Here is a 288,358-nt window from a genome sequence, read left to right on the forward strand (position 1 = left end):
CTTCCTGCTGAAGGTGAGGATAGTGACCCACACACTCACTTCAGCTAAGTGCCTTGCAAGGGTCAAAGTCTTGCTTGTCCCCAGCATCTCACTCTTGTACCAGGCACTGGACTGCTGCTCTTTGTTTCTCTGACATAAAGTCTGCAGAAGGGGTCTGGCAGCTCCTACAGATCACATTTCTGCAGTCAAATGGCCTGAATTTTCCAGCCACTTGCCACAGCTCATCACCTGACTCCTTATGAGACCTACCAATAGGCAGCTGGAGTTGAACTCTGACAAGCCTCCTAAATCTCACTGCTTGGCAGGCTGTGTGGAGTGACCAGGACTTACCAGCTCAGTGATTAAAATGGCCCTAGCAGTGCTCTTTAGGTCAAAGTCCTTTACTGCTGTGCTTCTGCAACAGTTCCAGGTTGGCCCCAACATTCCCATCCCAGCTGCTTCAGGCATCTCTTGACCATGCACACATCCCTCACAAGGCTTTCTGGCCTGCCCAGCACACGTGGCCTTTTGTCTGCTGTCGTGCTGCTCTCTGAGGTTGCCATTCAGGTACCCAGCAAAGCCCTGGACGTGCATCAGCTTTCCCAGGGAACATGTGCACAATCACACATTTTCAGCAATGAGCTGCAGTAGCCAATTCTAGCTAGTTATCCACCTGGGAATGGACTGGATTGCTGTTCAGATGGAGGGCAGGGATAGACTTCTTGCTGAAGGCAGTGCCCAAGGACATTCACAAATGCTTAAGGAGGCCCACAACAAAGCACAGCAATATCACTTACTTTCAGGACAAGGAACTTGGGTCAGAGAAGAGGTTCCTCAGCATAGAATCCATCACAAAATCTCTATCCATGAAAGCTCATGTCTTCATTGGGGCGTATTTTGTCAACTACCAAGAGAATGATGTATACAAGCATGACTCTTTACATTGGGCAGAATCCTGGTCTATGCTGCTCCTCTGCTCTCTCTCTGGAAATGAAACAGCCACCCAACAGCCCATCTGTGGGACAAGTCCAAAGCCCCATGGCAAGACTCATCAGCTTAGTGAGAGGAAAGACGAAAGCACCCGTGGAGTTTCCCCCTGCAGTGAGGCACATCCCACACAGTGCAGGTCTCTCCTGCTGTGCAGCCAGGACCTGTATCCTGGAACAGGGTGTTGTTTCCCACCTTGCAGGAATCCACACTAGCAGCATTGATCTGCTACACCACAGGCAGTGCTGAGGTGGCAGAGCACACTTGCTAACCACTTCCCTTTGTGCACAAGCAGTTTTCCATGGCATCTGACACAGGCCCAGGCTGCCAAGTCTGAATTGGCATCTGCTGTCACACTAGTGCTTGTTGTCTCTACTTTGATTAAATAGAGAGAGGGACAGTAAGCAGAGAGTGTTTTTCATGCAATGAAACTATATTATTTGCATAAATGTCACCTCTTTAGGCATAAGCACTTTAAAGCGTAGTAAGCAACAATGATTATTCCTTTTTGCCAAAATAAAAGGCAAATGACATTATTTACCCTCATAACCTGGACTTGAATTTTGATTTTTCCCAGCTGTGAGTTCCTTCTGGCTTCACAGAAATATCACAGCTCCATGGACACTTCAACTTTACATTTCAATGAGAAAGTCTTCTGCCAAGCCTTATCCCTTGTATTAATAGTGAGAAGGAAGTAAGAGAGAAAAATTTTTTTTTGGCATTTAAGGAAAAAAAATCTGAGCAAACTGCTCTCCATGGTTAAACATCCTTTTTGATGATTGTTTTCCCCTCACCCCGAGCTTCAGACACTAAGAGTGATTAACACTGACCAGCTTGCAGTTTTCTGCTTCCTCCCTCTGGTGGCATCCCCCAGTGAAGAACAGAGGCTTTGCAAACTGCTGTGGTTTGTTTGGTGGGTCTGCAGGTCACTGTGCTTCCAAAGGAGAGAAAGGCTCCCTCTGCAGATTGCAGGAGCCTAGTTTCTTGTCTCAGTGCTCTGGTGGTGACCAGTTTAGTGGCTTCACAGTGATTATCCCTGAGTGCCTTCACTGTCTTCACCAAGTGCTTTGAAAGGATTAGAGCAGCATATGCTATGGGCAGTGCTACAAAATGCGTGGTGGTACAGAGGAATTCTGTGTTTAACACAGCTGTGACTGTGGAAAGGCATGTGAAAAATGGACTTTGAGATGAAAGGAGGTGGTAAAGCACACTATTTGCCTCTCTAAGTGCTTTCAAAGTGATATATATACCAGCACAAAAAGGCAAATACCACAACAGCATGGACTGGTCTGACATGCTCAGTCTGGTTACATTAGAATCCAGTATACTATTTCCAGTAAAGAAAAATCCTAAAAATTAAAATTTGTCTGTGACAAAAAACACATGATGAATGTTCCTAACAGGCACCTGTTTCCCCTGAGGAGCACAGAGATTTGGGCAGTTGCCAAAGAAGTGATTATGTCAGAAAGTTAGTGTAAGTTCTCACAGCACTATTTTTTCTCAAAATCTGTTATAGATGGATTAAAGGAAAGGACCATAGAATGAGGAGGCAAAAGGAAAACTATGCAGAAGGGATGAGTTAAAATAAACCACGAGCAGATAGAAAATTGGTTGTGAAATAAAAATACAGTTTTGTCTCTGTAAGGCATAACATTTTCTAAGATTTTACAGAAATATAATTGAGGGATTTCAAGGCAAATCCAGTGGTATATTAGTTGGAACATGTCTACATAGATAAATTCTTTTTGATAAATTATTTTCATTTTTGCTTCAAATTTTCAAGTGGAATATTCATGATAAAATGAAAAAACTGTCACTATCCAACAAGACACCACTTTGTCTTGTAATGAACAGTCACATAACGATGAGTTATGCTTATGGATTTCATCAAAGTAGCCAGAAAATGTATTTTATATCCGTGACAGAAGATCTTTCCAAGTTCAGATTGAGTATTTTTTCCCTGGTTAAAATAAAATACATTTGTTGAAAGTATTTGCACAGATTCTTTTCTAACATACATTGAATGAAAAGGAAAAGAGCCCCAAGATCAGGTAAGTAATGCTTAAGACCTGTTGATGGACAAATGGGAACGCCTGTGCCTGCTGCAAGCCATTTGGAATTGCTTACTTGTAAGAGCCAGATCTAAATCAGGTCTTTTGCTGCCAGTGTTCAATTTTGTACAACAAAACCACATCTGAAATATTTAAACTGAAGAGTGATCATAATATGAAACATACTTGACCACTTAGATTTCAAAACATGCCTGTTTAACCCTGGACATTGACCCTTCCTGTGACATTTTAGCATGCAAACAACTGCACCCTGTTCATTCTCTAGTTAAATGCCTAAACCAGATTTCTTCACCTATGTTGGGTTATTTGCCAAACTCAGTTAAGAAAATGGTTACATCATTTTAACTTCCTTGCTCTGAGCTGAAGTTACTCCAAGTAGGTTAGGTGACGGTAAATGAAATTAAAACCTTTTGGATAGCTGAATCAGCCTGTGAGAGATCTCAAGTAAAGTATGGGAAGGAAGTCCTGTTTCTGAGGTTATAGAGAGTCTCCTAAGAAGAGGGAGGGCCATTCTTGGCAACCATTGATAGGGTGGCTAAAACGTAGGAGCCCTCTGAGACACAAAGCACAAAGTATACAAGATTTGAGCTTTTTTATTTCTAACCTGTCTTCATGAGTTGCACTTTTTTTTTTTTTAAATTAAAATAATGTTACTGTAGCTTTAAAAGGCTTTAAAAGCCTTCCAGTCATCCTTGGTGAGCTCATTACAGTAGCAGGTTTAAACAAACCCATTTCAAAAGAGTGGCTGGCTGGTTTTCTGTCACTGGGATGCTCTTACTCTCTGTGTTGCAACAGCGCTTCACTGCCCAGCTCAGAGGGGAGCCCAGTGAGAGCATCAATTTTCTCCAAATACAGGCTTGCATCATATGCCTGCAAGTTCAAAATGGTACTCGTTTTGAAACATAAAAACTGGTCCTTAATTTCTTAGATTTGGGTTCAAAAAGACAGAATGTATTGGGGTTTTTATGCTTACCCAGCTCTGGAGTACATTAACAACAGCAGGTGCACTGGGTGATCTGTGACTGACTCCTGAAGAAATCACTCTCTGCAGAAAAGGCAGAACAAAACTTACAGCATTTCATGTATCAGCAGAACTTTAATGTCAGGAGAAACTTGAAGTTGCATTCTGGGAACTGAGCAAGCTGTTGCAAATTCAGCAAATTAGAGAATAAGATGGGAAGAAAAAGGGAAGCATAAAGCCTTTCAAATGTATTTCATTTATGACAAAATAAATAAAGAACACTAACATGGGAAAAAGTCTCAATAACTATTCAATACAATGCATGCTTCCTAGCACCTACCATGCTCCCTGGTCTTACATTTAACCTTTCCACTGTTTCTCTTGAGTCTTCAGGCAGTTGGCTTCAGTCAGAGGAAGAAATAGTTACAGGGAGCATAATTTTTCAATACTTTTTTCTGGAAGGAACACCTGGTGGTGTCCAAGCAGCATGATGTTGAAATTGCTTATTTCTTCCTTCTCCTTCTAAAGCTCACTTGGGGCTTCTTTTGGTACATTTTTTTCTTGATTTACAGCTTGTTCTTTTTATTTGGTCTGCAACTCCACATCATGTCTGAATGTCCTGAATGACAAGAAAATCTTACATATGTTGTATACCTCTTTTCTGTTTCCTCTGCTACCTATAAACAAGTTTTGCCTGTGTCCAAGGTTTACATCTAATTGTTTTCAGCTGAGCTGTCCATGGCTCTTAATTGACATACCCATGCCCTCTTCTCTTATTCTCTTCATGTCTGCACTCCACTCCCTGCATCTTGAGTTGCCACAGGCAGTCCTAAATTTCCAGGCCAGGCCGTTTTTTTTTTTTTTGTTTTTTTTTTTTTTTTTATTTACACTGCAATATTAAGATCATGGAATAAATATTTCTCTTTACACAAAATAATTACTCACTATTCATGTCTGTATAAAAATTTTGGTACTATCTTATGATCAAATCAGGAAATAGTAACCTGATAACTAAAATAAACTGCTGTCACTGCTAAGCCAGCTAAAATGAAGTTCCAGGCAGGCTAAGGCAATTTGAGTCAAAGCAAGCCTGACATGCCTTAACACTGCAGTGCCAGTACACAGCCTGTGGTGCATCACTAGCAGCAGCAATAGCTGTATTTGTGAGCCTAGTGGTTATACAGACCAGATAAACCCTGGACACAGCTGCATTGGCTTCACTAAAATTTTGTTCATCATATAAAATTATCGAAAAAAGAAAGCCTCCTGCTTAAGTCCATCTGTTTAGTGTTGCGTCAAATTATGCTCAGGTTGATTCTGATCACTTTGAAAAAGTGTAGGTTTCCTTTTGGATGATGCTTTTTGATTGCTTTTGATGACAGTGAGCACACTCAGCTCCAACATCCAAACTAGCAAAACAATACAGACTTTTATCTTAGCATGTTCATATGAGATTGTGTGCAGGCAGCATCAATAGAGCAAAACCTCGAGCACTGTGCTTTCATTGCATTGCCTTGTCCAAGAATAGAGCCTGTGAGGGCTCTGTCTTCATTACTACTATTTGTGTTTGCCCTGCACAAACCATCCAGAATTTACAGGGGAGTGAGGTTTACACCCTGAAACTTCCCATTCAAACCTCAGGTATATTGTCTTCCTAGAACTTCCATTCAAAGTGATGAGCTTTCCAAGGACTTAAGCACAATTAGAATATAATCCTGGATTAAGAGTATACACAACAGGAGGAGGAAATCTCTGAAAATATAAATAATTTTAACTTGGTGTTATGCTTCTGTCAACTGAATCCACTTCAGTGTTTCCAGGTGGCAGTTGCTATTACAAACTACATCCTGTAGACTCCTATGAAATGTTTAATATTAGCATTCCAACAGGTGGGGGAACAGATAATAGGAGTGGCTCATAACAATGACCAGTCTAGGAAACTGCTGCATCAGAGGAATCTTAGACAGCTGGTTTCTTCTCTTTATGGATTCTCACTCTTTATTGACTTCCTGTAAGTTTCTATTGAAAATCAGAAACAATGCATCCCCCCAGAATCCTGGAAAGGAAAAATGTTTCTCTTCTGATACCTGATAGTTCATGCTACTGCACACCTCATGCACTCATAGGATATTTCCAGAATACCAAGAATGTCACTCACACAAACAAGATTAGAGCTTGGAAAGCATCTAACCTATTAGGAGGTCACTTGAAAACAGTGTAAGTGTTCAGAGAATCACTTGCAAGCTATATAACAATACACAGTCAATTCAAGACCATAAAGTATTATGGACAACATGACATTTTCCTCACTTCCTACTTCATTTCTTAACATCAAATATTACCCTTTTATCTCTTCTCTTATACTGGGCATTGATCCATACATTAAAATATCAGTACTCACAAGTCTTTATGTCTGAGTTCCCAAGAAAGAGTAAAACAAAAATTTCCTTCCCTCTATATGATTTCGTTTACTTCAGGCTAGTACTTTTCCATACATCAAAAATACATGAAAAAGCCCCAAACATTGTATTTATACTCACACAATGGTAAAGGTCCCTTGTTGAACAGGATATATGACTCTAACATCCACACTCTGGAAAGTTAATGGGACCATTATTCTTGGACAAATCACTTCAGTTTTTCTGCCAAACTTAGGAAAGAAGTCAGGAGTGCAATTTCTAGAAAAGCAAACTGAGATTTGGATTGCCACTATGTACCTACTGGCTCTTTTGTGTGACTGCCAAAGAAATTCTGCATAAATCCCAGGTATCTGGGGCATAAGGTAAAATCCACAAGTTTTATCACAAACATTATTTCCTCACACAAACAGTTTTAACAGAAGTATCATTATGCCACAGGATGCAAGTGTTGTGTAAAGCGACTCCATTCTGTCTCAGAATTTAATTTGGCATTTTATAGCAGACAGATTTCTGCCAATAAACTGTGGATAGACAATATTTTATAACCAAATCGTACACACTCTGTTAGAGAGGAAGGAGCTGCACATCCATACAAGCAGTGGGATTTCATGGAAGAAACTTTGATTCCATTAAGCTTTTATTTACTAAAGTCAAGACTCATGCTCATTAGCAACAACACCAGTGAAAGAAAGTGAAAAATGTCACAAACTCTGTGTATTCCATAATGCCAGAAAGCTCTGTCAAATTTCAGGGCTTTGGCTTCCCTAAGAATATTTTGGAAACATGAGAAATGCATTACCTATAGATGGTTACCCGAGATATGAAACACAACCAGTTGGTGAATCCAAACCAGTGCACCTCATAGGCAGAGCAGGAGAGGCAGCACTGCTGCCTCACAGACTTTCTAACAGCTGAGCCCCAGCACCACCTGTGTTTCAGCCCCAGCACCTGTGAGGAAGAGCTCTCCCAGTGCAAAAGCCCCAGGTTTCACCTGAAAGGTGGGTAAAGTCTGTGTGCAGTCACACGTCTGCCAAAGAATGGGGGTGATGGGATGACAAGAGCACAGGCAGATGCCTGTGTCTGTAACAGCACTTCAGCCATCTCCCCCTCGTCACCACTGCCCACCCCACTCTCTCTTCCTGGGCTTTTGTGTGGAGAAAGGCTGATTCCCTTTACAGTCCCTTCTGTAAGGATTTAATGGAGCTGAAGTACTCATTTATTTTCTTTCCCATCCAAAACCCAGGACCTGTATAAATCAGAATGTATTATTACAATACACTGGGTTTATTTGAAGCTGACTGCTTTCTAAAGAAAAAAAAAGCAGGTGTGCCATCACCCTATCAGCCTGCTCCTCCCTGCAAATTTGAAACAATGTGCCAGTCTCAAAATCTGCCACAGGCAAGTAGTTTCAGATGTAAGGATCATAAGAGATTTCAGGTAAAGCTTTCTCAACCTATAATAATGCCAAATGAGAATAACTAATAAACTTTCCTAGCCTCTTCTCTTAAAAGGACATTTAAAAATGGCAATAGTGGTTATTTGTCAGTGTTTTCACCACAGGGTTAGGATCAACAGCCTCACAGAAGACAGAGATACCTCCATCTCAGTCTTCAAGATGCCATGGTGGTACACAGACAGGCGATAGACATCAGCCTTCCTTGTGGGAAACATTGATACAAGACATATGTAAAGAAAAACAATTTTTTTTTGGTTAAACTTCCAAGCATTTTACATTTCTAAGTTAATCTCTATAGCGAAATGGTATTGACACTGCAACTACAAATTAAAAGGTTGACAAAAAGGGTAATGGTTACCAGCAAGTTCCACTGAAAAACCATATAGAGCTACAAAGAGCTTTTTCCATGTGAATGAATGCAGCATTTCTACAAGAGGAATAGATTCAGCAAAACATAAGACCTACAGAAGAGAAAACACTGTCTTTTCTTTCCCTGTAAAGTTCTAAAACATCAGTGCTCTTTGCAGGAACTGTGCTCTGAGTTGAATTTAGGAAAAAAAAAGGAAGTAGGTGACTTATTAGAGAAGAAACAGGAACAGACAACTCCAGGAGGGATTTCAGAATGGCTTGCCTGAAAATAAGTCTCTTTGATCTTGTAAATGAATGGCAAAGTTCTTCAGCACTTCAGAAGAAGCAGTGTCAGCTTTACAGGGTTGTTTGCCTGTGTATAAATAAATGGGCTGCTTACTTGGGCAAGAGTACATGCTACCAAGCAAGGTCAGAAGAGGTGAGGAGTTACATCCAAATTGCAGCTTGACATGGCCAAGGAGCTGGGCACTTCATCACATTGCCCACTTTTGCTCATAATCCTTTGAGCAGGTCAGCCAAGGCTGTATCTGCTGAGGGAAAACAGAGACCATCACTGTTCACAGACACACAGGCAGTGAACTTTCAAAACACTCTCAGTTCTTAGGTCACTTTACCAATGCAAACTGGAAAAATAAAGGATAGAATTTGAACAGCATTTTGCATCATTAGGGTGCCAAGGCTTTTCACAAAGGACATTTTATTTTCCCAGGCAAACCCAAAAATCTCTTTCAACTCTGGGCTTGGCCACAATTCAGGCAAGTGATCCGAGCCTTGCTTGCACCTGAGGGGAGTTTTAAGGTTCTTTGCTGACACTAGGTCAGAGATATTTGTTTTCTCATAATGCTTTCAATTACATGGTATCTCTTGAGAAGGAGAATTGTAAAGCTCAAGGCTGCTGGAAGTTTCCTTTAAAAGGCTACAAAAACTAATTCTCTAATATCCTAACTGGAAAGAAGAGTTGGTAGAGCTATCTATGTGTGGCAGTACTACTACTGAACATTCACTTCCACTTGGAGCAAGAAAAAGTCAGACTGAAAGGCATCTGTGTAATTTCAAGTGACAGGGACAAATCCAAAAAACAATAGCAACTCGTCATAGGCAGAAGGTTATGTCTCCATTCTCTTTGAGGTTCTTTCTTTCCCTACAGCAAAACACCCAGGGAAGTAATTCACAGCATGGCAGCCAAGATGGTTCTCTGCAGAAATGCTAGATTTTCTACTCTGTTTGGGATTTCTGGGAATGAAAACTGATGGCAACAGGAGACTGAGAATGGATGAATACCAATACTGCAATCAGCTGTTAGTCAAGAACAAACACATTCTGACCTGTGTGAACAGCAGAAGAAAATCTCCTATCAGATGCTTCTTGATGCCATCCTTGTGATGAGGTACACAGCTCAGGAACCTGCATTGCCACTGCAGGAACAGCAAGTGGGGAGCTCTGACAGAACACATCTAATTCACAATTATTCTCCTGAATCTTTAAATCTATAACCTAGATCTGTGTTCCATGTGAAATCATACAGATCTTGCCAATAGCTCAATTGTTCCCTGTCCTTACAAATACCTGCTAGAATCTCAGGGAAGAAGAGGAATGCTTTGTTAAATAGATCCTTGATCCCACCTCTGGCCTGACAGCTTCAATGATGATAAATCTCAGCTGTGCCTTTCCTACCCCCCTCAGGGCTTTCCACGTGGCTTTTTTTTTTTCTTTTACTCTAAGCATCTTCACACCCATCACCAAAGAGTATGATTTCTGTCATTTAGATTTGGATGTGCCCTAATTTGCTCCATTACATGCAGCAAACACTGGAAGGAGTATGTCTCCTACACCATTGGAAAAGGGGCTCTGCAGTAAAGAAGAGCACAAGTCTTTCTTCCCTCAGTACTATTTCTGTAACAGACTCAGATTATTGACTCTGGTGATACAAAAATGTGTTATCTCAGTATCATACTGTCTCAGGATATATTCCTTCAAATATCTGAAAATGACTTCTCAGACCCCAAAGGGATATGTTATCAAAAAGCTGGGCAAAGACTCTCAGGCTTTCCATCATCTGTGCAAGGGAAAGAATTGACAAAAATAAGCTTTTTTTTTTTTTGTTTGCTCTGGAACAACAATTGATGCATTGCTATGCGGACTAGCAGAAGCAGCCAGAAAAGTCAACCTGACAAGAGTGCTATTAACAGCTTTGAGAAAGTCCCATGCCTTCTCTGGTACTGGGCTCTTCATACTGAATCATAAGAGAATATTACTAGCAAAACAGTTAACATTTATAGCATCCTTTTGCTGATCATTGTGAAGCTAAGATTTGCCTTCATATTACACTTTCACTTTTGTCATGGTGAATCTGAGCACCCCCTCTCAAGCTGCCTGAAGGAGCCCAGGTGTGCTCCCCTCAAGTCCAGGGTTTTCTCTCTGTCATTTGCTTTCCTCACATCCCCTTCACATCAGCCACCATTCAGACTGGCTCATTCCTGGCTTTATGCCCTGCTGGAGGAGTTTCTAGTCTCTAGTGCTCCCTAGGCATAGGGTAGCTGTGGTTCTGTGAGCAGCTGAGACACCTCTGCAGAAGCACCATTAGGATTAGTATGGCTCATGTTTGTAGTCATTATTGGGTTTAGGGGTGAGACTGGCCCTGCACTCTAGTGCTGGGTTGCACACCCGTGGTGCTGGACAGGGAGATGCATAACCCTGGCTGGAAGCAGCACGATTTACTGTTTGCCAAGGCAGAGAGCTTGCTGGCTACAAATCCTATTTTGCCCCTGCACTTTTTGATGTTTAAAACTGTATTCTCTAACAGAAAGGCTCAGCTTTCATGAAGTAAGGGCTTCAAATAATAATTTAATTTCACAAGCTCCTTTACATGGTAATGGCTATAAAGTTCCCCAGCTTTCACAGAGTCTTGTTTTTACCACTCAGTGCTGGGGCAAGTCACTGACCACAGAGCCAACCAGGGACCACTACAAGTGACTGCTACTTACATATGCATGGACATAAAAATTAAATTATTGTTTCAAAAGAGATAACAGCAAACTGCTGCAAGTAGTAGTACATACACGAAAATAGTACTTACTGGCTCCAGGCACTGAATGTCTTCAAATAGGCCCTGAATTCCAGGAAAACAGAAGGTATATTGCAGACGGGCATCACACTGCAGTGATGTATAGTTCAGATGACCTTAGGAAAAGGTAATACGTGCCTAAAGGTGAAAAACCCTCAGATATTGGTAGGAAATACATATTCATGGGGGAGCATTAAAAAGAGATTACTTACCTTATCCTTGTGGGAGTCCAGGCTGTTAACCAAAAGGTTGGTGGTTCGGCCCACCCAGGGACGCCAGGTGTCCCAGTCTGGGGTTCCTCCTCTGCCCCGAGATCACCCCAGAGGGACACGAAGGTGGTTCAAAACCTGGTTTTCCCCGAAGCCGCCGAAGAGAGACTGCCAGAGACAGTTTTCTCTTTTTCCAAGGACAGTTTATTGTTTCTTATCTCTGGGACACTTTGCCTGGCCAGCAGCGGTCTGCTCAGCCTGGCATCCATGGTGGAATCTCCCTGGTCAAGGCAGGGCTTATCTTATATAGTTAGTACTACGTATTACATGTTTACAAAATTTTACCAATACAATACAATTTTATTAAATGGTCCAGCCCTGACCCCAACCAATCCAAGAGGCCAACGTGTCACCCAACATGGATGACATGGAGAAGAAGGAGGAAAAGATGTCCACCCCCCAAATTCTCCATCTTGGCCACGTGTCCCTTATCATAAACATTCAAGAAAACCTATTTATCTACATTCTAACATTCTAATTTACACTCTACTCATCATTATTTTTCTGTGTCTCTTCTCTCAATGTGGGCAGATTCTCCCAAGGAGCCAAATCCAGCCCCTGCAGCTCCTGGGCAGCACTCAGGGGTCTCTGAGGGGTCTGCCAGGGGGGTTTTTGCACCCCCAAAGGAGCCAGGGAAAAACCCTGGACTCCCACATATCCTCAGTAGATAACCCCCACAGAATGAACTCCCACACCAACTGCTATATGAGAAAGTATTCAGAGCTCATCCCTAAGGCCAGCTTTTGTAGCTAAGCAAATTATCACATTGTAACAAACGCTGTAAACCATGGCTTAAATTAATATTGAGTAAGTGTACACAAAGGCATTCCTTCATTCCACCTTCACAAAGGTGATCAGCGTGAATCGCTTATCTTCGGGCTTCATCTTGAGATGCAGCACTCGAGCTGAGCGATGCCCCAGTGGTGATGGATTGCTGCCATCCTGTGGCAGGCACATGCATTTCAGACTGATTCTCACCTGACAGAAAACAGTGCTTTCAGGGGGTCCTTTTAGAAAGAAATAAACAGCATTATTCTTAAATGCCTCAGAAGGCAAGCAAGTCGTCTGTAACCTGAAATATTCAGATCTCAGAAAACTATGAGCCATTTCAGCAATTCTACTACAAATTACTCTCCGAAAATAAGGATCAGGTAAGAATGGGCTTATGTCACTTTTTTAGCTGGAGAGATACTGTAGCATTCAGTGGTCAGACTCCAGAAAGGATGTTAACCCTACCCCAGTTCTAACCCTAACCATTTCGGTCTGCTAGTTCCAGAATGGACAAAAAAAAAAAAAAAAAAGGATATCCCCGTTTCTTATGGCAACTGTGCTGGTGTCCTCAACTGGAAAAGCTGTCAGACAGCTCAAATAAGGGGAGCTCTCTGCCAAGATTGCATCCAAACTCAATACAAATAGAATGGTTCCTAACACTGAGTCCTAGGGGTATGTTTAGGAAGATGTGTGGCATAAACAAATCAGTGCATGACCAGTTGTTACTTTCTAAGATTCTGTTTCTCCCATCTTGTCCCCAGTTCTAGTATTTGGTGGGAGAGATTTTTCTATAACACAGCTTTGAGACCCAGGCACTTGGGAAAATGTGAGAACTTGCTGATTGACAGTAGTGGGCCCAGTACTGTTTAATTTGTTCATCAATGACCTGGATGAAGGAGCAGATGCCTCCAGCAAATTCACTGACAACACAAAGCTGGGAGGAGTGGCCAATGCTACAGAGTGCTGTGCAGCCCTGCAGAAGGACCTGGAGAGGCTGGGCAGGGAGGAACCTTCTGAAATTCAGCCAAGGGAAGTGCAGGGCTCTGCATTGGGAGAGGAAGAACTGCCTGCACCTGCACAGGCTGGGGGCTGACCTGCTGGAAAGCAGCTCTGTGGAGAGGGACCTGGGGGTCCTGGTGGACAGCAAGCCATCCATGAGCCAGCAGTGTGTCCTTGTGGCCAATGGAATCCTTAGGAAGAGCATTGCCAGCAGCTCAAGGGAGGTGACCCTGCCCCTCTGCCCAGCCCTGGTGAGGCACATCTGGAGTGCTGAGTCCAGTTCTGGGCCCCTCAGGACAAGAGACACATGGAGCTGCTGCAGGGGCTCCAGGGGAGGGTAACACAGATGATGGAGGCACTGGAGCATCTCTCTCAAAAAGGAAAGGCTGGGGGAGCTGGGGCTGTTCAGCCTCCAGAAGAGGCACTGAGAGGGGAGCTCATCAATGTCTGTGAGTATCTGCAGGGAGGTGCCAGGAGGATGGAGCCAGGCTCTGCTCTGTGGTGCCAAGCAACAGGACAGGAGGCAATGGCTGAAACTGATGCACAGGAAGCTCCACCTGAACATGAGGAAAATCTTCTTTACTGTGTGGGTGACTGAGCACTGGAACAGTTTGCCCAGAGAGGCTGTGGTCTCCCGACTGCAGACATTCCAGAACTGTGTGGACACAATCCTGTGTAATGTGCTGTAGGATGATGACCCTGGTATCCAAGTTTTATACACTATAAAGGAAAAAAAGGAGGAAAAAATGCAGCAGCAAAATATAGTAACTAGATCTCCTGGTTCATATAGTTTCTTTATGAATTAGTTTTAGGACTGAACAGTGATCACCTAATCCAGACAATCATTGCTGGTCAAGATATTCAAACAAAACAGACAATTCCTGAGGTAGGTCCTGGTCAAAAGGATGTTAGCAAAGGGACAAGACATTTCATTTCACCAGTTCATTCCACCAGGACAAACTACTTTAACACATTCTTTCTGGTTCCTCAGGTGTAAAAAACTTTGTAGGGAAGGCAACTAGCACTTCTCCATCATTAGATGGCCCCTATGAAATGCTCCAACCACACTTCTACCTGCAAAATTGTAGATATCTTAAAAATAATTTGTATTCTTTGCATTAAGACAGGTAGATTGCCTGTATCATTCAGAGTGCTTCTGTTTATGGTTAAATTAAACACAGCTGGGTCCACAAGAAAAGCAGAACACCAAATACACACAATGTGACTCAAGATCCATTTTGTTCTGGGATTCCATATTTTTCTGTATGACAGTCTTAGTGGTTTCTGGAGTGTCTTTATATCCAGAGGTAACATGGGAGAATCATGAGTTTCAAAAATCAGGATTAGTATCTGACTCAAATAATAATTCTACCATTGCCCAAAAGAAAGATACGCTTCAGAATGACATGAGGAGTCAGTAGGTTTGGATCCATCAGAACCAGGAGCACTCCACTAGAAAGCTTTGCCAGTGAGGCTGCTGCTGTCCATTCTCTATGGCTGCCAGAGCTGGAGAAGCAGGCTTCCTGCTGCACAGGCTCTGCACCACCAGCTCCATGAGCTGAAACCCAGACCATAAATTTGGAAATGTCCCTTTGGAAATGAGGCAGCTGCTGTGAAAGGTACTGTGCAGATACACACTTGATTATCAATACTGCTGCTGCTGCCAAGCACGCAGGGTGCCATTTCTGGTCTGGCTGTGGTTCCTCAGTGACAAGCACACATAGAGAATCCCAAGGTAATCCACTCTGGAAGCAACAATGAAGTGAACAGCTACAGTACTACTCCAAGTTAAAGGCCACAATTACCTGGCACAGCCAACATCAGATCTTCTTTATCACCAATTCCCTACACCAGCTGAATCCAGCTACATCATTATCTATCACCAGAAGGGAACTCATGTTGTTTTCAAATTCTTCCCTTAACCAAAACCCAAAATTTTAGGACTCTTGACTACCTATGACATCCTGTCCAGACAGACTGACTCCAAATTTTAACTCTGTTCATGAAGCGAATAAACTTGAAACGAAACAGCTGAAACACATAGAAGTTTTAGATAAAAACAAACAAACAAATTAAGTACAAACAAATTGATACAAATAAATTAAGTACCTTAGAATTCAAGGACTTTAGGGCAACTTCACTTCCAGGACTCTTCATATAAAAAAATGGAGTGGATTTTCATGAATTCTCTGCTAAGGTCTGTCAGTTGTTTTTGGGTGGCCATTTACAACTGTCACATGCTAAAACTAAAAAGAAGAATGAAATCTATCTCCCTGAAAGAATGCAAGATTTAATAATGGATCTGGAAGAAAATAACATGCATAGCAGAAAATACAAAGTACATAGAAGTCATCAGAAAAGCAGATTTGCATGGTTCTTTTTATTCAAATGTTTTGAGATCTGGTTTTTTGTATGTACATATATAGGTATACATATAATACTTGCCACATTTGGCAGCTGTTGTTTAATGCATACAAGGTAAACAGGTACTTTTCATAATGAAATCTTGTTTAGTCTGATGAGAGGCATGAAATTCCCAAGCAGATGCTTAGCCCACTAAAGATGTTTCCAGTTTCATTAATTTTAGTAGTTTGTCCGTTTAAGTCAACCAAGACTTTTTACAAGTAACAAACTTTGACAGAAGTTTTTTTGTTGTTGCCTTTTTTTTCCTTTTTACTCTTCTCTTAGTTGTTTTGTTTTGTTCCATCTTGTCACTTCAAGCCTCATTAGGAGACCTCTGAATAATCTCTCACAGAGACATGGTGGGTTTCACATATGCACCTTTTTTAAAATAAAGCAGGGTTATCCCCTTTGTCCATTTCCAGGCATCAACAGTCAACATCAAGAATTTCCACAAAAAAAGCATGCCATGATGAATTTATAACACACCAGCTACAGAAATAAATGGCTGCCATCTTTTTAGAGAAACCACAAATTAATTAAAATAAAGCAACAAAAAAACTTCTTCACATATGCCACACTTATGGAGAGGATCTATTTATTCCTGAGCAGGCTGGCAAGTATCCATTGGTGGTCAAGTGGGAGAGAGGGAGGAGAAAAAAATTCTAAGCTGAAAAAGGCACAAAAGACAAAAATATTGAGGCCTTTAGAAAAAAAACAAACCCAAAAACATGAGAACTATCTTTAAACCATGTTGTTTTAACTGATTAAAACAGTATTTGGTGATGATAATAAAGCTGAACATTAAAGATGATGCAAGGTATTCAGGATCAAATTTCTCTTTAACTAACAAAACCCTGAAGACTTTAGATGGAAAAAACTGAATAAAATATGTTTATCTCTTTAGAACCTCATTTTCCAATGCCTTTATATATTCAGTATATACATCTGGATGAAGAACCAATAGGAATTCAGCTTAGAAAAAGGTGGGGTTTTTTGGTGTTTTTTGTTTTGTTTTTTTAAATTAAATTAAACTCCTTGCATTTAAATCTCATCTTTTAGACCAGCAAAATTACAAGTACTTAAAATTGAGATTATGGGATACATTTCTTTTACAGGATTTGTAATATACATTCTCTTCTGTTTGAATGGAGGTGCATCATTGCAGAGGAGACAGTGCACACAATTTACAAGAGATATTTGTAGTAAAATTCAGAGATACACAACAACAAGCATCTCAATATAATACTAACTTGGAAGCCAGGTGCAAGTTTTTCAAACTGTACATGTATTTTAAAAGATACTGCCTTCTAAAATGTTTATATATTGAAGCATTTTGATTAAGACCAAACATCTTTCAAAACTGGTAAAATTATAGCAGCAACATGGGAGAATATCTAAGCCACATGAACACTATTAATTAATATAAAACCAAACATGAAATATTACATTAGTCAGATGTTTGTATTGATACCAAAAAACAAGTAACACACAATTACTTATTTCAAACCAAGAAATCTGGATTTGTTCATCTATGAACAAATCTTTTGTATTGTTCAAAGTTACCATTTACAAAGCAGTGTTGATTGCTGACTTTCACAATCACCTTCCTGGGGTGTCCTGGAGAACTCACTTGAATCTTAAATTCCAAGTCTGACTAAGATAATTTTTTCATCTTTGTTTAGAAACTAAGGATTCTTTTAAATATGGATTCCTTAAAATGAGGCTTATTTTATTTACACTATTCAAAGTTTACCTTTCCTTCCAACAACAAAATGTGTAGGAGGATTTACTACATGCTATACAATGTAAAAATAGACTTTAAAAAGCCAGAACAATGCAAGTAAAACTGTACAATGCTTGTTCCCTGCTCCAGTTCATTGCACTATTAAGTTAAACTGGATGAGCTGTCATGCCCAGATGACTTACTGTAGGATCAGAAAATCCACACACATAGAGGAGGTAAATGAATACTGCTTTAGGTATAGTGTCAAATGAAAAAATACTATGAGTTATATTCAAGGAAAGCTTCTCATCACAGAAAGGAGCATGGCTAATTCTGAAAGGCAGCCCTCTTCATGTAGGACACAGAACTGCAAAAAAACCACAAATACACATTGATAAATAGTAGTGAAGTTGGTCTGCATAAAAATGTAATATATATACTAAAATATTTAAATTTTGGATTCTACCCTATTAGTAACACAGTAAAATCTAGTAAATAACTGAAACTGGCAATTAAATTTTCAGCCTCTCTCAAAAGGTAGTGAAGTGACACAACCCACTATCTTTAACTAGTATTATCCAGAAATGAGTTAACTAAAGGTCATGTCTTAAATAGTGCTTTTAAAAGTGTTATATCAGAAAACAGAACATTAAGTAACAGGTGACGCATGCAGTTATATTTAAAAAATGTGCACTGACAATTTGAGATTCTAACTCTACTTTCTAATTCTGGTACGTGTACTAGAATCACACAGTGGCAAGATAAGACATGTCCTTCATGTGTTTCTCATTCCTGTTTCAATGTAAGACACAAACCTCAGAGCAATCCAGCTTTCAAATCAATGCTAGCACAACACAAAAGCAAATAAAGAAGTCAGGTGTAACAATAAAACAAAGAGTTTAAAGGCAAGAAAATAAATGTTCTTATTATCTGAAATACTTGCATAATTTAAAAATAGAACAAGGTGCAAATTCTTCCATCATTAAAACATAAAAAATTGTAGGTTTTTACTTGAAAGTGTAGGTACCAAATAGCAAGGAGAAATATGGGCAAAATTATTCTGCTTTCACGACATCTGCATTCAGAAAAATGAAGAAAACCATACTAGACACTTCATGCATTTTACTAACTAGTAATGTATAGCATATTATTTTTAGCCCTCTATTTTTGTCACAATTACTGTTTGAGAACAATTGGAAAAGAACACAAAGCTTAGCATTAAATAAATCTTATAAAGTTTACTGTTATAACACATCTGATTTCAAAGGCAATAATTTCAGACATAAGTACGTACTTATATATTTTATGTAATAGTTATGTAAAATTATTCTTGTACACAAAGCTAAATTTTCACATTTTGTAAAAACTGCAAGTAAAAAAGTAGTAATCTTGAAAAAATGTGTCCAGAAGGGATAGCAGACAACCTACCCTAATACTTAGTTCTGGGTATACAGTGGGTTAACATTACATATATATCACTGATTTGTTCTGAAAGTAGCTAAATTAAAGAATTCTTGCTTCCAGATTTTGTCAGTTATTCCCTACTACCAATAAAACAAGTGAATTCCCCTTCCCACAATGCTGTCCTCAGCTTCTACTTTAAATCTGCTGTGTACTCTATCCCAGCAAGCCCTACCCATGTCCTCATGCCCCCAGACAAACAGGAGCCCCTGTATGGGCATTCAAGAAGGTGAATACATCAGATCCAAGGAGATGCTGGCTTTTCAAGGCAACAGCCATCAGCTCAATGCACACGGCTGTTTCAGTCCTTCTCCTACCTAGATGCTGTTTCCTACAGTATTTCTGTTACTCCACAACACCTGCTTCTGTCTTGTGGGGTTGAAATTGGCAATTATTATTTGTGAGATCGAAAAGACGAACAACTGAACAGAGGCATTTTCTTCAGAAAGCAACCTAAACTTGCAAACTGCAAAGATTACAGATGCAACTACGCTACATATAATATACACAATACTAATAACACAAGTATTAATTTTTATAATATATATAAAGTACTATTTGCATTATTGTACTTGGCAAATTAATCATTATGCAGAAAGTCATTACATTATATGCACAAGAAGAAAGACTCAAAGCTTAAAAAGAAAGTAAATACTCAATGAGCACTGTCCATACAAACACTGTCATCAAAGGATATGATTCCTATTACTGTTGCAACACCTAAACCCAATGCAGCTGGAAGGTATGACACAAATATTTCCATCTGCTTTACAGCTTAACTTGTGAACAAAAAACTTAGCTTATTTAGGCCTTTCAATGGACATAAGCACTGTGTTTTCAAATCACATTGTATTAGTTCAACCATCTAAAAAGGCCAATAGAAAGATGAGAACAAATAGCATTTAAATACTGTGACCTTACTAAGCTGCTAGCCTCAGTCCAGAAGTGTGTTTTCTAAGATAAAGAATTTCAGTCTTGGTTTGGTATTTCTTTCCCTGTCAGTAAACTCATTACCCTTCCCTTTTTCAAATCCCAGTTTCTCCTTCATGACTCCTAGTGATAAAATATTATAATAATGATATTGATATATTAAAATACATTCAGAAAAAAAATTAAGGACAATTATAAATGCTGATCAATTTCATTACACCATCTATTTTAAGTCTAAATCTATAAAATATGCTAGTGGGAGAAGAACAAGAATCATTTGCAAAGCAAATCACTATTTCTTTTTCATTATTGTTGCATTCAGGGTAGAAATGGACTGAAAAGTGAAAACAAACAGAACCTCACAAAAGGAAAAATATCTCCTTGAAAATAATGGCTGCAATAAGAACACCAGGAATAAGAGAAGATAAGTTGCTACAATGTATCAGACTCTTCACAGGGTATGTACTTAGTCTGGCTTCGGGATACTTACCTTTCAGGACATACTCCTTAGAGAAAAGATCCAGGGGAGAGCTAAGTGACCCCTGGAAAGAGGGACTTAAGCATGACAAGGAAAATGATGACATTTTAATCATTTGGGGGGACACAAGGGGGCAGTATAAATTGGGGAAAGAAGATGCTTGAAAGAAAGCAAGCATCAGAAATAATTTCAAAACTAATAATCTTACTAAGAAATGCATATAGAGGTGGTTTTATCCCCTAACATGAAAAGCATTGAGTTCTTCTTTTTAACTTCTTTATTACACTGGATTTGCACACACCATGTTTTGAGGATTTCTACTTCCAACATTTCAGTAGGATTAGCTGGTTATGAAAAAAAAAAATCCAAGAATGATCCATGGTAGCACAGAAGGTCAATAGCAGATCTGTCTGCAAAACTGTCCTTCAAGTTCCAGCTCTTGTCCAAACAACTTTACTCAATCATTATTAAATCAAAATAGTGAGTATTAGACAGCACAAACAGAGGAGCTCTCTGTATGTCTCTGTATGTCTTCCTACGTGATCCAAACTTCAGAATTATTGGGCATTTAGTTCAAGTTATCCAAGATAACACAGAATTTGTGAATTCTACAAGACACACTGGAATTCAGAGAAAATACAAACTTATTTCACTATCCTCAGAATACCAGTTATGTGGTAAGATTTCATGTTACATCAACAATTATGTTCAATCTTTTGGTATGGTTCCATTCATCTTTCCATGTTCACAGCATTCTTCTATTTGTTACTTTATATTGTACTAACAATACTTTGGCAATAATCTTTTCCTGACATTTTTACTTCAGTTCTTGCTTCTGAACAATTTTAGTAACTTCTCAAGACTTTTCAACAGTGACCATTAATATCTGAGAAGTCTACTAATAATTTTGCTGACACCTATAAAATCCACATAGGACTGCATACCAGAGAATAGCAAGACAGTGCTGCTCAAAAAAAAAATCAAAAGCATGTTTGTAAGATTTTTTTTCTGCTCTATAAAACAGAATATAAAGTTTGAGAAAAGGTTTTACCACTGTGCAGCCAGTTACCAAACTGGATTTCCCATAAAGCTGCACATACCTAATTCACATGTAATTTACTGTGTGCTTTTCTGGTTGCAAGATTGGAAAAAAATGTTCCTCAAAGGAACATGCAGTTAACAGATTTTAACAGAACCCAGAACCTTTGGTGATATAATTCACACATTTCAAAATTTCATTTCTTGATTAAAGCTTAAGAAAAAGCAATAAAATCTATTCAGTGTAAAATGAATACAATTACCACTATACCATATGGAGTTCAGTACTTCTTTCAGAAAACAAATTTAAACCCTAAATCTTCTTAAAGATTTTTACCTTGCCAAGACATTTTAAATCTTTACAGTGAAGAGAGTAGAATCCTCAAAAAGTAGGTCACTCCTTCTATTTTGGAATTTAAGAAACAGGTTAGAATTTCAGGCATTAAAGCTCAGCTGAAAGTTGACTTAAATGCTTGTGAAGAATTAAAACCAATCTTCTCTTAACAAGCTATAATGTCCAGATAATAGACTGGTGGCTGGGAGTATTTTGTGTCATAAAAGCCTTGCAGGAGTTTCAGGCCAGATTATTTTTTTTTTTTTTTGCAGAAAAAGAGCAATAAGTTACAACTTCAGTAACAACTGGAAGACTTTGCCTGTGCCACAGAACAAATCTACAGTACAAGGTAACACTGCTAGCTGAGTTGTAAATATTTAACATAATGCCAACACAGCATATGAAGCTTAATTAAGGCTATACTGAAAGTAAGAGTAAAAGGAAGAGTTACTTAAAAGGAAGAGATACTAAAAGGAAGAGTTCTGTGCTCATTAGCTGTGCCACAATTCAGAGCTCACAACTGTCTGCCACTGAGCACACAAACCCACACGGGGTGAAGAAAGGTTCTGTTCACTAAGGAAGTAGTGGGTAGGAGAAATTGTCTTTTCCTTTCACCAGGAGTGATGTGACTGATTACTCTTCAAGTTCCTACAATTTGTGTTTCACAACTTTAAGATAACAGTGTTTGCATATGATGGATGATCTGTTTGATCCAAGACACTCAATGCACAATGCTTTTGCAATTGTTGCATCTCCCCAGTAGAACATCCTTGGTGATTTTTAAGTAATGAACATACAAGAGGCAGTAAGAAACTTCAGCTCAAGCTTCCTAGATCATCCTCTCATATGTTCAGATAATCTACTTCTACAAGCCTTCTTTGCTTTCAAAAAAGATTTCTCCACTTCCCTAAGCTGCCAGTTTCTTCTCAATATCTGAAAGTTCTTCTGCATAGCTACATCTAAAAATAAAAGCAGACACTGTGAAATCCACTTTAACTCACTGCCAGATGTATTATGAAGAGCAAACAGTTTTAATTACTGCCAACAGTACATCCTCCTGGGTCAAATATTCTGCTTCTCAAAACTACAGTTTAGTGCCATCAACACTAAAAAGCCCTGACTGTGATCCTACATGGCTCACAGGCAAACACATCTGTCTAATTTAGGAAAATTTTTTAGAAAGAAATGGAAAAATCAAAGGAATCAACTGAAGGGATCTCTGCATTCTTATTGTATGTGGCAGTTCTTCAACCCTACACAAAACTTAGAAATTTATCTCTTTCATCAAGAAGTCTGTTGGAGCTTCCAGAATATTGAATGTCTTTTTTCAGATTTTCTGAAGTGATTGCATCTACAACTTAAACACGTAGTACTTCCAAATATCTGTGATATGAGATTATGAGTGACTGTAAGTTTGTGTAAGAAATCCAAAAACCTTTAAAAATTCTATGGAGTGAGCTAAGTCAAAAGAAAGTATATTTGAAAAAAAAATGAGACTTGGAATGCATGATATCAAAAAAAGAGAAAAAACTTTTGTAGCCTGTGAAAAGTAAAATATTATAAACATTTTGGTGACAAACAAAATGGAATCCAGCATCCTTCTGTACAGATATTTGTTCAGATCTCGGGAGTTTGATGCATTTGCTACATTTTGAACACTTTGTACACTTGAAAATTTGCCAAGAATTCATATGCCAAGAATAAGTAAGAACATAAGCAGTAGCAAGATCTAGGTAAAAATGAAGTCAGATGAAAAACATTTGAAAATAATTTAACAACCTGGAAACTACCTGAAACAACTCCTTAAAGCTAAGGCAAACAGTATTTTTCAGTATCTGACATTCTTTAAACACAAATGTGTAAGACTGGAAAATAAATGACTCATACAAAAACTTTCAGAACAATACCTGAAGAAGGTATAAAAAATAAATACTAAATAAATACTTTTTATTATTGATCAGAAGGTAACACTTGAAATGAAGCTATAAAACACCTGGCATAGCAAATACATTATCTCCATAGGCAGTTTGAGTTACAAAAACTGAATAAACTGTACAATGGAAGATTCTAACTATACCCATTTTCACTTCATAAGCTAGACACCTTTGTTCCTGCTGCTGTCATTCAGCAGTTTGCTGTATTTTACTAACACTAACAAAATAAACGTGTTTTATTTATGAACTGTATGCTCAGAATGCTTGGACAAAACAGAACAAATGAGAGCTCTGACTGAAAGGCAACAAAATTCATGAATGCAGTAGGATCACTATTTTCAAATACAAGTTATACGTAAATTAAGTTAATTTAGAATCAAATAAAATGCCTGCTGAGAAGCATACTCACCCTTTAAAATATAGTCTGTTAACAAACTTGGCACTTTCTCGCTATCCTCTTTCATGGCATGCAGAACTAAAGTATGAAAAAAAATCAGATATTTAGTCATGAATTTATCACAACACTTAAATACCTTGGAGCAGTTCCAACTTCTCATAGAGATACTACTACGAGATGTAAGAAATCTCTTAACTGAAAGATGAGAAGATACAATGAGACATCACATCCTCTCCACCTTTCACTTGTGATGCAAAGAGTCCTAATTCATGTGGTTAATATTGCAGTAAAATGCCATCAGTCATAACAACAACTACAAGCACCTCTTCCCTATAAAAAATTCTCACCACAAGAAAGTCAAGATATCTAAAACTAAAGTATGCTAACAACTATTGATGGGCTGGAAATCTCAGGACACAAAAGTATGCTCCATTACTTAATATCTTTGATCGTTACCTCAAGTAATGGAAAAATGCTGTGAATGATTCTCTTTAAATATTATTGGTGCATTTTTCCCCCTCCCTGAAACTGTGATTGTTATCTGCTGTAGGTTTGAAAAATCTTAACTCCGTGACTGAATTTGGCACTAACTTACAATAATGCAGAAATGCCATTCTGTGACATATATGAGTAGATCATGTCCATCTTGTCTATTTCTGAAGAAGGGAAACACATGAACAAGCTTGACTGGATACATACAAACCTGTCCATCACTACATAAAGAAAAACAATGACTATACTTTATAAAGTGCTCAGGACATGACTGAAAGAAGCAAAATTCTACTGAAAACCAGTATTTAATAAACTCCAGATTCCTCATATGAGACTCTAAGCTCAAATTATAGCAAGTGTTCTATTTCAATTTTTGCATTGAAATAAGACATTAGTGTTAATAACTATGGAGTAATATTGAAAGAAAGAAAATTGAAAGAAAAAACCAACGGAACAACCCTAAACACCTGCTTTACTGCCTGCCTTAACAGCAGAGACAGTGAGTCACAAATCTGCAACTGACTCACAGGATCAAGTTCCAACCAGCCCACAGAAATCAATACTGTTAATACTCTTTACAATGCATTTGTGCAAGACATTTTTTTAATAAACCACTGAACAAAATGTTTTCAAGAGGTTTTAACTTGCGCTTCATAGTGTCAAGTCAAATTTAAATAGGGCAAGAGAATAAAATTTCATTGCAAGAGTAAACATTAAATGAGAAATCCTTTGTTACAAAGTAGGGACAAATTAACACCTAAGGCTTCCTACTGTAGAAAAATAAAGGCATCTTTAATTCCTACTTAAACATTTCATTTACTCTAGAATTTACATAATATTTATTTTCTCTTTCAAGGAAACAACCAGTGAGCCCTTTACAACCCCTCAGCCACCTGTGGAATCACAGAACTTCTGCTGAAAATCACCTTAAAGACATTGAGATTCTGCACTGAGATCTGATCAAATGGATTGATGCACCCTACCACTTATTTTTAAACTGTTCCTATAAACATCCCATGAAGGAAATGCTATTGACTCCTAGAGATGCTGTTGTATTAAACCACCTTAATAAGTAATTTTAAAAAAATACAACCTTGATTTCTTGCAAATTAGAATTTAAAAAAAGCCCAATAAAATCAAACAACTACAAGACTTAGAACTTATAATATTACTGAGGACCTGGCCTAAAAAGGTGTGAAGAATGAGGAATTCAAAGCATTAGCAAAACTCTGTTTGGTTTGGAATTCCTAATTATTAAAATTTATTAACAACAAAAGCCCCCCCATCAAAACCACGGAGAGAAGCAGGCTAGTTTAAAGGCAACCAAGTGCAATCATTATAAGTATCTTGACATCCACTCCATTTTGTCAGGCATTACAATATCATCAATAAAGCACAGCAAATGTAAACAAGCAGGGATATTTCAGGCACTGTAAGACCAAACTGCATGATATGCAGCCAACATCAAAAGGTGGGAATATTTACTTCCTGATACATGCAGGTTTCTGGCCTTCAGGATTTCAGACAGCAGCTAGGAAACAAACCTAACATGAAGGCTCAGAAAACAAGCTGGCCAAAATTTATGGTTAAAATCATGCATCTTTATATACATGCCCTAGGGTAAGGGGGAAGAGAGAACTGGAAGGATTGATTGGCTTTGAGCAGCCACAACTGGAAATACAATGGGGAAAGGATCAGGGGAATTTCATATACTCACTTTTGGTTAATGTTTGAAGATCTTCAACAGATGGGGGTCCATTTTTCTTCTCATAAGGAATGACGGTTGTTAAGTACTGTCAAATGAAAAACAGAGTTACTTGACAGTCCTTTCATGCAACTTTGCTGTTTGCATTTTATTTTGTAAAAATTGTAGCAATTGAAATTGCTAGGCACAAATAATCATATTTCAGAATAGACTAAGATTCTACCTTTCTATCTTAGAGCTTTTTTATTAGAAAACAAGTGGTTTGTTTTTTTTTTTTCCAAATTATGTGGCCACTAGAAGTCATGCAGCTAACTGTCCTCTCTGCAAAGAAAATGATGCTGCCCCACAGTTAGGTGAAAATTGAAACAGATGGCTTTCACCTTCTGCTACTATACACTTCCAAACATAAAGAACAAGCCAAGCCTAATGAAACATAATACCCTGGAATAAGGAATTTGATCTAAATTATCAGTTTTAATAGTTGAATGTGCTAACATATAGTTTCAAACCAACTAGTTTTTAATTCTATTTATTGAAATCTTTAATTCTTGTCTGCTTTAGAAAAAAAACCAACCAACCAAAAAAAAAAAAAAAAAAAACCACTACAAAACTTCTTCAGTCTTTCAAGATTTTCATACTTGCTGTGCAGCAAAGATTAGTTTTCAAACTCTTGATGTAACCCTGTTGGTCTTTATTACATGCATTTTAGGTGACATCTTACTCTGCAGCCTATATGAATGCATACTCTCCTTAGAGGTCTGAATTTCAAACATACTGAAACAGCTGAAATTTTCCCCAATGCAAAAGCTTGTTAAAATTTCCCTCAAGTCAATTTTTAAGAATTAAACAGGAACTTGATGCTGGTTTTACAGCTACAAGGCAGTAGGCGAAGTAACCCTCGATGTCTCATTCAGCTTCATATCTACCTGGTTCTCCAGGCAACAAGCAGGAAGTTACAAACAAGGTACAAGGTCTCCCCCTCTCCTTGGTAACAGCCCTTCAGTGAGAGTCAAGCCTAACTCAGCCTAGGGTGAAGAGCTGCACTTTGCAGGAGGAGGCTGAGGGCTGCCACATGCAGCTACCACTGCCATATTTGTAGTAGGATCACGCACCTCATGCCCAGCCACATCATCTGCCTAAAAGCCAAACAGACTCAGTTCAGTGGCATTTAACCAACTGTACCAATCGTCCAGGTGGTACTGACACTCCCCCAAAATCTTCTGCAAACACAGCATGCTTGCTTTTCTCTCTCCCTTTTCTTCTGGCATTTTCTCATGTCCACTTGGCACAGCAGCGAAAAGTATGCAATGCTTCTCAGGAAACAATCAATTTTCAATTTCTTTTCCAGGAGATGTAACCAACAAGTATCACCAAGAGAACTGTGCTCTTAATAAAATTACCAGAATCGATAGCTAGACATAAGGCTGCTGAACCTGCCAATGGCAGAGATGAAAGGGGATCTACTAACACAAAAATCAGATTTCTGACTGTCTTTCATAGCCTTCAGAACTACATGGCATTATGCCCTTTACCTAGACAATAAAATACTAGGATATATCATTGTACCAAATATCAACTAACCCTGCTTCCCTTCTCCTGTAAATTTCACCTTCCATTTTTCTTCTCTAACAGTAGCAATTAAGAATAAAAAAAGGAATTTCTTAGTTTCAAGAAACACTTTCCTTTTACTCATCAAATTTGCAGCCATAACAATCAGGCTCTATAATAACACTCTAAAAATATTTCCTGAACTGCTGTGTGAAGGATAACATATTAAGAAAAGAATGGAGTGACTGAAGTGTAGCTTACTGACAAGATCACGTGTTAAATCTACTGTGACCTCTAAGTTTTTGAAGCAGATTTGATGACATGATAAAGCAGAAATTACCACTGCAATTTTTCACCACCTATGTAAAGTGTTTGATAAGCCTGAAAATCAAAATGAAGATTACTCTCTTGAATTTTCTTTTGGAAATACAATCACAGAAAGAACTACCAACACTCAGAAAGAAGTACCAACATTTCAATTTTTTTTTTTTTTTTTTTTTTAACTACATTATCAGATAGGAACAGGGAGTTCCCACTGGAAGTTTCTCTTTACATGCTGAAAATCTCTTAAGTAATTTTTACTTATGGCACAAACACATGCACAGAAAATGGGATGTACCCACTATAGAGGATGGTAAATACTATTAAAATTAAGAAATGGTAAAGAGCTCTGAAGTAACTGTACAAACTTGTCAAATTTTTTCACATTGTAACCTTCTATGTAGGAACTTCTAGCTTCCAAGGCACACAAAAAACTGTCTGTCCTTGCATTTTTTTAATCACAATCCCAGATTTCTAACTATCTCTCCCCTGTTAGCAGAAAACACCTGAACATGAGCTTATAATGACATCCTGGAAAAAACTCTCACATTTATATTGTGAGAGCAGCATTAAGAAACTGAGGATTTGATAACTGTTCAATTTTGCAACTTGTTGCATAAGAAGATCACACTAGTATCTCAAAAGCAGGGCCAGGGCTTGGTAATGAGACAAAAAGTCCTAATCAAACAAAAGCCTCCCAAAGAGAAATCAAAAGCCATAGAAAAATGGATTTCCAGGCATAAATCATAAGAGAGCTGGTATCTTTTCTACCTTTCTATCCTATACTTAATCTTAAATTCAGATTACTTCTATCATTTGCTTTAAGATAAAGGAAGGGGAATAAAAACCCCCATAACCATAAGGATATAGAAAAAGATAAATCAGGACAAAACTATGATCAACATGAAGAATAACTTCAGTAATTACCTCAAAAATGACTGAGTTATTCAATCACTGTTTTTTTAACATGTGATTATGCAACTTATGTCTACATATGAGGCAGTGACAGTCTTTTAAGCAAAGGTATGATGGGGTGGCATGTCTAAATAAGCTCACCTTATGAAAATATGGGATATTTAAAATACCTAAAGTACAGGTAAAAACTGCAGTAATTTATGGTAATGACAGCCAAGAAAAAAAACAAAACAGCACACAGGTACAGCTTCACTAGTGCTGTGATAATGCAGAGTGATAAAAACTCTTGTTAGATAAGCTGTTTGCATGTGCTCAAGATCCCCAAAGCTGAGGACAAACAAATAACCAGATCAATGTATTCATAAAATCTCATACATATACCTTGCCTGAGAAGTAAGCAAGTCTGATTTCTAGCCTCAGGATTGCAGAATGACTTGAGAGGAATCATTTTACCTCCCAAACTCCTCTGCAGGATACAACACTCATCTTCAAGACAAAAGCCTAATCAGCCTTGACTTCTAAACTACCAGTAAATTTATTGCCTCAATGGACTCCTCACCAGGGGAAAAAATAACTCTTAATGGACTCCTCTGACAAAAATCACAAAAAATCACATTAAATAACATGAAATACCAGTATTTTGTAGTGTGCTAAAAGACTAAACAACAGCATAAGCAGATTACTAAAATTCAGACTGCAGTTAATAAAATACACACTACAGATCTGAAACAGCTGGCAACTTATTACTTTGAAATAAAGCATAAGAATCTTGCTTCCAGGGCACACACAACATGTATATGATGCCCAGTGAAGCTCTCTGCTCTACATTTCAATGTTTAAATAGCCAACCAAAAGATACAAACTTGCCTATAGATTGTGTATTTTATATTGCTAATCTGCACAGCAGGTATTTGGCTACTTTTAAGTCAAAAGATAATACAGTCTATACATTTCCAGATGCTACTCTGTTTCCAAATGTATCAGCTCTGAACATTTGAAGCCTTTTTTCATTATGCAAGTTCCTAATGCAGAAGGCTGAAACACTACATCTAACCTGATACACACATTCTTTGACTGGTTATTAGATGCTAACAGACATGCAGTGTATCTAAAGCATGCATTACGCTAAAACAGACTTTTAGTCTGGGGTAAGAAATATGGGTTATTAGCTCAGTGCATCAGGGTATCAAGTCTTGAATCTCTTGAGCTGCTGAGGAGAGAAAGAGACTGCAGGTGATCAGAAATGTGAGGTAGGAAAGGAGCAGAGATTCCAACATTTTATCGTGGTTTTTCCTGTCTCAGCATTTATCTTCAGCTACTGTCAATTTCAAGATCTCAGCTCCTACCAAAAGTGCAGGAAAGAATGAGAAAAAAGGGAGAAGAAAGCCCAGCACCTGTTTCTCTCCACTCGAGTTTCCAAACGTGTGGCGGAAGCCATTCTGTATGACATTTGAGATCCCTTCCATGCTGAAGCGCTAAAAGTAGTGAAAACACAGCAGAAAGAAAAAAAAAGGGACAGAGAAAAGTTCAGAAGACTATTAATCAGCATTTATCAAGACTATGAAAGACAAATGGCAAAGACAAGCTCCAAGTTGTATTTCAGCACATTTCTATTTCTACACTCACCTGCTTTATATTTTTAATAATTTAATTTATAATTTTTCATTTATAATTTAATTTAATTATAATGGCAGTTAAGCAGTATTTCTACACCAAAATTTACTCAAACAAAATCTTCACGCTGCAGACCTGATAATTGAGACCTGCCTTTTATGGCTGTTTCATTTAGAAACATAAAAACCAGCATTTTTCAAAGTTCAGCTCACAGTAAAATCCCCTCTAACATTTGTGTTTGAACAATGTATGTTTAGAGACACTACTGACACCAACTTTTCAGATTTTAAGAATGTATTTTCTAGAAACACTGTTCAGAGGTTGTAATTTTCAGCTCCACTTCCTTAAAACTTTATACTTTCACGCTTCCTTTTCCATGATTGAAGCAACAATTAGTACTCCCTATTTACTGTAATATCATAAAATATACACAATTAGATAGCAATACACCCACATTGATTTCAAGCTCCATTGCATGGAATCATGGTATCCAAGTAAAGAAAAAGCAGTATATAATACAACTACACATTTTTCCTTGAACTTTGTAGTTCTTTCTGCTTGCCAGAGAAGAAAAAAAAAACAAAATCAAAACAGTTTTGATGTTTAGCATATGATACAAAATCAGCAAGTGATATGAACATAAAAAGAAGAAACAGCCAAGCTGCTGACACAGGGTAGTATGATGAGCATAGCTCAGCATGTTTATCTGAGTGTATTTACTTATGTGAGGGGAATAAAATGTGCTGGAATACAGTATTCTTTTACCTTCTAAAACACACAAGGTCAGTAAAGACATACATTTTGCCAAAGCCATCTTAACTCTTTTAAGATATCCTACTTGAAGGAACTGGTATCTTCAAGCCCTGATTATTTTAAACTGCTCCCCAGTTTCCCCCTGTGAAAGAGGTGAAAGTTTAGAAGTCTAAGAAACTGATTTACCCAAAGATGGTATCAAGGGAAAAAAAAAGTAAAACACCTATTTTTGTTTTTATATTCAGTTATAGTATTTACAGGAGAATTCATTTTCTTAAGAGTACGACAACCAACTTAACTCTACTTCCAATCTTTGTATTTAAATGAGATTTCATTACAGTTAACAAAATAACCAATTAATACATTATTTATTATAAGAAACTCAGTCTTCACAAAGCTACTAGAACATACTATCTGTATGCACATTCTTAGAACTTCCCCCCTCTGCCCCCCAAAAATAAGAAAAAAAAAGGATTATCGAGGAAAATTTTGAACCTGGCACTGCTTTCTGGAGGAGAGCTCTCAAATCTGTTCTTGATGGCAGTGAAATCTGTTTTCAAAGGAATCATACACATGCAGCTACAGTCTCACTTGTGAGCTAGTCTGTTCAATCCCTCTTAGAAAACAACCTGACACATCTGTATCTTGAAGTGACCAAATAAAAAAATGTCTTATCCTAGGACTATGTAAATTACACCTGAAAGCATCATTCAAGTTTCTAATCTTTAAACTAACCAGAACATTTTGTGAATCACTTGACTCAAGTTTCAAAACAAAGTAATTATTTTTCTTTCTAGGTAGAATATCCCTTTTTCTTTTTTCATGACTGGGAAGGAAAAAGGAACTATTCACTATGCTCTTGTAAAGGGATAACAATTTTGTATGTTTTTCCAGACATATACTTTCTTAAGTTCCACTAAAGCTTAGCTACACACACAAACATCTCTCATTTAGCAGATGAGATCAGAACCTTATTTGGGTTATATCACCGGTACCTTATGCTTGTAAGTTTAGAAATAAATTCTGAAGTATTAATATTTCATTATAAATGCTTATTCCTTACATTTGAAAAGCAAACCCCAAAACATTCTGATGCTGAACTGAAGCACTCTTTCTGGGATTTAGCCAAGATCTACAAAACCACATTTTGTGCATCCTATAAGAGGCACTAAGAAATTCAAACATAAATATCTCACTTAAGTAATTTTAAATCATACCAGACAAATAAGAAAAAAAATTCTACTGACAAGCTAATAACATAATTTATTTTGTTCTTTGACTCCTCTTATCCAAGTCTACTTGAAAGATGTTTTCCTTTTGTTCCTACGTTCTGCAAAGAATAAAACAAATTATCTCCTCCCTGTACACATGCACTACACTTTGGCTTCCTTCCTGTCTCTTGTTGAATGCAGTAACTCTGCCACAGGTTAGGAGATTCAGGGTAAGACATTCACTTTTTTCCTAGAAACCAGCACAATCAATAAATATCTGTGCAACTACAGCAACAATAGTACTGAATTTCCTGCAAGACTAACACATATTAAAATTCACACAGTGAAACCACATAACTGAATTTGCCTACTGACAACAGAACATAGAGCAGTATACATCCAAACAGTATTTTTTGCAAGAAAGGCATGCTAGTTCAAGGCAGATTTGCAAACAGTTAAAAAAAAATTTCCTGAACACAAGAAGAGTAAAATATATGACCCTGTGAAAAAAAAATTCTCAACAAGAAGAGCTTAAGCCTTGTTTGTGAAAGAAGGCATGGAAGCAGGAGTACCAGGTATCTTAATATAATCTAGGACTACTACTTCCCATAGCAGAAAAAAACCAACAAAAAAAAAATTAAATGTATAAAGACTTATAAAAATTTTCTTACTGTTCCAGGCATATGGCCTCTTTCTTGTTTTCCATTCTGAGGACTACCATTTTTCAGCTTCTTTTTCTTCTTTGCTGTTTCTTTGTGTTCTCGCTGTTTGTTTTGTACTTCGATGAGGACAGAAATGAAGCTGTTTTTCACTTCCTTCTCAAACTCTAACTCATCTCGTAGAGCCAGCTGCTGTACCAGTTCCTCAGAATAATCCTTAATAGCAGTCTCAATTTCTTCTAGCAGTTCATTTAATTCAGCAACAGATAATCTTTTCACTCCTACAAATAGTCACATAAAAAGTAATATGTCAAGATTTTAAGCATAAGAAAACTTGCGGGAGTTACAAGAAAAACATACTCTGAAATTTCTCAAAACAAAAAATTCAGTTCTAAAACAACATAGAACAAAACAACATTCCTAAAGGAATAAACACATCCCAGAGGTGACAAGATAAGCAACAAAAAGATCGTTAAACTTCCTTCTTAATTCTGAGAAATCTGAGATAATCTGCAAATATGAAGAATGTGCTGGTAGTTTATGCTGGAAGCTGGAATAGGTGCTAAACTTCTGACATAACTGTAAACTGTGACTTTCCTTTGCACTCACTGTTCAAATGAAAAGGGCTTCATATTTTCTGAACTACTGAGTGATGCTTACAGATAGTGCAATTATGACCACGAAAATGTTTTGAGGCTTGCTTGGGTTAGAAGTGAGCAGATCTTTGAAGACTGCTCTCTGCTCCAGTTTAGGTCTGCCACACCTAGGAAGCTGGCAAGTCCCAGCAGTTGCTGTGTCAAAGAACATAATCTAATGTGGCACTTGAGAAACAGCTAGTCCTGATTACACTGACAAGTACAATCTGTCTAAGGACACTGCATAGATGCTTACAATTATTTAGTTTCATTGAATTAGTCTGGTGAATATCCTGTCCACAAGAATTCTTGTAAAGGAAAGCAGGGACAGACAAGTGTTGAAAAATACAAATAAGGTCACAAACTACAAAAAACTGTAGCTCTTAGAAGCATCAAAGGTAGTAAGTGAAACGTGAATTTTTTCTCTTATATTACAGCAGGGAAAATTGATTGGAGAAAGCTCCTTGTCTCTTACCTAACTGAAGAGAAGACAATAAAACCTGTTAAGACAATTCTCTGACAAGGAACCACGGTTTTTCAAGGTAGCTAAAGCCTTAAACTCTGTTCAAACACTGTAGCAGCACTGAGGGAGACCACCTGCGAGTCCCAACAATTAAGAACCAGCATCACAGCCTAAAAACCAATTGTTCTGAAAACACAGGTGTAGGTTACCCAACTGCAGTCCTGACTGATGACAGATCAGTAGTCATTATCAAAGTCTTGAAAGGGAAACATAGGAAATACTCAGCTAGCACAGCTGAGTGGAGACAGAGGAATTCAAATGCAGAAGACTACATGGACTGAAACTTAATAGGCTGAAGAACTCACTTGTGTAGTCAGAGCTTTATTTTTGTATGTCTTTTCCTATCCAAGAAAAAAGTAAATACAAGTGATTTCCTGCTCTGAATGCTAAATGAATGAAAAGATCTGATCTATTATACAAAAAGCAGACAGTTTCTAGGAAAAATCTGTAAAAATTTCAGAGAGATGCAGAACAATTCTGAAGCACCTTCACACACTAAAAATAGGTAGCAAGAGCTACCTATAAAACAGTAACCTGGAAGACATTAAAGCAGATTCTGAGAAAGTGGTGAAGTTATATTATCTGCCAAAGTAACTCAAGACATTATTTGGTTGAGATTGACCTTTAATCTGAAAAGATGCAACAGAAAATATGGGCTCCTGAGGCAAAGCAAAATAGATATGATATGAAATACTGAGCAAGCTTGATTAGCTCCAAACCTTAAGACATATGGAACTGTCAGAAAACCAGGAAGCCCTGCTGAACACAATACATTTTACTTTCACATTCCTGAAATTTATGTGTTGAGACAGGCAGGAGACCATTTTCATGGTTGGAATCTCTTCCATAAATCTGAAATGTAGCAGAAACTTTAAGTCATGCCACAAGAGGTCAGCCAGTTTTCGGAATCTTTTACAGAGTTTCTATTGTTCACCCAGACTACAGGAAAGAAAGCATCAAACTTTTTAAGAAGGATCAAAGCAGAAAGACCATCTACCAAATATTCTTTGTGTCCCCACTACCTTCTAGAATTCATGCTGACAAATGCAGATTAAGCAAAATTTTCCAGCACAAAACTGATTAGTCACAGGTTTTTTACATATAATTCAACTTACTACAATTAAATTATTAATCTAATTTCTCCTTTGCTTTTGGATAGGGAAGCACAGATGATTTCATTTGAGTAGAAGATACAAATGATATTTTTAACTTTTAAGCTTTATGAAGAGGAATGGAAAGAAAAGACTGGAAAATATGCATGGTCCTTATGGGACAAAAAAGAAATGGCTGCCTTACTTTTGTGTTACTGTCTATCAATTTATGTTGCAATGACTGAAACTGTACCACAGGTATGTAAAGCCTTATTTACTGAATAGCTTTAGAGAGTTTTAGCTGATATTCAACAGTGTACTGGCATCAAGAAAGTTTCACTTCACAGAAAATAATGAAGTTTAATAAAAAATGACCAACTTATCACTTTACCCATGAAGGAATCTCATTCCACTGTATCAATCTTCAGAATATTTGCTATAAATTGAAATTCTATAAAGTCTTATTTTTGTTCTTAGTCATAAGAAAGCTGACAAAGATAAGTCCTCTATGTACTAAGTCTAGGCTATTTTTTCAGGACACTTTGAAAATATTTTTGAATTCCGGTATTTCACATGAAGGACTTGCTAAGAATCAAACACGTGGCAAACTTACCCTTTAAACTATTTTCAATAAGCATAAGAGCAAAAATACTAAATAAATACCACTTACTCTCTTCATAGCTGTTGTTTGTACTGGATCTCTTGAGGGTCTGAATTTCCTGGGAAAGTATAGAGAGTCGATCTGATTGGGTGGGTGTTTCATCATCTTCTGGATCAGGCGATTCCTGCATCATTTCCTCTATTTCTTCAATCACCTTTGAAAAATGAAAAACCTTATGAAAACTTTCCTACATGAAGAGTTTGCAATTTGAAGTAAAGCTGGATGAAACTACCAAGATAAAATGGAAGAGGATCAATAACATCATAGTGACATTTCCCCCCCATCCTAGCTCTCTGAGAATAATCACACCTTGTAACAGGAAACTGGTGATGACATAACAGTGTTGAAACTACAGGGTTATTTCTATGTGAAGAAGTATGATTCTGCTTAAGAGAACCAAATTCAAGAGTAAGCTGGAGTATTTTTCCTGAGTATTCAGTTGAAGGAAGACACGACAACAAAAATCAATCACCTCCCCCACTCCCTATTTCATCACATTTCTCTATGGAAAATAAAACACTCCTCCCTCTTCCAAAAAAAAAACCCAACAAAATGAAAAGAACAACAACAACTAAGAAAAATTCACAAAAAACTCTCTAAAAAACCAAAAAGCCTCTCAGAATAGCCTGAAAATCAACTGTGCTTGAAAGAAGTTTTTTGAACTGATCCACCATAACCCAAAGCTAATTTGCATCCCCAAGCTTAAGACCTGAACCAGACAGAAGTACAACAACAGAAATTCTCTGCATAGATACCTTACTTTAAATCACATATATGATTACACTTCTACAGGTAAATTATTAACTAGACATCTGAATAAATACCACAAGAATTTTTATAAGTTTAAAGGCTGTAGTGAGTGCTGAGATCCAACTCACAGTAAAAAAGAGCCAAGGCAGTTCATGCAGTCCTGTCTCCCATACTATTAATAACTGTGCTCATCTGAGTTCACAGCTTAACCATTTAAGCAACAACAAAATAGATTATTTCTTTGCTTACTAAAGCAGGATCTTAACAGACCCTACTCTCATTAACCTTACTCAGAAGAGGAATTTTCAAGGTAATTGAAGTAAACCCATGGATTTGAAGACTTTAGATACCAAGTAATTTGAAAACTTATTAGCAGATACACTGATCTGCCCTCATGTTAGGCAAAAATTCCAAAGAATTCTTGCTAATAACAAAGCCCTGTGAAACTATAAACTGCCACACACTCTACCATACCACTAAGATTTTGAAAATATTTTTTCAACAAATATATTTAATTTATAGCATTCCTGACAAAATCATGGTAAAAAATACACAGAGATTTCAAAGACTCTGGATTATCAGCCTCACCTGAAGTACTGAAACACTTTTCAAATCTGAATGACGTAATATCTCCCCCATTATTTAAACCCTAAACAAAGAACAGCCAAGAAGCTTAGCTACAGTGAAGAGCAAGAACAAAACCAAAAATTAGTAACAGACTAAAAAAAATTCTACACCAACAACGCTTTCTTTGCTGAACACTTTACCTGCTCTGCTGTGAAGAGGGGCTCTTCATTGATGCAGGAAACAATGATAGAATGCATATCCAACTGTTCTCTCAGCTCTTCATCATCTGACAAGTCAAGGTTCAAGTTGTCATTTACCTAAAAAGCATGAAAAGGTGTTCTTATACAAATACATAAAACATATATATAATATATAAATATAAATATATGTATACACCCCTAATGTGAGGGTATAAAATGCATGTACAAAAAACAAAAGGGGAATTATCCTTGAATTTTAAAAATGAAACTGAATCTAGGTCCATAATAATGGAATCAATAGATCTTTCTGTCAAATAGCCTGAAAAACGAAATCTAAACTGGTACTGGACAAAGTTAAAATAGCTGTCAATCTTTAATGTTGTTAAATAATATCTGTACATAAAGACCATATACACACTGACATACAAATATCTACATTGGAGGTTGTCAAGTTAATACTTAAATCTTCAGTGAAGATTGACAAATGTCTGTGTAGGGTGAAAAACTTGCCTATAACGTCTAATGTTACACAAACCTCTTACTTTAAGTGCTTTCATGGTTCCACTTGCCACACAATAAAAGACATGGAAAAAAGCTGAGAAGAGCTGATATTGAATGATATCAATATCACTGCTGGTATCACCCCAGATTATGAAAAAAAAATGTGTTGTTGAATGTCTCAGGGTCTTTTCAGAAAGAGAAGCAACACTGTTCTCATATATATATCACCAAATGACATTCATCCTTTCAAACCAAAGATATACATATATACACAATAAGAGACTCAAGTCCCCTCCTTAATAAGTCAGGCATATTTTACTCTCATACAGCAATATATCCTGGTTTATTTACAAAATTGTTTCTGTACTTTGCCTATTACTAGATTCCAGCCTAGAAAAGCCCCTCAAAGCTGCAATCCTCAACATCTGCCATTTGAGCTCAACTGCTTTAATTGATCTTTGTGCTAATTTACAAGCATCATGACTGGCTGTACAAAGTCCTTGGTCTCATAGTGCCAGTTTTCAGTTTTTATTGGACTCCACCACTTTTCTTCAGAAACCTTAATAGTTCTCTGATTAATTTCAAACCAAATGATATTCCCAGATTGCTCATCTGTAGGGGAAAATACACAATTTGCACTTTTTCAACTCTCAGAATGAAGACAAATGACGACCTTTTTTTCCACAATCTGAATTCCAGTAACTGTGCAGTGCCAAGGTTCCACTATAATTCTCTCTTCACCTACTACACAGATACACTCCAATTTGACATTTTTAAAATCTCTGTTGTCCTCAAGTACCTTTTCATTCACATAGGATATGACAACAATGATGGTATAGTAAGCAAAGATAACAGTTTATTTAGGAGGAGATCTGCTTTCCCTGCTCTCACCTCCAGAAAAATTTTGAGACCTTCGAATACATTTTGATAATATAGACTAATAAACTACCAAAAATGCCATCAGCCATAATCTGGACTAAAAGAACACCTGGCTTTCCACCCAGTCACACTCCATGCCTCCTTCTGTCCTCCTAACAGGGAATGACCCATTTAAAAGTAATCTAGCAAAACAAGGAATTGCACAATCCCATTCCTCATACCGTTGTGCACATTTTCACCCAGCTACTTCTTTCACTGTCAGAGATGTATAAAAGTGTGCATAGACCTGTCATGTGAAGGAGCCAAGACCACATGAATCAGCCTTACTGACCTTGTATCTTTCCCTACTAAAACAGGAGGGGAAATGCTTTCCACACAATTTCAGTAGCACAATATTAGTTTCAAACGCATCAGAAAAAGTGTTGCTTAGCTGTTAGTTTTCATTGTAAGGAAGATAAACCAGATACTAGCTGGTCCATATGTGCTGCCACATATCCAGCAATACTGCTGAAGACAAAGCAGCAGAAGAAAAGTATGTCAAACGCTCCCCACAGCCTTTACACATCAGAAGGCACGCCATGTGGAGTGAAAGCTGGAAAGACTTGAGATATGTCTCATCCATGAACTGGTTTTCTCTCTACTGGCAGCACATCTAAGATTCTTTCTAATCCAGCAACACCACTTGACACTTTTTTAATGTACTTTCTTCATAACTTGCTGTGACTTACAAAAACTATACCAAACATTTTCTTGTACATTATACTTAGTTCCTTATCAAGAAATCTGTTAGTATTCCAGTCCATTTTTCCCTTACACAAGGTCACAGCATGGTGGGGTTGTATTTTTAGTTAAAATGTAAGAATTTAATTACTCTAAAACCACTTATAAAATCTGAACAAGGACTCAATAAAAATTAAAAGAAACACAAATCAAACTCAAGGGATAACCATGAGAGTTAAATCAAGAAAATGAATCCCAAATTTGCATCCTCCTCTACAGAACCCTGAAGTATCCTCTTCAGCAGAACAATCTTTGCTCCTGACACAGTAAAAAGTTTCTGTTGATTATCTAATGGATGGCAGAAGCCACTGCATCACCCAATTCTTAGGTTACACGCTCAGATACTTTTACAACATAGCTAAACTTTACTATACTTAAAAGATAAGCCACTAGTTTCCCCACCAAATCTGTGAGATGGGAATTCCTCCTAGCTTTTCTTCCTGAAGTATTTTAATCCACTTTTAAGATCATCAGAGGACAACCCTTTCTATAAACTCTCTGAAGCTCTTAATTCCCTGTTCCAGCCCCAGAGAACTATTCTAACTCTTAAATAAGGAAAACAAAACAAACTCTTACACTTCAGTGTCTCCTGGGCCACCTTTCTTGCTAAAGAAGCCATCTTTAGACTGTGGAATTAGATGAACTTTAGAAAGTCCTTACTGGATTTACTAAATCAGAGTACTCCTGCCTTTTTTCCTCCCTTATCCAGACCAGTGTTCAACATGAATCATACAGCAGAAAAATTTTATGTGAAACACTTCCTCATTTTACAATTTTTTCTATCATGCTCTGGCTGTAATGAAGAGTCATCTAAAACCAGCTCTGAATTATTCCAACCCAGGGAGATGCAAACATACATCAACGGTTCTTTGATTTTTAAAAAGCTCTCATGTACTAAAATATTTTCAGCCACTTAATAACAATATTCTTTTAGACAAATGCAAACAGTTTTACTTCCCTGCTGAGTACCTAAGATCCAAAGAGGGTACTTCTGTTGATCAGACCTTACCCCTTTTTCTGAAAGATTCAGTGTTGGCAAGTGCAAAGCTCTGGTGTGGGAAGACTTCCAGTCAACTGGCATCACGTTACCATAATTATCAGTCAAGGCATTCCAAATCCTGGAGAAAAGAATAAAGGAACCAAAATGCAGACCCCAAAACAAGCAGCAACTGAATCAGCAATAACCATATTCCTAATGATCATGTATCTCTATCAGTAACTGAATTTTCCTCCCTACATATTCATCTGCAAGTTACTGACAATATTTTTAGTGTTTTAAGGCCATGTGAAAATGTTTTTTGATGAACATAATTCAGTTCCCTTTTAAAACAACAGTGTATGCACAGCACTGAAACAAAACAGTAAATGAAGACCTGGATTCTATACTAATTATGTAACTATACTCAAAATCTTTTCTGGGGGTGGATGAGCCTTTCCTTCAATGAAATTTGAGCTGAGCTATAAATTACATTCCTAATGTTGTTCAGCAGAGTTAAGCAGCAAATTCTGAGCCAAATATTTTCTTTTTTTTTTTTTTTTCCTTTCCATTTATCACAGAATAATGAAAATGCATGGATCAAACTAAAATTTTGGAAGAATTATTTTATTTTTTTCTAGAAGTCCCCTTGCAGAGTTCAGCCCACCACTCTTGTCCTCGGTCAGTTCTTTACTGTTTCTAGAGTACATTCTCTCTGGCTGTCCTGGAGGCTTGCCTATGCAAACCCGAGGCTTGCACAAGCAGACCTGCGCTGCTGAAGCAGCTCAGTCTCTAACCACAGCAGGCTGCTCCCCCAAGTCCCCAGGCAAGCCCTGCCTGCAGGCGCTATGCTGTGGGTGGATGTTTGGAATGGTTGCCTAGCTAAGGCTCGCAGGAGGTCAGAGGGAAGGCCGAGGCAGACACAGAAGGGCAGACAGAGCCTCATCGCTGCCCAACGTGACTCATGGTTCACTGAGCTTACCTCACTGTTTACACCACAGATCTAGCATTTTGCTAACACGCTTTCTGTTATTCTTCTCTCAGAACAAGACATAGACTTTAGTTACCTAAAGGTAAGAGTGTAGTATTTTTAATGAAGATAAGTTGACTAAATTTACTATAAAATAAGAAATAGAAATATTACTAATGTTAAAAACTGTACAGCAGCACGGCTCAGAAAGGCTCTGTTCCTCACGGGAAACAAAACCCCAACAATTATCACAGTTGCAGCTGCGATTTGTTCTTCGCCTGCTTTCTGCACTTTTCATGTTTAATTTCATGCACTGAGACAGCGAGCACTTTGCAAGAAACTAACAAACACGAACCACGGTCACTGCACTTCAGGAACTAGTACTTCTCGCTAGCTCGGCGGTAAGCAGCTCTGGGATGCCCACAGTGGCAGTCAGGGGATGAAGCCGGAGGGCTCCCCGCCAGACCCGCCCCGCGGAGCCGAACGTGGCCCCGGCCGAGGCCCTGCGGCTCCCGCTGCAGCCCCGGGGGCGGGGAACGGCTCCGCTCCGCAGCCCACAAGCCCCGCCGGGCCCGGCAAGGCCCAGGGCAGCGTTCTCGCAGGGCAGGACAGGGCAGGACAGGGCTGGCGGGCCGCGCTGTCCCTCAGCCCGGCTCTGCCCGGCCGGGCCTCCCCCGCTCCCGCTCCGCGCCCCCGCCCGCACTCACTCGTCGTCCTGCAGCGCGCTCTGCTCCGTGAGCGGCCGCAGCGGGACGCGGCTCTCGCCGCCGCCCCGGGCCTGCGGGGGCTCGAAGCACAGCGACAGCTTCGCCCCGAGATCCCCGCCGCCCCAGCCGCCCTTGTCGCAGGCAGCCTCGGGGCCGCTCCCCGCGGAGGGCTGGAATCCCGAGAAGTCCTGCCAGTCGCCCGGGTCCCGCTGCGAGGCCGCCGCCGCCGCCATCGCCGCCGCCGCAGCTGAGGACGCGGCGCTGCGCGCTCACGGCGCTGCGCGCTCCCGGCGGCGCGCGGCGGGCGGGGCCCGGCCGGGGCAGCGATCGCACAGCCGGGCCGGGACAGCGATCGCAGAACCGGGCCGGGCCGGGCCGGGACAGGGATCGGGGAGCCGGGCCGAGCCGGGGCAGCGATGGCAGAACCGGGCCAGCCCCGGCTGTGGGAGCGATCGCAGAGCCGCACTCAGCGGTGTCGGTGTTGACTCACAGCTCCGCTCCGAGTAGGGGCGGCTCATCGGGCAAGTGTGGGAGACGTAGAACGGCTTGGGTTGGAAGGGACTTTAAAGATCACCCAGTCCCAGCGCCTCTGCCGTGATAGGAGTATTTGCAGTAGATTTATTGTAACTTGTTTTAATTACTATCATTGATGCCTCCATTCAGTCCTCTACTACGCAAGAATCTAAGCTTTGGAGATACTTTTTCTTACCAGCACAGTGACTCCGATGCCCGTCCTTTACTAGCTTTTTATTGTGCCCTTACGCGCCATAGCTTACGGATGGGCTTTTTTTATCTTGTATTTCTTTTTGAGCAGCCATGGTCTTTTGGTTATCCTAAAGTACGTACCAGGAATTTTCTCTGCTTATCTTCCTGATTTGGTTTGAGCCTCCTTTAATTCTCTTTCTGTACTTCCTACTTGATGTTTGGCAACACTGCGAGTGGAAAATGTGTTCCTAGTTAAGCATCTGAGCGCCACTGAGGTCATTGAAAGGATTTGCATCAGGATTATGACAAGCTGACAAACCCTAGTGTTAACAGGCATTCCAAATATTATCCTTTCAGACATTGTAAGACAGAGGAGACCAGGACTACTTATGAGTGTTAAATGGATGCATCATTGTTTTAGACATTGATACAGTGATGCTTTCTGTTTCATTCTGATGAAAACCCAAAATGCTTGCAGAGTTTGAAGATGGTCTTCCAGAAGATATAAGTCTTCCATAGCCTTAGTCTTGGCAAAGAACAATAAACCTGGAAGAGGTAACTAGCAAGGGAGAAAAAATATTCAGCATATGGAAATGTAGAGGGATGCACATAAATACAGATCTATCCTAGTTAAAGTCAATTATGGGCTTTGCAGTAACTACTGTGCATTTTGTATGATTGCAGCTAGCTCGGCAAGAACTCTGACTTAGCCATCGGTAGCAATCCAAACAGTAAACACCATGCTAGATCCAGGGAGTACCACATGTGCACAATGTGGACATTTTCAGTCCCCTTTGTCTTCAAGGATATACATGGAAGTACAAGGAACAGCAAGGTTGGCCATGAGAATTGTATCTTGGAGTTATTAAAAAAGAATGGAAACAAGATACAGGAGACTCTAAATTAATGAGTGGCATATAAATACTTGTGTACTGCTGCACATACAAGAGTGCAGAGTCAGGAATATTATATGAAACCATTAGGAAAGTAGGTTCAAAGAAAGAAGGCAGTTTTTTACAGAGCAAGTAGTTAAGCTGAAAACCACCTTGCCTCAGGATCTTACATACTACAACTTGGACATCAAGTTAATTAACCTACAAATTAAGAGAAGAAAAAAACCAACTATAGCCTAATAGATAAGTAGTTGATCTGCGGCTCAGGAAGTCCATGAAGTGCAAATTCTGATTCCACACACTTTTTGTGGGACCTTGCATTAGAATCTGCTATTGTTAATCCTGGTTTTCTGTCAGGTAAGACTAGACCACATTAACTCCATAGCAGGGCAAAGGTCAAACTTTGCATTTGATTCATCTTTACTGTATGCTGGAACTATTTGGAATTACACAAAGCTCTCTAATGTGAAAATTCTTTAGTGTAATATGCAGAACTTTCTGTACCTGCAAACTCTTCTTTACCCACAGTACTTTATACAATATATCATACCATATATCAAACTATACATAACATCAACCTATAAACTGATGTCTCAAGGACCAGTGCCCAGAAGTAATACAAAAGAACATTTAAGAAGACACACATCCATAGGTTTAAAATTTTTTATTGTGCTGCCAAGAGCCAAATTACAAGAAACCGCCTTACAGTTAAAAAAGTAAACAAGCAATCTGCTGAACCGCAGTGCACTCCGAGTGCCACATATGCATCTATTTTTCAGAAAATTATATCTGCATTTCTCTTACAAGAGCACAACAGGAACCAAAGTAAAAGAGTGTAATGGATACAGCACATAGGATAAATCATATCTTTAAAATAATAATAATAAAATAATAATAATAAAAACATTTTACACCATGTCCTATATCCTGCTAGTATTTTCAGAATATGGCCTTGATTGTAAAACAAAAGCAAGCATTTACAATTTCTGGATAAAGACTGCTTACTCTTATGCAAGGAATGGATGTTTTGTCTTGACAAAATCTCTGTAGTTACTGGACAGAAACATCTCTGTTTCGTTATCAGATTGAGTACAAAACACTGGGGAGACCACATTTTTTCTTATTGGTGGTTGGAAACTGAAGTTATATAAGCAGAAAAAATGTTGACCCTTAATGATTACACCTATTTTTTTCTTTGATGCAAACACCTAGAACACCTTTTTGATATTCTAAAACAAAAAAAAAAAAAATTGTTAATCTTCAGATTAATAAATTAGGTCATTATAATAATAAATTAGGTTTTTTTTTTTTCAGTTTTAAAGTTCAGCAATCTCTGACCAAGTATTTACAACAATACTTGAGAGTTCCTTTACAAAAAATACATTTTCTTTTCACATTTAGCATACTGGGTATCTGTGTCTCTTATGACAAGCAATTGTAAAAGAAAAAAGGCAATGCACAAATGGGTAATTAGTATAAAAGTGCCAAGACCTGTTTGGAAAGTTAACATTGTATTATACAGTCAGAGTTATAAATGAGGCAAGCTACAACAAACTTCCAGCTTAATGTGGACAATATTCCAGTAGTTGTTTCAAACAATTGTTTGCAAAAAAAAAAAAAAAAAAAAAAAAAAAAAGAAAAAAAAGAAAAACAAAACCCAAAAAAACCCAGAAAAACAAAACCAACCAAAATCCAGGAGCTGATCGTATTATTTTATGGAGTTGATTAGTGCTGCATGTATATTGTCATCAGTGTCTCTAGCCAATGCATTCATTAAAAAGCCTTTTTAAGGCTAAGCAGGAAAAGAAAAATAAGAAACACCCTGAAATGTAGCAAGTAGCAAGAGCAACGCTTACTGCTATAATCGTGCACGAACTGAACACACGCCAACACAAGAGTGCACATACACACACACACACACAAACACTTTCAAATCAAACCAAACCAAATCAAATCAAATCAAACTGTAGGTAGAATGAGATGCTCTTTTCTTGTCTTTCCTAAACTCACAAGCAATTAAGTATTGATATGGAATGCCTGTTATCTGTTTCTGCTCTGGGTAAAATCTCTCTCAGATAAAAATACATTCAACAAGAAAAAAAATAGAAAAAATATATACTGCATACATAGTATTTTATATATACAGTATATATATGTATAGTGTATATACACATGCACGTATATATACATATGTATACCTACATGCATTTGTATATACATATATATACACAAACATACAAATACTTTTTGTTGTTTTTAGCATAATTATATTTACATAAATATTCCTATAATGCTAAAGTTTAAAGAAGCATGATCTCCTTTTTTTTTCTGAGCTTCAAAAAAGGTGCTTGAGTAATATACAATTAAAATTAAGCAGCTTCCTAGCATGGAAGTAGTTTCTAAATCTGCATACCAGTAAATAAGAACATCAACAGGAAAAAAAACAACCTTAAAACAGTCTCTTTTTTACTCTCTTGTATGCAAGAGCTTTGTCCAACAAAAATATTTTTCCTTCTCCTGTATGAACAACCAGAGATTGATATAAAATAACAAAACAAAACCACAACAGACAAAACAAACAAAAGCCCCTGGAACTGCATGGTGTTCTTGACTTTTCCTTTCATCCATCCTTTCTTCCTTCTTTCCTTCCTTCCTCCCTTCAATACTGCTGTCAAAAGATCCAGTGCTCATATCAGGAATTACTTAGGCCTCAGTCATTTGCTAACTCTGCTGAAGTCTGGCTAATCTAGCCAATCAGCTTTGAAGAAAACAAAAATAAAAACAAAAAGCAGCACAAGGTATAATTTTATACATCCTTAATAAACCCACCCTTTATTTTCTGCTATAATCTTTTCCTTGCTATTTCATTAACTACTGCAGCTTCTCATCATATAGAAAAATATTTGCAGCTACACCACACCTGTGATGTGACAAATTCTGTTCTAGGAGTATATTACTGTAGCAACAGCTGGAAAAAAATAATCAGACCTTTTCATATTTTTTTTTCACCTGGGGTTAGGCTTTTGCTGCAACAGATGCAATTTCAGAGCAACAAGGAAAATCTCTATCCTGCTGCTCGGCAGTATATTTTCATCTCCAGCCAAGCATGACCAGCTTTTCTTCTCTGAAACTTCCTTTTACTTCATTGCCTACCCCTAGCCCCTGATTCCCCCTCCCAAAAAACCTTTATAGCTATGTTACAAGCAAATACATCTTAAGTTTTAAAACTTTGGTTCTAAGAAAACACTTGGTCAGTTATCTCAAGGAAAAGTGGGAATGCTTTTTCTGGCACATTGCAGGAGTCAGAGCTCATCCCAGAAAGGTCTTAGAGCTGTACATGTAGTCACAAATCCAATACAATCCACTAAGCAACTGCACAATTCTAGTTTTATTTTAATAGCAGACTGTCTCTCTTTCTCTCTCTCTCTCTCTCTCTCTTTTTCTTAGATCCTTGGTAAGGGTGCAATTCTTCAAACTGTTTGATAGAAATTATCTGCCTGGAGGTTGTTCTGTTTCTGCATGCTGTAAAATCCACTGTATCTTGAATCTGGGTCTGCAATTCTTAGCATCCTCTGAGAACTGTCCACCTGGACCATGGTACCTTTCTTGCAGTCCACATATACCAGTTGATTGTTTAGGCAAGAAGGCTGTTAAAACAGAAAGGAAATATTGAGTAAATAATACATATTTTGTATTCCACACATAATTTTATAAGTCCATAAGCACAAAACAAAATCAAACTGGCAATGAAAGGATTTAGAGTGTCATTAAAGTTGGCTTATGTCAGGCATAGTAACAGACCAACGCTCTCTTCAGAGTCACCATTTTTCATCTGAATAGAGCTCTGGTATTCTCATCCCAGCTGGGCTGGTTTAACTGTTCTCTTTTCATTCAGCATCACACAAAGGCTTAACCTGGTTGCCCCAGATGTGCAGCAGCGTTTTTCCCAGACTTTTAACAGCCTCTTTATTACTTAACATTTCCCACAATGTTTTGTTCCTGGTTTCATAAAAATGGGAAAGCCTGGAAATAGCCCCCCAGCACCTTTGTTGGAGCTTTGTAGCAGGACACTGGAATCCACTGCTTTTTCTGGTTGATGAGCAGGAGCACGATGATCAGCAAGAGCGCTATCGTGATTGGGATTGTCACCAAGGCAACAGAGCTGACGGATGCATCTTCACTGGGCTGTGGCCCGCTGCCACTCCGGTATTCTCCCTGCAGATGGTTCATGTCTGCAGGGCAAATGGGAGCTTTGGTTAGGAATTATAAACGGGCCTTGGCTGTAAGGAAGAATGTCACTGTAAAAGTCTCAGTTGTACGTCTTGTCGCTCATATGAATTTGGACCTTCTGTCCTGCAATGTCATCTTATTTACATAAATTAGAACAGCTGGTGTCTTGTAGAGGGACTATATTAGTCAGGAAAAGGCCATCAAAAAGAGAGGGGATAGAAGGAAATCTAAAGCACAGTAAATAACCTCTGTCTGACAATAACCTCTTAACTCAGTAGTGTTTGCATGATCTTACCTGATCACAACCAAATTCGCACTTGTAAAAAAAGTCAGACTGTGTTTCCAGGCTGAGAACTTGGAAATCTTAGGATGAAAGTAATTTTTCCATTTTTTAAAAATATTTTTTATATTTTTATATTTTTTTCACTTTTAAAACCTGGTAGGACAAGTATGATGTGTTCACTCTCATCTGTTGAGACGGTGTTACAATACCTGCAGCATGCAGCCTATGGAAACAGACTGCTGGCAGTGTACTAGGCTGTAGCAAATTTTGTGTGTAATTGCAAAGACTGGTAACTTTCAGTGACATATACAAAATTCCCTCACAGATTGTAGTGTGTGTTTATAATCCCCAGGTAGGATAGTTGCAAGCTAGCTGCTAATGCCTGAGAAATTACAATGCTGCAGTTATAAAAGCGTAAGCCTAGAACTTTGTAAAGCAGTTACATTTCATGTGTCCTTTCTCCAGACAATAGAATGCTGTGAGATCATCCTCAGATTAAAAAAAGAACATCCTCAAGTTTTACAAAGATACATAGTTTAGGTTTTCCTTCATTTAGAAAAGGTTAACAAAAACTGTGATGTGCTGGAATAATATTATAGTACAGTTTTAAACAGAAGATGCACTTACATCCTTAGACAACTCTATTGTCTGTGTCATTATACCCAAGGTGGTTTTTTTTTTGTCTAAGGTCTGACATCATGTCTGTGATATATGTTGGGCTGTGGTACATGTTATTCCATCTTTGATGATCTTTTCCTGAGAGTGTCAAAAGGATCAATAAAGATGTATCAACTCCAATGAGCTGCTTCCTCGTTTTTGAATAAGAAAAGACACTGAAGAATCACTTCTGATTCATCATTTTGTTGAATTCTTAATTTTATAGAACTCTGTCATACCAACACAGATGTTACTTCTATTGAGAACATGGAGTGATAATGAGACCAAAATGTATAAATATAATTTAATCGACTGACTCATCTTTACTCAAAGCAAAATGCATATAAGAATTATGCACTGAAGAATATTCTCCACCTGCTCTAACTGCTACCTGAATAGAACAAGTAGATTCATTAAAACATGGGGGTTAAATGCATGAAGTGCTAAGTTATCCTGGTTTATATCAGATCTGACCTCTGTGAATGTGGATTATATCATTTTCACTCGGTGTTGGCCAGTTTGGTACTTCTAGTTCAATATCTCCTCGGTGATTTGTCTTCTCAATGGGGATGTTAGTGGGTTCAGGTACATACATCTCTGTGAAATGAGAAAAATATGTTTCACAAGTTACAGGCTGCTTAACTTCTTGGTGCTGCTCTTAGCTGAGGAAATACACTTGCCTATTTGCAGTGCTTTGTCCTTTAAATTCTTGTATTTGTTTTGTAATTTTCATCATTAGCCTGGGATTTTGTTTGAAAACTTATTCCATATTGTATATGGGAAACATGCCTGTTGCTACTATCATTATCATAATGTGAATGAGAAAAAGGACTGGTGTGGTCAAACTTGCTTTGGAAAATACCATCTCAGAAGTACTACAGGCTTGCTCCTCTGTGATACTTGACAAAAAACCCCCTCCCCCAAAAATAGAGAAGGCTATATCTTCCCAGCTGATATGTAAACACTCCCTACTGGTTTCTTTGCCTTGATCATTTTTGTAATTCTCAAAGGAGAGGAATTGCAAGAAGGGGTACAACTGAATCTCCCCAGTTGTCCTGTCAGAAGTGGTTACCAGCTGAATGAATAAGGTGAGCAAACTTCTGCAGGACTCACGTTAAAAACCACTTGCAATTCTTATGCCCCTTGTGCCCATAGCTAAAAAAATGTCACATTGCTTTCAAGCCAACTTAAATTGATAAATAAAGCAATGTGATATTTGAAAAGTAATCAAGAGTATCAGAAAAGACAGAAATGTTAATCACTGTGACATAATCTGCAGAGATGTAAGGATATTAACTTTCCCACTTCTTTAACATACTTCCAAAGCCTTCTGAAAGGACAAAATAGAGGCAAGCAACTAATTTTTCAGTTAACAGTTCTCAGAATAAGTGAAATTCAAAGTACATTGTTGCACAATGTGCCTCTCTGTTAAGAATACTAATTTTCCTGAAGTCTGTTGTCTTTGTGATGCTGTTCAAACATGGCCTGACATTCAAAACCCAATAAAAAAAACCTTGTTATCAGCCCAAGGAAACCAGCATCACCATAAACTTGTTGTCACATTACCTGGGCACATGGGACAGCAGCTTCCCTCCACGTTGATGGGTTCAGCACAGGGCAGAGGTGGGCAGCTGACAGTGGAGCAGAGAGTCTGACCCTGCAGGCAGTAGCAGTGTGTGCAGCTGTCAATGTCCCAGCGTTCCTCATCTGCATAGGTTTCCCCACTGAAGTGGCAGACCACTTTCTTTGGAACTGTATCTTCTGTGGAAGGAAAATAGTGCTGTGATCATGCAGTAACAGCCAATTATACACAAATCAGATTTCTTTCCTACACACAAAAGCGAAACAATTGCCACAAAGAAATTCCAGGTGTAGTCAGAAGATCCTCTCTTCATCTTCCATAAAAACTTTGTGAAAAAAAAGTAATTTCTGCTTCTTTATGAAGTACATAATTAGCCTGAGCTGCTTCTCCTCATTTTCTTCATGCAAGAGGCTACAGCATGGATGATTGGGATATGAAAAGATGATTATCAAAAGTGCTGTGAAATTTAAGAAAAATTCATTCTCTTTGACTGTTTGAGGCTGCAACTACTCATCTTCCTCCTTGTTTCCCAGTGAATCCTATTAAACTAAAATAACCCCAAACCCCTAACTACCTAAATTTCTAACTACCAAAGCTCAAGAACGATGAACTCTGTCTAGAATATTTTAAAAAGTAGATTAGGCAGGATGCCAAAAAGGATTGGAACAACTCTCAGGTGAAATAACTAGAAGTGCTCAGACTGTAATGATAAAACAGACCTGATAATTCCCTGCAACTGCATCAATGGAAAACCCCAGGAAAAGAGCAATAACTAAACTCTGTGCATTTTTAATGGTTAATATTATATAAATTGGAAATCAATGTGATCTTTCTCCTTAGGCATTCAATACACCACTTTTTAATGTTGCGTCCTATGCAAACCTTTTAGGTGGTCTGCAGTAAAAACCTATATCACTGAATAGGCAGTAATGAATTGCTCAGCTTAGGATGTTTTTGGTGCTGGAGCACTATAAGGATAGCCAAAAAACCCCACAGCAGAAACTCCAAAAGCCATGCAGTGCCTCATTTTCATCTTAGCTTCCTCCTACATTTAATTCTTAGAGGTAAAAATTGTTATGAAGCCTGCTGACAACATGAGCTTGCACATTAATCATATGAATGAGATAACAGAATGAAATCATAAACTTCTTAAACTTTCAGATAAATACTGGTTTAACATTCACACAGATTACATCTTTAGGTATGCCAGTTAGATGTTTTTACCCTATGTCAGCCTTATTATATATTTTGGCCATGAGTAAAGGTTTTAATTAGCGACAACATAATAGTGACACAATCTGGAATAACAAGGCTAGCAGTCAGCAGACCAGTCCAACAGATCTGAGAGAGTAAATTCAAATACAAAAGAAGACTAGCAAGAAGCACTATTGTGAAAACATGAATGGAATTATCTGAAAAGCACAAATGGTTCCCAAGGTTCTTGGTATCTCATGGCTTTCATGGCTTTTAGTATGGGTCCCAACCTCTCAAAAGAGATTTTATAAGTGAATGTGATGGGGGCATGGGAAAAGAAGAGTGTGAGGAAAAAGTGGCTGCAAGCTGCAAGAAGGACATTAGGATTTTCCCAGATAGAGGCAGCAGAACCCTGTGTTAGGAAGGCATGCCTGGGCACAGGGTGAGGCACAGCAGCCTCTGCTGCTCGTTACCTATGCAGAACTAAAGCTGAGTGCTCTTGGCCCATTCAGACTTGCTCCCAAAATGTGACCTTGCTTCACTTGGAACACCTTCTTTAATTCAGCAGCTGGTTTGTCTGGAAAAGTCCTTTAACTTGCTCAGGCTTTTCCAAATTTTTAAAGAAGACATCACAATTTAATTCAACAAATATTTTTTAGAAGAATGAGCAAAGGTAAAATCACAATTACGGTGCTGTACCTTTGACCCTCAAGAGGAAAATTTTTAAGTACACTGTCGTGTCAGTGTCTCCTGTTCTGGTGTCCATCTCTACGAAAGTACAAACAAGGATGAAGGCCACAACACCAACAGGTGCTCAAGGATGGTGGAAACAAGACTGACTTGCAGTAAGAAACCCGCATACAAAAACACAGTTCAGCCTCTAGCTCTACCCACTTATCTCAAATTTCTTCTAGCTGCACCAGAAAATCAGTCTCATCTGGTAAATGACTGGTAAACAAACCATAATTGCTCTGTTTTCAGCAGGAGACTAATCTAGTCTCCAATGAAATAGATATCCCTTTATCCTCTCTAAACTAGAAGGATATCTTTCCAAATTAATCTTTCTTTGCATAAGACAGACAAATGTTGAACACACACGATAAATTTGAAGATTCAAATAACAAAGCATCCAAGACTGTAAAATTTTGAATTCAAGTCTATACAAACTGGATCCAGAAAGAAGCAGAATAAAATAATGCAATGCTAAAATCCTGCAGAGTTTTTGAAATTCCTAAGAATGAAGAATGCCTGTTCCACAGAGTTTGCCCGTGCCCAAGGAAGTGACTGAATCACCCTCCTTAGGGGTATTTAAGAGATGTGTAGACACAGCATTTGGGGACGTGATCTAGTGGTGGACTTGGCACTGCAGGGTTAACAGCTGGAATCATTGATCTCAGAGGCTTTTTCCAACTTAAATGATTCTATGATTCTAAGCATTTTATCAAATATTACATGAAAAATTATTAGAAAGAATCTGTAAAAAGATGCACTTCACAGTTCTCAAAAATGAAGAGTAAACCAGTAGGAACCAGAAAGATGAAAATTAAGTGCATGACGTGACTCCTCTTACATGCAAGAGTATATATAATTCATGGAAACCATAAAAAAAGCTAAGTTTCCATGAATTTCAGTTATTTAAACCATAACACATTCTGACTAAAAGGACAGCATAGATTAATAAAATGTAGCATCACTGAAAATCTTTATATCTGAGTGTTAATTAAAATCTGGCTTCTGTATTTTGCTTTGCTGGGCAGTTGCTACTAAAAAGTAATTTCATATCTCATGCGTTTAAGTATTTACAATATTATACAACTGTATGGGATTCAAAGTAAATTAATTAAAGCTATATCCACATGCTGTGTGTATATATTTGCAAACCTGACATACAAGATGTAGGCAACAAGGTTTTAAAAGTTACATTTTTGTAGCTCATTGGACAAGTTCCCCTGGTGCATCCCCTCCTCACCCACTGAATTCTCCAGTGCAGTACTAAGGCTCATGTTCTCATGCTACTGCTTTGATTGCCCAACTTTTCAAACACTCTATATTTTCTTTTAATCTTAAAATGTTTTCTGGATTAAAATTATTTCATGGTTCAAACTTACTGGAAGAAAAGCCTGCAGAAAGACAATTGTGAAAGAGACTTTAAATTCTCCCCATTTTTTGTATGCAAACCATGAGAAGAAATAGTAATAGGATTAACATTGTACTTCTGCCTCAAAATGTCCTCATCAGGAATCTAAGTAGGGTTCCAAAGGTAATTGAAACTTGGATACTTTATAACTTTTCCAGGCATTCTTCCATAGAATTCCTTGTACATAATATAAAACTGAATCACCTGTTATTAAAGCTATTCTGTCTGCAATGATATGAAGATTTCAAGAGTTGCATCAATGTCTGAACATAGTTCACAATCTTTCTGACATCTTTCTGATGAAAGACTGTTTTATTTATAGATGGGTAAGTTGACTCACATGTTCAATTAAATATTTAAAGCCCATAAATTTTCTTATACTCCTTCTTACTGGTCTTTTTTACTGTATCTACTTTTGTAAATGAAGGTAAGTAAGCTTTGAATGCTTTCCAACTGTTATGGGCTGATGTTTGGACTGGCTCCTCTCCTTGCTTCCCCCGTGCAGCTGCCGGTCCCTCCCTCGGATGGTTTTATCTAGGCTGGTGTTTTCCGGCTCTCTCTCTTGCTGCGCTTCGGTTGTGGGCTGTGTCTTGCTCTCTGCCGTCTGCTCAGCTGTGACCCCCTCCCCTGGCTGCTTTGGCCGTTTTTTTCCCTTTTCCCCCAGCTGTTTTGTCTGTGCCCCCGTGTTGGCTTGTCTTGGGTTTGCTTTTGCTTGTCTTGGGTTTGCTTTAGCTTGTCTTGGGCTTGCTTTGGGCCTGCTCCCGGCTGCCCCTCCCCCTCTCTCCCTTCTCCCTGCTCCAGGGATTTGCACCGACTCCGGAGGACGAGGATCTGGACTTCGGGGGCCGCTGCTGGAGGTCGGCTTGGGAGGCTCTGCCGCTCTCCCCGGCGAGGACCGGCTGGGTTCGTCTCATCTGGGTTTGGGTTGGGGGAGTGTTTCTTTTGTATTTTTGTTAATAAAAAGTTTTTTCCATTTTCACCACAAGAACAATTCTTTCTGAGCTCATTGAAGGAAGGAATTGTAAAAAAGAAAAGGGGGGGGGGGGGCCCTTTGGAGCTCTTTTTTCCCCAAATTTGTCCTAAACTTGGACACCAACAATGCTACAAAGATTTAAATTCAGGAAGTACATTATATGATTTTTCTCTATCTGCAACTTCCATTTTAAAGCCTTTGTACTTATTGTGAACTCAGAATTGCTGCGCTTCGGTTGTGGGCTGTGTCTTGCTCTCTGCCGTCTGCTCAGCTGTGACCCCCTCCCTGGCTGCTTTGGCCGTTTTTTTCCCTTTTCCCCCAGCTGTTTTGTCTGTGCCCCCGTGTTGGCTTGTCTTGGGTTTGCTTTTGCTGTCTTGGGTTTGCTTTAGCTTGTCTTGGGCTTGCTTTGGGCCTGCTCCCGGCTGCCCCTCCCCATCTCTCCCTTCTCCCTGCTCCAGGGATTTGCACCGACTCCGCGAGGACGAGGATCTGGACTTCGGGGGCCGCTGCTGGAGGTCGGCTTGGAGGCTCTGCCGCTCTCCCCGGCGAGGACCGGCTGGGTTCGTCTCATCTGGGTTTGGGTTGGGGGAGTGTTTCTTTGTATTTTTGTTAATAAAAAGTTTTTTCCATTTTCACCACAAGAACAATTCTTTCTGAGCTCATTGAATGAAGGAATTGTAAAAAAGAAAAGGGGGGGGGGGGGCCCCTTTGGAGCTCTTTTTCCCCAAATTTGTCCAAACTTGGACACCAACAATGCTACAAAGATTTAAATTCAGGAAGTACATTATATGATTTTTCTCTATCTGCAACTTCCATTTTAAAGCCTTTGTACTTATTGTGAACTCAGAATAAAAAAAAAAAAAGTCATCTGTACACAAATACACCTATTCAACACACAGAAGTGGAAAAGTGAACAGCATTCTCCAATTTTTCTAATTAAAAAATGTCTGGCAATTTTTGTTCTCTACAGCAAGCACCATTTACTTAGCTCCAAATCCAATACCACTGCATGGCCCTAATTCCTTATGCATTTTCAATATTTAAAAATTTTGTATTTTCCCTATTTTTATGTTAAAGATATTATCAGTAATGAAATTCCGTTTTTCCTATATTTTAATTTAGATCAGCTCTCCATTCTGTGAAATTTTAGAATGCCTCAGCTCATCTTCTGTAGTCATAATTGAAGTTTTCCTCATATATCACATAAATCATGACACATGTGTTACCTGGCAGTCCTTCCTTTAAACAAAATAATTTTTTTGCAATGTCTTCCTCCAATAAGGTGCCTTACCAAGATTCCAGGAGGATGGCCTCTGGATTTGTAGGAAAATTAGATGTATTACCTCTATGCATTTCTATCTAAAAACCACAAATCACTATCCTCAAAGCTCCCCAGGCAGACTTCACTCTCCAGTTTGACTGCTGGCACAGACTGCATCTCACCAAACAGGAAAGCATTTCAGTTTGGAAATAAAACTGCTGTCTTATCCCCAAGAAGGGAACAGCAAATTAACAGCTACTTTTATCCACTCACCAATACAGTAAGGACAGCACTGTCCCTTTCTCAAAACAGGTCTCTCACAGGCTACTGGTGGGCAAGACTCAGAGTAGCATCTAATCACACCATCCATGCAAATGCAGCTCGTGCAGACATTGGGCTTCCAGGACTCAGCCGTCAGAAAAATATCTCCATCATCGTTTTTGCAGTAACTGGGCATGCTCTCATTGCTTGATGGAGAGGGCTGAAGAGTCTCATCTGTAAATTTAAACAGACTAGGTTATTTAACTTACAGTGGGCAACTTCTGTCATAGCTCCTTAACAGAGGGCTCACTCTTGAAGAACACAATGGAATTGTTACACATTGGCTCACTTCTTCAGATGAGCTAGAAGGACAGAGCCTCATGCCTCTTCAGTCCTTATATGGGATGAAGACTCATTATATGCTCTAGCATAATGCTTATTTACACCTTTATTGAGTTTACTCAAAAAAGAAAAAAAAAACAAGAAAAAAAGAAAGAAAAAAAATTTGGAAAAAGGAGAGCAAAGAGAAAAACAATCACCATCAGAAGCAGCCCCTCAGAAAGCAACTCTGAATGCTCTAAATTGCACAGTGAAGGAATTCATCTCAAACAAGAGAGATTAAATTTTAAATCTAAAACCTGAATCCTATCTTCTACCACGTCAGCCCAAGTCTTTGAATGACGCAAGGTGAAAAGCTATTATGCTGCTGTCACCTTCACCAGTGGCCTTAGGTGAGCTAATTATAAGCTGTTCACAAACAAATGGAACTTGCTTGTGCTTCAGCCTGATGCCAATGGCTGACTTTAATTCTCATGCCCATCCATGGGGAGACATATTCCTGCAATGAAGCTCTACCTTAACAGACATTACGGGCCAAGAAACAGAACGAAGAAAAAGAGAGGAAAAGAAAGGATTCTAAGAGCACTGAGATCAGGTTCTCAATCTCACTGCATTAAGCTATGAGACTAAGCTTATTATATAGCCAGTGAGGAAAGATCAGCTCCTTTGAAATAGTATTTTGAAGTAAGAAAATGTCCATTATTAATAATGAAAAAAATGTAAGTCAGGAGAACTGGTTTCCTTGCTTACTAAAAATATTTTGACAGGAAAAAGCCCCCCACCCAAACCCAAACAAATACCTTGTAGCAAAACCTAATGGCAATCCCTAACTTCTATTTTTTCTGAAAGTAAACTTTTAAATTTTAGTTTTAATAATGGTGTATTTTCTTAGTGAGTTTACATGCAATTCACAGGTTTGTAGTAAATTTCCATTTCAATAAACTCTCCCATTTGCTATGTAAAATAGAAATTTATATGCATTTAAAATTGAGTATCTTTCCTTGGGGGAAAGCAAATCCTGCTATCTTCTTTGACAGTGTTAGGGAGTCTAGGAGGAGTCTGGCACACCTGCCAGGCTGGAATGCTTTGATATTACTCAGCTGCTTTCAAATCACTCTCAGAATGACCATGTGAAGGTAAAAGCAAACAGAAGTATCTTTGAGAACAAATCCCAAGTAGACAAGATAGTAATAAAAATTGGGTTTTTTTCTACAGAAACCAAGGTGTATAGAAAGAAAAAGAAACAATCCTGTATCTACCTAGCACTTCGACTGCTTTCAAAGTTTCTCTAATCCTGCATGTATCCATAAATGAGTGCATATTTCATATACCTTCCAAGGATTCCTGTTCTTACACAACCCCTACATTATTAGATTGCCTTCAAGATTTTCCACGTTCAGGGCCAAAACTCCCCATTACACACAAGATTTCTCTTGAACACAGTCAAGTTTTGCATTTGAGTTAGAGGACTGCAGGCTGTCACTCCAAACTGCTGAAGAACAGAGGCACCACAGCAACCAGCTGAGCTCAGAGTGAACCATGAGCCATGCTCAGGTGAAGGGGAGGCTCTGATGAGAGCTGGATGTCAGCACATACCTGGGCACTGTGGGCAGCAGGAGTCCTGGGTGCGGGTGGGGTTTTGGCAGAGAAGAGGTGGACAGACCTCAGTCTCACACAGGACACGCCCGCTGTGGCATGTGCATTGTGTGCAAGAATCAATGTTCCATGTCTCTCCTTCCACAAAGTACTCCCCACCAGGGGCATGGCAGATTGATGGACTGGTGAGCTCTGGCTTTTGCACTATTATTTCATCTGGGAAAAACAGAATTGGAAGACAGGCAAAATCAACTGTGAATCTTATAAATAACTACTGTATGCAAGATGAAGAATTTCTGTTATTATTGAAAATACATATATAAATTATTCTTAATGAAGCTCTTTTGACTTTATGGCACATGCAACTCATGAAAAATGGGAAATATATAAACAACAAACAATTTGAGAGTCAGTCTGAATAAAGACTAGTTCCTATAAATCAGAGATAACTTCAAGTGTTCTTGGCATTTCAGAAAAAAACAAACTCACTTGTGATTTAGGAGTTCCAAGAGACAATTGTCACTTTCTGAAAAAATTCTAATGATCAGACAGTTTCTTAACTGCTAAATATTAACTTCAGATACAGTTCCTGAAAGGAGGGATAAGTAAGCTTCTCCTCTGGCATTTAGGAAGTCCAGGTAAAGGGTAAAGTTTTCCAACAGATATGTGTCTATATCATCTGTATCACTTGGTGCTACATAAAAAAAACAGAAACAAACAGTCCACCCTCAACACCCCAACCCACCAGAAAAGAAAAAGCAAAAGACAGAATCCCCCTTCCCCAGCCTCCTAAAAATGTATGAGTACTTAACAATGGTGGAAGTGTTCAATGCTCCATTAAAAAAAAAAAAAAAAAAAAAAGCCATATTTGAAAAAAATCAAACCGGATTCAAGGAAATGCCGCGGTGTGTAGCCTCATCCTTCTAGTAATTGTATCAATGATATCAAATGAACCTTACTTTCTTTTCAAACAATTAATTACATCACCTCTGCAGCTCTGGCTACAAGATTCACCATGGTAGTTCCCCACATTAAAAAAACTGGGGGAACTCTTCAGCTCTTGGTGTTTTAACAGAAAAAAAAAAAAAAAGAAACCTATGTGCTACCTTGAGTGCTTAAGCATTTATCATCAAGAAAAGGTTGTGCCACTATCCTCAGCATGCTTAAAATCCTTTGAAGCTTATCCCATACTAGGGGCAATAAGGGCAATAGTAGTTGCCTGCTTACCATGCTAGTTGTTTTGGACCTGAGTTAGTCCACCAGCTTTTCCCATGCATTATGCGTAGATACCAAGATGCCTCACACACCATGTTTTTTCAGCTGCAGAATCCATGAGCTTGAAAGCTACAGGCTATAAAGTGAAGCTTCAGGCTTACAAGTGATGCCCTTCAGCCTGAATTCAACCCATTTGATATTAGATGGCTAAGTTAGATGCCTCTGTTAAGAGCTGAACCTCCTCGTGTTTCCTATGCTATGAATGGAGGAAAAGAAAAATGTGACTTCTTGCTAATTGTGCTACACCTCTAAACCACTTTCTGAAGGTGCCTCTCTCCTACTTCATTATAATGATGCCTAGTGTGAACATCATCCTAACCCAAATATCTTGGTTAAGGAGAGAAACATTAAGCGTACAGCAGCTCCTCTAGTCACTTAGCCAGGCTGAGGCCCACAGAGTGCTTGTGGCTTCTCTTCATGTTTCTAGCACTGCTGTCCCTGCCTGGAGAAGGGCGTTTGTGCCCTTTGCTCTATGACACTGCCATGTAGAAGAAACACCACTCAATTGTCTGCTTTCATTTCTGGAGAATGATCAGTAGAACTCAAGGAAACTGATCTTACTCTATTCACAAAGTGTTTTTCTTTCAGGGAATTATTTTATCTTTCACCAATTTGCTTATGCTATGCTTTTCCAATTGCTTACATTTATGAACCACATCCATGATTCAGCAGCATTTACCTGGAACAAAAGTGCTAGTCTGCTGTCTTGTCACTGTTAGATTTTTACTTCAACTGGAAAAATGCATTACATGTTATGCAATGGAATCTTAACTCACCATGGCAAAGGCAGTACTAAGATTTCCTGGAAATTTTCTGAGTAATCTCCTTTGCATTAAGTTTTCTGCAAAGTCACAGGCCTGTTTTGCTACAGCCCATTACTGTTCCTGATCAAAAAAGCACAGCCAGATAGCACTGCTGCATGTGTTGCCTACTGCCCCCTCAGCAGCACTGATAATGATGTATCACTGCAACTGAAGAGCCACAAATGTGCAACTACATTACCTCAAGAAACAATTGCTTAAATAAATACACACTTTCTACACAGCACAGCATAGTTCTGCAAAACATTAGAAATTAATGGCTTTTAAATTTTACAGGAAACCTTTAAGATTTTCACAAGCATTGTGATGATCCCTATAAACCTCTTAATTTATAGAAACATGATTATAAGGGATATTTTATAATTCAACATACATTCTGCTCTGCTGAAAACTAACTAAATGTGGAATTGAATGTAACCACACTTTTTCTTTCAGTTTGCAAAATGATCTCTCAGAGCTACTGCTTCCCTGTTGATAGGTTAAGAGTGCAATTCCAAGCCCAGTACATCAGGACTGCTAATTACTTCAATATCGTCAACATCATCACTGGGGAATCAATTGCAAAATAAAATCAGACTTACATTTCTAACAAACATAAGACCTCAGTGAAGAAGAAAAAAAAACCTGCTCTGAGACTAATTTGGCCATAGTAATTCCTACACTTATATATGCCATCTTTAAAATGCTGTGTCTGCCCTAGCATTCTAAGAGTTTACACTTAGTATGACTTTGCTTACACAGAAATTTAGGTGACCAGTGTCTTGAAAGCAGGATTGATGTCAGACAGAGAAACCTATTCAGACTGTCCCTCTTAAAGAATTGGACACTGCTGACTAAGCAATTGCTCTTTTATGAAAGAGACCAAAATTGCTGGTGCTCAGAATTAAATGCTGATCTCATCCACAAGAAATGTATAGTGTGAGATAATAGGTTCTGATAACTTCATATTGACCTTTCTTCCACAAACTGAACATTAGACTTGGGAATGAATTCAGCCAAACTCACTCTCCCAAAGTAACTAGCTGCTGGTCAGCTGAAAGACCAAAATTACCATTACTCTTAGTTGAATGCTCTGAGGTGCTCTGTACATGTTCAGTAAACCAAGATGCACGAGTATGCTGACAGCAGAATGAAGTCAAGGATGACTCTTGGGGTCCTAGCAGGAGAATTGCTGGTACTGGAACAACCACCATACATTCTAAATTTTGAATCTTGTTTGTTTATATAAGGCAAGACTGATATGTTAACCTGCTCCCACCCATATGCAGTGTATCATCCCTTACAGTACTATACAAATAATTGTGAAAAGTTTGTGAGGTGTGAGCTGGATTGGAGATCACCATTTGTCTAAACAATGTAAAAGATCAGTTATCTTAGGTCACAGGGAGGATGCACTCTTCTCTATCACTTTCAGAAAGAGGATCTACTTATTTTTCCTCCTAAGATTTCCTATTCTTTACAAATAATTTGAAAAAGTTCTAATTGCTTATATCCTGCCAGTACTGTCTTGTGTTCTGCTATTTATTGAAGCTTCATGAGCCTCATTGTTCTTACTCTTAACATGAGTTCCAATAAAGTCATAGACAATATCATGTATTACAAATTACCTACTTAGCACATAAAATACTGTAGGAACTGCACTGAAAACAGAGGGCATCAATCTTACATTCTACCTATAATTTTTCCTAGATGTTTTTCATATTAACACTTATTAAAATTGTATTGAAGTGCAACATGAACTGTTCTGGGCCTTCCCACTGAAAGTATTTAAATAATCTACTGCTGGTGGCACAGGAGCCTTCCCTCAGAACACAGAATCATAATGCTAAGATATCTGTTTGTGTAGATCTTTGAGGGGTTGTAAAACACACATCAGGAGATACATTTTAATAAAACTCCACTTTAAAATAGAAAATGAAAATGTAACGGCTTATTACAAAACTTGCTATTATAGGTAACAGACTAGAAACTTTTACTTACTTTTTCAAGTTTAAAGATTCTAATATGTCAAAGATTAACATGTGAGGAGTCACAACTTGCATATGCTTTAAATATTTAAGCTCCCATTTTCCACAGCTGAGAACTTAATGACAGCAACTCATCATGTTACATTAGGGCACAGAAACCTTCATCTCTGTCTACTACTGAAGTATGCAGCAGATCACTCTCATGTACTAAGAGACAGAACACAAGTGAAATGAAACTCCATCAGAAAGCATATAGAAGAAATCATGTGCTACCTGGACATGATGGACAGCACTGGCCTGGATGTATGGTGGGGTTGCCACAGTTGGGGACGGGGCAGGTGATCAAGGCACACATCTCCCGTCCCTTGTGGCAGTAGCACTCCCTGCAGCCATCGTGCCAGCTCTCCTCATCCTCGTGCCTGCGCCCATCCATGGACAGGCAGGAGCCTGTTTTCACAGGAGGCAGGAGAGAAGCTGTTGCCTCTGCAAAAAAAAACCAAAGAAAAATTAGGTGTCCTGACAAGCATCTGTTGTTTAGGAAGAAACACAAGCTTCATGACTGGACTGCACTTATTTTTAAAGCACATATAAGACCAAGTAAATAATAGTTCTCTTGTTTACACTTAAAGTAACACACAGGAAACAACTAAAACGTATACTGAAGGGGACAACAGCATGTAGTAGAATTTCCTATAATATTTCCTTGGAAAATGTAATTCCTTCTGTTGAACCCATACTTTTTTTAATCAATCAGAAACATAGTAGTGTCTAAATAATGTAAGAAAAAGAAGTGCAATGGAGGGAAATAGCAGATAGCATAAAGCATATTTAAAATTAAAAAATACCATAGCACATTAGATTATCTATAATGTATCTAACAGAAAGTAGAATACAAAAACATTTAAATGAGCTATGGATGATCTTGCAAATGATAAAAAATTGCAATGAGGTGCTAACAGGGTAATGGTAGATATTGGAAATATTCCATAAAGTACTTCCTGTGAGAAATTATTTGCTTATATTACTATGATAAATGAGATCTTTGAAAGAGAATGATGAGAATTTCAACCCTCATTTCTTTTAGCTTCTACTGTGATGGGAATGCAGTAGCTTAGACAGTGGCATTATGATTGCACTCTGTCAGAACACAAAGGCAGTTGGTCTAGGGAGGATAAAGTTTCATTTGTATCTTAAGGGGTATTTAAGTGCTGCAGGATTCAGCCTCAATATATTCTTTGTTAATCAGCAGAGTGAATTTAGAGCCAAACACTCCCTCATCCACATCATGATCCACATCATGATGATGAAGGATGCAGGATCAGTTTGTCAGTGAGCTGACTTGTTTTCACGGTATGTCAACCATGTTCTGCTGAAATCTATATAAGGTTATTTGTACTAAGTTCTTAATTTAATTTTCTTTTTTAAAAGGATCATGTAAGAGAAAGAGTAAGGTCACTTTAGAAAGTGTTCAGCTTTTTTGCTTGTTAGTTTTTTGATTGGTTGGAGTGTTTCTTGGTGTGATTTTTTTTTTTTTTTTGCACACTAGTATGTAGGGCAGCACTTCTTCAGCTGTGGCAGATGTATCAAAGATGATCTCACAAGCAGATGGTACAAAGTTAGTTTGAGGCATATTATCAGACTAGAAAGCCAATACATGAAAGTTACATTAGTATACCATTTTGTGAACCAAGCAAAAATGCTGCATAAAGATAAAATACTTAGAATAGTCTTCATCCTGTTGCATAAACAGAAATATTATGAAAAAACTTAAATTTCAGTTAATATACTTTTATACTTTAGTATCAAAGTATTTGAATTATGATTTGAATTAATATCACCAGGATACTGCTCTATATTTAAGTGATTATTGATACTCAGAAGCCCTAGATAGTAAGACTTTGCTTATTTAGCAAGGGGAAAGGATATCTGAAGCAGACATTTTTTCCTGAAATATTCTAAAGTACACTCCATAATTTGGAGGAACATACATAAGCAGGTATTCAAAATTAAATTCACAAACTGAGATTGTAATTAAAAATTGAAGAGTGAAAACAATTAGTAGAAAAATTAATACTTGAAAAAATCTAACGTGTAAATACAAAATGGGAGTAACTAGCTACCAAGTGGTATGATTGAAATGATCTGAGACACAGGAGTTCACAAGGAAAGTAAGTGTTTAATGTGATCCCACTGCAGAAAAGGCAAGTTCAATATAAAACACAAGTAGAGGAGCACTGCAAATTTAAATACAGCACTACTACTTCCACTAGCCTTAAGCTTTTACTATGGCTAAAGTACAGTATCAAATTTTTGAACAGTGATGAGAAACCACAGTAACTGGGTTTGTTTGAGTTAGGAACCCATTTCCCACCCAAACAATGTTTATAAGTCTCCAGCTGCAACCCCTTAAATATTGCAAGAATTCTAAAGGGAATGGTGCTTAGCTGCTCCATATGTCTGCTAAGCTCAGGACAAGAAGTAACCAGTTCAGTGTGTATAAAGGGAGACAGTAATTTTACAAAATTCATTTTAAAATGTCATATGTTTCTAACAACAGGAAAATACTACTTTAGAAAGGTCGGTTTCTCTTTCTGTTTTGTTCAGGTTTTCTGTGTCTTTTGAAAGTGGAGATTCTTAATAAATTAAATCTTAGACAAACATCTGTCAAGGATTATCCAGATACACTCTATTATATGCAAGGGTAAAGAAGTGGACTCTCAGTTTTTCAGAGTACTACTCCAGGCTGTACCACTATGGTTCTACTTCTATTAATCCTAGCATAAGCTGTTTCTGGCAGAAGCAATTTAGAAAGTGGAGCTAATTCACAGACAGGAGATTTACCCAAACCTTTCTCTTACTTAAGGATTCTGGGTCAAAATTTCAACAAGGACCCACATTTTCCCCAGAACATACTGGTGATTGTTCTAATCATTCTTTGACAAAGTGGTTAATGAAGTGATGTTGAAGTGATATGCTCATGGCTTAGAACCTTTATGATCATGACAACAATAAATACTACTTAGAGACAGATCAAGTTAATTTCACTAAATAATTGTGCATGTTTTAAAATCCTTACTTACTTAAAAGTGTGCATACACATAATTAGTGACACAAGTTTATAGTCTGGAAGGCAATTACAGTACATCTAAGGGAACACTTTGTGTCTATTTAGTCACAGCACTATGACAATCAGGAAGTGTTTTGATTTGGAACATGGAGGCAAATGACAAGCTGAGTGATAAGAATTATCGCAATGGGACACCATTCAATAGGTGCCCTTTCTTATTTAATTATTTAAATTTTGATTTCTAGTAAAAGTAATTTACTGTAGCTTATGCCAATGAAATCTCTGCTTCTCGCATCCACAAAATATGTTTATAGCATTGCAACTTTTATTTTGCTAGAAGTCTGAAAGTTTCTTAAATATCTGAAGTGTACTATGTTACATAGAAAAAATATAATGTCGGATATTTTTAATTCATATGATTGCATGTTTGCCTTCAGCTACAGGGGAGTGACTTCAAGAACTCATACATTTTCTTCCAGTGCCATGTTCCCATAGCTTAGCCTTTTACATTTTATAATTTTTTTTAAATGCAGAAGAAATAGCGAAAAGTTAAGAATAGGGTCATTACAGTAATGGGAAAGTAATCAAGCTTATTTGACTACAGCTAGAAAGCAAAGCACACAAGTAAGAGTCAAAGAAAATATACCTGAAAGAGCAGTTAGGATCAGAGAGACACTGAGCAAAACCAATAAGTTATTAAATGCACCAAAGGGAGATGAGTAATGAATACCCAGACTAACACAAAACATAACCTGAAAATATTGTGAAGGGGAGACACGCTAAAAGCAGTACAGGTATATGGCAGACAACAAATGAACATCTGAACTCAGTATGAACCTTGAACTTGGTGGTTACAGGTTTGGGATGTGGCATTTTTAGCTTAATAATACCAAGTCCTTTCTTGTGGGCAGCTGTTCTCTCTACTCATTGCTCATTAAGACTGCCTGAAAAGCATCCAAGAAATAGCACTCCAATTTTAGGGGATATACTGGATATCTATCAAATCTGACACTTGTTTGTAAAGAAAAGGCAATGGTGAAGAAGCCAAGATGAGCATCACTATTGAAAAAAAAATCCCATCAACTAGCTTATTATTAGTAGCTGCTTATTAACAGCCTGATACAATTTTTATAAATGGCAACAAACTTTTTGTGACTTTCGTAGTGGGAAACCAAAGCAGAGCTGAGGCTTTCTGTTGAAGCCAAGATGAAAAGATAATAACAAACACCAGCAAAACAATACATTCCTTTGAGCAATGTTGAACTGCTTCCCCTCCAGTTACCATATTTCAATTTGTAAATATTCTGTGCAGTATTGCTTTTCTTTTACCCTGGTTTGCACCTGCTTTGAAGACAAGCTGTAGTAAGAGGTGGAAATGCACGGGCACGTACCTCTGCACTTGCAGATAACACAGCCATGACTGTTCTGCTGGAAGCCCAAAGGACAGATTTTACCACAAGGCAGGTTGGGGCACTTCTTACACCGACAGATTTCACAGCCATGCTTGTTCTTCCTAGATGACCAAAATAATTTGCAAAAGGTCAGCAAGTCACTTTAAATATCTACATCTTTAAAGCAAGAGCACTCCCCCTAAGGAAGTGACTGATGAGCAAAGAAAATTATTGCTAGTTGTCACCCTTAGATTCAGTGGTTTTATGGGCTGTACAAGTTTCCATCCCTGGCATATGGATCCTATGTTGAATGTTTCCTTGTCTTTTTTCACATAAGCAGATAATACTATACTAAAATACTATACTAAATACTATACTAAAAACTTTCAGCACAGATGTACGAAACAAAGAAAAGACATGAGAAGTTATAGAACATGATCTAGGAGGACAGAGGAGAAATAAATTATGTAAATCTCTAGAAAGTCTGGTTTCATGGTGTAGGAAACTTTATTTCATTTTTAGTTAAAAGGCTGAGAATAATGAATTGTCCTACAGTAGAGTAGAGAATGAAAGACTTTGTCTTCCTATCCCATCAAAAGGAATGCTTCTTCCCATTACTGTGTAGAGCTTTCAAACAGTGAGCTTTAGCAGATTTTTTTAGATAATTATGAAAAGGTTTTGGTTTCTTTAAAGATGCACAAACTCAGTATTTCCAATTAATAAGTTTCAACAATCTTAAAAAAAAAATCACAAATATGATAATTACTCCTTAACTGTTCACTCTCTAATAAACTTCTCTTTTAATAATTCCTTCTTTTGTGTCCTATTTGTGACTAAATGTTTACATTAAAATATAGATTTGTCCCCTATTATGTCCCATGTTTTTAATTATCACACACATATGGAAGTCAAATATATGGTATTTAAAAAAAGAATTTGGCAAGGTAGCAGTAAACTGAACAAAGATGACATACAACCATAAATCCAAGGTAAAACTCAAAGTGAAATGATCCTAAATTAGTTCTTTTCACAACTTTAGCCCTTTGTACTCCGAACAGTTCCACAAAGATAACCTTAAATGTTATTAATTTAATTCAGTGTAATTATTAGTGTATTTTGTAGAGAATTACAAGATTAGAGTGCTCATTTCCAATCTCTAAAAAAATTATCTGAAGACTTTATTAAACATTCATCATTTAAAAATATCAGCCATTCAGCATAATAAAATTACATTCTGCACATGAACTCAGAATTTAAATTGAATGCTATTCTCTGAATAGCTTAAAAAGATTTAAAGTTCATATATTTTTCAGGTGCACAAAAATATATGGGAAAAAGCAGCCCAAAGACAGGGTTCTTGAAAACACTGGCATCAGCTTGAAATCAACTTGTTTTAAAAACACCTTAAACTTAAAACTATCACACTATGCCTATTAAAATGTGCTCTAATTTTTAACATGCTCTTGCTTTATAGTTCACATAGATTTTTTAATAAAACTGTTTAGCACATGCTTGAGTAAAAAAACAACAAAAAAAGAAGAAGAGTGTGTTTCTCTATAAAAAATATATATGGCATCTCTATACGTTTTACCAGCAAATTTTATTTTCATGAGTTCATTCCATGTTACTACTTGCTTTTCATAATAGTTTAATTTCTACCTCATGACAAGAGAACTTCAGATAACATTCAAATGTAAAATTTTTTTAGGCTTTTCAATAAAATTTACTACATTTGCAACCCCTAGTGTTTAATAGTAATTCTCCTCAAATTTCTGGTTCATTTTAGAGCTCTCTTTGGCCCTTGCTCATAAATGTTGCAGGTTTTCTGATAGCCATCTTTACTGTGGTGTGTCCTCTTAGTATACTGAGGAGTAAATGTGAGAGGAAAACAAGGGATTTTAAATTAAGGAGTTAATAAAATTATCTTCAGGTGTGTTGACTTCAGGAGTAGCTCAGACTTATTGTCAGTTTTTCAAGTGAGAGAAAGAACCAGAGGGAAGTTCCAGGAAAGGAATTCTGTAAAGAGCAGTAATTTTAGTCTGTATGTATCATGAGTTTAATATATTGACCTACGGATCATAATTACAATTCATTTATGGGATTTTTCTACTTAGATAAGATTATCAAAGCATGTGAAAAGAATTTCAAAAAGCTACAGGTAAGAGATATTACTTGTAAGCAGCTTTCTCATCTTGTTTGTCAAATTCTTCAAAAAAATTTAAGCGCTGATTTCCTTTTATAATCTGCTGGTTTTGAGTTTGAATACTCTGTTTCAGTTTCTCAAATTCCGCTTGAGGAATAGTGCAGTCCCACAGCCATTCCCCTTTTCCTGCGCTCCCCCCGCTCTGCCCCAAGCAAGCACAGGCAGTGCCCGGGTTAGGGTGCACAGGGATTGCGAGGCGTGCCTTCGGGATGAGAATACGTACAAGTATCCAAAGGGACAGTACTTGTCACATACAATGGGTTTGCACTTCTTGGGCCGCGGCCGGCACTGACAGATCTCACAGTTGTGGGCGTCAGTCTGGAAGCCGAAGGAGCAATCCAAGGAGCAGCCCGAAATGAGGCCAGTGCACAGCTCCTCCCCTGCAAAGGACACACAGCTTACCACAACACAACAACTGTGTATGCCAAACAATCCTCAGCACGCTAAACCTGCTGCTCCTTTCACTTGGCAACTTTCTTAACACTTCCTTACCTTCAGACTGTCCTATTTTTAAAAGATTTGATAGAATTCTCCAGTAACAACCCAAACGTGTGAGCAGATGCTACAGGATTCTTCAGTTCCTGTCAGCAGGTACCACCTGGTACCACAAACTAACATGATTCTATGAACAGATGCACAGCCAGTGGAGTCCAACATCCATCACTTCATTGGCTTTTAATAATACATCTAAAATAACACATAACATTATATTATACAGGTTTAGTAAGCTTTTGCTCAATATAGTTCATCTTTATTCCTCTTCTACTTATTTTAAATATGTACTGAAAGGGTGGAATGTATTAAAAACTTTTATTCTTTATGCTGTTTGCTGTCAACTTGACTAATATCTGCTTCTTAAAAACATAACTGCAATACTCTAAGAAGTGAATGAAGCTTAGAGATGCTAGACTAAAAGAACTGTCTCTTGAAGTCCAGTACCATGTTTCATCTGCCTCTTGTGGCATAAGGAAGATATTGAACTGTTGACATCTCAATTTTTCTGGTATAGAGATAAATAATGGTTATCATACCCCCTCTCATTTTACTGTTTTGAGATTGACCAGTTTCTTTCCATTTTTCTTGAAAGAAGAAATGCCAGAAAGACCACTCTTAACATATTGTGGAATACAATGTTCTTTTATTGGTTGCAGAGGTGAGAGAAAACAGAAAATTATGGGGTTTTTTTACCCTAAATATGCAAATGACCATTATTACAATAGCCAAAGTGAGATCAAAATAGAAATAGAGGGAAATATAATTAAGATTCTTCAATAGAAGAATGTGATGGGTGATATCCAAAGGCATGACTTTAAGAGTGATATTTAAAGGATGGCTGATCCCTACCTGGGACATCCACATATTACATCACCATATCACTGCTCTGTTTGTACAGAGGCCAGATGAAGATTATTCTTCCAGATGTGCTCCTCAACCAAGACCTGAAGACCACTTTCCTTTAGGGGATGAACATTTAGGGACACAGTTTTGCCAATGAGATCAGTTATTAACTGACTTATTCTCCAAAATGGTAATTTATTGAAGAAAACTACAGAATGAATCTTGCTTTACTTAAAGACTTCCTCTTTTGTTTCTGTAATGTTGCATTTAAAATTCCAAAATGTAGACTTAGCCAGATGTGGCTAAGCCAATTGTCTCCTTATCTATTATACCAAGTTAATGCTCATTTGGTAAAGAAGGCATGTTCCTTACTGTGTCAGATTGAGACCAGAACTTCAGAGAAAACCAGAAAATCCACTGCCTGCTTCTGAGGTGGAATTTGGGCATGCAAGTGCAATACAACATAAAAGTCTCCTTATCCCAAACAACAGTGCTCAGTTTAAATATGATAAATATGATCAGGGCCATGGTCCTGACCTCTCCATTTTCATGCAAATTTGGTGTCTGAAGCAAAAAGGGTGCAAATTTTGGGTTGTTTTTACCATTTGGAATACAGAAAAAAGAAATGCCAGATCATTTCATAACTCTAGAGATTGTGTCTGGAAGCAGATAACCAATACCACAATATTTAAACATTTATTCTTGGCCAGACCTAAACTTTGCACAGCAAGGATAACCCTTGTTTTAGGTTCTTGCTTTAGGGAGAAAAACTCATACAAAGACCTTCATGAATTTTATATATTTTTGGAGGATTAAGTCAGAACTATCTACAAAGAATACTAATCTTTTCATTATGTAGCCACTAGTGCTGATTTTAAAACATTATAATGCAGAGGAAACTTTGATATTTTTCTCTGGTAAGGAGTGAGTTACACAAAGACTTTTCTTGAAGCAAGTTAAAATAATGCGAATTTCTCTTTCATTTACAAGCTTTTATACTAGGATATTTGTACTGAATTATTTCCTAGCAACACACAGCAATAATAAAATTAACTAAACCTTTCATTATGCAAGACTTTATAAGGTAGTCATAATTATTAAAGCTAGGCTTGAACTTTATAAAGAGTGTATGGAGAAGTACACTAGGATATCTCCAAAAATAATTAAGTCCAGTTATGACCTTTGATATAATGTAAGTTAGGATATCTCCTGCAGATGCTCAGAACTGATCAGTGAATAAACCTGGAATTGCAGAGGTTGAACTGAGCAGAGCCATTCCTTTTCTGAAGCATACTTTGTCAGGGAAATAAAATTTTTACATGGCTAGGATACAGAGTAGGATCAGGAAGACAGGTGAAGAAAAAAGAAGGTACACATGCAAAGGCATGGGAGAAATAAATAGATTTCTTTAAAATGTAAAAGGAAGAGCTAGAAACAATTTTTAAAATATCTAAAAAAAAACCAGAAAAAAGAAGAACTTTTTCTTTAAGTCAGCATATTTCTTTACTATTTGTGCCTCCAGATTATCTGTTAAGGAGAGCTATCAAAAGACAACATCCATTTTTGACTACAAAGTTATACAAGATGGCAAAATGATGATGCCTCCGAATCCCACAGCAAGCACTGTTCTCAGTCTATTCTGCTCTGATTTGGCTAGTGAAACTGCTTTTCAGAGACACAAAACGAGTTTGTTACATGTAAAGGTAATATACTTTATTAAAAGGTTCAGGGTGTATAAGGGCAGTGCTACAAAGCAGGAAGACATCCCAAGTGTCTCTCCCAAGTAGCTTATAATGTTAAATATACTTAACTCAAATAGTCAGCTGACATACTAACCAGGAGATCCAGTCTTGAAGCAATACCCTCCTTGCTTAATCCTTTACACAGTGAGTTATCCTCAAAAGAATTTTCACTTTGTAAGTGGCCAAGAAAGAAAAGTTCTTCAGAGCCTTGAGGTGGGTGACTAATAATCACCATTGCCTCTCAGGAACAGAAAAAACCACCAAAAGTGTCAAACATAAAGGGAAAGTTTGCTGACGTCAGTACAGACAACTGTTAATGGATGGTCTGTCTAGTGAAATGCCAATGTTATGTATGAGGTGATCAGAATAATCTCCACAGACCTCTGCTCACAGTCTTTCTAATAAAATACTGAAAATTAAATTCTGGTAAGATGTTTTTTACTGAAATTAACATGTTATTACACTTAAATTTCTGATGGTATGATGGTACAAACTGTGGAAAAAGATTTTAAACAGTTTTTTGAAAAAATTCTCTATGAAGAAATGTAGTGTCATAAAACTAAGAATGTGAGTTCTGGTCTGCTTTCTGAATTTACATCTAATAATCTAAATGTCTCCTATTAAAAACATGACAACAGCAGGCAGTCTCTAAATGAAGTACCACCTGGTACACAGAGTTTATGTTTGCTGCACAGGCCTGATGAAGTCCAGCATCTTAAGCCAGGTTTTTGTTTTTTTGTTTTTTTTTTTTTTCAGAAAATTAAGTGAATGACAAATGTTGCAAAGAAAAACATAGCTATCAGAGAAAGAAAGAAGAAAAACAAAAAAGGATTGAAAAGATTGCAAAACTAAATATTCAAATGTGGATCAAATTCAGCCTATCCAATTGCCATCCTGACAATTTTTCTACAGCTTTAGCTATTGCTTTAAATCAATCACTACTAAAATAATGACAAATTCATTATGAAAGGAAAAGTAAAACCAGATATTTTGCTAAGGTTTTGCATTTCAAGTGACACATACTAAGGGACAAGGAGAACTAGTTCATGAAAGTCAACTGCAATGAAGTGAGGAAATCTATTGTGACAAAATATTAGGAGAGTATTTGTTCAAGGGTGTTTGCCATCTCTGCTTAGATAAATTTCATGAGGAAACTGAATCCCAAATCATGAATGTATTTGCAGAGAAGAGATCCAGGCCTACCTGGTCTAGTAAGTGCTTCAAAAGTGTATGAGAGAACCAGACAGGATGAAATGAGGGTATAGCAAACATTTTAAAACCTAATGCAGAAGAAAACTACCATTCAAAGTTTGACAGAACTGCATTATGCACTTGCACATCACTGCAACTCTAACAGAATGGGATTAAACTTCTGATCACATAGTATAAGCTGATGTTTTTGGTTTTGTGACCTACTAGTTATAGTGACATCACATAGGGAATTAAACTGATAGTTAGATAGGAAGTAGAAGACTAAAACACAAACAAAATGATGAACACAAAATCAATTAAAGGGAAATTATCTCTCATTGTGTGCTGCTTAAGGAAATATGTGGATGGAGAATAGAGTTCTACATGGTTAGTAGAAACATGTCCATTAATTTTTCTGATAAAACATGAATTGTCAATACAGTCACGCCAATACAGAAAACAAATTGCACGTCAAGCTCAGAGTTCAGATGCAGGATATTGGATGAATGTAGAATGATACTGATGAGCTATGACTTTAGGAAAAGATTAATGTGCTCCTCAATGTCTCAGGCTCATAGAACTGTATTTTTACTACTAATACTTTGCTTTTCAATGTGACAAAATTAGCTGAAATAACACATAAAATGCTGAAAGAATCAAGTACAGTAGAAGGTTAGGACACTAAACATGGAAAGGTTGTTTGCCCTGAACCAATGAAGTTATTAAATAGTCTCCTGCTTAAAACTAATACTCACTTGAGGACTAACAAGCACTGAGTATTATAGCACTTAATCCCACCCACACAAGACCATGCAGTTTTCTGCCATGTGCAACCACGACTGCAAAGCAGCAGCAAAGTCAGTTACCAACAGCTCCAGCTGGTAGTTCAGAGCCTTCACTAGCCCTCACCACACTGGCAAAAGCTATTTCTTAAAGACTTTTGAGTCCTCTAAAGACTGCAGTACTAGCAAATATTTTATTCTGTAGTTTGATACAATTAAACACACTATATGATGACTTGAATACGAGAATTTCAAATTATTGGATTCATTTGGATTAATTTAAAATTAATTAAATTGTTGGAATTAAATTGTTGGAAAAAATACAAGCAGAAAGGAGAGTGAAGATGAATTAGTCTTCCAAAAAAACCCATTTGTGAATTATTAACAAATAAACAGATACTGGTGAGGTATGAGGCCTGGTCACCATTGTCCATAAACTTTTAAATATAGCAATTTCTATCCCCACTTTTTCCACACACTTACACACCTTTCCATACACGCAGACTATAATAAAACAAATACTGAGAGTTTTGGAAGAGCATTACACTGTTTAAGAGGAATCTCTTTGGGATATGAAGGACGGGAAAACACTGTAGAAGAAAGTCTTGAGAAGTGCTGATTACCAAGATATGGTGAGCATGCTAAAACACACACAAAACCCTTTTTTAAAAACTCTTTTCCAGTAAGTATCTTACTCTCAACACTAACATCAACTCTAGTTTTAAAAGCTTGTCTGACATCTGTAAAACTGAGTCACTGGCTGCTGAAGAACAGAAAAGCATGTTCAAAAACCAGCATGTAAGAGCAGCTGAGGTCCCACCTTGCAAACAAGACAACAAAAACTTTCTGATATGTTAGCAATGTCTGCATTTGGCAGAGTTAACTAAGCAGTGGAATATTTCAGATACAACACAACCCCTCTTTCTCAGGTATGGCATCTCAGGGGGAATGCATCTCAAAAGGAATCACTGGTCATTGTCCTAAATTCAAACCATGGTATGCATGATTTATTCTTGATTTCAGAGTGCTCACATCCCTACCTTACATAAACCTATGAATATTTAAAAAATTCAAAATATTGCCCCCCAAAAAATGCCTAAAAAGTAAACAAAATTGGATTCCATGAATTGCATGTTAGCTCTAAAAAGGGTCTTCTTGGCTTTCTAATAGCTTGATTGTAATTCCACTTTTTTTAAAAAAAAACAAAACCAAAAGACTTTGTTTTTTCTAGCATATATATGGTATTTAAATACCTCTAGGCTCTTAAGATAGGATATTTATGTTTTTCCAATATATTATTTTGTTTATGGACACGCTGATGTTTGTACCATAAGGACTGAAAATCATTTCTCACTCTAAAAAGTTGTGAAAATGCATTCTATGTTGAAACATTTTCAGTTTTCAGTCCTGTAATTCACAGATGAAAAAAAAACAACTGCCAAAGAATATTAATAGGTACATGACAAGGATTATGTCAGTATTTCAACTTGGCTTAGGCTGGTGTCCATTTTTACAAATTTGTAGCATGGCTACACAAAGCTAGCTACATACCTTTACCAGTATTATTTTCTTGATGCTGAGGACAGATCATACCAGGAGAACTGTTTCACAGTACCTTTACAATTAAGCACTCCTCAGCCGTCCTCTCGGTGTGGATTGCTACTGCTGCTTAATCTTCGGGGGTGGGGATCTGGGGAGGCAAATTTATGAAGGAGAAAACTAGGTTACTTAACAGTAACTGGAATTCTCTGAATATATTGCCTCCACAGATCCACACTAACCCTCCCTCCTTTTGTTAGACTTAAATCATGATTCACAAAAGCTGGATAAAAACGAAGGGACTGGGCGCTGTGATGCCAGAAAACCCTGTTTAAAGAAATCCTCTTGTGAGTCCATTGAGGCAAATTAACCACTTGGATATGTGCTCTAAACAAATCTAGGATTCACATACAACACATGAATTCATGAAAATGAAATTGTAGCAGTGATATCTCAAAGGTGGAATTACTGTAGAATGATCAAGCTTCAAGCAAGCTGGTTTTTTGGTTTTTTTCACAAGTCAAGCCAAGTGAAATTCTTATCTGCTTCTATTGCACAAGATATATTGTAAGCACTAACTCCAATATATTGTAATCTTCAGAGATCCTGCCAAAAACTTACTCTAGTGACAATACAGATAATATTTATTTGGCATGAGTTGTTCATCATAATTCCATCCTCTACAGGGAGCACTTCCACTGTCTTGCACGTGTTCTTAGAGTTAGTACTTCTGTTCTGCTAAGGATATGTACCTTTTTTTCTGATCTGAACCTTAAATTTTTAGGAAACATGCTTCATCCTAAATTTTCTGTGGTTGTATTTCATTAACTGAAGTCTTGCATGTAATAGTTACTCCCTTCTACATCACTGCAGAACAAGTGAAAAAAATAAGACATCCTTTTTCTGTCTTACAGAACTACTTAAAAACCTAATATGTACTATCCTTAGCACTGAGATTACCTGGGTTTTTATTTAATAACTTTTATTTTCCATTGAATTTACTGTGAAATCAAAGTAACACTGGAAGATGATTGCTACTAAAACAGAAAAGTGTTACCTAATTTATATTTTACTTCACTATTTCCAGGAATTTTGCATTGCCTGAAGTACATTTTGTTTGATTAGTATGCAATTACTGTCTGACCTCCTTTGACATAGAAATAAACAAAAAATATGTTTATTTAAATGGGAAAAATTAACACTGAGAAAGTTTAACTGTTGAGAACACACGTCTGAGTAAGTATGAGTATTTACAGGAAATGAAATAGTCAAATTTTGGCTGCAAGATTGAAAGGTTAGACACTATTGAAGAATTAACACACAAAAACGAGGAATTGAGATGTGTTTTCTCACTGCAGACCCCGGAAAGTTTTCTTAGGCTTTTTCCCATCATCAGTCCCTGTGCTTTTTCAGAGCCTTAACTGTTGCTATTTACAGACAGTCTGGAGATGAACCTACCTAGCTTTTCTCCAACCTACCAATCCTGCCTTTGAATGCCTATGCAACCAAACAAAGCCCCACATTGTCAAACCCAAAGTCCATGTTGGAATTTTGCTCTGCTACATCAGCTTTAAAGGGAGATGGTGTGACTTTGCCAGAATATTGAGGACCGTGCTTCTGGTGTGTGCTAGGATAGAATAAATGCCTCCTTTTAACTAACTCCATGGTAGAAAACATGCTCTTCTCATGGAAGGAAAAGGGACCAACATTTCCAAAGTAATTTCTGTGTATATCCATAGGATTTGTTTTGGGGAGAAGGTGGTTTCATGTTGAGAGGACTGTGCAAACACATAATATATACCAAAATTTCTTATTTTTGAATAGTGATTGCATGACTTGCTTTGACAGACAAAAGAAACCAGGACACGAAGTGAAAGGTGATGCATTACAGACTGCAGGGAAAATGACTCATCTCAGCCTTCTCCAGTTGCATGTCTCCATAAGGATTCTGAAATTAATAGAACTGGATGACAGCTGCCTCTTGAAACTGCAAAGGTAAGACTTCTACATGATGCACATATTTTTTAAAATTGACAACAACACTCTATTTAATCCCATTTTAGTAATTTTTGAAATGTTAAAAAAATATTAAAGTTATACATGGTCACAGTTCTATCCTGAAGAGTACTACACATTCAATTCATTTGGGGTAAAAGACTAGTTCAGTCACAGGAGAGATTTTAAAGGCTTTTTTTTTTTTCCATTAAACTAATCCAGGGAACAGACAAGGCCTGCACTGCAGACACTTGCTGAAGAATGACTTTGTGAGCAGCAGCAATTACCAATCAGATTTTAAATCCTATGCTGCTTCAATCAGCAGGCATTATTTAAAATGCCATTCATTTTCCTTGGGGCAAGAGGAGTCCTGCCTCACAAACAGCAGACCACTTCCACAAGGACTCCTCCAAATGGATTTGTCTTCCTAAAGACTCCATTCCACTCCAGTTGTCCCTATGAAAGTAAAAGCCTAGACACTCCAAACACAAGAGCAATTGCTGCACACTACCTTTTTTTTTCCTTATTTACTTTTTTGTTCATGTTTTGCTCTTGTATCATCTTACACCATCCTTTCTTTCTTTTATATATATTTTTTTGTTTGTTTGTTTTTGTTTTGGTTTTTTTTTTTTTTTTTTTTTGTAATTCCTTTTATGTTTTTCCTACTTGTTTTAGTTTTATTCTTGGTATTCTGCAGCGGTTCTTCCTATATTCTGGATTCCATTTTTTACCTTTTATGGTCATGTAGTGATGCTTTGCTTTCTACACACTTCGGGTCAGTATGATCATTCTTTCTCCCTCATCATTTGTGGTTCCATGTATACTTGTTGAACTTTCATCCCATATCAGTCTGTGTTCATTTTTTGCTCAGTGTTGGTTTTTTTCCTCCCTTGTCTTACAACTATGATCTGGCTCTGCTACTTTTAAAAAGTATTTTATTTTACTTTACAGCATGTATGTTTTCACTGCATGTTGCTACAGCATGTTTTTTGCATTCACTGCAGAAACAAAGAAGGATAAAAGACAAAGTAAACTGCTTCTTTAAAATAATATTCTAGAAATGTTCTGATTTGCTTCTTTGTTTCTTCTCATTCTGTAGTTGATTTGAATCAGGAGGGAAAGACTTAAAATTAAATTACGATGAACCACCAAACTTACATAATCATTCCAAATGAACTTGTACTTATTTCTGGCAGCATGAATGTAAATGAAGGTAATAAAGAAGAACAAATTGCATCTTCACTCTAAGTTCTTCCACTTTATCATTTTACTTTTATTTTGTCTGAAATAACTGAAGTACAAAAATCCTTCAGCAGAGCTATCTAAATATCAATTAACAAAAAATGAAACTTTATTGGAAATAGATTCATAGAATGAGGATATGATGACTTCAAATGTTAATATGGTTATGGGGACTTCCTTACTGAGGTAGTTAAATCTGACTCTGTTGAGCAGCTTAGACCAGCAAAAGGCAAGTGGATGCAGTATAAAGATGATAATGATGTTCCCAAAAGTCCACATGAGTCTATATGAGCTAAAGATAATACATGTTCTGACGTCCCTGAGAGAGCCAAGACACAACTGAATGGGTTTGGACATTAAAGTACATAGGATCCCAAAACACAGAGAGCTAGCACAGTACATTGCAGCATATTTGACCTAAGACTCCTCTCTTCTCATTTCTCACACACTCTTTCATCCAGAGGAGAGCTTTGGACGCAAGTAACAGACATTATTTGACAGAAAAATTCAATTTCTGTCATTTTGATTGATAACCACCAAATGATGAAGATTTCCAAGCTGTTATTTTTCTTCACTTCCTTAGAAAATAAAGGTCTCCACTTTCTAAATGACTGAGATATTTAAGCAATCTACTAGTCACATTATTTAACTGAAAAAAAGAGATGATAAATGATACTATTGACTTTGCTCCAGACAGTTTGCCACTGTAAAATTAAGAAAATTTCAAGCAAATCTGACAAGAGAAAAAATTCCCCTGAATAAGTTCTTATGCACTATTTATCAGAAATACTCTACTCAAGAACATCCTGAGATGTGGTTTGTGTCCATAGGCAGTGTGGTATCCTAGGAACAAAAGAAATCACCCTTTGGAGTGGTGTGTCTCCAGTGCACCAAACTGGAGGGAATGAATGCACACACAGGCACAGATGATGAAATTTGCCAAGTATGTCCATCTCTTTTGTGTCAAACTCCTCAGTCAATTTAATAGAAACAGAAGGAGAAGGAAAATCAAATCACAAAGTTAAAAGCAGACACTAACATTTCTGATGCTTTCCTTAGGAAGAACTAAGTAAGGTATGTGATAGCTTGGATGTAACCTAAGGAAAGTCATCCTTCCACGAATACAACTTGTAATTGAAGGTATTATTTCTTCATTGCCATGACAATGTTATGGCTTGCCATATATTTACTTTTGTTAAGATGTCCTCTCCAACACCAATCCATTCCTAAAGCTCTTTAGTTTGTACTACTGCAGAATTTTCTTTTGACCTTTTCGACTTGGGACCTCTACAATAGTCATATTGGTTTAGAAAGTGGCTGAGAATGAGTGGACTGAAACTAAAAGAAGAGGATTGGAGAAATACTTTAGTTGTGGAAGCCTTAGAGGATTGCAAGAAAGCTCAAAAACTACAATAACATTACAAAGAGATTTTAAACCCATTCCTAGGTGGGTTGGCAGCCACAGAGATGCATCCTGCAGCTGTGACTAGTACTCCACAGGTGTCCTTTGTTGGCCAATTCCAAAAACCAATCTGATACTGCTTTATATTTCACCTGTAAACATTGAAGTCTTAAGGAATCACATTTAGAAAATACATTTTTCTTGATGCACACAAGGTTCTCACAAGGCACAGTGTTTTTCCTTTGGGAAGAAATAGATGTCAAAGCCTGCAAAAATGCTAACTAAAATATTATATATGTATATAATATAAATATATGTTAAAAATAAATATAAATATGAATATACTTGTATATATATACACCCACTCCCAAGCATATGATTTTCAAACATTTATCCTCAAAATCAAAATTTTGATGAAAAAAGCTAAGTTGAAAATAGGAGTTGTTTAGCAATAGGAGTTTTTGAAGTGTAGAAACTTAGATGCTTTTAAAATTCTTTAAACAGAGGAAAATGAAATGTGAAATTCTCACAAGACTTCTCAAGGTCTATATGAATATTAGGTCCCAAATTATTACTTTTTCTAGCCAGCTGTTGATTTTTTACCTCAGATGACAAACACTGTACATTTTCCTTCAAACACACTTTAAGCAAGCAAGCAATGTCAGAAAACAGGAGCCAACTCTTTGAAGATGAACAACTATAAAGAACACACATACTAACACAACACATAATCAACATTATGAATGAGGAAAACCATACTGCCATTTTCACAGACAGCTTGGTAGAAAAGGTAGAAGCCACAGTATTTCTGCATACTCACTAGTTTTGCACTGACAAATGCGACAACCATTTTGGTCCAGCTTGAAGCTATAGACACAGTCTTTTTCAGTCAAAGTGCAGTTCACCAAAACCTCACAGGTGGGCGGACCTATTGTGATATACGTTGGTTCTGGGGGTAAGAAAAAACAAAAACCAAATGAATTCGAGATTCTTGAATATTTTAATGAAGTTCACAAAAATCCATGCACAATGTAACAGTAAAGAGTAATTTTTATTACTTTTGTTTTTGATGAATATTCTTGGTGCTTCAGAAACAAGTTGATAAACAGACTTTGTTTCAAAGTGATGTACACTCAACAAAAACAGCATGAAGCTGCAGAAAATTTTTGGAGTATTGAAACAGAAAAAAATACCTAAATTCACTAAGAAATTAGCTTTCCTGCACATGCAGTTTCAAACTAAATGCAAAATATTTGTTTTGTCCGCTTTTCTCTAGAACTGTTTAATCAAAACTTCATGCAGATTTTTTAGCCTTAGAAACTGAACAGTTTCTCTAAAGCTGAATTGGTTGATACTACTGAGGTGCACATCAAACATGTAACTCAGAAGTAAAATCTTTCTCTGTGTGAATAACATCACCTCTACTGAAATTTATAGCATAAGAGGCTCTGAATACCGAGAGGGAATGTAAGATGCACTGCATGTGAAAGATCTCTGGAAAACATTTAACAAGGTTATTTATCAAAAACATCATTTTTTACAATATACTTTGCAGTCCCAAATTATGCTTTCTGGAGTTGAGGAGATTATTGCCAGTAATTAATTATTTATCAACAGTATAATACTTACTTTTTGATACCATTTAAATATGCTGGAGTACAGAATTTGTTTTGATACATAGGGTAGACAGAAATATTAATGTAATCTAGTATAGAAAGTTGTTAGAATAAAACAAAATCCAGAGACTTAATGAAATAAGAAGAAACCTCAAAATGACCATCATAAAACAGGATACAGAAGAAAAGCAATACCTATCTTTCCTCAAACAACTTTTTGCTCTCTGAGACTAATTTTGTCTATCTTGTGTTCTTCATAGAACTTGGGCACTGAAGAACCAATGAGTTCATAGTTGTGAGTGTTATTTACATTATATAAAATATTTAGGAAACAAAAATGGCATGATTTAAAGAACTGTGAGCTTTCTTTTCAGTGCTTCAACTGTTTAAGTGTACTCTGTTTCTTCATCTCAAAAAATGGACTTATACAAAATCAAATTTAAAAAGTCTTCCATACATAAAGTGACAACTTGTGAAAATATGGAGAAATTATATAGAGTGGAGGTGGCCACATGCTGCCATCTTTCATCCTCAGACCACAGATTTTGTCATTTTCACCTATAAGCAGCTAGTCTTTACTTTGAGAGTAAGGGCAAAATATTACTCAACGTAGATTAACTGGTTAGAAGTGTACAATGTTAAACAAAATACTTATTGGCTACATTCCAGCAAGCAGCTTTTGCACCCATGCCTTCCAGTCAACTGAAAACTATTCCATTACAAGAATGAACTTTTCTGCTTTCATTATCTTTCACAATTTTCAGCTTTTATAGCTTCTCTCCAGCCTTGCTCTTCCCAGCACAACAGTTCATGCAGCTGATGAACGTTTTTAATCCTTTTAAAATTAGGTCAGCTAACTAGAGTTTGGAATGAAAAAATTGCATTAAAAACACTACAACTAAGTTAGATAACTTCAAACTTAGCTCCAAGGTCATGGTTCTGATTATACACTTGTTGAGTAACATTCAATTCTGTTGATATTTAATTTCTAGTAGAAAAGTAGCTATACATTTTAAAAATATATAGAACAATGACAACAGCTTTCTTCGTGTGCAAACTGGAAGTCTGCATAATTTGCATCGTATCTCCCAAGATTCCTCAAATATCTTCATACTTAAATTAAAATTTTTCCCTTTTTTCTTTCTAGGAATTTAATAAATAATGTATTTGGAGGTCAAAAGGATCACTTTCCATTAATTCTTCATTTCACAGCTCCAAGTTTGCTCTTGTAGTGTGGAAGAATAGCCATAATGAGCAAAGTATTTCAAAATCCATGGATTTTGAAATAAATCACATTCATGTCTAATACTTAACATTTGCAACTTCACCAAACCATTAGTTTAGGAATAATGTACATATTGCTATATACCAATATATCCCAATGGCATGATAAATTCCATTAATTAATCCTGGCTGTTTAGGTCTCTCAGTATGTAAACTAGTTCTGCAACCAAACTGATTTTTAGCATCGCTCTGTTCTCTAACTAAAATATCCTAATATACAAAAGGCCAGAATGCAAGAGCCACCCTGAAGCTACTTTCAGGTTATTGGTCAGACATCACAAGCCTTACACTTCAAATGACAAAAAGGCCACAGCATTGCCTGTACTCACAGGTAGCTAAAACCAGTGCAAACCCCATGGATCATTACTGCTGCCCAGAGCAAGGTTCACTGACACTAACACAAGTCAAAGAACTGAAGGAGGTTGCAGCTTTACCAACTGACTGCAGATGTGAGGTAAAACATGTTGATAAAAAAAGCCTTCAAAACCTTACTGAAAGCTGAGATGCAGGTTAGTTAGTATTCATTGATTCACTTGGGTGTAAACTAAAGAGAGGAAGAAGATTGAGTCTTACTCCCCATCATTAAATTCTACCCCTCAAGATAACTTCCCTGTAATTGCAGGTATAACTTAACATCTAGGAAAACCATCCATAATTTTATGTATCCATCTATATATCTATATTTATTTGTTGCATAATTTTTGGTACCTTTCCAAAACTAAACATCTGTATTTTGATGCTCCCTTGCCTTGAACACACGGACACAAATTTTGTGCCTTTGATACATGCAGTAATACAGTATTTCTTATAAGGGATGAAATTAAACTGTTGTTATAGTAACTTGGAAAGTTTTTTCATCCTCTATTAATTGTGTTTTATTATTCTGTTACCTTCCACTTCTGGGCCTGCTTTCAGCATCTTTAATGTTTCCAGTCAAGCTTACAAATCTGTTTCTTTCTCCCTTCTCTCCCTAAAGGTAAGCCCCGAGATACAGTAATTTTATATGCATGCCTGCCTCTCAATGAGCTGTAAGCAGAGGACAAAAGGAATAATTTCATTCCCTACCCCCACATGTGCAAAAATGCAGCCAGGGGAAAAAAAATAAATTCAGGCCTTTTCACTTCACTAGACAAGACTCAACAAATAAAGCCAGATCTGCCCTGCCAGACTTCTGGCTATTTGAATAGGTAAGCAGTAGCTAAGCTTGAAAAAGCATGTACCACCACATGAGCTGAACTGGGCTTTCACTGCTGCTCTTGGTAGAAACGGCTGAAGAAAGATCCAGTGCACAAATGCACAGACAATGGGTGGGAAAAATGGGTGCTGTTTCTGCCTGTGTGCTTTACCAACAATACAACTATACCATAGAAAGAAAGAGAGAAGAAAATAAAGAGAAGGGGATTGAAGAGAGTCTGGATGAAAACAATGGATTATTTAATGGAGCACAGATTTTGCTGATGCCAAGTGCTAATATATAAAGGCAGAGTCCTATTAGAACACCATGATTCCATATATCCTCTCTGATACTTTCTTTGCTGAATTTTCATGCAGATTATTAATTTGCTTGATGTGAGAATGATAAAAATATTTTAATTAATTTTTTACAATGCCATTTACTTAAAAAGAACTTCAACCATTGTAAAATCTACAGCAGATACTTCAGCTGCTGGTAGACCTTCAGTCGGACTAGTCCACTGAAAAATACTGCAATATGTGATCAAACCCTGAATCTCATCATTTCAGCTTGAAATCAAACTGCATTTATGGTAAAAGAAGGGTGACATCCAAGTAATGCCTGGAGCTAACTTTGTCCTTAAGAAACTATGGAATGAATGCCAACACAAAAACTGGCTGTCAAAAAAAAAAAAAAAAAAAAAAAAAGGAAGAAGGTATCAAGGTGGAATAGTTTTTTCATTATTTTTTTCAATCTAGAATACTTTTGTAATATAAGCAAAGCCAATTCCTATACCTTTCTTTTTTGCTTTCTGAAACCTCCCACTTCTCCTGAGTGATGGGACAGAGCTTGTAGTACAAAGAGCAGATATTTACTTATGTTAACAATGTGAACTACTATAAATGCACACACAAGAACACAGGATGGTCAACCTAGTCCAGTACTGTGCCTTATATTTGTTATACTTTGTTGAGTATTGAGACACTGAATTGATGCACCAATGTTCTAGTGAGATCAGGGAAAAATTGTTTCTCAGGATTACAATTTGAATATATACACAATTTGATTAATTATTAAAAAAAAAAAAAAAAAAAAAAAAAAAAAAGAAGAGGGATTACTCTTAACTGCTCTAGTGTAAAGCCAAATATATTATGAGAGAATCAAGAGTTCAGTTTTGGTTTGTGTGAAGGACAAGAGGGACCTGCACCAGCAGAGCCTGAAGGTACAAAGAAACGATGGTTTCCCTCTGTTTAGCACTGGAATCCTGCAGCTGGAGTAGTGTCCAGCTTTGGGCTCCTCAGTAGAAGAGAAACAGGGACACACCTGAGCAGGTCCATCACAAGGCCACTGAGCTGGCCAGGGGCTGGAGAGCTGGCACAGGAGGACAGGCTGAGAGACAAAGCAGGGTCACCCAGCCTGGGGAAGGAGGGTCAGGGGGCATCCTCCTGCTGTCCTCCACTCCTTGACCCCAGGGCACAAAGATGACAAAGCCTGGCTAATCTTGGAGGTAGCTCCAGGCTGGGATGAGAGGCAACAAACACAAGCATGAAATGGGAAATGACAACTTGATAAAAGCTGTTTTGATTCCTTTTAAACCACGTGGGTCATCAAACTACGACATGGTCACAGAGACTTCTGCAATCTCCATCCTTCAAAATTTAACTGAGACAAGGCCCTGACATCCTTCTGTCACTGGACCTGCTTTGAGCAGGAGCTAGGACTAGAAAAATCTCTGGTGGTCTTTTCCAACTTGCATGACTCCATGAATTTCACTTACATATAAACTCAGGACATTTCCAGCGAAAGCAGCAATATCCTTGATGAATTCTAATCAAGTAACTGAAATCAAATGACAAACATTTAAATTTCTGATGATTTCTGCATGCTTTTGCCAAGTACTGATTACCTTCCTTTTGCAAAATAAGTACATGTTTGCTTAACACTATCTCTCTGAATCCACTTCATGATTTAAAAACTAGGTTTTTTTTATTCAGGAAGCAAAATTTCTTCCAGGTGTTTGTAAGAGCAATTCTCTGTTAAGAGTTATTTAGTAACAGCCCCAACCAGCTTTAATTACTCTCTTTTTTTTTTGTTCTCCTTTAAGCTAATATATTTGCAGGCTTCACCTCCCAGCAAAGTGTCTTTATTATTATTATTATTATTATTATTATTATTATTATTATTATTATTACATGAAAAACAATCTTTTTGCTTTGTTTCATTTGGAATGCAATATTTTAACTCCAAAAAGGTTTTGTTTCATACTTTCAGTAATATCATGTGAGGGAAATAGCTACTCCTTGACTTTACAAAATTGGTTGGAAGTAGGGAAATAATTATTGTCTTCCAAACTTTTTCCTCTGCACAACATTTCTTCTGAATAAGCTCAACAGAATAAGATTCTAGGATGTTCAACATCTCTTTTGTTTTCATAAAATGAAAACCTCTTCTGGGGGGAAAAAGAAAAAAATGAATGAAAACCATGTTTTAAAGAAGGAGAAAGCTCTCCAGCATGAATAATAAAGAACATGCCTGCGTTTGGGGAAAGTGAAATAGCTCCCTCTTCTGTAGTAATTCATAACACAGAGTACACCTTTAAAAAAAGTAAATGTTTTAATCCTATAAAACCAAAAATCCTATCAACTGACTTAAAGAAACTAAAAATCAGTGAATTCTAGCATTTACCATTAAAAAAAGGATAAAAAACCCAACCAAAAAGTAGTCTAACTTTTTGCCTAATGTTTTAAGTGACAACTGGCTCAAAACTGGGCCTGAAGGGTGTGCTGCTCAACAGCCTTTCACTCGAGTCTGCAGACTTGTTTAAATTTTGTCTACTGTCCAAAAAAGTTAACTGCAGCCTACTAAGCAGCAGCATGTGTATTTACTTAAGCTTCCTGTAAAAACATTCATATCATTCCAAGAGTGACTAAATGTTTTCCATCCTCATAGTTCGCATTCCAGCCTTCCCCGCCCCTCCAATTCATTACATGAAAAATATCAACCCTGAGTCCTGGGCTAAAGAATTTCCTTCCTGCATTTGAAATACCTAATGCCTCACAGGAAATTTTTTCCCAGAATTTAGCTATCTCTGTCGGCTATCAGAGTTCAACAATTCAGCATCACACAACAATTTATAAATGCATGCAAGGACTTAGGTGATATAACTTTCTAAGGTCACAAGTAACCCTGAAAATACGTTCATTAATACCTCTAAACACATAGTTCAGTTTGGCAGCCTTTTTGCTCAAATTTATTCATGCTGCCAACCTGAAACTACTAAACTATGCATTTTTTCTTTGAAAGCAACTATTATAATCAAAGACTATTTATTGCTGCAGAGTAAAGAAAGGGGTATATGCATGTCTTTTTTGCAGTGATGCAATCAAAATACATATTTCTACTCCCAGAATGTGAAGTTAAAACCTTTTTTCTATCATAATCAATTCTAGCAGTTTTTGGTTTAACAGGCATATATACTCTTCAAATGAATTTTAATGCTTATAACTTTTTTTGACAATTTTAGGTGGAATGACATTAAGATTCTTCTTGTTGAAGGAGAATGAAGTCTATCAAGAAATGCCCAAATACATTAAGAAGGCATTCACTTATTTTTACTTGGTGAAGATAAATGCTAAATTAGTGTACATCTGGGGCAAGTCTATGAAAACCATTGCTTCTGGAAAAAAAAAAAAAATTAGGAGGATCCATGAGTTTTTTTATAAGTGAGACATTCTCTGACACATACTCATTAGGATTCTCTGGCTATTTATCCTTTCAGCAGTCTCCCACTGAATTCAATGATGAATCACTGAAAACCATGTAAATGTTATTCTGTACTCTTACAGCCTTTCTGAATTTCACTGGCTTGCACTGGCCAGTTTGGTTTCATCATGCAGTGGTTCAAGTCTCAGCTGTTTTCTCTAGAACCACTACACTAAATCATGATCTGGCAAATAGAAGCCCAGTTCTCTGCAGCGTGGCGTTTGCATCCCCTAATTGACTCTGATGAAAGGGCTGGTTGGGAGCTGCAGCCCTGCTGCTGAACAATAACTTACATTTCATGCTCTAAGGAGGACTCTGAGCCCACACCCCGTGTCAGTGAACACTGCTCACTACCACTGACTTCATCCTGAATGAATCAAATTTCCTTTCACTGGACTCTGCTGCCTGTTTTTACTTAATGAAGTGCTAGACACGCTAAAGGAACTGAACTGAATTACATCTCAGCTAGAGTTTGGATTCCTTTATTGATGAAAATGTTAATTTCTTTTTGTGAAGATAAAGTGTCAGCCATAATGACAGCAAAGTACTGTGGGTCTTATTCATGAAAATCCTCTGAGGGGATTTTGTTCAACACTTAATTTCTCATTCACAGCTTATGCTGGCACCCTGCCACTTGTACCTGAGGGCTCTTTTGCAGAAGGACTGCTGTGAGATAACCAATTACTGTGTATCAGCTTTCTCTATGAATAGCCTGAGCCTCTGAGAGATGCAAGGGAATAGAAGCAACCACAAACTTTCCTAAAGGACATTTTTGGCATCAGTGCCAGTGGTGAACACTTGTATTTATTATCTTGTTAAAAAATATAAAAAATTCATACTATCCTAAGCAATATTTACTTCCTATGAACACAGCTATTATCCCAGTTTGCAGATGGCTGTCCATAGATGCAAATGGCCTGAGGGAAACAATTATTTCTATCACTGTAGCTTCTGTAGAATTATTCACATCCTATTATATATTTATATGGGATATTCCTTCTTTTTTTGTACAATTTGTTAAAAATGGAATTGCTATTTAAACCACAGTAATGTTACCTAGAAAGCAAAGTTACTAGCACAGCAAGAAGCCAGCAGGTCTGCAAGCAGCAGTACTAACTGCAGCTGATTGCCAATGGATCTGGTTAGCTGCAGTGGAACAGGAACCTACACCAGCCCCCATGAAGAGCTGCTCTGAGCCAAAACAAGTGTGAGCACATATCAATATTTTGCAGTCCCTTATGGCACTTGAAAAAAAAACCCTTCTCCCTCTACCTAGTTGTCTGTTTTAATCTGAAGAAGTGGGGCCCTTTCCTTTTGCTGCAAAAGTAAGCCATTGGATCTAAAACCATGGGGAAAGCACAGAAGGCCAGTATGATTGCCTAAGCCTTGGCTCTTAATGAAGAGAAGTGTAGAAAACAAAGAGAGAGAAAACAAACCAAACAGAGAAATAGATAATAGATTAAATAAACAAAGTCAAATCCCAGAGGGCCAATATCATTACAGGAGCTATGGAAGCTATATAGAAGCATCCATCAGAAGCTTAAAGCTAATTCTTTGTGCTGAATCCACAGAAGGGAATGGTCCTGCTTTTCCCAGCTCTCACCAGAGAAAGGAGGTGCATGCCTTGAATAGCTCTGTCAACTGAAGAGTTTGAGTTTGGGGACATAAGGATAAAGGAAAGTCTGCCCCTCCACACTATCGTGTCTCAGTATGACTCTGTCACCAATTTCATGCCTTTTCTGTGGAAAGGCTTTCTGCCTCTCTCCCTGTGGAAACAGCCACCTCAAAGTTCCTCTACTTCATACATTGGGTTTTTATTACTATGCCCCATGCCCAGCCCATGGGTTTTGGTGTGGCAGGTAACTGGGAAGAAGTGATTTAAATGGACATCTTACATCAAGTTGTCATGTCAAAAGGGTTTTGAACACTTTGATGTTTAGTTAAAAAGATCCCTAAAAACCCTCCCCCTCCAAGCCCCTGCTACATATCAGGATCTATATATTGGTAACCTATAGCCTCCACTTGCATCAACACTGAAAGCTACACATGAATTACCATTACTGCTTTCAGATATGCAAGCAATTTCCTGAGCAAATCTCTCTTCACTGAGGCTGAAAATACAACTGCCATGCCCTGAACACATCAAAAAGACAATCTTAGTCACAACATGCCACAGAGGGAATTTTGTTTTCTTCAACAACTTTCTGCCTTCCTCTAAATCCTGTAAGGATTTTTGTAATCCAATTCAATTCTTTCTTTTGTCTTATCTTTTTCTTTGCAACAACCTTTTAGGCACTTGAGGGCTGATATGTGAGTGCTAAAGTCACATTCTGACTTCATAGTTTTATTTTAAGCTGAACCAATCCAATTTACTCAGTCTGTCTTCCTAGGTTGTGTTTCACAAACTTTGGACTGTGCTCATAGCTCTCCAATGCTCTCCAGCTCCCACCTTTATCAGAGAGGCAATGCACAGAAAAGAACCAAGTACCTCCTATGCCATCTAGGGACATACCCACCCACAGGAAAGAGAGCAAAGAAGGATGACTTCAGATCTTGTGAATTCTCCACTTGATCTTAATTTCAGTATGGTATTTGCCTTCCCAAGGCACTGTTAATCCATGTTCAATGTGTTCTTCCCCCTTAATCACCAAACCTCTCCTGGAAAGTTGCTATTTAACAATCACTATGCTTCAGGAATTGTGAAGAATCTCCTCCAAGCCTGTCACATTCCACTAAGGGGGAACTGCAGGTGGGTCTTTTAAAGCAGATGATCTAGGACAGAATCAAACCAAACGAAGCAAGTATTATATCTGAGAATTGTTCATGGTAACAAAAAGGACAATGCCCAACTAAAGAAGAGTAGGAAAGAAAGAAAAAGAGGATTGAGAAGGAAACAGAATTGCAGGGGGGGAGAGAGAGGAGAGATAGAGGGAGAAATTTGGGTTAACACTAGAACTTGAGAGCGTGGCATCCATGATGTCCATGTGGCCGGGGGTGTGTGGTGCCTGCCAAGGAGCCTGTGCAGCTCCAGAGAGGCACAGAGCTGCAGGCACAGCTCCCATGGACATGGGACTGGACACCAGGAGCCCAGCACCCCGGACAGGGCTGCAGCAGGGGAGTGGGCACGGGCCTGATCAGACACAGGGCTGGAAGCAGGTGGCCCAAGCAGGAACCTGGGCAGGAACATAGAGGGGCAGGACAGGTGATGGCTGGAGCAGGTGAGGAAGATGGGAGTGGTCAACAGGTGTCCAGTCAGCAAGAAGGAGAGGGAGTGGGCGAGAGCAAGCAAAAAGAGCCAGGGCAAAAAAGAGCCCAGCATTTTGTGGCATAGTTATTTCTATATCTCCAGCTCCTCCCAAGGTCTGCTTGCTGGCAGCAGACAGCTGGCCCAGTTGAATGTTTGACTGCAGTCCATTGGTGGAGAGCCTTTGCCACCCAAGTGGAGAACCTCTCTGGAGGACACAGTGCCCTTAGTGGTCTCCTACTGACTGCCTATTCCATGTGAGATGAAATGGCTGGTAGGCAAAGTGCTCCTGGACAGAGGGCTTTCCTCCATCTTCTCCTAGCTGCCAGCACACATGCAGCCCTTTCCCCATGTACCTCTGGTCAAATAATGTAGAGACAAAAATCAAAATGAATCTGGTTCCTCACAGCATAGCATGTTGTATTTGCCCTTGTTGAATTTGGTCAACATCTTTCCATCAGTTCTCTGCTTTAAAACATACATGAATTCATACTCTGCCTTCCAAGACATGCGCCCTTCTTTTTAGCTTTGTTGTCTATAGATAAATTTAGCCTTGATCTGAGCTAGTAAAAACACTAAACAGAGCTGGTAAAGGTACCAGGGGATACCAATTACATTGCAACTCAAGAGAGGCTGCCCACAGATTTGGAAATTAAATCCATATGTAAACCTATTGTTTTGGCACACCACATCCATAAATACCCCTCTCCTTTATGCACCTACCCTGCCATGCTCCTGTCTCTTCCTCCTCATCAATCTCCCCAGGGAGCCACAGTGTAAAGCACCTTGAGCACCTCACTCAGCCTCCCCTTCCAGCAGCAGCAGGCAAGATTGACATGAGGAGACTGACTGTTACAATCTTCCCCAAGCCCAGCAAACCCAACACAAACATTCAGAAAATTACACTTTCCAAACCAATCTGGGCATCCAATCAACATGGGAACAGGTATTGCATAGCACACATACAGGATATACACCATGGATGCATGTACAGCAGCATGTTAGGAAGATTAAAAAGGGCTTACTGCAGAGAATAGATACAAATCCACTCTGTAAAGTAACAGAAATATCACATCTTGGTCTTCAGCTGAGAGAAGTGTCAACAGCTACTTTTATGTGACTTTAGTCTCTACAATCCCCACAGCCTGGTTTTCTCACTGCAATAGTAAGAACATCAGGATTTTGTTCATGAGGGAACGGGAATGTTCCAGTTTGGTCTGAATTTACCACATTCAAAGGCTGAAAACATATGTGTGATGACATACTGTGCTCATATTTCAGGAATCTTCATACACAGAATCTCTAGTTATGTTATGTGTGATCTGTGGCAGCAAAATTTTTTTTGCAAGTGCAGTCCAAGAAAAAATTTATCCTTATGAAGCTGCTGGAATGTAAACTTATCTATGGGAACAAACACATCCTTCATTGAAACTGCTTATAAACCAGCCAAGAAATAATTGAATTGGCAGAACTGTAGGTACAGCAGCATTTAGATAAAAGACAGAGAAGAAGAGTCAGAAGTGACTGATAAGTGACTTATAACCTTTTACTCTGGATGAGCCACATCCAGGCCAGATCCACAAGCAGCTTTGATTAGAATTTTCTCATCAGTTTCATGCCCTACAAATCCCTGTATCCCTCAACAAAAATATATGATAGAAATATCTTTGACTAAATGTTTTGGTTTGCATATTAAAGAGCTTATATCTGACATGTTTAAAGTAAGCTCACACAATTGAAGCTGGCTGCTGGAAGTGGGTTCTCTTTCAAATGTAAATAGAAGTCCAATGAGAAATAAATGCATGCTTAAAAGTAGTGATAAGCATATAAATGTCCTCCTTATTATTCTTTATCTAACATTTATTTCTAAATATAAATATGGGCATGAACTGGTCCCATCAGCAACTAAACTAAGATAGTAGAGGGTTTTCAGCAGGTTCCATCCTTTCTGCTTTAGACCGCATGCATAATTAAGATTCTAAAATACAAATTATTATTTCCTACATTCTACATTAGTCTCCACAAAAAAAAAAAAAAAAAGTCAATGCAAAAAAGCAAAGTATATTCATGATGTGCTTACATAATACAAATTTTTAAAAGAAGTAATTTTAAACTAGTCTGCAAAAATGATGTTATTTCTCTATGGTATAAACTCTTGTTCAGAGTGTTGAGATGTTGAGGTGTGAGTGAGAACTCGAGATCATTCAAAGGAGGACTGCAAAAACACAGTATGTTTATCTTTACAATCACTAGTAAACTACTATTTCAAAATCAGCTGCAAAGTTTACATTATTTTGGCCCATTAATTGAACATATGACTAAAGTTCACTGCTTTTTCTGCTTTAATAACATGCACAGTTGAAAATATGATACTTGTATAATATCATCAATGCCAGACCTTTACCCACACTAGATAAGAATTCTGCTTCTCTTTCCTGAACAGTATGAATTTAGAGAAGCAGAAGGATGGAGAAACCAAACTGGAGAGCACAGGACAGTCAATGCTTTTGCTCATAAAGTTCATTGCAAAATTCAGGTTAAGCTGTGAATTTACAAGTGCAATGAAGTGGTATGCAGAAAAGCATCAAATGGCTGACAGTTATGCATTTTATTCCTCTTTAGGAAAAAATGTGCCTGGAATTTACTTCATTGCTTGTAGCTCCATTAAAATGCACTGCACATTTTTTTCATAGGAATCATTAAAATCAAGGGATTGATTTGTCAGCCAACTTCCCAGCCAGGACCTTATTCTCCCCTGTTCCCACCACTCCTGCAGGTCATGGATGACACAGTGAGCATCAGCACCAGAACTTCATCAACAGAATCAATGCTCAGAAAAAAGAGTGAGAAGCTGATCTAAACTGGGAAAGAGCACTGATCCATGCAGCTTACCTGATTAAGAGAATGGAGATGTCAGGTGGCTGGGTGATGGCAGAAACAAAATAGCATTTTAGATGGAACTAAGTTGTCATTAAAATGATATAAGTAAAATTCAGGAAAAATCACTTGTGCAAAGGAAGTAAAAGTTTTTAACATGCATACTTCTCCAGTTCAGTCTTAGAACAAGGAGAAGACCAGAGAACAGAAATCTAAAGAAGCTCCTTGTCTACTGGATTAGCAAATGACAGCTGTATTGTGATGAAAGCAGACAGTGCCTGTTTCCTACCCCACACACTTAACTCCAAGTAGAAACACTACTAATCTCAGATTTAAGGCTTAAGACACATGAAACTATCTGACCTTGGAGGTGGGCCAGAAGTCTACAGCTAAGACACAAGTCACTGCTGCCACCAACTCAAACTACCTTTTTTTTTAAAAAAAAAATTAGATACACTTTATTAATGTTAAATGCAGACAGTCAGCATCTAACAAACCACCACACATTGCAATTTTCTCCTAATGTTCTTGAATTTTCTAAATGTGTGCTTTCAAAGAAAAATGTTAACAGATTCAAAAAGACACACCTCATACTTCAAATCAGGTAATACCTTGCTCTCATGTATCTAAATAAATGTAAATAAATTCAGGCTGCTAATCACAAGGTGTAACAGCCTTGAACTTGTGTGATGTCCCAAAACTTAACTTCAAGAGATTTGCTGTTACCCTTGATGGTTCATTTCTCAAGGATTTTTTCATTTGTTATTACTGCAAGATAAATTGTTAAATCTTAGATGCTGATTAACTTCAATCAAATCATTCAAAGGTGCCTCTTGCAAACTCAGTCTTTTAAATCTTGGGTGCTAATGTGTTTTAACAGTCCAGTAATTTTTGATCCTTGAAATAATCCCTTATTTGGATTCCTAGAATTAAGTTATTTGCAATAATTGATCACAATAATCTGGTTTAGTTATATTTGTTTGATGTGGGAGAGAGAAGGGAAAAAAGAGGACACGATTCAAGTGTTTTCAGATGTTCTCTGATCTCTGGTACCTAAGTATGCTGAAACTTCATCCTAGCATGAACTAGAAGCACTTCTACTAATTGCTGGTTCCACTACTTACATAGTTTCATTATCTGTTGAAAAAAAGCCCACCAAGGAAATGTGATGCTCTTAAACTTAAAACTTAGGAAGTTCCCCAAAATACCATTCAGTATCACTGCCTTCCAGATGACACACTCAAAACTAGATGACTACAATTAAGCACACATCATACAACAGCTAACGTGGCAAACAAATAATAAGTCAGACTACTTTTTAATAAAACATAATTTAGATTACACGAGGACCTCATTTAAATATTGATTCCATAATTCTATTGTGTGACCCCATAAGTCACTCACCCAAGCAACTACTGAACAACTTTTATGGACTTAAAGAGTTGTAGCTACATCTTCTTCTAAAAGTAGAAACGTGTTACTGCATAGAATTACACAGCCTAGCCCAGAGGATCTAACTTGTGTCCTGAGAGCACTGCACAGGCATTACTGTGGTGTGTTAATGAAGCACCAGCTTGTTTATTTTTCAACCTTTAGCAATGAAGGATGGAAACCTACACTTGACCCTGCCTTTGCTTCCCACGGCTCTTCATAATTAGCTCACATAGACACACATATATATATATCTATATATGCATTTAACTCAATTATCTCTCCTCCATTTTCTCCAGTCTGGAAGAGGATGTTACAGACATTTGCCTATCCTTCCCTCATTAGAGGAAAAGAATCCTCTCAGTGTATTAACATGTTGTAAATACTTCCATCAGCCTCTCTGTACTGCCTTCCCAAGCTGGCTCAGACACCTAGATAATGAGGGGTGACAGCACAGGCTCTGTGATACCCATCCTGGGGATTAACAGCAGTTAACCTGCTTCCTCACAGTGGCATTAATCCAGTGCAAGTAGAGCAATTCTCTATAATTTGCCAGCAGCTTTTACACATTGCATCAAACACCTTCTTCATACCTAGTGATATGAATTCTGGAGTTAAAGAGCATCTCTAAGAAATCCTTATGCTCTTCAGATTTATCCTGAAAAGTAAGTATCACAGTGAGCTTACTTGGATGGATCCTGCAAAACAAGAAGGGCCCTGAGACACATGTAGATATACAAAATTCTTTTTTTTTTTAATCAGACATAGAATGAGAAGAACTTAAGTGGCAACTCACTGAGCACCCGCAAGTGTTTGTATAATGTAAAGATGGCTCTAGGTCCAGATGAACCATTTTTAAATCTATCTGGTGTTTTTTCTGATGAACAGCTACGCCATAAAATGCAGCTCTAGGTGTATATTTACATGTACAATTCAAAATATTTTTTTAATGTCTCAATTTTCAAGTCTTCACATTTCCATTCTCAGGCTGGGCAAGCATTTTACTTTATGGTTAGGTTAAATCTCAGTCAGTTATACCATATATATGTATTTATTTCCACAAACAAATGAAAAGATAATTGTAAAGTTGAAAAATTAATCTATCTCCCAGGTAATAGCCCATTCTATAAGTTAATTATTTATGTCCAATATCAAGTGATGCTGTACAAAGAGATTTTTAGTTGCAACTGCATGACAGTGGTGAAGAAGAAAACAGGAATAATCCAATTAACAGTAATACCTAGTGATAAACATTTTAACTTTATAACTTCTCCTAAATTTATTACTAAGGTTTAAGCAAAGTTTAGTAAATAATGCTGACCTTAACCACCTCTTTGTGCCAAAGGAGTACCAGGGATTGCCAACATACAGGCCTAGCTAAACCACGCTGATGTGTTCCAACGCCACACCAGCTTCTCCAATCCTCCAAAATTTTGAGGTGAACCGAGCGCTGCCAGGCAAGCAGCAGGGAGGGGGAAGGGCACTCGTACCTTCACAGACAGGGCAGCACTCCCCAGGGACCTTGACGGGGTTGAGGCAGCTCTGCCCGCAGGCCGTGGCCACGCAGTGCGGGTCGCCGTTGATGCACTGGCAGAAGGTGCAGTCGTCCTCGCGCCAGCGGTCCCCGTGCGCCTGGATCTGGCCGTTGGCATAGCAGCCCGCAGGGTTACTCACGGGATACAGCGGGTCTGCAACGACAGCGCCGCAAGACAACCTGGCTTTAACTAAGCTTTCATTTGTTGTTTCTGCTCCTCAGGGTGAAATGGTTCTTGGGTCTATTGGTTCTTTTTTGGCACCAACATTTCTAAATGACCCACTGGAATGACTCATGTCAGCACTGCAACACTCTTTTACACCAGGACCAAAGATGAGGCCTCTGGCACATCTGTTCCTGCCTTTAAGCTACACCTCATCCCAGTTTTGGAGATATACTACCTTTTTGAACAGGTAGTTTTTGCCCCTTGAAAGTCACAAGTCCCCACTTACCTGCAAGCAATCAAATTAATATCTGGGTATTTAAATACCAGAATTTTAGGGAGTGTACTTTGTGTAAGATTTCTCCTCAAGTTCCATGCAAGTCTATATAAATTAACCCATTACTTGAAATAATTATTCATTACTTGAATAATTTTACTTTTCAGAAATAATAGTACTCCAGAGATGTGGTAAGATGCACTGATATTAATAGTTAAAAAGATGTATACATTATGTGAATCTATACAACTTATCATGGTGGCTAATAAAAGGTAACTGTCAGGCAAAGAGGAAGAGACAAACACTGACATGGCATTGCTGCCCCATTGCTCTGCTGTAATGGTAGAGGAAAGAAGCTGTGTGCATTACTCCAGCTGAACATTGTAAGAAGCAGTTAGCAAAGCAATGGAAATTTATCTCAGGGCCACAATGGCAGCTCTGGAGATGCCTGTCTAAATGTCTGTGCAGAACTTGGAAACAGCTTTTTATGTCATTTGTCAAGAAGGCCCTCCCAAATGCACTGCTCACTTGACCATGTCTAAGAAGTAGTGTCAAAGTCAGAGAAGCACTGCAAAGAACACGACAGCATGTTCAGGAGCAGCAAAATGTAGAGATAAAGTGAATTACGGAGGAACCTGCAAACTTCAGAAGAACAAAACCCTTGTTTGCTCATTTCCATTGAACAGGCAAATAAAAAACCCTGCAGATTAAAAGCAGACAGGATGGAGAAGAGACTGTACCTTCACAGACTGGGCAGCACTCTCCTTCGGGCACATAGTACCTGTCGCAGTGCAGCTCCCCGCACTGGGCAGAGAAACAGATGGAGACGCCGCCCTGGCAGCGGCAAAAGCGGCACGCGTCCATGCGGAACATGTCTCCATCGTAGTATTCCATGCTGTTAAATATGCACGTCGGCTTCGCTTCTGAAAGGAGACAAAGGGAAATGCATTACACAGACACTGCTAAACAGGAAATGGGTAAGCTTATGTTGCTTCTGACAAAAACAGATACAAAAGAGTCAGTTGATTTTTCTTTCATTTTGTGAACTCAAATACAATTTTATTTTACGAACATGGTATATTTTATTTTCTGTTTCAACAATGGAAGAAAATAAAATGCAGTTCAAAATAACCTTCAGAGCAACTGCCTACAATTAAATGACTCAATTAAAAATTTTAAATCCTGGAAAAAATATGCAACACTAGTATTTCTTTATAGGTGTTAAATATTTCTCATTCTCAATGAATCTGAAACTACTTCAAATTTTGGCACATGAAACAATATGTTTTTCTGTTTTAAGAGGTCAGTTTCTGATATTTCTTAAGGGCAATCTTCCTCTCTGTAGGATTTGGTACTCAGGTGGATATATTGCACTAAAGATGTCCAATCAATAGGTAAAAAAACCCCAAACCAATAAAACCCAAACATTTTGTGACTGAATTATCTGTTATGCAGAACTGAACACTTCTTTTTTCAAGCAACCTGGAGCTGTAATAGCCAGTTCACAACCATAATCCCCACAAAAATAAAACAAACAACAAACTCAATTGTAATAATAGTTACAAGATCACTTGAGTGTCTCAAAAACATAAGATGGGTATTTCTTTTATGCCTCCATCTACAGCAGAGCCTTGACATATAATTAAAGCCAAACTTTGTGGGAAACTGAGAGCCTCTCAAAATTTTGAAGTATCTTTGGGAAGAACATTGCTCATTTACTTTGTTAACATTCAAAAAAAAAAAAAAGGAAGAAAAGATGCTAATTAAATCAATGAAACAGTCTGCAAATTTCATCACTTTTTTCTCATAATTATACACCAAAGAGATTTGCTTCCAGATAATGAAGATCTACACATCATGTATATATCATAAAGTCTTCACAGAGGTTTTGACCTTGCAATCATTTATGAACCCACCTCCACCACCTATTGCCAGCAAAGCCCACTCAGTTCAACCAGCCCAAGTGATCCCCCCCTCCACAACACTATGCAGCTCCATAGCTTAGGGCTGAAGACACTGTAGAAAATACACTCCAAATTTATGTTAAATTGTAGTACTTCACATTAGTCATTAGGAAATCATGACCTCAGAGTATCATCCTTGTATTACTCAATGACTTAAGCCCCCTCCCTCTTCCCCACTTCAGAATAAAATTTTGGCCTGCTATTATGCTAGCTCAAAATTTGTGAAGTAGCTACTTGAAGTACAGCAGTATCTAGTACCCCAGTCTGTTTTTTACAGAAGCTGTACCTACAGCAGACTGAAAAAACAAAGGTTCTTGCAAACAGGAAGCTATTTATTTCAGCAGCATTATCAAATTCTGTAGGCAAACCCAACATGTTTCACTGCATTTGAAGCAAACAGCAAAGAAAGGACAATTGTCCATGTTTCTGATTTCTGTAGAACAGATGGGAAATATTCTTTACTTATATATTAATGCCTAGCCACATAGAATTGAAAACTGTGCCCACTTTACAGTCAGGTGATTTTTCTTTTACTTAGTGATCAGTCTCACATGGGAGATGAAATATATTTAAATGAAAAATCAGCATTAGCAGATTCCTTTCAAACCATCCCAACTCTCTTAAGTTTTGGGACCTAAAAACTTTGCATCTCAGTTTCTCTTGACAATAACACAGGTTTCCTTTAAAACTCTAAAGCATTTCAAATACTGCTTTCAACATATGCTTAATACTGTGGTCCAGCCTTGAGTCATGTGAAATCATTGTAAAGCATTAGAGTTAAAACTTGGAAGTATCCTGAGTGATGTTTGATTTTTATATGCCTGTTCTGTCTTCAAGGCATAATGTGGAAAGCAGCATAGAAAGTAAGAGCAAGAGGAGGAAATACCACTGTGTCCGGGAAAACAGCTATGACCTCATTAGAAAGCAATTCACATAAACAAACACTTACGAAATATTTCAAGTTTATGCAGCTCAAGCTGTTAGTTTAAAAACCTTCTCAAAAAGGAAAAGTGCCAAAACAACTCAAAAGGCCTTTAATCCATTTGCTTCTGGCTTCACTGTTCTGATTGCAGCTCTCCAGATTTTTACTGATTCCCCCGTACCCCAACAGTAGAGATGAATTCCTGCCTCATTAGAAGTTGAAACATCATCTCCCATTAATTATTGTCATTTTTAAATGTCCAACAAGACTATGCAAGCAACTGCAAATCCTGTAAGGAACCAGCATGTTTTATTCCTACAAGGAAAACCACAGTAGAATTTCACAGTGTGTGCATTTTTATCATCCAGCCTTATGGTAAGGGTATATATCCAGACTAAACTATAGACCTAAGCCTATGCTTCCAGCTACAAGACAAGGAATACTTTTGTTAGAACCATCTGTAAGACTCCAAACTTGAGACTGAGTCAAGGCAAAGCAAGCATTTAAAAAAAGAACTCTAGCTTTAGATACTGCAGTTGGAACCCTGATGAAAGAGTGAGCAACACACAGTGAAATTATAAAAATGCATTTCTTCTACCACAATATGCTGAAAGATCTTTCGGTTCCCTCTTTTTGAGTTTGTTTGTTTGTTTGATTGGTTATTTATGTTCTGTTTTTTGGTTTTTTTTAAAGCACCAATTTTACTGCCTTATTGATCTAAGTATGACAGTTGTCAAGGGATAAAAGAACATAAAGCTAACATTAAAAATGCATCTTTTCCTAAATTCATTAATTCATTGCTCTGCCAAAAAAGAAAAAACAGGTAGGATTCTTCAAGCTTAGAGTGTCACAAAGGACTTCAAATTGCCAAAACTTCACAGCACAAAGCAGTTAAACATATCTGAGACTTCAAATCCTGTTTGTGATGCAGACTACCATAGCAAAGCAATGGGCATGAGACACAGGCCATGGCTTAGTGAACATAAATTCAATGTCTGCTAGCTCTCAGATAACCCAGCAATACAAGACTGATCCAGCCCAAGCACTGACACACAACTGCCCACCTGTGAAAGAAGCCAGGACAGAGGGGATGGTTCCCAGAAAGATACAGGGCTTTTTTCTGGCATTGGAAGAACAAATTACATCTCTGCTTCTCTATATAAAGTCAAGCATGACTTGATTTGGCATTAAAGTTCCTGACGCAGAGTTAAAAGAAAAATAGTTCTGACACAAATTTAGTTCTACAGATCCCATGGCCACACCCTTTTTGTTCTGGGGTGAGAGCCCAAAAACGTGGCACTAAATCCCACAGGCTCGCACAACACAAACAGTTGTTTCTCAAACCTCTATCACCAATCTGAACTGCAAAGGGACACAATCTATTCTACCAAATTAATTTCCAAAGGTATTTTACCTTCTACATGTAAATCTAATGAAATACGTATTAGTTCTATGGCCTGAACTACTCCAAAGTAAAACTTCTGTTATTGAGATTTCTGTAGCTTCCTAATACTTATGGTTTTTTTTTAATTAGACTCACAGAACAGCTCAGAAGCACATGCAAGTTTGGCAAAGCATCCCTTGCTAGGCAGCAGTTCTGCACACAGTTACACCAAGCCCATGAGATGCTTCAGGGCATCAGCTCTCTGTAGGCAAGTTTGGGCAACTTTCTTTTGCAGTATCAGAAATTCCAGCTCTCCCAAATCGGAAGCAATATTCAAAACAATTTTCTGTTGTTTAAAGGATTAAAAGGTTCATGATTCCAGGACCTCAGATTTTCCTTCAGTATAAAGAAATATTTGTTCCAGAACCTTGGAACGAACTTGGGTAAGTGCTGTGAACTTTCTATTAAATGAAAGGGAAGGAAACAGATAAATTTGAATCCTGTGGCAGTATAAACAAAACACAGAAAAGCTTTCAATTTTTCAAAAGCTGAGCTGATAGAGAGCTTAAAAAAAGAGGTTACATGCCATTGGAATTGGCCCATAACAATGTTATGGACAACTGTGTGCTGTTGCTTCCTTGAAAGCATATAAAAACAAGATAGGTAGGAAAAACTACTTGGATTTTGACTCTTCAGATGGCATTGCTTAGTTTCCCTAAGCAACATATTCCTTATTATTGCAGCATATTCCCTATTAACACAGTTACAGGACTATTCTAAAAGTCCTTTCATCCAGCACATTCTAAGAAATAGAGAAATCAGAATTAAAATAAAACTGTAACAATTATCTGTAAATGAATGCATTTATTTATGCAATTATTAAAAACACTTTCACAGCTTAAAGGAATTCAATACAGTTTTGTGGTAATGCAATCTGTGGAAGAAATTAAAAGATACTTGGGATGCTGTGAAAACCCAAATTCAGCTCTATCTGATACATCGCTGTCTTAATATTTTCTTTAAAATCAGCAGCAATGAGGGAACTGCAACCTGCCTATTAAACAATTCCACAGTTTCATCTACTGCAACAGAGCAAAAATCATGGAAGGATAATTCAGGTTACACAGAAACACCAAACAAATAGAAAGGAAGTTTCCCTTAATCTTCATTGCATTTCTCCTCTTTGAGGTCTCATGTTGTAGGGCTTTTTATATCCTCCAGCATTCAAATTTCTTGCTATGAAGACTCATCCTCAGGGCACCTCAGGTGTCACTGCCTACATCATCTCTTACAAATGCAATGTACACCTTTCTCTCAGTTTTAGTTTTTCTCCATCAGGTCATGTTTTTTAGTGTTTGATTGTTTCTGTGACTTTCTACAAGGCTGTCTCCCCCTTCTTTCTCTTAACTCCTTCTAGAAATAAAGCAGTGCTGCTTTTTAACATCCTGCAGCCCTACTACAAGAAAATACCAAGACAACAAAGGAGGAGCTGGGGCCACAGAGGGTGGTGGCTATGCTCTAAAACCCCCAAACAGTGACAGATTTTCTTGATGAAATTGCCAAACAATCCTTGCAAGCAAGACATGCTCTTAATAGCAGAGGAATGTGTCAAAATCCCAGTGGTCTCTGTCAGTACATCACAGATTGGGTTAGCCATATGCATGTTAAATAGGGCACAGACATCTGAAACAGCACCACTAGTGAGTACTGACACAGATCCTGCATTGCCAGGACATTTGTGAGAAGCCTCCAGTGCATGAGAGAAGTTAAGAATTGCAGTGGGAAAAATAAAAAAAAAATCTCCAAACCTGTAACACAAGGCTGTGGCCTGGCATTATAACAGGTCTAGCCATGTCTTCCATGCTTTGAGGAAAACACTGAATTCTAAACTTGTCCTCCAAAGTATTGGCAACCTTGTCCAAGTTTAAAAATCCAGCAATATCTAAGTCAGAACATTACTAAAGATATTAGTTTACCAAGACAATTCACTTTGGCAAAAAACATTACTATTTCACCAAAGTAAACACTAGGAGTATATATTAATTTTTTTAAAAACTTTTAAACCCAGGCAGAACTGCACCATTTGTCATCTAATATTCTTTGTCATATCATGTCATATCATTTCACAGAATCTACACAGTGTCTTGGGTTTCATTAACTAAAATGAAATAAGTGAAATAGATTTTGCCCTTTTTTATATTAAAAAAACCCCACTATTTTAAAAACTCAGTCTCTACTTCCAATGGAACAATTCTCCTGCTCTTAGTGAACCACTGCAGAGCTTTGAATCTGGATTCACATTCAGCTGTGGTCCTGACAATCCCTACCCCATATTTTTAATCAATTTATCTACAGACTATTTTTGCCAGGAATTTTGGGTTGCCTGGCCTTCAGTTTTCTGTGTTTTCTTTTTCTCTCCTATTTTAAATGTAACTGGTAATGACTTGCATTTTTCACAAACTTTTCCCAATTTTACTAGGGCAAGTATAATACAGGTTCAGAGGATCTAAAACACTTGACTTGGTTTGGCAGACTGACCAACTTTTTCATTGTACTAGACCAAAGTCTCATCCAGTTGTGACTGGTGATTATCCATGATTTTCAAATACCTTTCAGATGTTCTGACTGAATTAAAAACAATAACCCCAAAACTAAACCTCAGCCCACAACAACTAGATCCCTCTACCTTTTTGGTATCAGATTATCTTCCTTTGATGTTAATCTTATTACATACCAAACAATTTGTTATCTTTTGCATCTCACAAGCTGTATTTTGCATCTTATTTTTTTAAGCAGCTGCCTATATGAAGTCCACCACAAAAATCTGTGGTTTTGGATAGCCAAAGAGAAATATGCAGTACTGTTCAATTAGTATAAGTATTATTTAGTTCTCTGCTCCAAAACAGACTATTACCTTGGTCAAATCCTTATTTCTTTAGAGCACACAAAAAGTAAGTTTAATGAAAGTGCAATAAAGACTGCCAAGATTAATGCAATAAATAATGGGAACTCCATGGTAGGTGGTGTCTGTGAGATAATTCACTTGCACTTCATTCCTCCTTCAAAGGTGAATATTTTCCTTGCTGACTCTATATTCCCCATTAAATTCTTTCAGTATTCATTGATGCTCCATTTGGAAACAGGCCATTCCTATTCCTTTTAGAAATAGTGGAATGACCTTTACCCTTTTCTGTACCATGAGATTAATAATGGATCTGCAAGTGCTGTGAGGAGCAAGAGAACCAACAGAAGTGTGATTAAAGAGGATTTTTAGTCTCTCTTCCAATGCAGTGCCACTGTGTAGAGATGCAAGTGTGAAAAAAGCCAGAAGGCACAGAGGAAAAAGAAATGCCTCCTTTATGTCAGTTTATCTTCCCAAATGAGGAAAAAAATTCACAGAAACTGTTATAAGATACTGATTATGGGTCACATCAAGTGGTCTGTAGTACCACACAATTATCAGTGCAGCCTAAACCAGCAGTACAGAAAGGGTCAAAGTCTTCAGTCCCAGGGAAGGTGTGATTTGATCTTCCCAGGATTAATGCCAGCTATTCTCATGTATCCATCAGGTAGTCCCACTTCCAATGGATAGGGCAATCAAAGTCCACACCTCAACCCCCAAGGCAAATGGATTGGGACTTCATAGCCATCCTAGGCAGATCTGGACTCTAAAATCACAGCTCACACACGCCCATGGCAGGAGGCAGCCTGGTCCCCCTGACCTTGAGCCACACTGACACATTGATAAGGACCCTCACACATGTAATGTACCATATTTCACAAACCAATCCACAATATTTTTGAAGTAGCAGTTGTTTTCAAGGAAACTTACTGAGAAGTGAAAGCCCTGACTGACAGAAGGCAGCAGCTGCAGGATGCCTGGTAATTGCTCTCTCAAATTTCCTAGGCACAGCTCACAGTCAGTATGTGCTTTAAGTGCAACTTACATTCAAGAGATCCATGCATCAATACCTAATTAGAGAACAGGCAAGTTTGGATACTCTCTCTTGTTTCCTAGCACTTGAACTCTTGCTGCACATGCAGCTTTTAATCTCTTTAGACTCACTTGTTGATGCTTGTAATTTAATGCTGAATCAATTTTCTTTCCTTACAAGATCCCCCATGAGTAAAAGCACCACACCAGGATTAGAAGACAAAACTCCTGGTGAATAATGTATTTTGTATGGATCAGAAGAAACTAGCTTCTGTAAAATGCAGGATTTTTTGGAAGGCTGTATATCTTGGGGAATCTCTCACTCAATTTTCCCCAAATGAGTATCACATACTATCTAGTATTCTCTAGATGAAAAGCAGTTCTCAGGTAAGTGGAATTGGGGAAACTTCACAGCAGTTGGCATAGTCTGCCTTTAAACAAAGCAATACTGGCTCTCACTTTCCCTGAAACAGGGCAGCAGAACCACACAACAGACAAAACCTCTTTGTTCAGTTTCATACAGTAAGAGGCAATTATTTGCTACAGATTTCCCATGTTGCCTTATTTCCTTTATATTGACTTCACTCTTCTCAAAAATCAGTACATTTGACTATGGATGTAGCTCTTCCATGAAAACTGTACTATTGAACACCACTGTGCAAATCTCTGATTCCCATATGCAAAAAGCAGTGATGTATTTAGCTGCATCAGTTATACCTCTAGTGATAGTATTTTATGCATTTAAATAGATTTATATTTAACAAGCCATATTTCTGTCTCCATCAGGCTAAAACTGTGTTACATGCACAACTAGGGCTTGCTCTGATGGTCATCATGAATATAAGATTAGGAGAAACAGCCATCCAGTCGACTAAGCACAGGTGACTGACAATGTCTCTATTCAATTTTAAATCAGTGTTTGCCAACAGTTCCATAGAGTTGCAAGGTTTAAGTTACAAATTAAACATAAGGACCTTTCTCCTGACAAGGAAAAAGGAACAAAAAGAAATAACAATGTTGCTGCCATCATTGTTGTCTGAGCTCTCATTTTGGTATCCACGGACTAGTTAGGGTATGCTCAGGGATGGCAAGATAAGGAACTTGATCACGTCAAAAAGGAGCTTTGGATTGATTGCTACCACCATTTAAAAACACAGAATGATTTATTTACAAAGATGCTTCCCTTCAAAATGAAGGAATCAATGTGTGCCTTAAAACTGACCTTTACAATTGACTGACCTTTGGAACAAGAATCACATTCTAATGACAGTAAGCATTAACTGCAACAGTGAAAACTTTTAAATACAGCAGTGCTTTCAAAAGAACAACTTTATGTCTCTAGTTAGTGTAACAGCTTTATGCAACATACTTTGATATCTGCATACATTCACGATATCTAAAATACCACACAGAACTATTGTTTGAAATATCACACATAACTATTGCAATCTATCTGCAATATAGTTTTTTTCTTCTCTCCAATAACAAAGTTGTTCTCAGGACTTTCTAGATTTTTTTTTTAATTAAAAAGACTTAAAAAAAAGTTTGACTTCTGCAAAGATTGGACAGTTACAGACAGTAGCTACTTAACAACAAGCTCCAATTAAATGAAAATACCAGGATCATTTTCCATGCAGAAATAAATGTTATTTTGGTGATTTATAATGTGTTTATAATTATAGAATAAACTATGAGAAGCAGCAGATTGCATATGATGTGAAGCATAAGGACACACTCACTATCAATCTGAAGCAGGAAAATAAAGTCTAGTGTACTGACTTCATGCTGTATTTATAATCAAATAACACCATCATTACATTCTGCAAAAGAAGTAATTACTGTAGAAGTTTCTTTTGCCACAGATTAATACACTTTTCTTAGACAGACTAACCAAAAGCTAGTTTGAGACAGTGTGTATCATTAGCAAAGATAACCATACAAAATCTACAGATATATTGTAGAGTTTCTACATAGTTTTTATATTAAATCCAGGAAAAACATGTGCAAAAGAACAATGGATCTGTCCTCAAACAGTTGACAAACAAAAAAGAGAACATACTGCAGATTCTCTCCATTACATGTCTTTTGTAGCCGTTATTAACTGTCCCCTCAACACTGGCCACTGTTATTCTACAACTACAGCACTTTCCTAGACAGTAAAGCCAAACATATAATTCTGCATCTATCACAGTAGCACAAAATTGCAACAAATATTGCATAAGTCTGGCCTGCTTTAACACCCTGACCATCATTAGGGTTACCTAAATATATAAACTGGATTTTTTGTAGTCCACATACACTAATTTGTAATGGATACCCTTACTTTAAGGTAATGATGATTGGCATTCCTCCTGACTGCACCCACTCAATGCCAAAGGAATTATTAAATTCTTTTAATTATCTAATTAAATGAATGTTACAATAGCAGGAAAATTATACTAATGTGTGTATATTTCTTTTTTATTCCATCCTCTTGCTTGTTTTCAGAGGTTTTCAAACACAGAAGTAACTAATGAAACTTGTTGGTGATGCTGATTATACAACTTCCCCAGTTACCATCTATAAACTCATTAAATTGCATTTGATTGAAACACATGCTTTAAAAAGGCATCTAATCCTAATTGGAAAGGATGAAGATAAGGAATTCAGCATCCTCCCAGCAGTTTGTGCCAACAGCTAGCCACCCTCACTGCTGAGAACAGCTTGTCCTAGATCTTACAGATTTGACTCTTCTTACTTTGAAGGCATTTTTTTCTTAATGAGGCAAAGAAATCGATCTAAGCCTATAACTGTAAGATATTTGCTCCATCTGTTACTGACATCAATTGTATCTCCTCTGCACTTGTTAGTATTTCAAAATACTGTAAAACCCTGGATATTGAATTCAATTATCAGTTTCACTAAGAACATTCCCCCCTCCTCTTAATTTTAAACTGGCAAAAGTAATGGTAGGGGTTTATTACACACATACACACACATGTACCAGTTTGTCACTGCATTAAACATTTATCTAGAAGTTTCTGCCAGGATTAGTTTTCTAGGAACTTAGAGGTTTAGAGGGCTTATTTGTAGTAGTTGCCCCTGAAATAAAAAAAAACACCTAAACATACCAAAATGCACCTGAAAAAACCCAAATTACAAAGCAATGTCATGTTCTATAACTATTTTAAAAAAGTATTTAACTTTTCTGACCAGTTTTCTCAAGATTATTTTCCTTTTTAAAGGGAAACTTATTAAAGACAATTTTGATGCTGGCCTGGAATATATGAAAACTGATTTTTAAGGACATATATTACACAAACTTAAAAACCTTAATTCTTCTCCAATCTGCCCTTTCTGCTTCACTCTGTGGCACCCCTTTCCCTTCAAAAACTCCTATTTCTTCTTCCAATTTACTCTGTAGTCATAGATTACTAAGATATAGAAAGCCTGGGAAGCAAGGAGGAATCTTGATCCAAAAGCAGCTTAGATCTTTGGAGTGAGCTACAGTGCACAATAAGGCAGTGATGCCCAGGGCAACAGTGCTAAAGGCAATCCAAACTCACTGTTAACCATGAAAAATTAATCTAACTTCTACTTGGAAATAGGATGTGAAGATGCCACAAAAACAAGTGGGCAATTTAAACAGCTCCATATCTCACTCCTGCTACAATAGATACAGTGCAAGTTTTGTTAGCAGTATCCACAAATAACATGCAGGCTGAAGAGAAGCAATTAGCATGAGACATCCTATCAGAAATTGGCTCTGTACTTTTTGTTCAAACTACTAAAGTAAATCCTGAATTAAACATTGCACTAAACAAGATCAAATACTGTTGGAGAAATATTACTTAATAAATACTGTGATATCTTGTAAATTCTAATGGTCAGAAGTTATTATGCAATCCTTCAAGAGTATTTTCCCCCTTACTAGTAGTGAAATATTATTCCTTCACAATACACATATACACAGCATATACTGTATAGAGCATACAGCTATATATATATATATATATATATATATATATATATATATATAGAGCAGTCCTCAGGTAAGAGTCACTTGCATGGCAAATTTAAGGTTTTTAAGTATTTTCTAAAAATTTAGATTGGGAAGTAAAGAATGTTAATGAATATATTCCTACACTGTCTTATAATTTGATTTTTAAAACAAACCCCATAATCTGAACAGCACGCTTTCACTGACAGTGCTGCCACAAGCAGCTGTGATGGCTAACAAAAATTTCACTTCTAGAGGGTCTCTAGTGTTTGCTACTGGAAAAAGATTATATGAAAGACATGCAGTGAGGGAGTCTTGCTAAAACCTTAATTCCCTGAGTCACAGAGAAAAGTGCTTCAGAAACTAAAGCTGCATTACAACTTCGAAATGAGAGTTTCCCATGTCAGTATCTTCACCTAAACTTCCAGCTCCTTCTCGCCGAATGAAATTCAAGAAAATTAATTCTTAGACCTTGACAGCATAATAAAAAATGACCGAATGCCCATCATCCCCAGAGGCACAAAGCCCTCCCGCTGAGGTGCACGTACCGTTGACGCACTCGAAGACGTCGCAGCACTTGCCGGGCGTGCCGTCACCCCGCGAGACGATCTGGGGCACGGCGCCCGCCTCGCACATGGGGAAACCGCAGAGACCCGAGAGGCACTCGCACCTGCAACCAGAGCACAGCCAGGCAGCATCAGCAGACAGATCAACACCACCAAGAAAGACACAAGGTGAAGCAATAAGCAAGAGAAAAACAGTCAGTCAGAACCCAAGTTAGAGCTTTTCTGTGCGTCTCAGAATCATGTTTTATTAACTCAACAAGAAAGGTATTTTATCTACCTGAAGGGTTCTTTTTACCCATCCAAACTCTGTTGGCTGCCCAGCAAACAAAAAGGTGGGAGCGTGCAACACCAATAGTGCTCTTCTGCTCTGTGTAAAAACTTGAAATCTGTAATAACTGTGTTCTTCAGAACTTGCAAAAGAAAGCTTCTCAATTCTGTCTTGAATGATCAAAATTGGTGAAACACTAATAATAGAAATTGCATTCACTCACCAGAAGGGTGTTATCTCATTAGGAAATCACATTATATCCAGTGTAACATTGGGAAAAATTAAAGAGAAAGGAAGATCAGATTCATTAAATCTAAGCTGAATGAAATTAATTGGAAGTTTTCTTTTGGTGCTGATGGTGCGGCAGTTTGTAGAGGGGAAAACCAATTACATGTGACATGGCATTACTGTGGGAAACTAGATATATTAAATACTGTGGTTAGTTTTGGATCATTGTAAAAGGACTACTCTCTCCATTTAAGTAGTATTTATCTGTTTGTTTAAGAAAACACCCTAACAAACTGAGATATATAAAATGTCGATAACAAATAGTCATGCTTGCTTCCAGATTCTTTGCCTTATGATTAACACAACAGTTTAAAAGTCAAACTCTTAAGACTTTTGCTAAGTTTACATTTAACAGAGTTCTTGCCCTGAACAATGGGCACATTATAGGAATAAGCAGCAATAATTCTATAATAGAAGATCCTACAATTATGAGTTAAAGAAATAAGAACTCTACTTGTTAATAACTATTTCAAATATTTTAAGTATCCCAAGATAATCCCCACATTAAACAACCCATTAGCAAAAACCAGCATCAGCCCTTAATGCATTTGCTTATTTATGCTCAAAAAGCAAGAAGTTTGGTTCTCCTCTGCCATGCATATCTCCTTAATTGCCCATTACATTAATTGCCATTAATTATCTCATTAATTGCCCAGACATTTCATCTCAGGTCACCATCCAATGAATGAGAAGAACCACAGCTCAACAGACAGGTTTTTAATATCTCTCCCTTTAATCTTATCAGTGTTAGATAAAGTTATTATATTCTCCAGTGTAAGGACATTTGCAAGAAATACAAGTTGAGGAACTTCCACTAAACTATTTGAAAAGGATTCTTAAAATACTGTATAACAGAAGCACGTTACTGTAAAGAGATAAAGTCCATTTCATGAATAATGTTAAATACATCAAGATAAAGTGAAGCAATTTAACTTTATGTGCACATATATGCTACAGAATTGTAATAACTTCAAAGCAGGCATTTTCAGATTTTGTATTTTTTCTTTCTTTGTTGGTTTGATTGGGGTTTTTTTGCTTGCTTTTTAATAATACTATACTTCCCATAACAGTAAAGGATAATGGACTAAACAAAAAATAAGAGTACAAGAATCAAAGTTTTATTTATCCCACCTTTGTTGTGACATTTTCTTCTTAACTTATTTGTAAATACAAAGACAGAGGGAACCCAATTATTTTCCTTACTGTGCGTTGTTTGTCATCACAGATACAGAAGGAAAAAAGGATATTATGGTTTCCTCCACATGAAATCAAAAAATCCAACGGATTTGTGTCAGCAGTTTCCCTTTAAGATGACTTTGTAAATAATTTTACAGAATTGCTAATATCTCTCACTTTTGCAGCCCCAATAGTACAGGAAGATGGGGGAAGAAAAAGGATAACCTCTAGTAATCAATGAAAATGAAAAATCAGCTCTCTTAGATTAATGGAATTTGTACCTTAACCCATGTAGCAGACTGTTTTGAAAGATGCTTTTCCTTTCTGAGAAGAATGAAACCCAGAAATAACTACCTACATATTACTAATGAAAAAGAATATTTTAAAAATGTTAGAAAAAAAAGTCCAGACACAACCTGAATGTGGTATTAAAAGACTAAATAAAAATTGAAGTTTCACTCCAATAACCATATGCTCAACAGCCTGATGACCTCTGGGAAAATAGGTAGATCAAACTTCCTGAACATTCAGAGAAAACAGCACACATTAGGAAAATAGTAGTGGACTTTGATTTTCCAAGTTTCATGAGCTGAAATTAACACTCTTAGTTCTACTGCCTTCACAATAAGCTTTTTCAGAAGTGTCTTCTTAATTTATGTCTCACATTCCTTCTAATTCATAGAACTGCAATATGAAATGATTAGGTTAATACCTTGTATTTTTCCCCTCTCATTTTTTTCCAAGTCAACAGTTAAAAAAACACAAACAATCCAAAACACAAAACTGAACCACAAGAAACTACGAATCACACTCTAAATAACTTCAGATAGGACAGTCTTCTATATAAAGGCATGAAAGAGGTATTTAAAAGACTGGTGGGAGCTAACATTCTTTTTTGCAGAAAAGACTCTCTCTTATTCAGAGTAATGAAAGTTTCACATACTCACAGTGCAAGCAAACAAAACCTCAACAGTCCAAAATTTTATAAATTGACTTCCCATTTGGTTAAAACATAATCCATGCATAGGAGAATGTCAAAGTAGAAAATGATCTCAGACGGACTTTTAAATAGCCTGCATTCTTTTCAGCCAGCTCTGCTAGGAAAACCTTTGACCATTGTCCAGGCTATTAGCATGGAAAACATTGTTTTGGAGACAGAAGTCTGTCAGAAAGAAACCCAAGGAATTCTGGTAGCTGAGCGTGGCTGTCACACTGCCAAAACAACATCTGGAAATTCAGAATAAGTGATCCCATTCTCAGCAAGAGTGCAAGATGAGCTCTGTAGAACTAGATTTTTCTGAAGAGCTTTTTGGAGCAGAGGGATGGACAGAGGAGAAGCTGCAGCCCAGCTCTGTGCCCTGCCACAGGCAGCTGTCCACCTGTGCGTATCTTAATCCTGGTAATGGAACACTCAAGGTTCGAGGAAGTTCAGCAGGTCAGTTTGAGTTAAGCCTGTTGACAGTGGCCATGGTCCCTCCCAGGCTAATTTGTCTAAAATCCAGCTGTTCAGACTGCTGTTCAGTGAGACACCATGCTGGTCCTGAGCTGCTCCCCCATAGCTGCAGCTTGCCAAATGAAAACTGTCACAGCCTGCAGACACACCACTGCAACATCAAATGGCATGGTGGCATCCAAAATTTCTGACATTGAAAAGGGAGGGCAGCACTTGAGGCACCAGGAAGCTGGCACCCAGTACCTGCCCCTGACACACCTTATTAGCCAAGGCTGCAGGAATAACAAGCCTTTGACATGTTATTACCATAACAGCAGGCAAGCCAACCCAAGTACAGGGAAGAACAGTCCTGCACCAGAGTACAACGTTATCTTACAAGAGGGCCCAGAAAGACATAAAGAGGAATCAAACAGTAATGCAAGAGCCTTTATGGCACCTGAAAAGGTGGTGGCATGGCCTGGAAGGAATCCCAAGGAAGAGGTTTGCTGCACTAAAATTTTGCAAATGCAGAATCAGCCTGACTGGCAAAAAAAATTGTCTACAGTTCTTCAGGTTAAAAAAACAAATAAAAAAACCCCAATCCAAACCAAATAAACTACCACCCCAAGAAAAACCCAACAACAGTAATCCTAGAAACATCAACAACTGAGCAAGGCAAGCTTCAGTATATAAAAAAGCAGAAACGAGATTATGTATGTTAACCAATGATTTATAGATTGAGGAAAGTGACTCCTCCAATAATATAAATGGCTTGATTTTTAAAATCAGTTTTTAAGTTCTTCAGAAGATAAGTTAAGTTCATTACCAGTTCAGTTTATGTTTGAGGTATGTTGTTGGTGAAGTTGTTTTGATTTGATTTTTGTTGTTTGGGGTTTTCTTAATATAATCACTTAGCTTTTTTCTTTATGTCCCCAAAAGTGCAAAAAGGAAAAGGAAGAAAACAAAAAAATCAAATTGAATACTTGTAAATGACAACTTTTACTTCAAATCCAATTATCTTGGTTCATTTAGTTCTGTTATTAAACAGATTTAAAGAGAGAAGGGCTTGCTTAGCCTCAGAAAAGCTGTTTTGATGGTAGGATCAAAAGAGTTCTCCAGGCACAAGGCATAATGGCAATGAAAATAAGAACAGGCACCCTGGAAAAAAAGATTTAGTATCAGTGAATGGGAGGGTTGAGGCAGGGGTGTATTGACAAGAGGGATATTTATTTTGAGGATCAAAACAAAATTAAAGTCTAAAGCACTGAGACTAGAGAAAAGCATTCCTGAAACATACATCACATTCCTGTGGAGATTTTATCACAGTCCTTTTTTTTCTCCCTTGCAGCAATCTAGTACAATTTGCATTAACGTTATTAACATTTATATTAGTCAGTCTAGCAGATAAAACTTCCACAGATGTCTTAACAATATAAGCACTTAAGGATATTGTGAAATCAGGAATTTTCAGAAGAACAGTATCAAAGCTTGACAGTGGCAAAGCAAAGTTTAACTGCAAGACCCCAGCTACCATCAAACACATGATATAAGCAATGATGATACAGCAAAATTAAATATTGACATAGCAGTCTCATGAAATTATTGAATAATTATTTCCATGTTATTCATACCTGAATCCACAATGTGAGTTAAGCAGACAGGACAAAGATACTGCCTGTACTGCAGGCAAAGCTAAAGCCATTGGGACAACACCATACATGAATTTCAACTAGAATTTTTCTAAATACTGGGTCAGACAGACTGAATTCCGTATCCTTATTTCAGTATCACTATTTCATGTCTTCTTGGTTTTAAACATAGTATTCAGACAATTAGTAATTAAAATACTATTTTTTTCATGGAAATCTTTCAGTATTTTATTTTAAAGATTAATAATAAACTTCTAATGAGAGACAACAGAAAAACTGTGGAAGCTGCATATAACACTTACTATGAGACTGTTTGCAAATGTTCAAAAGTTTTATATCAGTTCTATGTAAACAGACTCACATGGAAGTTCTTCCTATTTTAATTTTTCAGGGGGTTTACTTCTTGAGAAGTCAAATTTCGAGTGCTCCCAAGTAAGAATTCCTTTTTAAAGTCCAGATATTGTTAGAAACACATAACAGTGAGTTTTTCCATGAGTATAGTAATCTTTATACACATGGGGCTTTTAAATATTGCAAAAGGCAACTATCTAGCTTTTCATTAAAGATACCATGAAAGGGAACTTTTTTGTGCATCTTTTGGACATTATTAGCATTAGGAAATAGCAAACAGATCCTAAGCAAGGGAAGTTGTCATAAAAATCAGCATTTATATCAAGTAGATTCCAAGGCTAATGAGGATCTAAAGAATTCATCTGACTAAAAACTTAATTTCATTCTTTGACTAACATTAAATCAATTCCAGTTTCCCTGAGGGCCAAGGCAGAAGAAGAGGATAGTCAGAGAAGAGTGATGCCAGAGATGCAGTAGGCATACAACCAAATGTGGCCAAATGCACTGACTTTTCAAGGGCTCTGATTTTTTTCAAGTACACAAATAAATGTATAGACCCTTTTGAATTTATCAGTATAGGAAATAAAATACAACATAAACTAGTTCAACCCTGTATTCTTCTCACATTTTACCATACCAGAAGGTGCTTTTTCCCATTGATAGTCTCAATGGTTTTTTACCACTGTGTACCTCAGTTACTCTTTTCTTAGGTTTATCAGCATCAGTCTTCATAATATAACAAACATTTCAAATCTAAAAATAAGGTACTAGTTAAGATGTTATACAAATGTCAGTTTTCTGATATTATGGAAAGCTATTTATTTTCTTACTCAACCATGGTTTATTGAAGAATTATAAATATCTGATTCTCTTACACATAAAACACAGTTCCTGAGGAGTTCTGGTCAAAAATCACTTTCAGACAATAGTTTTATAAGTAATTAATAAAATTCTGTATTTCTATAACTTCAAACTCTCTAACTCCTGAATTACATATGTCCCTACAGTTAAGCCATTAGAGATGGTTTGCCATGAGCAAGCAAAAAAACCCCCTGAAACTAACAAAAAAGCAACGCCCCCACAAACCTCTCAAAAATTCATTATTGTTTAATTTATTTGACTATTTAATTTCATGACTACTTTCTCCTTTCTTTGCAAGAAAAAAACCACAAAAGCCTAATAATTATTTAATGTTCAATTTTTCCATGTCATTCATGCTATTAAACAGTTTTCTCAAATCCCTAGAGGCAATTCTGGAAAAGTTAAGGAATGTTAAAAAAATGGTTTGGGTTGGAAACGATCCTTTAAAGGTCATCTAGTCCACTCCCACTCCTGGCAATGATCATGGACATCTTCAACTGCATCACATTTCTCAAAGTCCTATTCAACCTGACCTTGAAAAAAACCGAAGACCAAAATTTGCTCCAAAATCTAGGTGGTTTTGAGACCAAAAACTCTAATCAATTAATGAGACCCTTTCCATATAGTAGAAACATGAATGTAAGAACTGAAACACTTATAGGAACCAGACTGAAATGCACCAATGACATTTCAAAGAATACCAGTGAGAAACTACTTTTCATTTAAAAACAATCCATGACCTTTAGTCCCATGTTTTAATTATTCAATAATTTGAGAAGGAAGAAAGAAGAAGAATTTGTGGCTGCTGAACTCTGACATGACATTTCCTGCTATTTTCTTGAGGAAACACAACTTCACAATTTTCATATAACCTCTGTAATGTTGGTATTGTCATCTTCCAATGGAAGATGACAGTACCATTGGAAACTGCTGGGGATTTTTCATATCTACTTCCCTTTCAAAATGCAAGCATCCAAATTATAATTCTATTGCTTTATTATGTGCACGGTCTCCCTAGACATCTGTGCACTTGTGAGTCTGATGACAACAGTCAGACATTATTGATCTCTGTGATACAAACAGAAATTTGCCTGTTCAAGTCAGAAATTATTCTCAACCAAATCACTTATTCAATTTCCAAATGAGCTAATAGCAGTTTAAGTAGAATAAATGAAACAAAACACAGTGGGTAGTCTCAGGAGAAAGAGGAAAAACAATACTCAGTGTGATCAAGGTACATACTAATTGCTAGACTGACAAGGGAAAACAAAAATTGAAACAGAAAGACATATCTCCCAGCTTATTATAAGCTGAGAGAGTTCAAAAACCAGCTTGCTTATAAAGAATGGAAACAAACCCAAATTCTCTAGACACTAAAACCTCATTCTAGTTTCAAGCATAAAACACTACCTAAAACTAGATACAATTAAGAGTCACTTCAATATATCTTGATTAAAATTTCTTTGTAAGTTTTACAGTGTAGGAGTAAATATACCATCAACTCAGTACATGGTCAGATTAGAGTACTACAGATACTTTTCCATAAAAAGGAAACTGCTTGCACAGATATCACTGATACTTCTTCATCCAGTGCAAATGGGTTTTTCATTTTGCTCTTGGAAAATGTGCATCTTCCTTTAGGTTACAACATCTTTCAGGTTTTCAAATTCAATATTTCCTGGAAGTTGATGGAAGACCACAGATGTATTTTTAACATATCATACAGGCACAAAACGCTGATCTTATAAAAGATGCAAGCAGGGACCTCTGTATTTACAATGTTTTACAGCTTCTTCTGCAAAAGATTTACATGCTATTTCTTCTGCAAACATTCTATGTTTCGTCTCCTTGTCAGAGGTCTCTGACACTCAGGAGTCAGCCATCGGGCTGATAAAATGTCTCATGTTACAAGAGCTTCTGTTCAAGTTTTAAAGAAACAACCAACAACCAACCAACACATCATCTTTTCCTCATTTGTGTACTTCAGGAAAATATGGTTGCTGGCCAAAACAACCCACATGGTGAGGCTCAATGCCAAGGCAGCAATAACTACCAGCACACTGAGAACACGTGGGAATTCCTGAGGCAGCTGTAGTAGGAAAGAAGGGGAATGCTTGAACTCTGAGTTCAGCAATTTATTACCTCTGCTGGAAGATATAAAGAGAAGACAGATGAACCATGGGTCACCTAGAAAGGGTAATGCCCTGTTATTCTCACTTTTTGTGGAAATTGAGTGCAGTGCAGTCTGTAAGCACGACTATCTCAGCGGACCTGAATGATTTTTCCTGAGAAAAATATTCACCATTTCCTAACTTCTGAGGATTTTAAAGACTAAAGTGAAAGTGAGTAAACACCTATTTTCAGATATTATGAAACTCTAAAAAAATTGCAATCTCCAACTCAACACCAAGCGTTATACCACCACAGTACTGATGCACTTCAGATGGCAAAGTGGTCTGCTAGAGTTGAAGTGCAGAAGAAACAACCTGAGCAGGTTGGCCAACCTTAGAAACCAGAGTTTCTAAGGAGCTGATGACAGAACTGAAGGCATTAAAAAGCTTCTGCAGAGTCCTTAACACAGATCTTTGATCCAGCTACCCAGGTTACTAAGAAGCCAACCCCTGAAGAGAAGTGTCAGGAAGAAACATGTCTTGGATCCATGATTGGTTTTACCACTTCCAGCTGAACCTTCCTTTAACAAAAACTGGGATCCACAACCACTTTCTCTTGGATACCAATTCTTGAGGATGAGATGGGTGGAGGAGAAGGATCTAAAATTCTAGAACAAATACAAGGAAGACCTCTGTATCAGCGAAAGTTGCTTAAGAGAGGTGACTGGTACATGGGAAAATGAGGAAGAAGTTACAGTTGCTGGAAAATCATGACTGTCCTCTAAAGAAGGTTGAAGGAATCCAAATGGTGAATGCTGTATGGAACACCAGAACCTTATCATAAAATGAAGGTCTTCCAAAGACAGGAAGACCTAAGAAAATCTAGACAAATGTGAGAATCACAAGGAGTGACATAGAGAAGATCTGAAACACTCAAAAAGCTAAGAAAAAAGAACAGAACGGGTACATAATACCCTTCCTACTAAATGGGACAGGTGCAAAGTTAATCAGGGACTCAGAGGCCACTTCTACAGATGATGTCAGAATAAAAACATTTGCCAACTAGCTGTGTATGGGTGCTCTCAAATACAATGCAAATACATTTGATAATAGCTTAAAAGGGAACTTACAACAGTAGACTTTCCAGTTATGATTCTGGTGGCTGACACAGAATGAGAAGAAAATAACTGTGCTTCAATTCACTTACATGAAAAGACAGCATATCTTTTAACATATGTACAGGTTTTCTGAAAAATACAAGTGAAACTGCTCATGGTGAATTTCTCAAGTGGCATCTATATTGTGCCTAAAACAACACAAGTTTTTATTAGAAACAAAAGATCGAAAGTAACAAAATAGGTAATTTCTTCCTTTGGAATCAAAACCAATTCAGCAATGGTATATACCATTGCTCAAATGTAAGAGCTAGATTGCTAATCTAGATTGCTACTTATCCTTAATGCCTTTAGAACTGCTAAATAATGCACACACATGTTAAAAGTATTTTAGTACAGGACAGATAAAAAACAGCATCCTCTTAAGAAGATCCATAAAGTAAAGTACATTTTTGTAGTTTTACTCTTCTTCTTACTATGTCCCAAATTGAAAGACAATTCAATATGACAGAAAATTCTAGTCTAGTTCTGTTCTAAGTTATATTCAATTTCTATCTAGATATAGCTTAAATTAAACCTTATCTAAAAAACTATTTCCTACTACATCAAGGTATTACTCATTTTCATGAGCTGTATAAAAATGAAAGTATTTAAAAATTTGAGGTGGGGGAAAAAATTGCCCCTCTGACTCTCCCATGGGGCTGAGTAGATGATGAAAATGTAAAACAAGATTTTATCATCCAGAGACTTAACACTTGGATTTGCTGACCAAGCACCTTTCGCTTATTTACCACCCTGCAGACCCAACAGTGGCATTGCCATTCACAGCAGCCCCAGACTGAGACATTTTAGCCATCTAAAAGGAAAAAAATGGCAGAGCAAAGGCTATTCAAGAAGGAAAAAGCAATTATATGACTAATGAAATTATTTCAGAGGTTTTCTTCTAAACAATACAAATATATTCTACTCTTTCATGCTACTTGAGCCAACTGAGAGGTTTGCATTTGTAATGCCCTTCAGCTACCTGTAATTAAGTGATAGTGAAATGGTCCAATTCAAAGTGTCTTCCTTTGCTCATCCATCAAGCCCAAGCCTTTTGGGCTCCAATCTTTCAAGACTGTACCTGTAAAAAGCTTTTAATCACTTTTTTGGCATATGAAATTTATCTGGTCCTGCTATGCTCAGCTTACAATTCCTTATTTTTTTCTCATCCCATCACATCATTCTTGAAACTGCTTTTTTTAAAGGTAGGATGCAGGTAGAAAATAAATACTGGAAATTTTGATAGATAAACATACATAATATAAACATACATTATATAAACATAATTTTTACTGAACTTTTTTGAATCTAGGACATAATTCAGGATTATGGTGTGAGCTTTTTTTAAAGTATGTGAAGCAAACTTATTACTGGGATTTAGTGAACATACTCCTGGATGCTGATCTCCTCTCAGAAGAATACTTCTATATCCTATATTATATATATATACATATATATATACCTTATAAGCCAGCATACATATACTGCAAGAGCTCCACTCAGGAGGTAAAGGATGCTGACTCATTGAGACTGAGCCTCTCCCAGAATCTGAGGGAGGTGTGGGAAATGTCCTTCAATGTTAAGTAGTTTGGGGAAGGGGATACATTTCCATTTTCTAAAGAAAACCCTATTAATTAAAAAGTCCTAGTTGTATTACATTTGTTAGTTTGTTTTGTTTAAAGCTAGACTCCAATTAAAAAAAAAAAAAGACTAGTGACAATGGAAGATAGAAATTGAAAACGAAGGCACTCTGATGGTCAAGTTTTCAAGGCAAGCTTAGCATCTTCAGAAGACAAAATCAGATTCAAGAAACACTGGTTGCTTCTAGCTATAATTACATCCTTTAATCCTTAATTCAATCCTTAGTTTCCCCACTCTTTCTCTCAGAACTGATAACAAGACACGAGATTTAATTGCTTATGTTCTGTTCTTTTTAATATTGGCACAATGCCAACATCTCGCTTTTCTCTATGGAGTTTTCTTGGTTCTCTGGTTTTATTAAATGACTGACCAAGAGTAGCTGGGGGTGAGGGGAGGAGTGTGGAGTGTGTGTGTGAAGTATCTCTGAAAACAGAGCACTGAATGAATCTTGGAATTACCAAATCTGTAACAGATGACAGCACAGAGGCAGGGATATGAAAAAGTAACAAGAAGCACAGACCTGATAAAGACTAAACTTCCAATTTATTCAGACAACAGTCATTAAGAAAAATAATAATCTAAAAATATTTGGTGCAAAGCTATGCAAACAGGCCATATACTATGTTGTAAAAATCTTATGAAACATGTACAAATATAATATAAACTGCTAATAATCAGGATAAAGATTTTTACACATAAAAATAAATCCCCAAAGGAATCCAAAAATTTGAAGAAACTTCATCTACAACAGGAAAAACTGGGAACATCCAAAGAGAATTCTGTAAACTTGATATTGATCTCATTCAACTTTCTAAGAGAAGAACACAAACTTACATTAAAAAAATAATACGGTAACGTTTTCTGTAAGAGCTCTAGTACATTTTTTTGTTCAACCTCCTTGGAGAAACAAATATCTTCACCAAGACCAGAGACAGACTGTTCTAAACTTTCCTAACATAATAGCTGTTTTCCTGTTTTCCAAACATTTAGCTTTCCTAACATAATTGCTGGAAATTTAAGATAAGTGTCTCATAACAGCCTGATGAAAGCTGAAGCAACTGGTATTTTGATGTCAATGCCAAATCAGTATGTTCTGTTCTGTCTGAACCACTGCATTAGAAATCAGTGTGACACTAAATGTAACCTCTGAGTGCAAGAACAAGAATTTATGGTTTCAGATGTTTACTATTCCCACTTTCCCCCTGGCTTTGCTCAAGGAGTCTTCATTGTTATGAATATGCATTCAAGAGCTTGCTCACAAAAGAAATGCCAATTTATAGTCAGTTTTAAGGATCTCCATTTTCCTAGTGTATTACCCACAAGAAACAGGCCAAGAACAAGATGTGAGGCAGAATCTGCTCCTACATGAAATTATCAACAACTTGTTAACCAGCTCAGGGACATATCATCTGTGGCATTCTCCTTTAATTGCTTTCTGGTTCTGCTTGCATTATGTTTTTATTTCCGTGGCAGTAAATGGAACAGATGATCATAATTTCTTCACACAGTTCATAGCCTTAAAAACAATTTCATGAAGCCTAAATGACTGTCTAAAGCCCATGACCTTATAGAACAATGCCTCTGCTTTTAATAACTTATCCTCAAGTGCACACTAAAAAAATATGCACAATTAGGGGATTCTAAACAGAATCTCAAAAAAGGCAATGCAGTTATTTCATAATTCCTAATGCTTTATTAAGAAAATTTGAAATTAAGGAAAACTATCCCATTTCCCTACCATAGACTGATTCATTCATAGATCTGCACTTTTTTCTATAATTTTGATATGCAAGTCTTACAGAGACCCTTCAACTATACAGTGTGTCAAATGGTTCAATTTTCAAGTTCCAAGTAACAGCACTTTGTTTCCCATTCTGTTTTCTATTTTCATACATAGTTTCTACTTGCCTGCAGATATACTAGGTTATGCTCATTGTGGAGATATTTTGCAGTTTTATGCATCAGAGAGGGCAGAGGTATTAACACAAAACCCCCTTAGTTCATAAGATCAGATCCTAAGACTCCAGGAGCTAAGTACTCGTCTATCCTAGCTCTGATCTCCTGTTAAACTCTGATCCCAGGAATGCACAACATCTTATTTCAAAGAGGTTTCAGGAATTCACAATTATCTAGTAATTCTCACGCTGTAAGCCTGCTTCTACAATTGGAACCTTTGTGCAGAGCAGAAGAGAAGACTGGTTTCATCACTGACTTGCCACACATGTGGACAAGGACACTTCAGACATCAGTTAGTGCTCAGCAAACTGCCTTTACTTTTAAACATTCTCAACAAAATTAAAAGATTCTTTCAAGAACATGCTTGCTGTAGGTGTTTTATTTAAGGTCAGTTCCCACATGTGTACTAGAAATAGAAGATATTTCAAAGTGGTAATTTTTCTGAAGTAAATGAAGATTTATTTTCTTGGTACTCTATATTTCCTGTTAGAAGGAAAATTGAAGTTATCACTGACAAAGAATAAAGTGGATATTTTTCATTCCCTTCACCCGAGCACTAGAAAAATCTAACTGCAAGTTATATTAGACTGCATAAAAATAGAACATAATTTTACATCTGTGAAACAAAAATAATTTGGTTTATGTATCATTTTTTTAGTCCAACAAGTTGAAACAAATTTGGAAGTAAAAATGTACCATTAATCTTTCTAATGTATCAACGTTTCTAAGTGTTAATCTCAACTCTATATGTATGAAATATTAATCTGTGACTGCTTCTTTGACTTTATAATCTATCTTTCTGAATACAGTCCTTAGCAGCATTTTATTATAGCTGTCTTGAACATGCTGAGCTATATTTGCAATAATGGCAGTATGATGACTGTATAAAATCTGCAGACTCCTGCACAGTCCCAGCCAGCCAGGTCAGCTCTGAACTAATACATCATTGCACCTCCTAGGAAGTTTACTGAAAATATGTCAAAGAATAAAGGGAAGATACTGAGAATCCCCATGTTCTGTATACAAAATTCAGAAAACAAGAAAATAAAACAACTCTGATTTAAATAACATTTGTAGCATTCACTGAGTAAGGGTAATAAGAACTAGACTACTATCAGTATTCTAAAATTACAAATAAAACCTGTCAAATTTAGAAATACATTTTCAAATTTTAAGAGGCAGGATTAGGGCATTAAATGATATTTTCCATATCTCTTTTTCTGCCCTAACTTTATTAAATATCTTTGATTCTCCATGAAATAAGAGACTCATATGTCAACAACATATGAAACAACAGGTTTAAAGAAGATGCCACAGCAAATGTACACCCAAAGAGTACCCAAAAGAGAATAACCTTGATTACCTTTGTCATCTACTTTTTGAATTATTTGCAAATTTTGTACTACTTTACACAAGGGGCTGAGAAGATAATGATATTCTATGGCTGCAAAGACCTTCCACTAAGTAAGTCAGCTAGCTACATCTACAAGAAAAATTTTCTTTTTGGGGTAAAACCTTTCAATTTATGTTAATTTTTGCTTGAATGTGTACTATCAACTCTAAAACTGTCTTTTTTTTTTTTTTGAATTGCAGTAAGTTATACCTACTTGAACAACAATAGAGGTAAAATGCAAGCAAGTACTTGAAATTTCCATTCCCCTACAGTTCCAGAGTTCCATCTTTTACTTTTTAAAGTGTCATACAAAAAATTATATTTGTTTCTCCTTTAACTAGATGAGTTTTTTTCTAGCATGTCTTCTGTCATCTCTATCACTTAACTCCCTAAACACCTTTAAAAGTTAACTTTTGCAAAATTAATTGAATTACCTGAAAGTCAATCTAGAGGCATGAACTCCTCAAATAATTTTAGCAGAAATCAACTTCATACATCTGTACAATGAAGACCTTTTTTTCTGCTTTTAAAAGACAAGATTCAGTATTTCCATCAGACTGATATAACCTACTTCATGTAGCTTTTATTCAGTATCAGCATTTACTGCAGAAGGAGGCATTTTTACCCTGTATTTACAGTACTTGAACTGCTGTTACAACTGAGATTTTGGAAGTTGAAGACACTGAGGCATTGACACCAACCTTGTGGGCAGGGTGCAGCAGCCGTCGGCCGTCAGCCTGACCTGGGTTTCATAGCTGTCCAGGGGGCAAACAACTTGCTGAACAGGAGGGCACTCCACCGTGCTGCAATCCACACTGAACACTAGAGGAAGGGAAGAAGAACAGCTCTTTTACTCATGCTTTAGAAGATTTCTGCAAATTACTTGCTCATAAGCGACCACTTAGGCATCAGCCTTTTCAGTCACAAGAATTGTCCAATGAATGTGTGCTCGATAGGTAACCTTACAAAAAGCCTCCCTTTAAGATTCACTTTTTAAAATTACTAGGAAGCAACTGAACTAGTATTAGTCAATAAAAAAATTTACAGAAGTTAGACAGGCAACCTTACACAATCATTACAACTGTGAATATTAGCAAATAGAAGCACCCTAGTTATGAAGAATATATATTTCCCACAGCTTTTAAAACAGTAAACAATTCATTGTTTAACTTTTAACTAAAGTTTGTTTAAACAGCAAAGTACTTGGATTATAGGCAAAAAAAGATACAATACAGATATACATGTGCATGTGTAAAGTACATTTTTAAAGACTATTTTATTAGGTTGTCTTGTTTGTATATTCATATATGGCAAAAATGAAATGCAAATTAACAAATCTTTCTGCATTAGTGAGATGAATTCTACTTAACAAGAGAGTAGACCAACAGCTTTTAGAAAGCAACAAATGTCTAGAAATACGAAAGAAAAAAGAAACCCAAACCAGGCTAAATATATGCTTAATATTCTAAGTCATACTCATGAAAGCTGAAACACATGTTTTTCTTATTCTCCAGGTAACAAACACTACCAGCTCAGGTAGTATGTATCTGCTATGCCTTTTCATAATTATAGTAAGAAAGTATAGCATAAAACATGGTTTCCTCTTTAAGAAATGTGCTACTCTCTGACCGAGCTAGCAGGATGAACAGAATGTTATCACACTACCAATGATGCAGTCAGATATCCCTGATTATGATTAAACAGCTCTGCTGTATTGACACTATCACAGCAGCTGACTGAACTACTAAAGCAGCCTGACAATGCTGCCCACTTCTTGCAAGAGCTCATAACCTTCAGAATCCCATTTTTTCTCTTTTGGTTGGACCTACATTTTCCAAGCTTGATCCTCAGTGGTACACAGCAATAACTGACTCTGTCATCATGAGACATCAGTCTCAGAATTACATCTGCCCTGCTTATCTCCACTGCAGTGGTTACACTGTGATAGTACATGGCTCACTAACACTGAAAAGTAGCCCGGTCTGTCCTTTTTAATTAAGTACAAATTTAAAACCATTACAAACAAACTCCAAGTAAAGACTACACAAATAGATTTTTTTCTTTTTATTATTACATCATTAGATTAATGATGAAACACTGAGCTAGGACAGGACCTCTTAGAGGTTCCCAAGTAGCCCATGTAGATCTGGCTGCCCAGGATTATGCACAGCTGCCTTTTCAATATCTCCATGGATGGAGACCCCACTACCTGTCTTGGAAAACTGACAGTGCCCAGGCACCCTCATGATGAAAAAGTGCTTCCTGATGTTCAGTGGGAACCTCCTGTGTTTCCATTTGTATGTCGTGCCTCTCCGGTCCTGCTACTGAGTACCACTGAAAAGAACCTGGCTCTGCTTTTACACCCACTCCAGGTATTCATTGCATTGATGAGATCTTCCTGAGCCTTCTCTTCTCCAGGTGGAAGGGTCACATCTCTCTTAGTCTCCTCACAGGAGAGACATGAAGACAGATAAGAAAAGAAAAATATTTGAAAGAGGGAAAAAAGTTCCTACTTTCTTTCAGATTTAAGCAGGTTTCTCAAACTGGAAAAAGTATTGACATAAACTTATAGATGAACTGAAACTATTCTGAGGTTATAGAACAGCCTGTAACTGGATTCTCCACTTCTTTAAAAGGTATCTCCCAGATCTCTGCACTACTGTCCTGAGAAATAAGACTGCAAACATTTTCCACTGACCATTTACTTTTCTTTTCATATCCTACTGTGACTCCAATAATTAACACGTTAGTTTCATGAACAGTTTAATATAAGCTGGTATTATATATCTTATTCTAAACTAATTTTTTTTGTCTGTCATAGAAACTTTAAGCTTTAAATACAATTTATCAAATCTGTATCTTCAAGAGCTCATAAATATGTTCCAATTTCCTATTGGTGAAGATTCACCCAATCAACCTTTGCTTGCAAGTCTTCAAGAATTTTCTCATGCATTGAATTTGTATATAGAAGCATCTGAGGGTTTCCACTTTCTTTCAAGAATGTAGCAAAAACTCTGCCATGGTTGCAGACCCAGACATCTGCAGTAATGTGCTACTTCCTTTGTAGACTGATAAATCAAAGGTTTTGAAACTTCTAATGAAACCAGGTGAATAAAATTTTCTAGTAGAGTAAGTTAACAAAGTATATTAGGTGTGTTAAATTTCACCCTGACATATTTCAACCAATAAAATGGCTGGCATTTCAACTAATACAAGGTATAGTTTAGGACAAGATCTAAATAAATACATATGCATCTAATGGTGAAGGAGCAAATCAGTATTTACATTTCTAATTAAACAGGCTAAGGCTTCCAAAGTTGGAAATATCTGAGGGTTCAGTACAAGGATACACAGTCTGCTTTCACAGCATGGAAGATTACATTAGTAATCTTCTGCTTTCAGTTCAAATGCATTTTAACTGACTCCTCATGAACAATGCAACACAACACAACTACACATGATAATGGCAGTCATATTGTCTGCCATGGGAGAAGTAGAAAGGAACTATCTTTCCATGACAAGGTATTATCCTTTTTACATTCCATGACACTTCAGAACATATTACATACAACCATGGCATTCCTGGACCTTCAATGCAGCTGTATCAGTTGCCTGAACCACTTTCTTAAACTGCCCTATCCCAGATATTTCCCAACATGGATCTTTGCATTTCCTGATTTTTCCCCATTCCCTCAGTTTCATTGTCAACTTAAAAGCCATTTCTCCAGCTCCATTAGAAACGTATCTGTAATTCTTCCTTGCTCTTTTTGTTTAATCCTTTCCCACTCCTATCTCAAGTTCTGTCAACATAAGCTTTAAACAAACCATCCAATAAAACAATGTAAATACTATTCTGTAAGTAACAGAGGATAAAAGAAACACAATATAGAATTCTATTTCTCTGAGCTGTGTATAAAAACTTGATTTTGCTGACCCTTGTCCTTAGTGCAAGACTGTATAAGCTCCAGACCTGATTTTCAATGCTGAAGCTGTATCAGGGTGGAGCACAAGCTATTTTTCCTTGTGCGTCATTATACAGTGCCTACTAAATTATGCTGCTGATCTCTGACTTTCCATCAAGCCCTGACTGCACAGAATTCCCTGAAGAAGTAAGGCAAACAATAACATTTTCTTTACAACTGTGTTTAAACCAATATTTGGTACAAGAAAAAAAAAAAAAAAGAGTCATTTTCAAGCCATGCTGGAGATGAGTGAATGAAAGCCCTGCCAAAAAGACTTCTGAAAAAATGACAAATGAGTTGTATTTTCAACACAGGTTATGTCTATCATGACAGGCATTTTCCAATGCTTTCCCAAAGATGTCAGAAACTAAAAGATGACATTCTCCATTGCACCATATACAACAAGAGAAGTTATCAAAAAAGGTACAACAAACATCTGTTGGACAACTGCCAAAGTATAGACTTCAGCTTGTTTTATTCAGCAGTGACAGCTAGAGTTCCTATCAACACTTCAGTAAAATGCATTTAAATCTAGATTTTAACTCAATCTTTAAATAAACACACATGATTTAAAAAATGTCCTTGTTCATAGTGGTTTAGCACTTACTCTCCCACAAATCTTGTTTTGGGTTATTTTTATTTTTGTTGTTAACACATTATGCAGTTTCATTTGAGATTGCTCATTCAAACTATCAATAAGAAATTTTTTTTTGAAAATACATTTTGAGAAATGTAATCCCCATCTTAAAAGTAAATTCAATGCACAAAAACTAAATTCCCTACTTGTGAATGGACAGTTACACACATCTAGGAATAAAAGAGGTTGCTTTTGGAACCAAACCAGGGTTATCTCATCTCTGAGCTTTGTAACCACAGTAAAACAACAAGCATGACACACTTGTGCTCAGTAGGTGCCACAACTGTGATGAGATGCTTGGTGGAGCAAAAGGTAAGAACATTTAAAGCCAATTAATCTGGAGGTTAATAGGCATGTTTGACTAAGCTACTTCTTCAGTTTTCATTTAACTGAATACCAATGCCTTCAATTGTATTCCTAAAGGAAAAGGGGCAGAAGAGGAAGTGGATCTCAAAATGAAACATTTTATTTTTATTCTGGTATTTAGTGTTGAGGAAACACTTTCTATTTTCCTTTTACTAGCTCCATTGACAATCACAGCACTTGAACATATGCAGCTCTCAGCAGAAGGCTTCCAACTCAAATGCCAGAGTAAACTAGAGAGCAGGGGTATCTTTTTTGAGGAACAGAAATAAACACAATTTATGCTTTAATTGCACAAGTACTTTATATTGGCATGAAGCAGCACTGCTGCCATAGGAAGCAATCCTCCCAGCTTTATTTCTACCAGAAAGCCTTTACTGGTGCAAAACCCCCATTGAGGCTGGTTAAGGAGATGTGGAGGTGCAGGAAGAGTGCTCTGGAAGCATTACTCAGGGAACCAAAAATTTTTAGATCTGTGCAAATAATGGAAACATATTTTTCTCTGTTCAACACATTAACTCCATAGACATGCTGACACATTCAGTAAAACTGATGACAGCCCCACAAGAGTCTCTGCATGAACACCAACCTTCCACGCCTTACTCTGTCCATTACCCACATTTTTCTAGCAACATGACATTTCAGTAATAATTCATATAATTCAGTTCTTCTCTAACTCTTCTTGCCAACAATTCTTCAGGATACTAAGTCAGACTCTGAAGATACAGGGTTTATTACCAGGTCTCTCAGTTTCTAACCCCCATTTGCAAAGCTCTATGCTTCCTTAAATCCCATCAATTTCTTTCCTCCCCCAATCTCTTCAAAGCTCCTGCTCTTCTACCCTCCAACACACACCTTCATTTTTCCACTTCCATGTACCTTCGCTTCTTAAAACTCCCAAAAGCAAAAAATACAAATTGCTTCACAAAACAATACAGAGTTACATAAATTCACCAATGCGATAAGAATCATATTTAATTTGAAGATTCTGTAAAACTAGCATGCTGAAAACAACTTTCAAGAAAGAATTTCCATGGGGAAGTCTGGATGGACTTATTTGCCAGTTACAGGATGGGAATTCAAATAATACTTGGGAGGACATGATCAGAGCTAAAATTTCTTCTGAAAATTATAAATAATCCAAAGTCAGCAAGACAACATTCAGTAAAGGCATAATTGAAGTATATAGGAGGAATTAAAATGTAAAAATATGACAGTTCAGTAGCAGTCATACTACAGAAAGTTCCTGGCATCACAGCAGTTCACCAGCTAGAAATACCTCCTGCAAAACAGCTAAAATCTTATTTAAAGTTTTGCATGAGAAACAGAAGGCAATTATTCTAAAGTATTTAGTGGTGATGAAGACTCTCCCAAAATATTGCTTTTGGATGCTACATGTTAAAGTGTGGATTAACTGAAAAAAACTTACAGAAGGGAAACACAACCAGGGAGGAGTCTAAAAAGACCATGTCACAAGAAATTACAGCTAAATCTAGATGAAAGAAGCTCATGGTTGGCAAAATGTTCCAGAGCAAAAAATTATAGTAAAGTCTTGTTTGCCAACTACTCAGGACAGGGTACAAAGAAGTTTGCTTAAAAGGAAATTTAGGAAAAAAACACAAAGAGAATCACTAGAAGATACAAACACTGCACAATCTTCTTCTGTAGAAGATTTAAGAAAATGTTAAACAAGCATAGGAAAGGCACAGTTTAAGCACACTTGAAATTGTTTCCATATAATGTTTTGGATTATACCATTTCATACACTTGCTTTCAGTCCTCTGTTTTGAATATTTATCTTACCAAAGCCTGGATCAAAGAGTGAATTGCATCTTCCACTTCACTTGGAATAATAAATCACAAGAAAAGGTGATTTGTAATCTCATGAAATGGAAGACAAGTAAATACTGAAAAAGTTGTACAGTTTTTCAGTATGTCCCTCCATGACCCTTTTGCTCTGCAGGTTTTAAGGGTAAACACTTGATAGTCTATAGAAATCTTAAAACAGAAATCCTAATTCCCTATCCATGCACAATGTATTCCTGCAATGAAAAACTTCTGTATAATCTAATCAATATATAAAATATGTCACTTGCACTAACAGCATTTATAGAAATGTAATATCCTCACTAGGTTACTTTTCCCTTGCTACTCAGTTTAAATTAAAGTCTAAAGAAAAAAGAAAGCAAAATTTACTGTAATATTTTAATCCTTATTTTTAATGAGTATTGCACACATACAATAATTAACTTTCAAGAATAATCAGAAGAATTTAGAGGTTCTATAGGCTTTATTGGATAGAATTATATAGATTATTTTGCTTGTCAGACAGAAAAAATTGAAAAATGGGAAAAGAAATTGTAACTACTTTTACCTGGCTTGCATTCATAGAGATCACAGCATTCCCCTGGCTTTCCTGATGCCTTAGAAACCAATATATTCAAATAGCCAGGCTGGCAAACCTTCCTCAAGCAGCCTGCAGGATTACAGACACAGCGGCTTGGGAGGGGACAGCATTCCCCAGGAGGTGCATAGCCTTCAATCAAGATGGAATCTTCTGGACATCGAGGAGAAAACTGGACCTCACAGCGAGCCTTGGAGCAGTCAGGTTTCTCTTCTGAAAGGGAGAGAAAAATCATCATGCCATACGTGTCAGTAAATCACTGAAGTTGTAAAGATAAACTCAGATAAAGCTCCCTCTCTTCTCCCTCCTGCCAAAACAACAAAAAAGGAAAGGAAACAGTTCATCTGCTGTGGAACTGATTGACAAAAATATCCTTTAAAAACTGTATTTATTTGCAAGATGCTAGGTGTCTCATGAAATATTTTACAAAATTTCTAATTCCTACAATGTGCATAACAGCTGAACCCACACAGCCTCAAGTAGAGCTGTGGACTCACATTTGGTCAGGATGTTAAACAACTTGCCATATCATGTCAGCCCCAATACCCACACCTATTCCTTCACTTTCCTAAGACCTTCCATTATGGACTGATTTAAATTGATTGATTTATTAACCTGAATTGAGCTCTCACACATTCTAAAAGCAAGTTAAAAGTTCAACAGCTAACATATTTGAATACATTAGCAGAAGAGGATTTTTTCTGTACACACCCCTTATGTTCACAGTAGAAGTGTTGTCCCTACATACTTCAGCAGCTTGAATACTAAAAGATAAGAAGTTTGACTATGGTAATGATGAGGTTTGTTGATGACCCTTATGCACCCCTTCTAGCTACAGATATTCTATGATTCCTTCATGTACAAGTACTCTATGTTTTTTCTTACAACCATCAAAGCTTACTAACCTAAATGTGCTACTAGATAGCATTATAGCTCTTTTCTTAGTTAAAAATCCTACTATTTTCATCCATCTTTAGAACAGTCTTGACTAGATATGTATTTTGCCTAGAACTTAAATAACATTTTAAAGACCAATGGTTTTTTTCAAACCTACCCTTATGTTTAGGTTCTTATCTGCTTTATTAAACACATTGTTCAGACAGAACATTACTGGTTACAGAGGCTCACTGCAGAGAGCTGTATAAATAATAGATAACATACTAGTTTCAGTATTTTATTGATAGCCTTTAGTTTATGGATATAATAAAAGGTTTGACGTTCTAGCTTTTAAATTATTTTTACTTTCCACTGCATGTCTGCTCAACATGCACAGAGAAGCAATAGAACTGTTGCAGTAGCAGTCCTTAAGTCATGATAGGCTCTTGATAGACCACTTGCACTTATCATGACCCTTAAATTCCCACTGTTCATTACTTTATGTGCCCTAACATTATCCAGTGATCTTCCAATTTCCATGACTAACAGGTAATCTCTCTCTTGAAAATGCTTTGGATTATAAGTATTTTAAAAAGTTGACCTGCTCTTTTGTACTTGACTGCATTTGCACACATACATGTATTTATATGAAGATAAGCATTTCCTTAAGGACTGGTTAGATAATTCAATACAAATAAAATTTGAGCCATGCAATTGGTCAAATACAATAAAAACTATTTTTGACCAATTTGACTAATTTTCCAAAAGGTAAGGTTTGTCATAAATGCACATCAAACTGTTTGAATGCAGACTATTCAGGACTCTAGGTGTATAATTTTTGAAGACCAATGCAAAGTCTACTGATGGAGTTGGTATGATCACCTAGAAATGTTATGAAAACAAAGACATGTCACTACCAACACACAAGAAGCATCACAAGCAATAGAAGAAAGAAATTTAACACAGAGAACCATGACAAGTATTTTTGTATGAAATATTCATTCAGTGTTTTGCAGTAATTTTTGATAGTTTTTCCACATCAGGGTATTGTGCTCACTATAGTTAAAGGTTACTGACTGTGACAGGACTTTGCACAAAGCCAGCACTATTTTCAGAGGAAATTACTTAAACATCACCACCACCTCGTGCCTATATTTTAATCCCAGGTAAAAGAACTCCAGCAGGTATTTATAAATCAAAGGTTTTCTTCTTAATCCAGAACCACTGTTACTTTTCTACTCCATAGTCCCAAAAAATAAACAAACAAAACCCTACTAATAACTCCCTATTAATACTAATGTAAATATTGTGCTTCCAAATTACATCTCGAACTATGTACATATTGAAACATTCCCTTCCCAATGCACAAATGCAACTGAGCAACAGGAAAGTCACATATATTCACCCAAGCTGGATCAACCAACAGACAATTATCATTCAGCTTCCCAAACTCTAGTCCACAGCAGGGTCAAAAGCAGGTTAAGAAACTTTTTGCAGATTTTATCACAATTTGTTTCTTGATGTAGATGATGTTTTCCTTTATGGAAAGCAGCTATTGACTAAAACAATGTGTGATCAGCAGTATATAAAGTGATCCCTTGAATCTTTATCTAAAACATGAAAATGCAACAGCCCCAGGTGTAGCATTACTAGGTGTTAGTTAAAGCTTTATCAGCTAGCATCACACTACTGTTCTGCTTTCCAAGTCCAGAACTGACTGCGCTGTAAGAAGATGGGAGTTTAGTTTTACTGCATTTCAGTAAAAGCTGATGTGGACTCCTCATTCTGACACCAAGTTTGGATAAAAAACAATATTACTTCTAAGCAACCATTCAGAACAGTTTCAAGGTTTTTCTTCTGGTTAACTCAGCAAATAACAAAATCTTCTCTATCCACAGGGATTCATTACACTAAACTAGTTCTACCTTTTCATTACTTTTTCAAAGAAGGCATCAAAATTTAATCTGTTCTCAAAATAAACTACAAACATTAATACAGCCATAAATGTCACTGTAAAGCAGAATTCCTGATTTAATTCCAATACATTCAGTTATTAAAGATTTCATCTAATAAGAACTGTTTAATAGCTCTTTTTTCCTCTATTAAAAAACACTTCTATCCCTTACAAAAGGAACATAAAAAAACCCAACATGTAAGAACAAAATAATTAAAAATACACCTACAACCTCAAAAGACAGAAAGCAGGGTAATGCCAATCTGTATCCCACAAAAAAACCCATAAAAACCCCTGTGAAATTACTCACCAGTGATATTTCTGCTACTTTGCCCCTTTTACACACCAGACAGATTGTTTCAAAGCAACTCCAAACAGACCAAAGTAGATTCACAAGAGTCTACTGCTTCTGTCACACTGACACATACACTAAAGCACCAACCTGTCCCCTGCATGTTTTAAGCTACTGCCTATTACACAAATCAGGTTCTTCCTGACCAGTGTCTTAAAAGTCAAACAGTGCATCAGGACTTAAACTCCATTTTAATAATAAATACAATAGAAACAAGTATTATGTATGTCCAGAAACAGGAGAACCTCATTTTCCAAAGCACTGTGGTGAACCAAAAGAATTGGGCTTCTGAGCAAAGGGAGAACTATACATGGCTATATATCTATATCTATATCCTGTGAAACTAATTAGTATAGCAAATATATATATATTCCTGAATAACAGGGCATCAAACAAACAGATTACACAGCAAGATAAATGTGTCACATTGTTCTCACTCATAGTGCAAATTCCTTCATGAGAAGAATTTCATACAACTCTAACTGCTTGTAGAGACAGCAAAATTGCTATAGCATAAAACTCAATCACATTTCAATATCTCCTTTAAAAAAATACACCAACCATTAATAAGGATAAAATTACTTTTCAGGGATGCATTCATCAAGCTTCTCATAAAAGTTTGAACTGATAACTCACTAAGAAAAAACACAGTTGGCTTCAAGTGCTGCCTTTACATTCAAAAAAGCAGCATTTGAAATAGCTACACAAAGAACAGAAAATACTGGTTGGTTTTCTGATGAGGTTTCTCTGTGGGACACATTCTCTCTACAGCCTTTCATCAAACACCACCGAAGTTGGAAGTGTTCTGGTATCCCTGACATCTCAGCAGCCTCTCAGAGCCAACAAAGACTCTCTACAGAGATAAAGAAGAGTCTGGATCAATCAAGCTTTCACCAACTATCTATTCTGAAGCAGACAATTTTCTTAAGAAATTCAGAAATGTTGCTACAAATATAACATTCCTAATAAACTGAACAAAACCCATTCAGGAAAACTAACATTTTTATGAATTCCAAATAAGACTTCTACCCTTGTAAACAAACTTAAACCCTACTCTAAAAGGCAGCTCTAGAGATCACTTCAAATAAAGTTCCTCATTTTATCAGTGACAGCATTATTTTTAGATATAAATTACTACTGGTAGAAGTTTTTCATTTCAAGACAAACTTCACTTTCTGTAGGTCTGAAGGTTCAGGCTTACACTCTGCTAAGAGCATACAAGAAGAACTTGCTGTTATTGAGCACATGAGAGAGTACACCCTACAATTTTTAAGAACAACCTAAGTTACAATGTACAACTGAAATGTAATGGCTGAATAAGATACAATGCACTGTGTGCTTTATTATTAAAACAGGGATCATTCACTTAAAAAGTTACGATGTCAAAAAAAAGTTTCCCACTTTCATCTCAAAAGTGCAGAGGGAAGTTGAAGCACAACAACATTCAAACTGACCTTTCACTGCAACCACAGAATACTTGTTATAAAGTGCATGAGAGGAGGAGAACAACCTTCAAAGGATATAATAATAAGATGAAATCAAGATATGGATTTGTCTGTTTTTATTCTTTCCATTAACTTTAGAGAGTATCTATCATAAGGCAACTGCCAAAAACCCAGAACTTTGTCACAAAGTTTCTCCACATTGAAAACTACAACTTATTTTTAAAATTATACTTCCATTGACTACAAAGTTTTTACAGGGAAGTGGAGGTATAATAGCAACCAATGGTTATGCTGCAACCACGGCTTTCTCTGAGAGAAAGCAACTTCTTTACCTTCCTGAAAGGTTTCTGCTATACTCAAACTGGGTACTAGTTAGGAATGTTTTTATTAAGACAGCCACTGAGTATAGGAAGGCTAGATCTCAGGTATTTTCCATTTCTTTTGTCAAAGTAGAGTAGTTATAGTAACAAAAACCAACTAAGTTAAACCACCCCCTCAACCCTCTTCTCTCTGTTAATACCAAAGCAGCATGGAAATAAAAATAGCTCCTTAAGAAAAATTAAACACTTTGCTTTCACCTCTGTATCAAATTCTTTTCCCTTATTATGTTTGCATGCTCTGCTTTGACACGCAGAGAAAGTACATGCCAAGTTTATTCAATGAGAAAAACAGAACAGTTAAAACATTGGTTAGTACAGTGAAAGGATCTGGTGTGGGAGAAACAGAGAAAAAACCCCTGACAGGGAATGGGAGGGTCTTCTCACTCTTCAGGTGAAACAGAACAGATCCATGCTTCTCAGGAAACCATATCAGGGAGGAATTTTTATCATTTTGTCAAAACTTCATGTGATACTGTTACTCAAGTCACCATAGAAACAAGGGTTGAATATTTTATTGGAGGAGATGGCTGAAGAGAAATTGGTATTTCTCAGGTCCAAATGTTTCCATTGAGATATTTAAATGGTTCTACTGTTGATTCTTTAAATCAAATTTTTAATTCATATGCATATACACAGATGTTTATATACACAAAGATAGAGGGAATACCTTTTTTTTCCTGTTAGGTCCATACAATGAACACAGAATAAGAGGTACTTTGAAATAGCAATCTCCATATTTGATTTTCTGAGCAGTTCAGAATAGGATATGGTTTATAAAGACAAACATTTTGCATGACTAAACTAAGCAATGTACTGTAGTGTGCACACATGCTTTGAAGGCATGTGTTCAGCTTTGCATTTTTGTTTCACTGTAAACCATTTTTTGTGAAATCTAGGCTAAAACACAGTCACTTTTATTGTACAGTCTTACAGTCATCATTGAGATACATTCCAAACAATAGGCATACTGTACTGTTACACAGTGGCAGGAAGGAAATATTAAAAGGATTAGGGATAAACAAGAAAAATGATTACCCAGCTGAAGCAGTCAGACAGACAGGGATCGATATTGGAATGCAAAATACCCAAAAGGATTTTCAAGAATCAAAAGGGCAGTTATAGTAGATTAAAAAATGAGATTAACTTACACATACAATATGCACAGTTCTATATACGGATGAACTGCTACAAATAAAAAAGGCAACTAGAACCTGACCTTTTACCTAAAACTGAACTTAACTAAAAATCCATTCTATTTTCTAAAAGAGTCCTGCTACACCTCCCAGCTCTCTGGTGCTCCACATTTTATGTACTACACAGTGGGGCAACCTGTCTCACCCAGATTATAGCCTAATCTTCTTGTAATATAACAGCCAGGAGCTAACCTGGGTTAAAAAAAGTCACACAAAAACACAGGCACAGATACCAGTTTTAAGAAATATGCATTCATCAATACACATCCTTGCAATGTACTCACTACAGATTTGGCAAAGATTTTCCATTTTGAGGACCAAATAACCAGAAAAAGAGTTCTATCATTCAAGACAGCTACTGTGAAGGAAGACAATCCCCTTTGGGTAGATAGCAAAGCTATTACAATTTTGTAATTCCTTTTCCTGAACTAGTTTCTTTTCCTGTAATTGATAATTCAAAACAAACAGACCCCAAAAAACACCACATCGGAATCACACACAATCCTGCCTCCAAACTGATGTCTTCCAAAGAAAGAGTTAACAGACTCAATGAGGATCTGTCAGGCACCTGCACCTAAATGGAAATCCAAGTTCTATAAAGCCAATAGTGTTTGTGGTGGTAGTTGCACTTGGATTCAGACCTCCCAGCCACAGCATTCCTCTGTTATGCTTAGAAAAAATTAGGTCATGAAAACTCAAAATCAATTTTACTTTTCCTCCATTTCATTTAAAACCTGCTTTCAACAAATGTGTACTAGCTAGACATCAACAAGTTAATCCAAATCAATAATAACATTAGCTGACAGAGCTGCACATGAAGGACTGAGCCCAGCCCACTGCACAGAGCATGGGAAGCTGTGCCATCCCTGGGACAGGATCCATTTCTACTGCTCACTACACTGCTTTCAATAGAAATAAAGCACCTTTCAACTTCAGTAGTGAAAATCCTTCAGAAGTTAGTTGGAGAAATGAGCTAGCTGTAGTCAGATTTACAGCTGTGTGGCCTCTATTGTAAAATAACATTTAAAAATGCTTTCAGTATTGTCACGGCTGGAATAACATTGTACATTGTAATTTCTTTATATAAGAGAGCCTATTATGCTGGATGAATTATACTACTACTATTGCTCAATCTTCAGAGAAGCAAATCCACTGAAATTTTCAAAGAAAGAGTATGTAAATAGTAATGAGACAGTCTCACTTACAGAGTTAGGACTTTGAAGAATGCCAAATCATTCTGGGAACAAAGGAAAAATGGAAGTACTAGACTTATAATCAGTATAAACTGCACATACTTTGATGACTTACAAAAATGTACACTACTGGTAGATTTAGTTAAAGCAGAAAGTGTAATTCATTGCAACAGTATATTCAGCTGCAAAACCAAAGGTAATGTTGACTGAGTACCAAATTAATGATAAAGCACAACAATTTTGAGCAACTGCTTAACACAGCTTTAAAAAACCAATATGAGCCTAGCTGATATCTGGAAAAATAATCACAAATATTCCCTGAAGAGAAGTACTGTAAGGCAGAGTTGGATGTGACAAGGAGAAAGGGATTTGAATTTGAGGACACAGCTTATAGCTCCCAATGGACAAACCTCTGGAGGCAGCACCAAACAATACCACAGAATCACACCCAGAATAATGTCTCAAATTACTCTTTGCTTCCTACTCAAAGTCTAAAAACATAAGCAGAACAAGGACTTAGAAAACACTTGCATTTGCAATAAATGCAATTTATAATGAAAATACATACATGAGTTTACAAAGTATAAGAATTCACATATGTATGAAGCTAGCAACTGAGACTGAACAGCAGGAAGGGCAATCAGTTTTCTAGAGCTGATTAACAAAAGCAACAGAGTTGTAAACATTAACTTAGAAATGAGTGGTTTGATATTCAAACACGTTATTTTTTGTTGTTAGTGAAATTGAATCAACTCCTGTCTGCCCTTCAGAGCTTTGCTTTGTTAATACAAATAAATTTAAAGTATGCGATTACTTTTAGTTCTCTCTAATAATGGCTAATGTAAAAAAGCCCCACCAAAACCCACAACCCCAAGCACAAGCACAGTAAAAGAAGGACCTAAATGCTTTAAGACGCTTCTGGCAAGTAAACTAGAGTATGCAAAAAAGTTTCCCCATTTATTATGTCCAAAGAACCTCTGTCTCTTACCAGCTTAACCTCTGTGTGTTTATCAGATGCTTAATCACATGTTTCCAAAATTATTTCAGAAAAACACTCAAGATACAATATTGAGAAAATAATATTAGGAAAATCATAATATTACAAAAATAATATTATTAAATCATAACATTAAGAAAATCAATCCTGTTCAATATTCCTCTGGGTTAGCTTCTTCCTCAGCCCTTCAAAATAACCTCTCTAATTTAGAATTCAAACACATTTTTATTGCACAAGATTTTCCATACAAACAGAGATTTTCCCAAATTCTTTCTTTTCTCCTTTATTTCTTTTTTAATATTAACATTTCTGTTAAGCTTATGTCCCCAGAATGAGTTCTAATGCCAACTAACTGATCCTCAGTTACTCATCAGTTACCAAATCTGCATAATTATTGAATGTTTCCATGCATTACTTAGGACAATATAAAACAATTCTACCTATAATAAGAAATAATAGCAAAGCAAAAAAAGGCTATTATAATTTTAGGGGAAATCTGTACTGACAGAGAGAATTCTGATGTAGATATTCTTGGTGTCTTGTAGTGAAGAGATGCTACAAACTTTTTACAACATTTCCAGATAGAAGAGAAATTGTCAACCTGGAGGAATTTAAACAATTCAGTTGTCCAGAAAAAGTAGATACTTTTTCTTACCAGATTTATTTTTGCTGAGAAATGACACTTGAAACTCTAGTTAAGAGCATTTCACTGAACACAGAAATGGTGCATATTCCGCACATCATCTATTCTCTAAAGGCAAAGTCTTCTAATAAACTGCCATATTTGACACTTAAAATGCAAAATGCAGAAATAAGCAGCTTATCAGAAGACTGCAGCATAAAAGAAGCTAAAGCACTCTTCACTTGGGTTCTTATACTGAAGGCAACTTCTCATATTCCATGTAAAAATATGGAATAAATAAATGTAATAGAAACTGTGCTTTCTTTACTCCAGAGAAGATTTGTATTAGGCAAATGAAAATTAAATAAAGCATCTAAAAATCATGCAAGGAATTCTGTCTTTGCTCCTCAGATCATCACTGAACAGGTGCCTGCACAGGACTGTGCAGGTACATAAATAAAATATTTGACAATGCCAATAAAACACAACTTCAAGTCCACCATTAAATGCTACTGGATATCACCACTCTCTTGCAGCATCCCCTATTCTACCCTAAAGCAGTAACATTCCACAGAGGGAATTAAATGTCAAAACTACAATAAAGCAGAAAGTCAGAGTTTACACAGTATTGAGCTTCTGTTAACATCAGTACAAGTATTTTGCTGACTTCAGTAGCCATTAAACTTGGACCCCTCTGTTTCAAACTGGATGAAAGCCAACACCTTGTATTACAAACAAAAGACATCAAGTCTGGAAGAAGACCAACAATCCTGTGCCAAATATATAAAAATAATCTCTCAATTTCAGAATGTTGTTGGCTGCAATGTTCTTTAATTAGATTCAGTTTCTGATCTCATTCGAAGCATACAGTTGTGTATTAACTACCTGGAAAGTTTGTTTCCAAGAGCAGCTTAAAGGGGAATGATCTAAAGTATTGTAAGAACAGTAATCTGTTTTTTCCCAAGAGTATTGTTTAATTTCTTTTTTTAAGCATAACTACCTCATCATCCTGGCTCAGACTCTTTTTTCCAATTCTTCACCCTCTGCCTTTCTTACTCTTTCTTCTTCATTGACCTTTCTGCTCAAGATATGCATGTATTGTTTTTGTCCTCTTTAAAGCAACCTTCAAATACTATTTACTTCACATCTTTTCTAACCTGTCTTTCCTAATATACATCTCCATCAGTACAATACACAGTAATGTTTTGTGTAAAAACCTACCTTAGTAAAAATATTACTTTCTCTTAAACACTAAGGAAAAGCACATTCATGGCATTTTGCACAGCAACTTCCATGACACAAATGAAAAAAGAACAAACTAGGAAATTCAGATGTAGAAGCTTTAGATTAGCATAATCTCTTAGGGCAGTTAGACTAAGCCTTGATTACAGATTAAATTTACAAGCACTAAAATGAAAGCTACATACCATTGTGGAACATTATGCATCATGGAAGAAGCTAGGAAACTGCAGATACAGTTGCACTTCCCAAGTGAAGCAAATTAGTATCATTTCCAGCAAGATTCCCATGATGCCACCCCATGCACAAGACTGGGATTCAGTCACCTCCAAAGCCATTCCATTTTTAGAACAAACTCAGCGCAGGGGACAATCAGTGTACATTAATCCTATGTATAAAGGTTTGCAGCACACATTACAGAGAATGTGGTTCAGTGACCAGAGACAAGGCATATAGGCTTATTAATAAATTGTCAAGTATGAAGATGGCACATTATCCACAAAAGTTATTAGCAACCTTAAAGCAGCTGAGAGACACCAGTGTTGTATTTGGTGAGGACCGACTCCTTGTCAAAACTGGAAAAATTCTAGAAGTGGGAAGATGGCAAATGGAATTTTGAACAATATCTACTGAGTGCCCCAAGGAAGGAATTGTCTCTGTGCACTCTCATCCTACAATGACAGTGGATTCTACCTCACAAACACACCCTGGAAGGCAATGTGAGCAGCCAGACCAGAATTTTAATTGAGAGCTACTGTGTACAAAATGCAAGTTCTGTGTGCTTGAAACAGACTAATGAAAATAGAAGAAAGGAGTTGAGGCTACTAGCAAACATTAAGAAATTTTTTTCTCAAAAGATGTGATGATCCTTACAACCATGATACTGCACTGGTGCTACAAACTCACACAATACATTCAAGAAATTCCAAGGCTCAGAATTTATTCCTTCATATAAGCCAAACATTGCAAAATTGAGAAAAGCCTTAGCACTGCTAACCAGGAAAGCCTGTTGATATTGAACAAGATAAAAGCAGTAAGCAAAACCCACCAAAAAGCCTTATTAAATATCAAAATCATTGATGGTCTCAAAGCAGAGATTTCACAGTTTTCCCCTATTTGGCTGGAAAAAGACAGCAGTGAGAATAAAACCTAGTATTACATGATAAGGCATCTCACATGTCACTTAAGATATCTCCTCCATAGTACACTTTAATGAACAGCAGTCCTCACAGCAAAGTAGCAGCAACAGCAGTAAATGAGGAAAAAAATCAGGTCTTTAGTTAAAGCAGTTCTAGATTCTAATTGCAAACAAAAGTAGTATTAATGAGGTGAGTTTTACAGGAGACTTTTCATTAGCACAACTCAAAATTCACTTTTTTTCAACAATAAGAATAAGGTGCAAAACATGCCACTGAGTATTACTGCTGGAAATCAAACAATTCTGCTCTAATCTTTCATCCAAGCTATGCAATGAATGCACTTTCTAAGCACAGAATAAGTACTTGCTTTCATGGAAATCTGAATCAACACCTGCTATCTGAAGTCTTTGTGATATAACCAATCAGGAAACACAGGATTAAATAATGCTGATGCATCAATAATAGCAAAATAGGAGGCAACAATGTCAATTCTGCATGCCTTGTGAAACATGCCTTTAGAATCTCACCAGGCTAAAAAGAAAGAAAAATTGAAATTTAGAAATTTTATTTCAAGTTTCTTACTACATGCATACCCTCTCCATGCACGATGACCTATAAATGCCTTAGGTGAATGCTCAAAAGGAAACAAAGCTAAGTCGAATAAATCTCTTGCACTTAACTTCACACTTAATCCACTAATGTCCTACAAAGCAGGATTTTAATTATCACCTTTAATAAACTGGTCTTCTCCCATTTCACATTATTTTCTTGAATTATCTTGTACATTTTAAGACATTTTAAAATATATTTAAGCACTGTCTATTACAGAAAAAAATTAAAAAATAAAAATTAAGCTGAGTAAATGCCAAGTTCAGCTACACTTTCTATTATGCCACAAAAAGAAGCAACACTTAGATCACATAGGGGTGGACAGTACAAGCTTAAATAACCAGCAAATGCACCATTTAAGCAACATGGAAAGACTGTCATACAAAATTAATCACTTATGCAGTAAGATTTAAGAACAAATATTCAGTTAGCATAAATTGCATTAGCTGCTTGACTTAGAAAGAACTTACAAATACTTGTGTGGATTCATGCTATTTCTTGTCCTGTGCATTACCATGTGGTAACTAAGAGCACAGACTTTAAAAAGCCCCAAACAACAAACCCCACAGAACCATTCCCTCTTCACTCCAACAAAACAGCAAACGAAAAATCACCTAAACCCAAATTATAAAAAATGCATTACAAAAAGAGAAGAAAATCAACAAGACATGACCAAAGGAATAGAGATGCTTATACAACAATGAAGTATCTAAATCAAGAGACACCCAGCCTATATAGAAAGGCAACTCCAATGGACAGAAAGTTCAGAAGACTTAGAACCAGATTTCAGGACCACATTTAACTGGATAGTTTCTACTCCTGGTTTGAGTAAATTCAAACAAGCTATTTTGATTGTTTCCCCAATTTACCATCCTTTTTATCAACACAATTTCTTCACAAGTGCAGGGGAACTTGGTTCTGCATGGGATATCATCCTTTGTGTAATACACGATATTTTTTTAATCAAAATTCTTAGGTGCTACAAAAAGCACCACTCTAACCAAACAAAATCCCAGCCTTCTAGTATGTATCTGAAAATGCTTTACAGCTGCTAAAAATTCTGAGTGTTCAAGAAAAAATGGACAAATTTCTCTTCAATAGAAAAATTGCATCCAAGTAGCCATTGTTGGACTAGATTCAGTTGAAAAGAAAGTAATACAGATGCACACTCACTAGTCACTCATTAGCAAGTAGTTGTGATTTGGTGTTTTGCACAGAAAGTTCAGTTCACTCAGTTCTCAGTAGGCAAAATTCAGCCTAAATCAAACCATGATGCATCCGTTTCTCTTCTTTAAATTAGTGATTACACCCTAGGCTATAGACCCATATGCAGTTAAAGAGTTTGCTAGAATCATGAAATTCTGATCAGAACAAAACAAGAATGGAAGAGAATGCATTTTAGTTAATTGCCCCCAAACAATTTTTTGAAAATGGAGCTGCTTCTAAGAAAAGGTAGAAGAGCCAACCACTGTCCCAGCAGGATGAGCTCTAAGGAGTAAATTTGCATGTATCTCAAATGCATCCCAGAAATAAACATATAGGAGATACAGACAGCAGCTATTATATTATATTATATTATATTATATTATATTATATTATATTATATTATATTATATTATATTATATTATATTATATTATATTATATTATATTATATTATATTATATTATATTATATTATATTATTATCATATTTCATAGGCATCACCTTGTGATGTATTCATGTCTCACAGAAATTATCTGTTTCAACTCACATCAGATAGGGAAAGTGAAAAACAAACCTTTTCAGGCAATAAGCAGTCCAGAACTGCTCCCAAGAACGATGCCACTAAGTCAAACTTCTGAGCATTTTCCCCATGACAAGTACTTTCAGAACTTTCAAGGCAAGTCTGAGACCTACTACCAGTTTTGGTGAGGAGCTGTAATTTTCAAGTCTGCCAGCTGCAGAGTAATTCCAGTCCAACTGGACATCACAAGGATGTCTGGACCCCTCTCCTACTCTGAGCAAAGCCGATGCTAGTCAGCTGCTCAGATCCAGGTAAGTTTATACAATCCGCAGGATAGCAAATCCGCTCGGGGAAGTTTATTCCTCCCACATCCCATCATGTATTCTGCACAGTTTTGTTGCAGCTGGTTTCTGGTGCTTCTCATCCATCCACTGTGCACCTTAGTGCAGCACCCACTTGCATATTCTCTGTGGCCAAACATGAGGCCACTGAAGACGGCATCAAAGCCCCGTATTCTCCTTCCTTCTCTTCAGACAGAATAAAAGAACTCCTGGCAGTACACGGTGTTCCCCAGCTCCTGCCGAAGCAGGAGGGATGTCGAGGCAGTGCTGTGCAGCAGCGCTGTGGGGAAGGTGTGCGGGCTGGCAGCGCTGCTCCCACAGCCGGGGCTGCAGTTGGGGACAGCCACCGCCAGGGCACACTGCCGGCTCACCATCCTCTATGGCACCGCCAGGGCACACTGCCGGCTCACCATCCTCTATGGCACCGCCAGGGCACACTGCCGGCTCACCATCCTCCCTGCAGGGCACAGCCAGGGCACACTGCCGGCTCACCATCCTCTATGGCACCGCCAGGGCACACTGCCGGCTCACCATCCTCCTTGCAGGGCACAGCCAGGGCACACTGCCGGCTCACCATCCTCTATGGCACAGCCAGGGCACACTGCCGGCTCACCATCCTCTATGGCACCGCCAGGGCACACTGCCGGCTCACCATCCTCCTTGCAGGGCACAGCCAGGGCACACTGCTGGCTCACCATCCTCTATGGCACAGCCAGGGCACACTGCCGGCTCACCATCCTCTATGGCACCGCCAGGGCACACTGCCGGCTCACCATCCTCTATGGCACCGCCAGGGCACACTCCCGGCTCACCATCCTCCCTGCATGGGAGACATGTATTTTTAACCTTGAATTCAGTTTTTATCCTCCATCTATCTCAGTTATGTCTTTTGAAGCTCTTCAAACGTTCAGGCGTAGCACAGGCTTAGGCAATGCAAAAAATAGAAATTAATTTTGTTCACAAATTGCTACTGCAGTGGGGAGTTTATTCACTCCTCATATCTTAAACTGTGACCTGAATTCAACTTTATCTGTAGTAGACAAATCCTGAATAATAAAGAGGAAATTTTCATAGTACTTCACTATGTTTACTGCTTTGTTTGTGAAGTAGTATTTATTACTTTTATTAGGAACTTCAGCTTGTTGGGTCTATGAAGGAATCAATCCTGACTAGTGTTTTGTCATCCACCCTTCACAGTTTTGGTATGCAATATAATCCCTAGAGTCAGATGAGATCCTCTTTTCTGCCCTTGATCTAAATATTAACCCTGAATTTAGCTTAATTCATTACATGAGAGAGCCATATAGCCACTAATGTGCCGATAATCTTCCTTCTAGAGTTAATATATGTTCTTCAATAACCTACTGATTTGATTTGACATAAGGGGATAGTGCCAGAATCATTAGGGTGAGATATGACAACCTTCTCACTCATCTCAGCATTGCTATTTCTAGTACTTGAGGATGGTGGGCAGGGGGAGTGCTGTATGGAATAACAGCTGAGGAGAAACAATAGCACTCTTCCCCTAAACTCCAAGACAAATTTGTCCCTAAATATTTAATGTAAACATAAGTTATCCTAGAAGCTCATTTGTTTCCATGCAAAAACACCCAAGAGGGTGGCACAGTCTAGGAGTTAGCATGTTCTGCATCTTGACTCACTGCAGTCCCACTTCAGACACCCACTCTTGTGCAGACGAGTCTGAAAAGACCGCAGCCACCTTTATACAGGTCGAGTAGGAGGCCAGTCCCAACACACCAAACTTTGATACAACAGGCTACATTCTTCCACCTAAACACACCCACCTTCACTAACAACCACAGTTCAGCTATCACAGACTTTTGATTACATTGAGGTTTACCACGTATGTTGTGGTAATGACCACACAGCATAACTAGACAGATACGTATTATTTACACCTACACAGTGTTTAACTACAGAAATTACTAGCCTGCAGTAACATTTTCTCTTCTTCTAGGAATCTCAACATTAAGAGTGCAAGATTTTCAATAAGAAATAATTTTCATTTCCACTACAAAGCCTTTGCCTCCAAAAAAAAACTTGGTTGTGACAAACACTAGGATAAAACAAGTACACTTGCACTCGTGCCCATAACCAGAGCTCTGTGTTTGCCCTGCAATACCAGTCACACAGATGCTCCAATTGTGGATGTAGTTATTATTACAAAGCATAGCACTGTAGTAATCATCTGAAAATAAAGTTGTACAGTGGCCAACAGTAAGTGGGTGACATTTGTTATGCTAACAAGGCTCAGATGCTATAGCTACATAACTTTGGTGCTTCAATAACACTATCATATTACACTTAGGTAAAAATAATGATCTATTTTACAGTGTGCAAAATGCAAATTATTTTGGCACATTTTTATTATCACTATCTTTCAGAGATTTCAAGCACTGTTTTTCTTTATCTACAATATTCAAACATTACTAGAATATTTAATGTAACTAGTGTGTTAATATATTTGTGCTTTTATACATAGATTAAATTCAGATCTGTATACTAAGCAAGACTAAATGGCAAATGTATCACTGAAGAAGAAGAATTCTAGAATCTTTTCTCCTTTTAAAGTTAAAATCTTTTTTATAATTTTAATTTAAAACAAAAAATAAATACTGCTTGGACTTTAAAAGAAAATAAACTGAGGACATAGAGACAGGACACACTAGAATATCATATATTCAAACCAAACAATAAGCATATTAAACAACACCCAAACATAATCTTACAATATGTATGTGTGGAGTAGAAAAATTTCAACTGTAGCAGGCTTACTGCAGCCTTAATTTCACTACAGTGATTCAACTTGATGAGCAGTAGTATCAAGCAAATAGTTTCTGTAATGCTTTAGATTCCAGAATAAGAATAGAGAAGCAAAGTGTCAAACCTAACATAAATATGGTGAAGTCTTCAAAGAAGCAAGTAAACCCTTAAGGCACATAGAGAAGAATCTATACAACATGACACTGGCAGACCTTGAAAGCATGTGAGAGTCCAGATTACTACTTCATATTAACTCAAAGCATTCAGCAGACAATCAGCCAAACTTTGCAAGATTTCATTTTGATAAATTCAGTTCATTTGTGAAGGTTTATGTCATGGTTTAATCCCAGTAGGCAGCTCAAGCACCACACAGCTGCTGGCTCCCTGCTCACCCAGCACTGGGATGGGGAAAGAATTGGAAGGGCAAAAGTGCAAAAACTCATGGGTTGAGATAAAGGCAGCTTAATAAGGAAAAAGGAGTAGCATAAAAAGAAAAACAACTCCTCAAAGAAAAACAAAACAAAACCACCGCAAATAATGCAAAAATCCCACAATTGCTCATCAACAGCCAGTCTATCAACTCCAGCCAGTCCCAGAGAAGAGGCAGTTCTGGCAAACCTCTGCCCTTCTCCCCATGCTTTGCTGCTGAGCAAGATGTGGTATATCTCTGTGAGTGGGGAATATCTCTTTGGGCAGCTGGGGTCCCCTCCCATCTCCTTGTGCACCCCCAGACAACTCGCTGCTGGGGCAGCATGAGAAGCAGGAAAGGCCCCAGCTCCATGTTAAAACTGCTTAGCAATTCCCAAAACACCAGCATGTTATCAAAACTATTGCATCACAACTCCAGAGTCTCATACAAACTCCTACAGAGAAAAGCAATCCTTTCCCATTCTAAACAAGCACAAGGTAACATCAGAAGGCAACTGTCAAGATGCCATCCTAGTGAATGCACACAGCTTCACCCACCCTTAAGTACAGCTCTTCAAGAGATTATTCTGATATATTCTGTTTATTCTGAGATATTCAACAGGAATTAGAATTTCAGCAAAATGTTTTCCCTAACAACTCAGTTTCCAGACCAACTCCATCCACATTAGTTTATGCATTTCCAAGCCCCACTACCGTTGCCTAGTAAATAATTAAATGCAGAAACATTTTACTCCATGACAGCAACTGGAAGAGTATTAAAAACATATAAAAGACAAGATGCATTCACGGATCCTTTTAAATGCAGCTCCACATGTACCACATGAATTCAAGGATTTTTGAGACAACACTTCTTTTAAAAAGTTGCATTTACTTTTAGGACAGAATATGAATTTGAATCATTTGCAGTTGGATTAATTCACTAATAAGAAGGATATTTTTTAGATTCACCACAGATTTAGAATGCTTGCAAATATTTTCTAATGATAATACATTGTAAGGCAGGAGAAATCATTAATTTCTATTTGGACTTATAGTGACTCAAGACCTATCTAACTTGGTAAGCAAATGGTAAATACATGAAATCTGTGAATTATTCCAAGCTTGAATTGCAGAGAGTGACAGTACAAAAACACAAACCTTTGCATATCTTCCTTCCCCACCTCCTCTTCAAACATCAGCCTTTATCACTCCCCCAACTGTTCTATTTCTTCCTTTCTAAATTCCTTCCTCTGTTTCCCTCATCATCCATCCAGCTCATGTTTAATTGCCTAGCTCTCTCTCCCTCTTCCATACTCCTCCCCCTCCTTCTTCAGATCCCATCCCTATTCCACTTCATTCAAACAACCTCCTTCCAATGCACTGTCCAAGTTTGAGGGGAGAAGAAAGAGCCCACAAGTCTGTCCTTGCTTTCAATCCTTACACCTGACAACACAGAGTTACAAGACTGCATGAAATTCTCCCCTGCCTTCTCATGCCCAAAAGCCCATTGATGGAAAGATTTTTTTCTTAAATCTCTACTGAATTTTTGCAAATATTTTTTTAATTGTTTACATCCTGGCCAACTACAAGCAATGTCTATTTTGACAAATAATATCATATCAAAAACTAAAGAGACAGCTGGTAAAAGCAAGCATATAATGAATACAGATTCCCTACTTGGTTATTTCCAAGTACAAAAATCATCATGTCAAAGTCAAATCTGAGGTTCAGAGTTGTTTTTTTAAAAAATAATGAACACTAAAATGTACTTAATTCAAAACCCTTAAAGAAAAAAACCCCAACAACTTAACTGATTATTTACTCTGGGATTGCACTTTGTTGTTTTTTACTTTACTTTTAAATCATCCAGAAGGAGATATAGTAGAAAGCACTTCAATTTACATGATTAAAGTTCAGAGACAAAAATATTTGAATCACTAAACTATCTCAACACTAGTTGTAATTTGCTCCCTCCCTACCTCTCACACAGGGAATTCCACCAAGGATGCAGGAGAAGAGTACAGCTACAATCAGGGCAGGTGTGATAGGCTTTTTGTCCCACACCACACTGTGCACACAAGGAGACAAAACAGTAGAAGGAAACACACCTCATCCACCCTCTTAAGGCTTTTAAGTGGTACATTTACCTATGTTTAAAGGCATACATGCTGAAGCACAAAAACTAGAATTCATCCTCATCTTGAAAGAAGATTTGATGAAGAACAGACAGGCAGAACTCAATAATTACTGAAAAATATTTTGGAGACAATAATATAACTGAGAGGCTAGTAATACTAAATTTGCACCTGAAACATGATATCAAACAGAGTCCTAATCTAGTCATTAACATATAGAGAACTAAACACCCAGTGTACTTGTGTGTACCAAAAAATAACCACAACAGTGCTCCAATGGCCTAACCCACCAAAATTCAGGCAAGTTTAGTTGCTGCTAGTTCTGTTGACTTTACCAGTATCATGCTAGCAAAGTTATCCATTGTGCTTACACACATGGGCCATACCTTCTGAGACAAGTGTGTTAAAATGTTATGCTTTTAAAAAAGTATGTTATAATTGCCATAGTGGTCCAGCAACAAACTTCAAAAGAAACCAGGCAAGCCTGCAACTGAACATTTGCTCTACTCAAAATGCCAGCAGAATATCAGTAATATAAGAGTGAAAGTCAAAGACATTTAACAAATAAATAACAATATAAAACAGTTATATATCAATATGACAGTTTTCATGCAAAAACATTTTCAGAACACTGTACAAAATGACCTGAAATTAAACCCTGATGAACATTTTATTGACAGGAAAAAAAGCCATAACTATTACAAACAAAACCACATTGTTAAGATTACGTACTGCACCTGAGGTATTCCATCAGCAGTGGAATAAACACTGTGCTCTTAAAAAGTAAAAGTAATTTATTTGTAAGGACTTTACATCACAAGCTAGCCCTCAGAGCTCATATGGCAGAGAAGTAAACACATGCAGTCACACCCTAACAAGTAAAACATTGTAAGTTTACACTCCTAGCTGGCAACAAACAGTAATTTGCTCTCTGCTGGGATTCCTTTTTACCTTTTTTTTTTAAGTAGTAGTTTCTTGTTGGTTCCAAACCAAATCTTCGAGTTTAGAGACTCATTATTGCTGACTCAAGAAAAAATGTAGCATGAAGAGAATACATAGAGAAGCAATGTTCACCAGTGAGATGCTTAGAAGTATAAATTAAAAAGGAGGTTTTTAACATAATTGCATCAGATTTCAAGAAAACTAATTTGTAGCACTGAAAAGGAAAGAGACTACTTTAAGACTAAATGCACCCTCCCCATTACATTATGGGTTTAGTTACTGTACCAGGCATGATATAATGGAAGCAACTACACACATGCATGAATGCAGAAGGAAAATAATCCAATGAAGTAAGCATAAAGCACAGCAATTTTTTTGAAAAAGTAAAACCAATAGACAAAAATAATAACTAAGAAGGGCTGTTCCCTAATATCAGATGGTAAAAACTAAGTTTTTATTAGAGAAGAAAAAGGTATGGAAATACCTTCTGAAATACTAAGCAAGCAAACAGCAGAATGAGTACACAGACCTGAAATAATTGGCTGAATGTTACACCATGTGTATGCTATTTCTTTGTTATGTTCAGCAACGGAGGCTATAAACATCCCATGGACACAGTGCTAGAGTTTCTATGGATATGGGAACAACCAAATCAGTCTACTTGAACTAAGTTCCCAACTTAATACCAGAAGTCACCATCTTAATATCAAGCAAATTGAAATTTTTGTAACAAAAACTTCAAGCAAGACAGTCTTTATTTTTCCCCATTGTCTAGGAATAGCAAATCAAAATACTACAAGGGAAAAAAAAATGCTACATTTGAAGCTTATCCCAAATAAATGTTTATTAAATTTTACTTCAGAGTTTTATTTTGTCCTAGAATTATTTTTCCTGTGTTGCAGTTATCTTAATCTTTAAACATTTTTTCCAAAAAAATTCTGATTAATTTTGAAAATCAAAGCTTTGAAATTATTTAATATTCATATGCATAGCTAGTAACAGTTATTCATACATAAACAGCAAAACAAAGTATATGTATAAATGTAAATGTAATATGCAAACAGTCACCTGGAACATTTTTTTACTAATTCAAACTGTGAACAAATGTTACATACAAACAATGTTTAAAATTCTACTCTATGTTGCAAAGATGGAAGAAAGCAAAGAAATTATTTAGCCTTGTTGAGAGAAAAATGTTAATCAAAAACATTCTCAATCTGTTCACATAAACAGAGGTTCAGAGAACTGGAAATGTTCATGGCTTCTAACATAAATTTATTTAATCCTGGATACGTAATCCATTCAGTATCACCATATATCAGCTTATAAAGAAGCCTGCCTTAATATCACTATACAATAAATAAAGCTAAATATCATTGATTACAATAGCAACAACAAAAAAAGCAATTCCTATATTACTAATCTAAGACTGCTTAACTTTGGGGAAAACAAAACAGACACCACCTCTATTCCATTACCAGTGTATTTTTCTCACCAGCATAGTGGTTTACCCTAGGTATTTCTGACCATGCTAAACTATGCATAACGCTGGAAAAACATGCAGCTGTTTTTGAAATTATACAAAGCAGGTATGAAACACTGTTGCATCACATTATGAAACTTCAATCAGGTGGGTCTGTGGGTTTAGTTTATGTTTATATATGTGTACACACACAAACACACACACACACACACAACATGTGTACATGAACAAAAAAGCCCCCCAGAACATTATGATATTATGGAAAACCCACTCATTAAAATCATTATTGATTTTGCTACAATATTATTCATACAGCTCCTGCTACTGGTAACAGCTATGAAATGTATTAGAGGATTTGTGTCCTATTATTGTTAACAGTAAATCAGAAGCATAAAGATCACTGGACAAAAAGAACTACCGACCTGTACCTCCAGAAAAAACATGTTACTGTCTCTTAAAAAAATATATTTCTAGAGTATTCAAATGTCTTCAGACATATTTTAATTTCTCTGCATCACCACAAATGTGGATGAGAAAGAAACACATATCAAGATCAATTAAAAAAGCTCTACTGTATTCAAAAGAAAAGGTGTTTGCTATTGCACTGGGCCTACAGAGAACACCAAGAATGCCTCCCCCCTTGGCTGCACCACTGAAGTGCCTAAAAGTAAACCAACAAGAAGCACTTGTTTTGTCTGGAGACAGAAGAGTTACTCAGGGGTACCACACATTTGAGAAGAGTCAATGATCCTGGATAGATCACGAGGAACGGCACAACTGCAGAGCACAGCAAAGACTGAGAATGATGTGTTTGTCAAACAGGCAAAGCTGCATAGAGAGAATCATTGGCATTGACCGCAGGCATTCCTTGTGCAAACCTCCCTGCCTTGGCCTCCTGACGGGACCAACAGCACCACAGAAGCCACAGGAAACTAAGAAATAAAAGATGCAGCTAATGGAGAAAAAGTCAATGTTTTGATCAGCCTGGCACAGAGTGTGGTGCTCAGAAACATGCTGGCAGCCATGAATTGAGAACACATCAAAACAAACCTGCAGCACCTCAAAGCCTCCTTTACCCCACAAGCAACCCACAAGCATTTCACACGCCTGCTCCAAGCATATGCTTTCCCCATTAAATGCTACTGCCAGAACCAAACTAGCAATGAACTCATCCACTTTGTCCATAAAAGAGAAGAAATATTCAAATTAACTTCTACTGTTATTTTTAATGATGATAGAGATATGAAATGCGCAGAGCTGACTAGAATATCAGATGGTGTAACCAGACAGCTGACGAGACCAACACAATTCTGCCTGAAGGTCAAATCAATATCAAAAGAAGGTCTTGTTCTACCAAGAACATTTACCATCAGATGTGCAAAAACCTAGACTGGGAGAAGTTTAAAGGAGTGGAAGAGGTGATAAAATTGAGAAGGAGTATCACACTGTGCAAATGGCTTTCATTCAGTGACGCAGTAAATGCAAAAAGCGTCCCCTGGTGCGAGGCAGAGTAAACAGAAGAGGATTAACACCACAGCTCAGGTCTCTACCTGAAGGCAGTGCCAGGGAAGGTGTCTGACCACCCACACTGCTGCTGCAGGCAGCTGGCACCATGGCTTTGCACGGAGCAGAGGGAGAGCTGGCAGGGCTGCTTGCTCACTCACAGCCCAAAACAATCCCAAGCTGGACTCAGGCAGCATCCTGCTCCTCAGTGGCATTCAGCAAGCCAAAGCAGCTTTGGCCACCTGCCCACTATCAGTTTCTCTGCAACAGAAATCACCTCTGCTGCTCACTAGGAAGTCAAACACTGCAGATAAACACAGGCACACACCTATCATTTATCTCTCTGATCAGCTTTTTATGGTTGAAAATATATGCATCAAAGGCAATTTCCATACCACCTTCAGCCTTCATTCTACTAGTGAAAAATTATTTCAAGATACATTTCTGACAAATGTGTAGTATGTAGCTTCATACTGCAAAGATCATTCCACACAGAGCAAAGGGATGTAATTGTGCAATGGAATTCTAAAAATCATCCCAGCAGACAGTTAACACAGAGACGATTCCTTTCACAGGCACCAAATAGCTACATTCACTATGTGGATGTGGTATTTGTGCATTGACCATGTCAGTTTAGAGTATCCCACCCCTCCCCAAGTCTCACATCTATCTAAACCAGAATTCAATTAGCCAGAATCAGAGTAATATCAACCAAAAGACTGATAAAAACTATGATATAATAGTAATTTGAGTACAGATAACACATAGGCTCTAACTTGTATTGACTTTTTTGATCAAGACTTGCAAAAAACAAGCACAAAAACGTAAGTCACAATTTAGCCACTGTTACTATAACACCACCACCACCACTCATCATTTAACACATAAAACAGTGCTACAGTTGTCTGCAGAACTCATTAAAAGAACAAGACACAAGCATCTCCAAATAGTATCTGTTATGATTTACCACCCTACATGATATCAGTAACAGATTTTTTTTTTAACCTCCTGTATTTTATAACATTAATACAACAGCAGCAATATATTACTTAACACTGGACTGGACAACAGTTCAAACAGTACATGTTAACTGGTATTATTTTTCTGGAAGGAAACTAACCAAAATTACTGGTTACTACCAAAATTAAGTACAGAAAAAACATAAAGGATAACAAGAAGTAATGTACAATCAAGATCAAGACAGCAGTAAAGAAACATCAGCATAAAAAGTTTCAGGAAGTTGAAAACAAACTTTCTTCAAAGTTTTCATATCAAATACAACTTTAAATGAGAAAAGCTCCAAATTAATGTAAAGTAAATCTCATTTTGTAAACAATGCATTGTTTTTTAATTGAATTTAACATTTCTTATATTGCCCTGAATAAAGATTCACTAAGTCTATTTTAATTGACCACAGCCTTGTATATAACATGGAATTCTACAAAATAGTAATCAACTCAAATGCTGAGTGCCTAAATTTAAGCAATAATTAATTAGGCAAATGAACAGAGATTCTAAAAATTATCTAGTCTTAAAAAAGATGAAATAATGTTTGTGTAAGGTAAAAAACCACTTATGCAGGTACCTCATATTCTCCACCTCAAAGTACATTTACTTCAGAAGTCTCCTCTTAATCTCCTTTTCTTGCTTACACATTCTTGTAGATGCAAGATGCTTATTTTAAGTAAGGGAAGGTGCTAAGGAATGGCAATAGTCCTTTTACCACCACCTTCTTTAGACTCTTATTTAGGTAGCTTTGCAGTCACCACAAATTATTATCTAGAGCTGGTCCACAAACTCAAGCACCCATTTACTAAATGCTTTAACAGATTATTGTCACTAAATCTTGAGTATATGAACCTCTCAGATCTCATTTAGTACTAACAGCTACTATATAGCTTTTGAACTACAGTGGTCTATTTTAAAGACAGCATTATGCAAGCCCTAAATGGAGCTACTAGCTAACCAAGTAATGTGCAGCATGAAGGTGACTTAATCCCACCACTTAAGGAAAGCAAAACCTTGATAGTTTGAAAAAGCTTGTCTAACTTGTTGAATCAAGCATCATTTCAAAGCACCACTTCCAACCAACATGAAAAACTTCATGATCAGTGATTAAGTATTGTGTTGAACTACTTCAGACAAAAGATAAGTATTTGGTCTTTTAAAAGAAGCAGAACTGAATATATTGTTTTCAATTTACGATTTTCTTTTAGCTAGCCACCTCCAAAAACATCCAGGTTACAGGAGTCCTACTGCAAAAAAAAATACACAAACTAAACTGAAAAAAATACAAAGTTTTGTTGGCTCTTCCCACACTCTCTGCTATCTAGCAGTCCTGCACGTCTCCACCAATTCCAACTAACAAAGCAGGACTCCAGACTTCATCAGTGACAGATTGATGAAGAAGAAGAGACACAGAGGAAGCACAAGAATACGTTCAAGCCATGACCTGCAACACCTGTTGGCCTTTTAGCTTTGTGACCAAGATTTCTGATGGAAGGAACCACAGACACTGAGAGGCCCATGGGAATGGATGCTTTTTCCTGGGAAGCTATTAAGAGTTTTTCTCCAGATCAAAAGACCTCCTCCACCAAGCCTGTAAACTGGAGGGAAGTGCAAATGCTGCATGGGAAATAGGTGGAGTTTGAGAGGAATCCCCAGGCTGCCTTGGAAGAAGAGAACAGGGGCAAGTAGGAGGAGAGGCACTGCTGTCCATGCCTGCTTCCCAAAGGCCTCTACTCACCCACAGAATGGCTGAGGCTGCTCCTCCTGCAAGGAGACCATCTGGGCACCAGCAGCAGCGGGAAAAGTCCCACTGTGCCACCAGGAAAGTGGGGAGAGCACCTACAAACAAAATGGAACAGAATGTAAAACTGAATTCTAGGAAGATAGGATAAGCAAAGCTCACTAGGTTCTAAATTTCAAGGAAATGTATTTGAAATTTGAAAGGAAATCAAATCATATATCCCAAGCTTAGCAATTGTCATCTAGTGTGTTTCTAATAAAATATAGATTTTTATCCCAAAGAAATTCCTGGAAACATCCTGACTATAAACAGCTTTATGAGAAATTCAGTTTACATACAAACTAACTTCATAAACAACAGATACAAGCTAACTAGAAGAAACTATGAGAAACCTGTATCCAGTAAATTAAATCAGTATTCTGTGTACAAACATGTCCACACACATGTGAACCTACAGCCAAAAAATTATGTCTTTGTAATTATTTATTGTCATCTAGGGCAAAACTGAAATAAAAGCACACAATGGTCCACTTGAAAAAGCTACTTAGGGGAAATGCATGTGGTATTTGTTTATATAAATACTTCCCCTCTCCAATTTCCAAGTTCTTATTACATCACAAAAAAATTATAGAGGATTACACTGCACCACAAAGTGACACCTATTATACCATAGCATCCCAGCCTGCGTCTTGAGACCTATCAATATAAATAAAAAACAGATGAAATTGCCCATATAAGCACTATGACAAGGAACTTATGAATTTGTTTATAACATTTGGTTTAAACATAAAAAATTACAAACTCAACTATTAATCTTTTTTGTCTGTGCTGCAATGTAAGCCTTCAATGGATCTATTACCCATAACTACTGTTAATTAAACAAGTATACAAAGAGAATATTTTCTTCCGTGTAAAAGACAGCAACATCTTAATTAAATTGCAAATCCTGTATTGAAAAAATATTAGATAAAAACATCTTAATCACCTTTGACAATCAATCTCACCCTAAATGTTTAAAATAATTAATCATGTTGAAGGCAGATGAGTTATTTGTTTAAAGGCTACAGCCATAAAGCCATTAAGGTCTCACATTTATAGAGCTATTTAGAAATAACACAAAGGCATTTTTTTGCATGAATAGCCTCCTGCAATTCCAGAATCCCTGGAATGCAAATTCAGTTATGAAACCAATTAATCTTTTAAATTACTTAATTATCTCTCAGATCCAACAAACAGGCAATTGAAAAATACGAGAGAATCAGGAGGCAGAATGAAGGTACTTGTAATGTACAATGTCTAACCTATTCCAGAAAAACAACTGCCTTCTGGAAGTGGCAATTTCCTCTGCCAGGCAGGAGCCCTGGTACATCTGCAAGCAGCTGGGCTTGCAGCACTCTGGCTGGAGTGTTTCTCAAGTGTATACTCCATTTGAGATTTACACGTATTGTCACCAGAAAAGGTGAATGGAAAACAGATTGTTAAGTGCAATTGGATTCAGCCTTCACTTCAAAAGGCTCATTTTCATTTTCACCTTTCTGGAGAAGAAGGTTCATCTCTCTCTCTTACCCTGAAGTCACCTGAGCAACAGTCTGAGAGATTTTACTATAAATATATGTAATTTCTGAGCAAAAGTTAGATTTTCTTCACTGCAATTTATCAGGTTTATTTTGATTTAGCACTGACCCCTGTTAAGAAATATTTATCCCCCAATTTACTTGACTTTTGCCCATTTCCTCTTATTTTGTCTATTTGCAGTGTTAATCCTGCACTTTCATCTGCAGAGGTTTGCCCCAATATAACACTGGGAGCAGTAGTAAATGTGTACTTCATGTTTATGAGAGACCAATGCAGTACTTTACACACTTGCCTATTACAGACTCCCAACCTTTTCTTCAGGTCTGGGTAGTCCACAGCAGTTACCTTCTGCAAATGGAAATGTCAAGATAAAAGATTTTTAATATAACCTTTTGGTTTTGTTTTTTTTTTAAGCATTTCATTAGCATATCCCACTCAAAAAAAGGTCTCAAAATAGCCTGCTTATATTGTTTGCCACCCATCATTAGGTCTGCAAGCCCATTCAACACACTGCCCTTGAACTCTCAATTTCAAACACTTTTCAGAGGTACATGTCTGGCTTTCTTTGAAACCAAACCACAAGGGCTATAGATACTGCTCAAAGTTTTAAAATAAAAAGTACATTATATTGAAAGACAATACAGAGGGGAAAAAAAACCCCACAAAAGAACAAAATAAGGTAGCACTAAAAATCCCTGGTTTAGACTACATTTCATCACTGGAAATTTTAACTAACACTTTTTATAATTTCCCATTGAAATTGTATTTTGGTTGCTTCTAACTGGCACACTTAGCCTTTTAACCTAGAACTCCTTGTATTTCAGCACCAGTATTTTCTATTAAGGAGAAAAAATATCACATTTCAGCAATGCCAACTTGGATTTCTTCAAGGAAATGAGAGAAGAGAAGCAATACTGGCATTCCTTGTCAGTGCTAAAAGCAAGTTAATCCTTTTTTATTTGAATTTCTCAAGCTTATGCAATCTACTAACACTTCTACCTGAGAGGTTTTAAACTAGTTGCCAGTTTCAGTCAAATAAGGACAGAGTTTGAAACACAGGAAAATAAATTTTTTAAAGGTAAGAATAATGAAAAATAAAGCCAGTTTCTGATTATTTCCATTATCTAGTAACCTGAGAGATAGAAAAGTGTTTGGGTTGGTTTTTTGGAGAGATGGGGTGGGTAGGGGATTTGGGGGATTTTTTTGTTTGTTTGTTGTCAGTTTTGGGCTTTTTTAAAAATTTTATTCAATACTCTTTTGCCTTTTAGAATAGTTAGCAATCTCTATATGTTTAGTTGTTAATTACATATCATGCATTTTTCTTTGCCTAGTGCAGGTGCCATGGAAGTTGCAAAAAGAGGCAGAAAAACAAAATGCAGCAAAAGCTTTTCTAAAGATGACAAGGAGCTTTGTACCACCTAGACATGCCCAACTTAAGGCATCCAGCTGAAGTGCCTGAACTATGAACAATTTCCCCATCCTGACATAATGCTATGCACAAGTCTGGAAAAGCATTTCAGACCTTTGGTGATCTGGATCATTTTTCTCACTTTTCCTGTTAACCACAGTGCAATATACCCATACTTTGGACACATTAATAAAAGTGCAGAATGTACCACAATTACACCTACCAGAAACTATCCTAATTCAAACAGCCCAGTAAAATCTTCAGCTCTTTCAAAGAAGAGATGCACCACTATATATGTATACGCTTTCTGGGCTTTTCTTTGAATAGAGACATGGTAAAAGAGATTATGATTCAAGGACAAAGCACTCTAGAAAGGAACAGTTTCATCAGTTGCTCATATTTTTAGCATAAGTAATTTTTACACTAAATTTATGTTTATATGTTAATAACCATGCCAAGGCAAAAAAAGATGTTGCAGTGCTGCTTGGCACATAGTCTGCTATGGAGACTGTTTTAAGTAAACTAGAAGTGGTGAGAAAACACATAATTGTTTACTTTTTATTTATGAACTTTGTGCTGCATACAGAAATGTATGGGAGAAGGTGAGAGCTGCAGTAGAAGAGACATCACAGGAGGGATCAGAAGAGGCTGATCTGGACAGACAACTGGAAGAGGGCTGAGAGGAGCTGTTCTGCCAGCACAGGAGAGAAACTCTCCATGCTGGAAGCGCTCACCATCAGTCATAGGCAATTCCAACTGCTGCAACTGCTACTTGAAGGGACAGCTTTAAACTCTGAATGGCTCTTCCACAGGGCTGCTTTTTGAAGGCCTTTTACTTCAGGCATAGAAGTAAGTTCAAGTGCCCTCACTTAGTGAAGAAGTTCTGTCAGTCTCTAAATAGTGTAACACAGGCTAGTGGCAGATGATCACTTCAGGACATCCTTTAAGGTTATTCTGCAAGCAGCAAATGAAAACTGTGAGCGAGCACAACTTGATTTGCTCACCTTCCTCAATGAGGCTTTAGAGATGAAAGTTTGGAAACAAAATGCCTAGGGCAACTCTTACACAATAAAACATTATTTTTGTCCTGCTGAAGTTCCACTGGAACAAGTCAGCATGACATTTTGAAAATGCATTTTGAAAAATAGTAATGTTGTAGTTTTACAATACTTTCTTAGCTTTAAATTACCTCCATGAATTAAATGATTAAGCATTTAATGGGGAAGTATAGAACAGTCTAAAAAGCTCTGCACTATCTTTCATCTTTTGGAATTTAAAGCAACTATTACTATAATAAAAGAAAACTAAGGTTCAGTTTATTGTGCAGGACAATATTTTGACCCTGTTCAAATGCTAAACTCTGTAGCACTTTTGGTGAACCAGAAAAAACACCAAAAGATTGCTGAGGCAAAGTAGGACACTCATGAAAAGCAAAACCTCAAAAGCAGAGCAACAAAAAAGCTGTTTTGCTATTACTCCATATTTACTTGCAACAAACTTTCTTGGAAAAGTCAGTTTTGGATGTCAACATTTGTTGGACTTTTTCCTCCCCCAAAAGAAACATTCAGAGAAAATGTTCATGTATATTTTTAAACATTTTCTTTTAAAGACTCGATTTCTCATGACTTCATGGCTACTTCTTCTACAGTTCCAAAACAAGAAAAGAATGTCTCAATTGAACTATGAAATTAAAATCTGGATGTTGTATACATGGTGAGACATACTACCAATAGTCAATTTTCTTCCAAATCTGAATGGTAATAGTATGAAGATCAAGTCACACTCTAAAGCATAATAATTACATGTTCCTCATCCAAGGTTTTAGGGCAAGAGATTGCAATAATCTTAAAAAAAACCCCATGAAAGTTATTTGGAAAATGGTCATTTTCTTGTAATATTTTGGCATTGTAACACAACTATTAAAGCAATAGTTTATTGCAGAATAGAACTTTAATATTTTTACATAATACAACACTTGCAGTTTGAAGATATTAAGGTAAAGCATACTAAGAACACAGAAGAGTAAATTGAAATATTTAGTTCACGATTATCACAGTTTCTGAGTTGGATGTTATTTCTATTGCTCTACAATTGTTTCAAAGAAGCAAAACCCTTAAGGCTTTATTTTAAAAGTTGCACTGACAACAATGATTAGTCTCTATGTTCAAAGGAAAGAACAGTATGATCCAGCCAGTGACTTCCTCTCTTACATGCCTACCTTAGAAAGTTTTCCCTGCAGTAAACACTGCATTTTTTCCAGCCAAGCAATAGATATATCACTCTTCCTCTTCCTTGAAGACCTATGCTAAGTTCACAGTTGTGTGGAAGGGAACACAAAAGCCCTTGCATGCAACCTTTTTATTTTTAATAAATTAATTTTTTCTTCCATAGAACAAAGTCAGTTGTATTATTTTACTTAAATTGGGAAGACATACAAAAGGTCCAAATCTACCCAAGCAGGGCCATCCTGAGCAAGCTGCCCAGGATCACATCTAGATGGCTTCTGTGTATCTCTAAGGGTAAAGACTTTGGTTTAACCCTTGCCAGTACTTGGCCACTCACAAAGAAAAAGTCCCTGGTGTACCGAGGGAACCTCCTGAGTTTTAGTGTGTGACCATTGCCTGGTCCTGTCACTGGGCACCACTGCAATGAGCCTGGCTCTGCCTACTGTATGCCACCCCTTCAGGTAATAATTGTAGAGACCTCTCCCAAGCTTCCTCTTCAACAAGCAGAGCAGTCCCAGCTTTCTCAAGCCTTTCATTATGAGAGACATTCTCTAGTCACTAATAATCTTTGTCCTCTTTGATGGACACTCTCTGCTATGGCCACAGCTCTCTTGGGAAGCCCAGAGCTGGACACAGTACTCCAGGTTTGAGCAGTGGGAAAGGATCACCTCCCTTCAGCTGATGGCAACACTCTGTTTTTTAATGAAGCCCCAAAGATACCATCAGCTTCTTTGCTGCAAGGGCTCAGGGCTGGCTCTCACTCACCCAGACAGCCAGAGCCTTGTTGCTCCTGCCAGCCCATTTCTCCAGGCTGTTAGCATCCTTATGGATGGCAGCATGACCCCCAGGTGTACCAGCCCACTCAGTTCTGGATCATCAACAAATCATTAATGAAGATGTTCAGCAGGACTGGTTCCAGTACTCACTCCTGAGCACATCACTAGCTGCCAGACTCCAGCTAGGCTCTGAACTACTGACCATCACTCCATGGACCTGGCCATTCAGCCAGTTTTTACCTCACTGCTCACCCAGCCCATATTTCATCAGCCTCTCTAAGAGGATCTTATTGGAAGCAGTGTCAAAAGCCCTACTGAAGCCAATTGTAGGCAAATGGCCACTGTTCTCATCTCCCAAGCCAGTCATATCTCTATGGAAGGTTACAGGCTGGTCAAGCATGACTTCACTGTGGTTAATCCATGCTGACTAGTCCATATGACTTTGCCTTTACTAGTGTAGACCATTACTCCCTTGCTTTACACTCCATTCAAATAAAATTTGTAGTCATTCATACATATGCATCCCCAAACTATTTCAATACCACATGGAAGAATCAGTATTATATCAATTGATTTCTATAATATTCACATATCACCCCACCAAAACAAACAAACCAGCAACTGTTGTCTCCAATTAAGCCTATGAATCTTTTTATAAAGATACCCAGAGCTTGACTTTAAAACTGCAAGTAATAGGAAAATACTAACTTAAAACTTAACCAGCCTTAACACTAATTATTTTTTCCCCTAAGTTTTAGCTTGCAGGTTCTAGATCTTTTACACATTCATTGTTAAAATCCATGTATGTACCCCATTCAATGGGATCTTTTCTCCTGTTACAGAATTGCAATAAAAATAACCATAACACTACTCTTTATACACTAAACACACTGAAGAATGTAGAATGAACTCTTCCAATTCTAAGCAAGCTACAAGCACATCTAGGAGCATTTTCCTAAGAGAACAAGCTAGTTATCATTAGTAAGGTTCTTGAACTGATTAAAAAAAGAGCACTAAGAGCAAGTCAAAACAAAAACAAGCAGAATGAACATCTAACATGAATACCCAAGGCAAGGTTTGACTCACTGCCACAAAAGCAATCTATATTTTAAAATGACCTGCTTAATAATCAAGTAATGAATATTCAAGTAGCATAATTATTTAGATATATTACTTCTGTAAAGAAGAAAAAACAGAAAACAGAAATATAACAATGAAATAGCTAGGCTGAAGGACAAATGGTCCCTCTCACAAAAACAGCAGTGCCACCCTCACATTACTAGACTGTCCCACAGTCCCTAGATCCTTATTAAACTCTTGCTAAAATACCAAATACAAATCTTGACACTGCTACATTTTAATGCTAGCCTTCATGCTAACCAGATTGCCACTGATTCTTTGCAGTTATGCATTTGTTGGTATCCTGCACTTACTTTCTAGATAAATTGAGCAGAAAAGGATGTTTGTTTTTAATCTGTGTAACCCTTAATGTACTTTGAGATGCTCATCCAGGCTTACATTATGGCAATGTCCTTTTTTTTAAAAATAAATAAAACAACACCCCATCAAAACACACAATCAAATGCAGCCTGACTTTATTGCTAGCTACATTAATCAAGCTATTTAACTGCTATAGTTGATGACAACAACTTATAGCGCAAAAAAAAAAAAAAAAAAAAAAAGGTTTTTAATACGTACTGTACGTAAAATAAAGTGAAAGAACTATTCATGAGCATGTGACTATAGCACAAGACTATGCTGATGATGTAATATCAAAACTGTTATCTTCTGTAATTCAAGATTCCTGTTCAGTCACATCAGCTAAATTTCAATAAATTTAAGCTTTCAATGCAAACCAGCTGGCAAGTATGCACTTTGAAACAGTATGAGAGATGACAGGGCAGGAGACCAGAATAGCTGACTATGCCTCAAAAAAGAACTGAAGTCCTCAGCATAGGAGAGACTGGTAGGGAGTTCATCTCGTATTTCATCATCACAGGGAAAGTTCAAGCTTTGGCTGAAGATGCTAATTCCTTGTGGAAGTAAAATGTTCTTCAGAAATGCAACACTTGGGAATAGGTTATTATTAACAAAGCCTTAGTGAAAAATTGCAATGGAAAAAGATGTGGTTTATTTTAGATAACTGATTTTTAGATTTACGTCATTTCCTTGGCCTTACTATTTGTAGAACCCTGCCTTTCCCCTGCCTCTGGAGCTGTACCAGCATTAGAAACAGCAGCTGGCAATGGTCTCAAGCCAGACTTCCTATGGTTCACCACAGAGCAACTACCCTGTGGTGAACCATAAGCTGCAGAGCTGTGGGGCCACTGCAGCAACCCAGGGCAGAGCGTGGTCACTGGGGAATTCCATGGACACATCAGAAAGGAGAGACAACTGATTAGCCTGTCAGGTGCTCATTAGGACAGCTGTGCTCTTCCTGTAGCAAAGTCAGGTATCTCAGAATGTGCAGGGGCATCCCCAGGGCAGTGCTCTGCTCACTCAGGGGCACGCTTGTACTAAGTTCTCAGTGCTGAGTGTGCTATTCTTCAATTAAACAAAGGCTCAGCATTTGGTGAAGACCCATGAAGAAGATTGCATATTTGCTGTGTCCAGTGAGTGGAGCTCTTTCAGGTGAGATCTTATGAAAGACAGAAAGTGTCCCCTTCCCTGCAGGCAGCAAACCATACCCAGCCAGGGGAAGCTGCCACAGTCTCAGGATGAGAAAGCAGACAGGCAGAGACACAGCAAGCCCAGGGGGTCCCTGAGAAGGCACACAACAGGTAAACAAACCAACACATGTGGAAGAGACAGCAGCATCTTCTCAAGGTCTAGGTGGGGATTTGGAAAGGCTTACCATGAATCAGAAAGCCTGTGAAAACCTGCCTGGTTGGAAAGCAAAACTCTGCAAGGCAGAATAGAAAGTTCTGTTTCTCAACCATTAATGCCAACACTTCAGCAAGCAGACATGAGTTCTTGTGGTATGCAGTTTGACTTAATATTTTGTACTCTTACATAATCTATTTTTATAGTGAAAAAATTAGCATTTTGGGAGACACTGTAAGCATGTTCTTACAGTTCTAGCTCAAAGCATTCAAACCAGAAAATCCATTACAGAAAGCAGAAAAAGGATCTTTGCTTTTCTTTCCAAAACGTTAAAATTATTAAGAGCTTAAGTTTTGATGTTACATACATACAATTTTTTTCTATTCTTTCTTGCTCTTATTATATAACCTGAAAACAACTAGCTTGAATGCCTATTTTCATCTTAGAGTAAGGAATGCCTGAATTTGAATTTAAAGTTTTTTGGTAAAGAATGAGTTCTGTGGTTTATGGTGTGTACTGCATCTGAATATATTCACTGATTATTGCATATGAGTAATCTTGCTATTAATCACTTCAACTAAGTTTCACTGGCTAAAATTCTAGCTGTCATTTTAAACTGGAGGTCAGATTGGATTGCATCTTTTGGCTTAAAATACAAGAAATTAGTGTTGGAAAATGCAGTAAACTGAAAATATGCTGAATTTTATCAACAAAAATTATGTAGGAGATGTGGCATAATTAATAACCCTACTGGAACTACTACTCCAGATATAAGAGCTCCTCTTTTAGAGTAATATCCAAGAAATAGGTGCCTGCATTTCACTAATTTCTACTATTTCAGAGTTAAAGTTGTTATAGGCAGCACTACACTCTCCACATTTGTACTGAAGCACAAGGTGAAGTCTGACATGATTAGCAGCTTAATAGGAGATTCCTTAAAATGAGTACTAAGCATTTTCTCCATTGTGTCTTGGCTTGTCCTCTCAAAAATGTTCTACTTGGTGCTGAAAATATTTCTCCTTCCATTCATAAATACTCTTCCAAAAAATTAGAAACATCAGAATTGGAATATGATTTTAAGATGATGAACTATCAATTCAAATCTTAATACCTCTTCTTAAGAAACCTCAGAAGTAGGAATTTATAATTAATGAGCAAAGCAATTCCATGAAAAATGAAATGTTAAGACATAATAAAAATAAAGTGCCAAATTTCCTTGAATAATGCAGTTTCCAGAATGCTATTTTCCTTTAAGCTACTGCTAGATCTGACTATGTTACAATCCAAGTCAGAAAGTTTTAAACAGCATAAACTGTTCTTTCACATACTAAAAATATGACTGGTACACACATTGAAACATGCTTGCTTTAAAAACAGGGAGCTCTGATGTTGCAAAAACCTGCATTTACTTCTCTGTGCAGAGATTGCAACAAGAGACTGATTATAAAAAGTAAAAGATACATGAATGATACAGTTCTGATTTTCCAGACCAAAAATGCCTATTTATGAAATCCCAGTATGAATAGATGCCATGTATATATATTTGGAAAGAGGAAAAACTAGTGAAGGAAGGAAGATGAAAACTTTGACTCTCATCAAATCTTCAGGGAAGATCTTTTATTTCAGGTCATCAAATTATCTAATTACAGCATTTCCTTTCAGCTGCATCCCAACAGACTTTCAGCCATTACATTGTTCATTAAATAATCAGTTTTTAGTTTCCTCTCCACCTCCATAATTATTTCAAGTTTCTTTCTCTTTTGCCTCCCTCCAAAATATAAGCAGCATGGTCAGAAACTCCTGGTTTCTCTGGATATATGTGATATACTTCTTGTAAAAATCATAAACATAATGGAAGCATTAATTCATATCCTACCACTTCCAGAACTGATTGCAATACAAAAATCTACCCTTTTAACACAACACAGTATCCCAATGTACTGGTACTCAACATTCTAGCATTCAGCATTGCCCTTGATCATACTTATGCTGCTCTCCAATGCCTCTGTTTCAGCCTCTGGTGCAAATGAAGTCCTGCTTTATTATATTAATAAGTCTGTGTTAAGCAAGTGCTAATTACTCAGTATTCCTAAGGAGCAAAGTGAATAATCATTAACATAAAAACAAACTCACTATTTTTGCCACTTTTCTTACCTATCTTGCTTAACATTACATGATTCATGAACCACCTATACAGCTCCCACTTAATAAAGTAAGTATGAAGAATTGTTGCAGTAAATTATAGCCAATGAAAACAACAAGGAGACTACAGATCACCAAGTCAATGCAAAAAAAATCAAAGGGAAGAAGAGCTACAAAGCACAGAATTCTTCCCTCAAGTGTACACACAAGGTGGTCAATCTCCATGGGAGAAGCCTCACAGAAATGCTTTAATCTGAACCTTTTGCTGAGCAGCTGACTGTGGGAAGTGCTGCTCTGCCCTGTGGTGTTTATTAGCCACACATAGGCACAACATCACTTTCTTGCTTGCCTCCATCATATAAAGCACATTTTCTGTTCAAAACAGTTGTTAGAACTTTCAGAACACTTGAATTTACCAGGAAAGCATGAAAAAATACTTAAACTTATAGACAGCTATTGTCATTTTCTTTCACAGATTTTCACATATACTGGAATAAGACCAAATTCTTGTCAATGCCAAAACCAATTCAATTAGGACTGGTACTAAGCAATTAACTCCCAAATGCTCATCATCTGGCCTTTTGTTTGTTTTACTGATAAAATTAATCAAATGCTGCTTTTCTAAAGCCCTTAAGTGTACTTCAACCATGAATATTTTTTTTCATACAATGTCATCAAGGAAGACAATGTATCATAATATCTTGGGAGCAAAGACAATAATGTTTTTCACTGAAATTTTAATGCTGAGTTTTAGAAGAGCCTCTTTCCTTCTTCTTGTGTATTGAAAAGATAGCTAACCCCACTACTGCAAATATTTATTAAAATTTACTGTCCTTGTAAAAAAGGTCAAGTTTTTCTTAGTCTGCAGTGTAGACTGGTTCATATATTCAGTATACAATAACCAAAGTTTGTGAACAGCTCAAGTTAACCCAACTTTTCCCAGGCGCTTCCTGAGTAATTTATATAAACTCAAAATAAAGTTTATGGAAGTTGGGTTACTCAAAGACAATTGCTCAGACACCAGGATGACATAAGAAAAGCCAAAGCTCTACTTGAAACTGGTAGTGAGGGTAAAAACCACAAGGACTTCTGAAGGCTAAAATGACAGCAAAAAGAAGGTTAAGGAAACCAAGAGCAGCTACCCAATGGAAAGGAAGACATAGCAGTAAAAATATATGGGGAAGGATAATTTACACTGTCTCCTTTGCCTCAGTCTTTCCTGATAAGGTCTGTTTTCAGCCCTCCTGGCTCTCTGACCCTGCACATTCATGAAGATGAAGGTCTGCATCAGGATGGAGAAAGGTATAGTTTGAGACATCTAAGAGCAAACTGGACTTACAGAATTCCTGAGTACAGAAGAATAATACAGAGCTAGTCACTGTGGAAACTACTTCGGGGTATGTGAAATAAGCAACTCCACTGTTGTTGGAATTATACCTCATCACTGCCTACAACAAAAAGACTGGTTTGGTAGATGAGAGGAGAGCAGTGGAGCTCATTTACCTTGATTTTATTGAAGTTTTGAACATGGGTCCCCCATAACACCTCTGAGACTAAAGAGAGAAATTGACTGGACTGGTGGAATGCAAGGTGAGTGAACACCACAGCAGACTACCAGCCTCAAAGCAGGGGGCTATAGCCCTGATGACAGCAGGTGACCCCTTAGTGGCAGAGCTGCTCTATCTGCTGGCTCCAAGTGCCTGGCTGGAGCCACAAGGAGAGCAGCACATAACTCTTCAGAGAGATGCCCAGTGCAAGAGCAGGTGCAACAGTCACAGACTGCAGCAAGTGCCACTCAACACAGAAAATGTGCACTTAGGACTCCAGGGATAGCTTTTTGTTGGCTTGTTTTTGTCTTTTTTTTTTTTTTTTTTTTTTTTTTTTTTTTTTTTTTTTAATCACATTGCAGTACTTCTCATTCCATAACACTGATCAAGTATTTTCTACTGTTTTCTGCAAAACTGTTCATCTTTGATTCTACAATTTTTTCCTAACTAACCAGTTGTATTTTCTTCCTTACCCTAAGTAGGATACACATTTGAAACAATTTCTAGTCCTGGAGTATTTTTTTCCTCTTTAGGGTCCATGCATAATTTATAACAACCACCATCAGCTATAATCACCTATAGGTTATTGATTATTAGTCAGATTGCTAATGGTTCCCTGTGCATGCAATGGAGTACCAGTAACTATGGAACTTCCACATCACATCATACAGTGTTTTGTAGTTAATGTCTTTTGATCATCTCCATATGGGAAATTTAACACATAAGTAGAATATAATTCCTTTGAGGAGGAAAATCAGCTGCTGCCAGAGAGGCAAAATGCCACTTTTCCAAATCATATGGGAACAAGTAGAGTGGTAAATAAAAGCTGCACAGAAACCCGAAAGAATATTAGTACTACAATTTTCTGAACAACTCAGAGGAGTAGGAAGAAAGAAGAAAGCAATTAAGCAGACTTCTCTTGTTTTCTAAGAAAAGGGAGAAAATAAAAAAAAAAACCTGTATTGCATTGAATTCTTGCAGCTGATTATCAAGCCCTTTGCTCTCAATCAGAAGCAGTAAGATGGCATGGGTACTAACTAGATACATCAAAGCAGAAATGCTGTTTACAGCTAGAACTACTAATGGACATTCTCCCAGCAGCATCAGTGCAAGATACAAACTGTTTGTGAAAGGGTCACTGTCACTGTGTAACTTGCAGCAAATTAAAGGCTAAAGACATATGTGCCAGCCATTAAAACAGCTTTTCATCTGACACGTGTAGCCAAAGTGTTTCTTTCGCCTTCAAGACATCTGAAAGTGGATACAAGTTAAATACGTATGACTTTTAATAGCTCCAAGAAGATACAAGTGAGTTCTCAGTACTAATTCACCATTTACTTTTCAGCTCCAATAACCTGACTAAAATGCAACTGTCCACTAAAATCAGCTGTGGGATAACTCCACTTATCTTCAGAGCCCAGCAAGCCTGGCCCTTACCCTCAACTGCCTTGGTTATTAGAGACACTGAAATACACGAGCACCCTCTAATTTTTATTAAACTCACATAAATTCATAGTAATTTCTCAGATTAAGAAATTGAAGCGGAAAGAATATCTCTATTTCAAAGGGCTTAGGAGGAATCCTGCCACACTTACAGGAAACTTCATGAATCCTGTCTTTCTATACTTGCTGAGCTACCAGACTACATATATATAGAGCTGAAGTTAAGAATATCAAGCATTAATATAGTTTAAAACACTAATACGCTTTCAAGGCATGAAGGTTGGAAATCTATGATAGCATGGTAATGTTGCCAAACATAACTCTAGCTTGCAAAGTTGATGACAATAAAACCAAGGGAAGTATTAAATTATGAATCATCAACTGATTTTATTAAAGTAAAACACTTTAAAGGCAAACACAAAGGAAAACACTTCCATGCAATTGGAGTTCAAGTAAAAGTTTGACATCTGCAAAGATTACAAGGTTAGCTTGTAAAAAAAGCCCAGTAACAAACCAAGTGAATCTCATCCTCCAATATTTCCCATTCTTGTTAAAGTACTGTTGAAAGATGCAAGGGACAGCAATTTTAATTCATAACAATGCTTTATTCTACCCTGTAGAAACGAACCATTTATCCTTGCGTACTCAAGATCCTAAGGCAAACTCATGTGATACTTATTTGTAATCCATCTGTCCTCTTGCTTTGCCCATAGCTTATCACCATGCAGATTTTAGCAAATAATGTAAAAAGTTACTTGCCTAAGCAGATTTCTTTGTCAGCATAAGGACCTTACTAACTCTTCTCAAGGTCTTCTGGAGACTTACCTTCTGAAAACACAAATCTACCCCAGCTCATTGCCCACCCAGAAGAGAGGCAACCACTGTTCAATAAATAAGCATTCCATCACCTGTTTTTGTGATTACACCTCCAAAACTATTGCAAAATTTCCTGTAAAGCACTGCAACTTTCCCTGATTACTGTGATCAGATTTTTTTACCATGTGCTATCACTGCATTCGAATACCTTATGAAACTTACCAGGTGGCCAAGGGCAATCAGGACAATTCCTGAAACCTCTCCAGTAGTTTTTAGTGCCAGCTCTGGCACAGTAATTGTGCTTATGCACTTTACACTGAAAATCAACACCAAATAAGAGCTGCAATGCTGATGCTGAATGCAAAACTAGTAATTTTCATCACACAGCACAAAGCATTGGGAAGTCACCTGCTTTTCAAGGCTTCACTAATGGCAACACATACCAATCTTAAGTGACACCACTCATTTTGCTTAAATACAGAAGGACAAGATAGGTAGCTGTCATTTTCATCCTTCTCTTACTCTGGCTACAAATACATGTGCTATTTTATTGGGATTTACTGGTACCAAAATCCAAACACTAACTAGTCCATCCTCAAGCTTATTTTACAATCACCCAGAAATATTAAAGATTTTAAGAGTACTAGAATGAAACACATCATTCCAAACACATATCAAAGGCAATTCAGTTAATGAACATGTTTGCCTACAACATCAAAATGCTGTACAGATAAACAGCAGACATAGCTTTGAAATGCTTATATTCCTTTAGCAGGGAAACCATGCTCTTCTATTTGACAGATAAGAATATAAAGTTCCCCTGCAGCAAAAAAATTACTACACTTCTTGACATTGTATTTGATCACTTTTAATCCAGAAATACATTGGAAATACCTACTTCTCTGAAGCCTTTCATATTAAGACTGCCCTTTGCACCCTCAAAACTTGAAACAACTATTCTTAGCTACTCTGACATCCTGAGAACTTAAGATATGTCACTAGGTAATACAGAACATTTTCTGGGAAGCCTCAGGAATGGGCTTTTTTCATCCAGAATCAAACATTTTTTTCCAGAAAAGATTGCCATAAACCGGGAGGACTTTTATAGGAGGGGGATAAGTGTTACTTACCAGTTATCCTCTGTATTGAAGTCTTCCTCTTCCTCCAGCCTACAACAGAGTCCTTATACTAAGAGTTACGGCTCCCACCTACCAGGAAGCAAAAGAATTGTCAATCAAGGTCATCAGGGAAGCACCAGCCTGTGCACTTCTATCTCAGCCACATCTCCATATCATGGATATCTAAACTGCATATGAAAATCCAGAAAAACCTCATCACCAGCCCATAATAAAGAAGAAAAAAGGAAAGTAATTTCTTGATGCATTAGGAGGCTAGAGAGAAGCATTGGCTTGTTGATATCTCTTTCTCCCCTAACACATATTTCTTACACAGAAATCTCTGCTGAAGAAATCAGAGAGAAAAGAAAGATTGCTATAAACAGTTACCAGAGGCCAAATGCACACTTGAGGCATGCATCCAAACTTGTGCAATTTAAACACTAGGGGAACTGATGAAGCTTAGTGGGGTGTAGCAAGTTACACAGGAATAGAACTTATTGCTATTACAGACACTTACTGGTTTTGCTATGGCAAGACCATGTGCTATTAGGCAACAAAACAGTATTTAGCTGTATTGGCTACTGTCCTTTGAAGACAAAGGATATGAAAGGACTTATGCTTCTCTACTAATGCAACCTCCAGAGAATGATCACACAAAGACTATATGCATCATTCCTATATTAAACTATTCTGTCTGTACATGTGTATCAGCAAATACTTTGATTTCATTGCATACACACAGCTTTTTTAAAAGGGTCTGAACAAGCATGGTGTACTTACCTATTCCTTTTTTTGGAATTTAGGAAAGTATCTGCAAAATTGATCTAATCTTTGTACAGAGGGGGAAAAATTATCAATTCTCAGAAGTCTTTGAAGAGGAGGAATATAAAATGTATTGACTAGTGTAAAACACTGTTTTTAGGAACTGTGTGAGCTAATTTAAGACAATTTACCTGTCTAAAAAGAGGACACATGACAAAGTTGTCATAAGAGTTCATGCTTCTAACATGCTTTTTACAAGTATTACAACTGTCTTATCAAAAAGGTGGCTTTTATTTTAAAGTAAAAGTGACAGGCATCTCAGCTGCCAGTTATTGGCATTATCACATTTGAAACTCAATTTTTGTGGAACTTAGAGTTATAAAAAGCTTAGCTACAGACAAGAGGTTGATGTGATGATACATAACATGATAAGTGAAAACAAGAATGAGATCATCTTCCAATTTGAGGTTCACCTTCCCCTGATGTCAACTTTCTTGACAAGAAAGTTTCTCTAAAAGTTTTTGAAATTCCATCTTTTAGGAGCTGAGAATCAAAAATAACCCACTGATTCCACAAATGATACAGTTTTCAAGGACATACACATTTTTACTATAATTTACAGAAAACACTATAACTCAAAAGCCTCCAAAAATAGCTTTTTCTATTTTAGCTCTGTCCATAACATTACATGTAGTTGTAAGCATTCAGAAACTACAGCTACCTAGGAAAGGGTGGTGAAATGAGAAACAACAGGAAATGAGAAAAAATTTACTTGATAAAATAAATTAAAGCACAGAAAATCTCCTTTGTGTCAAATAAATAGAACACATTAATGAAGTTACATCTGTTATAATTATTGACTTGAGATACCCATCAAGCTCACTTCACTTAGGATAAGCAGGGCTCAAACAACACCTTAACACCAAGATGAAAAAAGTTGAAGAAATGGAGTCACTTCTTTACAGACTGCCAAGGAGTATTCCTGGAGGGGTACTCACAGGGATAGCTCAAAATGTTAGCTGGAGAAGCAGGCCCATGGGAATCTCATGTGGCTCAACAAGAGCAAGTGCAAGGTGCTGCACTGGCTGGGGCACCCCTGGTGTCAACAGAGGCTGGGGATGAACAGATGGAGAGCAGCCCTGGGGAGAAGGACTTGGGGGTGCTGGTGGGTGAGAGGCTGGACATGACCCAGCCATGGGCACTCACAGGCCAGAAAGCCAATTCTGTCCTGAGCTGCATCAAACAGAGGGTGGCCAGCAGGGTCAGGGGGGGAATTCTGATCCTCTGCTCTGCTCTGGTGAGACCCCACCTGTAACCCTGCATCCAGAGCTGGGGACCCAGCACAGGAAGGACATGACCTGTTGGAGCAGGACCAGAGGAGGAACACAAAAAATAATCAGAAGGATGGAATACCTATACTATAAGGAAAGGCTGTGAGAATTTGGTTTGTTCCATCTGGAAAAGAGGTGGTTTTGGGGTGACCTAATTGCAGCCTACCTGAAGGGTGTCTCCAAGAAACATGGAGAGAGACCAATAAGAAGGGAATGTAGTGACAGAACAAGGGGCAATAGCTTTAAATTCAAAGTAGGTTTAGATTAGATATTAGAAGGAAGGTCTTTACAGCAAGAGTGGTGAGACATTTGAACAGGCTGCCCAGGGAAGTTGTGGATGTACCATCCCTGGAAGTGTTCAGTGCCAGCTTGGATGGTGGAAGTTGTTCCTGCTCAGAGCAGGTGGGTTGGAACTAGATGATCTTTAAGATCCTTTCCAACCCAAGCCATTTGCTGAATCTCTGATTCTATGAAAAGGCTGTAGTTTTCTTTCTCCACAAAAATAGAGACGGGTGTTTACATTTGGGCCTCTCTGTTTTTCAGACAGCTTTAAAAAAATCACTCAATCAAAATTATGGTAACACCTTTGTGAGCAAAATGCAAGCAGAAAAACTACAGCAAAGGAAAGTTTCACTCCCCATACTGAGTGGGGAATGAAACAAGCATTAAGCTTGTGTAAGAACAGTAGGAATGTAGAAGTGTACCCAATCTTCCTGCCATTCAAACACACACAACACCCCTATGAAAATGAATTAGCCAGGATAACTGAACAGGAGCTAAAGATTCCCAGTTTGAAGTCAGAAGCAAAATTAAAGTTTAATAAAACATGTATCTTCTAACATGAAGACCAGCAGGTTTAAAAAAACCCCAAAAACCAACAAAACAAAACAAAAAATATACATACCCCAGGGCACTGAAGATTTAACCCACACTATGGGATCAAAAATCTTGACCCATTAGGTACTCTGCAAAGAAGTGCTCAAAACACCTTCAAGCACCTAACCAATGCTTTTAACTTTCCTTTAAGTGCTACTCCCATTCACTCATTGCCCATCAATATAAAATTAATTACAATAACAGAAGGAACATTTCTTCACACAGATCCACTGAACTAGAAAAACAAATTTATAAGTGGGCAATACTGCAGCTCTTCACCCTGACAGACTGTACCTTGCCACTACTCAGTATCCATCTCATCAAATGCTCTCTGAACACATTTGTAAACCACCAGGCTGCCAAAAGCCCTTCAACAGGTATTTAACACTACAATGACTTTCCCGGATGGCAGTATCCCTTCTGTGAGATGTCATGTTTCTGTCAAAATCAAAAGCAAAGCGAGCCCTTAAATTCCAAATCCACAGCTGACCTTCTGCCCCAGAGAATTAATACTCTTCACTTTGCTCAGTTGTATCTTCTGTGCTTTTCCCTGTCAGTGATTCATCATCCAGTAAGGCAATTTTGTTTAAGAGTGACACTCTTCCCCTCGAAGTGACAGGCATTCTTCTCAACCACTCTGAAGCATCCTGAAGCTTTTTCAAGACTGTCTTATCCTCACCTAGCTACAGAGCTAGGCTTTTCTTTAGTTATTGCCTTCTTCACCTTCTCCCTTTACCCGTTCTCAAAACTGCACATAACTTACACTCAGTTATCTTCTCCAGTTACATCATTAACACTTCTTTGCTAATTCCATTCCTAGACCTTCCTGTGCACCACACCACTACCACCACACCTCAGCCTTTCTTCTTTGATACTCACACAGACCTTAAGCTATCAACTTTGTCATCTATTTAGTTTCTCTCTTCCATTTTTACACCCAAATCATCCAATTCTTGGCCACACCACTGCCTGTTTTTCTTTAGTCAAAGTTCCCATCTACAGACATTCCTGCATTTCTTACTCTATCCCATTTCAGTTTTCAGTTCCTTTGCAGGTTAACAAAAACCCACGTGCACACACTGAGGCTTGTCTGGTATCACCTCACATCTTGAAGGCAGGCATTTCAGGACAAAAGCAGCTCATAAGAGAACTTTTGTGGAGCAGCATCTGTCTCTCAATATTCAAATAGATGGCTTTAAGTTTTCTGTCCCTTGATTTTTTTCTGTCTCAGAGTTAAAATTAACTTGGAGTAATAGAACCCCTCAGAGCCTTAAGCCAAAATACTATTTGGAGACAGCATGGCATTTACTTCAGTCCTTATTGGAGTTAACAGATGTTTCTATGAATGTTTAATAAAAAAATTGTCACAGAAAGCCCTGTTTGCTTCTCAAGGTTCACTATTAACTACATCAGTAATTATAATACAGAAAAGCTTTACCAGGAATGACAGCACCAGAAAAGCAATATGCTATTGAGAGTTTTCAACAGCTGTGCAGCAGTGGGGACAATTAGTATTTCAGAAAGTGTTTCTGCTTTTGTTAATGCAAGCTAAGTTTGTGAGATAAGCAAGAGAGATTTGATTAAAATACAGTCTCTCAAGCCATTAAGAACCATGCTTGAAAACAATGAAGGGAAACAAGGATTCCAGCCTATAGTAATGGAAAGCGTCCTACATGCAGCTCCCTCCCCCAAAAAAAGGAAAGAAAAAATTGAAGTGCACAAGAGTTCTAGGTCACACTGGGATAAAATCATTAGTGGTCTAAGCATAACTTCTGCAAAGTTTTTCAGTCAATGACAAACATCCAAATCCAGAAGCTACTCAGAACTACGCATCTGAAAGTGTCTGGAATTGACAGAATTAACTAATAAAAAATTTAGAACTTTGGTGGGGGGAGGGGTAAGGGTAAGGAGGGTTAGGAGGATCAATTCAGAGCAAACAAAATCCAAAGCACCTGAAAATGCCTGTGCAAAATTTTCCAGGAAGTTACCACAATGAAAATTTCCCTAAAAGAGTGTACAAAAAAATGTATTTTATTACTGAAAGGTTCTCTTGGGCTTACAAAACAAAACAAAAGTTTAAAGTAGAGTATCAGTAGTGCATAAAGCAAGCACAATGAGAACAGAAATTAAGGCTGGATAATTATGGTCAAATTTTAAATATCCACTTCCAGTGATATCAAGAATACAAATTATGCTATATAAACCATGTTAATATTGCCTTGTCTTATCAGCTAATCAGTAACAAGAAATGGCAGGGTGCTCACTCTGTCCCAACTGCAAATCCCAACTAAATCTAGATATTTGAGTTTCCATTTGCACTAAGCTAAGCGTGTGGGCAAGGACAGTTTCAATTTAATCAGCTGACAATCACCTAGTTATTATCAGATCATGTATCCCCCACATCTTAGAGGGACAAAGTAAATCTGATGACAGAAGGATTTAAAATGGTTGGAGTGTAACAAACACTCAACACAGTTAGCAAATAGGCAGCAAGACTTCAGTGCAGATCTAAGACACCTTCACATATGCTTCCATGGATACTGCAGGAAGCAATTTCCCCCTCCATTAAAAAAAGTAGTGTTTTAAGTATGTGGATAAGTACAGCTGCTGTTGAGAAATATTATTCCTGTGAAAGGAATAGGAGAATACACTGTAAGGAAGAAAGCCAGTCAAAATAGGTAGCAGGCTAGGGAAAATAACTTCTTGTATTGTCTGAGAGAAATGGACAACCCTAGATCCAAGATGAGAGAAGAGATGTATTAAAGACAGAATGAGTAACTTATCATCATTCAGCTTGAAAAGCAAACATACATTTTTATCTAAACACTAGTCCTATTGCAGGACTGCTAAAATTAAAATATAGACAATGTTTTTCCAATTCATTTAGTACACTTACCAGCATTTGCTGTATAGACAATTTCATTGATGAGTCAGTTGTACTTCCTCTCTAAAGTGCTTTGAGGGGAGCTCAAGTGCATCCTCTTCCTCAATCTTTGAAGTGTTTACCTGTACCACCAGCTTTGAAAGTAAAAGGCAACAGGCAGGCAATGCAGAGACAGGAATGAGGCTGAGTACAATAGTACATTACTCCAAAAATATTTTAGTGTTGCTCTTCAAATCTTACAGGGACAGACAGTCCTTTTATTTTTTTAACTGAAACTTTAAGTATGTTTTAAAATTAACACTTTAGAATTCAGTCAGCAATATATCAGTTGACAAGAATAACAGAACAGATAATTGAAACCATATACGTTATATACACAAATACATAAAGCAAACAGCATTCTTTTCAGTGAATAAAATCATAGGTGTGTTATAGCAGAAAACAATTAGAAAACTCCCAATATTAAATAAAGCAGCATCAATAGTGGGAAGTAAGAACTAATGGGAGCACATTGCAATACGAATATTATGAATGTGGAACTACAAAAAATAATCACATCTATATAAATGTGTCAGAGTAAAAAGAATTCCAACAGTGGTGGAAATACTACAGGTAAAAACTAAAACTGGCAAAGGTTTGTCCACAAAGTGGGGAGAAGGGAAGAGAGGAACTATCAAAGAGAGAAAAATTGACATTTATTTAATATTCACATTAAATATTTTATATTCCAAAGCAATTAGAAAAGCTAAAGGACTCTGCAGTCTGTCACAATTACTAATAAAGTTATTTCCAAAATCCAAAATTAAACGAATCTTAAGGAAGAAATGCTTCACTCAAGAATTAAAAAGAGTTAGCAAGCAGTCAATATTGAGTACTTCCATTTATGTTACTCCTCTTCAAGTTAAAAGGAAAAGCAGGCTGTGAAAGCATGAGAATGAGGTTGTGTCTGAGCTGAAGACTGCAACTAAGGAAATTTCCACTACACTTAAATGCTAGGAAGCTCTCCAAGCACTTGGCTTTCATGGTATTTGTTATATGTCTGCTGACCTAGGAGAAGTAACCTGCTTCTTATATAACCTGGAACTTTTAAAAAAAAAGTCAACTTCTTTATTTTCTTAATCAAATCTAACTGGCACACAGACAAGCTGCATAACACCAGAGATTTTAACATGACTATGCAAGAGCAAAATATTGAAAATAAATACAGTTTAGATTCCATCTTGTCTCTATAGGGAAAACATTGAAAGGAAAAGATAGTGGTTGTCACTTCTACCTTTTCCAACCATTGGGCTTTTTTTAATTTTGGAATGTTTCAGGATTTTTTTAATTGTTTTGAGGCTTTTTTTTTTTTTTTTTTAGTTCAATACAATTTTTAAAATTCTTATTACTAACATCTAAAAACACACTTTAGATTTTTTTTTTTTCCCTTGACCATGAAAGTACAGAAATAAAAGTATAATTAACAGTGATAAAAACTTATCCTGTACTTCCACATGCAATTAGCAAGGAGCAATTTTTGCATAATATTGAAGTGGGAACATTTCCTAGTTTCTGGGGAATAAAGCACAGAACAAAGCAGATGTCTTGACTAGAAGAGAAAGGATTTTGTTATCAGGAACAATGAACTTCTCCCTAAAATGTTAATCCTAGAGGTAAATTAAGTGAAATGTAAGAATATAAAGCTCCCTCAACTAGCTGAGAAAAAGCCAACACAAATGTTAGCATGTAAGAAGGAAAATGACTACAGTTAGAAAACTGTAAGAGCAAAATGAGCAAGAAAAGAAGGAGAGAGTCAGATACCATCATGTTTGTTGACTTAACAAGAGGGAGTTTCCATGTCAAGCTACCTACAATGTAACATGGATTATAACAACTCGTATTTGCTACATCAGAAGCTTCAGTAGTGAAAGTTACAGTGCATCAGTACTGTAATTTCTGATGATTGCTCGCTCATGATTCAGCGCCTGTTTTCCAAGCAAAAAGAATGGAAATATGGCAAGACAAGTGCAGTGTCCTCTGCAGAGATGTTTCAAATGGAGAGGAGACTGAAAATCTCTCACTAGTCTAGAAAGTGAGTCAGGAGCAGGTTTTAACATTTATTCCTCTCCCCCAGTTTTAAAATTCTTGTTCCATTATTATTTTCTTAATGCTCTTCCTTCTATTTAACTGCCACTTCAAGTTTTATAGACTAAGAAACAAAAACTGAAATGCATTTTAATTCCTACATGGTCAAGACCTGCAGTGGGAGCAGGTGAGCTAACTCAAACAATGGTCATAGTTCCTTCCACTGCTGCACAATGTTCACTGTGGAACAGTAAGAATTGTAAATATCTAGATATTATCCTCTTACACCAGAGACAGTGGAAGTCTCAATCATGTCATTATTTTTGGACACTAAGAATCACAATCCATTGATGAGCTTCTAAACAAGAGAGAGAAAGCTGTATGACCTGACTGTACCTGAGAGATACTTAATGTTTTCCACAGATCAAACATCTGTACACTTAACGTTCCTTTTGCTCCGTCTTGATGGGGCAGTGAAGGCAATGACCACTTATTGCACTTGACAGAAGGTAATTCCACCATAATCTTCTGGAAAGGAGGTCAACACCTTCACACACTCAAGAAGAATGCCCTCAAAGCATTTGGAAGGCATGGCTCTTGCTCAGCTCCATTGTTCTGGCACAGTTCTTGGGATCAGCTGCTGCATCACTACTGCAGAGTGAGATGAGTGGCAGCATCCATCAGTAGCTCCTACAGATGCTCAAGGCCAGCAACTGCAGTCTGTAATTTGTCTCCCACCCTGTCCAAACAGGACCACACAAGGAAGAGCCACAGAACTGCTCCTGAGCACTCTGTGCTCCACTTGGATCCAGTGGAACTTTGTCAGACTCACAAAGTCACACTGAGAAACACGAGAGCTATGCTCCAAGTTATGGTAATTTGGCAGGTGCAGCATTAGTAATAAAGGGCTAAATACACAGTGCTAACTCCTACAATTGACTCTTCAAAAACTAAGTGAGAGTGATGCTGGGTTTGATGGGGTGGTTTTATTCCAAAGAAAATTCCCTTTTAAGGGACTTACCTTTTCCAGTGCCAATGAATCCACAGGCTCAAGACTGATGGAAGCCAGGGACTGCAGAGCTGATAGACTTAATCCACCTGCTAAAAAGGATCATGCTGGAGCTGGTAAGAACCACTGGCTGCACAGTCCAAATCTAATTCACTTAACACAGTGTGACATCTCTAGGGAACCTTACTGGCTAGCTTCTCAGCCAGGCAGAGTCACAGAAGCCCTCTGAAACCAACAGCCCAAGGTCTCTAAGGGGCACAAGACACACCAGACCAAATTACTCCCCAGATACACTCTTGTAAATAAGCAGAAAAAAGAATATCCCACATCAAGCTACAGTGGAGAATTAAATTGTTTGCATCCCAGTTAGCAATTATATCTACCATGAAATTAAAAAAAAACTGCAAGGATGAAATTAAATTTCTTCACGCAGAAGTCAGCAGAAAATTCATTTGAGCCACAGCCACCATCTGGACATTCAAACAAGCATTGTCAGTCTTCTCTGCATCTTGTTTCAGGAAGACTAAAAGGATCATTATTATCATTTCAGGAATTTCTAAATAAAGCTCACTGCACTCATACAGCCTCAGTATGACCCTATACATCAGGACAAAACAGGGTTTTAAAGCCAAGCCTCTTTTCGAGAGTGTCACAGAATGTCACAGGCGGTTATCACAGAATTTCACATATTTCAAAACACAGTCTAACATGACCCAAGGCTGATGAGTTACACAAGATATTTTCCCTCATGGTGGATTTCCAGTTCTTCTCTCTCTGAACAAAAACCCATCAAGACCCCCTGCAAGACCTCTACCACAAAGGGGAATATGTCCTCAGTATATTAGCCATTGTCTCATCAACAGGACAGAAATACACCATTATCTCTAATAGTGCTGTTTTTAATGCATACTCTGCAGCTATTTCTTGAATTGTAGCATTTTTGGTGTCTCCACATGCCCACTACATTTCCTTTCAGTAACCTCCTCACCAACACTCTTCAGCATCTCAGGTCTGCCAAAGCTGTTTAAGAAGTTTATTTTCTCTACCTCACTGCAATAGCTTCATCAGGAATCACCACCACTTCCAAAGAATCAACAAAACTGGGATGTTATACCCAGACATCGCTGCTCATCCACTCAGTACAAACTTGCTTTCATCATCAGTTTCATATGCTAGGTTTACACTGTCTCAAATTACAGTAGTAAGATTCACTAGGCATTAGACAGATTTTTGTGTGTTGGAGCTCTCAAGTTGCAGCAATCCAACTATCAGCTATTTTCAACACATCATAGGAAAACAGAGAGTCAACAAATTCCCTTTCTGAATAGAAGATTGCTTTCTATGCACAATTTTTAAAGTTCTACTTAAAAGTAGGAAAAATACAATATAATGTAATTTATAACAACCAACCTCAAACTTTGAAGAAATACTATCCTTCCTACTGTATGATGTAGAAGAACAATAACTTGAGCGTAACTTGGAACTGAAGGCATATTATGCATAAATACCCCTAGCTGTTATACCACAAGTAAAGCCTGTTGAATGATCTCCATGGTATCAGTTTGTAGGTAGAAATTATATAAAGCTGATGACATGAACAGGATACAAAAGAGAAGCAATAGCATAATTTTGAACACCGAGATGCTTCAGGCATTTCTATCAGCATAGTGTATTTTTGAAAAATACATTTAAATGAAAAACAGATGATTTTTTGGTATTTGGTGTTGTTATTTCAATTCACCTTTCTATGATAAAGAGACTGAGAGCCAAAGTAGCACCTTCCTGGAAACTACTCTTTTTTGGCTGCATTTCTTTCTTTCACGGTACATCTTTCAACACTTTCATACACATTCCATGAAGATGCTTCAAGCAAACACTACTAGGAACTGTAGAGACAAACAGGCTTCAGAAATGTGTGCCAATAAAGAGGTTTTCAAAAAGGCCATGCTGCCTGCATCTGAAAGCCCAAAATCTCCTCCTTAAAAAAACCCCACCCAAACCCAGCTTGTCCAGGTTAGAACAGACTTAGATCTAGCACCACCAAAAGCACAAGTTCAAAAACACTTCTATCACATCAAAGTGGTACTACAGAGCTGGGCAGTGGCTGCAGCAGCACTAGCATTTCTAATTCAGCTGTTCAGAGCAGATCCACAGAGCATGAGGCAAGGAATGAGGCATTCATGAGGTGTGGGCATGTCCAGGAAGATCATCAGAAGCAAGAAATGATTTGATGCAGGGTAGCTGGAGAAGAGATAGTTAGAGGTAGATGTACTAAAAAGGTAAAGAAGACTGTGCACAGCTGACTGGAGCACTGAAAGCAAACTGAGGTGGGAAAAGGCAATTTGGATGCAAACTTCTATTTGAACTTACTGAGAAATGAGACACTTGTACAATTCCGCCAAGACACTGCATTCAAAAGGTGATTCTCCTTTATGTGATTGTTCCAGAAGAGCCAAAAAAAGTTACAAACTAGTTACAAACTAGTTATAAGCTGGTTATGAACTAGATATGCTCCAACAAATAGAGTAAACTATTATCCCTTCATATTTCTTTACAGGTGATCAGAAACATCTGAATAAAATTGCCCTCATGCAGCACAGCAGCAACTGTATACAAAATGCTGAGTAGGTACCACATTGTGTTAATTCTAATTAACAGATTATTTAGAGATTGAAAGTTGATTCTAATACCTTTTGAAAACCCTAATCAAGTTGCTTTGAAATCTGACACTTCCATTTTAATACTCGAATTGAAATATCTACACAATGTCCCTAAAAATCCAGCACCAAAAGAAACAGACACATCCTGCTTTTAGATGAATCAATTAGTATTTATCAGATTCATTATTAAGCATGCACTCATAGATGTCTCTATGAAAAGAGATAGCATACTTATGAGCAGATCATGAGGACATGGATGTCTCCTGCCTAGTAACACTGTACCCCCTAATGCAAGCTGAGGGCTGTATCTCAGCCAACACAACATGCAAACATAGATAATTGCAGGATTTATCCTGTCCCCAACACCCACAACTACATAGTCCTCTACTGGTAAATAGAGGCAGGCAATGACCCTATTCTTGGACTGTTTTCAGCCACAATCCCAGCTGCTCTATAAGTCAAAACAGCAATAAAACAAAGCTAAAATTGTGATCTCCCATAATGAATATCCATTCAAGCACATTGCAATCAAAGACCAGCACTAAGAGAAGAGGAACCTTATTGAAAAGAATCATTAACGGGTATTCAAGACACATTTGTTTCCCAAACGAAAACTACTCAGCTACGAGGGTCTCACCAACAGAAATGAGTCACTCCAAAACACTGAGTATCCAACACTCTAAAATCACACTCCTTCTACCTTAAATCATTCACCATCTCTATATTTCTGCCACTATACTCTTCACAAAGCATTCCTCTTAAATGTCACTGTCATCCCTCATTTCTCATCTATTAACAACGGAATCAAGGAAAAGGAAAAGAGTTGTATGGATATCTAAGTGCTTTGACTGGCAGGCTTTTCACAAGCAGTAGCAGTCTGAACAAGTAAGGATAAGAGTGTGTTGCAAGCCTTCCATGTTTCCCACAACAGCAGCCAATATGAGCCCAATTAGGATACCATGTAAACATCCCTACTGATGTCTTTTTCATTACACAATAGCTGAAAACCATTTTCAATATACTCAGATGAAGAATCAAGGCACAGAAAGAAATCCACAAAATAAATGCAGGGGTTCTGCCACCTAGTGGCATCTAGAGCCTCAAATTACTGTACCTACCATATTATTATTACTTTTTTTTTATTTTTATTTTTACTGGAAGCATTTGACAGCAGAGAACAGAATAGAGAACACATAGTTTCACTAGCACTGAAATTACTAAGCCTGGTTCCCTGCAGCTTCGTTTCAGAACTGCATTCTGCAGATCATGAGAGTTTCAATTGAAGCTTTTCTAGTTGTTCAAATAGTAATAGTATACTTCCCTTCATCAGTCCTCCAGCTCCCACAGATTCTCTGCTGCCTCACACTGAAGTGGATTTCCTGCTGCATAGCCTCATAGTCACCTATCCATATTCAGTACTTGCAGAATGGTAATAACTTTGAAGTCCTTACCCATTCGTTGAAATTCTTCAAATCTTATAAATCTCAAAAGTAATCATGAGCAGGAAAAAGGCAAAAGCAGAGACTGAGAGACAAAAGCAACAGAATGATAAAAGCCTAATTTCTTCACAACACCATCTGAATCACAATTTGTCAATAAGGAACCTTTGTTGACCCCAACATCTTAAGAGAGTCCCCTCCCTGGTGAACATGGAGACACAGCATGTCATGTCAAGGCAACAGGGAGAAGGGACACAGAGGAGCATAGAGACATGAACTCCTCAGGGCAAGAGGCAGCAGAAATCCCCCTTTTCACCAGGCCATAAACTCAAAAGCCCCCTTCTCCACTTGGGATTGAAAGCCAGAAGCATTTTAATGCCTAAACTAGGTCAATCTTTGTTTACACAAAACACAGATCAGAAAGGAAATATCAATTCATTCAACTTAGGATGGGTCAAAACCTCTACATTACATGGCACAGAGCAGCTTGCTGTATTTTTATTTATTTTTACAAAAAAACCCCAACCCTTATCAAAGGCACACTCAGAACACACCTCACACAGATGTAGCCAAGTGACAAACAATTCTTTTAACTTAAGACAGATATGCTTCCTCTGTGGGAAAATTGACATAGAAATTTAAAGTGATATCAATTTCTTATTAGGCTATACCTCACAGTTACTTTAGGTTTCAGCTCCCATTTGCCAGTTTTGTAACCCTGGAACACAATGAGGACTTTTGGTCTGTATCCACTATACATAGCTTAGCAAATAACAGATAGGCTGAGGTATTTTAGCTTCAGTTCAGGAAAACAAACAAACAAACAAATGCCAAAGAATAATAAAAACTCTCACTAAGCAAGAGAAAACAAGCCACCATACTAGAAAATTAAAAGGACAAAAAAACCAAATCCTGAAACATAAACAATATCAAAACCGTGATACAGTTGTCCTATCCTTATGACAAGTATCCTTTGCCTTCTCAAGCTTTTTCTCCATACCAATCCTTGCTATTCTCCCCAGAAAGTTCCTTAACTTTACATAGATTAGGATAATTTTGCCCTTAAGAGGTGGGGAAGAAGAGGGAGGAGAAAAGCAACAAAAAAAGGGAAGATCTGCCACAAAGGATTCACAGGTAAGCCAATCCTGTAGACCTAGCAATCATCCACAGACTTCCATGGAGCTTTTATGAGAAAATAAGATTTCAGTAAGTTTTATTTCTCGCTCCATATTCCACAGATTTGAATTTCAGCTAAGTAAAATATCAAGCAAGTAAGAACTACTGTAGTGATGGAAAGAGATGCACAAGTGACTTGATGTAAAACCATGTTTGATCACACAGTGATGAGTTTTGTGGACTGCAAGTGTAAAGACAAATTAGATTTCTGCTAGATAGCAAAGTACTCTTTCCCTTGTCAATGAGCTAGTAGCTTTTACAGCAATAGTCCCTAGGATTGAGAAGAAAAACAAAGATTGTTGCATGAATGAGTGCACTGGCAAATCAATGCTTCACAAATGCAGGACTCTGAGTAAACTCAGTGCCAGACACAGACACTTCTGTCTGCAGCCTCCTGAACCAAAGCAGTGGTGGCGTACAGAACGTGCACTCATGCTCTGGTCTGCATGTAGGACAGCTACCCACATTATCGGAATGTTAGAGTATCATTCAAAAGAAGTTAGGGACGTGTTATTGTGAAGTTACAGCTTTATCTCAGTTTTCAGGTTTCACTTAATCTCACTTCACATTAGTACAGAACAGCTCTATTGAAACTTCTGTATTGTAAGGAATCTGCAGAGCACACACAGGTCCCTATACAGGACAGTCCACATAAGGGATTGTTAACTAGGTTAGCCAGAGTCCTTATTTAACCTCATTTCAATAAACAGGTTGCTCAGACAACAGCATAGGAGAAAGTAAACCATTTTCAGGCAGTACCAATGTGTACCATGTATGATGCCAGCTTCCACAGGCCTGGTTTAGAAATCTCAGAAACACCCCACAGAGTTTTGAAAAAGGCTAAGTAACCACATGCCTAGAAAACAAAAATGTTACTAAAGTTAGAATAACTTGATACAGTAATGAAAAGTTCTAAAACAGCACACTTTACATGTTGAAAATGGCAACATTTTCCTCTTCTTATTTTCTACCATGCCTCAGACTCATTCATTAGGTGTTATGTATGCCATATTTTGTAAGAGAGTCTGACCTATCAGAGAGCCATTGAGATCACATGTTTCTTTGTAAGGGCCCTGCTAGCCAGGTACAGCCCTTGAGCCAGAATCCAATCCAAATCCCATCCACCCTCGGTTACCTGCATGCTCTCCCAAATATCCCCTGTTCCTGGAACACTCAGTTTCTTGCTTAACACACCTAAGGTCACACAACAAACAGTATTGAGCATGCTGATCCATTAAGCATTTTAACTTTCCAACACTAGGAAGAGATGTCAGGGAAAAAAAGATGGGTATTTCTTTCTCTTTTCATTCTCTTCTCCTCCCCTTCTCCACACACAGTCTGCACTTTGATCTTGCTTGGCTCACTTGAGTTTGCAGTTCCTAGTAAAGCTGGCATGAGGAGTCCTGCCTTACTCTACTCTTCTTACTCATGACTTGGCAGCTGCCACCATCCTGCTCAGGGGCAGACCCGGTTCAAGGAGACTGAGAGGATTTAACTCCCAATAGCTCTTCAGCTCTAGCAGATGAGTTCCAGGCTCAAGGTGTTTGTCCTTCTACCTGCTATTCCTACACTGCAGGATATTCAGAACCCCAGCAGAAGGTATCTATTATTGCAAGCTGGAAGCTAAGAGCAGTAACATGCACCATGGTAAGGACTAGATGCTTAGATTGATGTCACAGACTGAAGTAAACACCTTAACTCTTCAACTGATATGGCAGTATGAAATGCAAGACTTCTGAAAAGCAACAGCATGAAGATTGCTATTTTAGTTTTCTGTCATATGTGATCTACCCAGGTAAAGAATATCCACACTGCCCACAAATTATAGCATCGCAGTAATTAGAAAATTTTGTTTAACAGACTTTACATCTTGTTTTCCATCCATCACTGTTGTATGCTATATCAGTCACAAGTTTATTAAACCATTTTGGATGTTGTAAGTGGTTTTCTTCAGAAGCATCTAGATTAGCTTCTTAAAAAGATATTACTTTTACTCAAGTTGTAAAACCTTGGTACCAGTATTCTATCCTGACTTCTAAACATGAACAAGAGTTTAGGAATTTGTGTTCAAAACTCCCACAAAGCAATAAATGCAAATTACAGAAAGACCCAAAGCAGAATGATGAAACACGTTGCTTTTGGCATTGCTCTGTTCCCTATTTACATCTACAAGAAGCCTGACATGACAACTGCAAAGACCTCAGATGTATCCATATAAGTGTGCCAAAAGGGCTGGAAGTCCCAGCTCACATGATGAGAATGTCAAGCATTTCCTCTGCTGCTGTGTGTGACTGCACCTCCTAACCAGGGGTCAAAAGCTGATTTGAGTTTCCAGTCTGGGGGTTGGGGGTCTTTTTATACTGTTTTAAATCAAAAAAGTGTTTTCTTTGTCCTTCTAAAGTTATATGCTAGTGCCAAAAATATTCAACATATAACATTATTAGTGCAGTCATTTATAGAAGCTAAAATTTTGGCATATATATCTGACAAGTCATTTAAATTCTAGCACCTTAAATTATGTAGATCGGTTTGTTACTATGACAACAATTTTTACATGTCTAAAACATACAAAAGTACCATTTTTTGTGTTCCTTACTGAAGCCAGGAGCTATTGAAAGCTCTACCTCTTCTGGACAGAAAGGCAGAGCTTACATAGCATCTGACTCTAGACAAACTCTGTAAGTTACTTGTTGAATGAAGAAGGAAGTTTTCATGAACTTGAACAGCTATAATTTAAAAAACACTTTGAGCACAGAACATTTGAGGGAATCCAGAACAACAGGGAAGAGAATATGAATGCAGGAATTCAGGAATGGGTAGAGCTCTTTCTTATCATCACCAAGACTAAGAAAGTCCTTGAATGGCTTTCTCAAAAGGAAATCCAACCGATCTCAGGGTCAAGCTTCATATTTAAAACCAAAGTTTCTATAAAAGCCAACTGGTTCAAGGGATCTTGCTTTGATTCTCCATACACACATGTATTTTGGACACAACACTTTGCTGGTAATGCTTCATTCTATTACAGAGAAGAATTAATCTGATGATGTAGAAGTGGCATAGTGTTTGTTTTATTTAGAAAACAACACACCTTCAAAGCTTAACTTTGGAGACAAAGTGCTAAAATAGTTGGTCCCATGCTATACAACTGTTCAGAATCACAAAATACTGGTATATAATTCATTTAAAGAGACAACTGTGAAGTTACTGGAGGTGATCCAACAACAAAAGTTGATTTTACAATAAACTTTTTCTTATTATTTACAGAGACATACATTTTTATATTATTTACAGTACTAAAATTGTCATGTTGACCAGTATGTCACTGATACCACTATCACTGCTTAGATTCAATCAACACTCAGTTATCTCTGTCAGCATCAATGCCACATATATCCAAACAAGACTTGCCCTGTCAAAACAAGACCTGTGACCCAGCCACAGGAATATAGTTTCCTGCTACTATACAACATGAACCTAATGTTTACACACCATTCAATCTGAGATCTTTGCTCAGGTCTCTTCTGTCATGTGTAGCTAACTTTTGATACTTAAAATCAACACTGCATCTGGAAGCGTTCTGCTGAAAGTCACCTGCTCCATTTCCACTCTCTTCCTCAACTTGAACAGAAGTAAGGTCAAGTATTAATTTAAATCTGTAGCTTTCCACTACAGTTAAAGTCGACATATTTCAAGCCCAGCCTGCTTGCCAACATGCAAAAGAGTTTTTGGAAGGCACAGAATTTATCAATTGCAAAATCTGACCAGCTGTAAGATACCTGCCCTGTTTTTTTCCTAGTCTCATAGAAGCTCCAGGTACAATCAGTTATTTTGTATTCAGTTTCAGGTGAATGCAGGTAAGCAGCTGAAACAGGAAAAGACAAGAAGAATGCTCCTTTGTCTCTAGGAACAACCCTGCTTTGACCATCACATCTGACTGCTGGCTCTGTAGGAGGCATTTGTCACACAGTCCTGTCCCAGGGCCTACAGTAAAGGTTACACTTCTGTCCACAGCAGTCTTGGAAACTGCCAAGACTGAAGGCACCCAAAGTGTCCCAAATTGAAGATCCAGTACACTCTCCACACCTGCTACATGCCAAGGATACAGATGTAGAAAAGCAGCCATGGCACCTGTACAGCAGCTCACATGAGCAAGGCAATAAGCTCAGTTACTACACTGCAAAAACATGACACATGAAAAGGCAAATAAATGGCAAGGAAAAATAGAAAACATATACCACTGCTTCCAATAGTAAACAATTTTTGTGACGGTAATGCTTTAGGATTTTTTAACCAGCTGCTCAGTTGTGTTCTATATTTAATCTTCCCTCCTAACAGTTCCTGCAATGCAGCTTTTCCCCTGTTAATACAAACTGCATTATTCATAATCTAATTAAACATAAATTTAGGTATCCAGCCACATCAATACTGAAATATGAAAGTCAGTTTTCTCTTTTGATATCTTTCTGAAACTTCTACAAGCTTTTCCTCTGGTTAGCTTGAAATCTCATGGGGTAGATTTTGACTGTGTGATATCTTGCCTTAAAAACAGATGCTAAAATAGCCAATATATTGGCTAAAAAGATCATATTTCCTTGATCAAGGAACAGCTCTCTGAGGAACTAGAGTCAGGAAAAAGTGACAAGTCCTGCAAATGTAACACTGCACTGACTTGATGTGAAAGCAACTGCACTGCCAGATGTGCCACAGTCACAGAACCCTCTCATGGAGTTAATGATTGTGTTCTTTTCCTTTTTCATTTTGGAAAATTGCTTTGTATATTGAAGTTCGTATTGGTATTCCTAATCTGTATTATATCACACATTTACTATAACACATCACATGTGTTTTTTCCCTTCTGTCTCTATGCATTCAGAAAAAAAAAAAAGCCCCAAAGATACACTGTTGGCTTTCTCTGTGTTCATGTGACATTTTGCCTTCAAATGCATTTACTTGGCTCTCACAAGCATGTTCAAGGGTAAAATCTGGATCTTTGCCACAACTGCATTCCTTACTGTAAATACATGCCAACCTTCAGAGTTCAGTTATTTGAGCAAAAACATACGTTAATTGTTGTGCAAGGGGAGTGGAAAGTATATCAGATTAAGGACATCTGAAAGTATTCCACTTCACTCTTTGCTTGATAAATCAGCATAAAGCTGGATCTATTCCCTTCTAGTTTTTCAACAGAGCCATTAAGACCACACAAGTGAAGTTTTACACAAAATCAAACTTAACAACAACCAAACAAGCATTCAGAATAAAATTACCTTCTCATATTTGTTATTCCAAGACTGGTCTAACAGGTATTGCAACATTTGTCAGCATAAAGTTATTCAGTTACATGTAAAAAATAATGGAATGCAAGGAGTGTGTTGCAATAAACCAGCTTAATAGATACCAGCAACTTAAAAGGCCTTTTCCTTTCACCTATGAAGGACAGCAGTGAATAGCTTGGAAAGGTGCAAGCCAGGTAACCAAGAAGCAGCTCTTAAAACAACAGTTTCAATAATTTAGCATCAGCAGCACATTTTACACTTGGACAGAGATACAAGTGAAAGAAGTTCATTTAACTAAAGCATTAATTACATCTTTCATCAAAAAAAGGCATAAATTTTATCCTTCACATTTGTTCTGAATAAAGACTGAGTTTAATTTTGCTATGGAAAATCCTTATGGTTTGGATAGAGTAGAATTAATGAAATTCAGTTGTTTCTCCTCTTACAGCTCAAGTGTACACTGAAGCTATGAGGCAAAACCACCATCATTGCTATGAATGATGGCACTTCTGCTCTCTCTCAAATATGTTTGTGCCACATCACAACCTGGCATTATCAAAGCTTGCAGACTGAAATTTTTATTAAATGAGTAGAAGACAACCCAGCCTGATGTACAGCCCACCTACTGAAAGACTGGATACACTGACTCCCAACTTTCCCTTCACTTCCCAGAGGGAAGAGGAGATAGCTATTCTAGCAGGGAACTTTTATTAAGAAGTGAGCTATCATTTGAAGACCTGACAGTGCCTCTGAAGTGGCAGCTCATAAGAGCACAGATCCAGGCCTGCTCTAGTAGAGGAGGAGCAGGCTCAAGAACATCCTTAGGTTCTCATTCTTTAAAGATCTGTAGGGCTATCTGAACTGGTGCCAGCCAGGCATAGGAGGAGAGAAAACAGAAGGCCCCAGAATTGGAACACAGTCATTGAAACTAGATTTTCAGATACTTGAACAGGCACTACATTACAAATTTTCCATGCTACTTCCTATCAATGCCCTACAAATTTATCTTGATTAAAAAAATTACTTCCTTTCTTAATTCCCCATCCCCAATCCTCAGCATCTCACACCAAGTCTGAAGAGCTGACTCTTTTGTGCTAGCTGCAGCTAATTCTTTGCAAATTGTGACTGCAAGAATGCATGGATGCAGTTTTATTAAGACTCCTATTTGCTAACTGTGGCTCAGCAGACAGAAGGCATCTTGTCACTTTCCACCCCCTGGCCAATTTTTTCACAGTCCATCCCAGCAGTCCAAGTTCAACCAAGCTGTCATGATTAGCAGGCTTCTGAATAGAAGCAAGCTTTCCAAGCTCAAGAACACAGGATTTCCTGAACCATATCAGAACAGGCACTCATCAAGACAATAACCAAAAGCATTTTAAACAACAAGAACAAAAATGAAACCAAACCCAAACACAGGAATCTATTATTGTTAGTATTATTATTACTAGGTATGCAATAGCTTTTCCAGACAGTTTCTTTCTAGTTCCAAATGCATTTCCTCATAGTAGGATAGTTCATGAACTCTATGCAAACCTTCTCTACAAAAAGTCACTGATGGTCCATATAGAGAACCAGGCATTTCAAATCTGGTGATGTAGCTGGGAGGCCTCTAGGCATAAATGCTCTTTATGCCATATAATCTGTTGAAATAACAGCTCTACAGCATGTCTACATGAAAATTAGACAGAATTTGGCTTCCAGGTTCTTTGACCAATCAAATCCTTTCAATTGTATCTAAAGCGCTACTGTTTTCCAGGAAAACAAGGGCAAGAGAGATGAGAACTGCCTTGAGTACCTGCATTAGTGAGATTGCACTTCAGCCTCACCATACTTTCTTCCCAATAGAAACACACCAGTGCCCCTGAAGAGGTTACACACAATTGAGTAGAGATTAATTTTTTCTCATTACAGGCTTTCCCAGTACAGAGTAGAGCAAGTCTCAAGGAGACAAAATAGAGAACATGGCTTCAGGACCTATCAATGACATCTAAACAATGTGACATTAGAGCCCAGGCGACCTGATTTTGGGAAGGAGGAATAGAAGAAGTCATTTTAAGTGAGCTGGGATACAAACAGATGTAGGAAAAGAAAAGGACAGATAGGTAAAGCTGGAATGAAATATGAGGTGCCCAGAAGGCAGGCAGAACCTAAGCCAATAGGAAAAAAAGATCCTACATGAAGCTAACAAGAGAAAACTTTGGGTTAGCAGAGTAAGAAAGCTAGAATTGACATCAAGCCCAGAAGGGAAGACCACACACAGGCTGAAAAGCTTAAGTATAAGACAAACCAGATAAAGAAGGAAGATGAGTAGAAAGGCTCTTGAAAGGGAAGGTGCTAGCAGAAAAAGGCAGAAGAAAATGAAGTACATGCAAAAGCCTCAATCCCTTAGTACATCCCCATACAGAAACAGGATTCCAGATTTCAGCTCACTGGTTACTTGTCAGGTTGTATCTATGCAACAGATTCCTCATCTGCAGCTTTCAGCAAGCAGTGCAGTTTTCTTCAGAAACTCTGATTATGGTGTATCCATCATTCAGGTAGTCAACTTATGTCTTTTTAATCACACCGTGGATCTAATTATCCATGCAAAGTGTGGTGAGGAGAGAGAAGTTAGACTACCCTCCCTTGGTCACACTTTCCATGGCAACAGATTCTATTAGAGCATTTAAAGGTTTAAATTACTGCTTTCAAATCTTCCTGCTATTATCTTTAACAGACAAGCCAAAAAGTGTGAAGTATACATCAGTACTTTGGATTTCAGGAAAATCTTAATTTGACATATTGAACAGATCTTATGAATCATCCCTTTTTACATGACACTACACTTTAAGATTTAGCTTGCCTTAAATAAACTGAAAGATTTCTCTTTTTTAACATGCTCCTAGAGCCCTTTGGTTTGTGTACTAACTAAGCCATGTTTCAGGTAGGCTTTCCAAGCAGTTGAATTCCATTTTCAAACTATTAAAATCTGAAAATCTTGAAATATTCAAGCAGCAAATACTGGCTCAGACACACCAAAGTGTCTATTCCATTTTACCTAAGAGACTTGGCTTGCTTAGCAAACAGGGACGTGGCAAGCACCAGTGGAAAAAAGTTATTCTTCTTTTCCGTTAGCTTAGGTACAGGATGAAGCATTACTTCGGTTTTAATTACCAAAACAAGAACTAATGCATTTAAAGAAACAACCTCCATTAGCAGTTTTAGCATTCAATTACCATCCTAGTCAGAGAAAGAGGGAATAAGCATTTACAGTGCAAAACCCAGTAGGCAACTTTAACAGGCTACATCTGAAAAATGCAGAAATCAAAATTGCATTTTGATGACTTCTGCCTGTCTAATAGGAAATACAAAGGGATTTACCTTCCAACATCCCTCAGTGGTACAGTTTGACAGTCTGAGGATGCAAATGTAAATTCACATTCTTAGGAGTAAAAGCTGGACTGTTATAACACTCAAGTTGTAACTGCCAGACTTCTGTTATTTAAAGGTACCGTTGTTGCTTCAACACTTGCATCAGCCATCCTTTCCAACTGTGAAAAATTAAAAAGTCAACAGGCCCTAAACACTTCTACTGGTGCCCCACAGTCTGAGGCTTTGGAAGAACACCATGCCCACTCCACAAAGAAACAAAACTAAAGGGTGAAAAAAAAGAAAATTCCACCTCTGAAAAAACAACTGCACCACAGCTTATACCAGACAGTTGACACATAGAAGAATATTGTTACCTCATGGCTAATTATAAAATGCTGGTTTTTAAAATGAAAATTTAGCTGTAAGAAATGATTGCTGAAAGCAAGTGACTCAGAATCAACCTGCTTCACCATTCCACAAGCTAAGTCCATTTGTTCTGAGGCTTCAAAGGACAAAAAGACAACCCACAGCAGATTTTCAGAGCGAGTTAAACACTCGATGAACTGCCATGCCAGTGGAATCCTGCTGAAATACTACAGACAGTCACATATTCACAAGTGAAAAGAGAAGTGGTAAGACTGAAGAACACATACATGCTATTTCCCACTACTTCATTAACAACAGACCAAAAGTGCTGCCTCTGCTCTTCCTAGAGTTACAAAAGGAAAAATACCCACAAAAATCCCAGACCAAGCACTTGTACACCTTTAGTGAGCAACATCATGGCCAATGATCATAAGTATGTTTCTTCAGGTTCTCACAACATCTCCTTAGTTAAAGTCTGTAGCACAAAACCAATTTTCTTAACACAAAAAGAGTACAGCAGATGACATCACAGCACACTTCCTTAAGTCAAAGATTCCCCTAACTTAAAACAGTAGCCTTATAAATAAATTAACTTTTTCAATATGACTTTAAACATTGGTTTAAAGTAGTGTATTTAAACAGGTCTACACCACTAATCAATTTCTGCATGTTCCTGAACACTTTGGAGAGTAAACAGTAATTACAGCATCATAGAAATGGGCCAAGATCACTCCTTTAATTGCTGCTCAGAACAATCCAGAAAGACACCACATAATTTTAATTTCAGCAGGATATATTTGAGGCAACTCATTTCCAGTTTAGCCATAAGAAACAAAAAGAAAAAAAAGCAAAACAAATATGGATGAATGCATAAGCATAAACATATAAGGCCTAATACAAATCTAATCAAAGGAACATAGGAACTGAAAAATATGAGCAGTAAGGTAATATAATATTATGTAAACTTAAAATAGCAATTCATGCATTCATATAATAAAAGATATGAGTATGGTAACAACTCCTTTTTTCTATGCCTTTACTCTTAAAATCCACTGTGTTTATTCATGATTCAGTCACATCAACACATCTAAAGAATATTCCATGCTACTTTACAGCTGAAGATAAGCAAAGGTAGCTACCACAAACAGAACCATTTAGTCTTAAAATCTGCAAACACTGTAGCACACAAAACATCTTTCTTCCCATCTCAAACTTAGGCATTTGGAATTCCAAGCTTATGAGGTACTACCTTCCCTTAAAACATACTCCTGTTTTCTGACATGTAGAAGACCAGAGTGACTTGTGTGAACCTACACATGTCATCCTCAAACATATACACTAGTTTTCCATCGACTGCACATAAAAATTGCTAGCTCTGAAACACTGAAGACAAGTGCTTACCTTCAATCCTTTTTAAGGCCGACAGACAAGTATCCCGGCTCGGAAACTCAAACGGATTATTACAGGTCCGAATGGTGTCACACTCGCACTTCCCGTTGATTATGTTACAACCTGTTATAAGGTTTTCATTGCATGGTTCAAATCCAAGAAGCTGATCATCATCCCAGTTTTCATCTAAAATAAACAAACAAACAAACAAACAGTTTCACTATTGGATTCCAGCTGCAGTACGTAAGTTTCAGTTGCTTTGGAGTTGGGTGCAATTCACCTCAAGTTCAACACAGTGCTAAACAGAAGATAACAGATTTAAAAAATAACATTAATCTTAACAGACTGCCAGATACCATGTCTTACAGCTGTTCTACTGGTAAAGCAACTGGCATTGTTTACTTCCATCTGTATGAAAAACTATGTCATCTCAGGAAAATGCATAGCTGTAGTACAAATGAGTGCTATTCTAACAGAAATAACTTTTGCAGATAGTTGAAGTTATAATGGAAGTGAGAACATCGTACAGAATCTGCAGCTGTTACAGAAGTCAAAATTGAGTCAGAAAGAGAGCATTTTAAAAGATGATTAAAAATGCATCACATAGAATTCACTCCATGGAGATAACATTTTATTACAGAAAAGCTGCAAGGTGCCAGACCTCTGATTCCATTATATGACCAAAAATTAGTTTTCCAGCAGTCCTGAAAGACTAAGAAGCATCAGGAAGGTGAATGGGAAATAGACTGGTGGAGTTCAGCCCTTCCATCTTTGAGGGAGGTAATAATAAAAATTCCTCCTGACCCCCATCCCCTAGTGAGGTGCCACTTCAGAATAGGTATGAGGCCCTGGATCTGGAGAGTCAGCCAGATGATTTAGAAGAAAATTATCTGCCCAGAGAGCCTCCCCATTATGGTTTATCTGTCAGAGAAATCACCACCTCTTAGATCAAAAAGAAAAGAAGGGCAGTCCTAGTGGGTGACTGCCTTCTGAGGGGAACAGAGGGCCCCATATGTCAACCAGACCTGTCCCACAGGGAGGTGTGCTGCCTCCCTGGGGCCCGGGTTAAGGGATGTCACTGAGAGACTCCCCAGACTGATCCAGCCTCTGATTATTATCAACTGCTGATACTCCAGGATGGCAGTGATGAGATTGAAAAGAAGCATGTCAGGGAATGCTGCACTGGATGGCTCCAAGCTCTTCAGAAGAGACAGGAAAGGGAGAAGAGCTACAGGGGTGACCCTTTATATTAGGGAAGCTTTTGATGCCATAGGTATTGAAATGAATAACAATGAAGTTGAATACCTGTGGGTACAAATTAAGGGCAAGGCTAACAAGGCTGACATCCTACTGGGAGTCTGTTATCATCTACCCAACCAAGGAGAAGAGGTGGACAATTTATTCTATGAGCAGCTAGATAATATTTCAGGATCACCAGCCCCTGTTCTTGTAGGTGACTGCAACCTACCAGATATCTGCTAGGAACTTAATAAAGCAAAAAAAAAGATAGTCCAGGAAATTTTTAAAGTGCGTGGAGGACAATTTTTTGACGCAGCTGGTGGGTGAGCCCATCAGGGGAGAGACTGTGTTAGATCTGTTGTTTGCAAATAGAGATGGGCTGGTAGGAGATGTGGTGGCTGGAGGTCGCTTGGGGCACAGTGATCATGAAATTATAGAGTTCTCAATATTTGGTGAAATCAGGAGAAATATAAACAAGACTTTTGTATTGGACTTTCAGAGGGGAGACTTTGGCCTATTTAGGAGACTTATTCAGAGAGTTCCTTGGGAAGCAGCCCTTAAAAACAAAGGAGTTCAGGAAAGGTGGGAGTGCTTCAAAACAGAGATCTTGATGGCACAGGAACAAACTGTCCTGTGTGGCAAAAAGGTGAGTTGATGAGGCAAACGTCCAGCCTAGATGGGCAAGGAGGTTTTGGAGGAACTTAGGAATAAAACAAAGATGTAACATCTTTGGAAGGAGGGTCAGATCTCTCAAGAAGTATTTAAGGGAGCTCCTAGAGCATGTAGGAAAAAAAAATTAGGGAGGCCAAAGCTCTGTTTGAACTATAAATGGCAACTTCTGTTAAAGGTAAGAAATGTTTTTACAAATATATTAATGGTAAAAGGAAGGGTAAGTCTAGCCTTTGTTCTTTATTGGATGAGCAAGGAAAATTAGTAACTGCAGATGAGGAGAACACAGAAGTGTTTAGCACCTTTTTTGCCTCAGTCCTTAGTGGGAAGACAGCTTGTCCTCAGGACAACTGTCCTCCTGGGATGGTAGATGGTGCCAGGGAGCAGAATGGTCCCCCTGTTATCCAGGAGGAAGCAGTCAGAGAACTGCTGAGCAGCTTAGATGTTCATAAATCTATGGCACCAGATGGGAACCAGCCCAGGGTGATGAGGGAGCTGGCAGATGAGTTTGCAAAGCCACACTCCATCACTTACCAACAGTCCTGGGACACTGACAAGATTCAAGATGACTGAAAGCTGGCCAGTGTGACACCCATTCATACAAAGGGTGGGGAGGAGGATCCTAGTAACTATAGGCCAGTTAGCCTGACCTCAGTACCTGGGTAAGGTTATGGAACAATTTATACAGAGTGCCATCACACAGCACTTAGAGGGTGTCCAGGGTATCAGACTTAGTCAGCATGGATTTAGGAGGGGAAGGTTGTGTTTGACCAACCTGATCTCCTTTCATGATCAGGTGACCCACCTGGGGGATGCAGGAAAGGCTATGGATGTTGTGTACCTGGACTTCAGCAAGGCCTTAGACACTCTCCCATAGCACACTCCTGGAAAAGCTGGCAGCCCGTGGCTTGGACAGGAGCACTCTGTGCTGGGCTAGGAACTGACTGGATGGCTGGGCCCAGAGAGTCTGGTGGTGAATGGTGCTGCTTCCAGCTGGGGATCAGTCACCAGTGGTGTCCCCCAGGGGTCTGTGCTGGGGCCAGTCCTGTTCAATATTTTTATTGATGACATGGATGAGGGTATTGAGTCTTTCATTAGTAAATTTGCAGACAACACTAAGCTGGGAGCATGTGTTGATTCAGGAGGGCTCTGCAGAGAGACCTGGGCTGGTTGGATGGATGGGCAGAGTCCAATAGGATGAAGTTTAAGAAGTCTGAGTCCTGCATTTTGGCCACAATAATCCCCTGCAGTGTTACAGGCAGGGGATGGTGTGGCTGGACAGTGCCCAGGCAGAAAGGGACCTGGGGGTACTGACAGACAGCTCACTGAACATGAGCCAGCAGCGTGCCTTGGTGGCCAAGAATGGCAAGGGCTCCTGGCCTGTATCAGGACTAGTGTGGCCAGGGGAGCAGGGAGCTCATTCTTCCCCTGTACTCAGCACTGGTCAAACCTTGAGTGCCGTGTCCAGTTCTGGCCCCTCAGTTAAGGAAGGACATTGAGACACTTAAGCATGTCCAGAGGAGGGAATAAGGCTGGCAAGGGGCTGGAACACAAACAGTGTGAGGAATGGCTGAGGGAGCTGGAGGTGTTCAGCCTGGAGAAAAGGAGACTCAGGGATAACCTTATCACTCTCTACAACTTCCTGAAAGATGTTTGTAATCAGGTAGGGGTTGGTCTCTTTCTCCAGGCAGCAACTGACAGAACCAGAGGACACAGTCTCAAGCTGCACCAAGAGACATACAGGTTGGATATTAGGAAAAAGTTTTTCACTGAAAGAGTGATAAAGTACTGGAATGGTCTGCCCAGGGAGACAGTGGAGTCACCATCCTTGGATGTGTTTAAAAAAGACTGGATGTGGCACTTGGTGCCATGGTCTAGTTGAGGTGTTAGGGCATGGGTTGGACTTGATGATCTTGAAGGTCTCTTCCAACCTAGTCATCCTGTGAATTATCAGACAAAATCTTGGAGAACTGATCAAGCACATTGCAGTCATTGCTGCCAAGGGTCTAGGGACAGAGGAGCCAGGACGACTCTCTCTCTTTAAATAACTGTTCCTTTTGAATCAGTCCTATGTGTAACTTGTGCTCCCACTCTACAGCTGCCCATCTTCCTTTGAGAAGGCCACATGCAGCAAGACCATTTTTTCCTCCAGAAAGAAATGCAAATACAGTCAATCCAGAATTCCAAAAGCTTATCAGTCCAACAACACCTCGGTTTCCTTAAGTCGAGTGCATAGAGCAACATCCCACCAACTCAAAAGGTTAATCAAGACAGAAAAAAAGAACAGCCTGGATTTGAAGAGACCTTCAAGACCATCCAGTTCCAATCCCCTGCCATGGACAGGGACACCTTCCACTAGACCAAGCTGCTCAAAGACCCATCCAGTCTGGCCTTGAGCACTTCCACATGGCATCCACAATTTCTCTGGGCAACCTATTCCAGTGCCTCACCACCCACACAGTAAAGAATTTATTCCTAAAACCAAATATAAGCCTATTCTCTTTCAGTTTTAAGTCATTCCCCCTTGTCCTATCACATGCTTTTTAAAGCAAGATTGAAGACACTAAACCAGGCATTAGGTATTCTTTGCTACAGAATACCAGATGTTTTATAGACAGACAAATCTGGAAAATTAATTGCTACAAAATAGTTGCATAGAGTTCACTAATTTCTACTAAAGACAAAAGGAAAAAAATAGATATTTTTTAATCTTTATATCCTTGCATTCATGAGCAGCACTCACATTGCACATTTTAAGTAGTTCACTCCGATTTTATTTATTGTCAATAAGTAAGTTTCCAATATAGATCCTGCCAAGAAACACTTCAAAAAAGTTAAAATATCTTCCAGTAATGCAGAGTGGGTTTCTTCTTGTTACTGGGGTTATCAGAGGTTGTCATCCAGTATGAGAGGCCATAGCCAATACAAAACTGTCATTTAGTAGTGTGATGCTCAACAGAAGCCTAAAAACTAATAGCAAACAACAGTATATATACACACATATGCTGAGGTTGGCAAGTAAATTCTTTCCACTCATGGAAATATGCAGAATATCCACTAACCTTAAGTTTTTCCTGTTTTTGGAGGGGAAAAAAAAGTCTAGAAAGAGCTGTTTACCAATTCTGTACTGTACATGATGTACAGGAAGAGTCACAGCAGATTCTTACAGGTATATTTCTCCCTGTACAAGAAAATCCTTGTCTTCTATTATGAGCTGGCAAAGTACCCTGGTGACAAAAAAGCACTGATAAGCAACAAAGACCATTTTAGATGGGAAGGTGGGAACTTCCATGGGAACTTCATGGCTCTTCTCCATAAAAATAGCAAAGGAAGAGTCGTCATTAACACCAGGAAGTAATTTTTTTTCTTAGCTTAACCTATCATCCAATGCAGCAACTGTATCAATGAAAGTCAAAGGAAGCACAGAAGTTCCTGAAGAGGAACTATTAAAATTCTTTCAAAAGAAGATGCCTCTCCAGTAATGCTTGGGACACTCTCATTGTGATGAGGTTGTGCATACAGAGTGGGGGAAAAAAAAAAAAAAAAAAAAAAAGCCCTGAGAATTTGGAGAACAATAATACATCCTGTTTTTGAGAAGCCGGAATACAGCCTGGACAATTTGTATTTTAGAAGTCACAGCAGTTGATCCATGTAATGACATGAACAAAAGCTACACCTAAGGTCCAAGACCCTCAGTTTTAAACTGTGCAACAGCAAGAACCACAGCTTGGCCCAGACCAGCCCAACAACCCAAAAGAGTCTGTACTGTGCTGTTTTGGCAGGAGCACCCCCGTGCTCCTGGGTGCAGGAAGGAGCCCAGAGGCAGCGTGTGCACTCTCAGCCCTGCGCCTCCCACGCACTGCAGCGCGGGCTGGGACACCACAGACAGAAACGCTCTGCTGCTTTCCTAGCCAACCATTCCAGAGCACTTGTGCTGCTCTGCCTTGGGGTATTTCAGCACTACATCTTCTCAGGGCAGACAGATCAGCAGGGTTTTGTCACATGGGAGCTGCCCACCCCATGTAAGGTGGGAAAGCAGAGCCATCCCTTCCCCGTGGCAGAATGCCTCGATGCAGATGGACTGCACAGTGTGGCACTACATGCACCAACTTCCAGGACAGGTTAGTGGTTGGTACCACATCTGCCAGCTCACATAAGTTTCCAGAAAAGGAGGTACACAGGAAGAACATGGCCCAATAGTAGGTGCACCTAAAGTCTTCACTGCCACACACCTCAAAAATTAGCTCAGTAGCCATTGAAGTCTTAATGAGAAGAGAAATCCCTCAGTAATACTTGTTCAGACTATACTTCTAACATGTTGAATCTTCAAACAAGTTATTTTTCATCACTCAGTGTGAATAGAAGAAAGCCACATTCAGACAGGAAGAATTCAAATCCAGTTTTAGCCTGCACATCTTCTACCAGCCTGCTTTTCACACAAGTTTATTTAGAAACAAGATTTCCATCAATGAAGTAGCAAATATGTAGCAAGAGCTTAATTTGTTCAGTAATTCAGTGCCAAGTCTACCGTGAGTTTTCATGCAGGCTATAGACTGACTCCTTTTCCTAGCTGATTTAGTCCACATCAAAGTGTTCATATGAGCTAAAGGGATGAATCCAACATATCCCATCAATTCCAAGCTCTGGATGCTGTATGGAAAGGCAGCTAGTCCCATCGTTGATGCAGATAAACAGTGGTCCAGTACAGCATGCTCACACCTTCAGCAGTCAGCAATATTTCAACTGACAATGCAATGAGATCTTGTACAAAACTTATAACCTAGCCTCTGCTACTCACAAACACCATCTTGTCCTGGGGACTATTCCAAAAGTAAACCTGTAGACACCAGTGATTTGGGACCTAGGACAGTTCACAAACTATTCCAGGCTGCATACATTTGCCTGCATGCTCTGCTTGACCTTTACGGCTTCCTTCGCAGAAGACTGTCTTTTTATGCCTACCTCTCAAGAATGAATAATGTGAAAAAAGAAACTGAAATGTAATAATTTGTGAAAGCTTTATGTCTCTGCAAGCAGGGCCAACAACCTCCAAATATAAGAATCTATGCCTCAAGCACATTCTATCCCCTAGTTACTTCTAGGACACCTAAAAATACAAAAACCAAGTATGGAGTTAACAACTTAGAGCTTTTAGAAGCAATGCAACTGAAAAGAAGCCCAAGTAAATGACTAGTTTTCATCCAAACTGATCTTTGTTTAGCTGTGATTTTCACCACCTCATTGTGCTGGCATGATCAGGTAAGGCAAAATAATCAAAAGGCTGCACTTTTTAGCTATCCTGAGTTGTCACTGGAGTCTTGTTATACAGTCACTCAAGTACCTTTTGCACACAAGCCTCAGAGAGCTCAAATGCTCCCAGCAGGCTCATAGCTACAGCTTCAAAGTCATTTCTCTTTCAAAAAATTTCTATCTTCATGCAGCTCCCCACTCTTTCCAGCTCATTCAAGCAAGTTCCAGATAATAAAGTTTCAGATAATAAAGTAGTTCTGCATTTACTCAGATCAAAGTTAAGTTGGACATAATACCTTTTTAATTCTTCTAACTGTGCTTTCATACCAAAAGGAAGCCACAGGAAGGGAGAATTCACATTAATTCCAAACTTTTTTACTTTTCTATTATTCATATAATCACTTACTTTCTGCAAAGCAGATGTTTCGGCATGCTAAAAATTCACATACTGCTCTGAGTTGCTGAATTCTCAAGTCCTGTCATAGCATGCATCTAAAGTAGGGAAGAGGATTAAGGCATTAACAAGTTGAACAAGAGGTCCTTAAACAGGTCTAGTCTGGGAAATAGCCTGAGAAATATGTCTCTGGTAAGCAGCATTCCATCACTTCTTCCATACTAAATCCTACATACCAGCACTCACAACACACAGCACCATGGTCATGACTGAAGCATTCACCTTCTTTGCCTGAAGAGCTGCCTGTGTTTTTAGAAAAGCATGCTACTGAGAAACTAACTTTAAGCCTTACTTTCAAGGCACACACTACCTCGTTATATTTACATTTATTTATTATTCCCATTGGCAAAGGATCACCTCAAAACAGGTACAAGCTAAAAGTACAAGGAAAGACCTTTTTATACACTGCTTCTTCATTGCTTAAATTTTTACTTTCTCTTCCTTCAAGCTCTCAATTCCTTCTGCCTGCCATAGAAACTTCTCTTTCATGCCCAAAATCTTCTCTTTCCTTCTAGACATTTAATAATCATAAGCAATTGTTTGGAGAATGCTATACTGCTCACCTTCACAGCTGAGATAATACATCACCTCAAAACAGCAAGAAACACACTGAAACAATCACTAAAGTATCACTGCTGAAAATGAATGCACAAGCATTTTGCCCACAATAATCTTATGTTTACCATCCCACCCTTTGAACTGTAGTTTAACTGGGGTGGATTGAGTTAACTCCCATAATTCACATTTAACTGCAGCATGATAATCTGCTACTTCCGCCTTTTTTTAAAGCATCCCAGGTAGCTCTTAGGATGCTGAAACAAGCAAACACACCATATAATACACAGACGACCAGAAAGCAAAACTGTCCAAGTCACATCTTACAGACTTTTGCATCCTTTTAAATCTGCATTTGAAGACAAGAGAAGCAATCCTTATTGAGACTGGCACTGCCCTCTGGGAACTGGGAGGCAGAGGGGGCAACCTTTGAGAAACTCCTCCACGAAACTAGACCCAAGGTCTGAGCCCCAATCCCGCACACTGGTACACACAACAGCATTTTCAGATCAGTGGTATTCATTAAGATGGTATGAGACTCTGAAAGGATTCTAACTTGCTAAAATAAAAAAAGGAAATGTTTCTTGCCAGTAGACTCTCGCTTCTCTTTGAACAGGAAAAAAAGAATGATGGAAAGGAAATTCATGTTTTGGAGGAGCTGAACAATAGAAATGACTAATTACCACTAAAGAATGTTTGAAACCCAGCCCCAGACCTTGAAAAGCAGCAGAAGGAAAGGCTAGCCTTGAAGTGAGCTTGAGCTCATACACTGGCTTCAATCCTTTCCTCTCTTGCAACTTGTTCCTCCACTGAAGTCATGAATCAAGGACTAGAGCCGGCAGAAACTTTTATGGTAAGAAACACAGCTGAGAGTTTTGTGAGAAAGCATTTTTTTTCCACATTTCAGAATGATCCATTTTCCAAGATCAAATGTGGAATGTACAGCAGTACAAAAGGGTTTTGCAGCTTCCTGAGACAATTTCTAGTCAAAGCTAGAAAGCAGAACTGTACCAAAACATTTAGATAAGCATTACATGCATGTGTTCCTGAGTTGTCTCCAACCCAACTGCCTGCTTTATCTCTAGTATCTATCTCAGGTGATCCAATTCCCAACATAGTGAGAAAGACTTTCACTGCAGCAGCTCTTCATGTATCTGAAGACAGTTATTTCATACTAAGGAATGCAGAAAGTATTTAAACAGACCAGCTTTCCAGTGAATTATCAGAAACTCTACAGAAGTCTTAAGGAAGGCAAGGAGATGAATGGGAATGTTCAGAGAAGCATGTGACATGGACAACTAGTGCAAATTCTGAAGTTTTCTTTTCCCACACTGTCTGGAATATTTTACTTCTCCAGGTAGCCCCCCACTCCCTACCTTCTTTTGGGGGGAGGGTGAATGGAGGAAGGGAGTGTATTTTGTCTTTTGGGGTTTTTTTTGACTTTCACTCTTAGGGCTCCCCACAGCAAAAGTAAATGGTACTTCCAAAAACCTTCCTCCCCAAAGATGGTCTGAAACAAACTATGAGTTTTGAAATCTAACTCCTACACATTTACACACCTGAAAAAATACTTACAAGCAAATTATCTTAATCTGATGATCAGAAATGTGTCTTATTTGTAAATAGCTGACTGAAACTACTGCACTGTGTCCCAGGACTTAATAGGTCAGAAAAAGCCTCTGCCAGTACTCCCCTGATTAGAACGAGCACAGACAGCGGTGTTTCAGCTGTCATAGCAAATTTTTCCTCTAGCTCTAGAAAACTCTTTGCAAAAATAATTGCTAAAGCCTCAGAAAAGGGCCAAAGCTTCACAACCATTTTCCAAAGCAGTCCAAAATTCCAGGTTTTTTTTCCAAGCTGCCCTCTGCACCCACACTGCAGAAGACTGCATGTACAGCAGCACGCATCAGCTTCACTGCAAACAAGGAGTTGGCTGGCAGCTTGCTGAAGCTGCTAGGCAGAGGCAAAGCTGACAGGAATAGGAAAAGTTTTGTCAAAGACAAATTCTGTAACAGGGCCATGAACAAAGCAACCTGTACCAAGAACAGTCCACACTATTGTAAGAAATCTGATATCCTAAATATTTTGCCACTTCTCCCCCAAGTCATTAATGCAGCACCACTGAACACCATAATTACAACGTATTTCAGAGGAATTGCACCCCATCTCTTAGTCACAGGAGAGTACAGGAAAAACTCAAGCCTGGATTTACCCTCAAGGCTTCTTTTCTTTTCCTAAAACCTAGCTTAGAGATAGACATCAAGTTCGGCATTTCTATTGTGAAAGCTGCACAGGTTACATCAGTGCACATAACCCCAGCTTTTTATCAACAACCATCAGTGAGGGGAATAAATACCTCCACACACATCCAGCCTTTCTGAAAAATTCTTGAGCAGAGTACAACACAGCTTGTAGCAAAACACTGAAATTTAATTCATTTCAAGGATAAATGACCGACAGAATAGACTCTCTTGGATTTAGAAACATTACACTTCCTAGATCTTTCACCAATAAATAAAACAAACAAACCTAAACCAACAACTGAAGCCTAACAGTGGCTATATAAGGCTTAAAGTTTAGGAAATGAGTAAGAACACGGGAATTGGTGCATGCCTATAAGCCATTCAGTGCTTTTCCTGCACAATCATGACCCACAAGGTGGTGTCAACATGATTTGCAGATCATCCAGTTAAGTGGGAATCTGCAAATTCAAAAGCTTTCACCCAGTATACCCAGTGAATGCTGCTGGGCACTGACTATTGCCTCTGGTAAAGGTGTGACCTGCTTCCATTCTTCTCAAAACATTAGGAAGGGCTTAAGTCCCCAAACAAGGCCAAACTCGTCTGTTTAGACAAGAGCTCCCCCAGGGACTATTTTTAATCCGTATGCTTATGTGGAATTTATTCTAGATGGCCTCTATGCAAAGTTATCTTCCCATCTTAGTTTATGTTGGTATTGGAAAGTTTCTCCATGTTGGTAAGTTTCTCCACATACATAAGCTTTCTGTGTCAGTATCAGTCATTTTCCAAATTCCAACATTGTCAGGCACAACCAGTGTCACTCAAAGTTTCAGGCAAAACCCTGAGTTCATGATTTCCAAGTTTACATTCCCTGTGGATTAAATGCATTCTCAAATGAAAAGCAGTTTATAAGTCACAAGAGATACTTAATAGGTCACCTCTACAAAGTATTAATCCATTAAAACAGAGAAACATTTGGTTCTGTCTGCAAGATCCTATAAACTTATTGAGATGAAGAACCCTTAAGGGGGGGCCACAATGTAAGGAGGGGAAGAGAACAGCATTTTTGAACCATATTAATGGGTTAATTATTGCATAATATGCCTGTCAGTTAAATGACATTTTGGTTGATTAAGTACCAGGCAAGAAGTTAAATGATGCAAGAATCCTTGAATTAGCTAGAAGGTGCTTAAACCAGCAAAGATGCCTACAGGCAAGTTTGAAGGTAGTTTAAAAAATTAAAAAAAAAAAAAAAAATCTTTATTAGCACTATGATTTTGGGGAACCTGGTGAAATTATCACTTTCTGTGTAGAAAAATTCACATAAGCAGATGATGCTTTCACAAAGTTTTAAAAACTAAAAATAAATAAAAAGAGAATATTCCTCTTATAAAAGTTTAAAAACTTAGTAATACAGCCTACCTACAGTGATATTTCTAGTTTTAAACTAACTGTGCTGATCCACAACAGCAAAATCCTACTAGTTCCTGCATCATATCTGTTAAACTTTTCCATTTAATTTTTGCTGAAATACTGGAACCAAGTAATTTCTAAAATTGAAACACGATGCCCAGAAACAGAGAGGAAACCATTTCCAAGTCAAATAAGCACCTGATCCAATTCAAATTCCATGCCACACTCAGAGTTACATGTTTTTACTGATGTTGAGATTTCAGCATTGATGGAATACAGAGTAGAAATAGCTTATAAATTATCCAGTCTCTGTGAAAGAAGTCAGCATTCTCCTACTAAGTGTTTTTGGGGGCAGCTGGGGGGAGGAGTAGGGGAAAGGGACTTAAATTTGATCAAGACTAGCATATCAGAATGTGAATATTCACCAAAGAACTACTTCTCATTTCAGTTTCACAATTTAAGTAATTTTTCTGATAGTTTTCTTTTTTGACAACATAATATTTTTTCTGTTTGTCTTCCTGATAGTCTGGATTGCTGACAGCCTTCGAATAAATTACTTTGACTGTCTTCATATCAACAACCATTGGTACACACTTAATATTAGTAAGTCCCCAATTAGATCATCAGTTCTGACACTTGATGTTACTGGAAGAAGTTCTCCACACACATAGGCATTAGAACCACCTGGACATTTCCCCAGCCTTTCACTGCATAACAAAGAAAAAAACTCAACCAAACAAAAAGTTAAGAAAACTGGGCAGCACTGTTCCAGTCCAAACAGATGTAAACAACTGGGTTACCCACATGCAACTTCCAGATTACTTGAACTTCAGTAACTTGTACTGAAAGCAAAATACTGCCTGATCTTTAGGGGTCTGGACTGCATCACAGGCAAGAAGCCAAGGATGTAGTATAGCAGTCTGTCTGGAGACAGAGCATCAAGTTGAGGGCTTTGTGTCCATTGACCCATTAGAGAGCACAGCACTGAAAACAAGGTTCTCCAAAGGGTACTAGCTACCAAAGTCACTTATGATAAAAATACTATCAAGTCTGCAAGCAAGTTCTTCTCACTTCACCAAGCAGGGAAGAACTGCATTAGCACACATGCAAACCAACGCTGGAAAAAAAAAAAACAAACAAACAAAAAAACAAACCCAAAAAACCAGAAGCTCAGCTTTCCTCTTGCAAATTTTGAAAAAAAAGATAGTCTTTCAAGGTTTAAATTCTTCTCATCAGCTCCAGTTTCACTAAGCTTCAGTTACATGCCATACACTGTGGCCTTATGTATTTCTCAGGGAGAAAAACTAGGCAGACTTGTAGATGGGGAGAGGACAATGGACATATCCAGCTCTCCCAGCTTACCCCAGCAAGGAGTCAGACAGACTGTAATGCTCCAAACTCCCAAAGAGATACAGTTCTGTAAATGAGACTAGGAGTAGCCACAGTAAGGAAAGCTTCTGCCATCATCCTAGGAGATGAATACACATACTTCCCAATGCTTGCCTAAAATCTGCTACAGCAACCTTCTCCTGGTCCCAAGGAAAATTCAGAAGTTATGCACCAGGCAGGCAAGCCTCAAGTACTCAAGGCAAGCCTTAAATTACCTACAGTAAGCAAAAAGAATACAGCAATAACTGTACCCTCCCCACAAAAAAAAAGGGCCCATCTAACTATAGCAAAAAACCACCCAAACCCCACTAAAATCAAACCAATAAACCAAAACCAAACAAAGTAATAGATATTATCAGTAGACTAGTGCCACAGTGATACCTTCTTGCCATGTCTACCTAGAGGCTAATTCATATGGAAGAATATTCTAAAGACAAACTAAGAACACCTTCAGACCAACAGTTTTTTTAACTATGCATTTCAAATATATCACAAAGAGTTATGTTTCTATTACACAGTTAAAAATAATTTGCAGTCACTTTCAGTGTTATACTATTTGCTACTGTCATGACTTCGAAGAGGTCAGCAAGCAATCCCGGGCTCCTCATCTAATAGCACCAGAAACTGGGAACACAGGGAAACAGACAAGAGAGAGTCATCCCAAGAAATGCCTTCACAAAGTAACTTCAGTTTGTAATTTCAGACAGAGAAGCTACAGTTGCTACAGAGACTTCTCTGTCAGATTGTTACATTTTTGTAACAATTTATGTCAAGTGTGTTAAACGCTAAAAACAAGTCAGAAGACAAGTATTTCTACCTGTTGCTATTCCAGCTCTCAAAGTCTTCCGTAGCCTAGAGTGTTGATAGTCTGAAATAAGATAGGGATGAAGCTTCAAAAATGATACAAAAACCCCATACTTATAACTGTAGCCAGTAGGGGTCATTTCAGTATAAAAAATTGCAATGAAAGAAAAGGCTAGAGACAGGAAGGAGAGTAAAAACATGAATTTCTATTCACATTTACATTTCCTCCTCTCTGGACTGGGGAAGGAAAGGGTTTGCACTCCCAATGTGCAAGACAACAACAACAAAAAGTTCACCTTTTATTCTGTTAATGGATAAAGGCATGGCTTAGTGCTACTCACATCAGGCATCATCAGCCTAGCCTGTTGCATGTGTGCCTGTAAACTGAGCAACTGTTTAGGTCATCACAATCAAGAAAACAGAGCTATTCAACCTCACATTACAGATCAGAGGCAGTACAATCAGTACCCTTTTATCCTTGCTGCCACCTCATGTGCAAAACATGCACCATGAAGAACATCATATTACCTCTGTTCCTTAGAACAAGGCAGTTTCCTGACAATTCACTAATAGGCATTCCAGGAGTATTTATTAGGCTGACAGTTCAGCTCTGTTCCTTTTCATTTATGAGAATGAAAATTAAATAGATAAGTTAAAATAAGAAAATTAAATAGGAAAGTTATCTCCCTTAGTTATAGTTAATAGATCGTTATCTCCCTCCCCTAGGACTATTCCTATAGGGACAGCTGGAACTAGTTTCTAACCACAACACTAATTGAAACACAATCTTGCCAACAAATGCTTCATACTATTTTCAACAGTAGATGGGACGTGTTAAGAGTTGAACTACAGCAACGTACAGATTGCATCACTTCAAAGGAATGAAATACTCTTAAACTGCCAGAGATGTCCATACTGTGATACAGAAAGGGAATTGGAACATTAAGGCCTTTAATGAATGTGGGCTTTTAGTTACTTTAACCATCGAGAAGGGGGAAGCTATTTTAGCTCAGCTTTTACTCGAAAACAAACACTCCTGCACAACCAGGTAAGTTTTCCAAGTACATTTGCTTGTACTTTTCTGTTTACAAAAACTTTCCTAATACATATTAAAAATAAGAGATGACAGTAATGTACATATTCAGCAACATAGTCTCAACCAAGGTCTTCAAAATAGTTTAGGGCCATTTTAAAACGTTTAACAATCCAGCTTTTAATCTGGAGCTCATCCTACCCAAGCATCAGCTCCCGAGGCTGACAGCACTGGTTGTAGCAGAGGCGGGACACACTGCTCTGCTCTGCTGTGGTTTGCAATTTATTTGTTATGGAGGCAAATGGAGTTTTAAACTAATAATGAGCATCAGGACAAAGGTCAGGTGCCCACTAAAAATGACCAGGTTTAGCTTTCTTAAGATAGTGCATAATTTTAAATGCAAGTTTTTTGGAACAGATGCTGCCTCACCAGCTCTCTGGACTTTCTACTGCCCTCTACCCGCCGAGAGGAGACCGCCTCCGACTCCTTTTCCAGAATTGTCGAAGCTCCCGCTCCGAATCACATATACGTTTATACATATCCCAAACCACTACTTATTTGTAGTCTCTTTACAGCGCCATGTTTTCCCTCAACCTGGGGAAAAAGGCAATTGGAGGTACAAGAGAAAGAGACTAAAAATTTGTCTCCGGCCTTTCATTAATTTATAACATTAAAAAATAAATCTTAGGAACTCTGATAGATAAAAAACTGAAAGCGGGGGGTGGGTGAAGTCCTTTTGCATTTCATACCAATTCATCACTTCACAAGACGGCAGGAAGCTGAAGTGACTTTGAGAGGAGTTCTACCGTGGGTATTTCCCATCATTGATGCTCCAGCAGGGAAAAAGACATCCCTTATCATTATTTGCCGAGAAAGACAGGCAGAGAGATATTAAGTGACAGGAACAGGAAAGAAAACTTTGTAACAAATGATCAGTCATTGTTGTTTCTTTACACCGGAGGGAATCCGGAACAGGCATCATATGTGCAAGACTGACCACCGCCGGTCTCCATCTGCCAAACTCCTCCCGAGTCCTTTATCAAGGAATTTCATCTGGGCATCAGAAGCTGATACAAGCTACTAGCAACCCAGTGACGCGCTACGGAGAATACGTAGAACCCCAAGGTTTAGGGTAAGAAAATTAAGGGCAAAACTTCTAAGCAGGAGTTTGTGGAGGGTTTAAGCAGGGAAGGTTAGAAGACACGCTCGCAGATGGGACGGGCGGGTTGGAAGGGAAGGAGGGCGCACGTCTTAGGTGCGCCCTCCTCTTTCCCGCCGCCCATCGGGTACCCCCACCGCGGGGGATGGATGGATGGGGGAACGGATGGAGGGATGGATGGTGTCCCGCCGCCTCTCACCTTCGCAGACGCCCACTTCGTACTCGGTGATGGAGTCCCCGTTGAGCGGCGGTCGGATGACACAGCGCAAGCCCCGGTCGCAAGCTCCGTGCAGCCCATAGACTCCCCCGCAGCTCTCGTTCCGCTGCCGAGCGCACATGAAACAGCAGCCGCAGATCCCCAGCACGATGCTGCCGGGGCAGCTCTTGGGCTCTTCGCATTTGGATTCGTCGCAGGGCAGGCAGACGAGAGCACGCGTCCCCGACTCGCCCAGCAGCAGGGCCAGCAGGAACAGCCACCCCGCGGCCGCCAGGTGCCAGCCGCCGTCTCCGCCCGGGCGTCTCCTCCCCGCCGAGACCGCTGCCAGGTACATCCCAGCCGCCGCAGCCCGGCCTGGGCCGGGGGGAGCCTCTCGGAAGCCCCCTCGCCGGGCGGCGGACCCGAGCGTGCCGCGGCTCCTTCCCGCCGCCCCCGCCTCCGGCCCCCCGAGGAAAGTTTCCTCTCTCGGCGGCGGCGGCTTCAGCCAAACTTCTCCTCCGGGTGGCGGCTCCGCCCGCTGCCCCCTCCGGGAAGCGGCGTCCCCCGGTCCGCTCGTGCCTGGCCCGCCGGCTCCCGGGTGCGCGGCGCCGTGCGTGCGAGCGGCTGCGAGCGGCGGCTGGCTGCGTCCCCCGCGCGTCCCGAGTCCCGACTCGCCTGCTGCCTCCCTCTCGCCCCGCTCCAAGTGCGCCCTCTGCCCTGCCCCCATTGGGCGACGGCCGCCGCCGCACCGCCCCGAGCGCCCGGCCGCGCCGCGCTCATTGGGCACGGCCGGGACTGGCCCGCCCCCTTCCCTCCCGCGCCCCCCCAGCCCCAGATCCTGGGGCTGGAAGAGGCGCAGCGGAGGCGAGCAGCAGCCTGGGCCCCACAGCGGCCGCCGCCTCCGCCTCCCCCTGCACCTCCCCTCCCCCTCCCGGGGCTCCGGGCGCGGAGCGGAGCGGGGCGGCGGCGCCAGACCGCGGGGACGGGCTGGCGGCGGCCCGGGGGACACCGGGGGCGGGGAGCGAGAGGGCCCCGCGAAGGGCGCAGCCCCAGCGGGGCGATGCTGCGGGCAGCCGTGAATGGGGCCTCGCCGTCCCCGGCCGTGGCGGCGAAAACCTCCTCCTCTTCCTCCGCCCGCTCCCTCGAGGGGCGCGGGGATCCGGGACGGGGAGCGGCTCCGCGCCCTCCCAGCGCCAGCGCCGCGGGAAGGCAGAGCCGGTCGCCGCCCGCCCCGCCCCGTTCCGTTCCGTTCCCGCAGCCCGGCTCCGGGCGCGCCCAGGTGCCCCGCGGGTGCGGGGGAACCGCTCCGCGGGGGCGGGACGGGCTGTCCCGCTCCCCCGGCGGCGCAGCGCTATCCCGGACCGCCCCTCCGCCCGCTCATAAACAAGCGGCGCTGCCGCCGCTCGCCTGCCGACCTCGGCACCGAAAGCCGACCCCGGACCGCCCGGTGCTCCCCGCCGGCACACGGGCAAAAGGCGCCCGCGGCTGCCGGCCGGTGTTCCCTAGCGAGCGGCTGCCGTCGCTGCCCGGAGCCGGGCCGGCACCGCGGCCCTGCCGCCCCCGGTGCGCCGGGGCTGCCGGGCCCAGGACGGCCCGAGCGCGGGAGGCGCGGCGGCGCTGTGGCGCTGCGCTCACGGCCGGCAGGCGGCGGCGCTCGGCGCGGCGCTCGCTCGCTCCGGCCGAGTGCGGCTGGCCGAGCCGCCTGCCCCGAGCCGGGGCGAGGCGCGGCGGGAGGGAGCCAACGGGAGCGGTGCTGCCCAAGGTCACAACGCTGCCTTGTCTGCGGGCGGCGGCCGGGCGGAGGAGACGGCAGGAAACAGGAGGGAGTTGGCCGCACAAGGCAGCTCCTCGGTGTAATCTCAGAGCGGGACCTGCCGCTGCCGTGTCCTGCCCTGCCCAGCTCAAGGTGCGATGGCACCTTTGGGAGCTATGGATCCCGCGATCAGGAATGCCCTGGGGTAATTTAGAGTATGAAGCCATTGGCTCCGCAAGTGGATTTTGTCAGTTGCAGGGTGCTGAGCCTGGAAATACTTGGGTTGAGTGTACCGGTGCCAGCAGCTTGGGAAGGAGGTCTGGAACCTTAATAAAGATGATTACAGAGAGGCCAAGGTATGGTTTCTACAGTTTCTCTAGTCCCGCACACATGTCCACTTTGGCACAACCAGCTCTCGTGTCAACCCATGAGTTGCTATGGAAGAGCAAAGCTCCAAACTGGCGATGCAAAGTTGCCATCAGGAAGAGACGACACTATAGAGTAAAGCTTTGTCAGCACTAGCATCCCTTTTAGGTGAGTTTTAAAGCATTGTAATTCACTGTTGCCCCCAGACTAAATACCTACTGTAACAAAGATTCTCTATTGCTAGAACAAGCCCATTGGTAATGGAAACAGTGCAACCATGTAACATGATGTTGAAAAATAAAGTATTTCCATATTTGTCTAAGAAAAGCGTTTTCCACATTTGTCCATTTTAAAAAATAATGGTTTTATTGTAGCAGAATAGCCTTTTAGTGTGATCCATTCAGAATTTAAACTAAATTGTAGGAGATATTTTTCAAGAGGTACAATGTTTTCATTAGTCTCAATAGTTTGCAAGGCATTGGTCTGTTTCTCAGTGAAACCGCATTATGGCAATAAAACACTTGATACAGAATACATTACATGGATTAGGGCCATTCAGCTGACATATCTCAACAACGAATGGACAAACAGCGATTTACTGGGCAATAGAATCTGAAGTAATACTGTGATATGTTTTTTAAGAGGTTTAGAGAGTAAATGACAAGCTGGACTTGCTCACTGCGATGTGTTTTGGTATAAACAAACCCAGCGTATACATTTGCCAACAACCAAAACCCGAAGGTCATATTAGACAAGGCCTCAGACTCTGTTATGCAAATGAAAAATGCTCTCTGGTGAAGCAACACACCAAGTAAGAAGTTTTGTGCCGTTTCCTCAAAAATGCAAAATCTTCCTCCCCTCATCCTCAGCCCTCTCAGTTTGTCAGTTTGCCGAAGCACCTGCAGGGGTCAGAGTACTTTTGATTCACCACAAATTTCCACCAAAAAACCCGCTGTGATTTAAATGAGAGTAGTTTGTAAAAACCTACTGTTTCCTACAATGTGGGGACACTGCCTTTTGGTCATTATTTTACTGACGAGATGCATGAAGGGGTTTTGCCTTCCATGTATAGCATTGCTGAGATTGCTTTTTGAATGAGGCATACAGTTCCTGCGACTGTATTTTTAAAACACTGTTCACAAACCTGGGATTGTGCAGAAAGGAATCACAACAATGATTTTAGTGCTGGGGAGGATGCTGCACCATACAATACGTGATCAGAGGCTTGAATTTAATAGGCTTAGTTTATCAAAAGATGAAAAGTGAACTGATTACAATGTATTAATCCCCTCATGTGAAAAAATGAACTGGTCTATGAAAAATACGTAGGTATTTTTCCAGGACTTATGTACATAGCCAGCATGGAAATCCCAGACATGTTGGATTGCATGCTCAGGCAGTTCAGTATTTCCCAGACATGCCAGACCTACCCGTCATGTACTGTACTGATGTACAGTATATTCAACACACAAAGAATTCACTGGACCTACTGTGCCTGTGTGGGAATGAACAAAGAAGCTCTAGAAGCAGTACAAAAACAGATGAAGAGGAAAGCTATGGACAGCTTAGATAAGAATGTTGTAGGGCCCTGAGAAAAAGAGAGCAAACTTTTGAGCTGACTGCCAAGTGAGAGAGGCTTCAGCTGTGAACAGGATTAGTACCCTGATTCATACACTGTTTATCCTGTGATGGCTGCATGTAAGAGAGGAAAATACACAGATGTGTACGGAACAAGGACCAAAATTTAGGCTTTTTTCTCCTTAGGCCTTGCCCTTTAGGTACAAGTCACAAATTGTTCATGCTTGTGCTTGTGTTTCCCTCTTCTGGCCTCAGGAATCAAAATACTTCATTGTACAGTAGCACAGATTCAACAAGAAAGGTAGAGAATTCTCTTGCCCCAAACATGAGAGGAGTCCATAGGGACAAAGAGGTACTCCTTGGAAATCAGGAAACCTGATACCTCATGACTTTACAGGGAAAGTGAATATCTCTGCTTTCCCCAGCAAGAAGCAGTGGATCAATTTGTAAGATGGATCCTTATTGGGAATTTCACTTATCCCTGCTCCTACTGCTTCTTGATTTATTAAGGGTTCCACTGATCCAAATAGCTTAGGAGTAAGTGGATTCAGCTATTGAAGTGAAACCCAGCTCCTTATTTCCCCTAGAAACAGGTTAGTAACTACTGCTGAATACAACTGTGGGAGGAAGAAAAGCATTCTGATAAACAGGCTGTAGCAGCTGAAATTTCCTGGGCTTGTTCTCCTGTAATGTTAGCGTTGTATCGAAGCCACACCTCAGTTGGATGAAGTTGCAGCAGTAATTGAATGGAGCTCTATATCTTTCTTGGTCATCATGGAATGTGGAGCTTTTGCACAACCACACAGTGATATGAGAAAACTACCGTCCCCTTCACTGATTCCTCAGTTCTGTACTCACTACCCTTCCTTCTGGTAAATCTTCCCATGTGAAAAATACGTGTTCAGTGCCAGTTTCCTGTAAGTCTGAAATTCACAACAGTGATAACTGAAATGATTTCATTTTATTATGAGGTTGAAGACATTTATACTAACAGAAACGTCTCCCCCCTTAATACTAAATAAAATATCAAAATGTCCCCATTTCAATTCAAAAGACTGTTTCCACTGTGCTGATATATGCTGGTAACTCCCTATATATCTGAATTTGGGAACATTGGTGCTCTTAATACCAAAGTTGTGGTTTTTTTCCAACACAAATGTTTTGTTTCTATTCTGTACCACATTCTGTCTTTGTTGCACATTAAATTTCTTTTTTCATTCTTTAGTTTGTTAAGATCATTTATGTCTTCTTTGTAGGAGTCTCTTGACATAAACTCTTTCGTAAACAGGTTATACACATGAGCAATCTCTACTACCAGAAAAGAGAAAGTATCAAGATCAAACCTGCTACTAATAGGAGCAGTGCTGAATCAGTCTAAACCACATGAGAGTAATTTCTCTCATCTTCACAGAAATATCATGGGCTTATTATATTAGTAGCTGCAAGGTGTTTCAAAATCCCTAAATGGAAAATGGTGGGAAATTGAGAAAGTGAATATAAGAGTTCATTTTAATACAAACAATCTATGTAGGAATTGTTTTGGACCATTTCATAACAAATAAATATCCCATCAGGAAGTCTCTGAGGTGTTTTTCAGACCTGCAAGTTTTTCCTCTCAGTTGAATCCTTAGCTTGGGACAGCTCAGTAGTTCAAAATTTAAGTCTGGAATAGCTAACAAGCAGGTTTGCAGCGTTTTACTAATACATCTTTGATTCCTCATGTGGAACATAGAAGTAAAGTTATCTGTTTTTTGGCCTCAGAGCAACTGCATAAGCAATTTTAAAATACAATTGCATGACAAGTTTACTTGTGAATATTTTTTTATCAAACTGAGAAGTTGTATATTAATACAAATTGTAAATAAATTAGCTATAAATGAATAGGAATGGCCATTTACATGTGTAGCTCTTCACATTGCACTCAAGTCACTGAAACTGTGCATTCAACCCAAGGATTTTTTTCAGACCTCAACGTGCTAGAATATATAACTTTAAAATTGCAAAGTTAAGGAACTAGGGAGTCAATATCTATTTAAGGATATGTACCAGAAACATATTGGGAGAAATAACTGCTATATCTAGAACTGCAGTGTTGTATTTAAATTGATCACACTCAAGGTCACGTTGGATTTAGCTTCTTTAGCATGAAGAAAATATTCTTAACAAATAAGCATATTTAGCAAAGAAAGACAATTTGCTGTCAGTGCACAGAAGAAAAGTAGAAGTATTTTAAACTGGTATGTCATTCTAGGTATTATTTGCATTTTTATTACAGAAAATCTGGCCACCAGAAAAGTAGGTGGATTAGATCAGCATCCACAATCCTCTTCATAGTTCTGCATACTGATAAGATTTAAAATGTTAGAATATAAATCTGAAAATACTGTGTTTATTTCACTGCAATCTGCCATGTATCAATAACTGCAGTATAAAATAGATGAAATCAAATAGGATCAGGGATACACTGGATGTGAACTAGGGTTTGCCATAGCTAATCCCCTAGTTTTGTAGGTTCATGGAAGGTTCATAACATTCTAGTCAAAGTATTTCCTATTCTGAGTATGTTTCAGCTCAAGGTTTTGAGCTCTTGAAGAGAAAGTAGGAAGGCTGAAGCTGGTGGGTACAGACAAAACTAGTGAGTAGCTGCTTATCAAGGTAAGTCAGGGCCCAGCTGTAATACTTTCTATTTTAGTTCAAACTCATAAAAAAAAAAACCTGTCTGAGCTTGAAACTCTTCACATGACTGATTCAAATAGGGGCAAAATGGCTTGTCCTCTGGTTTTCAGCTCAATCAAATGCTGAAAAGGGAGAAAAACAAAACACTTGAAACCCAACCTTACCTCAATCCCAGGAAGTACAGGGTGAATGCAAGATGGTCTATGAGATCACTCCATGACAATGAAATGGGGAAAAGAGAGATCTGGCGACAGTGGTGACTGCAGAGGGTGGGGACCTGGCAGGTGTGGAACTCACCAGCATGTTGGTGTCCTGCCAACACTGCTCTCCTTCTCAGGGGTGGGGGCTGGCTCATGCAGAGCCTTTCAGGAGTCTCTGGGCTTGCAATACGAGCAGTCCATAACCCAGACAGGCCATCAGCAGTTGATTGAGAGGCAGTTACAGCTGATCCTGCTTTATGGCAAGAGGGTTATCTCTATAACCCCCTGTGAGTTTTCTGACAATGTTTCTATAATTTTTCCAGGCACCATTGCATATTCTGGCTGAAACTCATGGATGCCAGAGGCTGTTACTATAATCTCAACCTGCCCAATTACATATTTATCAAATTAAACCTATTTTTGATAGAAGCTTTCATTCCAAGATATCACAGCAAATTTCCAATGTTTTTTCTAGCTCTTTCTAGAATTTAATGCTGATAGATATAACTGGCCATAAAAGCCATCTTTCCCTACTGACTTGATTCTCTTCATGACTATTAGAATCGCCTTCTCAATTTCTGTCAATGGTGATGTGGGTCAGCAAAAATGTTCAAGACAATCTGAAAGGCTTGGAATCTTAACTTTAGAGACTTGGATGGGAGGTACAGGAAGGTAAGATGACTTGCTTTTAACAGAAGCAGTGATGCAGTCAGGATCTCCTGCTTTGCAAAACATTTCTGCCTCACAAATTACCATTCCACGTGAATGTGAATGATGGTGAGAGGAAACAAGCCCTGAGGAGCAGAGAAGTCTTAGCAATAAGAAAGATGGGAAGGAGGATGGTTTGATTAATTAAGACTCGTAGAGAACATGCAGACAAAAAAGGTTTTCTCAAACCAGGGGGATAGAAGGGTTGGATGGAGTTATGGGGAATCCTACCATTGGTAGGAACTTGCAATATAGTAGCAGTTTCCTTGATAATTCAAATCCTCTCACTTCCTAACAATAAAAGAATAAAACCACAAGACATTATCAGTATTATTCTTCCAGTCCTTCTCTCTTAATATATAGGGGATAAATGCCAACAGCCTACAATGCCATCCCTTTTAAATCAGAAGGGTTCTTCTCTCTATGTTCAGGTCATCATTGCTTTTGAGCTGAAGTAGACCCTCTTTCTAGGAAATGCCTTAATTTTTGAATTATGTTAAAGAAACAATTCCCATCTCCTTTCCTAGTTAGTCTAGCCCCCACAGATGATTACAGCCTTTTGTAATCTGCCCCCATGGTAACTAGGTTCTAGAGCATGTAGGTAGATTTTAGCATGCTTTGACTCATGATAGTAAGTTTAGTTATAAAAGACTTTGTAAGGTTTAAAACAATTAATGTATTCTCTTGAGTGTTTGACTTTTTTTTTCTCTCTTTACTTTTTATTATTAAAAAGAATTTTTTTGTTCTTCCAGGAAAGAAGATACAAAGCATTTTGGTTAGAAGTTTGAAAAAAGAGTTAATCAGCTCTCACAAGTGAATCGGAATTCTACCATAAACACTGCTACAGGCTCCTGTCACCTTATGGCAGTGAAGCTGTTAGAATTTTCCTACTTAGTAATAAGGAAAAAGATTTGCTTTTGTGCTGTGTCTGCTTAACTCTTCACAGCCATGCAGAGTAGGAGGAAAAAGTATTCTTTACTGTCCAGCTGATCTGTTTCTACAGGTGATCTTTCATTACCAGATTTGCAGGCAGCAAGCAGATCACACTTGTGACTATTGTACAGGCTATATACAGTTTTTTTTTTTCCTTCTGTCTCAGCTACAGTCCATCTTGGGGAAGTCTAGCACTGTCAGTGTACTGATGTGCATTTTGGAAATTATTTTCTCAGCCCTCAGATGGATCTTGTGGTCAGATTGAAACTAGAGTGGTGTTCCAGTCCTGTTGACATACTGGTCTTTGTAGTAGATTTTATGAGGATAAAATGATTGGTACTGTCTCAAGAACTTGAGCAGGTTAACAGGAAGAGGACAAGAATTTGCAGTTCCCTTGACTTACATGAAAGAGACTCAGAACAGCTGGCAGTGGGATGTAAAAAAGTCCATGTTCTCTCTACACAATCCTGTGTTTATGTCCAGCATCAAGGCAGGAAAAAGCCATCTCGAATCACTTTCCTTTCTTTGGTTGTTCAATATTACTATCAGCAGATTAAGGTGCCAACATGTTATTTTTTTCATAACATTTTCTTATATCTCAGGTTACAGAGAGGTTTTGGTGGGAGTTTTGTTTCTTTGCTCTGTTTTGTTTTGGGTTTTTTGTTTTCACTTATACAAAAAAGTGTAATCCTCGATTCAGCTTAAGTGATGTAATTGGGTTTGGATCATATGTTTTATAGAGAACCTTTTGGAATGAACACAAACAAGCTATACAAACAAACTATTCTAAGTCTTAAGGCTCTGTGAGTATTCATTCTCAGTATAACAGTTCTGAGGCACAACTTTAAAAATATGAAAAAGATAAGGGATATTTCATTCTTTAGCTGAAGCTTAAAAAGACTGTAATTATGCAGTATGCATCTGGGTATTTATTTTACGAATTGTTCCATAATACCTTTGATGTTTTACATTTGTTATAAGAAAAGGGATTTTTAAAAAAAATTATAAAATAGGCAAAGAAAAGTAAAAATTATCAAAAGGAACACTCCTTGGACATTCATTGTTCTCTCCTAATCACTGAATTTTTCCAGATCACCCTGAATAATTCAAACAGACATCTTAGTTTATATTCAATGCTTTGTCTTCTTGCTATTAAAATGCAATTTTTAGTAAGTGAGTTTTAAAGCCTTAAAGAGTGACAAAAAGGGTTTGGTTTAACTATAACTGTCTGATGAACATATTTTAGTAGAAAAATATAATTTGTCTTACTCCTAAAACCCCTTGAAGCTAACGTTCCATTACAAGAACTTTATGCACATAACTAAAAGACAGAACACCTAGTGAAGCTGGTAAAAATGCTTTAATTAACATCATAAAGTTCTATCTAATAATTACTTATGTGAAATACATGTAACTTTATTCAACTATGATTCTGATTTCTCCTTTTTTTTTTTTTTTATTTTTCCCCCTTTTTGGTAGGCAGAGAAGGAATGTACAAATCTGGAATTCTAACTTTCCTTCTAAATCTAACTGCTCTCAGAATTTTTGTACGTATGTATTAATAATTTAGCTGGACTGTAACCATGACAATATTGATAGCATATGTAGTATAAATAGGAAACAAGACTACTTACCCAGGAAACGTCAACACATAGAATATTAGCAGGATATTTGAAATTCTCAGATGTGAACAAGCCATTAGTTACTAATAATGTTTCTTATATTATAAGCTATTACAGATTAATTTTTTTCAGTTGTTTTTTCCCTGTTATACATTTGTCTATCAATAGTCTCAACCATTTAACAGTCGTGACATGTAAAAGGTTAAACCTGACAGTTGTCCTTTAGATTATATTGCTTTAAATGCCAAAGTGTGTCTTTCTATTTAAACCTTCTGCTGGGGAAAATATTAATTGAGGAATAGTGTTCACTATTCAGTGAAAATATTTCACTGAATATATTCATTATTCAGTGGAAATATTAGATTACATTGCAGCCATATTATCTGAAATTACTGTTTGGAGTTCAAATCAGAGCAATTGCTCTGTCTTTTGCAAAACTTCCCATTCATTCCAAAGTACTATTTCATTTCTGCCTGTTTTCACAGTTACTTTCCTGTTTTATTGTTCATAGTTTTCATTCATTGGAATCAATACCAAGGTGCATTAGGGCTATAAAATGAGCTTTTTTAACAATTTGGGGACAGCACAGACAATGGTTGTCACCTGTTGTGACATGTATTTCAGATGAGTGAGATGAAAACTCAAGTTCTACCGACCTTTAATGCTGGATAAAACCTAAAGGAAATCAGAAACTGTCAATATGTTTGGTGAAAAGGGACAGAGAAATGCTTCTTTGATAGTCCCAGGCCTCCATTTAGATGTATTTTTATGCTTATTTCACAGCTACAATGTGTGCAGAACACTTCCTTTCTCTTTATTACCGTAGTTAGAACAGCAACAAAATCACCAGTATCTTTAAAAATAACACTGAAGTGGCCAATGTTAATGTTAGCCAAATGGCTGTTTATACATCTACATATATTTGTCAATCATCCTTTAGGATATATGAGGGTTAAAACTGTACTATTAAAATATTACAAATGCAAAAACTGAAGAATAAGCAATTGCAAATAAATATAATCTTAACCTAATATAAGAAAAAGGTAATTTCTATAGGCCACTAACTAATGCTGAACTTCTAGAATGGCAATTTTCTGTCAGAATTGCATGTTAGTTTAACCTCTGTGTTGCTTTAAATGCAATTGCAGCCAGAGCCCGTGAAGGAAGGGAGTGGAGGTGGTGGAAGAGGAGGGATGGACATTGTTGCATCATTTGAGTAAGGTGTGACAGGGAACTTGGTACCTGACACTTTTGTCCTGTTTGAGTAGTTGGAATACCACTGGTCCCTAATCTCATCTGTCAGGTACTGGGACCTTTGGAGAAAACACCTCCAAATCCATCTTTAGCTGGAATTCTGCTAAGGAATAGAAACAAAATTTCTCTGAGATACAGGTATGTATGCAAGTGTAAAACAATGGAATTTGGACATTTAGGGTCTTTAGGACATTTAGGTCTGTAAGCTGCCTTCATATAAGAGAAGGCAAGAGACTTCTCACCTCTGTGAATATTCAGCCTTGCTCTTTTTTAGCATCCTGGTTTCAATTCTCCTCTCCTCTCCTCTTTCTCCTCTCTCTCCTCCTCCTCTCCTCTCTCTCCCTCTCCTCATCTCCTCGCTCTCCTACTCCTCCCTCTCTCTCCCTCCCTCTCTCCTCTCCTCCTCTCCTCTCCCTCCCCCTCTCCTCTCCTATCCTCCTCCTCTCTCTCCTCCTCCTCCCTCCCTCTCCTTCCTCCCTCCTCTCCTCTCCTCTCCTCTCCTTTCCTCCCTTCCTCCTCTCCTCCTCTCCTCTCCTTCTCTCTCCTCCTCCCTCTCCTCCTCCTCTCCTCCCTCCTCCTCTCTCTCCCCTCCCTCCCTCCTCCCTCCTCTCCTCCCTCCTCTCCTCTCCTCTCCTCTCCTCTCCTCTCTCTCTCCCTCTCCTCTCCTCTCCTCCTTCCTTCCTCTCCTCTCCCTCCTCCTCTCCTCTCCTCTCCTCTTCCCTCTCCTCTCCTCTCCTCCTCCCTCTCCTCTCCTCTCCTCTCCTCTCCTCTCCTCTCCTCTCCTCTCCTCTCCTCTGAAATTGAAGCTGAATTTATGAAAAAACTCAGAAGAATATTGTTATATTTTGGGTATTTAACAGAGCTAATTATTTGAATTAACTCTGTTATGTTATGTATAAGTTCACTCAAAGAATTTTGGAATTATTTAAAGTTCTGTCTAAAAGTGTAACCTTAGTAAAGAAATTGAGCCAATAGGCAAAGGATGCAGTAGTAAATGAGGGAAGAACAGTAGCTCAGATAAGAGGCTGAAGGTGAATTCCTACATACAGGATCCTCTGGCACCAAATACATACTACAAAAAAAAAAAGGTAGAGAGTGAATGTTGCTGGTTGGCAAAAGTGGTAGTTAGTAGACTAAATTATCATTTTACATTAATTTGCCCACATCATATCAGTCAACAAGAGCATATTTTGTCTGGGGAAAAATGACATTTTATGACATGCATTAAAATTCAGTATTAATTGAAATAATTTTTTCAGATACCACTTTTTGTATGAGGAACATTTTGTAACAGATAATATAATTAAATTATCCAGATTCTTGGAAATAGAAACATATGTGCTCAACAGATGACGTTTTTAGCTCAAGTCTCTTCCTTTTATACAAAAGCAAACAACAGCAAATGAAGTAATTACATCTTTTCCAGTGCAAGAGGTATGGCAACAATGATAATACTGTGTCTCAGTGACCATTCACCTCCATCACAAACATCAGCTGGAAAATCTAAGGGATAATGTGACAGTTTTTATACCCCAGCAAGGCAGATGAGAAAGCTGAATATCTTTGCATGTATCCAAGTGTGCTGTACATGATCACATGGATTCTTTACAAGCCAACCGTTAGGAAATTCAGTCAGAAAACAGAAAATGAATTATTCAACGCAATATGAAAGAATTTGTCTTTGAAGGGTGTCACTCATTTCTGCTATATTACACAAAGAACCTTGCTTGGGGGGCAAAGACTCTGAGGCAGTTTCTTGGTGTTTTTTTCTGTTTATTTTTGGGTTTTGGTTTGTGGCAATTTTTTATTCAGCTGTCAAACCAATTATACAGACAATAAGGCCATTTGAATATTTTTATTTCTCATCATCAAGATTAAAATGCTGAAAATTGAATGGAACTCAATTCATCCACACTGGGGAAATCTGACTTTTGATTCTCCAAAGCTGGAATGTTTTGGTAGCTTTTAGGCATTAGTTTACCATTTAGGTAAAATATTTTGGGCTTTAGCTACACACTGATAAAAGTCAGGGAGATGAAAAATTAGATTTCTAGTAGTATTACTGTCAGTGCTTTTCCTCATATCAGACAGCCCAGGAAGGGGGGAAGTGTTAAGGAGACCTTTTCTTTACCTGAGAGGACTGGAATCTGTATTATCCTCCTTCTTGAACAGTATGGCCACAGCACAGCACAGATGACTGGGCAGATCCTCAGTCTCTTTAGATGGGGTCGCTTCCACTTTGCATTAAAGCACAACATTGAGCCCAGATGTTTCATGTCTTTTCCAGCCACCAGCCACTGTATTGTCTCTACGTGTCTCTTTTTCTAATAGGTCTCTCATGATGGGCAGTCACAGCATTGAGAAAGCCTCAGTCAGTGTATTATAGTAAGGGGATAGTGCCATGCCTGAGAAACACTAGTTCAAAACTTCTTAAGAGGCTGGAGGGCAGCATGCATCTTTCTTTCTCATCTGGATGATGTAGCCCTTTTTTCTCTGCCTTTTCTGCCACATACTTAAACAATATTATGCTGAAACAATCCATTATGTAGATATGTCAATTACTACTATTTGATATTTTAAAAATTATTCTGCTAATATTGCTTGGCAAATTCAAACCAAACTAGTGACCATTTTCTGTATGCTTTGGTGACATCCTCCCAAAATATTATTAACATATAATGTCAGTTCCTTTGCAGCAAAGCCACTACAAGAAGTCTAAATACACTCTGAAGGATATTAAACAAGACTTCAACAAAATATTACAGAAAGGTAAAAAGCTATACTGCATTACATTCCTCCTATCCAGGGAAAGCCATTTCCATTAGAATACTTACAGAGTAAATCAGAAATTTGTAACACTTCATTTCTATTTCTGCCTTCTTAAGAAAAAATAATCATTCAGATAATCTTCCTTGACATAGTTGTTTCAAGTTACTCATAGACATGGTTAATTTGTTTAATGAAGTCTGATTTCTTGCTGTTTTGCTAATAACTTGTTCCAATTTTTCTACTGTACTCTCTTGTGGAAGTCAGGTCTCCTTTACAGCAGTCTTCTTTTTCCTGACATATTTTGGGTAAACCAAGCTGTAGTGCTGTTTCCTAAGCTCTGAGTGTCATGCTGTCCTCTTTAGCTCTTCACAGTACATGGTGATCTTACAGAAAGAACTTTACCCAGAAATACTGCCACACAAGAAAAGTAAAATAAGAGTCTGCTTATAAATATTTTAAATCGAATACAACTGCCATAACTTTTCCCACCTTCCCACCTGATGCCTTTCCTCCTGACTAATTTGGCTTCAAGTACAATCAGCAACCACTTGATGACTTTCTCTTAGAATAGACAACTCAAATGCTCACACTTTAAGAAAAAATACATCATTTTCTTTATATATATATATGATTTTTTATATATGCCATTTAGCAACAAGAGAGGGAGATCTTGATAATACAATTTTTTGAAGAAGTAGATAAAAAATGCTACCAGATGACACAGGAATTTTATGTCTGATTGCTGCTCCTAGACCCTGATGAATCCTGTGAGAGCCCCTTGGACTGGGCCCACTGATCATTCTGTGGGAACACAACCCATCTTTCTCCCTACAAGAACAATAGAGCAGAAAATCTGCTAAGACTTTGCCACAGAATTTCCATCCCCCTGAAGGATTTTCCAATACAGGATTAATCTGGACAGTTAATGACTTCTTAGCTGAGCTTTAACTTAGGTTCAAAGGCATATGAATGCTCTCTTGGGTGGAATAGAAGGCTACTGGAGGATATGAAATATTTCCTCAATGGAGGCATTTACCAAAGCCTCCTTAGGACTTCCATGAATCCGTGAAAGCCAAGCCTTCTGAATATTCTCATGTTAATTTATATAGATGTTTTAAGAAAAAGTCATGGAATCCCATACCTCATATACATTAATTTTCCATCCAGCAGAATAATTTTGGCCATCTTGCACTTCAATGAAAACCTCCTCTGTAAGCAGAGTGTTACTGAATAATGGAAAGTTTCATTTCCAAAATATAATAAAATTGCGGGAATAGTGAAGGAAGTGAACATTACTTGCACTTATGGTACAGTCATTTATGACTTTATGAATATGAATTTGTGGTTTCATTTTATGCTGTTGTTTTGTGTAAATGAAATCTACCACAGCATTTAAAACTGGATTAAAATGTTTCTTTGTTTCTGCTTTTGAGCCTTTTACAAAATAATTATATTTTAATGTTAGTATTATAAATGCTTATGCATGAGCCTAGTCCAATTACCTCTTAACTTGGTGGAAAGATCCATTTGATGTTGATGGGAGCAGGATCAGGCAAATACATTAGTATACAAAATTTTTAATGATCCATAAATTAACAAAGATATTCCTGTCATCTGAATTTCCAATGTAGAGACATTACCTAAATCAAGTAGTTCCATAAACAGAAGAATTAATGAAGCCTTATTTTATATTATTTTTTTCTGAGGGTGAATTTCCATGTGGATTCTAACCATGATTGCACTCACACTGCAGCCTTTGCTGCCAGGACAGCAATGTCTGTATCCTCTCGACCTTTGCGGCCAGTTATTTTCATGAGACTTGTAGGAAATGTATACAGAAGAGTCTTTCAGCTCCCTTCTGAATTTGGGCAGAAGTAGCTAACAGATTTTCCAGGGGCTGGCAGATAGGCAACAGGAAAGCTTACAAATGCTATAGCTGCAAGCCATATTCCTGGGGAAACTGGACTAAAAGTAAAGGAATGCACATACTGGACTTTGTATCATCAGACTTTGATAATATGCAAAAGGAATGGTTAATAAGAAACCACAAATGTAGACTTAAAAGGAACAAGAAGTAATCTAAGTTTTAATAAGCAACACAGGAAGCCTGGTTATCCCCGTAAGCACAGCTCAGCATTACACAACCTCATGACTTCCCAGGGGAGGCATCTTGTTCCACTGAGACCCCAATGCCTCCCGGAGCTTCCCAGCGTACAGTTGGTATTTGAAATATTTATGGTACTGCTACATGCCTTTGGGAGCAGTTGACTCCACCAAGAATTAAGACTTTCTTTATAAGCCAGAACAGGATGGGAACAGACCTTGGCTTGGTTCCCTCTGCCCTTTGGTAAGCAAAATAGGGAATGATTTTACTTAATTTCTGGGGAATGCACTCTTAAGAATGAGGAAAGAATCCTTACACCAGATAGAAGAGGGAAATGAAGAATTCATAGTGTCAGACCTTACGGTCTTTTTTTCATTCTTTTTCATTCTTTCCATCCTTCTAGTCTCCATTTTCAAAAAGACTGCCACAGAAGCAATACTAAGTATACTGACCGTTGGAGTTGACCTTGCTTCAGTTATTCTTGGAGGAAGTTGATCCTTGCATTTTTAAAATGAATTGATTAATAACTAAAAATTGAGAACATATTATAACATTCCATGAAAGTAAAACCCTTAATTCCAACAAATTTCCTCATTATGGAGTAGATACTTTTATGCTGCCTCCCTGGCAGCATCCCTAGGATATTACTAGGAGGCTCCCTGAACTATTTCAGCCCTCTGATTATTATCCTCTGGTTGTCCACATTGGCAGTGATGAGGTTGATAAGAAAAGTACTAGGACAATTAAAAAGGACTTCAAGGCTCTGGGTCGACTGGTTCACCTGACAGGAGCGCAGGTGGCATTCTGCTCACTTCCTTTAGTAGCAAGGATGGATGATCAAAGGAACAGGAAAACTCATGTTATCAATAAAAGCCTAAAGGGCTGGTGCCCATCAGCACAATTTTGGGAGCAGAATAATCCAACTAGTGATCTGCTGAGCCACTTGGATGCTCACAAGTCTGTGGAACCAGATAGAATCCATCCTAGGGTGATGAGGGAACTGGCAGATGAGCTCACCAAGCTGCTCTCCATCATTTATCATGGGTCCTGGTTCATTGGAGAGGTCTCAGATGACTGGAAGTTGCCCAGTGTGATGCCCATCCATAAGAAGGGGTGAAAGGGGGATCGGGGAAACTACAGGCCTGTCAGCCTGACCTTGGTGCCTGGCAAAGTTATGGAACACATAATCTTGAGTGTCACCATGCAACACCTACAGGATGTCTGGGGGATCAGACCCAGGCAAGCATGAGTTTAGAAGGGGCAGTCATGCTTGACCACCCTGATCTCCTTTTATGACCAAGTGACCCACCTGGTGGATGCAGGAAAGGCTGTGGATATTATCTACCTGGACAAATGTCAGTCCATGGCTTGGACAGGAGCACTCTTTGCTGGGTTAAGAACTGGCTGATGGCCAGGCCCAGAGAGTGGTGGAAATTGGTGCTGCATCCAACTGGTGTCTGGTCACTGGTTGTGTCCCTCAAGGACTGGGCTCAGTCCTGTTTAATATCTTTATTGATGATCTGGATGAGGGGATTGAGTTCATCCCTAGCAAGTTTGCAAATGACACCAAGCTGGGTGCAAGTGTTGATCTGCTGGTGGATAGGAGGGCTCTGCAGAGAGACCTGGACAGACTGGATGGATGGGCAGAATCCAATAATATGAGGTTTAAAAATACCAAGTGCCAGGTCCTGAACTTTTCCCCCAAGAACCCCCTACAATACAATCAGCTGGGGACAGAGTAGCTGGACAGCAGCCGGGCAGAAGGGACCTGAGGGTACTGCTTGACAGCAGGATGAACATGAGCCAGCAGTGTCATCAGGTGGCCAGGAAGGCCAACGATATCCTGGCCTATATCAGCAATAGTGTAGCCAGCAGGACTGGGAAATCAGTTCCCCTGTACTTGGCACTGGAAGGCCATAACTTAAGTCCTGTGTCTAGTTCTGGCCCCTCAGTTTAGGAATGATGATATGCTGGAGTGTGTCCAGAAAAGGGCAATGGAGCTGGGAAACAGTCTGGAACACAGATTCTGTAAGGACTGGCTGAAGGAGCTGGGTATGTTTATCCAGGAGGCTCAGGGGAGACCTTGTCACTCTCCACAGCTCCGTGAAAGGAGGCTGTAGCTGGGGGGAGGTTGGTCTCTTCTCCCAGGCAGCCAGAGACAGGATAAGAGGACACAGTCTTAAGCTGTGTCAGGGAAGATTAAGGTCGGGTATTATGGAGAAGTTCTTCACAGAAGGAGTGACTGGACATTGGAATAGGCTGCCCAGGTGGGTGAAACAGAGGATTCACATTTATTCTTTGTTCCAAGCAGATTTTTTATTCTAACTTAAATTCAAAAGAAAAATATTGAATGAAAGGTAAAGAAGTGTCTCTGCAAATGTTCTGTCACCTCCTCTTCTCACAAATCACTATTTACTAGCACTCTACCACTGCCATCAAGATTACTTTAAGAGACAGAAAGTACAGTCCTGAAATAAGACAGATGAATGTGCCAATCTAAGGAACATCCAGGCAGAATCGTCTAAATTAAAAACCTTTGAGAATAAAATTTCAATATCCTCAGTAGAGTTTGTTAAAGATGTACTGACAAAGGTCTCAAAACTTCTCACTTGCAATTCCTGACTAAACACTTCAAGTGGGTGTCATTAATTTTTTGCACATAATGTGTTGTATAACCTTCTTTTGGCTAATTTATATGCCTAATTTACACCACATTCCTTTCTGCCATTTAGAGTTTGAGATAGATAGTAAATGAAGGAAAAGAGACAGAATAAAAAAGAAAGAAATTTTCTTTTTTACTTAGTTTTACCACACCGAGATCTGCAAAAGCTTTACTTTGCCAGGAACTTTTGTGTACTGCAGAACAAGACTGTCACAGTGCATATGTTCAAGTAGGTCATATCAAAGTTCTTAAATTCATGACATTTTATCATTTTCCAACTTTAGTGTACTTTTAAGACAATTTTTTATTTGAAATCAAGTGGATCTGATTGCTTTAAAATCTACTACTACCTTTAACAGACCATAATTTACCTGTGACATACATTAAAAGGTTAATCCATTGTTGTTCTTTAAAGGATGTTAGAACTCATGGTGCTCTAGGGAATGATTTGTATCTTACTAGATGCTCAAGAGGGTAATTTTTCAAAACTCTAAGTATATCAGTGTTTTTCTTGCAAATGCTTTTCTGCTCATAAAATGTAACATGGAGAATATTATATCCTCAATAGGTGGTTTATTTTCATTTAGTAGAATATCATCTTATGGAATTGTTGCCATATTTTTGTGATTGTGTATCCATCCTGTTGCAGACTTCCTCACAAAGTATTTTTGTGGGGGTTTTCCACAAGATGAATGTTTAAAGAGTTTGAAATCAATACTTCATGCTCTGCCATGTAGGTGGTATCCAAATATCTCTTCCAAACATAGCTATGTTTTGTAGCACCTGTTTCACAAGTTCTTGGTGCCTGCTTCCCTTATGGGTTAGTATTAGCATTTACTCCAGTAGATAAAACATCTGGTCCAGTTTTTGTTGTAGTCCCACACAACATCAACAGCTGTACTGCTAGAAGAAAAAAACATCAGAGGAACATGATATGCTGGTTCACAGGTCCTTTTTGTCTTAATCCTTTGGCTATTTCTATTAGACTTCAGAATTTACTACTCTGGGTCAAGTGGGGAGGATGCAAAAGCTGCACTTCCCCTTGGAATTCTGGTGAAAACAACAGAATACAGAGAAAGGGTTTGCACAGTATGGCTTTCACAGACACCTTATGCAATCCTCAGCAAACATTTTGTTTGTTTGTACCATAGCATGCAGCTGATTTGGGAAAAGGCATGGGCAGCCAGTGAGCCTGTACAGTCTACCTCTGCCACTGTGGAGGTCAGAGCAGCTGAGGTCTGCTTCATTTGCTGTGGCTTTGTGAGGCTGGGAAAGATCTGTCCTTACCCACTGACATTATTCTGAGCAGCAGCACTTGAGGCTTAGCAAGCAAGCATTTTAATGGAGCACTGCAACAGGGGCTGGACTGCACACGTGAATGTTTGTGCTGTCTATTGTGACAGCTTATGAGACCAGAAGAGTTTATGTGTAAATTCTTAGCTAGAAGTCTATCTTCTGCTTACAAAATACCCACAAGTGAAATGGTGGCTACAAATTAGGCTTCCTGATTTTTTTATTACAGTATTTCACAATAAGTGCATATTACATCCCTGGGAAAACTCTGATTTATGAGACCTTTGAGGTTTTAAGATTCTTTTAGCTTACCAGAACAGAATATAAATTTTTAGCATATTTGAGAAGCAGGGACAGAAATTTAAACTTTGCTGGTACATACTTGAGCATCACTGAACAGACTGACAGTCTTTACTATTTAAAGGAAAATTGCTCTGACAATTATCAGCAACCCTGCATTTGTCTCCTATTGTTCCAATTAAAAATAAAAATAAGGATTGTAGTATTTTCATTAAACATTTTAAAGCACTCTACAAAAGAAGTCAAGATAATAATAATAGAGAAGCTGAGGAAGAGCAAGAACCAAAGGAAAAGAAGAATATAACCCCCCAATGTTTTTCTCAGTGTTGCCAGGTAGGTAACACAAGTAGACCATGCTCCCACCATGGGACATGAAAGGACAAATACCTGTGTTGATCTTGCTTTACAGCCCAGTGCAAAAGTAAAAATGGGATGATCTTAGCTTCTCCTTTGGAGGAGGGAAGCAACACATCCTACCCCTTTCTTCCCCTTTCATCTCCGGATGAAAACCTGCGAGAAGTGCTCTGTACTCACTAACAATATAGTCTAGTCCTTAGCATATGGTCTGAAATGAAAATACTTTGCTGAACTTAATAGTAGCTTCTCAGGTGAAGTTAGTTTACTACTTTTTGTACACTTTAAGAAAAAAAAAGTAAACAAATTCTTAATGTCCAATGCACAGCCATTATTTACTATTAAGATTCCTGCATGCTTGAACTGGTGGTAATTTTTTTCCAGTATTATGAATCTTTATTTGGCACAAATTGACTGCATTCAATACACCCTAATTTGTTCCACGTTATCATTGCCCTTGCAGCTGAACTTTAGCATTGATTCTAAAAAAAATGAGGAGTGCAAAAGCAACTGTTTGCAAGGCAGAGCTAGATAGAAGTTTTATCAGAGTAAGAAGTTCAGGATTTCATCCTCTGAGTAGATTTTATTTTCAAGGCAGTTTCCCAGAAGCCACACAGAAAAGGGAAACAAAGCTAAAATTGGGACAAGGTCAGCTGGATATAGAAGTGACTGTAACAAACCTCAAATAGTTCTGTTATTTTTGTTTCAGCTAAAGTTCACAGAATTTTTATTAGGAATCTAACCTAGATATTTACACAGGAATCGGAAAGAACAACTTTCTAATGGCTGCCCAGCAGGGAGGTTGTATTCATAACTGGTGTTAACTTCATATTTGATGCTGACAGATACCAGTTTAAATATTCAAACATTGGGAAGTCTCCCTTTACTAAGGGTATAACATATTAGAAAGTAAGATATTGAAGAAATATTTTGAGCCCTTTAATTTCTCCTTTCTTGGAAATATATATATAAAATATACTCATGTAAACACATGTATTTTATCAGAAAATGATATGGTTCTTTTAAGGGCTTCACAGTCAATGTGAATAAGAATGTCAATTCTTATTTAAACAAAACACACATGCAGATTGTGCATATTTTCCAAGCAGAAATTAACGTTTTCTAATCAATTGCTAAGGCTAATTTATTTCCATAAAAGAAAGACACATTTTTACTTTCAACACTCCTCTTCTAAAAGGAACTTATTCTATCATAGATGGAGCAAATACTTGCATGCCTATGGTGTTTTCATGTGGGACTTCACCCTGCTGCCCCCCCTCCCCTAAACTGCTCAGAAACATTAGGTATCAGATAACATAAGTCACAGAGGTACTCAGAATTTCCTCTGTTGCTAAGAATAGACATTACTGTTAGAGGTTTCTCTGAGAAGGTGTCTGCAAATTAGAATTCATTTGCTGTCCAAAATAAAATATCTTAAATTTATTTGCTCTCTTAGAAGGCATGTTACTTTAAAATGAAAAATGCTGAATATCCTGAGTTGGCGTTTACTTGGAACTTTTAGATCTGGGAAGATTTAATTTAGATCATTTCTACATTTTGCTGCTGATGCGCTTATACAAAGAATATTCTGTCCTTTTGACTTTCATTTTTTTGGATGATTTTGTAGTTTATTTTTCACTGTTGAAGCATAAAGATATTATTTTATTTTATGTGCATTTCAGTAAATATTCAGGAAATATATAAAACACATAAACAGCATACTGGGAACATAGGTATACTCTGTATGCTTGTAATGAAGGCTGCTATCCATTCTTCTGAAAGATGACACCTGACAATTCATGCGACATGGAAAATACAGAGGTTTTAAATAGGGATACAGCTAAAATGCAAAACTCAGCCAAGGGCAACAATATCCCTTGCAAACCATTTTTAATAGTTGCAAACTGCCAAATCCTTTAACAACAGAATTAAGTCTAACTGACAACTGAAGAAAAGCACACCTGATACTTAGAGATAAACATGTATCATTTTCAGTGTCATAAAAAACGTAGGCTAGATCTAACCTTCAGCCTGGATTCAGAATGTCATGATATAAAGGGAAATGCAGTTTCTTTTTGTTCTGTCTTGGTCATTATCACATGGGCTAAGTCGGGATCTGTCTCTAAGTTTTTCTTAAAAATGGGAGCAAGAAGCCAATTTAATGGCATCTAACTGCATATATGCCAGTAGCCTTCATACTTTGTGACAAATCCTAAGGACCCTGTAAAGACAGGCCATGTAGAGATCATCTCAGGGTCTCTTATTGTTAAAATCATGAATGTGTCAAATTTGTTCACAAATTATGGTTCTTATTGTATAATTAGTGAAAGCTCTTGATTCTCATTGCATAAAATTGCAGTTATGCACAAAGATGGGGACTAAGAGATGAGTTATTTTATTTTCCATTTTACAAAGGGTAGACTTAGGTGCAAGATGGAAAGTCCTGTACAGGCTGGGCAAGGAAATCTTGGCCAAGCCCTGAACTCTTAATTTTCATCTGGGTACCTGACATCTGTAATTTTAGTTTCAATAAAAAAGTTATTTATTTCCTAATTCGATGTAATGAAGTTGACTGAAGGACTAATTTCAATTCAAGTAATTTGAAAAGTGTGGATTTTTTTCTGCTGTCCACCTTAAAAGAGCACGAGTAAATGAAACAATTAAAACTAGTTACAAAGGTAAGCTAAAATCTAAACATAATAAGACACTGTTTTCAGCATTTCAAAAGAACCAAATACAACACATCAGCAGCTTCAAAATCCTTTTGAATAAGTGCACTCAGAAACAACTAACTAGCAAACAAAGCTTTTATGAAGACAGTGTGGTCAGTGAACTTTTGGCATGTCAATTCTATAAAATGTAGGCCTCTAGAAATATTCCTCACATTTGAGTAAGTAGAAAAGAGCCAAATTTAGCAACAGATGCTCTGGATGGGGCATGATGATTTGCTGCTTTTTACAAAGTTTGACAGGCAAGAATTTCTGTGAAAAGAAACGCATACTCCTTAGGTATTGTTAAAAGTATAATTTTTCTTACATTTTGAAGGATTGAGAATAATAAAGTGATCAGAATGTCAGAGACCAGTGTGATGATTTTATCAGATTACTTTATATTTAGGTGAACTTCTATTCTTTTCAAGTAATGCAGACACTGATCAAACAAAATCCCATATCATGGGATAGCTGTTCTGTATCCTAGTATTTATCATAATTTCTATGCAATAAAGCTAATTCTATTGATAGATAGATCAACTTAGTCTAATAGAGTGGGTCAAGTGGTACAGAATCACAGAATATTTTGAGTCAGAAGGGACACACAAGGATCATTGAAGTCCAGCTGCTGACCCTGCACAGGGTCAAGAACTGCATCATGAGTAGTACATAAAAATGAATGTCCTTTGAAAATAAAAAGCCTTAGGTTAGGATTTTGGTTATTTTAGCGATTTATTTCATGTAAATATGCACATGAAGATTTATAGGAGGAAAAAGTGCTTCAACCTCAGTAATAACAGAAGTGATAGGAAATAAGTAGGTAACTGTATCTCATTGTCTTTGGTGAATGTCAAAGCAGAATCAGCATAGTTTCAGCAAACATAGTGCTGGGATGTTTTCCTTCTTGTGTCTTTCAGAAGGGCTATTTTACACCTCCAGTAGGAAATCTTCATGCTTAAAGGAGGATTGTAAAAATGCCAAATGAGAATATAAATTATTAAAAGGATAAGGGCATCAAGGTGGATTGATTATACTAATATGATACAAATTTCTCTTCCAAAAAAATCTATTAAAAATTGCGCTAACAAAGTTGATTTTCTAGGTTTTGATTCAGGAAAATTATTAAGAACATGCTTAAAGTTAACTTTTCTGAATTGGAGGCCCTTAAGAATTAATATGGGCCTCTGAAAATAGGATACAGAATATTCTGAAATATGCTAGGCTCCCAAAAAAAACCAGGGCAGAAGTTATAAGCTGATGTCTCTTGTACTACCAGAACCACTATAAGAATCACAACAGCAAAAGCAAACCCAGAGATGCATCTATGCCTGGCTTCAGCACATGAAAAAAAAACAATCCTGCCTTTTTGGTTTTGCTCTTTATTAGTTCTTATTCTGCTCAGAATTCACAACAAAGTTGCTTGTACCATCTGAATATATCAATTACTTTAATAAATTTTGCTGTAAGTTTGAATTGTTTCAGCACTGTTTATTTTGTTATGTTAATTGTTTGTTTATGTTAATTGCATACTTCAGAGTTACATAATCTATTTGTTTGATTTCTGGACATCATTTTTTTAGATGTTGCATGGATTCTTAAAGTAGGAAAGATATTGTGTAGACTTGTGTCATTAGAACATTGTTCAGCATATTGTTTCATTAAGAATGGATATGTTGTAAACTTTTCATGGCAATTACTGCAATAGAAGCCCTTGTTTACTTTTCTTAAGTTTTCTTCCCCACTTGGTTTCCTATTATTAAATTTAGATAAATTTTTATGGTGTCACGATTCTCACAAATTCTTCATAGGGTTAAGACATGTTGAGATGAAAGATACAAAAAAATGACATGTTGATATAAAATCAAAATGGAAACTCTGGGCAGCATAATTCAGATCCCAATAGTTAAAAATAGAAATGTAGCAGTAAATGAGAGGGAAAAAGAAGAGGGAAGGGAATTAAGATTAGACAACAATTCAAAGCTGAAAAATATGTTTAAAAGGAAAATGCTGTTCCTCACTGGCATCTATGGATATAACTAAAATCAGCTCTGTGTCATTTTATAGACATAAACATTTAATTCATATGACAAATGTATTTTTTCTTTTCATGAGAGTTATTCAAAACAAGTAAGAGTGCCCTCCCCAAATTATTATTATTATTATTATTATTATTATTATTATTATTATTATTATTATTATTATTATGCATTCAATGCATTTTTAAATTCAATTATAATTTGCTCAAGTATCATTATTGGACATTTGAACTGGTATGCTCAATTGAGTAGGCATGGTAAGTCACACATTATGCATATTACCTGACAGGATGAGCATGTAAGCAGGTATTAAGTAAAATAATGAACGTTTTAAAATCTACTTCTACAAGCCCAAGTCTGCAGCTTTTAAGTTCAGCAAACATGAATGTCCCAAATTTAATTGCTAGATATTCCCAGAAAATACAAGCTGGGGCTGTATTTTTTTTTTTTAAACATGAGTGATTGAATAATTGTTGAGTTTTGCAACAATATCTGGATATGTTTGTTTGTTTGTTTGGTTGGTTGGTTGGTTTTCTCTCTCGTTTTTTGCCTGATCACTGTATTAGGCACAAGCTCAAAGCTATTTATGGCTAAAACCACCAATGATGAAACAAAAGCCAGAATACAGAAGATATGAACAACTTCTTAAATATTTTACAATCTTTGAAAAAAAAGAAAGCAAATTCAATTGTTCAGACTATGATATTGAATTTTGCTAAATCTGCAAATACAGTAAGGATAGACAAATTCCTCAAAAGTGAAAATTCGTTACAGCCTTTGAATTCCCAACAATCAGACTTACCAAATAATTGAAATATAAGTATGCATTTCTGTGGAATGTAAGTACAGAAATGAATGAAAAATGTGGAATAAAATCAATGGAAAATAAAACTTCAATGAAAAATGCTCATGTATGGTATATGTCTTTTATCATTGGTCTTTTATAAAATATATTTGTTTTCCTTTACTGTAAAGCTGTTGAAGAGAGAAGAGAAATGTACAAAGCCTAAAATCATCATTCAGAGCACCTAAATTTGACACCAGCTTTGACTTTGATATCACTGTTTTGAAGCTGATCTAATACTGTTGCCCTGGAAAACAGCAGTCCTGTCTTTTCCCTTTCCATCCCATCCATAACTGATTGTTTCTGCCCACTCCCTTGCAGCAGCTACAGTGACTTGTTCAGTCTCAGGGAGAACAGGTCAGGTTGCTTAAAACTTATTACATTCTTCAAGAGTTAACTTTAAATTGATTTACCTTGGTAGTAGAAAAGAAGCAGCAGAAATGTGGTGAAAGCTGGACCATGCATCTCAGCATCAGGCTGTCAGGCTGCTTTTAGGTCAGCTTAAATTCATCATGAAACTGACCTTCAACAAGATGTCTAAAAAATATGATATGAACAGGCTTTGGTTTCCTCACTTCAATAAAAAATGCTGATGATATGAAATTTTTCAGCCAACTCTGACTCAGGCTTTTATTCACTTTTCTTGCTTGTTTAATGACAGGGGACATAGAGAACATTTTTCACTGTAGTTTCTGCTACATCTGTTGAACACAGGTTCCAGAATCACATTTACCTTCTCTCACTTCCTCAACTATAATCCCTGTTTTCAATCACTCACTTTACCATGGTGCTGCTTTTTATATCAGTGGTAGATATTACTGTCAAGGCTTATATTGATACATATATTTTCCTATTTATATCAGAACTTATAGTTTAATGCTTAATAGCAAAAGAGATTCCACTTATTGTGCTCCCAACAAAACCTCTTAAAATCTTCTCATATTCAAGCTCAGAGGTAATTCTCCATCTTTACCCAGAAAGTCTTTCCTAGACAATAAGTAGCCCCATTTTCTTCAACATCACACATACCTCTGATATCATTTATATTTCTCTGCAACTGTGCTGTAGTGCTGTGCTTAAATCCACAGATGTTTCCATTATAGCATTTCTGAATATGCCATTTCTTTTTACCCTGTGAGACACCTGCTACATCTCAAAACTATCCTTGTTTTTAACATTTACTAATATTTACCTCTTCTTTTTTCCCCTCTAAGGTTGACAAAAAGAAGGAGATTCATTGACAATTCTGCTGCAAAGGCTGATTTTCTCTTTCTTGTCTTTGACAGACTCATCTGTTCCTGTGCATCAAGACGTGGCCTCCCTGTTCCTCAACCATACAGAGCAGTGTCCTGCTCCTCCCACTCAGGCTTCCTCCTGTATCATTTCTCCCACTCATCTCTAGATCAGGTTTAAAATCCTGCCTCCGCTTCCTGTCACATTAAGATTCTAGCATCTATCATCCACCTGTTAACATTTTGGATACGCCTTTTCCGAGTTTGCTTTCCACATAGTGAGAAGTCCATGGCTTGTCCCTGTGAACCTGTGCAAAGTTAGCATGTCATCTGCAGGTAAACATTTCCTTAATAGTCTCCTGGGCAACATTTTCTGCAAACCTCCTGAAAACAGCCAGATTCTGTCAAAGGTTGTCAATATATCATATTAATCAAACTGGTTTTTCTGTTTCTTGGACTTCCCTGTTTTAACTCCTGCACTACAAGGGACTTGCTGTATGTACCCTTAAATTCAAAGGCTTTGGGAAATGGGTTATTTTTTCCTGCTTTCTCCTATGGCACAGTACTTATGACAGAGAAATGTCAGCTATAGCAGAGGTTGTGGCTGCCATGGTAAAAAAATCATTATAATAGATTAACAATTATCAATTTGAGCATATAAAAATAATATACCATAACCCAACTCTAAGTCTTTTGTTATTGCTCTAGTATGACATTTGCACCAAGTGTTAGTGTTTCATCAAATTAAAAATTTCTTTATCTATTTAAAAATCTCTTCATTCTTTCAATTAAAATATTACAACAATACAAAAACAGTGCTAGAGTTTCCCTACATTAAAATTGTAAATGATGGAGAATGCACTTTGGGATAAAAGTCACTGGATGGCACACAAAGAAGTGGCTTTCTTTCACTTCTCTTGGTACAGCCCCTAGTCAAAGAAAGGGGCCATGAATGGCTATGGAAGTTGCTGCTGGAATTATTATGGTAGGAATTATAATAATGTTTTATATTTATACAAAGGAGAGATCAAGTTATCTAATTATCTAACAACAAAAAGGTAACTAATTGCAGATTTCAAATGTATGTATGAATAAAGAAGAAACACTGTTTTTCCAGATTGGATTCTTGTTTTCTTATTATACCTCACCCTAAACATGCTCCTTAAGTTGTGTATCCCTCTGTGTGCATACAGATAGTAGGCTAATGTTCTGCACAGAAGTCCCCTTGCTCAACACCCACCTTCTAGGATGATCCAGAAGCAGCAGCAGTAATCTAAGAGGACATTCCTTCATCCGTGGTGCCATCAGAGAGAGCTGCTGTGTGACCTCAACATTTGAGAAAAATGTCTCCATGTATAAAGTAAATTATTAAATAATTTGTGTTTATCCTACTACAGCTCTACTGCTTTCCCAGTTCAGATAACAACCAGTGACAGCTCTTCACAGAAAGCAAATAGGGTCTAGGTAAAATGGAGACATTCCTTATTGTCATTACCCTCATTTTAGCAGACCAAAAAGATCCTGAGTATGGAGAGGAGATGAGCTGGATCCATAACCACATATTATTATTCACATGTTAGACCTGATTATGTCTTCTGGTATCAAAATATAGTAGTAATCCATGAGAACAGCCATCATTCAGAGTAATCTGACTTTTAAAGGGCCTTCTGTTTGCAGTGTCATTTCAGTTGCTGCAGAAGAAGACATACTGCTCGAGGGAACCTACCCTGAGCTCCCTCAGGTCTCCAGTCCCTTTGGGCTGGGGACGTCAGGGATGGCCTATGACAGCTTGGTGATGAAGTGCTCAACACTTAGGACAAGGGGAGCATGAAGGAGTGATTTAACAGATGTATTTGTGCCTGCAGAAATTTATGGGCATGTGGATATTCTGTGCCAGGACTTTTGAGCTGCTGGCAAATATCCTTGCCAAAAGTCATGGAGCTCAGATTTACACAGAGTATATTTGTCATTAGGGTTGGTATTCATCAAATGTAACCTCGGTATCTTGTATTACTAAATGTCTCAATGTGAGTTGTTTTAATTTTTTCCAGAGATAACCCTGGAATTATCTTTAGAGCACTCAACATTCAATCCCCTTCTCTGGTTTTGCCTTTGCTCAACTCCCAGCTCTCTGTGTTGACTGTGATTGGTGACATTTCTAAAGAAAGGTATCATGACTGAAAGTTGTTTCACTGTCAATGTCCATACTGTTACAGTTTGGAGGCAATGGGTTTTTTTTAACTTTCTGAAATACCATAAAAGCCTTGGCTTCATAGAAGATCCCACACCACTACAGTATGACGACTGCAGCTTGAGGGGGTGGCCTCTACAAGCCACTGGCATATGGGTTTTATGTATTAGGGTCTGTAAAGGAGATACCACTTGCAAGGATTTACAGTGTGCCAGGACTGTGTGCCAGATGGTAAAAGCCATGTGAGTTGCAGAGTTCTTGAGACTTTTTTTAGTTTGTTTTTGTTTATCGTAGAGAATACGCTTCTGGGTTCATAAAGTTTCAGCATGTTCTGCCTACTGCGTCATGGAGAAAAATATTAACTCCATCCTGAATCCAGGCCACCAGGAGAATAAAAATAGTATTTAAAAAAGGAGGTAGGCAGGCCGTTTTCTGGGACAGAAAAAATAGTTCTTGCTATTTTAATACTAAAATGAATAGTTACTGCTGGTATTCTCTGAAACGATTTATTCAGAAAATTAAGCAGAGTTCTTTGAAACAAGTGTATTTGAACACTCTGCTTCTCCTGTTCACCAGGAAATGCAAAGTTTTTCTTGTTACAAAGAATTACTCACATTTGAGTTTGAGCAATACGTTCACTCGGTATAACGGAGGGTCTTCCCCCCACAAACAGTTGTTATAATACAGCAAGCCCCTGTGATGGGAGCTCAGGCCAGGGAAGCACATGGGACTGGGACCAGCAGGAGCTGCAGCTACACCCCACAATAGTATGGAGTAAGGATACAAGGAGAGTAATGGCACAGTGTGCATGGGATCGCAAACCAACCCCGAAACAGACCTCCTGCCATAAACAGGACGCAGCATCAAGGTATTTAACGGGCCCATCTCCTTTGAAGCCAACTACCGTACTTGTGAAAATTCATCTAAACCCACCATTTCTTCACAAGAAATAAGAGAGGAGACCGCCAGGCTGCGGGGACAGCGGGCTGAGGGCACCCTGAGGGCAGAGAGGCCTCCGCGGGCCCAGCCCGCCCGGAAAATGGGAGCACGCCCTCCTGCTTCGGGCTGGGCTTCGGGCTGGGGCCGGTGCCGGTGCCGGTGCCGGTGCCGGTGCCGGTGCCGGTGCCGGCGCCGGCAGGTGGCGGAGCGGGCCCGGCGGGCGGCGCTGGGCGGAGCAGCGGCCGCGCGTTCCTGTTATTGTCCCTAAATAGCTGACCTTGGGGAGCGCGGCCCCGCTCCGAGCTGCGCGCTGCCGCCTTATCGCCGTTTGTTTAGCTGGGTGGGGAGCCGGGCCCCGCCTGCCCGGCCCGCCCGCGGCTGCGGGGTTTTTCCAGCGCTGCATTTTACCAGGCTCCTCACAGCAAAGCGTCCCGAAGCACGGGGGAACGCACTGGTTTTAAAATTTGTGTCCCCCGGTGTCGCGAAGGCGATCAGAGCTGGCTCCCAGCTGCACGCAGAAGCCGCGGGTTTATGTGAAAATGGAATAATCGTAGGTTCGGTATAAACTCCTGTGTTAAACCCCCCGCTTCATGCTTTGGATCTGAGTCACTTCAGCTAGACTACAGCTACCATTGACATACAGGCTGTGGATGTGATCCAGGAAAACAAGATATTTTGGGACCGGGGAAGGGCATCTCAAGTTTGTGTTGCTTTCTGGTAGAATTATTCATTTTTGTTGAAACCTGCAACTCCTGGCTGAACCATGCTGTGATAAATAGGGGTAAAACATGGTTTGCTTGACTATTGATAGTAAGCTGCATGCTGCTTTTTGTGAGTGAGAGATCACTGCTGCTTGTGGAGGCGTCCCAGTCTAATCCCTTCCGCAGACACAATTGACAGCACAGCCACATGGTGTACATGGCAGATGAAACTGCATGAATGCTTTATATTCATGTTATTAAATTCGAAGTGTAAATTGGGAGTGAGAATTCTGTTGTAACCACCAAAAATAACCACCCCTTGTGCCAATTCTCCTCCATGTTTCCTGATAAATCTTTGTTTTCTTTTTCTTTTTGTCTGCTGCAAAATATAGAGGCTTCTAGTCAGTCTCAGCCATTTCAGGGGTTGGGACTTTTTTGCTAATTGGGCTAGCACAGTCTTGTTTTCAGGCACCTGGGCCTGATAGATTTCAATGAACATGGGCATTTATGCTCAGAATGCACTGAACACCCTCATTTTACTCTTAGTTATTTGTAACCAGTTAGCTAGCTTAAATGTGCCATTGTACATACTTAAGTGATTGCTTTTTTCCTTTTTCTCTGTAGTAGTTAAAAAATATGTACTTTCAAACAGTAAAAATTACAACACAGGCCAAAGTATAAAGTGTTGAGAAGCTCCCAGTCAGACCCAAACTTGTAGCTGCTGATCCAAAGTGTTAAGTCAATTTTTGATACATCTCATAGATGGGAATGATTTATCACACAGAAGACCTTTACAACCAAGAAAGCAGATGCAGCCTATATTTCCAGAAGGGAACAGATCCATAAATGGAGACAAAAAGTTTATAGAGAATAATTCTTACCAAACAGATAAAATTGGGCTTTTTTTTTTCTTTTTTTTTGGGGGGGTGAGGGGGTGGATGGTTTGGTTGGTTTGTTTTTGTTTTTTTTTTTTTTTAATTTTTGGTGGGTTTTTTGGTAGAGAAAGACTTCAGAGCTGTTTTTCAGAAGTTTGTGCAGCTGTTAGTTTGGTTGGGCAGAAGGAGGTTTTGGCTTTCAGTGTAAAGTAAATATTTTCCGGGATCAAAGAGGTGGAAAATAGGGGTGAGGTGAGTGTGCATGTTGAGAAGTAGCTACTCATCTCTGAGTGGGCTATTATACAAACACGTGTTATGTCTGTTTTTGTCTACCACACATCTAATATCCCAATAATGAACAAAAATGTGTATTGACTTATGTTTTCAATAATTTGAATAAAACAAATCTAGAGAGCAAACCTGAGAAGTTCTTGTTTTTATGGTCTCCTTTCTCTCTCATGACTCCAAGAGGTATGGTGTCTGGCCTTATGTCTTGCCACACCTTTCTCTACTGACAGAAATGCTTTGAGTTTCATTTGGAGGGATTTGGGTTAACCACTAGCTAGAGGTCAAGAAATTCTCTATTCATGTGGAGATGGGCCCTCAGTCTGAGTGTTCTTGATCTAGCTCCTGCACCTTGAGGTTTGTCTTAAAAGCAAGTAGAAGGATCTATTGGATATTTTAATTGTCTTCAGTTTTAAAAAGAGGATTTTGGGATTCATAAAACAGATACCTCTAAGGCAGCAGCAAGAAGCAAGGGCCTAAGCCTGAAGGCATCTCACAAGGTGAGGAATGGAGGCCATGGAGGCCTCTTTCCCAATAGTCTGACCAAAGCACTGCACCAAAATGTAGCTGTCCTTAAGTACAGGCAGCCAAATCCCAGAGATGGAGCAGGAGACAGGTTGCAGAACCACTGAGAGCATTCAGGGCCCTGACAGATGTCAGCTGTCATGAACACCACAATCAAAATAACTGCTCTGAGGTCTTTACACCATTCCTCAACATTTGCTTTATACATAGCAAAGAGGAGGAGATGTAACTTGTCCCTGCCACAGAAGAGGAAGAAAGCACAACACTCATCAGGCCTGCAAAGGCTCACAGAGCTCTTTCAGCCCAAAGTGTGATGGCTCAGTAACAATCAGGTTCCAAGGACCACCTCACTTTCCTGCCTGAACTAAGTACTTCTTCTGGCTTCCCATGTTTTTTGTCCTTACTTTCACAGGTCCTTGAGAGTTCCCTAGTCAGTCCCTGCAGCAGCCATCGTCCCTCCCCAGAGTTAGCATTTGTCAGTCTCTGGTACAGAAGTCACTGACTTCTGCTGCTCTGTGCTGCTCTGTGTTTATGGAGAGCCTCCCTTGAAATTATTTGGAGAGACATTCATACTCTACTCCTTCAGATCATCTGCCTTAAGATTCCTCCAAAGGGGGATGCATTTAGAAAATCAGCCAATTACACTAATGGTGGCTAACCTGAGGGGAAGGTAGGAAGAGGAGGGGGGAGTTTAGGTACTGTAATACTTAAATAATAATTATCTATTAACATGTTTCTAAAATTATTCAGATGCATGTTTTTTACCAATCACTCAATTTCATAATCTCCAGTTGATTTGGTCTTAAAATAATTTTTCTTTTCTAACTAAAAGAGGTAATTAGGAACATCTTAATTATCACTCTGATTCAAAAACCAGACAAATTAAGTTTGTCCTAAAGAGCTGTGCAAAACTGGAACCGAAATTATTAATGCTACTTGTAGTATAATTTTGGTCTGTATTAATTTGTTACCTTTTTCTTAATTGTAAAAGATTATTTCTTTCTCTGCTGGGGATTTGAGCAGTGAGAGTATTTGACCTATTAGGTTAAGCTATGGGACAGTCTTTTAGCACTTTCACGGAAATTTTATTTTTCTTGTTTGCCTTAGTTTAAGTGTCATCTCTGATTTGTTATGACCAAGGTAAAAGGACATTGGAAAAGGTGACAAGAGTTACTAGGTTCTATCCAGTGTTAACATGCCCAACCCGCTAGCAGCATAATATTTCTTTTAACAAATATGCCAGAGTTATTATGTCCAGAACTGAAAAAGGAGAGGGCACTGAAAGAGTGCTATGCTTTAGTTTGCAAAATTACTTTGAATAAGTAGGCTTTTGAAAGAGTAGCCTCAGAAAATACACTGCTTCCTGAGAATGCAGTTTGCAATTTTAATAACTGCTCTGGGTGGTAAAGTGACAGAAAATGAGCGGGTTTGAAATCCTTCACTTTGTCGCAGGACACATAAATGGGACAGAAATTTTCTAGATTTCACAGAGATTAATAATCAGTCATGTAGGTTGCTATAGCTTGTGCTCGATCCAGCACATAGCTTTGTTGACTGGCCAGATTTTCAAAAACTCATGGAGTTTATTGATTGTTTCTGGATTATCTGAAGAAATTGTTTGATAACAGTCCACAATTGTTTTGAAACAATTTCAGAGACATTCACTAAAGCATGTTAGAACTCCTGCTTATCTCTCAGGATCAAATGGATAAACAGGGCTTTTGTACATACATTTGAAAAAGCTCAGGGGAAAATTAAGCAGAATTTTATTTGCAAATACAAACTCTGTATCAAAGTCCACCATACCGGCAACTTTAATCAAAGGCTTTCTACACTTTATGACTTGTTACAGATAGCATGTGTTTTGCACAGGAACTGGATAAATGTGGTGGAGGAAATAGAATTTATAATATATGCCTCCCAGACATTTTGCATCCATCAGCAGGATTGTATAAAATTACAAAGGATGAAACAATTAGGGCAAAGGTGTTGTCAAGAAGGTATATTACTGGGAGCATGGCATGGCTGTTTTTGGAAAAAGGGGCATAATGAAGAAATATATTGGCCAGCTGTTACGAGACAAAAAGGTTTAGGAAGAGAAAAGTGTGCTGAAATTAAAGCTGATGTCCATGCAGTTACTGGGGAGGAAAATGATTATGCTTTTTATTGGCCTGAAGGGGTTGTAAATGAAAATGTTACAGTAGGATGTGAATCTTTTAATACAGATGAAGGGCTGAGAATGGACAAATGCCAATTCCCTTCCGAACAAGCTACCTTAAGCCCTAGGGCATATACAGAATAAAGTCTAGATTTAAACATGTCATGGCAACATGTTGGGTGTATGTTACACGTCGCTCTGTTATTCCTGAATCCATTACAATAAACAATAAAAATAATTAATAAATATGTATACTATGTATGTATGCATAGATAAAAAACCATCCTAATTTAGGAAGACATTTGAGTTATGTGTTTAAAGAAAGCCTCTATTTAAGTACCATTGAATTTAGAGCTGTGCTTGAATCTTTTCTTGATCTGGGACCTGAGGCAGTTACTTTCCTTTTCTGGGCATCGTGACATCTTGAAACTCACGTTTTGCAAGGCAGAGTCAATGTGATATGCTACAGAAAAGTATTTTCTCATGAAGACTTTGTTATTGTTCCCATTTTCTTTCATCTCAAATAAAAATAACTCATGCTGAAAATGCAGTCTGTGTATACTGGCAATTAAAAACAAATCAGGAAATCTCTCTGCTATATTAAATCACACATGCCTAGTTATGATTTAACATGCTGGGGAATGAAACCAAATTCCACCCTGAAGTATCAAATGCTGGTTTTGTAAACACTAGGTTTCTCATTCAGAATAACTTTTTTCTCCATGCTTATACCATTAATGTATGCATCCCAAAATTCCTGTGGAGAATGAAATTATTGGGTTGCCTACCAGTAAATACATGTGGTTCCTGTTTAAAGCAATGTTCCAGGTAAGTGAAAATGAGAAATCTTGGAGAGCAGCCAGATTTGCTTTTTCAAATGCAAGCAACCTATCTTGCAATTTGCTGTGCTTCTTCAGTGAAAAGGCTGCAAGAGGAGACATTAAAAATAGAGAGGAAGCAAGAGAGAGAAAGATCATGTGGGAACCTAAGACACCACACTAGGTACAACTTCTAGTCTTGTTTTCACTGAAGCAGCCCTGCTGAAATAACTACTCCAGGAAATAAACCTTAGTTTATCAAGATATTCAGGAAAAAAAAAAAATAACTGATGTCAAAGTACCTCAAACTGGAGGAGATGTGTCAAAGATTCTGATATAGGACATTCAGCCAAGCTTTTTGGTTAGTCTCATCAAAACAAGTTAATTCTCTTGTTTTTCACAGATCTGTTTCAACTGCTATCTCTAAGCAGGGAGATAATATATTAAGTTTATGTAAAATATTTTGTATGAATAATCACAGAGTCACAAGGCTGAGATCCAAAGCACAGGCAGTTATTGAAATCTTTTATGGAGAATTAATATTGAAAAGTATGATGATGATTATTATTAATATTGACTTCTGATGGAATATTGAAACAGGCCTAAATGTATATAGCAAGTTCATATGGCTGCAATACAATATGGCAGTAGAAAAACAACATGGTAATTTGATGCTGCACACAGAGAAGCTGTATCAGAGGGGAAAGAGAGAGTTGCAGGAAAGCACCAGTGTAAACACTACCTGGAATTCTCTTTTTAGATTGCTGGCCAGGATGTGCTGCCGGATAAGAGACACTCAGAGAGCTGCAAAATTCCAGGGAAATATTCAAGGTAACTCTTGAGAACATGGATTTTTTTTTTCTTTGTTTGTTTTTGTTTTGTATTTTTGGGGTGGTTTTTTTGGTTTTATTTATTTATTTTTTCTGATAATGACTGAAGAGAAATATATTTTAAGTATGTAGATTTAAATGGCAAAAAAATGCAAGGATAACAATTAGAGAACTTTTGGAACTTCTTGGTATCAGGGCACTTGGTGTGCTTCTTGACCTTGCCTGCATTTTTTCAGCCTCTCTCATTTAGTCTGGCTGCTAGATATGATCTGATTGCAGTGAGCTATCTCAGGACACTTGTCATCTCTGGTGCTTGCAATTAGCCTCGTCCAAATGTTAGACCTGTAGGCTGCTGAGGACATGGCTGCAGGCAGAGGAGCTGTAACAGGCACTGTTGGAGCCCGTCTCAGTCAGCAAAGCTGGAAAAGCAATAAGCTGGTGCACCAGAGAAGACCCTTGTTCTTTGGGTGTCTCATTCAAGACAGACAGGGCCAGCTTGCTGCTCAGGCAGAGTAGTAAGTAGCCAGCAGTAGCAGAGCCAACAGCTTTGCCTATGCCAAAGGGCACAAGGACTGTTTGTAAGAGGAGAGCTTGCTGCATAAACAGCAAATTCCTGCCTCCTTCCCCTCCTCCTCTTCCTCCTCCTCCTCCTCCTCTCTTCTGTGGCTGAGAAAGGAGTGAGAGTTTGCCAAAAGACAAGCATGATTAAATTCCTGTTTTACAGACCCCTCAAAAAAGGTCCACTGCTCCATCTCACTTTGAGGTTCATATCCCAGGGTCCCTCCAAATTCTTCCAGCCCCACCATCTGCCCCAGTGACCATTAGCTGCCTTTTAAGTCGTTTCACTCCACTGGTGTGCTGAGCCACCATAGTCTTTTCCCACCACCAGCTTCCATACAGTACATTCTCTGAGACAGTCAGTTCTCCCTGTATAGAATGATACAGTTTTACCACCCAAAAGACAGATGATTAGTCACATGAGGCTGATTTTTTACTGCCTCAAAGGGACATCCTAGCTTGGGATAACAAGTTGATATAGTAACTTTCACAGGATGAATGTGAGCCCCAGACTAGGTCTGCATCAGCCAGCAGAACATCTCAGGGTGGGCAAGTCTTTCAACCAAAGCAATTTGGAGTCCCTTATGTACATGCTTCATGCATTTTGGGAGTTTGTACTCAGCTAGATTTCTTCTGATACAGTCTGGAGTTTAAGTACACAGTAGCATTTGAAGTGTCACAGGTCTGGTTTATACCTGCATCTTCTGATTTTTATCTGTCTGGAAGAAAACCTTCTTGTGCATTCTGATGCAGCTCCACATTCTAACCCAAACTACAGAAAGTAAGGAAGATTTGAATTAGAACTCTGCTGTAGATGCACTCTCAAATGATTTCCAAATATTCTTAAGAGCCACTTGTAGGAGATTTGGTTTTCAAAAGTCTTTGCAAAGAACAAATTAATTGTATCCATCAGTTGGCTCTTATCTATCATTGTGTTAATTCTTTCTAAGAATTTAAATGGGATAAACATGTTTACTATTACAGAAGCTGAATTGTTTAGTTCTTATCATTTCATATTAATCTGTGGTGCTTTTCAACTCTCTATTCAATTATGTTCTCATCTGTTTTTCTTTGCACTGAAATAAGACTATAAACAGACTCCACAAACATACTTCTAGTACTGAATATGTAAAGCATCTCTTCTCAATCTATCAAGTGAAAGGATGTTGTTTTATGAGAGGAATTTTGAAAGATCTTTGCCAGATTTTCTTCCTTTCAAATGTTAGTACCAGTTGGAACAGTGAACATGTTGCTGAATAGATGGTGAGTAAAATCTTCCCATTCAATGAGACTAGGAGATCAGATACTAGATCAGACACCATGTCTGGGAGATTATCTTAGAGGCCTTTCTTGGTCTAAGTGTAATTGTCATGGCTCAGTGGGACAACAGGGAGCATAAACAGAGGAAAACAGAGGATTTCCTGTGAATATGTAGGAGGTAGTGGTGGGCATTGATAGGAGTCAATAGAAGAATGAGCCAGGGTCTGCTGCTGAGAAATGTAATGTTTGCATATCTCTTGTATGGGCTGAAACTAAGGAGGGAGAAGGTTCTGTACTGTGAGAAAAGAAAGACTAAAACTCTGAAGAAAGGACTTCTCTTGAATCTTAGGTTCACACATTCTGATCAGCTCTGCAGCTTGTTATTTTTCACCCTTTCTTTGACTCCTAGCGATCATGTTCAGGTAAACAATGCTGCTTCTCAGAAAGTTGAGGGTTCCCAGGATATCCCTTTTCAGCAGCCAGAAGCTGGCAGGGCAGGGCCCTTCTGTGTGTGCACGAAGACTGCAGCTCTGAGAACTCTGGCAGGGGCAGTGAGGGCCTGTCTGCCCTCCTGCAGTGGGGCACCCTCCGCTGTAGAATGGCTCAAAGGCATCTGGAGAAATGATAATTTCTATATAAAGGAAGTTGTAATTGTGAGCATGAGAATAATAGCAGAGAAAAAAACCAGCCATATTGCAATGCCATGCAGTGGAAGAAAGGAACACTGGCACTGGGTTAAATCTGAACTACTGAGCTCTAAGTAGATGTTCAGGGAAAGATAGCACACGATAGCCAGAGAAAGAAACCTAGTTAATTCAACAGCAGTGTCTTTCACATGCATTTTTCATGGAGACAGCTAATGAATTTTGATTTTTTTTAGGTCTGATGCAGCCAAATTTTCAAAGAAATCAGGATCATTCATAGTTTCTATCAGCAGAAATGTTTATCTGATAGGATATGATCTCTATTTGTCATCTGCAATGCATGATGGAATCCTTTTGAGTCATGTTTTTAAAAATATTAATGAAAACAAGAAGACAACTGGAAAAATTGCAATGAGAAAGTGCCAAGACAAATAAAGTAACTTTCTTTAGAAAAATTCTGAAGCAAGGCTTTAAGTGCAATTTAGGACATCACATAGAGGAAATAAGATACAGGATAGAAGATAAGCTTTCTTCTGGAGCTTGAAATTAAATTGTGAATCAGCAAGGTACAGAAATATCATGCAGATATTTCAGACAGGAGGTGTTGCAACTAAGTCTCCGTGAATATTATATAGCTAATTACTTTGGTGTTTTCTGTATGAATCTAATTTTAGATCTTTTTTAATAGATTCACAAATAAACTTCTGGTAACAGTATTAGTGGTTTAAAGCATCTTCTGGTATTAAAACTGGGAATCAATTGCTGCTTACCAAACAAGTTTTGGCTTCTGAAAGGCATATCCTATTTATTTATAAAATTCTATCTTAATTAGGATTTGGCTGATATTTTTTTCTCAAAAAATGTCAGACAAGGAAAGGGAAAATATAGATGCTTCCCTCTCCTCCTCCCCCCTCCCCCCCCCCCCCCCCGAAGTATAAGTCTTTGATTTTTAGGCAAGGTACTGATATGTGAGGATGCAGAATATCTCAGGTCAGAGAAGAGGCTGGAACTAAGATAAAATTGGGGTTTGGTTGAAAGGCATTGATAAAATGTAACCACTTCCATGACACAGACTTCAAATGCCTTTGTATTGCTGGTTGTTTGAAACAAGAAATACACACAAACTAAGAAAGGGATAGAGAATGCAAAACCAATAAGGTTTGCCAAAAACAAAGCAAGCTCTCACTGAATTAGTTAATTTCTCAGCCTATGAAAATTATATCAGGCTTCATTCCAAAATACTCTATTGTCATTCTGAGAAAAACAACTCCAAACAACCTTGGAATGTCTAAAACAGTTTGAAATTAATCAGTTAGCATTCACATTTTGGAACAGTTCACAAAAATGTTGACAAGCACTATATTCTTCTAACAAGTTTCAGATTTGACGGATTTGGGTCTTTGCACAGAGTTTTGTGTTCTAGATTGAAACCTGTTTCTCTTTTTGCAACTATCCAAATTGGCTGTTGCCATTGCCCCTGCAGCTCCCACATTTTACAGGGAAAATGCAAAACTGAATTGAGGGAAAATCAGACAAGGTCACTTCTGTGGGCTGCAGAGGAGGCATCCATGACCTGATAGCCTAAGCATCAGTCTATTGTAATAACTTGTGCATTATCAATGCTGCATAAAAAGCAGTCACAATAAGATCCATACTGTTGTGAAAGTTTAAACAGTGCTTTCAATAACTTGCTTTTTAGCCTGCACATAGAAGAAAAAAATCTAACCAATGTAGATCATGTTTTTGGTAGGAAAATTAAGCTGAAAAGTAAGACCTGGAGAATTTTTGGACAAGCCCTGTAGAAGCACTTTCTCACACATATTGGTGGGGGTCTGAGTAGCAGAAATAAAGGTGAAAACAGAAACTTTCCTGAACCAGGGGAACAGTCAGTATTAGCTGCATTTCAAGGCATTGGGAGACACCTCATGAAGAGCTTGACAAGTTTCATGGAACAAGTGAAGTTGCCAGCTGAGATAATGAAGAGATAGAAAGGGCAATGTCTGTGACTTAGTAAGGGAACGGACTAAGGAGAGATGCCCTGGTAGATTATAAAAAAAAGCAGGAAGGCGCATTTCAGAAATGGAGGTGAATCTATTGGGTTTTTTTCCTGGCTTAAATAGAACAAATATTCAAGGTGTAGACCTGAGCAGTAAGAGCTAGGTTGCTCTAAAAAAGAGCATTCCTGCTCCATATCCTGTGACTGTATCTGCATCACTGCTGCAGCACTAATCTGTGCATGCAAATCTCTGGCAACAAGACTACAAGCTGAATCTTGAAAGAATTACAAAATCGTGGTAATTTTCAGGAAAAATAGGGAATGTGGGGCATCACTAAGATTATACCAGTAGAAAAACCCTACCACTTTTTACAGCCATATGATTTATGGGATTCTATATTTACGTGGTGGTATTGTTTGTCATGCTCACATAGTAGCTACTTCCTCTTCAAAATTGCTCGTTTTTAATAATCTCCACAGACTTTTGGCTACATTGAAATATTACATTCTTGAATATTTCTTAACTTCATCTAACTTTACTCAGGCAAGTAAATTTTTTTCTTTAATATGTTGGTTTGCAATCAGAGACTAATGATGGCATTTCTGATAAAAAATAAATTGGAAAATATTATTTTTTTGGTATAAAAATAAAAGCAATTTAAAATGTGCTGCTGATTTGGAAATATGGGATGGCTTATTGAGACTCTCAGTGCTATTTCTTATTGTGGTAGTATAAATAAAATTAACAATTCTCAATCATTTTCAGATGTTTCAATAACAATCAAAGCCCCTTTCTTGCACTTTAACTTTGATAAAGTTTAGCAGTATGAAAACATAAGTGTGAGTATTAAAATTATTTATATATTTATATATATATAGCTTTCAAGTCACAAGGAAATTTATGCAGAAAACTTTTGAATGAAAATAAAATATTGTGATATTTTTTGCATAAAGTGTAATTGTGAAAGTTATGATCGGATAGGTAAAATAACAATGAATGGGCTCTTGCTTTCACATATACTTAAAAATCTAATGTCAAACTGACAGTAACTAAAGTGTTGTTGGAAGAAGTTGATTCAGCATGACTTTTGGCACCTTTTGTTCCTTGTCTGATACTTTCTTGAGTTGAACACTTTTTCCCTTTACCGGTTTTATGAAAAGTTTGTTAACTTTTATGGCTCTTCCTTTCCTATCATAAATTAAAGGGCTTAGGGAGGAGTTGCTCCTTCGAGTTACTTCTAAGTCCCGAAAGTTTTGGCACAACCAGCTTTTAATGTTCAGTAATTTTCTAAAGCGTACGAGCTTTCTGAGAGACCTGCAACAGCTTCATCCTGTAACTTTGGGATTGCACTCACTGTTCCAAAGAGGAGTGGCCTTTCAATTTGGCACAGAGACAGTGTGGTCTGATCAAGTGTTTGCTGCTCACAAGTTATTTGAATGAGGAGGTAGCCAAGAAAAGTTGCTATGGTAAAGGATTGTTTTGATTTTAAAAAAATAGGGAGGAGGGCAGCACAGACCTACCACCAAGAATGACTCTGTTGTGATGTTGTATTATAAATCAAAATAATGTAAATACTGTGTTAGTAAAATGACAGTTCTGAAGGCAGTGGTGATGTAGGGCTGAAAACAGATTCAGGTGAAAAGAAGTGAAAAAAACTTGCCTTGGGAATTAATACAGACAGGATGGAAGATTTAATTTTTATATCAGACCTATAATTAATTTTCAACTGGTAGTGAGTAAGCTGTGTTGTATGAATGGGCGTAGTTTAAAAGGGAGACTAAACTTTAGGGAAAAACCTAATGAAACTGTGACTATTACATAGGTTTTGAGCCCCTCAGAGCATTTTCTGTGGCAATTTCAAGACTTCATCCTGTGGATTATTTAAATTATTTTTCAGGTAAACCAGATTGGCTTCATCCTAACACTGCAAATTTCTCACATGGTTAATGAAGCCATTGTCTTTGGGGTGGCTGGTGCCCTCCCCTCCACTCAAATTAACAGAACAATGGTTAAATAAGCAAACCATCCTGTCATCCACTTTAATTCAGTGATACTTTTGAACTTTACTGGATTGGAGAGTGCTACTTATTTTGAAAACCTGTCCCCATGGGGTGGGGAACCAAGTTTTACAGAGTGAGTGCTTTCTTGGAGATCTGTGCAAACCAATGTTCATCCAATTTGCTGTCAGCAGCTTATAGCCATGCACATCCTTATCAGATGCTGTGCTTCCAGACAAGAAAATACATTGATACTTTGGTATTTAATTTCTTTTTTTTTCCCTTTTTTTGCCAAACTGTGCCAGTCTCAACAGGGAGGGTGAGGAAGTGGGAGGAACAGGTTTTTACCTTGGCTGGCACAGTGCAGGTAGTCCAGTGAGTGTCACTGCCCAGGTGACACAACAAGGGATGGATCTAGTGAGACATTTTGTCACACAGTAGAGTGTGGGAATGAGAAAGAAAGCACCCAACCCAGTGGAGGTTGGGCATTGGGGGACTTACGAAGACAGGCCCAGCTCTAGAATGGGCCAGAACTTGTGATGGATCTTCCACCTCAGCTGCAGGAGATGGGGGAATTGGAACAAGAGTTTGGGCAGTGAACACAAGAGAAGCACTTTAACTGCCAAGAGTGTAGTGTTTATTTGATCACTGCTGTAAGGGAGCTTAGACCAGTATCTACACAGCTGAGCAAGACAAAAATAAATTACCCCTAATACCCTGTTCTTACACAATGCTCTCCACCCATAGATTTCAAACTTCTTTCCAAAAATGCCTGACATTATTATTCATATTTTTTTGAGGGGGAAGCTGTGGTAGAAGACAAGGGAATGACTTCTCCATGGTTACCCAGCAAAGCAGCGATACACCTGGGACAAGGATAGAGTTCTCCCAAATGCCAGTGTGCAACTATGCACATAGGAAACCTGTATTTCCATTTTTGCCAGTGTCCTGCTCTCTATAAAAAATTTTCCTGGTACTAAGAATGTGTTCCTTAATATTTCAAGGTAAAGAGTAAAAAATCCTGCTAATCTAATAACTAGCACATGCAGATTTCATGCTTGAGCTTAGTATTAAACTAACCATCTTCACAGTTCTTAAGAACTTGACCAAAAAGTGGAATCCATTTTGCCTTTTCATTCTGTGCATCCATGTGACTCTCTAACAACCTCTGTAGGAGATCACTGATAGCCTGTGATCTGCCCTTTTACCTTTGCAGATAGTTTATTTTTCCTAAATTGTTCGATGGATTGTTGTCTTCAGTAAGTTATTTATGGTGATGCAGGCTCTAAAGTTCAAACCCATCCTCTTCCAATGGAGCAGCAAAACTTGTGGCTAACAAGTAGATTTCAGCCTTCATTTTTCTAGTGGGCTAAAACCACATCCACAAAGGCCACTCCTTCTGAAGATGAAGTGATTCAAAATGCCTCTGGCTGTATCTCCAGGCCACAGAGAATAGTATAAGTATATGGCCATGCACCAAGGCAACCAGAGATGAAAAAGCTATGGAAAATTTGCAATGAAACATTCCTGGAGTCATCCTTCTAGAAGAAATTATGTGCAACAAAAGGACAATCGATATTAATAATTCATTCAGCTCTAGAAAGGACTTATTATGTTTTCCTTGATTGAAATGTAGCTAAATGATGTCTGTCCAAGATTTTGTGTGCCCAGTGGGGAAGATGTAGCCTTGATCTGCCTAGAACCTCCAGTAAATCCATGACTGCCTTAACACATCATTAACAGAACAGTTTAATACATACAATATTAAAATGATCAGATCCTTTGAAAGTCAGCCAAACAACACAGAAACTCATTTCCAGGACTGGCTTCTACCTCTTTATAGTTGCCCTCTCTGTGCTCTCCAAAAACTCACATGGTGAGAGAAAGTCCTGAATTCTTACCTTTTTGCCTGAAATCAGGAGCAAATTCCCAAGCCACTCTGCATGTCCTAATTTTAAGCTGAAGTAGTCTGCTCATTTTTTTCTCTAGCCTAGGTGTTGTCTCAGCATGTTTATGCACTATGTCACATGTGCAAGTCCAAGGTGCAGAGAAAAATCTTCTTGCACCTTTGGGCTGTGCCTCAACTGTTCTATTTGGAGCTTTCCATGGGAAAAGTACTTGGTACTGGTCAGTCATTGAAGGCAGTACAGGGCTGAAAATTGGGGAGGCCTGAAGGAAATATTCCCCAAGAGCCCTCAGAAACTTGAGCAGGCAGGGCATATTCAACATTCCTAGGGCAAGGAAAAGGCACAGATGCTGTCAGTGATGAGTTTGGGGAGCAGCCCCACCATTAGGTCTGCTAGTGATGTGGATGGATTATTGCTGCTCCAAGAGTGTGCTGACAGCCAGTGCTGGGCCAGGGCTGGTGCTACTGGAGTGTTCTCTTCTTCAGCATCCCTGACTCCTCCAGTCCCTCACACCGTGTCTGTCAGCAGCTGTGCCTGCATGCTCCAAGCCAGGCAGGGATGGGGCTGAATGCAGCTGGTGGCAGCAGCTTGAGTGGGAATAAATTATACCTGTATCAGAAGCCTACGAGTCACTGTCAGATCACCAGTTCTGTTTTCTTTGTCTGTCTTCATTTTGCAAAATGGTAGGTGAGGACCTGAACTGAAAGGCTATTAGGAATAGAGTTCTTTAATTCTTTTTGCCCAGGCATTGGGAGAGAGAGAAAAAACTATTTACTGAGGAATTTCATCTGAAACCTGGAAAACTGCTTGCCAAATCACAAGTGAAATGAGCACTCTATGTCACAGTCTTTAGGAAACACTGCATTTCGTTTTATTTAGAAGCAGCTGGTTATTGCTGGATGGTGACAAGGCACAGGATGGCAGTGGAGGGGTCACCCTTCCACAGAGCCATTTACCAAGCTCTGATCTAAAGGCAATCTTTAAAAATAAATGAAAAGGGGAAGCAGTCTGTATGAATTCAGAGATGACCTAGCACACAGTTTAAAGATGCTTAAAAGAGGAGAATTCACTGTGTGTGTGGGATGCTGGAGAGCTGCCCTGTGTTTGGATATGCAAAATAAAGATCTGTTTTGTAAAGGAGCTGAGCACCTGGAACTTTCTTTTGGCATTAGCTTACTAGTCAGATAAAAGAGATAAATGCTAATCTAATCAATCTATTAAATAATTATTTTTCAATGAAATAGAAGCTAGAAAAAAAAATCTTAGTAACAAAGGTCTCCAGTCAATACCTTTGCATAAATAGTGTGTGGGTACAGAATGCTAAATTGAGGCTACACTGATATTTGTGTATACACACACACATATGCCTTCTTCTACCCATATCTATAGTAGAAAAGAGAGGATAGCTGATGAATGAGCCAAGAAAAACATTTGTTTTGGATGATACCTTTTTAGAACCGACTTCTCTGCAGAATTCAAAAAATGTGTTTGAAATTAGAGAGGACTGTTTATAGAGGATATAAAAAAGTAGATGGAAGAAGAAATCATTTAGAGAAATGCTAATCTCCTCCTCCACAAACTGCCCTTTGCTATGACCCTGACCTTTACTTCTGTTGGTTGAAAAGATCCTTAAATATTTGTTGTGATATTTTGGGAATAGACAGGTACAGATAGAGCTATATGCTGGCCACTCTGACTCATTCCTTCCCCATAGATGAAGGTGGAAGGAAAAATCTATCTAAACATGCATACAGACACATTATTTGTTATGCATACGTGTTTAAATTAAAACAGTCCCTCAAAGTTATTTATTTTTGTTAGTGCAACACTGAGCTCTGAAACACGAAATAAATAAGTAGTGATTTCAGCAATCATCATAATTGCATATTTTCTTATGGCCTAGTTACTTAACTTCTATATTGTCTGTGCTCACATGGACACACTCTGCTGAGCATGTTTATTCTGTCACAGTCTGCAGTTGTCTGTGCTGTAGATGTCCTGTTTGTCTACACCAAATGGGGTTTCACACACGAGAGAGACTGAGAGACATGCAACTGTGAAAACAGTTTCCTCTTTTATTAAAGCTAACTGTTACCATGCCTGCCACTGCCAAGTGCTGTGCAGCAATTACAGGGAACTACTTAATATGGTGGCCAGTGGGAGAGGGGAAGACTCTTTCTCTTTAGTGGCACAATCAAATGCAGCAGCTGTTTTAGGGGTGAAAACATGCACACAGCTGGCTGCTGGGCAGTAGCTTTTGTTCACTAAAACACTCCCTGTAACTACACATAAGCAAAGCATGAATTTCACATTCTTGGCATTATCATTGAAGATCACTTGTTGATTTTTTGGAGAGTGAGTTTCTGTCATACACTCCAAGTTTTTATTATATGAACATCAAACAATGTATGTGTTGATTGTGTTCCTTAAACTCAGGTTCTGAAAGACTTTGGAATTTGTCCCTCTTTCCTTTTTGATAATCTCAGGATGTAACCAAAACTCTTTTGAATAAGAAGGTAACTTGGAAAGGATATATTGACCTAGTCCAATGCATACTGGCTGCTACCCCTTTGCAAATAAGGCTCCTTTCAGATGTGTTGCTGTTTGTACACCTGAAACTGCTGCTTATCTGTGCAAAACTAAGCCACTGTTTAAATGAATGACGGAAAACATAAAATCAGTTGGATATCCTGTACAGAGCAGTGGGGAATTTTTTTAGTGTTATCACTGGGGGATTTTTTTAGTGTTATCAAGTTTATGCCATATCAGCAATTTGAAATTAGTGTTGAGCCAATAGCACTTATTTTAGGAAGAATGAACCCTGTGATAATTTTTGATATGATTATTTGGTTTACAGTACAGCCACATTATACTTTGTCTAATTGTTTCTTTCCTTGAGTTCAGGGTTGGGTTGCAGTATTTCATACCTACTTTACATGACCAGAAATGACCCATCACACATATGACACCAAAACAACCAAAACAACCAAAAGCCAAACTGATACTTGCAATTTTATAAACCCTTAACAAGTCATTGTAGCCTCCTCCTAACTTGTTGTGTTTATGCAGTTTAAAATCTTACTTATTATAACTAAAAGATGGGTTTTGCCAGCTAATTTAAAGCTGAAATGTAACTTGTCTTCTGTGTGCCACACAGAAGAATGTACTATCTCTTAAAAATTAATTTATCTTGCTTCTTGCAATTGCTTTGCAGCTATGCTGCAGAGATAACAGTGTCAAACGCCTTCTCTTTTCAAAAGCAAGTAAGCAACCAGCTGGGAGTGATTCCCCAAAGCGTCATTCATCGTGCAACGTTCAGAAAGTCACAAGTGGAGATGCAAACATCTCTCTTGCTTCCAGGGCTGCCCTACATATGTAGGACAATTGACTTCCTTACAATAGCAGTTGGAAAACTGGAGCTTCTGCAGTTTGTGTGCTTAATTTTAATTGGCCAGTGTAAACTCAGAATCTCAGAAAAAGCCAATTGCTCACAAATACAGCAAAAATATGGATTTATGATGTGCATTATCAGTTTTTGTCTTTTTTGCACAGAAAATCCCTCCCTTTTCCTCCATCTCTATATTCTTCTCAAACCAAGCTGATTAGAAACAGCCTGTACTAATATCTTAGATCACACACTCTGTCAACTGATAAGATCTTGGTCAGAGAGATTGACTATTGATTAATTAGTGCTCTTGATGTCTCATATTTAAAGGAAAAATGTTGATATTTTGAACATTTTTTAGTAGATTCTGATGTTTTATAAATGAAACTGACAATATAAAATCTGAGGTTTAGTAACATATAGCACACTGGAAAATCCACATGCTGTGATTTTACCAGGAGTGAAAACTTACATTTACTCTAGAGAGTACATAGACTTCTTATAGTTCAAATAATAGAAAAAAGAGGAGTGCTTTACTGGCATTTTTAGGTCATGTTTCAATACATACTGAAATATTCTCTTTTATTCCAGAGTTGTTCCAGATTGAATTATTTTCATATTTCTTCCAGCAAATTCTTCAATGGAGTTTTGAACTCTTATTAGAGCGATGATTTATTTTCTCCTTTCAGTTGTGTAAAGCTGCTGGAGCTGTGTGGCTATATTGGGAGATAACTGGGTGACAGATGTACAGAGGTATAATTAATACAAACCAAATGCACATCTATTGTAAGAATTGTATTTACACTTAATCTAATATGTATTCATAGCATGAGTGAGGAGATGGCTTCTTACTCTTTCACCTTCAGAGTTTGAAGCAATAAAGTTCACTATGCAGGATAAAGACAACAATGAATATAGAACTCAGTAGTATAAATGAAGGAGAATCTGCTTTCTTTTTTACATGTAATATGTTGGGATTTTTTTTTCCCAAAAAAAGAGAAGATACTGCTATGTGTGGCTCTAGCAGCTTCCCAAGTGAGTCATCAGCTGTGTTTGGATCCAGACTTTCAATTTCACTGCACAGACACCACTGACTTAAAGGAAAGGGTTTCCTACGTTGGCTGGCAGAAATAGTCTAAGGATCATCTGCTTGAGGAGAAAGAACTAACAGTGAGTTGCAGCTTCAGGAGTTGCTTCATGGCTGTGTTTGGCAGAGGCTGAGGTGCTGTGGCTGCTTGGTTTGAGGGAGAAATGGATGGATTGGTGTCACCTCTCATTCTGCAAGGATGCAGCCTCTGGCTTCCCATTTGCTCCTGACAATAAATGCTGCAAAATGCATGGCATCACCACAGGGGGCTGAAATACACAGTTCAGGATCCCCTGTGTAAGGTCCAGAAGTGCTACCTGGACCTGAAATACAGAGTAAAAGGATCTTTCCCCTATCCTTAGAATTATGTATCTGGGTGTTGTTGGGTTTGCCATTAGATGCCTATATGCATTTTCCAACTCCTTTCAGTTTTAAAAAGTCTGTATTTCAATATCTTTTTTTTTTTTTTTTGCCTGTGAAGAGAATCTAGGATAAAGATAAACCAAGTCTAACCATTACAGAAGGAATTAGTTCTTCCGCACAGATTCTGAACAAGAGGAGAATTTGGTTACAGTTTCTTTTGACAGATATTGTAAAAGATGAACCTGACTTAGTTAAATATAATATCAAACCTGTTTTGATAAAGAAGCTTAGGTGGGTTTTCACAGGACTTTTAAAAATTTAATTTATACTGATTTTTGTGTAAGTAATTTTCTGTATGAAAGTCAAAATGCAACAGAAGATTGACATAAGTGAAGATGTCAGTCTTTTAATATCAAGATGTCAGATGGCAAAAAATGCCCAGCCACTTTCTGAACAGTTGTATTGAGCTTGGAACTATTCTGTTGATCTCCGTGGAGTTTTAGTAATTTCATGGTAATTCTTTTTTTCCCCATAAGAAAGGGTAGGATTGAGGATCTGCACAATTTGTTGTGATTGATATCTCATTTTGGCTGTCAGTCAGCAGTGGGCTTTGCTCCCAGTGGAGGTCAGCTGTGAGAAGGCAGAATACCCAAAGTTACCCCCTAATCCTGGGCAGAGCTCAGCCATCATTTCCAAGCCCGGGGGCTCTCGGGTGTCTCCTGAGATAACTGTAATGAAATCTGGTCCCACACGTTCAGTGGATGGACTCAAAATGAGCTGCAGCAGCCAGTTTCAGTTTTTTTGTTCATTGGTCCTAGCTATATTCCTTGCTGATAGGCAGTGTCAGTACGTGTTCTCCTGCAATGAACTATGCAAATATAAAATTACACAGTTAAGTAGTCAAAAGTCAGGGTGTGAAAGCAGAGTGATACCTTCACTCAAATACCATTACCCCAGAGTTTTAGCCATTTCTTCATGCTTCTTAATCACACTTGGCTCAGATGGATTAAAGGCACATTTCCCTTTGCATGGAAGTCTCATTGAGCTTTCTGTGACATGGGCTGATTAATCTCATTCAATTTATGCCTGTTTCCTTTGGGGACACACATCAGTGTCTGGGAGGGCAGAGTCCATCTGTGCCTAGAGGGATCAATCACATGGGTGCAATTAGTCTATAACAGTTCATGGCCTCAGATCAGTTCTGTATGAGAGTGTTTTTTCACAGCTGCCTCTGACTTGCTTCTATGAATTCAGTCATACAAGTTATTAAAAATTTCCTTGCAAAGTATAAGTTTTTACTTGCTGGACAGAAATAAGTGTTCATATGTCCATTTCTGGGATATTTCTCCTAAGAGATTTGCTTGGTGACAAGAAAACTTTTTCTCAGCTGCAAATACAATCCACTTTTTAGTATGACACTGGGCTGGGAACAAATTTATCAGAAGGCTAGAATTATTTTTAATTTTTATAATTACTATTTTACATATTTAACTGTGTTGATTTTTTTCTTTTAAGAGGCTGAAAAAATATCAGAAGCCTACTCTTCACTTCTTATTAGTGTTTGAATGGATAGATAGTTCAGACTCTAACTGTGCTATTATTGTCATGTATCACAGACTATTTTTATTCAAAATAAAACATTACTTATACAAGCAAAATTTTCCCACATTATTGCAGCTTTATATTTTGATGAATTTAAAGGGACCATTTCAGGCTACTAGAATAGATGAATATGTGGTCTGACAGAGTTTGGTCATTTTGATGTCCATGTATAAACAACTGAGATGACCAGGGGAACAAGTCCACTTTTAACCTTAAAACACAGACTGTTTTCATTCTCCACACCAGAAATGTGTCAGGTCTATGGTATCAAAGCACAGTGACTTGCTGCTCTATGTTGTCAACATGCTCTGTATTAAGGAAATGCCAAAGTGTACTGATTCTGTACATGCTCTGTACAGTGCCCATTTACACCAGGAGCTGCAATCTTGCATCTTTGCTCTCCTGCGTTGCAATTGAGGTATTCCATGTGAGCTGGTTTCCAGAAAAAATTAAGCCATATGTCATACACTGATAAGACTTTTTCACATGGCTACAAATGAAAAGTGCTGTTCTGCTTCCTTGTCACAGAATTTAATTAACTGACACATCTGTGTTCACAGAACCAGTTTGGCCACTCGGTTAGTAACTGGTTTAAAACCCATGCAGAGGCTTGCAACCCTCTGCAGGCTTTCCATAAGCCAGTATCTCTAGCATGCAGAGAGTCCAAGCTATTTGAAGAAAAATTCTTTTTTTTTTTTTTTTTTTTTTTTTTTTCCAACAAAAAGATATGTTACTGAGGTGAAAACTCAACGTTATACACACCATGTAGCAATTTTATTGTAAAGAAGTTCTTAGATAAGCATCCTGTGGACTGCTTGTACCTACAAAGGAGTATGTTAATGGAAAATATATTAGTAATGCAAGCAAAATATCTGCAAACAAAATTAACTCTCAATGTGAAATGTTAGGAAAATAAAAAACCAGAACACATTTAAAAAATTGAAGGTGTCTCCTGGTGCTCCTTCCAAACAGTCAAATAAAATTATTAAGACAAGCACAGAAGGGGCTTTTATTGTTAGTATTACTTTTTCTTTGTTGTTCTTATTACTTTTTCCTTATTAGATTTCAGTAAACTGATAGAAAAGCTACACATATGAAAAAGATCCAGCTGTAGCCTTGAGTTACGTGAGAGGTGCAGGAGGGCAGGCCAGGTGTGTGGATGTTAGTGATGATGAGAAATAAGAGGGAACAGGGCTGCTCTTGCTCCTTTAGAGCCCCACTCAAGGGCTGCATGTCCATGTGAGGGCATCTCCTCTGCTGCTGATCACTGAGTGTGTGGAAATCATGGGGTTGAATGGTTGATCAAGGTTCTCTTTCTCAACAGAAGTAACTTTTCTGTGGCCTTTTTGTTTAATGAATCAGTTATTTGAGCTACTCAACAGCGATCTGAGGTATCACTGCAATGGCAAAAACTGCTTTGGTTGGCTTTGCTTTTGGTTCTCACTTGAACTGCTCTCCTTTTTTGTCTCTAGAAGGCTGTATTGGGTTCATCATGCAAAGGGACAGAGGCTGCAATAAAAGGCTGAGAAGCATCTGTGAAAATAAATAATGCAAAATTAACTTTTCAGTGTGTTTTGCCCCTGCCCTTCTGAGAGGTGAGGTCTTCCTCACTCTCAGGCTGTACAGTGATTTGCTGTATTCCCTGTGGCTTCCATTGGTGTAAAACTAGTCACTCATGGCAGCTTGTATATCAGTCATATCAGATTCTGAATATTCTACATGCCTACAGTGAAAAGTCTTCATTCATCCAGATAATAGCTACATGCTTTGTCCAGATAAAGGTAGTTTAGGATTTTTGTCATTTCACACTATTGAGCTGCACAATTCTTAAAATTTGTTACTTCCACAATTCCATAAAGCAGCAATTAGCTAAAAAGGAAAAGGAAAATACTTATTGCTGTTTAAGCATAAAGAGGAAAAAAATACGCCTGAAAAAGTTCAGTGTATAACTTCTCAGAAGTTTACCAGGGGTGATCTGGCCTTAAGGTTTAAAGTCAAAAATACTGGGAAAAAATAAAAATATTAATTTGACAAAATACTCTGTCTTTCCTGTTTTCTCCCAGCTATGTATTTTTAAATTTTATTTTACCGAAATCTCAGTTATGAAATTTATTCTATCTAACAATAGGTTGAGGAAGTAGGTCAGTCCTTTTTCACACCCAATTGCTACTGCCATATTCTAGGCAATTGTGTAGATATTTTAGTATGTTCAAGTGGACATAAATTATCTTGGAGGACACTCATGGTTGTTTTGGGGTGTGCACTAGAGCCAAAGCAGTATTGCTATGGAAAATCATTGAAACAGTGAAGCCTCAAACTTGTAAGTCTCCATAGCAACTTAAAAAAATAATAACAGCTGTACCAAGAAATTTGCTAATAGAAGGCCTTAACACATTTGTCTAGACTCAGTCATATTTCATACTCATTATAACCTGTAGAAGGATTGTGAGAAAATGAAATGTAGGGAAAAAATAGGGAACATCTGCTTTTCCTGGAATTTTACACTGGCTTTAAGTTACCTGACAATGTCTATGGCAAATATAACCATTACAGTGAAATTTAAAAATATTTAATAACATAGAACAATTGCAACTCATTTGATTCTAATATGTACAGCATTTCATTTATTATGTGCTATATACACAGTGGAAATTTCTCAGTAATTAGCATAAAGCTAGATGTTCTGAAACAAATAGGAACATCTCCCATGTTGATAATGTTAAAAATTATTGGCTTGTAGCAATGCTGAGAAGACTGAATGAAAAATGCAGCAGTGTGAGAGAGATTCTGTTTTAAAATGGCCTCACTCAAGTTCATATTACAGGCCATGGATAAAAAAAGAGAAGGGTTCTGTAGGATCAAAGCACAAGAGAGTTTGCTAGCTTTGGTCTGCTAGAAATGCACAAAAACACTAGAGAATAAGAAAATTGGCTGTGCAACCATTAAGCTTCAATATGTAGCAAGAACAAATATTTTTATGAGTTTGGCATCAGTTCGAAAGATGTGATATAATGTTGCTGATTTTAAGGCAGCCTTTGAATTTTTAAAATTTTATATATAACAATTTCCTATATAGGCAAAAATTGTTTCTAATGGGGCAGAACTCTATTCAAGACCTTACAAAGTGAAGAGTTAATCACAGAACTGAAAAAATAGATGAAACTGATTTTATCTTGATTACATTTTTATTGTGAGTTCTGCCAAGAATTCATATTCTCAGGGGGTTGAAAAGGACAATTTAATAAAGCTGAAAATAATATTGAGACAATCAACTGGAGAAAATGTAAACAGAAACATGAGAAAGATAATTGTCCATTGTTGAATAACATTTTACTAGATGCCCAAATTACACATTTCAAAATGATGTTTTTGCAGGGACTTAAGGAAAGAACAGTATGGGTCAAAGTAAAATGAAAAACATCTCTAAATCATAGTGAAAGTATAAAAAAAAAAAAAAAAAAAAAAAGCTGGAACAATCATAGTAACAAGTCTCTTGGATTTTAGGAAGTAGATAGTGGAAGCAAAACATTAAAGACAAATATCTATGAATATCAGATCTAAGAATGGAAAGGCAGAGAAAGGAGCTCCCAGTTGTATCAGGAATCCTGATAGTATTATTGCTCTGTGACTGTATGATGGCAGGAGAACTGACAAGAATGCATGGAAAGCAGAATGTCAGTCACTTGGAGTCTGCATTTGGGGAAAACCAGATGATCATATGACATGTTGATGCAGTCCTTTTAATTCTAACCAGATACACAGCAGTTTGTTGAAGTTAGACATTTAAAAAATCTGCACGTCTAATTAACTTTCATCTGATAGTTTTAAAAGAACTAGCCAAAAGACCTCATGGGCATTTTATTTTGGTGATTACAGGGTTGAAACATGGGAATTTACAAGTTGGAAAAAATTTAAAGTCTACCAATATTTAAAAATTATAACCAGACTAACTCAGGAGATTAAGGGCCTATCAAGATGAGATTGCTTAAACACAATTAATATCCATCAAAATTAGTTTCACAGAAATAATTTTTGCCAGACTAATTTGATCCCATCTTTTGATAAGATTACAAGTCCTTTTCAATTAGTATTGTTGATGTAATTAATTTTTTAAGGACATTCTCTCACTCACACTAGAAGACATTTTGTTAAGAAAGTAAAGGATTAGAAAATCAATCTAACCCCTATGAATTTTATTAAAAATATAATATATTTAAGTAAAATTGCAAATAAGGAGCCATCATGGTGAGAATTTGGTCCTTATGAAGTTCATCTCCCTTACAACTTATCTTTCTTAATGAGACAAGAAAACATGACATTTTCTTCATGAAGTTTTCTTGCACCACTAAACTAGTGGAGGGTTAAATGATAAATAAGGCTGGTGAATGACAGAGCAATCTGACTTTCTCAACAAAATGGAAGTTATTTTTTTGGAATCCTGTGCAGTGAAGAACAGTGTGAGCCTGTAGGGTGGAACACTTGTAGGATGGAAAAGACTCCATGCTGGGAAATAGGGACTGAAAGGGATTTGATTTTATAATGGATAATCAGATACACATGGAGCTCCTGCAGCGTGCCACGGCCAAAGTGCCAAAATGATCATTGGACTATAACAAGGAGAATATGAATAAAAGCAGAGAGCTTGCATTGTTCAGGTGAAGATTTGCTGTGAGGGAAAAGGGAAAGTGCTACACAGCCTGTAGCCCCTTGGCAAGGGAAGCCTGGGGTTCTGTCCCTCTGCTAGAGGAGAAGGGAGGCACTGCAGAGCTCCATGGCAGCCTGGACCATGCTCCATCACTGCTCACCCTGCCTGGGAAAAGGATTTTGGTCTTCTTCCTAATTCCTTTTTGAAAACATTATTATTGATTTGGTTTTCTTTAGAATGAAGGGTTTGAGAGCAGCTCTGGTTGAGCTTAAAGGACTGGAAAATATACTGAAAATGAGGGACTACAGTTCAAAGCCTTGACTTACTCAAGAATAGTAAAATGGTAAAAAGGCATCTCTAATTTCTCTGGAAAAGACTAGCAAAATCCATTGCTTGGAATTAGAGAAGTTTAGTCTTGAAGTAATTTACCTCAGAGAAGGGAACTGACAACTGGAAAAACTTACTGTAGCCTGCAGTGGACTTGGTCTGAAGAGAAAATTTGAAACCATGATCTGTTTTTGTTCTGCCTTAGCTGCAGTATTGGTACAGAAATTCATTTAGGGGAGCCCTGTAGGTGTGTGATATAAGAAGTCACATTAAATAATCAACGGAATTCTTCTGATATTAACATATATCAGTCAAAAATATGAAATTATAATGTTATTCTGTTGAGATGTTCTGCAATAAGGTCTTAGTGATGTTTTGTTAAAATTTACTTTGCAGATAATTTTAATTTTTAAGCTAAAGAGCACAGACAAAATATATGAAATCTTTAAGTTCTCCACTAAGTAATAAAAGACTGATTTTTCTGAATGACATAAACGACAGAAATACATGCAGATCACAAAACCTGGTCTTTTGTCTACAAATAAGCATGTTCAGAGACCTCAATTTCTGTCCACATAGGAAGAGGAAAGCACAAGCCCTGCAGCTCTAGAGGTTAGTTCTGCAAGCCAGGAGTCTCTGTCCTGCTGTGGGAACACAGCCCCCAGCCCCAGCCTGCCCTTGGGACATGCAGGGGATGTGTTGGGACTGGGCTTGGGGACAAGGAGCTGGAGTAAGGACATAGATAGAGACTGCTGCCACTACTGTGGTGCTAGAAAATCTTCTCCTTTATACTTTCAGATTTCTTTATTTGCATAGCTTGCAAAGTTTTGGTTATTTTAATTTTTTGCCTGTTCTATTCCAAATTACATATTACCTTGAGCCATTTTGTTTCTTCTTTCTCATTGCACCTGCTGGCAACAGTTTCACCTCTGCCATAGTTCCATTTGCCTTTGAGTACTGGAGCTGCTTCAGCCACCACTCCTCTGCCACCCTGCCCTTCCTGCTTGAAGTGATTCAGAGCCTGCTCTTCACATGCAGCCTTCACCAAGAAGTTAACAAAAAAGGACGAAAGTCTTTTAAATCACACCAACACACACTGCTTCTTGTAACGTCAGTCATTTGGTCTGTGTTACAGGCATGCTGCCTGCACCATCAGTGAAATGACAAAATTTGTGCCTTCTTGTATGTTCTTTGCTGGCAGAAATTTCCAAGATGATCTGCACAGTTTGTGAACAGCACCTCTGCTAAAAGAAAGAAAGGCTGAAGTGACTAGGGAACAGGATGGAGAGGATTTCAGTGGGTTGGGGAGTGTTGCTGTGTTCCTTGGGAAAAAGCACTGCTGCAGTTTGCCCCTAGAAAGGCCAACATCCCAAAAGACAAGTGTTCTGCTGATGTAAATGGAGAAGGGCAAGTCTCCTGTCTTCTTCAGCCAACTGATAGCATCTTCAGAGGTTGCCTCAGAAAACTTACCTTTGTAGGTTATCTTTATTTCATTCTCCAGGTTTTAATTCACCCCCACCTCCCCTCTCCTTCTTCTTCTTCATTTTTTTAATTTTTTTTTTTTTTAATCAGGACTCACCAGCCCTCTGAAATATCTATATAGTTTTCCTGGGTCACCCTCTGCCTCAGATACATTTCTATAAAGGTGCTGCCTCAGCATTACTTCTCTTCTACGTGTGTTTGAGTGTGTGCATGTACTATCTACATCTGGAATGAGGGGCCGTATTAAAAATAAAATAATTATAAAAATAAAATGAAATGGCCTCACATGGAAAGCATTTGGAAAGGAAAATACCAGAGTAAAAATGGAAAAATCAGTACGTGTCAGGCCAGCTGCAGGTTGGGAGCAGCACTCTGGGAAGCCAGTGGGATTTGCTGGTGCCCTGCATGGGAAGGCAGAGACCAGGCAAGCACAGCTGTCCTGCAGCACTCTGGTGGCCAGGACTTCAGCCATGCCTGCAGGAAGGCTTTAACCTTGCTGGCCTCAGGAGTATTTCTCAGAAGCTAAAGATGTCAACTTTAGCAAGACTGTGCCCATAGATAGTAATGACCAAAAGGGAAATCCCTGGGGCAGGCTGCAGGATGCTTTTGATGGTACTTGTGCCAGCAGATGTCTGGGGCATGGGCATAAGAAAGTGAATTTCAGTCAAATTCATTTATTAAACCCTTCTCAATTCACTCCTGCACGAAGGATAAAGGGACTCTGCTGCAAATAAAGACAGCATACACTTACTTATTTGTCAGCTTCTAAATTAAGAAAGAATTTTAATACCTTGCTTTGAGAGATTTACTCACATGATTAAAGTTAGGTATGATTTTAGGAACCTCAGAAAATCAGTCACCTGATAAACTCCCACTCCAGGTTAAAATAAATTACATTACAAAAGCATGTTTCTTGAAAAAAAACCACAAGGAAAAGATATTATAGCGACAAAAATTTGTCTTAAAAATTATTAAATTGTTTGGTCTGTCAATAATTGAAAAGGCTTCATTACCATGCAAACAAAAAACAGGTTGGCTATTCACCTTTGGAAGATGGCATTTGCATTGCTATAGTAGGAGAGAAGAACCTTAGAAAACTAATGAAGGAGCATAAAAATGCAAATTACTGCAGCTAATTGGCTGTGCCTTCTTACAGCTTCTGAATTATTAATTTATGACCGAGTAAATCTGCCCCTTTTAAATAATATAATAAAGAACAACATTGTGTTCTATGCTGTTGAGTGGATAGTGTTTGTTCCCTTAATTTTATGGTGAGTTGCTCTTGTTTGCACTAGCAAGATGCTTGCAGTACTCTGTATAACTCTGCAGGTCCAGCACTCATCTCATGCAGACTGACCCCATTTTATTTCCTTTTTCCAATTCCTGACTGGGAAAAAAAAGACAAAAGATGATGCCATTATTACAATAATGCTAATTACATCTTTATTGCCATTGGCAGTAAAGTTTAATCATAAAGCAGACTCAGAATTCTGCAGAGACCTATTTACATGCCAATATGTGAATAATTCAATTCAGTTCAGTGTAGTAACTTAGACCTGGTTGCTGCCCAGGGGGTTGAAGAAATCAAAATAAAATCTTTGATAATTGGAGTTGATATATGCACATTTTTCCCTGAATATTATTTCTTCTCCCATGAAAAATTTGGGAAGACTCGGAGGAACTGCTTATTTCACCTGGGATTCCCAGCCCTTTGGTGCTCATGCACAGAAGAGCACAATTTTGCCAAATACTCTACCTGGCAGACCTGTACATTCACAGTGTACATGAATTCAAAGGAAGGCCCTCACATTCCCTGTGAACACTCTCTGGGGCAGGGCAGGGCAGGAGCAGTGTGTCCATCACTTCCTGAACTTGCCTTACACTGCTTGAATGCTCCACAGCTACCTGAAAAACTGTGTTTCAGTAATTCTGTGCAACAAGGGCTAAGAAATTAAGCTCAGCTTGTATGATTTCCTTTTTCCCTGATGGCTTTGCTTACATCCCTGTAGCATACTGAAATTACCAATTTTTCATTTAAAAATTATATGCTACAGCACTGGGCACCTTTGTGTAGGTGGTGCCTGCAAAACCCAGGTTGGAAGAATTTGGCCTGTGGGATGGATCATTGCTTTAGAGGACACAGGCAGCCACCAGATGCAGCAGGTGGGAGTGCTTCTGTAAGGCAGAATGTTTTTATTACAGAAATCAGCCTGTGGAGATGAAGTTTCTCATTCTCCATTTTAGTCTCTAAACAATTTCTTCTTTAAAATATAGCCCAAAAAGGTTAAACCTTTTTTTTTTTTTTTTTTTTTTTTTTTTTACATTTGATTATGTATTGCTTAGTGCATGGGAGCTCTTTTGTTTGTTCCAGCTATTGCTGTGTCTGGGGTGCCTAAACCAGCTACCACAATGAAGCAGCTCATGGGAAAAGCTTTGCCTAGGTGATCTGGCCAGCTCAAGGCTTCAGTTATGAAGACAGCAAAAGGGAATAGCAGTGAGTCCAGAGAAATTCTGGTACTGAAGGTAGGTAAACAAAAGCCAAAGAATATTAAATCTGATTTATTTTGTTTATCTTTTAGAACTTTTATAATTTGACTGTGCACAAGCTTTGCCTAGGTCTTCTTTTATAGCATCCAAATATCTCACTAGTACCAGTGCATTTCCCAGGTGGGAAAGGAACATTATCTTCAGTTTATAGAAATTAAATTGAGAGATGCAGGTAGAGTAAAACAGCTCCCCAAGGCTGCCTATGAAAACTTGGGCTGGAATCTGGACTGTCATCCCACTTGCTGCAAAAACTACTGAGTCATCTTTTTTTGCAGTCTGAATTTTCAGAGAATTTTCTAAATAAAAGATAAGACTACAAACCTTGCTCTAGGATTACAGATATTTTCTTCTCAGGCAACAGAAACTTGGTGGCTGTAGCATGCCAGGTTTTTTTTAGAAAATTTCTATATATCAATCACTGAAAAACTGTCTGTAGCAGATCTGTGGAATATTACAGTCCAGGATCAAAACCAAACCTATTGGTCATGTTAAGCATCAGGTTTATAATATGTGTCACCTAAAATATTAATGGAGTATGTAATAACAGTTAAACTAAAGCAAACAGAAGCAGTGAAGAAAATATCCTGATATATTACCCAGAAGAGCAAGCAGGAAAACACTCCAGGGAGAAGTATTTCAGTAAGAGCCTATAGGTGGTGATTAAAGGCACTTAGACACAATTTCATCCAGATAGATGTATGGGGAATGTAGCTTTTACCAAAAACTTGTGGATAGTGTCTCCTTCAGTCATCTCTGAACACCTGGAATCTTCTCTTTTAACTAGGAAGGAGAAGAGTAGCAGATGTTTTCATGCTTTAAGAGTTGTTGGAGAAACAAAAAATACCCGAAAGAGATAAGTGTCCATAGAGCCACAGGGAGAAGAAACAGGAGTACAGGGACTAGTGATTTGCCAACAAGCCAAAAACTAAAGGGATTAGCCTGCAGCAAATTAGATTAAATATAAAGGAAAAACATTAATTAGTCACGAAGGGAATATTTTAGAATTAACATCATTGAGACTAAGTCTAAAAGAGCTAAAAGGCTGAGACTTCCTAAAGCACAGCTGGAGATGGTTTAAGGACAGTTTAAGTCTCCCATCACTAAAAGGATATTGCAGCTTGCTAGGAACGGGCCCCTCTCACATTCTAGCCCTGGGCTAGAACCTCAGCGAGGGTTTTCCTCTCTCTTCTGGAAAGTGACTGTCTGCTGGAGCCCTCTGTCCTCCTTCATATTTTAGCCCAGTAGCCGTACACTGCCTACACGGCTTTCTCACATTTATCTGAGGAAAAGCAGCCGTCTGGAAATGTGCCTTGCTGGGGAGGAGGTGATGTTCATTCACAAGGGCATGGCATTTCCTGCAAGACGGGCGAGCAGTCTCCGTCCGAGCTTCTTTAGAACCGGGTTTTTGGGGATAGGGCAGTGACGGAGAAGTGCTGCGCTGACCATTCCTTCGGGAAGAGCCACGTGCTCCTCCCCAGGCTCGGCGCTTCACCCCGGGGCGGCTATTGCCCGTCCATCTCCGCTGCCAGCCGCGGCACGCCTGCTCCGCGGCTCACAGGGTCCATTTGGGCCGGGCCGGGCCGGGCCGAGCGCGCTTTGCTTTCCCGGGTGCGCCGGGACAGCGCCCGCCCGGCCATCCCGGGCTGCCACCGGCACTGCCCGGTGCCGGAGCGCCCTCTAGCGCCCGCAGCGGGCTCAGCCCGCCGGCACCGCGCCCCGCCCCGCGCACCGCACCGCGCACCGCACGGGCACCGCACCGCACCGCACCGCGCCCCGCGCCCCGCACGGGCACCGCCCCGCGCCCCGCACGGGCACCGCCCCGCGCACCGCACGGGCACCGCACCGCGCACGGGCACCGCGCCCCGCACCGCGCCCCGCACCGCGCCCCGCACCGCGCACCGCGCACCGCGCACGGGCACCGCACCGCGCACCGCACCGCACCGCGCACCGCACGGGCACCGCACCGCGCACCGCACCGCGCCCCGCACCGCGCACGGGCACCGCCCCGCGCACCGCACGGGCACCGCACCGCGCACCGCACGGGCACCGCACCCCGCACCGCGCCCCGCACCGCGCCCCGCACCGCGCACCGCGCACCGCGCACGGGCACCGCACCGCGCACCGCACCGCACCGCGCCCCGCACCGCGCCCCGCGCCCCGCACGGGCACCGCACCGCGCACCGCACCGCACCGCGCCCCGCGCCCCGCACGGGCACCGCACCGCGCACCGCACCGCGCCTCCCCCGCCTGCAAACCGCTCATCAGGGACCACCCTGGGCAACAGGGGCTGGCCATAAGCCCTCCTTCTGCCACAGAACATTCCTATTCTACCTTAATTTCCCATAAAACAGTTATGGGAAATATATGGGAAATGTTTTATTTTTAAATACGGAAGATGCAAAGTGATGGGCAACCCACACTTGCAATATTGTTGATGAATAAACCCCAACCATTTCAATTTATGGATGGAGTTCTATTTAAACTCATTAGAATCTGCAGGGCATATTCACTGAATGTGAACAGCCTGCTCTTTGTAAGGGTGACCCTCTGTTGCCCAGCAATTAGTGTACCTGGGTCTGTTTGACCTAAGAGAAAATGATTGGCTATGTGTGATGCAAATGGACTAAAAACAAAAAAGATTTTTAGTTCTTGCCTATCCTCACCTCATTTGTCTTCTATTTTAACTTCCCAGCTGGTGGGAATTTTATTTGGAAATTACTAATGTGAGGCAGCTTTATAATACTGGTTATTTCCATGTGACTTTTGATGCCAAATCTCCTCTTTTCAATATGTAGGTCTCCTAAATTCTTATTAGAATTAAGATGAAACTATCTACTTTGCATTAAGTCTGCTGCTGCAAAAGTATCGACAAACCAGAGACTGCAGGGCAAAATCCCCATGTGACATGCTAGCTGTGGAAAATGCCACATCCGCTCTTAGCAAGTCACTCACTGTAGTTTGGGTTTTCTTTTTGAAGCAGATACTACTACCAGTTCTTACTATTGTGGAGATATTCTTGGGATGTAGGTGAAGCTCCTGTTGTGGTTTGACACACAGGAAGATGGGGTTATGAATAGGCTCAAGAAGCTCAAGAAAGTGATGTGCCTGTTGAGCCCAGATGGGGTCTTCAGAGGAGAGCCTGGGTGAGATCTTTTGAGAAATTTGAATTTTGAAATTTGAGTGAATTCATTGCTCTTTTAATGACTTAAGAAATTATTGACAATATGTCTTCAATCACTTCTCTGGTAGGAATTTCCATTTTGTGTTACTTTCAGTGTTAGTCAATCCATGTAATTCCATTTGTCATGTTGCTCACTTTTGGAAGTGAGGACTGTTTCTACAGTAGCCATCATTTGTTACTTCAGGTAGTTACTAAGGAACCAAGAAATGGTTATTTAGCAGGGCTACATCAGAGGGAATAAATCAGTTATGACTACATGAAGACATAATATTTACCCTCCCTGAGAACTTCAGTGTATTCAGTACCTATCTGGGAGATTTTTATGGAAAGTGTTAGGAAACACTTTTTGGCACTTGAACAAATATTAAAAAACCAAATAAACTTCTTTTGATATAGTTTTCAAATGTGAATCTCGGCACATATTTAATCTCTTTAGCAGCAGAAGATTATTGTCTCAAGAAGTTAAGAGCCTCTTGGGGAAGAAGGCCATCAGACTGGCAATAATAATGGTGAACATGAACGTGCTATTGTGAATTAAAATGAGTACTCTTTTTCCTATGTTTGAAATAGCTCACATTAGATTTCTATCTAATGTGTTACTTGGAATAACAGAGGGAAACTACAGCTTTAGTACCTATGCATGACAGCACTTATCTTTGACAGCAGAGCCATAATTAACCAAGTGATTTATTAAGGGAAGGGACTTTAGAAGAATGACTTGGATTAAGTTGTGTGAAATACTGAAGCAGCTTCCTGAGATATTTTTCTTTGGCTTCCTCTGGAATTTCTTGAACAACTAAAAGTTTTTTTAGGTGTCAAGAAGTCTATTGGCTTGTGAAACTTGTGGCAAAATGACAGCTAGGTTGAAGTGACTCAGAAATCCGTTCAGGGATTTGTATTGAACTGAATGTTTAATCTACTTAGAATAAAAAAAAAATTGTTTTGACTTTGGTTATTTTAAAAACAAACACCAAAATACTGTAAAATACTGTTTCATTTTCACCTCTTTTATATGCCTTATGATTTTTTGGCATAGCTACTGACAATAAAGCTGAAGAAGAAACCCAGAGAGGACTCCTATTTGTAGTGGCAGAATGATGCCTTTTACAATTGCTTTGCAAATGCTCTTCTTGTGACAGTCTTGTTTATGGGAGATTCTGGAAAAACAGCAAAATGACAAAACCAGAAGCTTTTCTCAAGTGTTTCCCTTTTATTGAGTGATAACTTCATTTACTGAAGTCAAGTGCTTGTGTGGGAAGTATGTCAATCTGTACCTGTGTGTAGGAAAGAAAGGCTGAGGTCACTAAATAATTTCTGGGGGCTTTGGGTATGTTCTGCTGATGACAGTGCTGTGAAAATGTTGATAATTAATGATATTTCCATAGGAAGAGATTTAAATTGTTCTGTTATCTTTAGCATGTAGTGTCCCATGATTTCTGCTCATAAAATTTTTGCTTATGAGCTGGCCCTAAAGCGTATACAGGCCAGGTAAGCTTTCTCTAAAATTTCTAAAATGCTGCTACATACCTAGTTTTAGTGGATGTTATTTGCTTGTTTTGGACATTTAGAAGGCCATGTAAAGTTTATTTTCTTTCTCTGAAATGATGTGGTTCAGCATTTCAAAAATAAACGGTATGCAAAATTTTACTTCCAAATACAAAGATTTTAAAATGCTGAGCAGTTTCATTTTGTTTCAGAGAGTTCAGTGCTTTAGAAAAATGAAAATTTTTTTCAACCTAAATTTAGACACTTGCATTGAAAAGCTCTGATGAGTGTTCAAAAGAAATAAGTTAATAGAAATTAATTATCACCCTAACACTTAGCTTTAAAGAAAAGTCTTTTGAGCAATAAGAAATCTGGTAAAAAAAAATTCCTACAGATAAAAGTACTTTAAAATGTGAAAATTATTAGAAACCAATGGAAGGACACCTGGAATAATTTCTTGACAGAAATAGGTACAACAAAAAGCAAGATGGTAAGAACAAACACCCCACACACACTGGCAAGGCTCAAGTGGTTTTTCCTAAGCAATAAGGAGTTCTTAAAAAATTATAGTTTTACTCAACAGAATGAACTGGAGGATGAAAAGATGAGAATTCAGAAACATGGGGAACCTGGGATACACAAATAACCAGAGATAAAGAAAATCAAATAAAGCTTAATTCTTCAATAAAGTGAAATCAGAAAACCTGCATGAAAACCTGTAAGTTTGCTGAGCTGTAGCTAAGGAAAATGAGCACTGCAGTATGGTGAAAGATTTGTCTGAATCTTCACCATGTGAATTAATAGCAGATATATTTTTCTGAAGCCTATTCTTTAAAAGGAACTAAAGTAAAGGATGCTGTAAGATCAGGGTGCTAACACATGGAAATAGTATTCAGATAGTTTTAATCCTTGTTGTGCTTCATGTGATAAATCATATCTTCTGTATTAAAAAAACCCAAAAACAACACATTGAATAAGTTAACAGAAATCTAGTAAAGAACAGGATGGCATTTAAGTTGGATTTTCCTTTCAGAAAATTCTTCGTCCCTCATTAGAGGTATGATTAAGGATAATAGGTTTTCATAGAAGAAGAGCTGAAGTCCTGCACCAGCTTGACCAAAAACCAAGAAAACCTCACTGAAGTGGAATTAAATGGTTAAATCTGAGTAAGGGAAAGGTTAACACTGAAGTGCCTCTGGCTCCCTCTCTGCAAGCACATGTTTAAATGTATATTTTTCTTGAAAAGTAGGTGAACACTGAGATGAAAAATATTCAGTAGGCAAAGTGGCAGGGTTAGCTTGGATGAGAGATGTCTGAGGGACTTAGAGGAACTAAAGCATAGTAGAGAGGAAACTGAAAAATATCCCTGAGTAACGCAAAGCAAAGGACACGGAAAGAATAATTAGAAAAAAATAGCTACATCTACTCTGGAAAAATGAAGAACAAAGTGTTATTGCTATTTTAAGTGGAGGTCAAAGCAAAAACAAACATGTTAGAAATCTTAAAAGAAAAAAAAACAACAAAATTAGAGCCCAAAACCCTAGGATAAACCAATTCAACAAATTAAGAACAACTCAGTCGCAGTTATGGGTGATATTTTACTGCTGGAGAAGTAAGTGGAAGAAAATATCCTGCTGACAACTTTAGTGTTAAGAATTCACTTTTCTTCATTTATAGTTATGATTTTATCACAAGGAATTAAAGTTGAAGACCAAGTTCATCACACAGCTGCATTAGAGATGTGGTTGTTACAAATTTCACCCAGTGGACCACTGGCCCATTGTTATTATTCTTTTGGGAAAGCAAGCACTTTCTAAAACTCATTTAGAAAAAAAAGGGGATCCTATGCAAAGATGTCATGGTTAGAAATTCTCAGTGAAGGTTTATGATAAATATATTAAAATCCGTGGAAAAATTTATTAATCTGTCACTCATTTTTCTTGACAGGATGACATCTTCATCCACTATTTATCTATTTTTTTGGGCTTATGTTCATGGGTATAGTTGCATTTGCCATATCTCTGTTGTTTTATAAAACTGCTGTGTTTATAAATAGTTGTGTAATTTAATACTTGTAAAGTGTGAGTTTTACAGAAGCACAGCACCCTGGTAGCTGTCACTAATATTACCTTATAAAGCTGATAATATGAAGTGCTTTAATTTATTTTTAATGCAATAACCACAAAGCTGTAGGTGTGGAGCTGAATGCAAAGTCAGTGAGTCATTTCAGTTCCCCAGTGATTCGTATCATCTCTCTGTTCAACACTGATCCCTTGCCAGGCTGTTGGCTTTGCTTCACTGTATGTGGCACAGCAGACACAGCACATAACAGAGCTCTCAGTGAATCAGCTTCTACCAGGGGAAAAAGTGGGCACAGTTTTGGCCTTGATCTTGCCAATGTCACAGCCTTGGCACGTATCTGGCTTTCCTCTAAGGCAGCGTTCTGAACAAAAAAAGGAGCACAGCTACCAGGGAGTTTGGGAGAGCAAAAATGGCTATTGCATCTCAGCTTAAGCAAGAGAGAGCTCACACCTTCCTCTTTGTCTTGGCATTGCAAGGACAAGAGTCACAAGTTAAAAAAGAGAAAATGTAAGCATGTATTGCCACTGTCAGACTTTGGGAAAGCTGGCACGACTCTCTAGAGAACCAGATCCCTTTGTTCCCTTTCATCCCTGCAGGACAGCAGTGTCTGGTGCCAGTCAGCAGAAAAATTATGCTGTTCTGCTTCTTCACCAGGTGAGAACAGTGCTCTGGGGGAAGGAGCAAAATTCAGCAGAAGAGGAGCTTGTTTATCTTAACATTTCAGAATGCAAGCTCACCAGCATAATGGCATCCACTGGTTTGCATTCCTGCAAAGTTTGTAAGAACTCCCAGTGTGCATTTTTTGCACTGATTTCAATTAATTGGAAGCTCACTGTGTGGGAAACCCAACTCCTCATGAAGTTGAACAACACCACTTGCAGAAGTCATGTTTTGCCAGAGGTGTTTTGCTTCCAAAATTTTCTGTTTCCGCTTAATACATTATCTAGCACAGTACAAAGGTTTTAATTCTTTTTAGGGCTTAAAGAATAGTCTGTGGGGTATAATGTACTCTTAGCTACCAAAACAAACCACCTCACTGGTTCTGAGGAGAAGCTTGTAATAGCACCATTTGTTCAAATACTGAAATAAAAGCAAAGCAGTTAATCTAAGAAGTTCTGACAGACAAAAAGCAGTAGCAATAAAAGCTAATTGTCTGTTAGCTCCAGGTATATTTCTATTGAGTGTTTCAATCCTAGCCTAGAAGCATATATTAAGAAAAGGCTCTTTGATTTTCACAGATCAAGCAGCAACCAGAGCAGGCTGCAGTCTCATTTCTCCCTTTCCCTCCCAGCCCATCCCTCCCTCAGCTGTCTGCTCCATTGCAAGGGGCTGTCAATGCCCTCGTGTAGCTACTACTGAAGCTTTTCTCAGTAGCCACAGTAATAAAGTGATTTCCTGATATCCTCACTTATATCTAGCAAAGCTAGAGGAGGTCACTGTAGCTCATGTAGAAGGAAGGAGAAGCTCATTTTCACAAGAGTTTGATTTTTTTCAGTGACAGAAGGCATGTTTTTCTCAAGGTCAGTAGCATAATCAAGGCTTTCATTAATTATTTAATGCACTTGGTGTGTGGCACACTTCAGACATTTCCTTGGTAGGCAGAGGATCTGCAAAGTTTATGCTATGCTTTTGTGTCTGGTTTTGTTTAATGCAGCCTTTCTGTCGGGGCATCAAGAAACTAGATTTTTTTTTAAGATGAGATGCCCCAAGTCATCTTCTATCTTCTGTGACTCTATTTAATCTGGGTTTCTGTTAATGGAATCTGCTCAGGTTTTCCACTAATTTGTTTATTCACTCAACAACAACAAAAGCCACAGAATTCAGTAACTTTAAGCTCCAACCCCTATCTTGAAATATCAGGGATTTGGGTTTTCTGGTATATTTATACTAATAATTAATAATAAATCAACTATTTGCTTTTGCCCTCCAGTAATGGATCATGACCAGCAAGACTGTGCACATATGAATAAAAAAATTTATTTTCTATTTGACATGTTTCATGGATCAGCTAACCCTTAGTAGACCAAAGATGGGAGATGAGGTTTCCCTTTAAAATTCTCTTTGTCATAACCCACATTGATCAGCACTGTTGTGAACATACTGTATTTAGTTATTTTTATCTAGCACGTGGCAGCAACTTGTGCATCACTACTGAAACCATCAATTGAGCTATTAAGAAGGAAGACACACTTAGTAATCCCTGCAGTTCTCATCACAGCAGGGCTAAGTCTAAGTGACATTAGGAACATCAGCACTGAATTTCAGTGCTTTTTATTACATTGGCCTTGTTTCATTAGAATTCAGCATTCTTCAGGCTTCTTACAAAATATATACTTTGTACTTTGCAAATTCTGTTGGCTGTTGTGAGTGGACTGGTGTGACTTGAAGACCAAGTGACAGTATTCACAGAACAGAGGGAAAAATCAATTTAACTTTAAAATGTAAGCACTTATTGAGGCTAGAGATTAAATAATGGAGGCAGGCTCTTCTGCCTAGCATGACAGGGGGATCTGAAAGCAGAATAAAATACAGAGGAAAAAGAGAGTAAGCAGCTGGAGCGAAATGCCATGTTTGTTAGGCAGGAAATCAATAATCTTTGATGGGCAAATCTTATACAAACTTTTATTCTAGGCCTGCTATGTTTGGAAATTGCAACAAAAGAAACAAAAGCTTATTACTTGGAAAAATCCAACCTCTGGTTATGCATGTTTACCAAGCCGAAGGAGTGCCTGGAATCATTCTTTTGCAGAAGAAAAGCAAGTGAGGAGGATTTTGCTGGTGAAGGCTGCCTGCATACTCCTCTGGGAACAGAAAACACGTGGATTTGATCACACCCCTTTTTCCTGCTTCCAGATATCTGTGCTTGCCTGAAGAATGCTGCTCTCCTGGGGAAGTTCAAAAAACCAACGTGGTCATTAACTTTTCCAAAGGCAGCAGTGAGGAAGCAGAAGCTCAGGCAATGCAGTGGTTCCTTATGTGGCCCTGGGGAGCCTGGTGCATCTCAGAAGAAGGTCATTTCAGGAGATGCAGTCTGCTGGGACCACTGGGAAGTGCACCCTAGGGAGCAGCTGGATTGTAGGAATATGTTTTCCAACCTGCTTGTTCAGATTGCAGCACTGCCAATCCCAGATGTTCACAAAGCACAAGAAAAGCCTCAGAAAGGCCTGAGATTGGTTAAAAACTTAAAACTCAGATTTTAAAAATAAAATAAGTTTAGGGTGTGGTTTATTACCTTCGGGTTTCTTAGCCTTTAGGGTGCACTTGAGTCATGTTTTCAAGTTTCTCTTTGCTACTATGAGGTCTAGGAAACTTACTTAAAACCATAAGCCAAGATTCTCACCTAATCATTGGGCTGTGGAAGCTGAAAAATACAAACTTATGAGAGGTGCAGCACTGACTGATGGGGCCATGCATATGACAAATACTTGGGAAAGAGTATTCTCTTTGAGAGGGAGGGGAAGCAGCCTGGCAAGGGGATGCAGCAAAAAAGCCTGGGAATTCAGTGGGGATAAATGTTGAGAGGAAGGCAGGGGAAGATGGGCTCTTGAGGAAAGTGAAGTTGAACATACCAAATTCAAATTTGCTAAGGAGATGGGAAAGTGTTTCCTACAATGGACTCCATCAGTTAACCCCTGTGATTTCTGTTTACCAGGTGAATTTTCTTTCCCATAGAGATTATTTGGTTAATTTACAGAAACAATATGCCATCATAAGAATGTCACCAGCTCAAGGGAGGGGGCCCTGCCCCTCTGCCCAGCCCTGGTGAGGCACATCGGGAGTGCTGAGTCCAGTTCTGGGCCCCTCAGGACAAGAGACACATGGAGCTGCTGCAGGGGCTCCAGGGGAGGGTAACACAGATGATGGAGGCACTGGAGCATCTCTCAAAAAGGAAAGGCTGGGGGAGCTGGGGCTGTTCAGCCTCCAGAAGAGGCACTGAGAGGGGAGCTCATCAATGTCTGTGAGTATCTGCAGGGAGGGGCCAGGAGGATGGAGCCAGGCTCTGCTCTGTGGTGCCAAGCAACAGGACAGGAGGCAATGGCTGAAACTGATGCACAGAACATTCCTCCTGAATATGAGGAAGATCTTTACTGTGTGGGTGACTGAGCACTGGAACAGATTGTCCAGAGAGGCTGTGGAGTCTCCCTCACTGGAAATATTCAAGAATCATCTGGACACAATCCCATGCCATGTGCTCTAGGGTGACCCTGCTTGAGGAAGGAGGTTGGTCCACATGACCCACTGTGGTCCCTTCCATCCTTGCCCATTCCATGATTCTGTGGTTCTATAATTATTAGTCAGAGAAGTGGGTGCTTGGTCTGAGCTGAGGATGATGAGTAAAAAGTACAGATTAAAACTAACTGATAAGAAGGGGACCTGTGGGAGCCCTAACTTAGCTTTTCAGCATAATAATACAGTTTTAAGGTCATGAACATTTACGTATCTCAATCTTTTAAAATACCAAGTCAAGACAAGAGTGCATGAGGATGTTGAGAGCTGTGAATTAGCCTCACTTTAGCTGTGAGGTGCTTGCAAATGCAGTGCAGAAGTGTAGACAAGGCTGCCTTGCAGTTCAAGCACAGGGTGAAGATTTTGGAAATTGCAGTCCTTCTGCTAACTCAGTCACCACTGGCACGGTGAGTATACTCAGTGTGACCAGTGTTATAGGTGAATTTAGGGAGCTGTATATGCAGATCTGAGTCACTCTTCCATGTCCTTGACTGTGGAGCAAAGAAATGGCACAAAACATTGTATCAGGGGTTTTCCTCACAACTCAGCCATCCCTGCCTCCTATCAGGAACCCTTTGGCTGAATGTAGAAACTGCATTTGCATTTCTGCATGTTCTGTGGACTATTTGCATACAACTTAGAGGACTGGTCTCTGACAGGTGGAAGAAACAGGTTCTTGCCAGTGATGAATGCGAGCACAGCCTTCTGTCTCCTCACGCAGTGTTCTGTTCTGTCTTTGTCATTGTTGAAAAAGTTACTCTCAAAAATAAAAATAAATCAAAAGGAAGCAGAGCTTTCCCCTCCTCCCCCAGTACCTACTGCATTGGATGAGGCTTTTGTTATGGTTGCTGGGCAAACTCCTTGCTGCACTGAGAGCTAGTTGGCATTTTGGGCTGGTCAGCTCATACTTTCCCATGTCTTCAAAGACTCTGCAGTGATGCTGCATACTGAAAAAATTGTGCAGATTAGGCACTTTTGAAAATCCCATTTGAAGGATGAGTTCAATATATTTTGTTAAGAAACTTGAAGTAAAATAGAACCGTGAAATCAAAGCCAATCCAGCATTAATATTCCACGAAAGTAAAAGTAGAGCATTACAGGCATCAAATCAAAATTAAGTCAACAAATTGACTGTGGCACTGGATCAGAATGGAACCAAATTGCCAACTTGATGAAAACTCACAGTGTTTATGAACTCCAGCGATTTATGAACGCACGTGTCTGTTTATCCAGGAATTTCAAAAAGCACATTTTCCCAGAACCAGACAGAAATGTAGCACTGAGCTGGGTTATTTTATGGTGAAACTACCATTTCAGAGCCAATTATCTAGCTTCCTTCTTCAAATTCTATTGCTCAGTAATGAGTAAATCCTACCCCTGCCTCCCAAACTGTCATCATATGTAGCACAGTCTCAGAAAAGGACATTCCTGACAAGCAGAAGTTTGTTAAAAGTTATTTACCAGAAATTGCAGATGACAATTTCAGGTCTTTCAGGATCAAACAGAAGCCCCAGAAAATACATTAAAGACCAATTTTATGCAGTTATGTATATAAAACTTCTAAGCTTCAGGAACTTTCCTTCCTACCTCTTTTTCAGAGAAATTTGTGC

General features: G+C 38.3%; 2 protein-coding genes and 2 long non-coding RNA genes across 10 annotated transcripts; 2 read left to right on the forward strand and 2 right to left on the reverse strand.

Moving 5' to 3' along the window:
• Positions 1–15,700: 15,700 nt before the first annotated feature.
• On the reverse strand, positions 15,701–42,801 carry FEZ2 (fasciculation and elongation protein zeta 2). Of its 4 annotated transcripts, XM_079298805.1 has the most exons (10): positions 42,504–42,801; positions 40,860–40,968; positions 37,691–37,807; positions 36,183–36,327; positions 33,276–33,544; positions 30,421–30,501; positions 26,255–26,330; positions 24,058–24,123; positions 18,289–18,317; positions 15,701–17,840 (listed from the first exon to the last, which is right to left on the reverse strand). In XM_079298805.1, the coding sequence occupies exons 1-9, from the start codon at positions 42,734–42,736 to the stop codon at positions 18,307–18,309; spliced, it is 1,107 nt and encodes a 368-aa protein (XP_079154931.1). In that variant the 5' UTR covers positions 42,737–42,801; the 3' UTR covers positions 15,701–17,840; positions 18,289–18,306. The 4 variants fall into 4 exon arrangements, with proteins under 4 accessions (XP_079154931.1, XP_079154930.1, XP_079154933.1 ...); XM_079298804.1 differs by lacking the exon at positions 18,289–18,317 and having other exon boundaries at positions 42,504–42,800; XM_079298807.1 differs by lacking the exon at positions 30,421–30,501 and having other exon boundaries at positions 42,504–42,799.
• A 1,949-nt stretch (positions 42,802–44,750) lies between these two features.
• CRIM1 (cysteine rich transmembrane BMP regulator 1) lies at positions 44,751–215,974 on the reverse strand. Its single transcript, XM_079298802.1, has 17 exons — positions 215,259–215,974; positions 198,867–199,040; positions 132,300–132,542; positions 125,665–125,785; positions 110,663–110,784; positions 98,672–98,854; positions 97,448–97,645; positions 81,390–81,518; positions 69,562–69,718; positions 67,136–67,257; positions 62,951–63,160; positions 58,615–58,830; positions 56,692–56,913; positions 50,838–51,032; positions 49,746–49,868; positions 48,146–48,333; positions 44,751–47,748 (listed from the first exon to the last, which is right to left on the reverse strand). Exons 1-17 carry the CDS (start codon positions 215,608–215,610, stop codon positions 47,572–47,574), a joined length of 3,132 nt encoding a protein of 1,043 aa, XP_079154928.1. The 5' UTR covers positions 215,611–215,974; the 3' UTR covers positions 44,751–47,571.
• A 17,149-nt stretch (positions 215,975–233,123) lies between these two features.
• Positions 233,124–244,308, forward strand: LOC306798393. 2 transcript variants are annotated; one of them, XR_013773329.1, is made up of 4 exons: positions 233,129–233,485; positions 241,141–241,306; positions 242,705–242,986; positions 243,844–244,308. It is a non-coding gene; the product is annotated as an uncharacterized lncRNA (long non-coding RNA). The 2 variants fall into 2 exon arrangements; XR_013773328.1 differs by lacking the exon at positions 243,844–244,308 and having other exon boundaries at positions 233,124–233,485; positions 242,705–243,820.
• Positions 244,309–246,051: 1,743 nt separating this feature from the next.
• On the forward strand, positions 246,052–280,015 carry LOC306798635. 3 transcript variants are annotated; one of them, XR_013773419.1, is made up of 4 exons: positions 246,052–246,561; positions 251,903–251,973; positions 275,598–275,749; positions 279,391–280,015. It is a non-coding gene; the product is annotated as an uncharacterized lncRNA (long non-coding RNA). The 3 variants fall into 3 exon arrangements; XR_013773420.1 differs by having other exon boundaries at positions 246,052–246,497; XR_013773421.1 differs by having other exon boundaries at positions 246,053–246,339.
• The last annotated feature ends 8,343 nt before the right edge of the window (positions 280,016–288,358 follow it).

The sequence above is a fragment of the Erithacus rubecula genome (assembly GCF_903797595.1).
Source record: "Erithacus rubecula genome assembly, chromosome: 2".
Lineage (NCBI taxonomy): Eukaryota > Metazoa > Chordata > Aves > Passeriformes > Muscicapidae > Erithacus > Erithacus rubecula.

Coding starts and splice junctions, on each gene's coding strand:
- CRIM1 (XM_079298802.1), bottom strand. CDS start 215,610: ATGTACCTGGCAGCGGTCTCGGCGGGGAGGAGACGCCCGGGCGGAGAC. Junction 67,258..69,561: donor TACTGTCCCTTTGGATACTT/GTACGTATTCTC, acceptor TTGGTCATCTAG/GAAGAACAAGCATGGCTGTG. Junction 56,914..58,614: donor CTGCTGCCCACAGTGCCCAG/GTATGTGCTGAC, acceptor TTAAATTTACAG/ATGAGACTCTTCAGCCCTCT.
- FEZ2 (XM_079298804.1), bottom strand. CDS start 42,736: ATGGCGGCGGCGGCGGCCTCGCAGCGGGACCCGGGCGACTGGCAGGAC. Junction 40,969..42,503: donor AGCGCGCTGCAGGACGACGA/GTGAGTGCGGGC, acceptor TCTTTTCTCCAG/GATTTGGAATGCCTTGACTG. Junction 30,502..33,275: donor GAGGCCATATGCCTGGAACA/GTAAGAAAATTT, acceptor CACTACTTTTAG/CGCTTCAGCATGGAAGGGAT.